Genomic DNA, 288,358 nt, shown 5'->3' on the forward strand with positions numbered 1-288,358 from the left:
GGTGGTAAAAGGGGGTAGCTTGCAAGCCGAAGAACACCATCCCAACCGTGAAGCACGAGGGTGGCAGCATCATGCTGTGGGGGTGCTTTGCTGCAGGAGGGACTGGTGCATTTCATAAAATAGATTGCATCATGAGGAAGGAAAATTATGTGGATATATTGAAGCAACATCTCAAGACATCAGTCAGGAAGTTAAAGCTTGGTCGCAAATGGGTCTTCCAAATGGACAATGACCCCAAGCATACTTCCAAAGTTGTGGCAAAATGGCTTAAGGACAACAAAGTCAAGGTATTAGAGTGGCCATCACAAAGCCCTGACCTCAATCGTATAGAAGATTTGTGGGCAGAACTGAAAAAGCGTGTACGAGCAAGGAGGCCTACAAACCTGACTCAGTTACACCAGCTCTGTCAGGAGGAATGGGCCAAAATTCACCCAACTTATTGTGGGAAGCTTGTGGAAGGCTACCCAAAACGTTTGACCCAAGTTAAACAATTTAAAGGCAATGCTACCAAATACTAATTGAGTGTATGTAAACTTCTGACCCACTGGGAATGTGATGAAAGAAATAAAAGCTGAAATAAATCATTCTCTCTACTATTATTCTGACATTTCACATTCTTAAAATAAAGTGGTGATCCTAACTGACCTAAGACAGGGAATTTTTACTAGGATTAAATGTCAGGAATTGTGAAAAACTGAGTTTAAATGTATTTGGCTAAGGTGTATGTAAACTTCCGACTTCAACTGTATATATTCTTAATTCCATTCCTTACTTAGATTTGTGTGTATTGGGTATATGTTGTGAAAATTTTAGATATTGCTTGTTAGATATTACTGCACTGTCGGAGCTAGAAGCACAAGCATTTCGCTACACCAGCAATAACATCTGCTAAACATGTGTATGTGACCAATAACATTTGATTTGATTTGATTTGGTGTTGCTATTAATACTTTGCCCGACTGTACAGAAAGACACGTGTCCAGTTGCTTGTAAGAGAAAGTGTGTGTGTGTGTGCATGCGTGTGTGTGTGTGTCTGTGTGTGTGGTCTATATTTATAAGAGTGGCCAAGCTGTTTGGAGTACTGTGAAGTGAAGTGTTTTGTTGCGCTCCTAATCTGTTGCCACAACAACATGGTGGTGATGTCACAGCAGAGGCATGGGGATAGCCGCACCCCTTTTTTGTGAGAAATCTCTCATGATGAGAGAATTCCAGGCAAATACATGGAGAAAAATATGGAAAACAAAACACTGTTCAGTTGCGTCCTCTCAAGGCAGCATGGAAAAGAACAGAACAGTGCATTTTCAGTTCCATCTGGATGGGCTGACTCCCCCAGAGAGTCAGAATATAGATAAAGTATTGTGAATTTTCAATCCTCTCTCCCCTGTTCTCTGTTGGCCTTTAAAAGATCTAGCTTATTGAACATGACCCTCTGGTTGAAATGACAGCACTCCTGGAAAGCAACATGTGAGACAAAAAAACCTTGACCTAAATCCAACTGCATTACCTAATCTTTTCCAGTTGTTTTAGCTTCATATTAGCTCTACAGTACCAAAGTTATATTCCCTTCCTGTTCGGAGAGCTTTTGAAGTAGTACATTTATTTACAAGATAAGAATCACTGTACTAAAATGGCTGAGTTCTAAGCTGAACTCCAAAATGTATTAAAGTTGTGCTTATACCTGTGTAGTAACGCTGTAATTACTACAGTAATTATATAGGACTTGCTGTGCAATTACATGGTGTTAGAGTTTAGTGTTTTGTTATTACTTAATAACATAACGAACAGTCTATATTCCAACATGTTAATACATTGTTGTTACTAGTGTAATTACAGTGTTACTACACAGGTTTTAGAGCAGCTTAATGTAAAGTTAGCCCAACCGGCCGCCAAATGGCACTATTATTTATTTTACGTTGTTTGTCATCTGCGTCCGACTTTAATGTGCCCAGCCGGCTACACACTTGTGTCCCTCTGCGACCGGGTCGTCCATAAAACATCCTTCATTCAGGCTACAAAGGCATCGATTTCCTCCATAACTCAATTTAATGGCCCGCTGGCTTAATTATTATTATTTTTTTATATGCAACCTATCTTAATAAAACACAATTTTCCACCACCATGAGTGGCTAATGCTACTTCCTGATGTTGCATGTTGTGTTCAGCCAGGGGTAAACAACAGACTGCTGCAACCTGATTGGCTGAATGTGGTATGCAACATCCGGAAAATTGTGTTTAAGACAGTAAGCATTTTTTCCCGGGTCAGTGAGATATGCAACCAACGTGGTCCAAGAGGATTTCGTATTATTCTTTACGTAAATCCAAGACACTCCATTTAGTATGATATGTTACATTTCGTATGGTATGTATTAACTTGTGGATGTCCATCATCGATTTCGTTTGCATGTTACGAATTACAACGAATTTGCAAATGCATGATATGTTACGAATTTTACTTTTTTTGTGGCTAATGCTAGCTAGTTGGCTAACGCTATCATTAGCTAGCTCTAGGGGTTAGGGTTAGGGGCTAAGGTTAGGGTTAGGGTTAAGGTCAGGCGTTAGGTTGAAGGGTTAAGGTTAGGGTTAGGGGAAGGGTTAAGGTTAGGTTATGGGAAGGGTTAGCTAACATGCTAAGTAGTTACAAAGTAGCTAAAAAGTAGTAAGCAGTTTGCAAAGTTGCTAATTAGCTAAAATGCTAAAGTTGTCCATGATGAGATTCGAACACGCAACCTTTGGGTTGCTAGACATTTGCGTTATACGCCCACCCATCCACCCCGACCAACCAACCAACCAATCAATCTCCTTTCGTTTTTGCTTTAAGTAACCTTCTATCTTATTTAACCATACCAAACGTGTAAACATATTATACTAATTTGAGCGTCCCGGATTTTCGTTTATTATGTTACATCTAGTCTATGAGACCAGTCTGATGCAACAGGTCAACAATTCAGAGTGCTAGGTGGAACAATCAGCCATAATAATAACTGACTAGTAGCACACAGCTGTCTTATCTATCCCTTATGTATTCCTTTACCTCTCTCGTCTGTCTGACCTCAAACTTTTGACCCTGCTTTGTCAGGGAGATATGACTGGGTCTGTGCATGCCTGTCTGTCTACCACAATAATCACAAAACAAGTCATCATGATGATGTGGCAAGTGACACTTTGTTTCTTGAAAGTCCAATATCTTGGAAACTTGACTGCTAACATGCAAAACATTTTGGGACTGTATCAACCATGGACTTACATATTTTTTATCCTTTAAGGCCTGTCCGTACAAGCATATTGAGGTCACAAATAGACCCGTCAGTGTTAACATGTCAGTAGACAATTTGCAATGGTTTGAAAATAAATATTTTATATTTGAGATTCTTCAAAGTAGCCACCCTTTGCCTTGATGACAGCTTTGCACACTCTTGGCATTCTCTCAACCAGCTTCATGAGCTAGTCACCTGGAATGCATTTCAATTAACAGGTGTGCCTTGTTAATTTGTGGAATTTCTTTCCTTCTTAATGTGTTTGAGCCAATCAGTTGTGTTGTGAGAAGGTAGATTATACAGAAAATAGCCCTGTTTGGTAAAAGACCAAGTCCATATTATGGCCTGAGTGGCGCAGTGGTCTAAGGCGCTGCATCGCAGTGCTAACTGTGCCACTAGAGATCCTGGTTCGAATCCAGGCTCTGTCGCAGCCGGCCGCGACCGGGAGACACATGGGCGGCGCACAATTGGCCCAGCGTTGCCCAGGGTAGGGGAGGGAATGGCCGGCAGGGATGTAGCTCAGTTGATAGAGCATGGCGTTTGCAACGCCAGGGTTGTGGGTTCGATTCCCATGGGGGGCCAGTAAAAAACAAACAAAACATATATGTATTCACTAACTGTAAGTCGCTCTGGATAAGAGCGTCTGCTAAATGACTAAAATGTAAAATGTAAATGTAAATGGCAAGAAAAACTCAAATAAGCAAAGAGAAACGACAGTTCATCATTTTAAGACATGAAGGTCAGTCAATCCGGAAAAATTTCAAGAACTTTGAAAGTTTCTTCAAGTGCAGTTGCAAAAACCATCAAGCGCTATGATGAAACTGGCTCTCATGAGGAACGCCACAGGAAAGGAAGACCCAGAGTTACCTCTGCTGCAGAGGATAAGTTCATTAGAGTTACCAGCCTCAGAAACTGCAGCCCAAATAAATGCTTCACAAAGTTCAAGTAACAGACACATCTCAACATCAACTGTTCAGAGGAGACTGCGTGAATCAGGCCTTCATGGTCGAATTGCTGCAAAGAAATCACTACTAAAGGACACCAATAATAAGAAGAGACTTGCTTGGGCCAAGAAACACGAGCAATGGACATTAGACCGGTGGAAATCTGTCCTTTGGTCTGATGAGTCCAAATTTGAGATTTTTGGTTCCAACCGCCGTGTATTTGTGAGACGCAGAGTAGGATGATCTCCGCATGTATGGTTCCCACCGTGAAGCATGGAGGAGGAGGTTTGATGGTGTGGGGGTGCTTTGCTGGTGACACTGTCTGTGATTTATTTAGAATTCAAGGCACACTTAACCAGCATGGCTATTTGACCAAGAAGGAGAGTGATGGAGTGTATGGAAAATCGCTGTGCCATTGGAAAGTATATAATCTTGGGATCGGAAATAGAATTGGTAATCATTGGATGGTGATATGATCTGGGTAGAAACTGTAAACCCTTGTCATAAACAGACTGTTTCACTTTCATCCATCTGTTAGCTCATCATGTGGGTCTAAAAAGGGAGCGGGAGAGAGTGATGAATGGGAGCACTAGCTCCAGCATTGGAGCTGTGAACCGGCACGTTGCCCCCAACAGCTGTGAATCCCCATTTTTATCCCAGCAACTCTATGACTGGACTGGACCCCCTTCCCACTCGGCATAAAGACTATACTATAGAACTAAAAGTAAGAGTGCTTTGTGGTTCTCTATTGAACCTTTTTGATGTTCAATATGAAGCCATCCATTGAACCCATTTTGATTCTAAAGAGTTAGAGTATTAAAACCATTGCATCTGACAGTGTAGTTCTAAATAGGAGTGAGCCTTGAGTTGACAGTCCTTAGTGCCACCCAGCTAAATGTGACCTCTCAGTCCCAATCCCCTTTAGCTGGGTGAATCAGCTAAACCAACAGATACTAATTCCAGCCGGGCGAGTGGCTTTATTAAACATCTCATTTCAGTGAGGTGGTTGCTTCTGACTTGCAGCTTAACCACTTTCCAACTGCGTGGGTCTCTATTGGTGTGACTCAGAAACAGAAATAGGAAATGTTCCCAGTTAGTTCCCACACCCTGGGATAAAAAACCTCATGCTGTGTGAGATGAAGGACAGAATGCATCACCTACATGAATCAGATCTTATGATGCACTATTCAACTAATAGAAAACACATATGCAGCCCAGACTTGTGTGACACTTGCCTACTCATGCATACTGTAGCATATGGCTGCATATGGGCAAGATGGAGATGGTTGTTAGAATTCACAACATAAATTGTATTTTCCAGAATGTCTGATTAATTATATAATTATTTAACCACTATATCACCCCAAACCTCTAAATATACTGATGATCATCACATTCCTGTGTAACCTTCCTCAAGAAAATAATATTGGTAAATAACCAACCTCCTCACTCTATTCCAACCAGGAGGAATACCTCGTTACAACCCTAGGTAGAAAAGGTCATTGAGAGTTGAGATAATAGGATGATAAAAACCGTTGTTGTTACTCTGTATCAATTGACCACCAAGTTAATAATATACTGGGTCTGGTTATCTTTGTTAGATCTCTGTTGGTCAGCATCACCCAGGTAGAAAAGGTTGCAGAGAGACAACCATGTCATGTTTATCAGGCAGATAGACCTAAGTCCTCTCCCCATTCTAAATGATTGAATGTAAATGGTGGCTGCACGCCATGGAGAGGATAAAATCATCAGAATACGCAGTTCGGGAAGATTTCTCCAGACAGTTCGAGAAGATTTCTCCAGACAGTTCGGGAAGATTTCAGTATCATACAGATGACTCAGTTCTGAGTGTAGCCCACTCTAGATAGACATTACAATTTGGTCTTCTGTCTGTGTTTTTGTGAATTAAGAGCCCCACCTCTTCAAAAGTTGGTCACGAGTCGAGGAACTCCCTCCTTTCAATATCCCCTCAATTAGGATAGAGGAGCGAGCGTAGCGAGGGAGAGCGATCTGAGGGAAGAAGTTGACTGAGCATTTAGGAGAGATACAGCGAGTTTGAGTTTCAAGGCATGCAGTTTAGAGAAATAGAACAACCACGAAATAGAACAACCACTCCACAAGCTCTACTGATCTAAAAACACAAGAGCAACTCAGGTGTTGATTACAACAAATAACATCTTAGTGGATTAATTGAGAAATAGAATGTGTTCCAATAGATACCGTTCGAAGATACCGGGAAAAGTTAACTACCCATTATTCTGCATTGGGGTTTGTCTAATAATTCTGCTACGGTTGTGTGCTGCATTCAACTTGGATGTGGAGAACCCCGCTGTCTACAGCGGACCTAATGGGAGCTACTTTGGATATTCCGTGGAATTTTACTTGACCAATTCTTCAAGGTGAGTTTTATTTTAATTGAATTTAAATCCTGGAAGTCATTTAGCAAGTTACTACGAACAAGGTGAGGCAAATTAGGCAGTTGTCGGTAATTTTTTATTATATGCTCCAAGTGGCAAATATTGGCCAAGGAGTTTAGAGGGTTTATTCACGAGTTACCGTGAGTATCAACCGAATCTTTTGGCATAGCATACATTTAATAAATCAGCTATTACATCAGGTAAATGCACATATGGAATTAGATTTTGGTTTTGGTTACAAATCCATCCATCGTTCTTGCACGCGCACAATGCACTGGAAAAAGGTTACCCTCATAAAATGACTTGATCAGTGACCACTCTATGGTAGAATGGACAGTGCCACCCACCATACCAAACGTAATCTTTCCTATTGGAAAAAGTGTTTCAGTCATTTGTGTGTTGGCCATATTATTTCCTTTATGTCGGTGGTAGTAAAGAACATCTTAATTGTAACAACAATATATTGCTAAGATTTACTCGTTATCATACCTCATTGAGACTTCGGCTTTTACGCACACAGCGCGCGCACGTGTAATTTTTTAATATATATATTTTTCATACTGACCCCCATGGGAATCAAACCCACAACCCTGGCGTTGCAAACGACTACCAACTGAGCTACATCCCTGCCAGCCATTCCCTCCCCTACCCGGGACGACGCTGGGACAATTGTGCGCCGCCCCATGGGTCTCCCGGTCGCGGCCGGCTACGACAGAGCCTAGATTCGAACCAGGATCTCTAGTGGCACAGCTAGCACTGAGATGCTGTGCCTTAGACCACTGCCACTCGGGAGACTTCCCTTTTAGTTCATCTCAGCGACTCAAAATCACTGTGTTGAATGGACACCCGTGTCAGCCCCTTTACCAATGGGCAGGTAAAACTGAACAATTTGTTTAACAGGCCAATTTTCCTCTCTGGTGTGGGGCAGACAGTGAAAATTCTTCCACTTTTCTCTTTATAAACATCATGTAATTGAATTCAGAATATCATGGATCAAACTATTATAGTTTATTAGTAGCCTTATGTAAGCAAATTACCTCCAAAATGTGTGTTTGCCAAAACAGGAGAGCCTGGGGCCTTTAGTTGGAATGCCTGTGTCTCTATAAATTAGAAACCATAATATGATCACATATGATTTATCATATGTTATGCTGTAGAATATAGGCATACAAGATCAAGCGGTGATCAAACTCTGATTACATTTGTGCCATATTTGGAAACCCTTTTGAAATAATGGTCTTTAAACTGTAATATCATTGTCCCAAAATTTGATTTCATTCTGACCCCTTATCTCTCATTGGCTCTAAATGCCAAATGAATAACCTATTAGAAGCAGCTTTATCCTAATTCTGTTCTTTTGATGTGATCACCATCCACCTCTTCCTCCATAACAGACTTATTGGTCTGGATGAAATCCTCCTGTGCAATTTAGTGTGATGCTGCTTGGCATTATGGGAATGTGACCTCTGTGTCACAAACAAGCTGTGACTTTTATCTCTGCGTCCTGTCATGCAGTCTCCATCACATCAGTCCTGTCATGTCATTTCCATGTAAAAGGACCCATGAGCACCAACATGAAGTTCATAGGAGCATGTCAAATTGGGTGTAAAATGAAAGCTAAGACTCTATATATATTTTTTTTTAAATTAAGGCATTTATACATTTTTCAACCATTTTCCATCCTAAAAATTATGAATAAGCAAAGGCTTTGATTTCTGGTCAAACAGATGGAAAAAGGGTCTTAGAAAACATCTACCAGAAAAAGTCTTAAAAGGTATTAGAAAATGGGATCCCGAGTGGCGCAGCTGAAAGTGCTTGAGGCGTCACTACAGACCCCCTGGTTCGATTCCAGGCTATATCACAACTGGCCGTGATTGGGAGTCCCATAGGGCGGCGCACAATTGGCCCAGCGTCGTCCGGGTTTGGCCGGTGTAGGCCGTCATTGTAAATAAGAATTTGTTCTTAACTGACCTGCCTAGTTAAATAAAATAAAACATCAAAACACAATGTTGAAGTAAAGACCTCTGCCAACTAATATCAACACTTATATATTTAGTTTCAGAGAAAATGTTCTGCCTTCTAAGTTTAAGAGAAACATTGCCTTGTGCCTTGAAATTCTGTAACCAAAAACCCACATATCTTTAAGATATTTTCTAAATTCTCTCCCTCACTAGGGAGGATAATGAAAGTTCACAGAAGTAACAAGTAAAGGTAGACCTATCAATTAAAGTGTTTTTACTGATCTTAATTTTTTAAAATCAATTATTAAGTGATTAAAACTTGAAATTCCGTTACCAAATCGGTAACGGAATGTCAGAAAAAAATTGGTAACAACATTTTTGCAATTGAATTGGCTACAATAGGAAAGCATAGTAGTCACAAACCACAGTTGGGTTCCCAAGTTTGGAAAGCACAGTACAGTACAACACAATACAGTAGAGTACAGTAAAGAAAAATATAGTATAGTTCAGTACAGTGGAGTTCATTACAGTAAAGAAAGTAGAGTTCAGTACAGTACACAGTAGAGCACACTACAGTCGAGTACACTATAATGTACTCTAGTGTACTGAACTATACTCTACTTTACTGTACTATACGGTACTGAACTGTTATGTACTGTACTGTACTCTACAGAGCTCTAATGTGCTGACTTTGATGTCCAAACTTGTGAAACATAGACGTCTATGGTTGGTTCAGACCAACCAGATTTGGTCTTGTTTTGGGGCAGAGCTCATTAAAATAATAGCCACTGTGTAGAATAATACCCAAATATGCAAAGGAGAATATTGCATATGTATACCTTTGTATACATATTTAGGATACATCACCATCAGGAGAATGACATTGATATCCATAATTATTATGCATTTCTGTGTAGTACATATTTTTTTTACATTTTTACATTTTAGTCATTTAGCAGACGCTCTTATCCAGAGCGACTTACAGTTAGTGAGTGCATACATTATTTTATTTTTCATACTGGCCACCCGTGGGAATTGAATCCACAACCCTGGCGTTGCAAACGCCATGCTCTACCAACTGAGCTACATCCCTGCCGGCCATCCCTCCCCTACCCTGGACGACGCAGGGCCAATTATGCGCCGCCCCATGGGTCTCCCGGTCGCGGCCAGCTACGACAGAGCCTGGATTCGAACCAGGATCTCTAGTGGCACAGCTAGCACTGCGATATCAGGGACCCATATTGCAATTCCTTTACCGCAATTCCGTTACCGGGTGTCAATGTGTCATATCATAGCTAACACCCCATTCTTTCTGCAGACATCGTTGAATCTTCATTCTGAGCAGATATTTTAGAGTTTTTAGAAAACGTTGCCACATTAAAAACAGGGAGATTTTACAAAATTGTTACCGAACTTTGCATCTGCACAGTTCTTCCAGTAAATGTGTTTTTGTAAAAGGTGCTGTGTAAGTTGTTAAAAGTAGTCCTTGTGCATAGAGTTGTATGCTTTTGTTAAACTTCTGTTAAACTTTTGTTAAACTTTAAAGTCTCAGCGTAATTCTGTTACTGTGAATTGGCGGTCTATAGTTCTGCTGAGATCACTAATTAAAGACATGCTCCGGAACTTTGGCGACTACTAAGTGTTTTTGAAACCTCCTGCGTTGGGCTGGATGTATCAATGTGTAGTTCATACATGCATAATCTATGAGCAGAATTACTGTCTTACCTCAATTAGCCACGAAATCCCTAGTTTGAAAGCAGCTGTTTTTCTGGAAGCTGTGCTGTGCCATTTTCCCTACATTTTCCCCCATGTGGGCCAACCCCTAGCAATTCGAGTTCTAACCAATGAGCTTCAGCCCCTCGCCTTTTGAGTGACAGCTAGTAAGATGCACACACAGCTGAGTGAGAGTGAGAGCAATGATGTGGTGCATATATCTGCACATATGTGATGTAGTAGGCAATTTTCTGGGACCACATTTGACTTGTGAGCGCTACTTTCAGAGATACTGGCTAAAAAGTATACAAAAGTACCGGAGAATCTCTTTAAGAAGAGTTTAAAACTTAGTCCATGTCACACTTATTGCAGGTACTTACAGACAACTGGAGCAGCACAGCCGAAATGTGGTAAGGGTAGATTGATAGATAGTCTGAAGACAGACATAGTTGATGATGGAAGGCACCCAGACGGTCACTGCTGTCCAGGGGCTGTTAGTGTCAGAACACCACCACTCATCAGTATGCAGTGTCAGCGAATCAGCCTGGACCTAGCTATCTGCCCTGTAATTGCAATAATCATTAACCAAAGTGATGGTAGCCTGGGCTGCCGGGGACAGACACAGTCAGATGTCCTGGCTGACTGTGTTTGTGTCTGTCTGCCCAGCACTGTCTCGCCTGCCAGAGCCACCTAGGGGTTTAGGAGAGGGGCTTTGTGCCGAGTGGGTCGCCAGTGACTCCAGTTTCCCAGTGTTTCTCCTCCCCACTTCCCTAGTTCTCTTGACTCCAGTTTCCCAGTGTTTCTCCTCCCCACTTCCCTAGTTCTCTTGACTCCAGTTTCCCAGTGTTTCTCCTCCCCACTTCCCTAGTTCTCTTGACTCCAGTTTCCCAGTGTTTCTCCTCCCCACTTCCCTAGTTCTCTTGACTCCAGTTTCCCAGTGTTTCTCCTCCCCACTTTCCCTAGTTCTCTTGACTCCAGTTTCCCAGTGTTTCTCCTCCCCACTTCCCTAGTTCTCTTGACTCCAGTTCAGACACAGACAGGCCCCCCCCCCTCTCTCACACCTTCAAGGGGCTGCTGGCTGCTGCCATTGGTCTATATTTTCCTGGCAAGCAGGGGCTCTAGGTTTAGCAAAGCTGTATGATTTAGGACGTGATGCTAGCAGACACTGAGTCAGAGGAGAGTGTGTTAAAGCCCATCTACCTCCTCTACCTCCTTCCACCTTCCTCCCCCTCTTCTGGTCTGATGTCATTCTGCAGGGTCTTTAACCCCTGTCTGCCCAGGCCCCTTCCGTCTCATGTATGTAGTGTGAAGTCACAGCAACAGTATGAACAGCAGTCATCTCTCCCGTCGATGACTTCATCTTAACTTTTAACAGCTGAGACATCATGGTAAGGGGAGGAGAGAAGAGACAATGGGTTTAAGATTCTAGAACATGTGTACTGTGTTCTAGAAGATGGATGCTGCATGAGGTGACACTGCATTTAGCATCTACCACACACTCAATGTTGTACTTGTGTGTGTATATAGCCAAGTTATCATTATTCATTGTGTATTTACTCCTTGCTATCTTTTAATTTTTCAATTATTTATATATTTTTCTCTCTGCATTATTGGGATGGGCCCGTAAGTAAGCATGTAACTGTTAGTCTACACCTGTTATTTACGAAGCACGTGACAAATAAAATGTTATTTGAATGTGGATGCTGATGCTACTACCAAATATGTAGCCAAACCAAACACAGAATGAAGGCAGAGTAAAATTTAGCAACCAGTGGTCCAAATCAATCTAATTCGTCCACATTTCACATTCGTTGTTTGCGACAACTTCACACGTCAAGATCATAAACCAACAGGAAACAGACACATCAGAAACATAAAAGTTTCCAGTTATCACTCGTGTTCTTCTCAGTTATCAGACTATCGGCCACATTATGGCGACACAGGGGAGTAGGAGAGTAGCTGTAATACAGGGGTGAGGTCAGTCTGGCCGGGACGGGGAGGGTGTTCTCTCTTTCTGTCTGTGTGTGTTTTATTTTTCCGAGCCTGAACAGCAGCATAGGCCTACAGAGACACACAAAAGTAAGAAAGAGCAAGACAGAACCTTCTCACACATTCATCTCTCTCATCCTATTACACATTGACAGACTTTCAACCTTACTGATAGCATGGCTCCATAAGTGTGTATGTGTGTCTGATTCCTGTCATGCCCCCTGGCCTGGTCTAATAGAATGAAGTTAGCTAGCAGACAGCGAGGACACAAGCCATGCGCTGACACCACTGTGGTAGACCGCCTGAGGGTCTATGAACTGTGTGTGAGGGCCCTTGTCAGTTAGACACAGTCGAGACATTATGTATGGTCCTGTGTGTGTGTGTGTGTGTGTGTGTGTGTGTGGACTAGGGAGAAGTAGCGCTGTGTGTGTGTGTGTGTGTGTGTGTGTTAGTAGTCTAGAGAGAGAGAGAGGCAGCACAGTGTGGGGCCTTGTAAGGATAGGTCTGCTCCTCAACCTAACGTGATATGAATCTCAGCGAGGCCTCAGTGCCGGGCCAGATCCACCATGCTGAGAAGAAGACTGCCTAATACCTCTCCTCTCCATCCATCCAACAGCAGAAGCACATTCCTCCTTCCCTGTCTCTGTGAAATGGCTGCCGTTTTATGGACTCTTAACAAACCATACTATTTTGTGTTTTTTTTCTCAAGAGAACTAGGGAAGAGCTCTGGACATCAGAACAGCGATTACTCACCTTGAACTCGACAAATCATTTTTATTTAATGAGTCGGACGAGAGGGATTTGCTCCAGACACCCGACAGGGCCCTCATCCACATAATTCGCAGTATAATGAAAAGGAGATATCGCGGAAGGAGATCGGAGTGCCTGGTATGGAGTCGGCGACAAGTGGCTAATCTGCCTTTGCCATCGATACTATTGGCCAATTTACAATCGCTTGATAATAAAGTGGACAAACTACAAGCACGTATATCCTACCAATGGGACATTAAAAACTGTAATATCTTATGTTTCACCGAGTCGTGGCTGAACGAAGACATGAATAACATACAGCTGGCGGGTTAAACACTGTATCGGCAGGATAGAACAGCAGCCTCTGGTAAGACAAGGGGTGGCAGTCTATGTATATTTGTAAACAACAGCTGGTGCACAATATCTAAGGAAGTCTCAAGGTTTTGCTCGCCTGAGGTAGAGTATCTGATGATAAGCTGTAGACCACACTATCTACCAAGAGAGTTTTCATCTATATTCTTCGTAGCTGTCTATTTACCACCACAAACCAATGTTGGCACTAAGACCGCACTCAATGAACTGTATACGGCCATAAGCAAACAGGAAAACGCTCATCCAGAGGCGGTGCTCCTAGTGGCCGGGGACTTTAATGCAGGGAAACTTAAATCCGTTTTACCTCATTTCTACCAGCATGTTAAATGTTCAACCAGAGGGAAAAAAACTCTAGACCACCTTTGCTCCACACACAGAGACGTGTACAAAGCTCTCCCTCGCCCTCCATTTGGCAAATCTGACCATAATTCTATCCTCCTGATTCCTACTTATAAGCAAAAACTAAATCAGGAAGCACCAGTGACTCGGTCAATAAAAAAGTGGTCAGATGAAGCAGATGCTAAGAACTGTTTTTCTAGCACAGACTGGAATATGTTCCGGGATTCTTCCGTTGGCATTGAGGAGTACACCACATCAGTCACTGGCTTCATCAATAAGTGCATCGATGATGTCATCCCCACAGTGACTGTACGTACATACCCCAACCAGAAGCCATGGATTACAGGCAACATCCGCACTGAGCTAAAGGGTAGAGCTGCCGCTTTCAAGGAGCGGGACTCTAACCCGGAAGCTTATAAGAAATCCCGCTATGCCCTCCGACGAACCATCAAACAGGCAAAGCGTCAATACAGGACTAAGATCGAATCGTACTACACCGGCTCCGACGCTCGTCTGATGTGGCAGGGCTTGCAAACTATTACAGACTACAAAAGGGAAGCACAGCCGCGAGCTGCCCAGTGACACGAGACTACCAGACGAGCTAAATTACTTCTACGCTCGCTTCGAAGGCAAGTAACACTGAAACATGCACGAGAGCATCATCTGTTCCGGACGACTGTGTGATCACGCTCTCCATAGGCGATGTGAGTAAGACCTTTAAACAGGTCAACATTCACAAGGCCGCAGGGCCAGACGGATTACCAGGATGTGTACTCCTAACATGCGCTTACCAACTGGCAAGTGTATTCACTGACATTTTCAACCTCTCCCTGTCTGAGTCTGTAATACCAACATGTTTCAAGCAGACCACCATAGACCCTGTGCCCAAGAACACTAAGGTAACCTGCCTAAATGACTACCGACCCGTAGCACTCACGTCTGTAGCCATGAAGTGCTTTGAAAGGCTGGTCATGGCTCACATCAACACCATTATCCCAGAAACCCTAGACCCACTCCAATTTGCATACCGACCCAACAGATCCACAGAAGATGCAATCTCTATAGCGCTCCAAACTGCCATTTCACACCTGTACAAAAGGAACACCTATATGAGAATGCTATTCATTGACTACAGCTCAGCGTTCAACACCATAGTGCCCTCAAAGCTCATCACTAAGCTAAGGTCCCTGGGACTAAACACCTCCCTCTGTAACTGGATCCTGGACTTTCTGACGGGTAAGGGTAGGTAACAACACATCCGCCACGCTGATCCTCAAAACGGGGGCCTCTCAGGGGTGCGTGCTCAGTCCCCTCCTGTACTCCCTGTTCACTCATGACTGCATGGCCAGGGACGACTCCAACACCATCATTAAGTTTGCCGATGACACAACAGTGGTAGGCCTGATCACCGACTACGACGAGACAGCCTATAGGGAGGAGGTCAGAGACCTGGCCGTGTGGTGCCAGGACAACAACCTATCCCTCAACGTGATCAAGACAAAGGAGATGATTGTGGACTACAGGAAAAAGAAGAGGATTGAGCACGTCCCAATTCTCATCGACGGGGCTGTAGTGGAGCAGGTTGAGAGCTTCAAGTTCCTTGGTGTCCACATCACCAACAAACTAACATGGTCCAAGCACACCAAGACAGTCGTGAAGAGGGCACGACAAAACCTATTCCCCCTAAGGAGACTGAAAAGATTTGGCATGGGTCCTCAGATCCTCAAAAGGTTCTACAGCTGCACCATCGAGAGCATCCTGACTGGTTGCATCACTGCCTGGTATGGCAACTGCTCGGCCTCCGACCGCAAGGCACTACAGAAGTTAGTGCGTACGGCTCAGTACATCACTGGGGCCAAGCTTCCTGCCATCCAGGACCTCTACACCAGGCAGTGTCAGAAGAAGGCCCTAAAAATTTTCAAAGACTCTAGTCATAGACTGTTCTCTCTGCTACCGCATGGCAAGAGGTACCGGAGCGCCAAATCTAGGTCCAAGAGGCTTCTAAACATCTTCTACCCCCAAGCCATATGACTCCTGAACATCTAATCAAATGGCTACCCAGACTATTTGCATTCCCCCCCTCTTTTACGCTGCTGCTACTGTTTATTAACTATGCATAGTAACTTTAATAACTCTACTTACATGTACATATTACCTCGACTAACCGGTGCCCCCGCACATTGACTCTGTACCGGTAACCCCTGTATATAGCCTCGCTATTGTTATTTTTACTGCTGCTCTTTAATTATTTTTTACTTTTATTTCGTATTATTTTATATTGTTTTTTTTTTTTTGTATTTTTTTTTTGTTCTTTCTTAAAACTGCATTGTTGGTTGAGGGCTTGTAAGTGAGCATTTCACTGTAAGGTCTACACCTGTTGTATTAGGCGCATGTGACAAATACAATTTGATTTGATTTGATTTGGTGCCAGACAGGGATCAGGGGATAGACTGCTAAGATGTCAGAGGTCAGAATATAGATGACAGGCTGTCCACGAGGGTCTTGTCTGCCTGGACTCACCGATGTCTGCTTCATAGATTTATCAAATATGTTTCCATGCTCCTGTCCCAATAACAGCAGGCTTTCCTATCTGTCTGTCAGAGGAAGAGAATAGAAGATATATCAAGAGACCTTTTGAACTACGATGAAGTTAAATACTCAAGGAATCTGTCAGATACTCAGTGCATCACGAATTCGGTGGGCTGATCTGAATTACTGAGGATAGTTTCTGTCTGTCTTTCTGTTTGGTGTAGTTCTGTACAGATTACATTACAAGACAGTCAAAAGGAGATGTTTGGTCATGGATGCCTTAGCTGCTGCTGATGATGATAATGTTCCCCGGCCTATCCCTGCCACATGTGGTCTAGATGGGGTAGTGTTCTGGATTAGATCATGGATGGTTTGGATGTGACGTACCCAGATTTTTTAATTTTTTTAATATTTTTTTTATTTAACCTTTATTTAACCAGGTAAGCCAGTTGAGAACAAGTTCTCATTTACAACTGCGACCTGGCCAAGATAAAGCAAAGCAGTGCGATAAAAACAACAACACAGAGTTACATATGGAATAAACAAAACGTACAGTCAATAACACAATAGAAAATCTATATACAGTGTGTGCAAATGTAGTAAGTTATGGAGGTAAGGCAATAAATAGGCCATAGTGCAAAATAATTACAATTTAGTATTAACACTGGAGTGATAGATGTGCAGAAGATGATGTGCAAATAGAGATACTGGGGTGCAAATTAGCAAAACAAATAACAATGTAAATAACAATATGGGGATGAGGTAGTTGGGTGGGCTAATTACAGATGGGCTGTGTACAGGTGCAGTGATCGGTAAGCTGCTCTGACAACTGATGCTTAAAGTTAGTGAGGGAGATAAGTGTCTCCAGCGTCAGAGATTTTTGCAGTTCGTTCCAGTCATTTGCAGCAGAGAACTGGAAGGAATGGCGGCAAAGGAGGTGTTGGCTTTGGGGATGACCAGTGAGATATACCTGCTGGAGTGCATACTACGGGTGGGTGTTGCTATGGTGACCAATGAGCTAAGATAAGGCGGGGATTTGCCTAGAAGTTATTTATAGATGACCTGGAGCCAGTGGGTTTGCGACGAATATGTAGTGAGGGCCAGCCAACGAGAGCGTACAGGTCACAATGGTGGGTAGTATATGGGGCTTTGGTGACAAAACGGATGGCACTGTGATAGACTACATCCAATTTGCTGAGTAGAGTGTTGGAAGCTATTTTGTAAATGACATCGCCGAAGTCAAGGATCGGTAGGATAGTCCATTTTACGAGGGCATGTTTAGCAGCATGAGTGAAGGAGGCTTTGTTGCGAAATAGGAAGCCGATTCTAGATTTAACTTTGGATGAATGCTTAATGTGAGTCTGGAAGGAGAGTTTACGGTCTAACCAGACACTTTGGTTGAGGTCATCGTGTTCATGTTGGTCACTTTCCTGGAGTTTACCCCCTTAAATAGGGTTTCTGCAAATACAATATTGACACTGGACCCACTGGGGGCTCTGTTAGCTACTAAAACATAAATATTACCTCTGTGTCTAAACGGTCTCCCTCTCCATATATGATCAAACAGGTTTCTGGTATTGTTTTCATTGTTGCTATTCTTTTACTTTTGTGAGATTCTTATAAATCATAGTTTGTGTGAGGGGTGGACGTTGTTTAAATTGCGCATGTGTATTTGGGCTGCCAAGCTATTCTTCACTCAGGTTCTCTGCTCTGCGATTAGCTGCTTTTTATGGCCTTGTGTGTTGGACAATGGGGCTCTTTGTGGGATGGCAGAAAAAGTTTGCTGTTTTCCGTCTGAGAAGCTTTCCATGTGACTCCATGTTCTTTATTCATTTATTCACTTTTTTAAAGGCTTTTGGGTCTTTCTCTGTTCTCGCTTCAGGCCTGTGATGGGCAGGCCTGTGAGGTTGGTGTGGTCAGTCTGTAACATTAGTGTGTTGTTTGAAAGGTTAATGGGGACATGCTTAGCCTGGTGACCGGGGCCATGAAACAACCCTGTCTCAACCATTGAAGGCCTGTCTAGATGTTACTGCCCTGTTCGGTAATGGGAGGCTTAAATAAAGAAGCCTGTCTGTGTGTGTGTGTGGTCAGTCAGTGGAAAAAGGTACGTGTGTTTGGTTATGATAGGCCTAATTGGCCCTGCGGACCTCTGTGTTAGGTCTGCTGTGCCTGTGTGGTGGGGAATGCCCTCAGGACGTCACATACTCAGCAGTTGACTCGTCGATTGAGTCGCCCTGACGACACACATTTAGGTAGATTAAATCTCTACTGCCAGAAGTCCTGGCTTGTTTAACCCTATTAGGGTCAAGAAGGGACTCTATTGTGCAGATTTGGTAACGGACTCTCCTTTTAGGGAAATGGCCCTAGCCAGACCAAACATTGGAATCAAAATAGACTTGTTACCTCTTTCCAGTTTAGATTCACATCTTAAATTAAATGGAATTGACCACAATTCTGCTACTCTGGCAGTCAGTTTGCACAAGAGGGTGCTTGGGAGACAACCGAGACAATTTGTGTCCAGACAGCTGTGGCGAATGGGAGGTTATCAGAGGGATGGCTGTGACTCTCCACCGGCGGCCCCACTGTTTTTCCCTTTAGAGGTGGGAAGGACCCCCCTCAGTGGTCACTGTGGAAAGGTGTGAACTGCCTGTAGTTAGAAAATATCTCATTATGTTTATGAGGTCCGTGGGGGTGTGTGAATTAGGGGTTTGGGGATTTTTCAGGGCTGGGGGTGGGTTGCAATTTGGCATCAGAAAAATATAGAGGCTCTAACCTCAGCTCCATGTTTATGAAGAAAGAGTAGGGTGTTTTAAATGACCAACTTGCAACTTATGAAACCCTTGTTGCAGTGAAATGACACGGTTGGTGGGTTTGCTGAATGAGCTACAGTACTTCTGTGCTTCTCATTCCACTACATCACCCTAGAAAGAGCTGAGGCACAAAGATCAAAACCATACAACTAGTAAGGAACACCTACATAATACAGAGGATGATTCATTTGATATACTGAGCCCATAATCACAAATCGGTGCCTATGTACTTCTCATTTCAGTACATCACCATAGAAAGAGCTATGGCAAGATAAATTAAATCATTCAACTAGTATTCCCCCACATATTTGAATTGGGGTGATTGATTTAATATTGAGCCCATAATCACAAATCAAGTAAAGTAAACCAAACCACAGATTTATTTATGTTTCACAAAGGAACTGAGGGTATCTGAAATTATGTTCATCATTCACTACTCTAGATTATAGCCATGAAATACATTAAAATAAATTGCAAACCCCATCACATTTATAATGTATCTCCCAAATCACAATGTGCAATGTTAGAGTAGTGGCACTGTATCCAATATAAATATAATTACTAGAAGGGACGTCCCCATTCGAGTCAATGAGGCCATGGAATGCAATTCTATTCCTATGCTGTAACCTGCACATGTATTCACCAGTGCTGCTTTCTCCCTGTCCCTTTTAGCATGTGTGGCACAAATACAATGCAAGTCAATGGTACCTATTTTAGCATTTTCACGCTTCATATCCAAATCATCTAAAGTTAGACAACACATTATTATATAGATTTGGACATGAAGCTTGAAAATGCTAATATAGGTACCATTGACTTGCATTGGATTTGTGACACATACTATAAATAGTTAGCATTTGAAACAGTGGCCAGGTAAACGAAACCAAAGCATGGGTTGCTGTCATACTTGGTCTATAGACTGCTTAAAAAATAATATCCTAATAGCAGGAACAGCACCATCTAGTGGTCAGAACCTTGTAATTTCAGGCTGTATTCAATTACTAATTTCTCTGAACGGGGGAAAAAAACATCACCAAATTCACTGAGAATACATTACATAGGATAAATGAACAAATCTGAGCCGCAGCTCCATAGTACTTGTCAAACATAGAGAACTGATACAATACAGTGGGGAAAAAAAGTATTTAGTCAGCCACCAATTGTGCAAGTTCTCCCACTTAAAAAGATGAGAGAGGCCTGTAATTTTCATCATAGGTACACGTGAACTATGACAGACAAATTGAGATTTTTTTTCCAGAAAATCACATTGTAGGATTTTTCATGAATTTATTTGCAAATTATGGTGGAAAATAAGTATTTGGTCAATAACAAAAGTTTCTCAATACTTTTTTATATACCCTTTGTTGGCAATGACACAGGTCAAACGTTTTCTGTAAGTCTTCACAAGGTTTTCACACACTGTTGCTGGTATTTTGGCCCATTCCTCCATGCAGATCTCCTCTAGAGCAGTGATGTTTTGGGGCTGTCGCTGGGCAACACGGACTTTCAACTCCCTCCAAAGATTTTCTATGGGGTTGAGATCTGGAGACTGGCTAGGCCACTCCAGGACCTTGAAATGCTTCTTACGAAGCCACTCCTTCGTTGCCCGGGCGGTGTGTTTGGGATCATTGTCATGCTGAAAGACCCAGCCACGTTTCATCTTCAATGCCCTTGCTGATGGAAGGAGGTTTTCACTCAAAATCTCACGATACATGGCCCCATTCATTCTTTCCTTTACACGGATCAGTCGTCCTGGTCCCTTTGCAGAAAAACAGCCCCAAAGCATGATGTTTCCACCCCGATGCTTCACAGTAGGTATGGTGTTCTTTGGATGCAACTCAGCATTCTTTGTCCTCCAAACACGACGAGTTGAGTTTTTACCAAAAAGTTCTATTTTGGTTTCATCTGACCATATGACATTCTCCCAATCCTCTTCTGGATCATCCAAATGCACTCTAGCAAACTTCAGACGGGCCTGGACATGTACTGGCTTAAGCAGGGGGACACGTCTGGCACTGCAGGATTTGAGTCCCTGGCGGCGTAGTGTGTTACTGATGGTAGGCTTTGTTACTTTGGTCCCAGCTCTCTGCAGGTCATTCACTAGGTCCCCCCGTGTGGTTCTGGGATTTTTGCTCACCGTTCTTGTGATCATTTTGACCCCACGGGGTGAGATCTTGCGTGGAGCCCCAGATCGAGGGAGATTATCAGTGGTCTTGTATGTCTTCCATTTCCTAATAATTGCTCCCACAGTTGATTTCTTCAAACCAAGCTGCTTACCTATTGCAGATTCAGTCTTCCCAGCCTGGTGCAGGTCTACAATTTTGTTTCTGGTGTCCTTTGACAGCTCTTTGGTCTTGGCCATAGTGGAGTTTGGAGTGTGACTGTTTGAGGTTGTGGACAGGTGTCTTTTATACTGATAACAAGTTCAAACAGGTGCCATTAATACAGGTAACGAGTGGAGGACAGAGGAGCCTCTTAAAGAAGAAGTTACAGGTCTGTGAGAGCCAGAAATCTTGCTTGTTTGTAGGTGACCAAATACTTATTTTCCACCATAATTTGCAAATAAATTCATTAAAAATGTGATTTTCTGGAGAAAAATAAAACTCTATTTGTCTGTCATAGTTGACGTGTACCTATGATGAAAATTACAGGCCTCTCTCATCTTTTTAAGTGGGAGAACTTGCACAATTGGTGGCTGACTAAATGCTTTCCCCCCCCACTGTATACTTGTTGTTGGGGTGGGATTTAAGTGGATGTGGGGATCCGTTAGCTTTTGACCACTTCTTTGGATTCCTCATAACTTACTCATTGTTAGAAAAAAACGTTTAGTCCAAATCGGATGTTAGGTACTATAATTATTGAATATTATATGAATCCTATAAATTAAAAGAGCCAATTTGGGTGCAATCTATTAGCTTAATTTCTCAGAGATCAAATTATATTTAAACAAAAGCAGAAATGCTAATCTTATTTCTTTCTAGCAACAGAAACTATTTCAGAACAATCTGAGATGGTGGGTGTCATTCCTCTTTCTTGTGCTTTTTGAGGTGCAACGACCCTAATACGAAACAGCAGTAGTTAGTGTGGCTCTCTGCACCTGGGCCAGCTCTGTTGATTTGCAGGCCTCCTGCTCCACTGCACAGGACTAATGTCCTTTGGGAGGACATTTTTTTGCGGTGACATTAAGATCCGGTTCTGGAGATGGGATAATGTTTATCAGATCAACATTGGTGGGTGTATAGTTTTTGTTCTAACTGCTGCTTTTGAAGTACAGTACTCAAGATGGGAGTGTGACAAACAATGTTTTAACCTGGATGCTGGGTAGTTTTGGTAAATTGTTAAGAAACCCTAATGAGGTTGGAACTCTTTCATAACTCTCAAAATAATACTTTCCAGTGCAGGTTCCTACCTCATTTACAGTCATTGGATACAGCCAACTGTAGCAGTTTACTGGTTGTATGAGTGAGCGTTCTGTACAGTGCTCTTTCTCATTCAGCACTAGCTGTCCCAGCAGGCCCTGGTACTCTCATCATCCCTCTGCCTGTCCCATAGGAGTAAGGAGGTCCTGGACAGCAGCACTACACACATGCTGTGTTTGTGTGCGCACACGTGCCTGTGTGTAGTGCTGAGTGGATGACCAGACAGAATAGTAGTTGGGAGTCAGACAGTCCGTTTCCCTGTTTGGCGATGGCTCTGATCAAACCGTAGGCCGTGTACTGACTGAAGGCCGTGTGTCTGACTGAAGGCCGTGTGTCTGACTGAAGGCCGTGTGTCTGACTGAAGGCCGTGTGTCTGACTGAAGGCCGTGTGTCTGACTGAAGGCCGTGTGTCTGACTGAAGGCCGTGTGTCTGACTGAAGGCCGTGTACTGACTGAAGGCCGTGTGTCTGACTGAAGGCCGTGTGTCTGACTGAAGGCCGTGTGTCTGACTGAAGGCCGTGTACTGACTGAAGGCCGTGTGTCTGACTGAAGGCCGTGTGTCTGACTGAAGGCCGTGTGTCTGACTGAAGGCCGTGTACTGACTGAAGGCCGTGTGTCTGACTGAAGGCCGTGTGTCTGACTGAAGGCCGTGTACTGACTGAAGGCCGTGTACTGACTGAAGGCCGTGTGTCTGACTGAAGGCTGTGTGTCATGGCTCCATGTGGTCCAAAATAAGCTGTTACATTACAGTACTATTCATTTACATTTTAGTAATTTAGCAGACGCTCTTATCCAGAGCGACTTACAGTTAGTGAGTGCATACATTTTATCTTTTCATACTGGGCCCCCGTGGGAATCAAACCCACAACCCTGGCGTTGCAAGCGCCATGCTCTACCAACTGAGCTACACAGGGCCATTCAACTGGCATTCCCCTCCACAGTGGAATAGTGAGTCTGAAATAGCTCCAGTAATTCAGTCCAGTAATAATGTGACAATGCCATACTGCCATACGAGCTCCCAAGTGGCGTAGCGGTCTAAGGCACTGCATCTCAGTGCTAGAGGCGCCACTACAGACCCTGGTTTGATTCCAGGCTGTATCACAATCCGGCCATGATTGGGAGTCCCATAGGACGGCGCACAATTGGCCCAGCGTCGTCCGGGGTAGGCCGTCATTGTAAATAAGAATTTGTTCTTAACTGACTTGCCTAGTTAAATAAAGGTTAAAAATAAAAAAATACTTGGTGTGCTTGTGATGGTCCCATTTGACAGTTTGTTGGCGTTGCTGACTGAAGACCCTCCTCTTGTACAGTCATGCATTTTCTTTAGTGTATTGGCGTCAGTTCGCCGAAGCAGTGTGTCAGTCGGTTCCTCGAAGCGGGAGAGAGAGACCGTTGCTGCTGTAACTGTTTACTCGTTGTGTTTGGGCCCAGGCCAGATCTCAATATCGGTAGGGAGGGAGGTCAAGAGCGCCACGGGCTCAGTTTGGGTCACTACACTTGCGCTAATTCAGTTTCCCCTTATGTGAGGAGATTATTTAGAAGAGTAAACTCTGAAGAGTTAGTTGAGTGACTTCATTTTGGTTGGGATTTTGTTCAGGCGGTCCCATCCCTAGCTGAGGTTTCGACTAACATTTTTGAAGGCTCCTTTACTTATTATTTTTAACTCTTTGTGGAGCAGTGGTCCTCAACTCTTCTTTTGGCAGTTTTCTGGACTTAATTCCAGGTGATTCCTGCCTTCTTAATTTAAAGGCTCCAGTCCTGCTGCCCTTTTTCCAGTCTTTCCCTCATATGTAGAAAGTTCCCTGGGCATCTGGGCATCTCCCCCTCAGGAGACTGAAAAGATTAGGCATGGGTCCTCAGATCCTCAAAAAGTTATACAGCTGCACCATCGAGAGCATCCTGACTGGTTGCATCACTGCCTGGTATGGCAACTGTTCGGCCTCCGACCGCAAGGCACTACAGAGGGTAGTGCGTGCGGCCCAGTACATCACTGGGGCCAAGCTTCCTGCCATACTGGACCTTTATACCAGGCGGTGTCAGAGGAAGGCCCTAAAAATTGTCAAAGACTCCGGCCACCCTAGTCATAGACACTTCTCTCTGCTACCGCATGGCAAGCGGTACCGGAGCGCCAAGTCTAGGTCCAAAAGGCTTCTTAACAGCTTCTACCCCCAAGCCATAAGACTCCTGAACAGCTAATCAAATGGCTACCGGACTATTTGCTCTTTAATTATTTGTTATTTTTTAGTTATCTATTTTTTACATAACACTTATTTTTCTTAAAACTGCATTGTTGGTTAAGGGCTTGTAAGTAAGCATTTCACTGTAAGGTCTACACCTGTTGTATTCAGCGCATGTGACAAATAAAATTTGATTTGATTTGTCTGTGCCATACCATTCCCATTGCACCCAGGGTTTACCTCTGCAGATGGTGACTGCAGCCGCCTGTCCCGCCGCTGGTAGGCCAACAAAATGTGATTGTGATTTCTTGCTATTTAGTCAAAGCTGCATCCGTTTTTTCCCTGGCTGGCTTAAAGCAATTATAATAGTGTTCAAGTGACATAAGCTTTGCAGCTGGGAGGAAGACCATTAGTGTGGAATGGGTAAAAAGCTGTGTTTGGGTGAGAAGGGGGCGAGAGGAATTTGGCTTCTGACTGCCTCTCTCTCTAACGTCATCATAAACTCTATTGGGTTAAGCCTGGGAAGATCAGTGGTAGATCAGCAGTTTCCACCATTATACATTCCCCCTTCATTTTTCAAAACCCATATAAATAGTGGTTGCAACCAGCAGACTTATTGCCTGGCTTATATATTGCTGATTGCAGAAGCCTCAAATTAGACAACCCTCACCAGCAACAGTCATTTATACTGAGGAGTCTGTGTTTATGCACTCGACACTAGCAGCCTAGTTTAATTAACGCTGAAACCATCAGACTGGGGTTGGTTGGGATTGTTAGTGGGCTGCCGTTTGGGGAGGTGGGTCTCGCTTTGGGAGACGCAGGAAAGCCGCTAACGTTTTTCTTCCACCCACACTCCCATTCCCAGCAGGAGATTGCTCAAAGTCTCTGTACTAAACTTTATGCTGTTCTTTTTATTGCAACATGAAAATATGATGCCAAAATGAACACTATGTTGAAATGATGTCGTAATGAAAAGTACCCTTCCTATGATTGCACCAGTGCAGGACTGTGGGTTTCTTGGCTTTGGTTTAGGTGACCCTAAACCAAACCTCTACCAGCATGTTTCTGAAGTATTGTGGCTGTCACCTCGACGCAGGCTATGACTACATCAGAGTGGTGTTGAATCTAATGGCCAGTCTAGAACCACAGTGACCTCATTGTTGACTGTGGTCGCGTTCCCCTGCTCAGATGCTGCATGCATCAGCCAATGGCTGTGTGCCACGTCATCGACTGTGTCATCGACTGACAAATTGCTGTAACATATGTGGTTAGCTGATACGTAAGATACCTATCCAGGCGTTGTAAGATTTGGCATGCATCCGCATCGCCTGGGCAGAGGAACGCGTCCTGTGACTTCACTGGTGAAAGTGGCCTATGTCGACCTACTAGTCAAACGTTTGGACACACCTACTCATTCCAGGGTTTTTCTTTATTTTTACTATTTTCTACATTGTAGAATAATTGTGAAAACATCAAAACTATGAAATATCACATATGGAATCATGTAGTAACCAAAAGTGTTAAACAAATCAAAATATATTTTATATTTTATATTCTTCAAAGTAGCCACCCTTTGCCTTGATGACAGCTTTGCACATTCTTGGCATTCTCTCAACCAGCTTCAAGAGGTAGTCACCTGGAATGCATTTCAATTAACAGGTGTGCCTTGTTAAAAGTTAATTTGTGGAATTTCTTTCCTTCTTAATGTGTTTGAGCCTATCAGTTGTGTTGTGACAAGGTAGGGTTGGCATACAGAAAATAGCCCTATTTGGTAAAAGACCAAGTCCATATTATGGCAAGAACAGCTCAAATAAGCAAAGAGAAACGATGGTCCATCATTATTTTAAGATATGGTCAGTCAATCCGGAAAATTTCAAGAACTTTGAGTGCAGTCGCAAAAAAGTGCAGTCGCAAAAACCATCAAGTGCTATGATGAAACTGGCTCTCATGAGGACCGACACAGGAAAGGAAGACCCAGAGTTACCTCTGCTGCAGAGGATAAGTGTATTAGAGTTACCAGCCTCAGAAACTGCAGACCAAATAAATGCTTCACAGAGTTCAAGTAACAGACACATCTCAACATCAACTGTTCAGAGGAGACAGCGTGAATCAGGCCTTCATGGTCGAATTGCTGCAAAGAAACCACTACTAAAGGACACCAATAATAAGAAGAGGCTTGCTTGGGCCAAGAAACACGAGCAATGGACATTAGACCGGTGGAAATCTGTCCTTTGATCTGATGAGTCCAAATTTGAGATTTTTGGTTCCAACCGCTGTGTCTTTGTGAGACGCAGAGTAGGTGAACGGATGATCTCCGCATGTGTGGTTCCCACTGTGAAGCATGGAGGAGGAGGTGTGATGGTGTGGGGGTGCTTTGCTGGTGACAACTACTTCTCTATGCTCCAATAGTCTCTTATACCAAACCTTATTTCTATCTAGAAAGCCAATGTCCCATCTATAAGTCCTAACTAAGATGGGAACGTGACGTGGCTGGCTCTACAAAAGCAGTGCAGTCTGACAAGGATGAAAGTATGGTTTCACCAAGTCTGGTTTCTGAATTTGGGGTGGATCCTCTTGAGTCTGGACTGGACACTGTTGAGTAGTTGTCCCCTGAGGGAAGATATTTAAATTTAGCGTTAAAGTAAACAACCACGCATCATTGGGTGACTGACCTGGAGCAGGAAAGGGTGTTCTCTTCCTGTGTTTTAGGAAGACCCCTCAGGCTCTACTCTACTCTACCCTCTTCTCTTCTCCTCTGTTTTCTGCCCACTTCACTGTCCAGCACCATGCCAGTGATGATGACGATTGGAGCCGCAATGAGGTAATGGCTACACTGTGCTGGTTCAGCCAGACTGTCTACTGGAAACAATGTCTGTCAGTTTAGCCATGGCCCTGTCCTGGTTCAGTGGTTCATCTAAAATCTCATTACCTGGCTGTTTTCGGTGTCCTCCCTCATTGAATATTATGTCCTAGTGACTTTTAACCTGGTCAGCTGGTCCTCAGACTCACCTGTAAGACCACTTGTTGCTGGTAGATCTGGTGAAGGGGTTCCCATGTTTACCACAGGGTTACAGCAGCTAGATGTCTGTACCAGTCCTGGATTTGCATTTAGTCTACTGCAGGGTTAAATGGGTTAGCTAGATGTCTGCCTACAGGGACAGGCAAACAACAGTGACCCCACTTAGACCGTCTGCTTTCTTGTTTTCCAATCGAATTTGCCCCACAGGGATCTCGTGTGTGTGTGTGTGTGTGTGTGTGTGTGTGACCGAGAGAGGGAGAGAATGTAACGTGCACACATTACAGCAACAATTGCACATGGTTACAATGTTATGTAACATAGGACTGTACTAGAACCTGTCAGAATGTTGGAAGTAGGGGTATAGCTTTGTGAGCAGTAAAACGTATATACCGGCTCTGCATCATGCTAAAACTGTTGAATAGAAGGTCTGGAATACATTTTTGATACCAGACCAAGAGCAGATCTTAACCAACTATCACGACAAAAAATAATACCAATCTAGCATTAGCAAACACATTCAGCGGCTCTAAGTTGCCATACCTCCACTGTTATGTTGCTGGGGGAGGTAGCATGTTAGGTAGAGGTGACATAATGACATTTGAATGACTACATGTTTCTTCTCTCGTCTTACAGCATCAGTGTGGTGATTGGCGCTCCCAAGGCCAATACCAGCCAGCTCAACATCACAGAGGGCGGGTCCGTGTACTACTGCCCATGGAGTCTCAGCCAATCTGAGTGCCACAACATTGAATTTGACAATCAAGGTAAGACCCAATGTGACCTCATTGCTTTAGGTCTTGATCACGCCTTCTTGCTCTAGCAGTCTGAACATGTTATGAATTACATTGACTTATCCACTCACAAATGGTTGAAGCACTAACGTTATAGTTTGAGTCAAACATCACAGCAGAATGCCAGCTGTCCTTTTCACCCGCTGTCCCTGCTCTCAGCTTCCTGTAACATAAACCTCTCATCCACTCCTCTCTTTTTATTGTCTTGAATGGTGACTGGAGCTTGAGAACTGGAGATTTTAGAGGATGTTTTAAGCACTTTTTAAAGCCACTGCTCCATGGCCTCCAAGCTACTGTGGCCGGCAGGTGATCATGTGGCACTGTTCTACTTCACTGATCCTTTGTTTGACATGTTGGTTCCTGGAAACTAGATGCACACACACAAACCCACACACTACATATGCACACACACACACAATACACACACGCATACCGACAACACAAACACACACACATACACATGCGCGCACACATACTTTTACGCTCATCATATGCTGCTGCTACTCTGCTGTTCTTTATTTTACTCTTATTATTATCTATCCTGATGCCTAGTCACTTTACCATGCCTTCATGTACATACAGTGCATTCTAAATTATTCAGACTCCTTGACTTTTTTCACATTTTGTTACATTACAGCCTTATTTTAACATTGATTCTGTTTTTTTCCCCCTCAACAATCTACATACAATACCCCATAATGACAAAGCAAAAACAGGTTTTTAGAACGTTTTGCATATTTATAAAAAATTAAAAACGGAAATATCACATTTACATAAGTATTCAGACCCTTTACTCAGTACTTTGTTGAAGCACCTTTGGCAGCGATTACAGCCTTGATTCTTCTTGGTATTACGCTACAATCTTGGCACACCTGTATTTGGGGAGTTTCTCTCATTCTTCTCTGCAGATCCTCTCAAGTTCTGTCAGGTTGGATGGGAAGCGTTGCTGCACAGCTATTTTCAGTTCTCTCCAGAGATGTTCGATCAGGTTCAAGTCCGTGCTCTGGCTGGGCCACTCAAGGACATTCAGAAACTTGTCCCGAAGCCACTCCTGCGTTGTCTTGGCTGTGTGCTTAGAGTCGTTGTCTTGTTGGAAGGTAAACCTTCACCCCAGTCTGAGGTCCTGAGCGCTCTGGAGCAGGTTTTCATCAAGGATCTCTCTGTACTTTGCTCCAATCATCTTTCCCTCGATCCTGACTAGTCTCCCAGTCCCTGCCGCTGAAAAACATCCCCACAGCATGATGCTGCCACCACCATGCTTCACCGTAGGGATGGTGCCAGGTTTCCTCCAGACGTGATGCTTGGCATTCAGGCCAAAGAGTTCATTCTTGGTTTCATCAGACCAGAGAATCTTGTTTCTCATGGTCTGAGAGTCTTTAGGAGCCTTTTGGCAAACTCCAAGTGGGCTGTCATGTGCCTTTTACTGAGGAGTGGCTTCCATCTGGCCACTCTACCATAAAAGCCTGATTGGTGGAGTGCTGCAGAGATGGTTGTCCTTCTGGAAGGTTCCCCCATCTCCACAGAGGAACTCTGGAGCTCAGTCAGAGTGACCATCGGGTTCTTGGTCACCTCCCTTACCAAGGCCCTTCTCCCCCGATTGCTCAGATTGGCCGGGCGGCCAGCTCTAGGAAGAATCTTGGTGGTTCCAAACTTCTTCCATTTAAGAATGATGGAGGCCACTGTGTTCTTGGGGACCTTCAATGCTGCAGACATTTTTTTGTACCCATCCCCAGATCTGTGCCTCGACACAATCCTGTCTCGGAGCTCTACGGACAATTCCTTCGACCTCATGTCTTGTTTTTTTCTCTGACATGCACTGTCAAATGTGAAACCTTATATAGACAGGTGTGTGCCTTTCCAACAATCATGTCCAATCAATTGAATTTACCACTGGTGGACACCAATCAAGTTGTAGAAACATCTCAAGGATGATCAATGGAAACAGGATGCACCTGAGCTCAATTTCGAGTCTCAGAGCAAAGGGTCTGAATGCTTATGTAAATGTGTTTCAGTTTTTTATTTCTAAAAACCAGTTTTCGCTTTGTCATTATGGGATATTGTGTGTAGATTGATGAGGAATAACATTAATTTAATCCATTTTAGAATAAGGCTGTAACGTAGCAAAATGTGGAAAAAAATCAAAGGGTCTGAATACTTTCTGAAGGCACTGTATCCACCTCAAATACCTCATACCTCTGCACATTGATCTGGTACTGGTACTCCCCATATATAGCTCCATTCTTGTGTATTTTATTCCTCTTGTGTTACTATGTTTATTTTTTATAATATATATATCATTGGGAAGGGCTCGTAAGCAACCATTTCACGGTTAAGTCTACGCCCGTTGTATTCGGCAAATGTGACAATTGTTTTTATTTCATTTGATCCCTTTGAGCATGTCATTAGTGTCTTTCTTTTCGGGACAAAAGGAATAATGGGAATGTTTTAGACAATGGTATCTTCCCTTTAGGCTAGATACAGTATGTGTTCTGTCTCAGCCCCTGGGCATATAGGCAGAGCAAATAAACAGTTGAAACAAAAGAAAAGGCCACTACATACAATGACAATAAATACAATGTTATATTTGTTCTCACCAAAGAGCTTCATTTGAATCTGAATGTAAAAGGTAGACCTACAGTAAACGGTCCGGGTTTATGGCTCAATTATTGTGAGCTCTTCAGAGAAGTGGAGCAGTGTTCCAGTGTCTGGACAGCTGAAGGACCCATCGACATTTACAGGAATGAGGAAAGAGTAAGTTAAGGAGTGACAGAATTGTAGGAGAGAAGAATCTGCTGTGTATTGCGTAAATTAGATTGTTCTCTTCCTCTGGCGCGCACACACACAAAGACAGTGGTATGTGTGTGTGTGCTCCCTATTGAGTGCAGCGGGGGACTGTTGGCTTGTTTCCTGGGAAATCAAAGAGAACAGTGCTGAGAGCCAGGGCTGATTTGCTGGCCATAAGGCACATTAGTGGAGAAATATTCCACTGGAGCAGATTTCTGCTTTCACAAGCCCCGTTTAACAGCAGATGGCCAGGAATCCAACTGCTGGTTGCTGATTTCTTCAGTTTTTGTGCCCTTTTCTCTTAGAACAGATTAGAACATGTGTTGCACATCCTTGGATGCTGGCTGAGGGCCATGATTGTCACAGCGATGTAATGTGCAGCAAGCAGCAGGGCGTTGGGGTGAAGGATAGTCCCTTGGGGTTTTGGACAGTGTGTCCTTCATTTTACTTAATGGGCTTTGAAGGCGCACATTTGATTTGTGAGGAAGAGCCAATTCCGCCATCTGGGCAGGCATACAAGAACATAGCACCTCTGTCTGTATGACAAAGGAAATATGTTTTCCTTATTTGGTTATGACATGGCTAGAGCTCAGCTAACTGTGGTAGATATTATACCGGTAATGTATTAGTATTGACCCTTTATATGAGAGGTGTGTCTGTTTTTGTGACATTATTCAGGGATCCCCTGAGTGTGGGTGAGGTCTTCCCTGAGCCTGACCAAGAGGCCTCCCCCTCCACTTCCCCTGCCAATGCGATAAGAAGAGACAGCCCAGGGATCTGAGGGAGGGAGAGAGGGACAGGGGGAAATCAGAGCCCTGTCTCCATCTCTGAACAATCTTCCCCTACCACCAGTAACTCCCCCAGGGCCAGCTAATGTGATGAGTGAATTTGGCCATTTGACTCTGACCGCACTCTAACCCAGGATACTCCTCTAATGGGTCTCCTCTCGCAAAGTTCAAAGGGGAGAGTCTGTGGACACACTCCAGACCCCACCCCACCCCTCTGCTGTCCTGTCCCAGGAGAGAGAGGGGTAGATGGGCTCTAGTCACATCAACACTCCTACCAAAGTCTACCCAAGTTCACTGAAAGGACGTTACATGACATGTTATTGCCACAAGCGTCTGCTGGGTTTTTCTCTCTCTTGTTTGTATCAAAGCCTTGTTTGTCTGGCTTGTACTGCCTCTTAACCTACTGATCTTTTCATCTTTCCATCCGTCACACTGTATGAACGCCAATGTAGCGTCTCTGACATGGACAATAAGAGCAGTGACAGACACGGAGCTCAGAGCACAGCAGCTCAGTGAGAAGTGAAGTTAGAGAACACCCCAAAGTCAGTTCTGTATGGAGTTAAGACTCTGATAGTCTTGGGCTCTGAACATAGCGATTATGTCATTGACATAACTGTAGAGATGTCATTTTCTGTTTTACCATGACCAGGTGGTCGAGAAGAATCTGTCTACTATAGTTCTGAAACGTGAATAATAGATGGCTTTCCCTGCTGATACTCATGGTTTCCGGGGTAGTGTGTCCCAAATACACAGTCCTGTTTGGCTTGCATGTCACCTCAGTGTCACCCCCTCACTTTATCAAAACAAATGCCCCTGAGTTATGAAAATAGGAGGAAAGCATACTTTAGGGAGAGGGACTGGGAAGTATGTAGTGCAGATTATTGCAGTGCAGTTAAAGAAACAAGCCTCTTAGATATTTTTAATGTGTTAGGCATGTTATTTGTGGTATTGCTAAAGCGTGTCTTTCCCCACACGATGGAGGTGCACACATGTATTACGGTAGGGAACAGGGGTGCTGTGAGCCCATGAGTAATGCTGGAGGGGAAGCCTGGTGATGGGGATACGGTAAATCTACTGTGATGTTATTAAAGGACCCTAATCCCCACTGCTTTCCTTCCAGGCCAGGGGGAGGCCAGGGGGAGACCAGGGGGAGACCAGGGGGAGGCCAGGGGGAGACCAGGGGGAGGCCAGGGGGAGAACAAACCCCCTGAGAGAAGGATGAAGAGAAGGGGAAGAAAAAGGGACAGAGAGAACGAGAGAGTGATGGACAAAGGGATGAAGAGAAAGGGGAGGTGGAGAGGGAATGCATGCGAGAGAGATGCATGCCTGAGAGGTTGCTAGGAAGAAACAGAGCCAGAGCGTTTGTTTTCCTTGGACACAGTCCCCCTCCTCTTCCTTCCTTCCTTCCTTCCTTCCTTCCTTCCTTCCTTCCTTCCTTCCTTCCTTCCTTCCTTCCTTCCTTCCTTCCTTCCTTCCTTCCTTCCTTCCTTCCTTCCACCAAGACACAGAGAAGAGCAGGCCCTCACCCAGAGCTCAGGGCTGGCGTGGAGGAGGCGGCTGACACACAGCCTGCTTTCTTCACATCCACAGGTCACAACCTCTGGCTCACACCAACAGGCCCCCTTCCCCGACAGATAGATACGGCTCTGTTGCAACACTTGTGGTTTAGCTATCAAGAATGCTGGGTACAAGTTCCACTGGATACGTCTTGTTGTCCGAATTCCAAGCGTTTAGAATACTTGTTAAAGGATGTTTCACGGTATGTGAACTGTATAAACCGATCTGTTTGGATTTCGTTTCTCACCACGCCAACACAGATGTTGCATCAGTCTTGCCAATAAAACGTCCTGTTTGAACCTGTTTGAACCTGACTCCTCAGGCCATCTGTCTTGTCACTTGCTCCTGTCCTGTCACAGAGGCTGCGTCTCTGGTCAAGAGTAGTGCGCTATATAGGGAATATGGTGCCATTTCGGTCTCAGACAGACAGCGATGGAGTAGAACTCTGGGTTACAGGCCAGGTGGCCAAACAGAGCCAGGGTCAGTGTGGTCACCCAGGGCCAGAGAACTCAGGTTGACATCTGAACAGTGAGGACCAGAGCCATAATGAGGGATATAAGGCTCTGTTGAGCACCAAATACCTTCTAGTTTTCCTAGATGTTTCTCTCTGGAAGGTTCTTCATGAGAAACTTGATGTGTGTTTGTGTTTAATGATGCAGTATGTAAGTCCTGTAGTAACAGATGTTTGGATGACGTTGTCTGGAGCCTCCAGGAGAAGAACTACAATGATTAATTAGGGGCTTTTTTCAGTCATCACTCAGTTTAGTTGTTGTTTTGTCTTCTTCCCAGGGGACCGCAAAGTCACTCTCAATGACATAGACTACCAGGCTGAAGTCAAGTCCCACCAGTGGTTCGGCGCCACCGTCCGTTCCCACGGAGACACCATTCTGGTAAGACGACACTCAGAGACTGAGACGGAGTGGAGAAAGTCAGTTTCCTTTCAACTTTGGTCTCTATAGCTCAGAGTCCCTCAACTGTTATGATGTCTGTCTTTCATGTCAAGGGGTTGTATATGTTCATTGTTCAAAGTTTGTCTTAAAGGTCTTTGTCTATCGGTTTGTTGTGACTCTATTCCAATTTTCACCTCCACTGTGTCTCTCAGAGGAGAAGTGTTTTGTGCTCCTGTGACACTGAAGTTTAGACGCCTGTAGTTTTTTTTTCTGATTGTGAGGGACATGACCTGGATTTGGTTACGTTGTTACTTTGCTTCAGATGTAACATTAACCTCTCTCTGGGTCTCCATCGAGTTAAACAGGGTGTTGTTGTAACTGAAAAAACAACTCCCACCTCTACCCCCTCCCACCCCTTCTATAGGCCTGCGCCCCCCTCTACTCCTGGAGAACCAAAAAAGACATGCCCCAGTCAGATGCCACAGGAACCTGCTACCTCTCTGTCAAGAACTTCACCAAGTTTGTGGAATATGCTCCCTGTCGCACAGGTAATCCTTTTTTGTTTTTCACAAAGACATCTTTCTAATGCTCTTCTCTGCCGACCGACTACCCCACTACCCCACACTACAGGTGACTCCTGTGGCCTACCTCTGACTCAGCAGCTGTCCACACAGCAGGCTATTATACAGGGGTTAAGTGCTGTGCCTGAAGGCCACAACAGAAGGCATGTATATAGTCTCAAGTACCCCTACTGAGTAACCACTTCCAGAGACATCACACACTAGCTGTGGAGAAAGAATGTACCTTCATCAGATGCAGTCAATCATGTTAGCCCGTATTGACCAAGTGTATCCCTATTGCTGGTAATGACTGGCTGGCTTGGTTCTGTTCACAATACCCAGTTGAGCCATCACGTCAAGGTTCAAAAATATTTCTAAAATATCTGCATTCTAAAGTATTGGTTTAATGTGAGGAAATTTATGGATCTTTAAAAATGCTTTTTGAAATCGGAAACATTCCTGTCTAAAACTGATTTATGAACCTCTACCTCTGTTTATTTCAGAATTCATTAACGAGGGTGGTCAGGGCTACTGTCAGGGGGGATTCAGTGCTGATTTCACCAAGGTAAGACTCCTAAACACTTCTTCTCAGTTCAGTACCAGAGCTTTATCAAATACTATGGATTGCAAACACACATGATCTCTCTCATGATTCTGACTTACTCTCGCTGTTGCTCTCAGGATGGGAAAGTGGTACTTGGAGGACCAGGCAGCTTCTTCTGGCAAGGTACAGGGTTTGACAACCCCCCCCTGGACCACAACCAAATAAGTTGTAGCAGTATTCTGAAGTTAATTGTGTGAAACCTGAGGGAAACTTTCCATTCACTTCCTGCTTCTCCTCAGGTCAGGTGATCTCAGCAGCCAAAGAGGAGATAATCAAGGCTTACTACCCAGGGTACTTCATGCAGTCTGTGGAGGGACAGACCCAGACCAGACAGGCTCAGATCAAATATGACGACAGCTACCACGGTACAACTTTCCTTTCTCGTAATTCTATCACTCTCCTGATCCCCTTGCTTTTTACAAATGCTGGTTTCCTGTGTAGGCTACTTGAGCCTGAGAGCTATGATTTGGAAACGTCACCACAATCCCTCTGACCTCTGATAAAAGGTGGATAGATGCAGAATTGTTCAAAGTACATGCCTTTATCCATAGATTACGCTTTAAGAGTAATGGAGGTCTATGGGTTCTGAATGCTTGATATCATATGACTAATGTTTGCTCTCTCTTGCGGCCTTGCAGGTTACTCTGTTGCGGTTGGGGAATTCAGTGGAGATGACGTGGAAGGTAAAGACATCTGTACCACAGACTTCCACAGGCCTGGCTGCACGTCAGACAGCCATTAAAGGGTTCAGAATGTTTACTATACCTGAAGTGAACTCAAACTGAACTCACCTACACGATTCTGTCCTGCTACTAAGCTTGAAAGACTGCGATCGCTGGAGTTCCAGACGGCTATGACCTTTGTGATATTTCCCCTCCTAAATCTTCCCTTTTTTTCTCTGTTTTCCCCCTGTCTGTGCACCTCTCAGATGTTGTGGCTGGGGTCCCAAAAGGGGTCATGCTCTATGGTTTGGTAAGAAAACCTCATCACCGTATAGTGTATATCGTAACACAGGCCTAATACACTATACATATGTTGGACCTCAGGGATTTTGACCATATGTTCTCTGTGTGTGTCTGCTCTCTGCAGGTGTCTATTTTAAATGCCACTGATCTGAAGTCCATGCTCAACTACACTGGCGAACAGGTGAGCCAAAAACCTAATCTCAAACTCGAAACGTTTTTTTCAGACAGACTCTGCGGTTCCATAACTAGCTGTTTCTGTTTCTCGTGGCAACTCTTAATTTCCTCAGTCAGGAACACTGATGATATAAGTATAATCATTTCCTTTACAAGTTTCTGTTAACTGGGTTTCAAGCCATCTGTGGTTTGCTGTAAAGCATAATTATTGAAGTTAAAGTGCAGAAGCAATTTTCTCCAAATGAGCAGCATGATTCTTTCTGCAAATGGAATGGAAATAGCGTGAGCCCCTTTTAATGGTGCTGATTGGTTCAGCTGAATAAATAAAATCATAAGTGTATTTGCTTACCCTGGGAGTCTGGGAATTAAGCTGTTTCTGTGTCTTTGCTACTTCAGATAAAAATTTGTTATACAGACATGACAAAAAAGACTAACATGGTGACCAGACCACGCATGCGCAAGCGTCTGTGTGCGCATATTGATTTTGTCCACCCACACCAGACGCGATCAGGACACGCAGGTTGAAAATATCAAAACAGACTCTGAACCAACTATATTAACTTCGGGACAGGTCGAAAACCATTACACATGTATGGCAATTTAGCTAGCTAGCTTGCTGTTGCTAGCTAATTTGTCCTGGGATATAAACATTGGGTCGTTATTTTACCTGAAATGCACAAGGTCCTCTACTCCAACAATTAATCCACAGCTAAAAGGGTAAACCGAGTGAGTTTCTAGGTCTCTCCTCCTTCAGGCTTCTTCTTCTTCTTTGGACTTGATATGTCGGTTGGCAACCAATTTTAAGCGCATTACCACCACCAACTGGTCTGGAGTGTGGACTTCCGTTCATCCTTCGATCACCCACGTGGGTATATGCTCCTAAAAACCAATGAGGAGATGGGAGAGGCGGGACTTGCAGTGCGTTAAGCGTCACAAATAGAACCAAGTTCTATTTTAACGCCTGGCTACGCAGACGCTCGTTGAAGCGCATGAGCAGTGTGGGTGCAATGATTGAATAACATGTATGTGTACATTTATTTTGCATCGCGGGTGGTCTGGTCAGCCTGTAACAAAAACAGCTTAAAGTTAGACCAAGCAAGCACCATCACTTTTCATTGACCATCTCGTCTCTTCTATAGGATCTCTCTTAATTCAAGTAGATTCACTGTCATTAATGTTAAAGTCCCTTTGCTTAAAAGCAGCTTTTCTATTTTGAGCCTTTTTGAACTCAGATAGATAGTGATGTTCTAGAAATGTGACATGATGCACTCTGCTGATGTTTTTCTCAGATGGGCTCCTATTTTGGGTATACTGTGGCCACTGCCGACATCAATAACGACGGGTGAGTTCTCTAAGAGTCGAAAACATTCTAATGAAACATTCTCATACAGTATGTTCTCACCCATGAGCTGGGTGGTGGCAAGATTGAATTTATCCAACAATGTTATGGGACATTTGTGACCACAAATGTTATGGGAAAACTCAGTCAACATCAATAATGAAGGGTGAGTAGGAGTCAGTTCTCACACAGCTAACATAGTGGCGTTCTCACCCTTTTTAATGACATGGGTGGTGGCGAAAGTGGTTTTCTGACCAATGACTACTTTTGTGGGAAATCTCTGTCTTTTGTGTCTGTACTAGGGTTGAGAAATTGTTTTGAAAGAATCCAGAAATTCCCAGATTTCTCGAAAACCTGGGAATTTTAGGAGAGCTTCTTGAATTTGCCACATTAGTCTGTACAATGTATATGTCTGTGACCGTGTGTTTCTCTCTCCTCCCCTCAGCATGTCTGACCTGTTGGTGGGAGCTCCCATGTACATGACCCGAGGGTCAGACAGCCGCCTGGAGGAGGTGGGCCGTGTGTACCTCTATCTGCAGCGTCGTCCCCTGGACCTGGAGCCAACTCTCAACCTGACCGGGACACAGGTGTTCGGGAGGTTTGGCAGCACCATCGCACCTCTGGGAGACCTCAACCAGGACGGATACAATGGTGAGAGGTGTGGTGGTAATACTGGGGCTTTAAGGGACAGAAAAGTGAAACTTTCTCTCTTATGGTCCTCTGTAGCTCAGCTGGTAGAGCACGGCGCTTGTAACGCTAAGGTAGTGGGTTCGATCCCCGGGACCACCCATACACAAAAAAAATGTATGCACACATGACTGTAAGTCGCTTTGGATAAAAGCGTCTGCTAAATGGCATATTATTATTTATTATTATTATGGACCGTTCGTGTGTCAGGTTATTGGTTTTGAGACTACTACATGTAGTTTTTGTTGGTCTCATGTAGTTCATGAAAAGTCCTAGTAGTCTGTAAAGTTCTGAGTGATCTCACGGTCTTCTCCTGCTCTCTCTTCTCTGATTGGTAGATGTGGCCATCAGCTGTCCGTTCGGTGGAGAGGACCAACAGGGATTGGTTCTAATCTACAACGGATTCGCCGGTGGGCTCAGGGACATGCCCTCTCAGGTCATAGCTGGCCAATGGGCTTCAGGCACAGTGCCCGCCAGCTTTGGATTCGCACTCCGAGGGGCTAAGGATCTGGACATGAATGGCTACCCAGGTGAGTGACAAGACCAGTGCTTTTAAAAACATCTCTCATAGTGCTGAGTGTGCTTATACTGTGTACTTGTTGTTTACTTGTAGTCCATGAACTAGAAATGTCTTTTCACAACAGATCTTATTGTTGGTGCTTTTGGAGTTGACAAGGCAATTTTGTACAGGTAATTTCATTTCACTCATAACCTTCTATATCTGTCAAACTATTGAGGGATTTTTTATAAGTGTTGAGTTAAGAGGTTTACCCAAAGGTGTGCCTGTATCATATGTAACTTCGGCCTCTACTCCGATCTATTGTACCACAGATCCCGGCCCATCGTCAGCACCAGTGCCTCCCTGACCGTCTACCCCACAATGATCAACCCTGAGGAGAAGAGTTGTTCAGTCAATAACGGCAACACCACCATACCTGTCTCCTGGTAAGCACTGCATCATACCTGTCTCCTGATAAGTAATGCATCATACCGGTCTCCTGGTAAGCACTGCATCATACCGGTCTCCTGGTAAGTACTGCATCATACCGGTCTCCTGGTAAGTACTGCATCATACCGGTCTCCTGGTAAGTACTGCATCATACCGGTCTCCTGGTAAGTACTGCATCATACCGGTCTCCTGGTAAGTACTGCATCATACCGGTCTCCTGGTAAGTACTGCATCATACCGGTCTCCTGGTAAGTACGGCATCATACCTGTGTCATGTTGAGTACTTGTCTAGTCTCCAGGGCCTGTATTATAAAGTGTCTCAGAGTAGGAGTGCTGATCTAGGATCAGGTCCCCCTGTCCATGTTATCTTATTCATTATGATTTAAAAGGGTAAACTGATCCTAGATCAGCACCCCCTACTCTAAGACTGCTTGTGAATACAGACCCAGACTCCATTATCTAAGGGGGTTGTGGTCTAACAGCTGCTTGATTTACATTTGGCGTTGCTCAACACTAGCACTCAGTTGTACTTAGACAGGAAGTCCCATTGAGGACATACTGTATCACTCCACAAGACTAATCATGTTATTTATTTGGAAGACAGTCAGTCTTATCTGGTGGTGATGACCTGTTGATATAGCAACTTCCTAACAGATTCTGTTTCTTCGAGAGGAGCAGTGAAAGTGAAACAATATCCAGAATAAGGCCATTTTTTCGTTTGTTGGAATGTGCTGCATGGTATTCATTAGCATCCAATGGGAGCGGAAACAGAACAGAACAGCGTTGCTCTGATCTCTGGCTGTGCTGCTCAACATGCTTGACACTGTGTTGGTGTGTCTGTTGCTCCCCCCCCCCTCTCTCCATGAAGGAAACTGTTGTATACACACGTCTTGATTACGCTGCGTTGCCAGGTGATGGTGGGATGTAGGTGGGGGTGGAGAGAAGGAGGGATAGAGGGGAGAGATTGAGGGAGGGAGGGGTCAGGAAGTTTGCCAGTGGCTTTTGAATGAGTTATTGTTTGGTGGTGGAACACAGCTGGGAAACATCAGGATGGGGAGATGCTCATGCGCATGCACACACTCCTACACAAACAGAGACACAGGAGCACAATAGAGTGATTTCTCTAGAGTGATAGATACAGAGAACATGTCTATTTCATTCTCTTTTATTTCTTCCTTCCCTTGTATTCTATCAACAATGTCTCTTGTTCCCTTTTTTCCCTCCCTCTCTCCTTCCCTCTCTCCTTCCCTCTCTCCTTCCCTCTCTCACTCCCTCTTTCCCTCCCTCCCTCTCCTTCCCTCTCTCCTTCCCTCTCTCCCTCCCCCTCTCCTTCCCTCTGTCCTTCCCTCTCTCCCTCCCTCTCTCCTTCCCTCTCTCCTTCCCTCCCTCCTTCCCTCTCTCCCTCCCTCTCTCCTTCCCTCTCTCCCTCCCTATTTCTTTCCAGTCAGTGTGGGTTTGGTTGTAAAGGGCTTGGGTTTGCGTTGCTGACTGTTGGAATCTGTGGCTGATGTCATGGGAGAGAGAGCGAGAGAGAGATCTGAGCCCTTACAGATACAGACACTGACTGACTGACTGTCCTGCCTGTGGGGATATATGAGATGATGCTCAATTTCACCCTCTTTAATTCAGCCATTCCAGGCTGGAGAGCTGGGGATGGGGGGACACGCCACGTTATTGACTTGGCTGGCTACAGCATAGAGATGCCTTTCCTAACATTACCCACATGACTAGCCATTCCTTCATATCATACAGTGTTACCTATTATACCACTTGTCTATTATACCACTTTTGTTAGACATCTGAAGACGGATATGAGAGGAAGAGGAAGTATGGGAGGAAGAGCGTGAATGAGTGAGCTGTCTGTGTGTTTGCATGTATGTTGACTTTGTGCCATGAATGCTTCCCTTATCATGTCTCTGTTATGTCTCTCCTCTGTTCTAAACAGTGTCAACCTGAGTTTCTGCCTCTCTGCCAATGGGAAGTACCTACCAGACAACCTAGGTGAGCCAACTGTTCACATCGATCCAGATTACATACAATACCATATTACAAACTCTCAATTGCACACAAATATCAATTTATGTTAACAAGTTATTGCACAACATTGTGTATGTTGAATTACTTTGTCGATGCTTTGTGTTGCATTGTATTGTGACAGTGATGAGGAGCAGTGTCAGGCTTCCAGAATCCCCATATCTGCTCTGATCCACTTTTAATGAGTTCCAATCAAAGCACTAGGCTCCTCTTTGCTCATACACAACCCCAGGAATTATTCCACTAATCAGCCCTCTATGCATATGGTTACTCTGCTATGTGCCATATGGTAAACTAACTACATAGTCTGGATTCTCTATTCGCTTGAAAGTATGCACATTTGTTTGAATGTGATGGTGTGTAAAACGATAGCACATTCATGGTTGTGTGCGTTTGTGTGTTACAGACTTCCAGGTAGAGGTGCAGTTGGACCGTCTGAAACACAAGCAGATGGGAGCGGTGAAGAGGGCTCTGTTTGTGGACTCCCAGCAGGCAGTGCTTCAGAGGAGTGTGAGAGTGAAGAACGGAGAGCATGTGTGTTACGACACCAAGATCTACCTGAGGGTTAGTCCCGGCTAGACGGACACTCACTCACTCACTCACTCACTCACTCACTCACTCACTCACTCACTCACTCACTCACTCACTCACTCACTCACTCACTCAGATGAACCCTCTCTATCATTCTCTCTCTCGCTCTCGCTCTCGCTCTCGCTCTCTCTCTCTGTCTCTCTCTCTCTCTCTCTCTCTCTCTCGCTCTCTCGCTCTCTCGCTCTCTCTCTCTCTCTCTCTCTCTGACTCCAGGATGACAATGAGTTCAGAGATAAGCTCTCCTCCATCTACATCTCCCTCAACTTCAGCCTGGATCCTCAGGCAGCGTTTGACTCCCACGGCCTCAGACCCATCCTTAACTACCAGACCACTGAGCTCATCGAGCAGAAGGTACTTCAATACACCCCCTCTCTGTCTAAATATGACCTGCACAGCACCCCCGCAGCACTCCTGACCCCCCAGCACAGCACCCCCTCCCTCCTTTCTGTCTGACCCCCAGCACAGCACTCCAACCCTGGAGGACTCCTCTGAGTTAACAGCCACTGTATCTCTGGTGGTGAAGCACTGCACATGTTTTAATGAACAAGACGTAGTGAAAGACGTGGCTGGAAATCCATTCAGTCACTCAGAGCTGATGGTAATGTTTTCACCTTGACCAGACCACCCCCTTCCTTCCCTCTCTCCCCCAAACACGCCCTCAGAAAGACTCAGGCTGCTCTCCTTTTTGATTTCCAAACTGCTCTGCTGGGAAGGGGTCCAGAGGGTCTGGAAAGCAGTTTTCAACAGAAGACATTTGAGGCATGTGCGCACTATGGTGGAGAGAGAGTTAGAGTTTGACTGCCCCTCCAGGAATAGCTGCTTTCAGCTTTCAGCCCAGCTAGGCTGTGTAACGGTTCATAAGAGTCGTGTTCCGACTGAGTGGTGCACAGTCAGACTCCGACACACAGGGTTAATAGATATTTCTGGGTTGGGCCAATGGGGTGCTTTGCTAGCAGCACACAGGCCATGTGCCATCTGGTGTAGATTTGTCTGAATTTTTCCAGTTTTCTCCTGGCAGGCACGGAGAGGGAGAGAGACGTGAGAAGGGCTCAACGTGTGGGCTGCCTGCCTTCAGCTGTGGCATGCTGCACCATATGTCAGAGTTGTGGACTCTGACTCGAGTCACAAATTTGATGACTTGAGACTCAACTTAATAGAAAATAAAATAACTTGAGACTTGAGACTGATGACTTGAAATTATCTGTCCGGGTTTTGTGGCACAGAGTATCCGTGGATTACTTTCCACGCAGCCAGACACAGTAGCCACAACCTCTCTCTCTCTCTCTCTCTCTCTCTGCCTTCCCCTCACCCTCTGTATTTCTCTCTCTCTGTATTTCTGTCTCTCTCTCTGAGCAGGGCAGGACTGAGCCCTGTCATTGGTGTCTCCTTGTTGTATCAAAGCTGCTGTGGCCTCATCAGATGTGCTGTGTTGTTCTTACACTACATCTAAATACTGAACTCTAAAAGTTCTGTTGTAGTAGTAGTACTGAAACTAACCTTCAGAGTAGGGCTTGAATAACCCATGTGTGTCTATGATGTATGTGTGTGTAAGGACAACTGAATAATCCATGTGTGTCTATGATGAAAGGGGGGGGTGCTTTAGTAGTGTAAAACTGCAGACATATTTCATTAATCATGGATACCCAGTGTGAATGTAACACCATGTAGGGGGTGATTACTGACTACACCCCGGATTTAATCACATGCATCATACTTTATTTTGGATTTCACCATATGGCATCGTATGTACTGGGCTGGCTGTTGTGGCTTACCACAGTTCTCACACCCTCTGGTTGCCGAGTGAGAGATCACTGATGCCTCTCTGTATAGTTTCATAGTTTCTCTGTAATGTGCTCCACATGTTGCCGTGAAGCCGGGGCACTGTCAGTTGTTATTGCTTAGCTTCAGCGAGGATAGGAACGTGTAACTTTTTCCCTGACTGACTGGGTCTGACTGTCGGCCATGCAGCACACACTGAGGGGGCAGAGTGAGTGAGCTGGTGGTTACTATGGTAACCCTGCTTTCCCTTAATTAGAAGCCCTGGCTGTGTAATGACAGAGGAGGCGCTGAGTTCTTTCTAATCTCCATCCACTTCTATGTATTATCCTCATCGTCATCTAAAGCATCATGATCATCACACTGTGATGGAATCACACAGGGAAACTATTACCTACGCCAAGCCTAGGCTAGTTCCCACTACACACACACGTTCAGTGGTTATTGCACCCTTTCCTGCTTAGTTCATGTCTTTCTAGGCCTCTAGATTACCCCGACATAAAGGCGTCAGCATGCTTCCCAGCTGAAACAGTTCGGAAGTGTTTGTGCATATATTATGACAACATTTTGTGACGTTTCTGTTCGTTTTGGACTTCAGTGAGGGTTTTTTCAGCTGTTCGGGCACACAACATTTTTTCTAGAGGCAAGCCGAAGTTTGGAGCTGAATCAGACACGCACTGCAAACAAGAAGGAGGATAGACTACTGGAAGTGTTGTGGTGAATAGTGTACAGTGGTTTTACAGTCAAAGATGCACGAACACTGTTTGGGAATGTCTAGAGGCAGGATTGTCCATGTAGAAGGTCCAGAAATGAGTTGAGGTGGTGCAGAGTTCTTCTGACCTGTTGTCTCTCTGCACCCCTGGGTCCAACTAAAGCACAGACTGTGTTGGGGGTTTAAGATCCCCACCAGGTACAGCCTGTGATTGGCTGACGGGGTCATATGACTCTAGCCAGGGGAGAGAGTTCTGGAAGGGCCCAAGTAGTAGCCAGGGCCAGAGGTGTGAAACCGGGGGATGGTAGTCTCTGCAGAGCTGGAGAGTTTCTCTCTAAAGTTTGTACCTCTGTGTCCCAGGCTAGAGAGAGGGTTTAAGAGAGGGTTTTCAACACACAGTCAGATGTGGTGTTGAGCTTCTCCTGCCTTATTATTGAGCCATTTCCCTCAAAAAGGAAGTGAAGTCAGACATGGGGCTGAATTAGCATTATTTGTTTCATCACACAGTCATACAGTCTTTAACATTCCCCGGAAGATAAGACTGTTAACAGGATTACTACAGGTGTCTGGTCTGTGATAATGACACTCTACTCAGGGGGCGGTGGGAGGTTGAGGGTTGGACTGGAATGTTTTAGTCATTATTGGCTACATGACATGTCCCGTCCCACTACAGTCGCTCTGTTGTATGCTTACCACGAAAGCAAAGTGTATCTAATTCTCTGTGTGAACTCTAATTGAAAGAAGTGTAGGCCTCATTTTTAACAGGGCATGTGTGATCCTGTATAAGCTCTCATCTTCTTCCCTCCTCTAGGCCCAGATTCTGCTGGACTGTGGAGAAGACAACATCTGTGTTCCTGACTTAAAGCTGGCAGTGCACGGGTGAGTTAGTCCCTTCATTTCCTTCTCTAGAAGTCCTAGACCATACACAGCTCAGGACATCCACTGGATCAGGAGAATATAGCTATGTACGGTCAACTGTGAGCCGGGTTGTAGTAAGTGAACTTTTCACCCCACTATGCAGAAGAAGTCGGCCTTGTTGTTGTTCTTAGTAAAGCTGTGTCATGCTCCACCCGTTTGTTAAGTTTAGCTAGTCTGTTAATAGCCCAACAATGCTCCACTAGCAGAGGATACTACTCTGCTTTGAAAACAGGAAGGAGCGCTGGTCTACAGGTACAGGGATTGGCTGTCAAGCTGGTGGGGGAAAAAGACAGGAGGGATGGAACAGATTTGTTTGGAACGTGGGAAGGGAGTTGTGTGTGTGCCAACCAGGTCCAGCCTCCCTCTCGAATCGTTGGAAGTAGTATTCAGAGCATCGACACACTTTGATCTGTGGGCATTTTTCTCAAAAATAACGTACCCTCTTGCTCTCTTTCTGCCCTATCATTTTAATTTCACATTTCTATATTTGTTTGTGTGCTAATTCCAATTCTTCATTAGTCTTCTATCACATAAACAAGTCCATTCAAGTAATGATCAGTTTTAATAAGTGAATTCAGTTGAGGAAAGTCATAATAATGCATTAACTTGCCTCTGGCTGTCTTTGGCAGTTAGATGATAGTGCTGCATTAATTTGAATACTTTGTATAATAGTAGCTCGGGGCAAAGACTAAATTATGAAATTCCCAGCAATGTATCCGAGACATATCCTTGTCCATTGTTTTATATTTAAAGGGAAAATCCACTCAAACTATTTTGGTATTTTTTTAATTAGTCCACTTGATACAGTCCCAAAATGTTTTGCATGTCAGCAGTCAAGTTTTCAAGATATTGGACTTTCAAGAAGCAAAGTGTCACTGGCTGGCGGAGGCTGACTAGGCTGGCTAGCGGAGGTTGACTAGGCTGGCTGGCTGGCGGAGGCTGACTAGGCTGGCTGGCTGGCGGAGGCTGACTAGGCTGGCTGGCTGTAGGAGGATGGCTGTTTGTAGGAGGCTGACTAGGCTGGCTGGCTGGCTGTAGGAGGCTGACTAGGCTGGCTGGCTGTAGGAGGCTGACTAGGCTGACTGGTTGTAGGCGGCTGACTAGGCTGGCTGGCAGTTGGAGAATGACCAGGCTGGCTGGCTGTTGGAGGCTGACTAGGCTGGCTGGCTATAGGAGGCTGACTAGCCTGGCTGGCTGTAGGAGGCTGACTAAGCTGGCTGGCAATTTGAGAATGACTAGGCTGGCTGGCTGTTGGAATCTGACTAGGCTGGCTGGCAATTTGAGAATGACTAGGCTGGCTGGCTGTTGGAATCTGACTAGGCTGGCTGGGTGGCTGTTGGAGGCTGACTAGGCTGGCTGGCTGTTGGAGGCTGACTAGGCTGGCTGGCTGTAGGAGGCTGACTAGGCTGGCTGGATGTAGGAGGCTGACTAGGCTGGCTGGCTGTAGTAGGCTGTCTAGGCTGGCTGGCTGTAGGAGGTTGACTAGGCTGGCTGGCTGTAGGAGGCTGACTAGGCTGGCTGGCTGTAGGAGGCTGTCTAGGCTGGCTGGCTGTAGGAGGATGTCTAGGCTGGCTGGCAATTTGAGAATGACTAGGCTGGCTGGCTGTAGGAGGCTGACTAGGCTGGCTGGCTGTAGGAGGCTATAGTCCCGTGTAGCTCAGTTGGTAGAGCATGGCGTTTGCAACGCCAGGGTTGTGGGTTCGTTTCCCACGGGGGACCAGTATAAAAAAATGTAAATAAAAAAATGTATGCACTCACTAACTGTAAGTCGCTCTGGATAAGAGCATCTGCTAAATGACTAAAATGTAAATGTAGGAGGATGACTAGGCTGGCTGACTGTTGGAGGCTGACTAGGCTGACTGTAGGAGGCTGACTAGGCTGGCTGACTGTTGGAGGCTGACTAGGCTGGCTGGCTGTTGGAGGCTGACTAGGCTGGCTGTTGGAGGCTGACTAGCCTGGCTGGCGGAGGCTGACTAGGCTGGCTGGCTGGCAGAGGTTGACTAGGCTGGCTGGCTGGCTGTATGAGGCTGGCTGTTTGTAGGAGGCTGACTAGGCTGGCTGGCTGTAGGAGGCTGACTAGGCTGGCTTGCTGTTGGAATCTGACTAGGCTGGCTGTAAGAGATGACTAGGCTGGCTGTAGGAGGCTGACTAGGCTGGCTGGCTGTAAGAGGCTGACTAGGCTGGCTGGCTGGCTGTTGGGGGCTGACTAGGCTGGCTGTTGGAGGCTGACTAGGCTGGCTGTAAGAGGCTGACTAGGCTGGCTGGCTGTTGGAGGCTGACTAGGCAGGCGGCTGTAAGAGGCTGACTAGGCTGGATGGCTGTTGGAGGCTGACTAGGCTGGCTGTAGGACACTGACTAGGCTGGCTGGCTGTAAGAGGCTGACTAGGCTGGCTGGCTGTTGGAGGCTGACTAGGCTGGCTGTTGGAGGCTGACTAGGCTGGCTGTAAGAGGCTGACTAGGCTGGCTGTAGGGAGCTGACTAGACTGGCTGGCTGTTGGAAGGTGACTTGGCTGGCTGTTGGAGGCTGACTAGGCTGGCTGTAAGAGGCTGACTAGGCTGGCTGTAAGAGGCTGACTAGGCTGGCTGTAGGAGGCTGACTAGGCTGGCTGGCTGTAAGAGTCTGACTAGGCTGGCTGGCTGGCTGTTGGAGGGTGACTTGGCTGGCTGTTGGAGGGTGACTTGGCTGGCTGTTGAAGGCTGACTAGGCTGACTAGGCTGGCTGGCTGTTGGAAGCTGACTAGGCTGGCTGTAAGAGGCTGACTAGGCTGGCTGGCTGTTGGAGGCTGACTAGGCTGGCTGTAAGAGGCTGACTAGGCTGGCTGTAGGAGGCTGACTAGGCTGGCTGGCTGGCTGTTGGAAGGTGACTTGGCTGGCTGTTGGAGGCTGACTAGGCTGGCTGTAAGAGGCTAACTAGGCTGGCTGGCTGTAGGAGGCTGACTAGGCTGGCTGGCGGAGGCTGACTAGGCTGGCGGGCTGTAGGAGGCTGACTAGGCTGGCTGGCTGTAGGAGTATGACTAGGCTGGCTGGCTGTAGGAGGCTGACTAGGCTGGCTGGCAGTTGGAATCTGACTAGGCTGGCGGAGGCTGACTAGGCTGGGTGGCTGTAGGAGGCTGGCTGGCTGTAGGAGGCTGACTAGGCTGGCTGGCTGGCTGTAGGAGGCTGACTAGGCTGGCTGGCTGTTGGAGGCTGACTAGGCTGGCTGGCTGTAGGAGGCTGACTAGGCTGGCTGGCTGTAGGATGCTGACTAGGCTGGCTTGCTATAGGAGGTTGGCTTGGCTGGCTATAGGAGGCTGACTAGGCTGGCTGGCTGTAGGAGGCTGACTAGGCTGGCTGGCTGTAGGAGACTGACTAGGCTGGCTGGCTGTAGGAGGTTGGCTGGCTGGCTGTAGGAGGCTGACTAGGCTGGCTTGCTGTTGGAGGCTCACTAGGCTGGCATGCTGGCTGACTGGCGAGCAGAAGATCAGTGTTTGAAATATGGTCCCATGTTGCTTCTTCTCTGCCTGGTTTTATGAGTTCAGCTGTAATTAGAAGTGTCTGTGTGGCCCTTGTATGGAATTCCTCTCTCATTGTGTTCATAGAGGGAGAGAGCTGGAGGGAGAGATGAAGGGAGGGGAAGGGGGAGGTGTTTTAAAGTCTTGGTCTGTGCTCTATCGCATGTATGACTTTATTGCTACATTGGAAAAGTTTTGTGTGAGGGGGATGCAGGGGGAGGGAAGGGGAAGGTTTAAGGGGGAGGGCGTTTCCTGAGGTGAATCTAAGTAATGCGTTTTGGGCTGTGTCCCGTTCTGACTCCCGGCTCTAAATCAGCCTGATATGTAGAGCACAAAGCCTGAACAGGGAAGAGGAAGAGACAAAGCACAATGTATCAGGCTATAGCAACAAAACATGTTAGTGGCCAGACACTGCTATTGCCAACTACTATGTGCACTGTGCACAAAGCTTTCACAGATTTCTCTCCCACCTCTCTGTGCTTATTTACCCACAGAGACCTGACACCTCTTGACCTGACCTCTGACCCTATTAGTAATCAATTTCTGGTTTTGTTGGTCCATCAGGGACAGGAAGGAAGTGTACCTAGGTGACGACAACTCACTGACCTTGACTTTCAACGCACGGAACGAGGGTGAAGGTGGGGCCTACGAGGCTGAACTGTATGTGGTGCTGCCTCCTGAAGCAGACTACAGCGGTATAGCCCGCAATAACGAGGTGAGAGGAAATACTAAACATTCAGCTCAACCCAGCATTACTATTAGATATGGAGTAATGCAAGGGTCCCAGTCTATTGGCTTATAAGACTTGCAATGATAGATTTATTGGGAGCAGGACTGTTATGGAAGTTATGAAAACTCTAAATGGAACCAAATGTTCTTGAGTTATGAAACTTTTTGACTGCTGCCATCTTGAACAGGTCATCTTGCAAAATAGATTTTAGCTAATTGAGAGTAGCCTGTTTAAATTAAGATTAAATGATCAAATGAGTCTATAGATTGTAAATATGTTTCTTCTCTATTGTGTTCTAATCTCAAACTCTCTTCTTTCTCACCCAGAGCCTGACCCAGCTGACCTGTAGCTACGAGACTGAGAACCAGACCCGCTACCTCAGCTGTGACCTGGGCAACCCCATGAAGTCTGGCACCAGCGTAAGTCAAGGATTTAGGTTCTGCTCGCCCTTTCTGAAAGTATTGGTTATGAGGAGGGGCCAGGAGTATTTGCTGGTTAGCTCACATGGGTTGAAAACAGGAGCAGTTCTGGCTCTTGAAGTGAAAACATTATTGACGTTTCAGCCATCTTGGTCTCAATCAGAATGAGGTCACACTCCCGCCCTGGTCCTACTCAAGACCTTTCTGAAGAGTGTTGATTATGAATAGGGCAAGCAGGTTTTCCTGGTTAGGTCACATGGTCCTGGCCCTACTCATAAGCAATATCCTTCATTGGTTCTGGTGAGTGGTGATGACCGGTGAAATAGTACGCTAGCCCTCTGAGATCTGTTTAGTGGTAGTAAACAGTCATCGGAGCTATGCAGAGAATCCCTTTTTTCTCGTGTGAAGTAAGGGATTGTGTTGTGTCGTCCAGGGGTTGGTGGGTAGAGAACTGGACAGGAACGACTTTCTTTTCATGTTACAGCAGTGTTCAGAGAGGAAGTTTCTGTCCGGTTAGCAGGAAGCTGGTCTACCTTCCCTGCTGAACAGAGATTGCCTCCTGATGACCTGCGGGTTTCTGTGGGTTTTTAATGTGTCTGACTGTAAAGTGGACGTTGGTGGAGAGGTTAAGAAGGTTTATTTTACATTTTAGTCATTTAGCAGACGCTCTTATCCAGAGCGACTTACAGGAGCAATTAGGGTTAAGTGCCTTGCTCAAGGGCACATCGACAGATTTTTCACCTAGTCGGCTCGGGGATTAGAACCAGCGACCTTTCGGTTACTGGCACAACGCTCTTAACCACTAAGCTACCTGCCGCCCATATTCTGATAGAATGGTTGCATTCCAAGTGTAAACTGAAGTTAAAAAACTTTAGTATGCATCAAATATATATATGTACTACAATGTGTACTACAATGGCAGGATCTATATATACATACATATATATGTATGTATATATAGATCCTGCCATTGTAGTACACATTGTAGTACCCATTGTAGTATCCATTGTAGTACACATTGTGTGCACTGATGATACTTAGCCTAGTTTGTCCCTGGAGTGGATTAGTTATAATTCATAATTGCATAGATACAGACAGATGTTATGGATTAATATATTCATTGAGCCAGGGAGAAACCAAAATGTTTATGAGCAGTATTTTCATTGTTTTAACAGTGCACACATGCACACTACACACACACACAGTTAAACAGTAAAAGCTTTAACCTCGCTGGCCTCCTGATTGCAATTACTGTGCTGTACGTGCGTGCGGTTTGGATGGAAAATAAAAGTGGCATGACATTCCAATAGAGAAAAGGGCAGCAGAACAGAATGCTGTAAGCAGGAACTCCCAGACCATCTGGACCTGCAGGCCCAGGTGTATTACAGCTGTGTGCCACCCAGACAGACAGACAGGCAGACAGACAGAGAGTACTGAGTGATTGACCTCTGAACAGAACAGAATTGGAAGGAGAGAAGAGGAGAGGCAAGTCCTGTTAGCCTGGTGGGAACTCTGGGCCCCCTGGTATGCTGTAGTCAGCTCACTGTCTCTGTGCTGTATGTGTAAAAGGTTGGCTTTGATCTGTTGGTTGCAGCATCCCTTAGCCATTAGTACCTCTGTCTCTTTTACGTCATGTTGGGGCTGAAGTCCTTGACCACGTTGCTTCTTCTCATCTGCAGCTGTGGGCAGGCCTGCGCTTCACTGTGCCACGACTGAAGGACACACACAAGACGGTTCAGTTTGAGCTACAGATCCGCAGGTATGACTCACAGTTACCTCTCCTCTCTAAGCATATGTTTGAACTGGGACTATAACTGGACATGTGTTTTTTTTGTCATTGACAAAATAATTGAAGGCTAAATTTGTAGGATATAGACCATCCAAAAATTCCAAGGCACTCTTACCAGATAGTTGCCAATCAGTGTGTGTTTTCTATACTTCACCACCCTCTCTCTCTCCCTCTTTCCACAGTAAAAATGAGAATAATTCCCACAGTGAGGTGGTGCCCTACAAGCTGGAGGTGGTTGTCCAGGCCGATGTTATTTTACAAGGGTGAGTTCAGAGGGAAGTCCGGCGGTGGGAGTAATCTCTGTCAGTGTTAGAAAACCTTTTGGAACACACACAGTCACTCACTCTCTTTCTGCTATCTCTTTCTCTCTGCTATCTCTTTCTCTCTGCTATCTCTCGTTATCTCTGCTCACTGTCTCTGCTCTCTCTCTCTGTTTGAAGTGTCTCCCGACCAGACAAGGTCTTCTTCCCTCCCCCCAACTGGAAGGTCTCCAAGACCCCCCAGGAGGAGCAGGACATTGGGCCTGAAGTCCAACACATCTATGAGGTAAGGAGCCAGAGGGTTGGGATTGGGGTCGGGCAGGTTGGGATTAGGGTGGGAAGATCCAACGGAACATTCAATGTGTAGAAAAAGGGGAGTGCATCAAAACGATCAGTGGACATTCCCTTTTTTCAATGTAAGCAGCCAGAACCAGAGGCCAGCAGCCGGCTAGACAGGCAGACTCATCGGGATGTAGTACAGTGTTCTATACAGCAGACACTGGCCTTTAGCAGGTCTTTAGTAGCAGGTAGTACTTCCCAGACACTGGCCTTTAGCAAGTCTGTAGTAGCAGGTAGTACTTCACAGACACTGGCCTTTAGCAGGTCTGTAGTAGCAGGTAGTACTTCCCAGACACTGGCCTTTAGCAAGTCTGTAGTAGCAGGTAGTACTTCTAGACACTGGCCTTTAGCAAGTCTGTAGTAGCAGGTTGTACTTCTAGACACTGGCCTTTAGCAGGTCTGTAGTAGCAGGTAGTACTTCCCAGACACTGGCCTTTAGCAAGTCTGTAGTAGCAGGTAGTACTTCTAGACACTGGCATTTAGCAGGTCTGTAGTAGCAGGTAGTACTTCCCAGACACTGGCCTTTAGCAGGTCTGTAGTAGCAGGTTGTACTTCCTAGACACTGGCCTTTAGCAGGTCTGTAGTAGCAGGTAGTACTTCCCAGACACTGGCCTTTGTGTAGAAGCACACCAGACAGACACTACTTCCTGGGGAAGCAGAGAAGTAAAATGAGAAAGAAGTGAAAGAAGAAAGAAATACATTCCAGGAAGCACAGGGGTTTGTTTTGAGCCTTACATCATTACAAGTCTAACTCAATTTGTAAGGACAACCTAGACTCATGTTGTCAGACATCCCACCGGACAACCTTTCTCAGAACAGGAAGAAAAACAGTGCTCAAGTTTAGATGACATCACAACAACATTCAATTTCCTGGAGGTCTGGATCAACCAGAACAGGTTAATTTTTTCAGAGCAAAGACTAGGTGGGGGTTATATTCTTGTAATATTCTACTTACTTTCCCTCTTCCTCCTCATTCTCTCACCTGTCCCTGTCAGCTGGTGAACAAAGGTCCCAGTGGTATCAGTCACACAGTGCTGCAGCTCAGCTGTCCTCTCAGTGTTCAGGGCAAGGGTCTCCTCTACCCCCTGGAGATCTCTACTGAGGGACCCCTCAACTGCACCACCAACCACTCCATCAACTACCTGCAGCTCAAGGTGAGCAATCAATTACTGGCATGTCTTTGGATGTATGACAGGGAATGTAAGCATTTTTGTAAAGGTGGAGCAAGTCTCAAACAAATGTTCTCTCACGGTCAACACACACACACACACACACACACAAACACTTCTCAGGGTCACATGAGGCTCATCTGTGTGAGTCTAGAACACTTCAGAAGGACAGGCACTGTGAAGATGTCCCACAGGTTCTAATTCAGTGTGTGATTAACAGTCTCAGCTCTCCACACCCATCTCCCTCCTAGCCAAACCAGCCCCACCCAGGTCACTAGCCCTACTATCACTTTGATCTCTCTGCTCTTCCCTCAGCTCAGCACAGCTTGATGAACCACTTCTGTAGCGATACTCACTCATCTTCTGCATTTAATGTTAGGTCCCTTTCTGCTGGGTTTTAGCCTATGGGTTTACATGGGCAGATGACTCTGGTGAAGTCGCTTGTTTGTGTTTAGAACTTCTAACTGTACAGATGCTGAGATGGGCCAGAAGTGGTTGTCCATTTAGCGGTGATCTGTACAGTGTGTTTCTATTGGAAGCCATGTGGATGAGACCTCACATGCACTAGATTAATGATGAGGATAAGGATGGGTCACTAACGTCATTCCCTATATTGACCTAATGGGTGAGGTCAGTGTCTGTATTGTATTGATCTAATGGGTGGTGTACTCTTCTCTAATGGGTGAGGTCAGTGTCTGTAATGTATTGACCTAATGGGTGGTGTACTCTTCTCTAATCGGTGAGGTCAGTGTCTGTAATGTATTGACCTAATGGGTGAGGTCAGTGTCTGTAATGTATTGACCTAATGGGTGGTATACTCTTCTCTAATGGGTGAGGTCAGTGTCTGTAATGTATTGACCTAATGGGTGAGGTCAGTGTCTGTAATGTATTGACCTAATGGGTGGTGTACTCTTCTCTCATGGGTGAGGTCAGTGTCTAATGTATTGACCTAATGGGTGGTGTGTTCTTTCCCTTTGTGTCTCCTCAGCTCCAGCAGTCTTCCACAGAGCAGCCACCCCTACTTGTGCCTGGTCAGGATCACCACATCGAGAGGAGAGAAGTCCCGAGAGACCAGCTGGCGGAGCACACTAACCTGGTGAGGCCATACACAATGACAGAGTGAGGGACGGAGGGAGAGAGTGCTGGAGAAAGCTAATGCTGCAATAAGTTATTAGGGCAATGCCCCTAATGCAACAGGCTTTTAGAGTGATAGGCAGGGCTTGTTTTTAACCTCTGCTTGTTAAGGACGGTTTCCTGTTGTCAAATAGTTCAAATAAACAGGACAAGTGTATGGTAGAGGCCAGGGGCTTTTCTTTGGATATAGAGCTGAGCTGGAGGGTTGAACCTCTGCCTCTCTGTTCCTCTGAATTGCCGGGAGCCATGGCATGTTGTTCATCTGGGACGGTGGCTCTGGCCTGGTCCTACTCTTAGATAAGCCTCCTGGGATTGGCTAATGAGGTATGATGTAATTAAGAGGGAGGGATCAGGGGGTGTGGGGTGGTGGTGGTCCCACTTTTATGATTAACATTAAAGGGCTGCAGGGAGACAGGGGTGAGTGGAGCTGGGGCAGTAAGGGCATGAGAGTAGGGGGATCTGGGGGACCAGGGGAACCACCCGGGCATGATGCGCTGGTTAGTTCACAGACTACGTGGTGTTGTTAGTGCAGGCACCCCTGCCCCTAGCACCCATTGGCCCTATAGATCCAAGCAGCTGCAGGACCAGATATCTCTCCTCTGTTTTCCTTCTCCCTCTGTCTGTCACTACCTGCAGCACTGAAAGAGCTCTTTGTCCCCCCGTCTGTCGCTCTTACCTGCCCCTCGTTTATCAAGCCTGCCCGATGACACGTTTCTAGAAAGGCTTCCATTCTTTGTTTCACTCTTAGCGCTTTAATTTTTATGCTGAGTTGGAACTAAGGACAGACATCTTTGTTGAAAATGTCTTTCAATAGAAATACAAAGTGTATTAGTGTTTGTTTAGCCCCTTGATTGAATCTGGTTTTAGTAGGGGTCTGGTAAATGAGGGAGACGCCTCTGTATGGCTGCCCTCATCCTAGAAGACCTGTAAATGAAGTATCAATATACACACACTGACATCTGAGCTTGGTCTCTAAACTGCTATTAGAACAATCCAGAAAAATGAAGGCATAATTATTATTTGCATTCATATCACACAGTGGCTGTTATTGTACACTTCAACACACACACACACACACACACACACACACACACACACACACACACACACACACACACACACACACACACACACACACACACACACACACACACACACACACACACACACACACACACACACACCTGTATTATATAGCCAGTCGCTGCTGTTCTACTCATTGTGGGAACAGCAGCTATCCTCCCAGCCCCCAGCTCCTGCCCTTGACCTCGGCCACCCCACTAGGGAGGATAGGGGGGGACTATTGGCTGAAGCATCTTTGGCACTGGACCATATCCATATGGACCATTTCCCCAGACCCACCAGGATCCCTCAGCCTCCCCCAGACCCCAGGCCCACCAGGATCCCTCAGCCTCCACCAGACCCCAGACCCACCAGGATCCCTCAGCCTCCACCAGACCCACCAGGATCCCTCAGCCTCCCCCAGACCCCAGACCCACCAGGATCCCTCAGCCTCCCCCAGACCCCAGGCCCACCAGGATCCCTCAGCCTCCCCAGACCCCAGGATCCCTCAGCCTCCACCAGACCCACCAGGATCCCTCAGCCTCCCCCAGACCCCAGACCCACCAGGATCCCTCAGCCTCCCCCAGACCCACCAGGATCCCTCAGCCTCCCCCAGACCCCAGGCCCACCAGGATCCCTCAGCCTCCCCCAGACCCCAGGATCCCTCAGCCTCCCCCAGACCCCCAGGTTCCCTCAGCCTCCCCCAGACCCCAGTCCCACCAGGCTCCCTCAGCCTCCCCCAGACTCCAGGCCCACCAGGATCCCTCAGTCTCCCCCAGACCCCAAGTATTCAGACCCTTTACTCAGTACTTTGTTGAAGCACCTTTGGCAGCGAGTACAGCCTCGAGTCTTCTTGGGTATGACGCTACAAGCTTGGCACACCTGTATTTGGGAAGTTTCTCCCATTCTTCTCTGCAGATCCTCTCAAGCTCTGTAAGGTTGGCTGGGTGTTGCTGCACAGCTATTTTCATGTCTCTCCAGAGATGTTCAATCGGGATCAAGTCCGGGCTCTGGCTGGGCCACTCAAGGACATTCAGAGACTTGTCCTGAAGCCACTCCTGCATTGTCTTGGCTGTGTGCTTAGGGTCGTTGTCCTGTTGGAAGGTGAACCTTCGCCCCAGTCTGAGGTCCTGAGTACTCTGCAGCAGGTTTTCATCAAGGATCTCTCTGTACTTTGCTCCGTTCATCTTTGCCTCGATCCTGACTAGTCTCCCGGTCCCTGCCGCTGAAAAACATCCCCACAGCATGATGCTGCCACCACCTCTCTACCACGCCGGCACTACATTTACATTTTAGTCATTTAGCAGCCGCTCTTATCCAGAGCGACTTACAGTTAGTGAGTGCATACATTTTAATTTTTGTAAATTTTCTTTCATACTGGCACCCCGTGGGAAACGAACCCACAACCCTGGCGTTGCAAGCTCCATGCTCTACCAACTGAGCTACACTAAAAGTCAGTTTATGGAGGTTTACAACGCAAAGCGCCCAGCTCCCATGATGAGGATTTAATTAAGATTGTGTATTCTAAAAAAGTGGGCTTTTTTTCAGTGGTTGAGCAATAATGTTGGATGGCGGTGAGCGTTGACTGCATGCTGCATTTTTTGTTTCATGACATTCCCTCAATCTCTTTCTAATTGGAAGCAGCCCTGGATGGGGATCATAACATTGAGCTCTTTGTTATATTTATGTGGCCTGCAGTATGGCCTGCAGAGTTAAAGTTGCCCTTACTTATTGTATTTTGTGGGGGGTATTGAAAATCATACCTTCGGTATTTCAAAATACCCCAGTATACCGCCCAAGCCTACTATCTACCTCCTCCCTGTCTACTGACCTCTGCTTCAGTTTTTAATTAATGCACTTAGCTAACTATTGTTAAGTTAAGCCTGATAGAATGACAAGTTACGTTTGTTTGGTAGCTGATTAGTTTTTCTTCCTGAGGACAGCAATAATAGTTTGAGCATGGCATATCTCAAATCATGGCATATCTTATGTCATTTGTTGAGCATTAACACTCTCCCTCTCTTGCTTCCTCCTTCCCCCTCCCTCCATCTAGTCCTGCTCTAACGTGGAGTGCTGGACGCTGCAGTGTGACGTGGGTCTTCTGGAGAAGGGGACCAGCGCCATCCTCAAAGTGCGCGCCCGCATCTGGGCTGAGACCTTCATCGAGGTATGTGTGGACTGGAGTAGTCAAACACTCTGCATAGTCAAACACACATCACTTTTCTGAGTTGCTGGGCCGAAGAAAACTATAGAGATGAATATGGTACACATAATTACTCCACAACACACCTTTAAAGTGGAACTGACGTTTTAGCAACATAAAATCTGTTCACAAACACCCCCAGGAAGAATATGACGCCTTTAAAAAATATATATTCTGAGAAGGGAGCACTTACGTCTGGTAATTTTCACGTTTTCATACTTTCATAGAATGTTTGGGAATGACATAGAGTAAGGCATTTGTGAAACAATTAATAGATATTGCAGTAAATAAAACCTAATAAAAACGTGTCAGTCTTGTCCAGGGCTGGGTTCAGTACGTTTTTATATTCTGGAACGTTCAATTGAATGGAAACGGTGCTGTACTGAACGACCAGTTGAAAAACGGGGAGGTTGTGGGTTGGGAAATGCTGTCAGCATGGCCACTGCTCTTTAAATACGTCACTCATTGCTTCAAGCCACACCCACCAAACGGAAGCAAGCATACCTTAGTCTGTTCAAGAACGTACAATAACGTTTTTGGGAAACGTGTCGTTCAGTATAAACCGTTCCGCAACGTAGCAAACGTTCAAGCGAACTGAACGCACCTCAGGACCGGACTACACAGATTACACCGAAAAAAATATGGGAGGAAAAAGTCGGCCACTCACTGACTCGTCCAATGACATGATATACTCCCAGCAGCTAGCTAGCTAACACTAGGCTGGCTCCATGTTTTCAGCTTGCTAAATAAACAGCTACATAAATAGATAAGCTAGCCTATTAGCCACGCTATGACTTACTTGTGGTCATTGCCCTATATAGTTTGATTGTATTGACATTCCCAGCCTTAGTTACATTTGTGCATTTTTGTCCAAAATATTGAGTCATTGAAACTGATACAGTGCCTTGCAAAAGTATTCATCCCCCTTGCCGTTTTTCTTATTTTGTTGCATTACAACCTGTAATTTAAATGGATTTTTATTTGAATTTCATGTAATGGACATACACAAAATAGTCAGAATTGGTGAAGTGGAATGAAAAAAATTCTAAACCATGAATAACGGAAAAGTGGTGCGTGTATATGTATTCACCCCCTTTGCTATGAAATCCCTAAATAAGATCTGGTGCAACCAATTACCTTCAGAAGTCACATAATTAGTTAAAAAAAGTCCACATGTGTGCAATCTAAGTGTCACATGATCTCCGTATATATACACCTATTCTGAAAGGCCCCAGAGTCCGCAACACCACTAAGCAAGGGGCACCACCAAGCAAGTGGCACCATGAAGACCAAGGAGCTCTCCAAACAGGTCAGGTACAAAGTTGTGGAGAAGTACAGATCAGGGTTGGGTTATAAAGACATATCAGAAACTTTGAACATCCCACGGATCACCATTAAATCCATTATTAAAAAATTGAAAGAATATGGCACCACAACAAACCTGCCAAGAGAGGGCCGCCCACCAAAACTCACGGACCAGGCAAGGAGGGCATTAATCAGAGAGGCAACAAAGAGACCAAAGATAACCCTGAAGGAGCTGCAAAGCTCCACAGCGGTGATTGGAGTATCTGTCCATAGGACCACTTTAAGCCATACACTCCACAGAGCTGGGCTTTACGGAAGAGTGGCCAGAAAAAAGCCATTGCTTAAAGAAAAAAATAAGCAAATACATTTGGTGTTCGCCAAAAGGCATGTGGGAGACTCCACAAACATATGGAAGAAGGTACTCTGGTCAGATGAGACTAAAATTTAGCTTTTTGGCCATCAAAGAAAATGTTATGTCTGGCGCAAACCCAACATCTCTCATCACCCCGAGAACACCATCCCCACAGTGAAGCATGGTGGTGGCAGCATTATGCTGTGGTGATGTTTTTCATCGGCAGGGACTGGGAAACTGGTCAGAAATGAAGGAATGATGGATGGTGCTAAATACAGGGAAATTCTTGAGAGAAACCTGTTTCAGTCTTCCAGAGATTTGAGACTGGGACGGAGGTTCACCTTCCAGCAGGACAATGACCTTAAGCATACTGCTAAAGCAACACTCAAGTGGTTTAAGGGGAAACATTTAAATGTCTTGGAATGGCCTACTCAAAGCCCAGACCTCAATCCAATTGAGAATCTGTGGTATGACTTACAGATTGCTGTACACCAGCGGAACCCATCCAACCTGAAGGAGCTGGAGCAGTTTTGCCTTGAAGAATGGGCAAAAATGCTATGTGGCTAAATGTGGCTAGATGTGCCAAGCTTATAGAGACATACCCCAAGATACTTGCAGCTGTAATTGCTGGAAAAGGTGGCTCTACAAAGTATTGACTTTGGGATGGTGAATAGTTATGCACGCTTAAGTTTTCAGTTTTTTTGTCTTATTTCTTGTTTGTTTCACAATAGAAAAATATTTTGCATCTTCAAAGTGGTAGACATGTTGTGTAAATCAAATGATACAAACCCCCCCAAAAACTATTTTAATTCCAGGTTGTAAGGCAACAAAATAGGAACACTGCCAAGGGGGGGAATACTTTCGCAAGCCCCAGTGTATCCTGAAGGGCTGAAGGGCTTTACCAGGCCAGCTGTGATGTACAACCTGATAGCAATATTTGTTCTACTACCAAGAAATGTATTGGTGAATTAGCTATATTAATCATGCACTGAACTGCATCCATCTATTCTGCCAATAATTACTTACTCTACATCATGACATTTTTTGTCAAATATAATCTATTTTTAAAACCTCTTATGAAGTTGGTTTTGTAGCTTCAACTGGGAGTTTGATATTTGTGACTAATATTATGATTGTCGGTTTGTTTCATATCTGCAAAGTAGTTAAAATGCTGTCAGTTCCACTTTAATTAGGTGATTGAAGAGTCAGGTTCAGATGCGGAGATGAAAGCAACCACCAGAACTACTGGTCTTCCCTCATCTCAAACTCACTACACATCTAGACACGTTTCTACCAGATGACAATGGCACTGACTGCATGAGACGGACTGTCTGTCTGTGTGTTCTGTCTGTAGGCCTATCAGTCTATTCACATTGCTGTCTGTGTATTTTCTCATGTCAAGGTTTGGCTGAGTATAAGCAGAAATATTCCTTTAAGCAGCTATACAAAGAAAACACCAAGACTTAAAACCTCAAATTAGAGTCTGTAAAATATGAATGACCAGTCAGACTCACACACGTGATTTGTATTGACTAGATGTCCGTATTACAGCTACCTCAGAGCTAAACTCTGCCAGTGCACAGACTCAGATATTTGGTGCAAATAAACAGAAAAAAATATAATTCAATTATAATTTAAATTGTTCTGTGAGTGTATTGTGTGTGTGTTGGTCTATAGTGTATTAGGTATAGCAGAGCTGGAGGGTATCTGTCCACAGAAGCCATTGTGAGAAAGACCTTACACCAAGGCTTATGTGTGAGTGCATTGGAAATTCATTAGCTGACGGTCACGCCTTCTCATAGGATTGGAACGTCAGAGGGGTTTTGTGAGAAAGAGAGCCAGCCGGTCTGATGAGGTTCATCAATTTCTGTAGCACATTATTGCCTCCTACTGGACACAAGACGAACAGCACCCATCACTAGTCCACACATGGCTATCACCCATACAAGTTGCAGTTTGCTTTTCCAGTACTCCTACACAAATTATTTGAAGAATCACAATGGATATCCAATCTGATCCTGTTGTTTTATTTCCGTTCTCAGAGGGCATACAAGGGGTACGTGCTGGAGTGCCTGGCAATGTTCAGCGTGGTCAAGATGCCATATGCCATCTTGCCCAAGGAGGTACCTAGTGGATTTAAAAAGGTAGCTGTATGTGCAGTGCGCCCATGTTAACAAACTGCTCTATTTTATATTGTATTGTTGGTCTTCCATTACCATACAGTCAGTGGTTGAATTGTGATTTTGGATGTGTACAATGACTGGGCATGCATGTTTCTCTGCCTGTGAGGCACTTCCAATTTGAAAGTGCCTTGTGAGGAATATTATTTTCTCGCATATAATGTAACGAGCTGAACAACTGAATAGGTAAACTATTTTACTATGGGGTTGTCTGATTTTGCTGTTGCTTGCTCGTGTTGGTAAAACAGTCATTAGATAATTCATTATATAATTTGAAATTCGCATAACCAAAGTTACAGGGTCTCAGCTCCGCTTGGCTCTCATTTGGATCATAGGTGTCGGGACTCGGTGGGACCCGGCCTAATTTAACCCCTGCATATAGTATGCCCATGTTTCGTTCATCACTCAGCTATTGTTGGGAAAATGCAGGAAGCCTGGAATCGAGGCTATTATAAGTGGAGGTCATGACTAAATGTGTTCCCCCTCTTCAGGTGGTGACCCCGGTGGTGTGGAACAAGCCAGACAGCCAATACTCTGCCCCCCTGTGGATCATCATTCTGGCCATACTGGCTGGGCTTCTGCTGCTGGCACTGCTCATCTACGTCCTGTACAAAGTGAGTGGTCAGGATAGCGTTGATGTTAACGTCCGGCAGAGTGGGCGATTCCCATCTCTTAAGAACTTCCCATATTTGCCTTTAGAACTTTATTAGTCTTGGGCCAAAACTCTTAGCTCTGCCTTCTGTAGGCCTACATGTAAGTCTGGCTGGAGAGACTAGATCCTCATTGACATATGAAGATTTGAGATGATGTTGTAAATATGATATTATATTCAGTTCTAACTTTTATAATGTCTGCTTTCCTCTTCCTAGCTTGGCTTCTTCAAAAGGTCGCTACCCTACCGCATGGCTATGGAGAAGGCCCAACTCAAGCCCCAGGCTGCATCTGAGGCCTAAACACCACATAGAAAGGATTTAAAACAAACTATTTTGTTGTCGAATAACCAAAGAAACCTAGAAACCCACATGATTGCAACGGAGAAATGTGCTTAATTTAAATGTCCAGAGAGGATTAGACTGCAGTTGAAGAGTCAGGAGGAGGTAGAAAGACCACTGTACTGCACTAGAGGAAGAAAAACCCAAAGAACTCCAAACCAAATGAATGTTTTTAATTTAATATATGTTTATGTTTGTCGTCGTCGGGTTGGGGTTGATCACCAAGCTGAATTTCAGTGTCACAGTCAGACAAACTGGCTTTAGACTTACTGATCCTATTTGAGTTGAAGTCCAAGACTAGTGACTACAGAAGAAGAAGAGGAGCAGCCTATGGAATCCCTTGATTCGATCAAGGAAGATGCTTGGTTTCTCCCTGCACATCTTTTAAAACAGCTTTTTATTCCCTTGTGGATCCTTGTGAAAGAGAATATTGTTTTAATCTTTTTCAACTGCCTTCATTTTGGTGCTAAAAAAGTGTGCTCATTGCTTCAAAAAGGTATATTGTGGTGTTGAGTGGGACTGAATGCATCTCCCTTCCTTTTTGTAGCTATTCAAGAAATCTGATCTGATACTTTCCCAACCGAAGTTGGAAACATGCTTTCTGTTCAGGGCACCAGAGGAGCATGTTCATCAGAGGAGCACAGACAGTCTGTCTCATGTCTCCGTAATCGCTCTACACCTGAGCTGTTTACCTATCCACATTTCTACCAAATATGTTTTTACAGCCGATCTTATCTTTTGTTTAATGCTCCAGTAATGTTCGGCAGGTATAGACTCCTGTACTGCCAAAATAGCTTCTTCTGCCTCAGATTGGTGGACATGCAGTGCTTGGTCCAGTTGTTTTTCACTCAAAGGAAATCTACTGATGTCTAACAAGATGCCAAAAACAGACAGGATACTGACGGACTGATCTTCCTTTGAGTTTGACTTGAACCCTTACTGATCACTTTGTGTTGATCCTATATGTTTGTGTTCGTTGTGACAAATGAAAGCATTGCCTCAAAGCTGACTGGGACTTGACTGGATCAATCCACCATGGGCCTGTGAGATAGATAGAACTCTGGCTGGTGACTTGTAAACAAGTTTGTCCAGACTACATACATACAATCTGATTGGGTTGCTTGCAGGTCAGGGCTCACTCCGGTGAGTGTCAGGGAAACGGCCAAATATCGGCTAAAACGGCTAAACGTTTGACCTGGATCTTGTAGTGTTCTAGGAGCATCTTCGCTCTGGTTTATTTTATGATAAAGAGAACTGACTGAGTACCAGAAGCTCTCCCACCACTATGCTGCAGCTTCACCCATGGACTGAATATGTGGGGCTCATTTATTTGTCATGTAAATAGGTTTTGTGTGTGTTGGACTCCATGTGTCTTCATGTGTCAATGTTCCTGTCTGTGTATGTTTTTTTGTGTGAATCAGAGAGATATCTTTCCCATTGCTAACTAAGTCCTCTCCTTTCTCTCTTGCATCACTAGGGAAGGGTAGACTTGTCCAGCAGTAATGCTGATCATCGCATCACTTCAATCTGTACTCAGGATGGGTTGAGACTGCCCAATAGTGTTTAGGACAGCTAGGACCAGAGTAGCTATTCATTTAGGGCCCGATTCAGACTTGAGATAAGTAGACTTAACATGGATTTAAGTCAACATTTTTTAAAACTTAAGTCCATGTTAAGTTAACTTATCTCAAGTCTGAATCAGGCCCTTAATGCAGTAGAGAGACTGCAATGAAAATGCACATGCATACATACATGTACAGTAAAATCAGTTTGTGCCTCTTGTAAAGGGATAGCATCTGGGCATTGGGAACTAAACAAATTGTTTGTAAGTGCAATATTATTATTCACTCTGGTTGATATTGGTTTTAGTTTTTGCCGTATTTTTTTTATTTTTTCGTTAATTTTGTTCCAGAGGTGTTGTGTTACACCTGGTGTATCTAACATCTGGTGATGAGTGTGTGATAAAAATCATACAAAGTTTGTTCCCTGTGGTCGGATGGGATATTGTCTAAAACAATTGGTTTGTTTTTTTCCTCCTAGATTTTTCCACTGCACATATTGACCAATTGTATATTTTGCTCCACTGCTATAACTAGGCAATGTTTAGTATCACTATTTCAGATATCAGTGGTAAAGAACCTCTGAGTTGAACTTGAGTGGGCATGTGTGATAATGTATGTTCAGTTCAATTGTATCACCTATCCAAACGCAGCCATAGTTTTACACATTTTCACTGTTTCTTTTGAATGCCCTTTAGCTCATATTGGTGATTTAATCCACAAGCTTTATCAACATTCAGTGGATTCATTTGACATGTATCATATTATTTTGAACAGTATTTGGATATTGTTTTGAACAGTATATGTATGATCGTGGTGTCCAGACTGAAAATGTCAACCTAGTATTATTTATATTGAAAGAGGATGTTTTAAACAGAATCCTCTGTGGTTACAGCAGGAGACTACACTGGGTTTATCCTTGTTTTCTCAATGCTTTCTAGGCCCCATTTAAAAAATCTCCTTTTTACAAAGTTGTAAATATATTTCTGCCGAGAATATTTTTTAGATCCAATTGAAGAAAAACATTTGTGAAATTTACTCTCCCCATATTGGGGAGACTTTTTGGGAAGATGATTTTGTCTCTTATTATACGGTTTGCATTTCAAATAAAATGTTTAATTTTTACAAATCCTGATGACATGCTTTGATTGAATACACAGTTCTGAAAATAATTTATTTAGAAAAAATAAACTTGCACATGACATGAAATGTTTTACACATTTGTGTATGCTGTCTGGAAACAACTGATTGCTCAACAACTTATTGTACATGATAGTTGTATTACAAAGTGGAGAAGGCCAAAACAAACTAAAACACCATAACTAGGAGCTATAACATAGACCTATTGTATGTGCTTATATGGCACTCACTTGTAAAAGTGAGAGGCCTCCTGTAGGGCCTACTGTAGCTCAGTTGGTAGAGCATGGCGCTTGCAACGCCAGGGTTGTGGGTTCGATTCCCACGGGGGGCCAGTATGAAAAATGTATGCACTCACTAACTGTAAGTCGCTCTGGATAAGAGCGTTTGCTAAATGACAAAAATGTAAAAATGTAAAACCATAAGCTTATCTTACAAATATTATACTATACAAATTATTGTATAAATAACAGCTAATGCCAAATGTATGTACTTCTTCCTCAGGTTGTAGCGCCACACAGTCCTATCAGTAACAGTGGTCGGTGAGGACAAACAACTTATCTGGTAAGACACTAGAGGTCACTAGATACTGCCAGTCAGATCCCTCCTCAGGTCCTTGTACTATTGATTAGTAGTCCAACAAGCTGCTTCTCCTCAATGCTCTCTGTGTGATACTGAACATCCCCACAGTCCTCCATTCTTGACACCAGACATGTACATGAGACTATAGAAGAGCTTGCATGTGGATTAGTATGACCATGGAGGTGTGTATTCCCCTGCCAACCTCTGATTCACAGGCTGTAATAAAACACAGTCCTTATACAGTTGAAGTCGGAAGTTTACATACACTTAGGTTGGAGTAATTAAAACTAGTTTTTCAACCAATCCCCACATTTCTTGTTAACAAACTATAGTTTTGGCAAGTCGGTTAGGCCATCTACTTTGTGCATGACACAAGTACTTTTTCCAACAATTGTTTACAGACAGATTATTTCACTTATAATTCACTGTATCACAATTCCAGTGGGTCAGAAGTTTACATACACTAAGTTGACTGTGCCTTTAAACAGCTTGGAAAATTCCAGAAAATGATGTCATGGCTTTAGAAGCTTCTGATAGGCTAATTGACATAATTTGAGTCAATTGGAGGTGTACCTGTGGATGTATTTCAAGGCCTACCTTCAGACTCAGTGCCTCTTTGCTTGACATCATGGGAAAATCTAAAGAAATCAGCCAAGACCTCAGAATAAAAATTGTAGACCTCCACAAGTCTGGTTCATCCTTGGGAGCAATTTCCAAATGCCTGAAGGTACCACGTTCATCTGTACAAACAATAGTATGCAAGTATAAACACCATGGGACCATGCAGCCGTCATACCGCTCAGGAAGGAGACGCGTTCTGTCTCCTAGAGATGAACGTACTTTGGTGCGAAAAGTGCAAATCAATCCCAGAACAACAGCAAAGGACCTTGTGAAGATGCTGGAGGAAACAGGTGCAAAAGTATCTATATCCACAGTAAAACGAGTCCTATATCGACATAACCTGAAAGGCCGCTCAGCAAGGAAGAAGCCACTGCTCCAAAACCGCCATAAAAAAGCCAGACTACGGTTTGCAACTGCACATTGGGACAAAGATCGTACTTTTTGGAGAAATGTCCTCTGGTCTGATGAAACAAAAATAGAACTGTTTGGCCATAATGACCATCGTTATGTTTGGAGGAAAAAGGGGATTGCTTGAAAGCTGAAGAACACCATCCCAACCGTGAAGCACGGGGGTGGCAGCATCATGCTGTGGGGGTGCTTTGCTGCAGGAGGGACTGGTGCACTTCACAAAATAGATGGCATCATGAGGAAGGAAAATTATGTGGATATATTGAAGCAAGATCTCAAGACATCAGTCAGGAAGTTAAAGCTTGTTTGCAAATGGGTCTTCCAAATGGACAATGACCCCAAGCATACTTCCAAAGTTGTGGAAAAATGGCTTAAGGACGACAAAGCCCTGACCTCAATCCTATAGAAAATTTGTGGGCAGAACTGAAAAAGCGTGTGCGAGCAAGGAGGCCTACAAACCTGACTCAGTTAAAGGCAATGCTACCAAATAATAATTTAGTTGATGTAAACTTCTGACCCACTGGGAATGTGATGAAAGAAAAAAAAGCTTAAATAAATAATTCTCTCTACTATTATTATGAAATTTCACATTCTTAAAATAAAGTGGTGATCCTAACTGACCTAAGACAGGGAATTTTGACTAGGATTAAATGTCATTAAATTGTGAAAACTGAGTTTAAATGTATTTGGCTAAGGTGTATGTAAACTTCCGACATCAACTGTATACTGGTCTGGTTCAGCCCTCAGCGCTCCATTCCTCTGGACAGTTGTGTCAGTTTGCGCTGGTTGTCAATCACTTCAAAGTTCTGAACATAGTGGCGGATGTTGCTAGGATTCCGGAGAGGGAGGGATTGCTCGGAATCTGGACAAGAGACAGAGGGAGATATGTGTTTAAAAAATTAAAATTGAAGCGCTGCAGTTACTTAATATCATTTGAAGTTCTCAGAATGGAAAATTAGTGTTGATTTTTGTAGATAAGGCATAGCTTACATGTGGACACCCGAATGGAAGGCGCCTCCAGAAACATTCTGTCTGCGAGTCCCTTCTGAGGTGATGAAGGCACTGTAGGACAAAGAACCATAGAGAGTGAACACCATGCCACAACATTGTCCTTCCTATCCCGTCCTATTCTACAATTTTGTTTTCTTTTGTTTTCTTACCGTAAGGCGTGCTTCTGCATCCTCTAACTATCTTCACTGTCTTAGCAATCAAGCGCTGCAACGGTGAAAAGAAAAGGTAGCTTATACAGGCAATAGTTTACAGACACAAAGAGAAGACATAACTTAGGTAAGGGCTGATTGATGGTAATCTACAGCACATCTACAGGATGTGAAAATGTGATAGTTAGGCTAGACAACTCACCATTTTCTCAAAATTGACCAGTTTGTCCGTGTAGTTCTTGTTTCCCTCATGGATGAATGTCATGTCTAGAGGTAGGTACAGTTGGTGAACAGAACAACATACTGGTTCAGTATAGGGTCATGTAGAATTAACTCAGATATTGAATGTTACGTTTGTCACAAGGCTAAGAAAGCATTATTACCTTTGAGTAGCAGGGGCATGAAGGGGATGTAGGGAGGACTGAGCTTTGCCACAGCCAGTCTGTACGCTCTGTGGTTACGTGACGGATCCTGACACATTAACAGAAATAAAAACAATTCTCCATTAGCTATAGATTAAGATCACTTTATTGGTCAACTGCACACAAGGTCCAACTGAAATTAGCTTTTAACCCAACCCCTCCGAAAGACACACATTTTTTGGGGGGAAGAGGTGCGGGGGGCTGCCACACCGGTTGCTGGCTCGCCTCTCTAACCGCTAGGCTACCTGCCGCCCCTACTTATATATAGGTTGACATTTATTGGGGTAAATCTTGTCCTGGAGCGATTTCCACTAGATGGGCCAGCTGCAAAGTCAAAATTGGCTATACACTGAGTATACCAAATATTAAGAACACCTGCTCTTTCCATGACAGACTGATCAGGTGAAAGCCATGATCCCTTATTGATGTCACTTGTTAAATCCACTTCAATCAGTGTAGATGAAGGGGAGGAGACCAGTTAAAGAAGGATTTTTAAGCCTTGAAACAATTGAGACATGGATTGTGTATGTGTACCATTCAGAGGGTGAATGGGCAAGACAAAAATATTGAAGTGCCTTTGAAAAGGTTATGGTAGTAGGTGCCAGGCGCACCGGTTTGTGTCAAGAACTTCAACGCTGCTGGGTTTTTCACGCTCAACAGTTTCCTGTGTGTATCAAGTCTGGTCCACCACCCAAAGGACACCCAGCCAACTTGACACAACTGTGGGAAGCATTTGTGTCAACATGGGCCAGCATCCATGTTCCCTCTAAGCTGCGCGCAGAATAAATATCAGCCCGTGCAGAGAAGCATGAGATTTAACTTCACTCAACTTTCTAGAGTTTTCCCCGTTAGTTAACACTATCAACGTTTCCCTTCACTGTGGGAATTGTGATCGAATCAACACAATATTAGCCACTTTCAATGTAACATACCAAAACAAAACAAACTATGCAAGAGATTTTGTTGTAGGCAGAATGCGTTTTTTTTTCTCCCCTTTTTCTCCCTAATTTCGTAATATCCAATTGGTAGTTACGGTCTTGTCCCATCGCTGCAACTCCACTATGGACTCGGGAGAGGCGAAGGTCGAGAGCCATGCATCCTCCAAAACACGTCCCTGCCAAGCCGCACTGCTTCTTGACAAACTGCTCACTTAACCCAGAAGCCAGCCGCACCAATGTGTCGGAGGAAACACCGCCCGGCCCGCCACAAGGAGTCGCTAGAGCTCGATGGGACAAGGAAATCCCGGCCGGCCAAACCCTCCCCTAACCCGGACCACGCTGGGCCAATTGTGTGCCGCCTCATGGGTGTGACACAGCCTGGGATCGAACCTGGGTCTGTAGTGCCGCCTCAAGCACTGCGATGCAGTGCCTTAGACCGCTGCGCCATTCGGGAGGCCCTGGAGTAGGATTCTATTGCATTGACAGGCATGACTCAGGCCCGTACTCTACACAGACCGGTGCGTCATAACCAATCAGAGCTGCAGTAGGCCTATATGCAAATAGACCATTGTCGTATATATGGATCTGTGCCATTCACTTTGAACTGGACTGTTTTTACAGCATGAGTGGTCGTAAATAGATGTGCTTGTTTTGAGATCAAAGCGAGAGCTACATGTTCATATCCTTTGCTTGTTAGTGAGTTATTAGCCCAGTTATAGATCATTTGTAGTCAGCAATGGGGGAGTGATTGCTTCCTAGATGAGCACAAAATGTGTGCATTTCTAGACATCTTTTTAGACAACTCTTCGCTTTTTTGTCTTAATTTAAGGTTAGGGTTAGGCGTAAGGTTAGCAGTGTGGTTAAGGTTAGGGTTAGGTTTAAAATCAGATTTTATGGCTTTGTGGCTGTGCCAGATAGTGACTACTCTGCAGAGCTGCCTCCAGTACATGAGTCATCCCAATAAATGCCAACCTGCTAATTATATAGGAAATATATATATTGAAAACATGTTTACATATTACAATGGGAGGAAAACATGATTCATACACACAATGGAAATGAAGTGGAGGGATTTACAAGTGGCCTGTGATGTCACCCGTCATTATCAATGACATTTAATGGAACACTGTTATATAGCTAGCTTGTAAGTGCGCACACATTAACTCACTCACCATTAACCTCTCGTATGCACAATACACCCTTTTCGTCTTACTCGGCACTCTCTGTCAACAAAAACAACAACTGTTACAAGATCTCCTCTGAAATCCATTTCACATCTGTTATAATCAAATCAATTGTTATAAGCGATAATCAAAATGTAGGTCATTGTCCCCAGCAGACCTCACCTCCCAGGTCTTGTTAAGTCTCTGTACAGCACTGTTACTCAGACCAAACATCACCGCAAAGAACGAGTTTAGGTTCTTCTGTTCCTTCAACCTGAAATAGGAAACACAGTCAGTAACAGCTGTGGGCAGACTAAGCATGTGCATTACCTAAGTGATTATTTTATCACTTACTGGCAAAATATCTGATCTGATTGGTCAAAACACCAATGAATAGCAAAAGATCAGAATTGGGCTGCCTGTGTAAACGCAGCCTTGGCGCATCAGTGGCTACAGACAAGAGAGCATCTTCCTTTACCAATCTTTTATAAATCAGTTTAACTGGATATGAAAACATGATTTCTGCTGGTATGTTCAATTTTTTGTATAAAGTGTGTTATTGTACAACATTACCAATATACACTGAGTATACCAAACATTAGGAACACTTCTTAATATTAAGTTGCGCACCCCCCACAGGTTTGCTGGCCCATGTTGACTCCAATGCTTCCCACAGTTGTATCAAGTTGGCTGGATGTCCTTTGGGTGGTGGACCACTCTTGATACACACGGAAAACTGTTGAGTGTGAGAAACCCAGCAGTGTTGCAGTTCTTGACACAAACTGGTGCACCTGGCACCTACTAACATACCCTTTTCAAAGGCACTTCAATATTTTGTCTTGCCCATTCACCCTCTGAATGGCACATATACACAATCCATTTCTCAATTGTCTCAAGGCTTACAAATCCTTCTTTAACCTGTCTCCCCTTCATCTACAGTAATTGATGTGGATTTAAAGTGACATCAATAAGGGACCATAGCTTTCACCTGGATTTAGCTGTTCAGTCTATGTCATAAAAAGAACAGATGTTCTTAATGTTTTGTATACTCAGTGTAGTATACTGCTATATAGGGATAGTTACCCCTAAGATAACATAGTAATTAATCTACACTTTACAAGGTAAGCTGTGTTTTAATTTGAGTGCCACTCACACGACGGCCATCTTGATGAACTTCTTGAGCAGCATGGCTCTCTTGACCAGGTCAGTACACAGACACACCTCCGTCACCACCCAGTACTGCACCTCGTTGAAGCGATGCACGAAACGCTCCAGGTTAGCTGTGGTGGCGCCCGGGAATTTATGTCGCCCAAATATATAGTAGACTAATTCCACCTGATGGGAGAGAGACATATTCACTTACCATCCACATGTACTGTAGCAGACTAAACACACATCAAAAGCTATTATGTATGGACCCAAAAACGGTATATGAAGCAAACATCCAATGGACTAAGGGCTCGATTCAATCCGTAGCGCTGAAGAGCTGCGCTACAGCGCAATAGAAATTTAAACGCAAGAGTGCATTCACGGTAAACACTGTATATGTTGGCTCAATTGGAAATTACCTTCACATTTAAATCGTGCTATAGTGCTGAACTTCAGCGATACGGATTGAATCGAGCTCTAAACCTTCAATTTTGTATAACATTTGAACCTGACTTGAATTTGGTTTCCTTGTCAAATAGCCCACTGTGCACAGACGTCAATTCAGCATCTATTTCATGTTGGTTCAACGTAATTTACATTTACATTTTACATTTTAGTCATTTAGCAGACGCTCTTATCCAGAGCGACTTACAGTTAGTGAGTGCATACATTTTTTCATACTCCGTACCACTTCAAACATTCAACCTCCATTGAAATGATGTGCAAACAACGTCGATTCAACCAGTGTGTGCCAAGTGGGAAGCGTATTGACCTCAATGGGACAACCTGGTTAAATCAACGTTACATAAAGAAGCATGTGTGTCAGATGAAACACGTGGCTGATACATCAGTTGAGGAGACGATCTGATGGTTGACATGATGCTGCAGTAGCAGTTATCAGATTGAAGATGTCAGAGAAAGGATTCCTTATGGTCAAGATCAGGACCAAGGATGCATGTTAGCACTGAGACAGCTCCCATCTGAGTCACCTTACCCTGTTGCATTAGCTACCTACCACAGTGCATACCCACATGTGAGATAGATGTCATGCCCTTATAGACCTAACATGTATTTATCCAGGGAAACAGAGCATACTGTTGATACTCAGTATTTAAAGCTGGGTATATAATGTACCCACACAAGCGCCCATTGCAAACATATGCAACAGTTTCTCCACTTTTAACTTTTGTCCTGCTGGTCCCAAATCCATAACTTCCACTCCACAATATTGGCACAGCTCTGGCCTCACCTTTCCTTCCTTACCTCGTGCATGGCGGTGAACAGTTCCCAGTCGTAGTTTGTGAGCTGGCTGGCGATGTCCTTTGAACACATCTGCTCCAAAGTGTCCATGGTGCTCTGATCAGGACCCTGCTGCTCCTTCAGGGGCGTCTGTGAAGGTGCCAGAAAACAACCATCCATGACATCATGATACTGGACCTTAGGGGGGGGCATTCACACAAACATCTACAGTATGCTATGATGACTGTCTCGGTATGTTCTTGTCTGATTCACCATGTAGTGTAGTTCTTAAAATATAGGTAACTTGTAGATACAGTATGTTAATCTACGCACACATGATAGACTATAGATGCATTATCTAGACTATAGTCGATAAACCATTTCACCATGGAGTGCACACCGTTGTATAGTATTGGCTATGTTATCTTATATTGATAAGCAGTGGTGAGCTACTGATCTCTGACTGTGTGAAACAGCAGACAGTAATGGTTAAGTAGGTGATGACTCACCAGTTGTTCCACCTGGCTGGCAGTGCAGAGGAACAGTCTCTCATTCAGCCCCAGGGAGGTGTAGACTGCTGTGGTATCCAGCTTCAGCTGAGTCCTGTCTATGATACAGCAAACACAAACCCTTTAACACACAACAGCTCACAGACACACCCCAACATAACATCAACACTCACTGAGAGCTACACTCTTTCAATACAATTTACCCTAATATTACATTTACATATTACAAAAACTTTAACATGTACATATAGAAAATCGTAACGTTATGAATATAACTGCTCTTGCTTGAAGGAGGGAGTGCTGTACCAAGTGTATTAACTGGTAGGGAACTAAAATCAAATTTATGCTTGATCTGAAAATGTGGTCGGAGCTTCGTATGACACAATTGCCAAGCCCCCGTAGGCATGCAGAGACCAAATCAAGCTCCGTACCACATCGCGGTGCACCTCTCGAATGTTGTAACAATGCGGAGGGCTCTGTATAGCTCCACATTGACATGATTGGTTGACAGTAGGTGAGGGCGGGAGGTCCTGTATAAACGCAAACTCAAATCCTTGACAACTTCCTTCACAACAGCTCTGCGCTGCCTTGCGAAGCGCCAGAAGTATGAATGCCCTGACTTCTGCAGAGGCCGTGTCACCGTAAATGCTGCACGGCCAATGCAGACGTCGGATTGAAATTGCAGCGCTTTTAATGCATATCCTGTACAGCTGTATCTTAGAAAAGGGATTCAAATTGCTTCCAGATGACATGGAAAAAAAAAAGAAAAGAAGAGCCACCCACCTCCCATGGAATTCATTTTGACCAGGACGTGGTCTCCTCCTGGGTTTACCAGCGATGACATCACTTCCTGAACAGAGGCGTTCACCGGCAGCATCAGAGTGACTGACGTATGGTCTGGCCGAAAGATCTCATACAATACTAGGAAACACAGGGACATGGGAGAATACATTTTGGCATTAAAACAAAGTACATCAACAACCATTAATACTGACCAATCTGTAAGTGCCTTTCATGGTTGCAGTGGGCTGTGAATGGTTAACCAATTGTAATAAACAGTAAAACATTATAGAAAAGGACATTACCATACTATTCAAGACATAGTTATTATCATGCTATGGTTTACATATTGTCAGCTGATCTTTTAAGTTTTGTAGTAGTCTCACTGACCTTTGTCCTGTGATCTGATTGGCAGACACTTCCCCACTGGCTCCTCACAACTGGAGAACCAGTCAAACTGAGGGTGACAAACAACAGACAGAGTACGTCAGCCACAAGTGTGGCTTTTCATTTTTCTATGTTTTTTATGCTTTAATATCTTTTAGCTCAGGGAGGCATTATGTACTGTCTACTTTTCCAGAATTTCTGAGGACTCGTATTGTTTTGTTATCTCACAATCTGCCTAAGTAAAGGGGGCATGTAATGTGGTAATAACCAGAGGAGCAGAAGTACACTACATGACCAAAAGTATGTGGACAGCTGCTCGTCGAACATCTCATTCCAAAATCATGGGCATTAATATGGAGTTGGTCCCCCCTTTGCTGTTATAACAGCATCCATCCTTCTGGTAAGGCTTTCCACTAGATGTTGGAACATTGCTGCGGGGACTTGCTTCCATTCAGCCACAAGAGCATTATTGAGATCGGGCACTGATATTGGACGATTAGGCCTGGCTCGCAGTCGGAGTTCCAATTCATCCTAAATGTGTTCGATGGGGTTGAGGTCAGGGCTCTGTGCAGGCCAGTCAAGTTCATCCACACTGATCTTGGCAAACCAATTCTGTATGGACCTCACTTTGTGCATGGGGGCATTGTCATGCTGAAACAGGAAAGGGCCTTCCCCAAACTGTTGCCACAAAGTTGGAAGCACAGAATCATCTAGAATGTCATTGTATGCTGTAGCGTTAATATTTCCCTTCACTGGAACTAAGGGGTCTAGCCCGAACCATGAAAAACAGCCCCAGACCATTATTCCTCCTCCACCAAACTTTACAGTTGGCACTATGCATTGGGGCAGGTAGCGTTCTCCTGGCATCTGCCAAACCCAGAATCGTCCGTCGGATTGCCAGATGCTGAAGCGTGATTCATCACTCCAGGGAACGCGTTTCCACTGCTCCAGAGTCCAATGGCGGTGAGCTTTACACCACTCCAGCTGACGCTTGGCATTGCGCATGGTGATCTTAGGTTTGTGTGCGGCTCGTCAGCCATGGAAACCCATTTCATGAAGCTCCCTGATGAACAGTTATTGTGTTGACGTTGCTTCCAGAGGCAGTTTGGAACTCGGTAGTGAGTGTTGCAACCGAGGACAGACGATTTTTACGCGTTACGCGCTTCAGCACTCGGCGGTCCCGTTCTTTGAGCTTATGTGGCCTACCACTTCGCGGCTGAGCCGTTGTTGCTCCTAGACCTTTCCACTTCACAGTAACAGCACTTACAGTTGACCGGGGCAGTAATTTGACGAACTGAGTTGTTGGAAAGGTGGCATCCTATGACGGTGCCACATTGAAAGTCACTGAGCTCTTCAGTAAGGCCATTCTACTGCCAATGTTTGTCTATGGAGATTGCATGGCTGTGTGCTCGATTTTTTTTATACCTGTCAGCAACGGGTGTGGCTGAAATAGCCAAATCCACTCATTTGAAGGGGTGTCCACATACTTTTGTATATATAGTGTATGTGTGCAAAAGTGATCTTTATTGAGCATGTAATCTCTCGTGGATAGACTACTTAAACATAACTTTAGAATCTGACCAAATTACGCAAGATTTTAGTTCTGGATTAACCGAGATTATTCATTATAAGCATATTATTATTATTATTATTATTATTATTATTATTATTATTATTATTATTATTATTATTATTATTAAGCAATTTACCCTTGTCAGTGACTCAACACCATTCTCCAGCCTGGAAAGATAAAAAAAATTCTAAATTATTTGTATTAGAATCTACATGCAAGAAATACTCCAATCATCCTGGTTACGATACCTCATAATGTTAACAATATGGCTGCTGTCTGCTGTCGACTGAACACTAGTCTGTCTCTTCAGCAGGAGGAGCTAGATGCCTTGTTAAATTTGTTAATTTGTTTTGGTAGACAGATAAAAATATACTGCCGTAATTGTTGGGTATGTGAGCCTATCAAAATGTGAGTACATAGAAATAGATATAACTTAAGTTTCACATTACTGAAGTCACACCACAAATATCCAATCCACCCCATGACGTACTACAGGTATCTTGACCTTTGACCTCATTCATTCACCTGGTAGGTTCTTCTATATGACAGACTGACTGGGTGATATGTTACTACTCACACTCTGGTTCTCCTCCTGTCTCTGAGCTGCTCTCTCAGCATACTGGACAGACGAGAGTCACCTGTCACCTCTTTCCTCAGCGTCTGGCATGCATAGAAACACTGTATGTATACTGTATGTTTATGGTCACAACACACACAGAGACATATACACAGGCTTACATTCAATATAATATACTGCACAATTTACTATATATTACATATACAATATGTTCTACATTATCTGCTTTTCAGAGCCTTATATTTGGATAAATAACATTAATATAAGACTGCTATTATTGATCCTGTGTAGATCATCTACAGATGTTTCCTGCACAGCAGGAAATGCAAACTTGTAGTGTAATCGAGGTTTAAAAAGTATTCTAAAGTTTGTAATTTCCACTTTAAAATGTCAGTCTTGATTTGCCCTAACGAAAAATGTATCAACCCCTACAATTTTTCCCCCATGAATTATAATACACATAATAATTCACATTTTATGTTGCTGTAGCAAACTGTCTCAAATTAAGATCCTATATCTGTATATATCTGTACATACACATAATATCTGTGTGTGTTTATAGAGAAGCCCACTATCACCCTCACTCACCTCCAGGAAGTCAACAGCGATAGGGTCGTCTTTGAGAATCTGGCCGAACAGTGCCACCCACTGGCCAATCAGCTTCACTATCTTCTGCTTGGTGTTGAGGGCGTAGGCTGCCTTCTCCAGCTCTGAGCCCTCAGACGGCTCGGCATGATAGGTGCACTCAGGGTTAAGGAAGGGAGACAACCCATCTGAACAACAACTTAACACAGCTATACTAGACCTAGACCTGTCTGAGCTGCTGTCGACTGAAGAGACACTAGTCTGTCTCTTAAGCTGGAGGAGCTGGATGCTTTGGTTTAATGATGTTAATTTGTTTAATTTATTTAATTGAATAACATTTCAAACATTTCATTTGTTTTTGGTAGACCAATTAAAAATACTCCCACAAAATGTTGGGTATGTGATCCTCTTAAATCAAAATGTATTGGTCGCGCAAACATATTTTGCAGATGTTATCGCAGGTGCAGCGAAATGCTTATGTTTGTAGCTCCAACAGTGCAGTATACCTAAGAATATAAAACAATACACACTGTCACGGATTCTGCCGAGACTGCTCCTCCTCCTGGTTCGGGCAGGCTTCGGCGTTCGCCGTCCCCGGAGTACTAGCTGCCACCGCTCTATGTTTCGGTGTTTGATTGCTTTTGTCTGTCTGTTACACCTGTGTCCATTTGTGTGTTGATTACTTGTCTTATAAGTTCCGTGTTTTGCACTAGTCTTATTGTGTGTTGTTTTTGCTGCCACTTTGTTCGGAGCTACGTGTCTGCACTCTCTTGTTGTTTTGTGCTTAGTGTTACGCGTGTTGCGTAATTTTCCCTCGCCTCTTGGTTTATTTTCGAGGTCGGGTTTTTCTCTTGTTCGTTCGACTATTAAAGTCTGTTGGACTTAACCTCTGTGTCCTGCGCCTGACTCCTCCACCACTTCCACATCGGTTCCTAGTGACAGAACAACACACCATACCATGGAGTCAGCAGGAACAGCCGCGGCACCCGAATCCCTGGAAGCCCGGATCAACTACCAGGACACTATGATCCGGCAACTCGGGACCGCCATGGACGAGGTGTCCAACACTCTGCGCCAGTTGGTGAATCGAGAGGTGCCCACGCACTCTTACAACATCCCATCACCAACGGCCAGTCCTCCTCTCTCAGCACCGGAACCCAGTGGGATTCGGCTCTCGCTCCCGAGGGCATATGACGGTTCTGCAGCCGGGTGTCAGGGATTCCTCCTGCAGGTGGAACTCTACCTGGCCACCATACACCCGGCGCCCTCGGGATACGAGAGCGTCTCTCCGCCCTCATCTCCTGTCTATCCGGCAAGGCGTTGGAGTGGGCCAACGCCGAATGGAGGGGAATAGACGCCACAACCATCACCTACGCGGAGTTCTCCCGCCGCTTCAGGGCCGTCTTCGATCATCCACCTGAGGGGAAAGCGGCGGGAGAGCGTCTATTCCACCTCCGACAGGGGAAGAGGAGCGCACAGGAGTTCGCACTGGAGTTCCGGACACTAGCGGCGGATGCGGGGTGGAATGAGAGGGCCCTCATTGACCACTACCGGTGTAGCCTACGAGAGGACGTTCGTCGTGAGCTGGCCTGCAGGGACACCAACCTGTCGTTCGACCAGTTGGTGGACATTTCCATCCGTCTAGACACCCTGCTGGCTACCCGCGGACGTCCCGAGTGGGGGTCGTCCATTCCACCCTCCAGCACCTCCGAGCCGATTCCCATGGAGCTCGGGGGTGCTGGCGCTAGAGAGAGGAGGAGAGGGAACCCGAGGGGGGCCATCCCCTGCACCACCTGTGGTCGTGGAGGACACACCGCGGCCAGGTGCTGGGGAGGGTCTCCTGGGAGAGGTGACAACAGGCCACGCACTGGGGAGTCATTTCAGGTGAGTAGGCGCCCCACTTACCCAGAGCTTTCTGTTGGTCACATGAGTATTCCTGTGAGATTTCCACAGGTGGCACCTCATTCCCAGCATAAGGCGCTAGTAGATTCAGGCGCAGCTGGGAACTTTATTGATCGGGCATTTTGTTGTAGGTTAGGGATTCCCCTTCGGCCGGTAGAAGCTCCATTTCCTGTCCACGCATTAGACAGCCGGCCGTTGGGTTCGGGCCTGATCAGGGAAGTCACGGCACCGCTGACGATGACGACGCAGGGGGGTCATGAGGAGATCATTCAGTTTTATCTGATTGACTCTCCTGCGTACCCCGTGGTGTTGGGCCTTCCCTGGTTAAGCACCCATGATCCTACCATAGCGTGGCAACAGAGGGCTCTTATGGAGTGGTCTGCCCAGTGTGTAGGGAGATGTCTAGGTGTTTCCGTAGGGGCGACCTCGGTAGAGAGTCCGAACCAAGTGCCCGCACTGCGCATCCCCCCTGAGTATGAGGATTTAGCACTTGTGTTCAGCAAATCGAGGGCAACGCGGCTACCTCCTCATAGACAGGGGGACTGTGCGATAAATCTCCAAACAGGAGCGGCTCTTCCACGGAGTCGTGTGTATCCCCTGTCTCAAGAGGAAACAGCGGCTATGGAGACTTACATAGCCGAGTCCTTGGCACAGGGATACATACGGTCCTCCACTTCCCCGGTCTCCTCGAGTTTCTTCTTTGTGAAGAAGAAGGACGGGGGATTGCGCCCGTGTATTGATTACCGTAGTCTCAATCAGATCACAGTTAAATACAGTTACCCACTGCCACTGATTGCGACAATGACGGAATCGTTACGCGGAGCGCGGTTCTTCACAAAGTTGGATCTCAGGAGCGCGTACAATCTGGTGCGCATTAGGGAGGAGGATGAATGGAAAACAGCATTTAGCACCACCTCGGGTCATTACGAGTATCTCGTGTATGCCATACGGTTTAATGAATGCTCCTTCAGTCTTCCAATCCTTTGTTGACGAGATTTTCCGGGACATGCATGGGCAGGGTGTAGTAGTTTACATCGACGACATCCTAGTGTACTCTTCTACACGAGCCGAGCATGTAGCCCAGGTGCGCCGAGTGTTGAGAAGACTGTTGGAGCATGACTTGTATGTCAAGGCAGAGAAATGCCTGTTCTTCCAGGAGTCCGTCTCCTTTTTGGGTTATCGGTTGTCCGCGTCTGGTGTGGAGATAGAGGTTGACCGGGTATCGGCCGTGCGTAATTGGCAAACTCCAACCACTGTAAAAGAGGTGCAGCAGTTCTTGGGTTTTGCTAATTACTACCGGAGGTTTATTCGGGGTTTTGGACAGGTTGCAGCTCCCATTACGTCCCTGCTAAAGGGGGGTCCGGTTCGTTTGCAGTGGTCGGCTGAGGCGGACAGGGCATTTGTTAAACTGAAGAACCTGTTCACCTCGGCTCCGGTACTGGCGCATCCGGATCCCTCTTTACCATTCCAAGTAGAGGTAGACGCGTCCGAGACCGGTATTGGGGCAGTCCTGTCACAACGGTCCGGCACGCCACCTAAACTCCGCCCCTGTGCGTTCTACTCCAAGAAGCTCAGCTCGGCGGAGCGCAACTATGACGTTGGGGACAGGGAGCTGTTAGCCGTAGTCCAGGCCCTAAAGGTGTGGAGGCATTGGCTTGAGGGGGCACAACACCCTTTCCTCATTCTGACTGATCACCGTAACCTGGAGTACATCCGGGCAGCTAGGAGATTGAACCCTCGTCAGGCTAGGTGGAACATGTTCCTAACCCGGTTTGTTTTTAAGATCACATACATCCCAGGGTCCCAGAATGGTAAGGCAGACGCCCTGTCCCGGCGGTATGACACGGAGGAGAGGTCCAACGAGCCTACTTCCATATTGCCGGAGTCTTGTTTGGTGGCTCCGGTGGTATGGGAGGTCGATGCGGAAATCGAGCGGGCACTGCGTACCGACCCTACTCCCCCCGAGTGTCCTGTGGGGCGGACGTACGTTCCGCTCGAGGTTCGGGATCGTCTTATTTATTGGGCTCATACATCACCCTCCTCTGGACATCCAGGTATTGGCCGGACCGTGCACTGTCTTAGCATGAAATACTGGTGGCCAACGTTAGCTAGGGATGTGAGGGTTTATGTCTCCTCCTGCTCGGTGTGTGCCCAGTGTAAGGCGCCTAGACATTTGCCCAGGGGTAAGCTACATCCCCTGCCCGTTCCACAACGACCATGGTCCCACCTATCAGTGGATTTCGTAACCGACCTACCCCCCTCCCAGGGGAATACCACCATTTTGGTCGTTGTGGATCGGTTTTCTAAGGCCTGTCGTCTCCTTCCCATGCCGGGTCTCCCTACTGCCCTACAAACCACGGAGGCCCTATTTACCCATGTGTTCCGGCACTATGGGGTCCCCGAGGATATTGTGTCTGACCGAGGTCCCCAGTTCACCTCCAGATTTTGGGGGGCGTTCATGGAATGGTTGGGGGTCTCGGTAAGCCTTACCTCGGGGTACCACCCAGAGAGCAATGGGCAGGTGGAACGTGTCAACCAGGATGTGGGTAGGTTTTTGAGGTCCTATTGCCGGGACCGGCCGGAGGAGTGGTCTAGGTTCATCCCCTGGGCAGAGATGGCCCAGAACTCTCTCCGCCACTCCTCCACCAATTTAACACCTTTCCAGTGTGTTTTAGGTTATCAGCCGGTCCTGGCACCTTGGCACGAGAGCCAGATCGAGGCCCCTGCGGTGGACGAGTGGATTCGGCGCTCGGAGGAGACGTGGGACGCTGCCCATGTCCATCTGCAGCGTGCCATCCGTCAACAAAAGGCGAGCGCCGATCGCCACCGCAGTGAGGGACCGGTGTACGCACCGGGAGATCGAGTCTGGCTCTCGACTCGAAACCTGCCCCTCCGCCTGCCCTGCCGGAAGCTGGGTCGGCGGTTTGTGGGGCCCTTCAAAGTCCTGAGAAGATTGAACGAGGTGTGTTACAGGTTACAACTGCCTATAGAGTATAAAAATATTAACCCCTCGTTCCATGTGTCTCTTCTCAGGCCGGTGGTAGCTGGCCCACTCCAAGAAGATGAGATAGAGGAGACCCCTCCGCCCCCTTTGGACATCGAGGGGGCCCCGGCGTACAGGGTCCGGACCATCTTGGACTCGAGGCGCCGGATGAGTGGTCTCCAGTATCTCGTGGAGTGGGAGGGGTACGGTCCGGAGGAACGGTGCTGGGTGCCCAGGAGGGACATACTCGATCCATCCCTCCTGACTGAGTTCCACCGTGTGCATCCCACGCGCCCGGGTCCGCGTCCTCCTGGCCGTCCCCGAGGCCGGGGTCGGCGCACGGCTGGAGCCGCGCGTCAAGGGGGTGGGTACTGTCACGGATTCTGCCGAGACTGCTCCTCCTCCTGGTTCGGGCAGGCTTCGGCGTTCGCCGTCCCCGGAGTACTAGCTGCCACCGCTCTATGTTTCGGTGTTTGATTGCTTTTGTCTGTCTGTTACACCTGTGTCCATTTGTGTGTTGATTACTTGTCTTATAAGTTCCGTGTTTTGCACTAGTCTTATTGTGTGTTGTTTTTGCTGCCACTTTGTTCGGAGCTACGTGTCTGCACTCTCTTGTTGTTTTGTGCTTAGTGTTACGCGTGTTGCGTAATTTTCCCTCGCCTCTTGGTTTATTTTCGAGGTCGGGTTTTTCTCTTGTTCGTTCGACTATTAAAGTCTGTTGGACTTAACCTCTGTGTCCTGCGCCTGACTCCTCCACCACTTCCACATCGGTTCCTAGTGACACACACAAATCCAAAAAATATCAGCACAAGCAATGTCAGATACCGGAATATACAGCACATTCGGAAAGTATTCAGACCCCTTGACTTTTTCCACATTTTGTTACGTTACAGCCTTATTCTGAAATTGATTAAAAAAATTAAAATCCTCATCAATGTACACACAATACCCCATAACGACAAAGTGAAAACTGTTTTTTTTTTATGTTTGCAAATGTATTATAAATAAAAAACAGAAAAAACGTATTTACATAAGTATTCAGACCCATTACTATGAGACTCGAAATTGAGCTCAGGTGCATCCTGTTTTCATTGATAATCCTTGAAATGTTTGATTGGAGTCCACCTGTGGTAAATTCAATTGATTGGACATGACTTGGAAAGCACACACCTGTCTATATAAGGTTATACAGTTGACAGTGCATGTCAGAGCAAAAACCAAGCCATGAGGTCGAAGGAATTGTCCGTAGAGCTCCGAGACAGGATTCTGTCGAGGCACAGATCTGGGGAAGTGTACCAAAACATTTTTGCAGCATTGAAGGTCAACAAGAACACAGTTGCCTCCATCATTCTTAAATGGAAGAAGTTTGGAACCACCAAGACTCTTCCTAGAGCTGGCCGCCCGGCCAAACTGAGCAATCGGGGGAGAAGGGCCTTGGTCAGGGAGGTGAGCAAGAACCCAATGGTCACTCTGACATAGCTCCAGAGTTCCTCTGTGGAGATGGGTTAACCTTCCAGAAGGACAACCATCTCTGCAGCACTCCACCAATCAGGCCTTTATGGTAAAGTGGCCAGACGGAAACCACTCCTCAGTAAAAGGAATACGACAGCCCGCTTGGAGTTTGCCAAAAGGCTCCTAAAGACTCTTAGACCATGAGAAACAAGATTCTCTGGTCTGATGAAACCAAGATTGAACTCTTTGGCCTGAATGCCAAGCGTCACGTCTGGAGGAAACCTGGCACCATCCCTACGGGAAGCATGGTGATTGCAGCATCATGCTGTGGGGATGTTTTTCAGCGGCAGGGACTGGGAGACAAGTCAGGATCGAGGGAAAGATGAATGGAGGAAAGTATAGAGAGATCCTTGATGAAAACCTGCTCCAGAGCGCTCAGGACCTCAGACTGGGGCTAAGGTTCACCTTCCAACAGGACAATGACCCTAAGCACACAGCCAAGACAACGCTGGAGTGGCTTCGGGACAAGTCTCTGAATGTCCTTGAGTGGCCCAGCCAGAGCCCGGACTTGAACCCGATCGAAAAATCTCTGGAGAGAACTGAAAATAGCTGTGCAGCAACGCTCCCCATCCAACCTGACAGAGCTTGAGAGGATCTGCAGAGAAGAATGGGAGAAACTCCCCAAATACATGTGTGCCAAGCTTGTAGCGTCATACCCAAGAAGACTCAAGGCTGTAATCGCTGCCAAAGGTGCTTCAACAAAGTACTGAGTAAAGGGTCTGAATACTTATGTAAATGTGATATTTGCATTTTTTATTATGGGGTATTGTGTGTAGAATTATGATTTTTTATCCATTTTAGAATAAGGCTGTAACGTAACAAAATGTGGAAAAAGTCAAGGGTTCTGAATATTTTCCGAATGCACTGTATGACCAGTGTTCAATGACTATGTACATTGGGCAGCAGTCTCTAATGTGCAGGGTAGAGTACCGGGTGGTAGCCGGCTAGTAACAGTGACTAAGTTCAGGGCAGGGCACTGGGCGGAGGCCTGCTAGTGGTGACTATTTAACAGTCTGATAGGAGCTGGAGATAGAAGCTTTTTGTCAGTCTCTCGGTCCCAGCTTTGATGCACCTGTACTGTCTCCGCCTTCTTGATGGTAGCGGGGTGAACAGGCCGTGGCTTGGGTGGCTGAGGTCCTTGATGATCTTCTTGGCTTTCCTGTGACACCGGGTGCTGTAGATGTCCTGGAGGGCAGGCAGTGTACCCCCGGTGATGCTTTGGGCTGACTGCACCACCCTCTGGAGAGCCCTGAGGTTGCGAACAGTGCAATTGCCGTACCAGGCGGTGATACAGCTCTACAGGATGTGATCAATGGTGCATCTGTAGAAGTTTGTGAGGGTCTTAGGGGCCAAGCCAAATTTCTTCAGCCTCCTGTTGAAGAGGCACTGTTGCGCCTTCTTCACCACACTGTCTGTGTGGATGGACCATTTCAGGTTGTCAGTGATTTGCACGCCAAGGAACGTGAAGCTTTTCATCCTCTCCACTGCAGCCCCGTCGATGTGGATGGGGGCATGCTCTCTCTGCTGTCTCCTTCATTTTGTTGACGTTGAGGGAGAGGTTATTTTCCTGGCACCACTCCGCCATGGCTGTCTCGTCATTGTTTTTAATCAGGCCTACTACTGTTGTGTCGTCAGCAAACTTGATGATTGAGTTGGAGACGTGCATGGCCATGCAGTCATGGGTAAACAGGGAGTACAGGAGTGGGCTGAGCACGCACCCTTGTGGGGCCCCCGTGTTGAGGATCAGCGTGGTGGAGGTGTTGCTGCCTGGGGTCAGCCTGTCAGGAAGTCCAGGACCCAGTTGCACAGGTCGGGGTTCAGACCCAGGGCTTGGAGGGCACTATGGTGTTGAAGGTTGAGCTGTAGTCAATGAACAGCATTCTTACATAGGTATTCCTCTTGTCCAGATGGGATAGGGCAGTGTGCATTGCGATGGCGATTGCGTCATCCGTGGATCTATTGGGGCGGTATGCAAATTGTAGTGGTTCTAATGTGTTGGGTAAGGTGGAGGTGATATAATCCTTAACTAGCCCCTCAAAGCACTTTATGATGACAGAAGTGACTGCTACGGGGCGATAGCCATTTAGTTCAGTTACCTTCACTTTCTTGGCTACAGGAACAATGGTGGACATCTTGAAGCAAGTTGAGACAACAGACTGGGATAGGGAGAGATTGAGTATGTCGGTAAACACTCCAGCCAGCTAGTCTGCACATGCTCTGAGGACACGGCTTGGGATGCCGTCTGGGCCGGCAGCCTTGCGAGGGTTAACATGCTTAAATGTCTTACTCAAGCCGGCCATGGAGAACGAGAGCTCACAGTCCTCATGAGCGGCGGTGGCCCATGTTGGCGGCTCTGTGTTTTCCTCGAAGTGTGCGAAGAAGGTGTTTAGCTCGTCCAGAAGCGAGGCGTCGGTGTCCGCGATGTGTCTGGCTTTCCCTTTATAGAGACAAAATGTAAGGGCTAGATTCTATCAGATTTCGGTGGAACTGCGTTAGAGCTGTCAAATCCTTGTCAAAGACTCCAGTCACCCAAGTCATAGACTGTTCTCTCTGCTACCATACGGCAAGCAGTACCGGAGCGCCAAGTCTAGGATCAAAAGGCTTAAAAAATAAAAAATAAAAAATGCTTCTACCCCCAAGCCATAAGACTGCTGAACAATTAATCAAATGACCACCGGGACTATTTAAATTGACCCCGCCCCCCCTTTGTTTTTACACTGCTGCTACTCGCTGTTTATTATCTATGCATAGTGACTTTATGGATTGCCTTGACTAACCTGTGCCCCCGCACATTGACTCGGTGCCGGTATCCCCTGTATATAGCCTCCTTATTGTTATGTAATTTTATTGTGTTACTTTTTGATTTGATAAAAAACTCTATTTCTTGAACTGCATTGTTTGGTTAAGGGCTCATAAGTAAGCATTTCACGGTAAGGTCTACACCTTTTGTATTCGGCACGTGACAAATAAAATTTGATTTGAAATCCATAAGCGGCTCCTTGCGTTATCTTATCGCGGACACTGCCATTGGATGCAACGAAACCACCGATTTTATAATCTGACAGATCCCATGCAGCCATGTTAGAAGTTCAGTCATCCACGTTACAAGTTCAAGCACTTGAGTGCTATTCTATTTTCTACACCTCGATTAGACTGAGAAGCTATAAATCCCCCCTATCCAAATGAACATGAAAACATGCATTAGCCTACACTTTCTGTTGCCGTTTTGAACTTCTGACGCGGTAGGGATAATAAGGAAGGGTGTGGTTTGTGACACACAAGAGCAGCCGCTCACCTATTGGTCAGCCCGTACCGCAGTTACACCTCCAACACCACCAAAACATCTGCTATGCGGATGTCTGCCAACACCGGTTAACACTCGATCTGATTGAATTGAGGCATAGTAAATAGAAATAAACACAACAACTTATAACATCATCATCATCACCCCTCCACCACCACCCCCACCTCCACCACCACTACCACCACCACGATCAGCATCACCACCATCATAATCATCATAAAGGGTATTGCTGTTGCAGGGCCGGGCAGAGCTGGCTGGAGGGCATGAAGACCCTGTGGGTCAGTAGGAAGTCGCTCACACAGGGATCTGTGGGCACACAGACAGAACAACACATAACACACTAACAAGGCCTAATGGCATTCTGTGTCCCTCCCGCCGTCCCCGTGCTTCCTCCCCGAAAAACACAGAAACAATTTGAGTCATCTGACTTTGGCTTTTAGCGGACATAAAATAAATAGCCAGGAATGTGACTGGCCTGATTCTGCCTGTTGTTTTCTGTCGTTGTTGGCTGTTTCATGTGAATGACCCAAACAAACAGTGCCCATGAAACCAGAAACTATCTTTAAAGTTTGGCTGAGGATTCAGAGGTCATCAGATTGTTCACTATAGTGTGTCTTAAAAGAGGAACTCCTTTTCTTTGAACATAAAACAGTGGGAGTATGTCAGTGGTCCATCGACATAGAGGGGTCCAGCCACTATAGTAGAGAGATGTTTGGACTAAGGCAAGCCATATAGCATCATACCTATAGCATCATTGCCATTAGTATCCAACTTCACTGTCTCAAGCAGGTGTTCTAGGATCTTCTCTGGTGTTCCAGACATCACTGTATACCTGTGTGTTTGTGGAAGAGGGAGATAGATAGAGAGAGAGAGATAGAAAGGGAAGACAGGAAGAGGAAGAGAGTATAGGTATGTGTGTAGGTGTGTAGAGAGCAACAGGCAGACACTTCACTAAAGAGGCAGTCAGTCAGCATCACCAGCATCACATTCATTAAACCCAATGTTTGTTAAAACACTTGAGGTGAGATAAAGTGCAGTCCATTCAACTGAACAGGGTTGAAGTCCATTTCTGTGTTGAATCAACAATAGGCGAGCAGATAACTGCCACAATTAATAACACTGTCCACAAAAATGGTACTGAAACGTGTTACATTCTACAGCAAAAAAAATGGTTTACATGACATTGGTCTAATAACGCCTTGAATGAGTGTGTTCATTTAGGTTGAATGATGAATGTGTAAGTGCTTGTTTGACTGATTGTTGTTATACAGTATGTTGTATGAGAGGTGGGCGTGTCTCACTTGCTGATGTTTCCTGTCCCTCCCTGATTGGTCGACTCAGCCTTCTCCAGCACCAACACAGCTTTCCCATGTTCCTCCAGACGCACGGTGTTAGCCTCCACATCCTGAAACACAGTCATACAGACTGTATCTACTTACACACATACTGTGTGAATACACACAGGACAGTACACATCAGTATGAATACGGTATGTACACAACATCAGGCTGTAACCAAATCCACCTTGAGGATGCGTATGAAGTCCTGTTTGTCGACTCGTAGGAAGTGGCAGTTGTCCTCTCTCAGGATGATGGTGGCTGCTCTGGGAGCATCGTTCACCAGGGCCAGCTGCCCAAAATCTTCTCCCTCATGTAGCGTCGTCACCAGACCCTGCATCACACACACACACACACACACACACACACACACACACACACACACACACACACACACACACACACACACACACACACACACACACACACACACACACACACACACACACACACACACACACACACACACACACACACACACACACACACACACACACACTGTAAGTACAATGTGAATACAATTCAAATGTAGTATCCAAATATTCATCAAAAGTGTGTATACTAAAGAATCGTACACAAATAAGAGACCTGGGGTAATGGCCTTACCTTTCCATGTGTGATGACATTGACAGAGCCCTTCCAGATGATGTACCAGGAAGTGCCTTTGTCTCCCTGACTGAACACTGAGAAACACAGATACACATAATCAGGATGAATCCCACCAGTCTCTCTCCCACACATCAGCATCTAAGTCAATCAACTTCACAGGTAATTATGTCCCAAAGGGCACTAAGTCCAATAAAAACGAAAGGCTGGGAGGCAAAATGCTGGTGATCTGTATCTTCTTGTCCATGTTCACAAAGGTACACACGGCATTTAGGTTGACGTTTCAGTCAGCTCTGCCGACACACAGCTTTCTCTGACAATCTAATGGACTGATTGTCCAAGATAAAGATATTGAAATATTCCAGTAGGTTTCAGTAGGTTTTACATCAGTGGCAGGAATAATGAGTTCTGCCTAAAGGACAGGTTGGTTGTATACTGCAGTGAGGGGGAGGATGGAAACAGAGACAGAGTATCTGTAGCACTGTGGTAGTGATGTGGGCCCACCACAGTTCAAATAAACATCAGGGAAGACTATTACAGACTATCACACTCACAGACTGTGCCTGCTTTGGCATGGGACTCAAACACCAGCACTGCTGCCAACTCCTTACGCACCTACAGGAAGAAGGAAAGGGGATGAGACAGGATTAAACAGGGAGAGGTCAGTGGGAGGGGCAGCATAAAGCCTTAGTTCTACAGGACATACAGTAGGGTTACATCCTCTTCTCGGACCCAGATTAAACCAATTCCTGGATTTAAAACCATTTTCAATCACTTTCGATACTCCATTGAACATTGCTTATGCAGCCCAGGAGTAGACTTAATGTGGATCATGTGCAGGTTTTCATCATGTGCAGGTTTTCTAGTCCACAGGAGGCTCAATCCACTTTCTAAGAACTGGGCCCATATTTAATTCACAAAGAGTCGATGAGTAGGAGTACTGATCTAGAATCAGATCCCCCCCGTCCACATAATCTTATTCATTATGATCTATGAGGCAAAACTGATGCTGTATCAGTACTCCTACCTTGAGACTTTGAATACGGCCCATGGTGTAGCACAGTTTCTTATTTCTACAGGACGTTCTGAACATCTTCTGACTAGATTAAATGGAGTTCACTACTTTTGGCCAGAGCCCTATGGCCCTTATTCAAAAGTAGTGCACTACATAGGGAAGAGGGTGCCATTTAGGACTCAGTCAGCCCAGGGACAGAACAGGATGCTGTCACTCACGGAGGTGGAGAGATGAGCAGCAGCCTTGACATGAAGCAGCTCCTCATAGATCACTTCCAGGTCCTCAGCACTTCGCTGACTGGGGCTACAGAGTGGAAGGGATATGGGCAGGTTAGAATACTGTCACAGGCTATGACTTAGAATAGGATGGGTTATGATAGGATAGGATAGAATACAAGTTCATTGTCCCCTTGACTTCAAGGGTAAAACAAACTTGATTCAGACACACAGTATAATAAAATGGAACTCACCATTTACGTAAAATCATGGTCAGAAGAGCATCTGGACCCATCTGGAGTAATAACAACAAACCCTCCTGCAGCTCTTCGTCTGATTGGTCCTTCTCATTGGTTGTGTGTTTCAGGTAGAGATTCTCATTGGCTGTGTGATTCAGTGCATCCTTCTCATTAGTCAAGTGGTTCAGTCCAAACTCCGAATCCAGGAAGCGGTAAAATTGAGTGTGTTTGTCATGGAAGTTTAACTCTTGCTTCACTACATTGTGATGATAGAAGACATTGAGTTTTGTTACACTCACAGAGAGTGGTTGATTCTCAATGATCATATTTCACAATACATGATGATAATACTCTCACTCTAATGAAAGTGAGGACTTGTTAAAAACAAGGACTATAACTATCATCAAACTATCAGAAAACGTACAAAACTGCTATGGCTTGATTAACAATTTTGAACTTTGATGAAATAATTGCAGTTACTGTATATACACATCTTAAAGCAATCTCATTTACCATGAACAATGATTCCTTCGTCCACCAGGACTTGCCACATTCCAACTGCCTGGCTCCTTGATTGGAGGCATTTGTTTAGCTTCATCAGCCAATCAACAAGATCTTTCCCCGAACAACATTGTCTGTAAGGAGGAGAGAGTGAGACCTCTACAAGGGAACTATACAAAGCAATAGTTATTGAAGTCATTGACATAGGAGGCCCAATACATACCTGTAGGTCTTTAGGTGATGCTTTCTGTCTCTGATCAGGTCAGGGTTACGCTCTATCAAGGCACTGTACACCACCCTTGTTGCCTTCAGAATACGATCCGACAGAAACTACAAGGGGTGAGAGAGAGAGAGAGAGAGAGAGAGAGAGAGAAAGCTTATAAAATACTTGATACAAGTCAAATGTAGGCTTTGTACAAATCAAAAGATAATTGGACGATGGGTCTCTTCCTATGCTTATCATAGACACACAACCAACATACCTTTATATGATGTGTTAAGATAAAAGATTCTAGGAATAAAGCGGAAATGTGAAATATCACAGAAGGTCTTGTTTCTTAATAGAATAAGTGACAACAGTGACCTACTGTGTAGACTTAGCATGCAGGCAGGAGTTAGAATGAAACGTGAAAAGCAAGTGCCAGAAAACATATCTTCTGACAGGAGCATTATAGAAAGTAGACCATGTGTGATGTCACATACGTCACTAGTGTGAGTGGAGTTTTTCTTTGTGGGGGCCCTAATTGTGTGTGTGGGAGGCAAGCACACAACTACATTTCCTCCATATAAGAGAGAAGGGGTGGATGTCACTTGGCTATGGTGACAACTTTTCCTTTCTGACAGCTTTCACTTTCCTTCCACTTTCTCACTATCATTTCGATTAAAGAGTAAAGACCCCTCTCATTTTCTCCCCCCCTCCTCTCTGTCCCTGTCTCTGTCTCTGTCTCTGTTCTGCTCTACCACCCAAACAGAACCCTCTGTCTCTGTTCTGCTCTACCACCCAAACAGAACCCTCTGTCTCTGTTCTGCTCTACCACCCAAACAGAACCCTCTGTCTCTGTTCTGCTCTACCACCCAAACAGAACCCTCTGTCTCTGTCCTGCTCTACCACCCAAACAGAACCCTCTGTCTCTGTTCTGCTCTACCACCCAAACAGAACCCTCTGTCTCTGTCTCTGTCTCTGTCCTGGTCTACCACCCAAACAGAACCCTCTGTCTCTGTTCTGCTCTACCACCCAAACAGAACCCTCTGTCTCTGTCCTGCTCTACCACCCAAACAGAACCCTCTGTCTCTGTCCTGGTCTACCACCCAAACAGAACCCTCTGTCTCTGTCTCTGTCTCTGTCTCTGTCTCTGTCTCTGTCCTGCTCTACCACCAAAACAGAATGTGGAAAAACATTGAGTGTAAAACTATCACTGATGCAGACCAAAGCTTAGGTAACTCACAACACACTGTGTCTGTTGCTATGCTGTCTCTGTCCTTGACAAAACCAATATTACAAACTACCACATAACAATATTTACTGGATGTATTAATGAACTAGAACTCCCTCTTTCACTTTCTTCTCCCTTTCTTCTTTTCACTCCCTCCCACTCTGTATTTTCTTGCTCCTAGACTAGTCTTGTGATTACATGAGTGACTCACACAGTTGCTTGTTTGTTCTTGGGCTGCTTTCAGGGCGCTGTTTGTCCAAGGTGGTGGTCTTGAGATTCAGATTGAACTCAACGAAGACCATTTCCTATGGCTTTTCTCTCCACTTGGCTTGGTGTTGTGGTGTTCCAGTCTCCCTGTGTGAGGCCCTCTCCCCTCTCTCTCCTCTCCCTAGCCTGCCCCGGCCAATGGCTATGGCTCCAAGCCACTCAGGATGAAATTATTGGCTCTTGACCCGTGACTGATCTGCCAACCCAGGCCTCTGCGATGACAACATAACCTGACAGAACCTGGGGTTCTCATACAGCCAGACTCAAGTATTAAAGACCTCAGCAACGTTTCAAATAAAGTGTTTTCAGAACCATGGACAAAGGAAAGGAAGTTCATAGAGACACACCTGCTGTGTGAGAAGTTAACTGAGGGGTCCCCAACCCTCCCTTCTCTTCCCCCTTCATCCACCGTTTTCTCACTGGCTGTTTTATTCAAACACCTAGTGTCCACAGACTGTACGCATCATTCTGAACCTCTCATCCTCTCCACTGACGTCTGCTGTGTCCCCGTTCCCAGGCATGCAGACTGGCTCTACTGGCCGTGCTAGCTGGAGGTCACCACTATTCCCATGTGCCCTGACTGTCCCCGTGGAACCACTAGCTACCACCATGTTCTTAGGCACGTTACCTCTGACCTCTGACACAATAATCTCCAAATGCATAAATCCCCTATCATCATTGCAGCCAGGCTGCCATTTCTACTGTGGCTGTGTTCAGTTTGCTATCTTAAATGCATTGTTATTAATTCATGACTTACCTAGTTAAATAAAAGTCATTTTTTTTATAACAATTAATAAAACAGACCAAAACATAACCTTTCCTACAGTACATCCTGGGTACAGCATGTCACCTCCTAACCTTGATCATAGACAATAAAAAGAAAGGCAGTGTGTCAGTGATACTGTATGTCTAGTTCTTCACTTGATTGTTTCCGACTGTATGTGTCAGGTTACAGAGTAAACACTTTTCCCACAGGTGTGCCAGTGAATGACGTACTGTACGTACTGTAGAAGTGGCCCTCTCTCTCACTGCTTTCTTTGACGTTTCAGCTCCGGAACAGGTTGACTATGTGCTTTAGATTAACATTAATAACACACTTTCTTATGGAGACCAAGTAAAGTCTACCTTTGATGGCTATGTCTGTGTTTGAATGGTGTAGCATCACAAAATGGCTTTACCCTGAACATCTGGGCCAGTTAAAACGGTTTATGGGTTGGATGTCTCTGGCTGGTTGTCTCTGACAATAGCTAATGTGGTCTGTGGTAACGCCCACAAAAAAAAACAATCACTGTTTGGTAACTTCCTTCTTCGGCTCAGTGAGAGTTGCTGTTTTAATCAGTGAGAGTTGCTGTTTAAAACTGTTGCCACAAAGTTGGAAGCACAGAAACGTCTAGAATGTGATTGTATACTGTAGCGTTAATATTTCCCTTCACTGTAGCAAAGAGCCCTATCCCGAATCATGAAAAACAGCCCCAGACCATTATTCCTCCTCCACCAAACTTTACAGTTGGCACTATGCATTCGGGCAGGAAGCGTTCTCCTGGCATCTGTCAAACACAGATTTGACCGTCGGACTGAAGCGTAATTCATCACTCCAGAGAACGCGTTTCCACTGCTCCGGAGTCCAATGGCAGCAAGCTTTACACCACTCCAGCCGACGCTTGGCATTGCGCATGGTGATCTTAGATCTTGTGCTGACATTGCTTCCAGAGGCAGTTTGGAACTCAGTAGTGAGTGTTGCAACCGAGGACAGATGTGTTTTATGCGCTACACGCTTAAGCACCCGGCAGTCCCTTTCTGTGAACTTCTGTCATTGCTTGTCCATATATGTATATAGTCTTAAATTCCATTCCTTACTAGATTTGTGTGTATAGGGTATATATTGTGAAATTGTTAGATATTACTTGTTAGATATTTCATTAAAAATATATATCTGTAGGCTGTGGCTACTGATACGAAGTTTTGTGTTGTGCTTATGTTTGCAATACTGACAACGTTTGTACAAACATGTCTATAATGTATTTTGTGGCATGTACTGTAGCCTACTCCCCTCCTGAAGAAAATAACATTAAATCGCGCTTATGCTTACTGAGGCATGGGATGCAATAGTTCGAACAGTGTTGTATACAACACAAAGTTTGTAGTCTACACCCGTGACCAGGCAAAGACAAGAAGGGGGAGTGGCAGCGGAGCACTCAGCACAGTACCTACGTAGGCAGCCGAGTGGGTGGGCACTCACTGATTTTGAAAACATTTGCAGTTTTATAATGCTATTCTACACATTCTGTCATGTGGCTCAGAGAAAATGTTGCAGTTTTAAAGATCATTTCCTGCAATTCTACACATTTTGCCATTGCTTATGATGTTTTGATATGCTATCTGGGGGGCCCCTAACCAAATAAATTATACTTTTGCTATGAATCACTGAGTGTGGTGTGTGGGTTTACTGAACTATTCCTCTTGTCTGTGTTAAACACTGTAAAGTTTCCACAACTGTATCAAAGTTTCCTCTGTGGGTGAGTCTACAGTCTCCCTCTGTGCTGTGACCTTCGTGGGCTGCGTTGTGTTATCTTGAGGTTCTCTCTGGAACATGACTGTATCTGGAGAGAGGGCTGTAGCACCACACAGGTGGGCAGAGAGAGGAGCTGAAGACAAGACCACGGCAGACTTTCTGAGGAGTTATAGTTTCCCACCAGCATACTTCCTGCCCCACTTAAGAAATACCTTTGCTACAGCACTGGATTTCTATACTGTATATATATATATTTTCAAACTGGAAGTGCCAATTTAGGTCAAAAGCTCTTATGACCAGTGCTTGCAAAAGATATGACGGCATTGATAAGAAGTTGTTTAACTGTGTGTCCTGTATGTGAATATACCTAGCACCAAACCCCAAACCACCACCAGACATCAATCCCCATCTCGATCATTAATAGATATTAGGTGCAGTGCTCTCCTGACTTGGAATGTGTTTCTGTAGACTCCACTGCTCAAGCAGTGATGGAAGATATTAGGAACACAAAAGTAACAGGCTCAGCAGTTACAGAGGATGACACAATGCCACATAACACTGCCCAGGAGAAAAAGGTAGTTGCGAATACAGCCTGAAGGCAGGGCCATGTCTGTTGTCATCACGTTGTGGTTGACATATAATTGAGATGACAAACATCGTTGTAGAATGTCATGTAGGGCCGTGCACAGACCTTTCAGGGGGCAGGTGCTCAAAATAAAAAAAGGCATATTTTTGACATCGGGAAAAGAGGATAGGCTATCAGCTGATCATTGATGTTGATTGATGTAAATCTGCTAGTTAACTAGCTTGATAATTTTTTTACTGATTGCGATTTATCTTCAATGATCTTAAACACACTAAATGTATTGGGTAAAGTGTTATGAAATGTAATGTCATGTAAGATTTTAAACTGTGCCTTCGGAAAGTATTCAGACCCCTTGACCTTTTCTACATTTTGTTACGTTACAGCCTTATTCTAAAATTGATCAAATTGATTTTTTCCCTCATCAATCTACACACAATACTCCATAATGACAAAGCAAAACCCGTTTAAAAAAAAAACATTTTATAGCTAATTTATAAAAAATACCAAACTGAAATATCACATTCACATAAGTATTCAGACCCTTTACTCAGTACTTTGTTGAAGCACCTTTAGCAGCAATTACAGTCTTCTTGGGTATGACGCTACAAGCTTGGCACACCTGTATTTGGGGAGTTTCTCCCATTCTTCTCTGCAGATCCTCTCAAGCTCTGTCAGGTTGGATGGGGGGCATTGCTGCACAGCTATTTTCAGGTCTCTCCAGAGATGTTCGATCAGGTTTAAGTCCGGGCTCTGGCTGGGTAACTCAAGGACATTCAGAGACTTGTCCCGAAGCCACTCCTGCATTGTCTTGGCTGTGTGCTTAGGGTGATTGTCTTGTTGGAAGGTGAACCTTCGCCCCAGTCTAAAGTCCTGAGCGCTCTGGAGCAGGTTTTCATCAAGGATCTCTCTGTACTTTGCTCCATTCATCTTTTCCTCGATCCTGACTACTCTCCCAGTCCCTGCCGCTGAAAAACATCCCAAGAGCATGATGCTGCCACCATCATGCTTCACCGTAGGGATGGTGCCAGGTTTCCTCCAGACGTGACGCTTGGCATTCAGGCCAAAGAGTTCAATCTTGGTTTCATCAGACCAAAGAATCTTGTTTCTCATTGTCTGAGAGTCTTTAGGTGCCTTTTGGCAAACTCCAAGCGGGCTGTCGTGTGCCTTTTATTGAAGAGTGGCTTCTGTCTGGCCACTCTACCATAAAGGCCTGATTGGTGGAGTGCTGCAGAGATGGTTGTCCTTCTGGAAGGTTCTCCCATCTCCACAGAGGAACTCTAGAGCTCTGTCAGAGTGACCATCGGGTTCTTGGTCACCTCCCTGACCAAGGCCCTTCTCCCCTGATTGCTCAGTTTGGCCGGGCGGCCAGCTCTAGGAAGAGTCTTGGTGGTTCCAAACTTCTTCCATTTAAGAATGATGGAGGCCACTGTGTTCTTGTTGACCTTTAATGCTGCAGAAATGTTTTTGTACCCTTCCCCAGGGGGGAAGTCTCATAGCAAAGGGTCTGAATACTTATGTAAATAAGGTATTTCTGTTTTTAATTTTTAATAAATTAGCAAACATTTCAAACAACCTGTTTTTGCTTTGCATTATGGGGTATTGTGTGTAGATTGATGAGGGAAAACATGTATTTAATCGATTTTAGAATAAGGCTGTAACCTAACAAAATGTGGAAAAAGTCAAGGGGTCTGAATACTTTCCGAAGTCACTGTAACTGCCCTAATGCTGCTGGACCCAAGGATGAGTAGCTGCTGCCTTGTCAGCAACTAATGGGGCTCCTTAATAAATACAAATACAAATAATAACTTCATAATATATCCTAGTATTCATAATCTTCTAACTCATGATATAAAAAAATCAGGATATATGTCTAGCTTGCTGGCTAGTGGCTTGTGCGGATACTTTAGTATACGGTGGTTAGCTAGAGTGGATATTACCTGTGTTCAGTGCTTAATTTGTAAATCGGGAGGTACCGGAACAAAAAGTGAGCGCGAGAGGAGGGTAACCAGGGGAGCTCTGAGGAACCAGAACGCATGAGATTTAAAAAAAACAACAACTTTATAATCGAGAGTTGCATGCATATCATCGCAGTTGCGTAGTGGCATAGAGCAGTAGAGTAGAAGTGCTTACAGAAGTTGCAAACATGGGGACCATTTGTAGTAGCCTAGGGTCCAGACTTTTCTTTGCCTTTTATAAATGCATTTCATGCAATTCTATGTCATTTTACATGCCTGGAGACTTTGGCAGAATCTATTTTAAAACCCCACAAACGATCGAAATGACAGGCTACTTTGACACTGACAAACTGAGAATCTGAGATCAATAAAACAACCTTGTTTTGAATCCATCAATAGCCTAGGCCTAGGTGTGTGGAGACACACACATTGTACAATATGAGGAGGAAATGATAGTCCTAAAAAAGCTTTCCAGTTTCACTGACTCACCCAATGATGCGCAGCTCACTCGCAGGCGATATCCGATGCACTCGTGCCAAAAGCCTACCTGTCCCCTGTTTTACTTTGTAAAACAATGTTCGCTCAATAGGCCTAACATAAAACTTCAATTAATAGCCAGGACGTTTATTTGCTTAAATCACTGGACACAACAGGTGCTTATTAGAGACAGGCTTCTATTTGAGCCAGGCATCTATTTCCTTAATGCACACAGCTTTTGCTCATTTGGATAATTAATTGTTTAATGTATGCCTATATGTAAAAAATATATATTCTTCTCCTCTTTGACTGTGTACTTTCGGCAGTTCTTACTTTCACCTGTGGAGGGCGATCAAACGATTTCTGGGGGTCTGTACTCCCGAAGTTGTTGACTGTTTTTGTGCTTGCCAGTTAACTAGCGGTTCTCAGCTGTTAGCAGCCAATGGCTAGCAGTTTCTTACTTGGATAAAAACGGATAATTGCCATAATTTCTTCAAGCCATTACTTAATTATTTAATGTAGCAAATCAAACATTAAACCTCCTAAACAATCCATGGTAATTCATGGTAACCTCGTAAACAATGCATATAGACCTGGCATTTATTTGAAGCAGGTGTTTATTTGCTGAAATGTGTGCCATTGCCCGGCTATTAAAAGTGACAGGCGGCTATTTGAGACTGTGTTTAATTGATGATTTACAGTATTTGGAAGTTTCTAAAATATTTTGGTAGCATACAGCAGACAGATAAGTCTTCTTTTTTCAGCAGGAGCCATTTGCTTTCCAACCTGTGTTTTCCTGCGATTGTATAAAAAAAATTGCAAAAGGCCTGTTTTGTCTGCATGCTGTTCACTCACAGATTTGATGTGCTTTCCTGACTGTAGGCTATACCTTGTTATTTGGCAACAGAAAATCCACAGCTAGGTTGTGGCTAAATTATAGGCCTACTCATGGTGTAGTAGGCTATTCTGAATGATTTAATTTCTTTCTGAACAGACAGCAGTAATTCTATAACTTTGGCAAATGTATAAAAAATGTATAGCAGCACCTCCAGCACCCTTCCCGCGACTATGATTCTACAAAGAAATAAATGATGAAGTGCTGCTGTGCGTAGGCTATCAGTCAACCAGACTGAATATTGTTGATGATGTAAATTATGAAGTGTTATCAACTGTTAATCAAATGTTTTGCTGCTGTGGCAGTACTGTTGACATTTAAAGTAGGTAGCTTGCTACACACACGCGACGGACCGGTGACCCCAATATCCGTACACTCTAAAAATGAGTGGTTCAACAAGGGTTCTCCTAAGATCCTTAAAGTTCTTTGAAGAACCTTAGGGTTCTTGGCACTGAAATGAGCCCCCAAACGGTTCTTCCAAGAACCCCATAGGAGGTGGGGTTCATCGAGGAACCTCCTTAGTTGGTGGGGGTTCTTGCAGGAACCTTACTGCCCAACTGAAACATTTTGATTTGAAAGGACAGCAGGTGCAGGCACTTAACTAAATGTTTTAAGATCTCCTCAATTGAAGGTAAGGTTTGTCCCTTGTATGATCTAAATTGATATTGTTTTATACCATCTATCTTTTCATATTTGTGCAAATCTTTCTAAAACAGAAAATGGACATATTTCAATGGATATCAATCAACAAATAGGTAAGAATATGTATGCTATAAGAATATGTTGAAGGCTAGCTGTATTGGGTGTAGATGAATGAACTGCTCACTTTTGTGTCTGTGTCTGCAGGTATACAGACGAGGAGGCATACAAAGGTATGTCAATTGGTATTGGTATGTTATGCAGATCACATGTACCATCCTCCTCCCTTACCTCTTCAATGAAATCCCATAGGCTTCTACATTATGGACAAGGTATGTGTATGAAAACCATTATCAAAACAGTTTTTTTCACATTCACATTTACCACAGAAACCAAGGTATGAATACTGTTGTGTGTATGTTTTGTTAAACATCTGTATAATTAAAAAATTTTGGATTCACAGACTTCACCCTCCCTACACCTCTGATGAATATAACAGGAAACCTGTTCGATCACTATACACTACAAAATCATTCTGGCTATGGATACGGAGAACATCAACACGTACAATTTGGGGGCAGTGGGTTTAGAACAACAATGACAGGAACTGTATACAAAAATATAAATATATATATTTACCACCACCCAAAAGGGCACTTGGCGAATGAGAGGGCAAAGGGACTGGAGCTCGGGCACAGGTAGACCCCTATCTAGTAGTGCCTGATGTCATGTGTGTTTTTGTATCATCATTTTGAGGCAAACTGTATGTTGGAGATCTTACTGTATGTTGGAGATCTTACTGTATCTTGGAGATCTTACTGTATGTTGGAAATCTTAATGTATATTGGAGATCTTACTGTACACTAAAAAGAAAAGGTTCCTGGAGTATCCTTTAGGGGTTCTTAAAATTGAAACTGTGGGGGAACCTCTATAAGTTCTTTGAGGAACTCTTTAAAATGGTTCTTCAAAGAACCCCTTTTAATGGATACTCGAAGAACCTTTTGAAGAACCTTTTTGGGCACATTTTTGAACTCCCCCTCCCCTTTTATTAATAATAATACGCATAACAATAACAACAATAACACAATATTTTAGTTGTCAGTGTTTATTATGATTTTAGTGGCAAAGCAGAGTCGAGTGGGTACAGTTGAAGTCGTAAATGTACATAGACTTAGGTTGGAGTCATTAAAACTTGTTTTTCAACCACTCCACAAATTTCTTGTTAACAAACTATAGTTTTGGCAAGTCGGTTAGGACATCTACTTTGTGCATGAGACAAGTAATCTTTCCAACAATTGTTTACAGACAGATTATTTCACTTATAATTCACTGTATCACAATTCCAGTGGGTCAGAAGTTTACATACACTAAGTTGACTGTACCTTTAAACAGCTTGGAATATTCCAGGAAATGTTGTCATCGCTTTAGAAGCTTCTGATAGGCTAATTGACATAATTTGAGTCAATTGGAGGTGTACCTGTGGATGTATTTCAAGGTCTACCTTCAAACTCAGTGCCTCTTTGATTGACATCATGGGAAAATCAAAAGAAATCAGCCAAGACCTCAGAAAACAAATTGTAGACCTCCACAAGTCTGGTTCATCATTGGGAGAAATTTCCAAATGCCAGAAGGTACCACGTTCATCTGTACAAACAATAGTACGCAAGTATATACCCCATGAGACCACGCAGCCGTCATACCGCTCAGGAAGGAGAAGCGTTCTGTCTCCTAGAGATGAACGTACTTTGGTGCGAAAAGTGCAAATCAATCCCAGAACAACAGCAAAGGACCTTGTGAAGATGCTGGAAGAAACAGGTACAAAAGTATCTATATCCACAGTAAAACGAGTCCTATATCGACATAACCTAAAAGGCCGCTCAGCAAGGAAGAAGCCACTGCTCCAAAACAGCCATAAAAAAGCCAGACTACGGTTTGCAACTGCACATGTGGACAAAGATCGTACTTTTTGGAGAAATGTCCTCTGGTCTGATGAAACAAAAATATAACTGTTTGGCCATAATAACCATCGTTATGTTTGGAGGAAAAGGGGGGTTACTTTCAAGCAGAAGAACACCATCCCAACCGTGAAGCACGGGGGTGGCAGCATCATGCTGTGGGGGTGCTTTGCTGCAGGAGAGACTGGTGCACTTCACAAAATAGATGGCATCATGAGGAAGGAAAATTATGTGGATATATTGAAGCAACATCTCAAGACATCAGTCAGGAAGTTAAAGCTTGGTCGCAAAAGGGTTTTCCAAATGGACAATGACCCCAAGCATACTTCCAAAGTTGTGGCAAAATGGCTTAAGGACAACAAAGTCAAGGTATTGGAGTGGCCATCACAAAGCCCTGACCTCAATCCTATAGAACATTTGTGGGCAGAACTGAAAAAGCATGTGCGAGCAAGGAGGCCTACAATCCTGACTCAGTTACACCAGCTCTGTCAGGAGGAATGGGCCAAAATTCACCCAACTTATTGTGGGAAGCTTGTGGAAGGCTACCCATAACGTTTGACCCAAGTTAAACAATTTAAAGGCAATGCTACCAAATACTAATTGAGTGTATGTAAACTTCTGACCCACAGGGAACGTGATGAATGAAATAAAAGCAGAAATTATTCTGACATTTCACATTCTTAAAATAAAGTGTTGATCCTAACTGACCTAAGACAGGGAATTTTTTATAGGATTAAATGTCAGGAATTGTGAAAAACTGAGTTTAAATGTATTTGGCTAAGGTGTATGTAAACTGTATATCCTCTGTCGTGTTGATGTTAATGTGTTGATGTTCTCCGTATCCATAGCCAGAATGATTTTGCAGTGCATGGTGATCGAACAGGTTTCCTGTTATATTAATCAGAGATGTAGGGAGGGTGAAGTGTGCAAATCCCAAAAATTGTAATCATACAGAGGATTTAAAAGAAACATGCACATGGCAGTATTCATACCTTGGTTTTTGTGGTAAATGTGAATGAAAAAAAAAACTGTTCACTTTTGATAATGGTTTTTATACAAATACCTTGTCCATAATGTAGAGGCCTCTGGGATTTTCATTGAAGAGGTAAGGGAGGCTGCTGTGACTGAGTCCTATAAGGTATAAGGTATTAGAGAAACCAAAATTAACTGTAGATAATACATGTGATCTGCACAACATACCAATACCAATTGTACATACCTTTGTGTGCCTCCTGGTCAGTATACCTGCAGACTCAGATACACACAAAAGTGATCAGTTCAGTCATCTGCACCCAATGTAGCTATAGCCTTTAACATATTCTTACCTCTTTGTTGATTGATATCCATTGAATTGTGTCCATTTTCTGTTTTAGAAATAATTTTAAAAGGGAGAAAGAAAACACTGCCTTTTGTACAAATATGAAAAGATAGATGGTATCATCATAAAACAATATCAATTTAGATCATACAAGGGAGAAACCTTACCTTAGATTGAGGTGATCTTTCCATTTTTCAGTTAAGTGCCTGCACCTGCTGTCATCTCAAATTCAAATCCAAATGTTTCAGTTGGGCAGTTAGGTTCCTGCGAGAACCCCCACCAACTAAGGAGGTTCATTGATGAACCCCACCTCCTTTGGGGTTCTTGGAAGAACCTTTTGGGTGCATTTTTCAGAGCCAAGAACCATAAGGTTCTTCAAGGAACATTTAGGATCTTAGAAGAACCCTTGTTGGAACCCTAACTTTTAGAGTGTATGTTGGAGATCTTACTGTATGTTGGAGATCTTACTGTATGTTGGAGATCTTACTGTATGTTGGAGATCTTACTGTATGTTGGAGATCTTACTGTATGTTGGAGATCTTACGACATGACACAGTAATGTGGGACATAATATGCAATATGACACAACATAGTAAATGTTTAACCCTAAAGACCTATAGCTTCAAGTGTTCAACTACAGTAAATTCAATATTTACTGTACTTCCATTCTCCATTTTCACTATGCTTCTAATCTATGGTGTTTCTATGGGGTAACAGATTATTTAAGGTGAGGTCAAAATGGCTGACATGAATAATATTCCTACTCAGTGACCTGGTTGTTTCTCTTCCCAGGAAGATTGTGATTCATCAGAAGATTCATCAGAAGCCAGAGCAGATTGAGTTAGGACTAAGGCTAGCTGTAGGGATGTGATGTACATACGCTCCAAAAAGGGTTCCAAAAGGGTTCTTCGGCTGTCCCCATAAGAGAACCCTTTTTGGTTCCAGGTAGAACCATTTTTGTTTCCAGGTAGAACTATTTTGGGTTCCATGTAGAACCCTCTGTGGAACCAAAAGGATTCTGCCTGGAACCAAAAAACGGTTATTCAAAGGGTTCTCCTATGGGACAGCCGAATAACCATTTTAGGTTCTAAATAGCACCTTTCTTTCTAAGAGTGTATTGTGGGTGGCAGGTAGCCTAGTGGTTAAGAGTGTTGGACCAGTAACTGAAAGGTTGCTGGTTTGAATCCCAGAGCCAATTAGGTGAAAAATCTGTCGATGTGTCCTTGAGCAAGGCACTTAACCCTAATTGCTCCTGTAAGCCAATCTGGATAAGAGCGTCTGCTAAAATGTAAATGCTCTCTCTCTCTCTCTCTCTGTGTTGCTCTCACTGTCCCTGGACTGGCATACTATGTACCTGTTTCATGGTGTCCTGTGTGTCAAGAGCCTCTGGCAGGGGGGTCTATGGGAAAGAAAGAAAGACACATGTACTATTCCATCATAGGTTCACATCCTGTTCAGAAGGCCTATAATATCAAGGCATTGCTGAAAAATAAGGCCTATGATATATTATGGCTTCCTCTCATAGGCATTCCAACAGAACTGGCTAAACTGGTTGTTCTCAGAAACCACTGGGTGGGACCAGAAAGGTAGATTGAATCTGGAATATTCTAATGTTTAATGAGATACATACTTTTGTGTACATTGTTTGTTTTCAGGGAGGTTTTTCTGTATGTCAACTGGTTAAGGCAATATATGGATCTGGTTTAAACCAAATTACATATGGGTAAATCCTCCTCTCAAATCAAATCAAAGTGTATTGGTCGCGAACACAGTTTAGTGGGTGTTATAGCAGGTGGAAAAGACAAGAAATCAAGAACGGTAGGATGAATCTGATTAACAACCCAAATAGCACTGTAGCAGTAATCAAATGCAATCTATGTGTATGTACACCGGGATAATTTACACAAGATCAGCTCAGATCACCTGATGTAATCAACACCATCCTGTAGCCTAATTCCCACTTCCTCTTTTGTTGTTTTATAACTCTTCTTTTATGATCCACTTACAGCCTCCCTACATGTGTTCCCAAGCCAGCTGCTAAATTACATGATATAGATGGACTCTGCTAGCTGAGGTGTCAGAGGAGTACACAGTCACTTAACAATGGCCTTTGTTCAGGCCACTCTCTCCTGTGTCTTTCCAGGTCTTGTTAACTGGTGAGTGCTTAGTGCCTTGCCTTGAGGGCCACTCAGAAGAAAAGACAGACGACAAAAGATACAGGTCCTATATTTTCACTGTGCCAGTTTAATAAATGAGAATAATAGAAATATGAAACATGACAAGGTATTGTCATCTCTTCTCTTTGTGTGGGAGCGTTATTGATGTCCTGGTGCTGTGCTTGGGTATCAAATGCAGCGAGAAGAAAATTGTTTGAACATATAGTTTTTTCCCTCAGCTCCATTATTGCGGTCAGAACACTATCTGGACTGGGAAAGATAGAGATGGACAAGAAGGTTATAGCGGGTAAACAGCTGTCTGCTTCAACAGACACATTTATGTGATCTATAAAGAATATGGATGATAAAGTATTCTTCTTCCATCCCCTTTACTTCAATCTTGTTCTATTTTCTTTTCTTATTATTTTACTGGATTGTTTTTCTTCTCTTAAGTCAGGTGTACAATGGCTCCTAGCGTGGAGACCTCTCCACCCTTCCTTTCTGTTGACAGAGTAAACTGTGCTGGTCTGTCTTACAGCCAACCCTGTCACATGCTCCCAACCAGAGGGACTAAACATTGCCCTCCTCCATTGTTAACCAACTCCTATAAAATAGACTTACTGTAAGTCTCTCTCATATGTTCTATCTTGTATGCACTGTCAGAGCAGCAAAACCATGCTTGTAGAGGCATCACTTCTTGGTTAATCTAGCATCACACAGACACACCTGTAAAATAATTTGATTATTTTCCTTCACTCGCATCTTAGACAAAACTCAAGTCCTGGGTAGGCAGCAGTATGGGGCATGCAGTGGAAAATACCAGATGCTATGTCCCTCTTATCGAGAAGTGCCCTTCTTGCTATGTACCTCTTATTATGGGGACCTGCTGTCCTGCTCTATCTCCAGGAGTCACCACCACCATGCCAGCTGTAGTATGCAATAAGCAGGGCCATTGGGGTACAGACAGGTCCTTATTAACATCTGCTAATTATAGAAAAACAACACTCTCTGTCTTCAAATGCTACTACTGGTGGTATCTTACCACACGTATTACACGTGTCTCAATTAACTAGTGTTAGCTGGCGCCCAGTGTGAAACCAGTTTAATTGGGTCTAATGTTAGTGAATTTGGCCCGCCGGTGATTTTATTTGCCCCCCCAAAGTTTTCTGAGCAAAATGTATTTATTTATTGTAAACACACCAGCAAATCAGCTCCAAGTGATTTTAATTTTGGAAATCTGTTCTAAAGCATTCCCACACATAATATGTGCTCATTTACAAATGTAAGCAAGGTTTGAAATGATTATGTTTTAGTCAAATATCTGTTTGTAAATATTTGAAATTATGTTCCGGCCCCCTGACCACCTCAAGAAAAATGTGTCCCGCGGCTGAATCTAGTTGATAATCCCTGATCTAAGGCAGGGTTTCCCAAACTCGGTCCTGGAGCCCCCCCTGGGTGCACGTTTCGTTTTTTGCCCTAGCACTACACAGCTGATTCAAATAATCAAAGCTTGATGATGAGTTGGTTATTTGAATCAGCTGTGTACTCTGGTCCTAATAAAGCCAACTGAACTCAATCTCCATTCTAAGCCTATCATTTTATATTTCCATATCTTACTGTATTATCTATGTAATAAGTGTATTTTACTAAGATATCAAATGAAAAACAGGGAATTGTATGTTTAGCTTTTAGTAGACCTCCTCAATAGCAACTTCCCACAGCAATTGCAATGAATAATCTCAGGCGTTTGAAAGCATTGCTCTATTTATCTATTAGAGGGTTGTAGTTGTAGTTGAACCTCCAGCCAGGCACTAGTGCACTGTGGCTTTAAGAACATTAAGCACATGGACTAGATTAAGACAAGATCATTGCCATAGGGTGTCCTATGTAATTAATCAACTATAGGCTACTTAAAGACAAACAACATCAAAATAATCGAACAAATAAACACAAAAACTCACTTTACAAGATGATATCTATAGCCGTTCATAAACTATTATTCACTCATTCTTACTTGTGAAGTAATAATAAGTAATATCTCCATAGAAGTCCCAATAGCACCTGGAAAAGTGTTGTGTCTAGTCTACTCCATCGATGTTGCCAAACATACAGTGTATGTATTTGTGACTTTTTAACAAAACGCACCTTGTTCATTTTAAATCGAATAACTTATTTTTCATGAATTATGACTTTTCGAAGTACATTAAGGTCATCACTGATTCAGCTAACCATACAGTCTTTAGATTAATAACTCTAGATTAGTATCATCTTCCTGACCTATTCAATAACAAAGTCAAAGTCAAATTTAGATCCTCCTTGAGGAGCCCTATTCTGAATCTTCCTGTGTCTGAGGGAAAATACACATTCTTGTATCCCCTGTAAACTGAGTTGGGGGACTGAGGTGAACAATAAACAATGCACTATTAATAACCAGAGTTTAATCAAACTTTGGCTGGGTCTTTGCTACCTTCCTCTCCATACTCAAGACAATAGAGAAGTCCTCTGCTCAGTCTAACCATTCTCCACATGCTTACATACAACGCAAGACACTGCTTTTGTTTTGGGGACACATACACAGTGGATGTGGTGAGCCTTCTTCCTCCTTCTTCTTCCACCAACATAGTGTCTGACTCTTACTCCAGAGCCCCTCACTCTACGCTCCTGCAGTGCACACCACCCACCCACACGTCTCACACAGACACCAATAGCACAATCACACACAATCAGCTACAATCATATAAGCTCTTATGCTGAAGAAGTGCTGCAGTGTTTTGAAGTGTGATCCCTCTTCCCTCCTCTTGTAATGTTTATAGTAACTGGGATGGTCAGTGAAGTGTGCATTGTGTGAGAAAGGCAGTGAGACAGTGCATGACTATGCTATGCGTGCAGCCACAGTCAGACTTTCTGTAGAGATTGCTCTACTTCCCACCACCTTCTTTTCATCAAGTAGGCTACTGTGGCGCAGCATTACTACCTATACCGTGAGTTTCACTCTCAAAACATATCCACATAATAGGCTATATTATTTATTGAAGGCCTATAGTTTACTGTGAAAACATTGTTGCCATGGGTTGGAATATTATGAACATATTTTCAGTCATAGTCATACTTTCATAAGACAGAAGTTGTTTTTATGGAGAATGATATTATGACTCATGAGCACTCACCATCATCATTATCATTCATCATCATCATTCATTATCATTATCATCTTTCATCATCATTATCATCACCATCATGCATTATCGTCATCATCATCAGACCGTCTCAAAGCTAAATAATACCACGTGGCAAAGACAAAAAAATATTGATGTTGTTAATGCAGATGATGATGATGATGATGATGAGTAGTGATGATGATTATCATTATTAGGCTACAATATTATCAGCCTACTAGCCTAACGTTACTGTCTTTTTACTACTGTAGGAATGTCATTCTACATATAGAATATAATTTCTAGGCAAGAATAATAACATACCCAACTGATGCCTCGAATGCTCGATGTTTCCACAGAATAACGGTCCGGGAAAACTCGATAATTGTAACTCCGGAACAGATGCATATTTGTTCCCCAATCAAACAGAACAACTTTCCCGGTTAGTGGATCTGCGGTAATAACGCATGTAGAAAACGGCACCTCCAAACATTTCTACCCGTTACAGACTCCGGACCATTACAACAACATTGCATACTGACAGTGCACATTGCATGACCAATTCAATCCACACATGTTGCCCTTGTGTCACGAAAGTCACAAGTCTACATTCTCTGTATCCGACCTGACTGCTGGTTAGGCTACTAACTCAGCCATGTCCCTGCCACCTCGCACGACGTTGCTGCCTCTGCTCTGTGGAGAGACGACAACCCACTTTCAATCAGCCTCTGCTCTTTCAGCACAGGCGCATGATTGTCACTCTCCCCGCTGCTCGATAAGTGATTATCATTAAAGTCTCTTCAGAATGATGTGATTCTCTATTCACTGCAGCAAATTGACTTTTTTTAGTTTTTGTTCACAACATTGCAGTTGCATTGGCATTTTGGGAGTCATTCCAAATCAAATCAAATCAAATTGTATTTGTCACATGCACCGAATACAACAGGTGTACAACCTTACAGTGAAATGCTTACTTACAAGCCCTTAACCAACAATGCAGTTTTAGGAAAGAATACCAAAAAAATCACACAAAAAAATTCAATATAAAATAATACAAAATAAAAGTAACAAATAATTAAAGAGCAGCAGTAAAAATAACAATAGCGAGTCTATATACAGGGGGTACCGGTACCGAGTCAATGTGCGGGGGCACCGGTTAGTCGAGGTAATTGAGGTAATATGTACATGTAGGTAGAGTAATTAAAGTGACTATGCATAGATAATAAACAGGCCTTCCTCTGACACCACTTGGTATAGAGGTCCTGGATGGCAGGAAACTTGGCCCCAGTGATGTACTGGGCCGTACACACGGTCGGAGGCCGAGCAGTTGCCATACCAGGCAGTGATGCAACCAGTCAGGATGATCTCGATGGTGCAGCTGTAGAACCTTTTGAGGATCAGAGGACCCATGCCAAATCTTTTCAGTCTCCTGTGTGGTTTTGTCATGCCCTCTTCACGACTGTCTTGGTGTGCTTGGACCATGTTAGTTTGTTGGTGATGTGGACACCAAGGAACTTGAAGCTCTCAACCTGCTCCACTACAGCCCTGTCGATGAGAATGGGGGCGTGCTCGGTCCTCTTCTTTTTCCTGTAGTCCACAATCATCTCCTTTGTCTTGATCACGTTGAGGGAGAGGTTGTTGTCCTGGTACCACACGACCAGGTCTCTGACCTCCTCCCTATAGGCTGTCTCGTCGTTGTCGGTGATCAGGCCTACCACTGTTGTGTCATCGGCAAACTTAATGATGGTGTTGGAGTTGTGCCTGGCCATGCAGTCATGTGTGAACAGGGAGTACAGGAGGGGACTGAGCACGCACCCCTGAGGGGCCCCCATGTTGAGGATCAGCGTGGCTACAGATGTGAGTGCTACGGGTCGGTAGTCATTTAGGCAGGTTACCTTAGTGTTCTTGGGCACAGGGACTATGGTGGTCTGCTTGAAACATGTTGGTATTACAGACTCAGACAGGGAGAGGTTGAAAATGTCAGTGAAGACACTTGCCAGTTGGTCAGCGCATGCTCGGAGTACACGTCCTGGTGAATGTTGACCTGTTTAAAGGTCTTACTCACATTCGCTACGGAGAGCGTGATCACACAGCCGTCCGGAACAGCTAATGCTCTCATGCATGTTTCAGTTTTACTTGCCTCGAAGCGAGCATAGAAGTAATTTAGCTCGTCTGGTAGGCTCGTGTCACTGGGCAGCTCGCGGCTGGGCTTCCCTTTGTAGTCTGTAATAGTTTGCAAGCCCTGCCACATCCGACGAGTGTCGGAGCTGGTGTAGTACGATTAGATCTTAGTCCTGTATTGACGCTTTGCCTGTTTGATGGTTCGTCGGAGGGCATAGCGGGATTTCTTATAAGCTTCCGGGTTAGAGTCCCGCTCCTTGAAAGTCGCAGTTCTACCCTTTAGCTCAGTGCGGATGTTGCCTGTAATCCATGGCTTCTGGTTGGGGTATGTACGTACAGTCACTGTGGGGACGACGTCATCGATGCACTTATTGATGAAGCCAGTGACTGATGTGTTGTACTCCTCAATGCCATCGGAAGAATCCCGGAACTAATTCCAGTCTGTGCTAGCAAAACAGTCCTGTAGTTTAGCATCTGCTTCATCTGACCACTTTTTTTTATTGACAGAGTCACTGGTGCTTCCTGCTTTAGTTTTTGCTTGTAAACAGGAATCAGGAGGATATAATTATGGTCAGATTTGTCAAATGGAGGGCGAGGGAGAGCTTTGTACGCGTCTCTGTGTGTGGAGTAAAGGTGGTCTAGAGTTTTTTTCCCTCTGGTTGCACATTTAACATGCCTGTAGAAATGAGGTAAAACTGATTTAAGTTTCCCTGCATTAAAGTCCCCGGCCACTAGGAGCGCCGCCTCTGGATGAGCGTTTTCCTGTTTGCTTATGGCCGTATACAGTAAATTGAGTGCGGTCTTAGTGCCAGCATCGGTTTGTGGTGGTAAATAGACAGCTACGAAGAATATAGATGAAAACTCTCTTGATAGATAGTGTGGTCTACAGCTTATCATGAGATACTCTACCTCAGGCGAGCAAAACCTTAGAGACTTCCTTAGATATCGTGCACCAGCTGTTGTTTACAAATATACATAGACCGCCACCCCTTATCTTACCAGAGGCTGCTGTTCTATCCTGCCGATACAGTGTATAACCCGCCAGCTGAATGTTATTCATGTCTTCGTTCAGCCATGACTCGGTGAAACATAAGATATTTGTTACGGTCCGGCACTGTTGGTCCTGTCCCCGCTTGTTTTCCTTTTCCTTTTTTCCCTGTGTGTGTTGTCTGTGTCTCCCCCTGCTGTGCAGCCCAGTCAGAGGATCTAGGTCAGGGGGCGTGGCCATTCTCTCTCATGCTCAGTTACATCCAGCTGCAGCTCATTGTCACCAATCAACCAGCAGTTATCTACCCGGGCTGGACACCTCTCCAGCGCCAGTTCGTTCCTACACCACCTGTGATCCCGTCTGTTCCTGCTGCCTGCCTGCCTGCCATTCCCACGCCGCAACCTGCTCATCTGTTGTCTGATATCCTCGTCATCCAGCTCTCAGTACTACTGGCTCTCCACCCCACTCAGCTCCTACCCCGGTCTGAAGCTACTCCACCCTGAACTGTTTCTCTCTGCCAAAACACGCTGAATAAACAACATCCTAATTCACCCTCTTTGTCCGTGTGTCCGTCTCTGCACCTGAGTCCCCCACCCAGCCTAACAGAACGAACTGGCCAAACATGGACTCAGCAGAGATGCCACATGAAACAACGGGTGATGGCGTACAACGCGCCCTCCATTCACAGGGAATGTTATTGGGACAACACGACCAACTCATCCGGTCTCTATTGGATAACAACCAGCGGTTGTTGGATCAAGTATCTCATCTCACCTCTCAGGTAGCTAACCTGGTAACACTCACTACTCTTCCTCCCTCTGCTTCTCCTCCGCCTGTTCCTCCTACAGTGGCTCCAGGCTCGGCTTCCGCTCCTGCCCTTCGGGAACCACCTACAACCTCACCCGAACCTTTCACCGGGGACCTGAACAAATGCCGTGGTTTCCTGCTTCAGTGCCGCTTGGTGTTCCAACAGAAGCCCCTGTCTTTCTCCACGGAATCCTCAAAGGTACATTACGCTCTGGGGTTACTGAGGGGCAAAGCTTTGATTTGGGCAGAAGCGGCTTGTTCTACTCAGCAGATTGCCAGCCTGTCGTTTGACGATTTTTCCTCTCAATTGAAAGTTGTGTTTGATCACCCGGACCATGCCGGGACCGCCACAAAGAGACTGTTGAAGCTACGACAGGGCACGGGTAGCGTGGCTGAATACGCCATTGATTTTTGGACCTTGGCAGCCGATTCCAAGTGGAATGACGAAGCTCTTCAGGGAGCGTTTGTTAACGGTTTAAGTGACACGATTAAGGATGAACTAGCTGTTCGTGATGAGCCTGCTAACCTTCATGTTCTCGTTTCCCTTGCTACACGAATAGACAACAGGCTACGGGAGAGGAGACAGGAGAGGGGCGGTCGGGTCCACACCGCAGGCGGGGCCCCCTCGCTTTCTGCAACCCGAGCAACACCACCACTCGGACACCGCCCACACACCTCAGCGGATCCCTCCACGGAACTAGACGAGCCCATGCAGCTGGGCCGTGCTCGTCTGTCCCCTGCCGAAAAGGAACGGCGCATGCGGGCTGGTGAGTGCATGTACTGTGGGGACCGCACTCATTTCCTGGTTAACTGTCCGGTTCGCCCAAAAGACAAAGCTCGCAGGTAAAAGTGGGCGTACTTGCGAGTGCTACACCTGACTCAATGCCCACAGCACCCCGTCTAATTATCCCAGCTACAGTCCAGTTCAGGAATCTGTCTCTCCCATTAGCTGCTCTCATTGACTCTGGTGCTGAGGATAGTTTCCTTGACGTTAACCTGGTCACTCAGGCTGAGATCCCTGTTAAGCCCCTGCCTAAGCCTATAACAGTAACCGCTATAGACGGCCATCAGTTTGCCAACATCACCCACCAAACTGTCCCCGTTTCTCTCATGCTGTCCGGCAATCACAAAGAAACCATCCAGTTTAAAGTAGTCTCCTCCTCGGCCTCCCCTCTTATCCTCGGTTTCCCTTGGCTTAGCCTTCACAACCCCCATATTGACTGGCAAAACCACAAAATACACAGTTGGAGCACTCACTGCCATTCTGCTTGCCTTGGGTCGGCTATTCCGCCCTCGGTAGGTTCCCCTGCTTCCCCTGTCAAACCCCCAGACCTCTCTTCAGTCCCTGAAGAGTACCTGGACCTGGCCGAGGTATTCAGTAAGTCCAAAGCACTTTCACTACCACCTCATAGGCCATACGATTGCGCTATTGAGTTACTGCCTGGAGCCCCTTTGCCGTCCAGTCGGCTTTTCAATCTGTCCCGTCCTGAGAGAGAAGCTATGGAAACCTACATAGGCGACTCCCTAGCCTCTGGCATCATTCGTCCCTCATCTTCCGCTGTTGGTGCTGGGTTCTTTTTTGTAGAGAAGAAGGACAAAACATTACACCCCTGCATTGACTACAGAGGACTAAATAACATCACAGTCAGAAATACGTACCCCCTGCCTCTCATCAACTCAGCATTTGAACCCCTTCATGGTGCCACCGTGTTTACCAAACTCGACCTGCGTAACGCTTACCACCTCGTTAGGATCAGGCAGGGAGACGAATGGAAAACTGGGTTCAATACCCCTCTCGGACACTTTGAATACCTAGTCATGCCATTCGGTCTCACTAACGCCCCAGCAGTGTTTCAGGCCATGGTTAACGATGTGTTGAGGGATTTTCTACACCGTTTTGTGTTTGTCTATTTGGATGACATTCTAATATTCTCTAAGTCACAGGATGAACACGTCTCCCACGTCCGTCTGGTTCTCCAACGCCTCATGGAAAATAAACTGTATGTGAAAGCAGAAAAATGTGAGTTCCACCGGCAGTCCGTCCCCTTTTTGGGCTTTATTATCGAGCGGGGACAAGTGTCACCAGACCCTGACAAGATCAGAGCGGTTGCGGAGTGGCCCACACCCACGTCTCGGAAGCAGCTACAACGCTTCCTGGGCTTCGCCAACTTCTGCCGCCGCTTCATCAGGGGTTTCAGCCGAGTGGTTGCCCCCCTGACCAAGCTCACCTCCCCAAAGGTGCCATTCCTGTGGACGCCTGAGGCCGAGTCAGCCGTGAGTACATTGAAGGAACTGTTCTCCACCTCACCTGTTCTTATTCATCCAGACACTAGTTTGCAGTTTATTGTGGAAGTGGACGCCTCTGATTCGGGGGTGGGGGCTGTCCTGTCACAACGTTCCCCCACGGACCAGAAGCTCCATCCTGTGGCCTTTTTCTCCAGGAGATTGACCCCTGCTGAGAAGAACTACGACGTGGGTAACCGGGAGTTGCTTGCTGTCAAGTTGGCGTTGGAGGAGTGGAGGCACTGGCTAGACGGAGCAGAGCAACCCTTCATAGTCTGGACAGACCACAAGAACCTGGCTTACATCCAGTCATCCAAGAGGCTAAACTCCCGTCAGGCCAGATGGGCTCTGTTCTTCAGCAGGTTCAAGTTTATTTTAACATATCGTCCTGGCACACGTAATGTCAAGCCTGATGCTCTCTCTCGCCAGTTTACAGACAATGAAGACTCCAGCAATCCTGAACCTGTTCTGCCCGCTTCCTGTTTGGTGGCGGCTGTTCACTGGGAAATCGAGTCCCTCGTCCGATCGGCACAAGAGTCGGAACCTGGACCGGCCGATGGCCCCCCCGACCTTCTCTATGTTCCCGCAGCCGTGCGGCCGCAAGTGCTCAACTGGATCCACACCTCGCGCTTCTCCTGCCACCCTGGTATGAACCGTACACTGTCGCTACTGAAGAGGCACTTTTGGTGGCCATCCGTCGAGACTGACGTCCGGGAGTACGTGGCGGCCTGTTCCATCTGTGCCCAAAATAAGGCTTCCCACCGGGCTCCTTCGGGCCTGCTGCGGCCTCTCCCAGTCCCGAGTCGTCCTTGGTCTCACGTGGCCTTGGACTTCGTCACTGGACTTCCTATGTCTGAGGGTAATGACACCATACTCACCATCGTGGACAGATTCTCTAAATCTGCCCATTTTGTTGCATTACCAAAATTACCGTCTGCCAGTGAGACAGCCGACCTCTTTGTCCTACATGTATTCCGTCCCCATGGAATACCTGTGGACATAGTGTCCGATAGAGGCCCACAGTTCATTTCTCGGGTATGGAAGGAGTTTTGTTCTGCTCTGGGTGCCTCTGTCAGTCTCTCATCAGGTTTCCATCCCCAGTCCAATGGCCAGACTGAGAGGACCAATCAGGACCTGGAGGCTGCTCTACGCTGTGTGACATCCCAGAACCCGTCCACCTGGGCCAAACACCTCCCGTGGGTCGAATATGCCCACAATTCCCTCACCTCATCTGCCACCGGCCTTTCACCATTTGAGGCGGCTTTGGGGTACCAACCGCCATTGTTCCCGTCTCAGGAAAAGGAGTTAGCCGTCCCGTCAGTTCAGGATAACCTTCGTCGCTGCCGCAAGGTGTGGGTGGACACCCGTGAGGCCCTTCTACGGACAGCAGAGCGTAACAAGAGAGTGGCGGACAGGCACAGGGTAGTCGCTCCCCAGTTCCAGCCTGGTCAGCGAGTCTGGCTCTCCTCCAGCAACATCCCCCTGCGCACTGACTCCCGTAAGCTGTCGCCCCGGTATTTGGGTCCTTTCGAGATCGACTCCATCATCAACCCTTCGGCTGTTCGGTTGAAGCTTCCCCAGGCCATGAGAGTCCATCCTACATTTCACGTGTCCCAGCTGAAGCTGGTCTCCTCCAGCCCTTTGTGTCCGCCTGTGGATCCCCCTCCGCCACCGCGTATTATTGACGACCATCCAGCCTACACGGTGCGGAGACTGCTGGACGTCCGGAGGCGTGGTAGAGGGCTTCAGTACCTGGTGGACTGGGAGGGATACGGTCCCGAGGAGAGGTCCTGGATTCCCCGACGGTTTATACTGGATCCGCAGCTGGTGGCTGACTTCCATAGGGACCACCCTGACAAGCCGGGTGGGTCGCCGGGTGGCGCCCGTTGAGGGGGGGGTACTGTTACGGTCCGGCACTGTTGGTCCTGTCCCCGCTTGTTTTCCTTTTCCTTTTTTCCCTGTGTGTGTTGTCTGTGTCTCCCCCTGCTGTGCAGCCCAGTCAGAGGATCTAGGTCAGGGGGCGTGGCCATTCTCTCTCATGCTCAGTTACATCCAGCTGCAGCTCATTGTCACCAATCAACCAGCAGTTATCTACCCGGGCTGGACACCTCTCCAGCGCCAGTTCGTTCCTACACCACCTGTGATCCCGTCTGTTCCTGCTGCCTGCCTGCCTGCCATTCCCACGCCGCAACCTGCTCATCTGTTGTCTGATATCCTCGTCATCCAGCTCTCAGTACTACTGGCTCTCCACCCCACTCAGCTCCTACCCCGGTCTGAAGCTACTCCACCCTGAACTGTTTCTCTCTGCCAAAACACGCTGAATAAACAACATCCTAATTCACCCTCTTTGTCCGTGTGTCCGTCTCTGCACCTGAGTCCCCCACCCAGCCTAACAATATTACAGTTTTTAATGTCCTGTTGGTAGGATATACAGTGGGGAAAAAAGTATTTAGTCAGCCACCAATTGTGCAAGTTCTCCCACTTAAAAAGATGAGAGAGGCCTGTAATTTTCATCATAGGTACACGTCAACAGACAAATTGAGAAAAAAAATTCCAGAAAATCACATTGTAGGATTTTTAATGAATTTATTTGCAAATTATGGTGGAAAATAAGTATTTGGTCACCTACAAACAAGCAAGATTTCTGGCTCTCACAGACCTGTAACTTCTTCTTTAAGAGGCTCCTCTGTCCTCCACTCATTACCTGTATTAATGGCACCTGTTTGAACTTGTTATCAGTATAAAAAACACCTGTCCACAACCTCAAACAGTCACACTCCAAACTCCACTATGGCCAAGACCAAAGAGCTGTCAAAGGACACCAGAAACAAAATTGTAGACCTGCACCAGGCTGGGAAGACTGAATCTGCAATAGGTAAGCAGCTTGGTTTGAAGAAATCAACTGTGGGAGCAATTATTAGGAAATGGAAGACATAAAAGACCACTGATAATCTCCCTCGATCTGGGGCTCCACGCAAGATCTCACCCCGTGGGGTCAACATGATCACAAGAACGGTGAGCAAAAATCCCAGAACCACACGGGGGGACCTAGTGAATGACCTGCAGAGAGCTGGGACCAAAGTAACAAAGCCTACCATCAGTAACACACTACGCCGCCAGGGACTCAAATCCTGCAGTGCCAGACGTGTCCCCCTGCTTAAGCCAGTACAAGTCCAGGCCCGTCTGAAGTTTGCTAGAGTGCATTTGGATGATCCAGAAGAGGATTGGAAGAATGTCATATGGTCAGATGAAACCAAAATATAACTTTTTGGTAAAAACTCAACTCGTCGTGTTTGGAGGACAAAGAATGCTGAGTTGCATCCAAAGAACACCATACCTACTGTGAAGCATGGGGGTGGAAACATCATGCTTTGGGGCTGTTTTTCTGCAAAGGGACCAGGACGACTGATCCGTGTGAAGGAAAGAATGAATGGGGCCATGTATCGTGAGATTTTGAGTGAAAACCTCCTTCCATCAGCAAGGGCATTGAAGATGAAACATGGCTGGGTCTTTCAGCATGACAATGATCCCAAACACACCGCCCGGGCAACGAAGGAGTGGCTTCGTAAGAAGCATTTCAAGGTCCTGGAGTGGCCTAGCCAGTCTCCAGATCTCAACCCCATAGAAAATCTTTGGAGGGAGTTGAAAGTCTGTGTTGCCCAGCGACAGCCCCAAAACATCACTGCTCTAGAGGAGATCTGCAGGGAGGAATGGGCCAAAATACCAGCAACAGTGTGTGAAAACCTTGTGAAGACTTACAGAAAACGTTTGACCTGTGTCATTGCCAACAAAGGGTATATAACAAAGTATTGAGAAACTTTTGTTATTGACCAAATACTTATTTTCCACCATAATTTGCAAATAAATTCATTACAAATCCTACAATGTGATTTTCTGGAATTTTTTTTCTCATTTTGTCTGTCATAGTTGACGTGTACCTATGATGAAAATTACAGGCCTCTCTCATCTTTTTAAGTTGGAGAACTTGCACAATTGGTGGCTGACTAAATACTTTTTTTCCCCACTGTACGTGCTTGTAGTTCGTCCATTTTATTATCAAGCGATTGTAAGTTAGCCAATAGTATCAATGGCAAAGGCAGATTAGCCACTCGTTGCCGGCTCTTTACCAGGCACCCTGATCTCCTGCCGCAATATCTCCTTTTCTTTATACTGCAAATGACGGGGATGAGGGCCCTGTCGGGTGTCTGGAGCAAATCCCTCTCGTCCGACTCATTAAATAAAAATGATTAGTCCAGTTCAAGGTGAGTAATCACTGTTCTGATGTCCAGAAGCTCTTTTGGTCATAAGAGACGGTAGCAGCAACATTATGTAGAAAATAAGTTACAAACAATGCGAAAAAACACACAAAATAGCACGGTTGGTTAAGAGTTCATAAAACGGCAGCCATCCCCTCCGGCGCCAATAGCTGATCTAAACTTTTTGTATAACCTACTTCTGTATGGGTCTCTAATACATTTTTTTGCTATTAGGGCAGGCCTATCTGATTCCAAAATACACCACAATGTCGAGCCTGAGCCCCTGCAGCTCCAGCACTCTGTTTTACCTGAGTTCGATAGATGAGATTGATTCAAGGATAAGTATTTTACATTTTTACATTTAGCAGACGCTCTTATCCAGTAGTGAGTTCATACATTATTATTTATTTTTTTCATACTGGTCGCCTGTGGGAGGGCCAATACCTAATATAGTACATTTATCCTAATTTGGTTGTAATCCAGAGAGGTTAGGAAATGTATCTAGATCCTCTGCCCAGCATTTTTATACATGACCCTTTGCATGATGGAATGTTAATTGCTTAATTAACTCAGGAACCACACCTGTATTATTTTGTCAGTTACTTCCCACTGGGCACACACTGGTTGAATCAACGTTGTTTCCATGTAATTTCAACGAAATTACCTTGAACCAACGTGGAATAGACATTGAATTGACATCTGTGCCCAGTGGGCTGTAGTTTCCCCCTGATTTATAGGTGATTTTTGAGATGGACAGAATTTATTCTCTCTCTCTCTCTCTCTCTCTCTCTCTCTCTCTCTCTCTCTCTCTCTCTCTCTCTCTCTCTCTCTCTCTCTCTCTCTCTCTCTCTCTCTCTCTCTCTCTCTCTCTCTCTCTCTCTCTCTCTCTCTCTCTCTCTCTCTCTCTCTCTCTCTCTCTCTCTCTCTCTCTCGCTCTCTCGCTCGCTCGCTCTCTCTTTCTCTCTATGTGCGTGCGTGTGGATTGGGGTGTGTGGACACTTATCAGGGTGGCCACAGCTGTTTAGCAAACTATGCAGTAGGCTACAGACTCATGGACACAGACAGATAAATGACCTCAGGGACAGACAGACAACAACAACAACAACAACAGGGTAGACATGAGAAGGCTAAGGGACCATATATAAAGATTGACATTCTCAATTTCTCCCCTTACACATCCTATATAGAACAACTCTGATATGAAGTCTTATGTTTTGAACTACCTCACAGTTTCTGATCATTACATCACATTTGTGTGCCACAGACCTTTCTTTGAACTCAGAGCATAACACACCTGTAGAACGACAATTACCAGTGCTTCTTAAGTGAGTAATGGTATTCAAATTATGAATTTTATCAAACAGTGTCTGTAAACCATTGATTGCATTGTAAGTCCTGTCTTTTTGTGCAGATTATACTTGATTTAGACTGGAAATAGTTAAATTATAAAAGTGTCAAATTATGCTGTAGTGAACTTAACACTCCAACCTTTTCCTCACAATTCAGATAACACCATTCTGCTTTTAAAGATGCTCATGGGGACTTTAAGATATTTGTTTTGTTGTGGGGAATTTGGTGTTTGCGTTATGAAGAGGGAGAACTTTTGGTTGTCTTGGTGACCTGATGCATAAACAGTATAAACTTACTTCCCCCTCCTCTGTTGTTATCCGTCTGGACGGCCACAGGATAGATTTGAAGAAGGTATCCATGGAGAAGATGGCTGAAGCTGTCGCTAGGTAAAAGAAGAGAGAGGGAGAGGAAAGACAATTTCATTTAGTTTCCTCTATAGTTTCCTCTAGTAATGTTCTGTGGAAATACAATCAGTTTGGTTCTGTTTTTCTGTCATGCCCTGGCCTGGTTGGAGGGGGGCAATCTGACTTGGCAACATCCTTCAGAGTTCAGCTGGAGGGCAGAGTTAGGAGATGTAAACCAGTAGAATGTCAGGCTGGACAGACCCTTGACTTGGTCTGAGTCCAAAATGGCACCCTATTCTGTATTTTATAGTGCACTACTTTAGACACTAGTAGTGCACTATATAGGGAATAGGATGCCATTTGGGATTCACCCTAGGTCTCTCCCAGCCATTGTTCCAGCAGGAAGCAGCCCTTCCTGTGGCTTACCCTACTGATGGTGTCACAGACCACTCTCTCTGTTTATTTATCTCGACCCAGACACAGATTGTTTTTCTTCAAAGTATTTTTCTGTTTTGGATATCACCCCTCCTCACTCTATCACTGTCCCTAGACATTAGGTGAGCAAGTTAAGGGTGTTCACAAAACAGGTTGCCTAGTGGTTAAGAGCGTTGGGCCATTAACCAAAAAGTTGATGGTTCAAATCCCCGAGCTGACTAGGTGAAAAATCTGTAGATGTGCCCTTGAGCAATGCACTTAACCCTAATTGCTCCTGTTAGTCGCTCTGGATAAGAGCGTCTGCTAAATGACTAAAATGTATGTTCAACAAACATCTAACCCCAAAATAGCACCCATTAAACACTTACAGACTACGTGAAATGTCTCATTCCTTCAAAGCAAGCCAAGAAACCTCTCCCTGTACTCCTGATGAAAACAATCCACCTGAAAAGCAGGCAACAACAATATCTTACCAAATATGACTTCCTGAGGACTGCAAAGGATGTTTTTTTGTTTATCTGCGATCCTGCTTAGAGAAGACCAAAAATTCCCAAACAAACAAATAAACAAAAAAGTACAGTCTGCGGTGAGGATGCACAGACAACACAGTAAGGAAGGCTGAGTGAGCTTCAAAGGCTCTAGTGTTTGTCTCTCTCTCTCTCTCTCTCTCTCTCTCTCTCTCTCTCTCCCTCTATCTCTCCTGAATGCCTTCCAGGGACTCCACGATGCTAGTTCAAGAATGCTCACAGTGAAGAAGGAATCCAGTTTTCATTCTTATGACCTCCTCAGGGAGTGTCAACACGTCAGTTTGTTCGATAACGAATAACACATGCTGTAGCTAGCTGCTAGGCTTCATCAGATAGCATCTCACAGAGCGACTGCCATTGTGTTACTCTGCATGGCAGAGTATCATGAGGGCTGCAAATGTTTATGTTTTATTTCAATTCTGTAGTTCAATGGTTTTGTTGAATGGGTTAGTCTCACTCAAAAGGCTTATATTAATACACAGCTGTTGAGGAAAACTATATCCAGTTTACTTAATGACCAACAAATATTTTCTAATCATACTTTTGTTAGGACTGAGGGAATGAAGATAATTAAAGCCCTTCACACCTATGATTGCTTTATCAGGAAACAAATTGAAACACAAGCCAGGAAACACTGTGTTTGAGCTCAGGAACAGCTGGGCCTAGGCCTAGGCCCTAAGGCAGAGGTAACTACAATAGATTCAGCCGTGGGACAATTTTTGTCAGAGCAGATGGTCGGGGGGCCAGAACATAATTATAATAATTAGTAAACTGCAAATTGACCACAACTAAGCCTAAAAATAGATTGTATTTGAAAATAACAATCATTTCATACCTTGAATTACATTGAGACACGATCACATATGTTTCTTGGGAACAGAAATTAATCACATTTTTAGCTGAATTCCTGGTGATTTTACAGTCTTTTGTGACCAAAAACATTTAAAAAAGTATTTAAAAATAACTTTGGGGGGCCGCTTGTTGCCGACCTCTGCCCTAAGGGTTGGCTAAACAGTAATCAGCAAGCATCATCAAGCACCACCTTAATGACTGTGGTTGTTCTCTGGGGCTAATGTGTGTCTCTCCCCTCCTCTTCACCACCCACCAGTCACGGTTAAAGTCAATGTGGATGTTGTCAAACTGTCCCCTGCCTCAGTTAGCCTCTCTTGCATTTTGGGAATTGAATGCCGCCACCTAGTGAATACACCCTCACACTACAGTCTTAGTCACTGTTCTCAAATCATCTACAAGTGAGTGACCTGTGGACTTACAGTGAGTCATTTTGACATATAAATTCCAATGAGTTTGAAGGGATATGATCCCCCCTCCCCCTCATTATTGATTTAATCTGTGCATTAATTACATATTCACTCTCTGTCAGTAATGTGGGAATACTGAACTTGTTTGTTTGTTTAAGCGACATAGATTTACAGTTTGGATAAACCAAAACTTCTCAATGTTTTTTTCCCAGAAGATGCTTGTCATCAACTCATCACTGTAAGTGTGTGTGTCTGTCTGTATGACTGTGTGTGTGTTTTACTCATACAGGAGGTCCTCTGGGAAAGGGAGTGGGATTTCCTGCATCATATCTACGCCCATTTGAAATGTGCTCCTAGCCAGCTGTCTTTGTTGTGATTCATTGTTACAACTCTAAAATGCACACACACACACACACACACACACACACACACACACACACACACACACACACACACACACACACACACACACACACACACACACACACACACACACACACACACACACACACACACACACACACACACACACACACACACACACACAGTACAGGACAGGGACAAGCACCTTGTGGAAACAAAACCCCAGACCATGGGACTCCCTTTTTCCATGTTCCTGGAAACATACCTACATTACTGTACAATATGCACTATTGTCTTGCTGTATTTGGGATTTTGTGATTCATACTTATTTTTGACATTTTTCTTTCACCGCTTCGATGCAATTTTCACAAGTATGTGGTACATTTTCACAACTCTTAGTACAAACTAAAAACAGATCATCAAAATCATCTAACCACATTTTCAATTGACTAAGTACACAACACAAAATCATACAGTCACTTTTTCACCAAACTGAATCAGTGTTTCATCTCGAAATACATGTTTCACATTGCAGTACATGTTAATATAAAGTAATTGCCTTTCACATTGCAATGCTCACATTACTTTTGATGTGATTCTCTTCTATATTGATAAAATACATTTACTATAATATATGACATTTACATAGCAGACATTTTTATCCAAAGTGACAACAGTCCACACATTTTGGTATGTGGCCCCAGTGGGAAGTGAACCCACAACTCTGGTGTTGCTAGTGCCATGCTCTTATAAACTGAGCCACGTACAGGACCACTACAATACATAACTACAATACAATACTGTAAAATACAATACACGATTACACTACAGATGTAATGATTTCAATCCAGACCTATGTCAGGCTTGGATTTGCCATGCCAAAAGGTTTTTCCCCAGGTGCATGAAATGGACACTGCAAGTAAGTGTATTGCCTAATGTGAAAACAGTGTAATATACTGTAATGTTCAGTACTGTAGCATACTACATTCAAAGGGCAATTTTGAAATATGTACTGTATAATAAATGTTTTTACTATTGGATTAACTTGTTGTTAAAATAACTAATTTGAAAAGATATCATTATGTTGTGTTTTGGTAATTAAACCAATGTACTGATTATATTTCACAGTAAACTTATATTTTTGATCAATGGTTGTGTGGTGAAAGATGTCTATAAACAAAATGAATGCACAATGAAAGGTTTTGAATGTAAGACTGGCTGCTTTACAAGTGTTACCAGTTTGGAGTTTTGTACTAAGATTGAAAAAAAAATGTTTTACTCCCGTCCTGAAAGTCTGTACAGTACATACACTCTTAGAAAAAAAGGGGTTCCAAAAGGGTTCTGCGGTTGTCCCAATAGAAAAGGGTTATACATGGAACCCAAAAGGGTTCTACCTGGAACCAAAATGGTTTCTTCAAAGGGTTATCTTATGGGGACAGCCAAAGAACCCTTTTGGTTCTAGGTAGCACCTTTTTTTTCTAAGAGTGTACCCTGGAACTTTTCCCATCCTCCCTCTCACCTTTTCCTTCCCGTTGTCTCCCTTGGGCCTGGCCCGTTAGCAAGTAGAGAGAGGATGTCAGAGTATTTATTAACCTGACCCTATGCTCATAGAGGAAGGGAGGACTGCTTATGCTGACAGACAAGGAGACAGTGATGGAGAGAAGGTGTTAGAAACAGATTCAAAAACACAACTGATAATGTTAGAAAGTCCTATGCCTGAAACGCAACATGTGGGGAGCTGAGGCAATCTGCTCCTGATAATCGAACCCCTACCTAAATGTACAAATTATCTCGACTAACCTGTACCCCCGCACATTGACTCGGTACCGGTACCCCCTGTATATAGACTCGTTATTGTTATTTTATTGTGTTACTTTTTTATTTATTTTTTACTTTATTTTATTTAGTAAATATTTTCTTAACTCAATTTATTGAACTGCAGTGTTGGTTAAGGGCTCATAAGTAAGCATTTCACGGTATTGTACTGTTGTATTCGGCGCATGTGACAAATAAAATTTGATTTGATTTACATTAATATCAAGTTCATTCTTATGTGTAACAAACTAACTTTATACTAAATTATTACCACAATGAGTAAAAAATATTACTTATTTTGCCCGAAGTTCATAAATTATATTTCTGTCATTTTGCACAGTCTGTCTGTCTATACATGTGCGATAACAAGCTAAAATCTTCATACCTGATATCTCCTCTGCCATGTTTCAGCCTCCGCGTTCTGTTCTGAGAGCCCAAACCTGTCTTCGTCTTTCACTCTCCTCTCCTTTTGATATGCCAATTGATGGTACCTCACAGTTACAGTTTGTGAGTTTTGTGATCTTTGTGTGTGTGTGTGTGTGTGAGCTTCCTGTGGCTGTCTGATTGGATATGACTAGTGTGCCCATACGAGCTTGGGATGGCAGCACAGTGGCGGTGGAGAGGAGAAGGTAGTCACTGTGGGAGTTGTCCTAAAATGGCCCCATACTCTGCTACACTGCCACAGTGTTACAGTAGTACTTACTGGGATATGATGTGGTGGAGACCATAATGGTGAGTGAGGGAGGGAAGTGAGGGCGAGAAACATCTGTGTATCATTGTCTTTGTGGAGTCTGTGCATGAATGCATCCAAAAATATGTTACACATACTGAATATTAACACATTGCTAAAGCAAAGCAAGGATGTGGTTTACCTCTGTGAAAGACTGTCGAGTCCACACTATTGTGATGCATGATTTGAAGAAGTCAGGCGCCGGAGGGTAAATCACAGTAAACAGAGTTTATTCCGTAATCCAGCGTAACTAGTCCAGTGCGCAAAACAGGCGCACTGGAACAAACATGCACACAGGGAAAATACCCTGGCAATACAAATTACTGAGCTCAACCGAGCTACTAATCCTCAAAATGAACAATCACCCACAAGGACAAGGAGGGCAGAGGGAACACTTTAACACGTACTAATGAGGGGAATATGAACCAGGTGTGTGTTATTGACAAGACAAGACAAATGGAATGATGAGAAATGGAGCGGCAGTGGCTAGAAGGCCGGTGACGAGGAACGCCGAAGCCTGCCCGAACAAGGAGGGGAGGCAGCTTCGGAGGAAGTCGTGACAGTACCCCCCCCCCTTGACGCGCAGCTCCAGCAGCGCACCGACCCCGGCCTCGGGGACGGCCAGGATGACGCGGAGCAGGGCGAGCCGGATGGCGACGGTGGAAATCCTGCAACAGGAAGGGATCGAGGATATCCCTCACCCGGACCCAGCACCGTTCCTCCGGACCGTACCTCTCCCACTCCACGAGGTACTGAAGGCCCCCCACCCGACGCCTCGAATCCAGGATGGAACGGACGGAGTACGCCGGGGCCCCCTCGATGTCCAGAGGAGGCGGAGGGACCTCCCCCACCTCAGACTCCTGGAGCGGACCAGCCACCACCGGCCTGAGGAGAGACACATGAAACGAGGGGTTAATACGGTAATCATGGGGGAGTAATAACCTATAGGTAACCTTGTTGATTCTCCTCAGGACTTTGAACGGCCCCACAAACCGTGGGCTCAGCTTCCGGCAGGGCAGGTGGAGGGGCAGATTCTGGGTCGAGAGCCAGACCCGGTCACCCGGTACGAAGACCGGGGCCTCACTGCGGTGGCGGTCAGCGTTACCGGTTGGTAACCTAAAACACATTGGAATGGCGTTAGGTTAGTGGAGGAGTGACGGAGAGAGTTCTGGCCATATTCGGCCCATGGCAAGAACACGACCACTCCCCCGGCCGGTCCTGGCAGTAGGACCGCAGAAACCTACCCACATCCTGATTTACCCGTTCCACCTGCCCATTAGACTCGGGTGGAAACCAGAGGTCAGGCTGACCGAGACCCCCAGACGTTCCATGAACACCTTCCAGACCTTGGATGTGAACTGGGGACCCCGGTCAGACACTATATCCTCTGGTACCCCGTAGTGCCGGAAGACTTGTGTAAACAGGGCCTCCGCAGTTTGCAGGGCCGTGGGGAGACTGGGCAGAGGAAGTGGGCGGCAGGCCTTGGAAAAGCGGTCCCCAACGACCAGGATGGTGGTGTTACCTTGGGAGAGGGGAAGATCGGTAAGGAAATCAACACTCAGGTGAGACCATGGTCGTTGTGGAACTGGTAAAGGTTGTAACTTACCAGCTGGGAGGTGCCTAGGTGCCTTACTCTGGGCGCACACCGAGCAGGAGGAGACATACACCATCACGTCCTTAGCCAAGGTAGGCCACCAGTACTTTCCAGTCAGGCAGCGCACTGTACGACCGATACCTGGGTGACCAGAGGAGGGTGACGTGTGTGCCCAGCAGATCAGACAGTCACGGATAAGAGCAGGCACTTACTGCAGCCCAGCTGGACACTGAGGTGGAGATGGCTCTGTGCGTAATGCCTGCTCTATATCCGCGTCCATCGCCCATACTTCCGGCGCCATAATGCAGGAGGCCGGGAGTATGGGGGTGTTGTCTCTGGGCCTCTCCTCTGTGTCATACAGCCGTGACAATGCGTCTGCCTTCACGTTCTTCGTACCCGGGATGCATGATAGTGTGAAATCAAACCGGGTGAAGAATAGGGCCCACCTGGCCTGGCGAGGATTCAGCCTCCTCGCTGCCCGGATGTACTCCAGGTTACGGTGGTCCGTCCAAACAAGGAAAGGGTGTTTCGCCCCTTCGAGCCAATGCCTCCACACGGTCAGGGCTCGAACAACAGCCAACAGCTCCCGATCACCAACATTGTAGTTCTGCTCTGCCAGGCTGAGCTTCTTAGAGAAGAAGGCATAGGGGTGGAGCTTGGGTGACGTGCCCGAGCGTTGAGAAAGGACAGCGCCTATCCCTACCTTGGACGCATCCAACTCCACTACGAACGGTAGTGATGGATCGGGGTGGGCCAGTACTGGGGCTGAGGTGAACAGACCCCTCAGGTTACTGAAGGCCCTGTCCGCCTCAGCAGACCAGCGGAGCCGGGACAGCCCACCCTTCAACAGAGATGTAATGGGAGCTGCGACCTTGCCAAAGCCCCGGATAAACCTCTGATAGTAGTTGGCGAAGCCAATAAAGCGCTGCACCTCCTTAACCGTGGTTGGAGTCGGCCAATTACGCACGGCTGAAATGCGATCTCCCTCCATCTCCACACCTGAGGTGGTAATGCGGTATCTGAGGAAGAAGACGGACTGCTGGAAAAACAGACACTTTTCTGCATTGGCATATAGGTCATTTTCCAACAGTCGGGCCGGCACTTTGCGAACCAGGGACACATGCTCGGCGCGCGTAGTGGAATACACCAGAATGTTATCGATGTAGACCACTACACCGTGACCAAGCATGTCCCGAAACACCTCGTTCACAAAGGACTGGAAGACGGATGGAGCATTCATCAAACCGTAGGGCATTACCAGGTATTCATAATACCCCGTGGTTGTGCTGAATGCTGTCTTCCACTCATCCCCCTCTCGGACACGCACCAGGTTGTACGCACTCCGGAGATCTAATTTGGTGAAGAAGCACGCCCCATGCATTGACTCGATCACTGAAGGAATGAGGGGGAGAGGATAACTAAATCGAATCGTCTCCTTGTTCAGTAATCGATAGTCAATGCAAGGGCGCAGACCACCGTCTTTCTTCTTCACAGAAAATAAACTTGAGAAGGCGGGTGAAGTGGAGGTACGTATAAACCCCTGGCACAGGGACTCTGTGATGTATGTTTCCATAGCCTCCGTTTCAGCCTGTGACAGGGGATACACATGACTCCTGGGAGGCACAGCGTCTACCCGGAGGTCTATCGCGCAATCCCCCGCCCGATGAGGTGGTAAGTTGGTCACCTGCGTTTTGGAAAACTTGTGCGCAAAATCAAGGTATTCGGGGGGAATGCGCACGGTGGAGGTACTGTCTGGACTTTCCACCTTGGTTGCACCAACGGAAACACCGAGACACCTACCCTGACACACTCGTGACCACCCCGTGAGAACCCTCTGCGGCCATGAGAATGTGGGGTTGTAGAGTGCTAACCAAGGGATACCTAGTACCACAGGGAAACCAGCAGACTCAATGATAAAAAACGTGACTTGCTGATAAAAAACGTGACTTGCTCGCAATGAGTCCTGTGGGTAACCATGGTGATTGGTGCGGTAACTTCCCTAACAAACCCGGACCCTAATGGTCGACTGTCAAGTGCTCTGATGGGGAGTGGAATGGATAGGGGAACCAATGAAATGCCTAGACTGTGTGAGAATGCCCTGTCCATAAAGTTTCCAGCTGTGCCTGAATCGACTAGCGCCTTACACTGGGGAACTACAATGTGATCAGGAAAGTGGATGGGTAGGGTACAGTGCGCAGCAGAGGGCTCTGAACAAGTGTGGGTGTTCGATACCTGGGGTGATGCGAGAGTGCCATGCCTGCCGCCTCCAGACCCAAAAGAACGCTGACGACATCGGATCACTGGCGCTGTCGTCCTCTGCTCTCTCGGATCGCCGCTCCACCCAGCTCCATCAGCTCGTGATCCGAGTCGGCCGGGGTTGGAACGGGCAGACCCCCTCCAGGACGTACTCTGGCCGCCAGCAGGTTGTCCAAACGGATGGCCATGTCCACCAGTTGCGTGAAGGACAACATGGTGTCCCGGCAGGCTAGATCCCTTAGGACGTCCTCCTGCAGATGGCACCGGAAGTGGTTGATAAGGGCCCATTCGTTCCACCCGGACCCAGCTGCTAGAGTCCGAAACTCCAAGGCGAAGTCCTGCGCAGTCCTCGTCCCCTGCCTCAGGTGGACCAGCCGCTCGCCCGCCTCTCGACCTTCGGGCGGGTGATCGAAGACAGCCCGAAAGAGGCAAGCGAACTCCCCGTAGTTGTCCAACGCGGCTCCTCCTTTGTTCCAGACCGCGTTGGCCCACTACAGGGCTTTCCCTGAGAGGCAGGAGACAAGGGCAGACACCTTCTCCCGCTCCGATGGGGCCGGCCTGATGCTGGAGAAGTAGAGCTCCAGTTGGAGGAGGAATCCCTGGCAGAGAGCAGCTGTCCCGTCGAACTCCCGTTGTCGGATGCAAATGGGTACTGGGGTGTGGGTGGCTAGATCCGGTTGCCCATCTGGTCTCGACAGATCAGATCCTCTCTTCTCCAGGCGTTGGACGACCTGGAGAACCCGATCCATCGCTTCTCCCAAGTTGGCTAGCATTGTTGAATGCTTCTGGACCAGTGCCACCACTCCAGGCATGCGCTCCTCTCCTGCTGACTCCATTTCCAGGCGCAGGAGGGTAAATCACAGTATACAGAGTTTATTCCGTAATCCAGCGTAACTAGTCCAGTGCGCAAAACAGGACACTGGAACAAACATGCACACTGGGAAAATACCCCGGCAATACAAAATACTGAGCTCAACCGAGCTACTAATCTTCACAATGAACAATCACCCACAAGGACAAGGGGGGCAGAGGGAACACTTAAACACGTACTAATGAGGGGAATATGAACCAGGTGTGTGTAATTGACAAGACAAGACAAATGGAATGATGAGATATGGAGCGGCAGTGGCTAGAAGGCCGGTGACGACGAACGCCGAAGCCTGCCCGAACAAGGAGGGGAGGCAGCTTCTGAGGAAGTCGTGACAACTATGATAACCACACCGGAGAGCTAAGCGGTCTCTGTCTTTATCCTATTATCTATTATTATATTATACATTTATAAAACCACATAATTTGTTGTGCTGTAGAATTAAGATACCTTTAGATACAGTACCTTTGGGCCAGCAGCATACCACCCTGCATCCAACTGTTGGCTTTCCTCCGAAGCTAAGCAAGGTTGGTCCTGGATGGGAGACCAGATGCTGCTGGAAGTGGTGTTGGAGGGCCAGTAGGAGACACTCTATCCTCTGGTCTAAAAAAATATCCCAATGCCCATGGCAGTGATTGGGGACATTGCCATGTGTAGGGTTCTTTCTTTAGGATGGGATATTAAACAGGTGTCCTGACTCTCCGTGGTCATTAAAGATCCCATGGCACTTATTATAAGAGTAGGGGTGTTAACCCTGGTGTCCTGGCTAAATTCCCACTCTGGCCCTCATACCATCATGGCCACCTACTCATCACCAGCTTCCATTTTGCTCATTCATCCCCCCTCCTCTCCCCTGTAACTATTTCCCAGGTTGTTGCTGTAAAATGTGTTCTCAGTCAACTTACCTGGAAAAATAAGGTTGATTAATTTGTATTTTTTGTTGATACATTCATCAGATCTCATTTAGACAATTTTAAACTAAATGACTATAGCCTGTAATGTGATTTCAGTCCAGAGACCAAGGTCGCATTCCCCTGCTCAGATGTTGCATTGTCACGATCGTTGAACGGAGTAGACCAAGGCGCAGCGTGATGAGCAAACATATTTTATTATCTTTAGTGATAATAATAACAAAACAACAAACGATAACGACACGTGAAGTCCTAGGTTTAACACAACCAACACGGAACAAACCAAACGGAACAAGATCCCACAACTACTGTGGGAAAACAGCCTGTTTAAATGTGGTTCCCAATCAGAGACAACCAGCAACAGCTGACACTCATTGCCTCTGATTGAGAACCACACTGGCCAACATAGAAATGAAACAACTAGAACTCAAACACAGAACACAAACACATAGAATCTACACACCCTGGTTCAACATATAGAGTCCCCAGAGCCAGGGTGTGACAGTACCCCCCCCCAAAGGCGCGGACTGCGACCGCGCCTTAACACAAACCAAACAGGGGAGGGCTGCCCTAAAATTATCCCCCCGTAGCGCCCCTGGTCCGGTCTGGCCCCGCTGGCTGGAGCTGGACTGGACATCGTAGGAGCGGATTGCTTAAGCTCCGGTGTGGAGCAGCTGACCGGTACCTGACCAGGCACCGGTGACCCAGGCACGGGTTGTGCCGAACTGACGACGCGCACCCCTGGCTTGGTGCGTGGAGCAGGAACGGGCCGGACCGGGCTGACGATGCGCACCCCTGGCTTGGTGCGTGGAGCAGCAATGGGCCGGACCGGGCTGACGATGCGCACCCCTGGCTTGGTGCGTGGAGCCGGAACGGGCCGGACCGGGCTGACGATGCGCACCCCTGGCTGGGTGCGTGGAGCAGCAACGGGCCGGACCGGGCTGACGATGCGCACCCCTGGCTTGGTGCGTGGAGCCGGAACGGGCCGGACCGGGCTGATGATGCGCACCCCTGGCTTGGTGCGTGGAGCAGGAACGGGCCGTACCGGGCTGACGACGCGCACCGTAGACTTGGTGCGAGGGGCAGGAACAGGCCGGGCCGGGCTGGCGACGCGCACCATTAGCTTGGTGCGGGGAGCAGGAACAGGCCGGGCCGGGCTGGCGACGCGCACCGTAGGCTTGGTGCGAGGGGCAGGAACAGGCCGGGCCGGGCTGGCGACGCACACCGTAGGCTTGGTGCGAGTGGCAGGAACAGGCCGGGCCGGGCTGGCGACGCACACCGTAGGCTTGGTGCGGGGAGCAGGAACAGGCCGGGCCGGGCTGGCGACGCGCACCGTAGGCTTGGTGCGAGGGGCAGGAACAGGCCGGGCCGGGCTGGCGACGCACACCGTAGGCTTGGTGCGAGTGGCAGGAACAGGCCGGGCCGGGCTGGCGACACACACCATTAGCTTGGTGCGGGGAGCAGGAACAGGCCGGGCCGGGCTGGCGACGCGCACCCTTAGCTTGGTGCGGGGAGCAGGAACAGGCCGGGCCGGGCTGGCGACGCGCACCATTAGCTTGGTGCGGGGAGCAGGAACAGGCCGGGCCGGGCTGGCGACGCGCACCGTATGCTTGGTGCGAGGGGCAGGAACAGGCCGGGCCGGGCTGGCGACGCGCACCATTAGCTTGGTGCGGGGAGCAGGAACAGGCCGGACCGGGCTGGCGACGCACACCATTAGCTTGGTGCGGGGAGCAGGAACAGGCCGTACCGGGCTGACGACTCGCACCCCTGGCTTGGTGCGAGTGGCAGGAACAGGCCGGGCCGGGCTGGCGACGCACACCATTAGCTTGGTGCGGGGAGCAGGAACAGGCCGTACCGGGCTGACGACTCGCACCCCTGGCTTGGTGCGAGTGGCAGGAACAGGCCGGGCCGGGCTGGCGACGCGCACCGTAGGCTTGGTGCGAGGGACAGGAACAGGCCGGACCGTACTGGGAACACACACCACTGGCCTTAAACGGGAATCAGGAACGGGCCGGACCGGACTGGCAATACACCTCAGTACCTCTCGCCGTGCCTCTACATCTTCCTTCCCTTTTCTTACCAATGGCTCCCGTAACCCGGTGGCCTTCTCACCTCGTCCACGAACTCGCCCCTTCTCTGCCTCCAGCAGCCCCGTCGTCCATGCCATGTGCCCCCCCCTAAAAATGTTTTGTATGGTGGGATCTTCTGTCACGATCGTTGAACGGAGTAGACCAAGGCGCAGCGTGATGAGCAAACATATTTTATTATCTTTAGTGATAATAATAACAAAACAACAAACGATAACGACACGTGAAGTCCTAGGTTTAACACAACCAACACGGAACAAACCAAACGGAACAAGATCCCACAACTACTGTGGGAAAACAGCCTGTTTAAATGTGGGTCCCAATCAGAGACAACCAGCAACAGCTGACACTTGTTGCCTCTGATTGAGAACCACACTGGCCAACATAGAAATGAAACAACTAGAACTCAAACACAGAACACAAACACATAGAATCTACACACCCTGGCTCAACATATAGAGTCCCCAGAGCCAGGGTGTGACATGCATGCATCAACATTTTCATTGTTTTATAAACAGTCAAACATTTGGACACACCTACTCATTCAAGAGTTTTTCTTTATTTTTTAAAACTATTTTCTACATTGTAGAATAATAGTGAAGACATAAAAACTATGAAATAACACATATGGAATCATGTAGCAACCAAAAAAGTGTTAAACAAATTAAAATATATTTTATATTTGAGATTCTTCAAAGTAGCCACCCTTTGCCTTCATGACACTCTTGGCATTCTCTCAACCAGCTTCACCTGCTGAGCACTTGTTGGCTGCTTTTCCTTCACTCTGTGGTCCGACTCATCCCAAACCATCTCAATTGGGATGAGGTCGGGTGATTGTGGAGGCCAGGTCATCTGATGCAGCACTCCATCACGCTCCTTCAAATAGCCCTTACATAGCCTGGAGGTGAGTTTTGGTTCATTGTCCTGTTGAAAAACAAATGATAGTCCCACTAAGCACAAACCAGATGGGATGGCGTATCACTGCAGAATGCTGTGGTAGCCATGCTGGTTAAGTGTGCCTTGCATTTTAAATAAATCACCAACAGTGTCACCAGCAAAGCTCCCCCACACCACCACACCTCCTCCTCCATGCTTCACGGTGGGAACCACACATGTAGAGATCATCCGTTCATCTACTCTGTGTCTCACAAAGACACGGCGGTTGGAACCAAAAATCTCAAATTTGGACTCATCAGACCAAAGGACAGATTTCCATCGGACTAATGTCCATTGCTCGTGTTTTTCTTGGCCCAAGCAAGTTTTTCTTCTTATTGGTGTCCTTTAGTAGTGGTTCACGCAGTCTCCTCTGAACAGTTGATGTTGAGATGTGTCTGTTATTGAACTCTGTGAAGCATTTATTTGGGCTGCAGTTTCTGAGGCTGGTAACTCCAATGAACTTATCCTCTGCAGCAGAGGTAACTCTGGGTCTTCCTTTCCTGTGGCGGTCCTCATGAGAGCCAGTTTCATAGCGCTTGATGGTTTTTGCGACTGCACTTGAAGAAACTTTCAAAGTTCTTGAAATGTTCCGGATTGACTGACCTTCATGTCTTAAAGTAATGATGGACTGTCGTTTCTCTTTGCTTATTTGAGATGTTCTTGCCATACTATGGACTTGGTCTTTTACCAAATAGGGCTATCTTCTGTATACCACCCCTACCTTGTCACAGCACAACTGATTGGCTCAAACGTATTAAGATGGAAAGAAATTCCACAAATTAATTTTTAAGAAGGCACACCTGTTAATTGAAATGCATTCCAGGTCACTACCTCATGAAGCTAGTTGAGAGAATGTCAAGAGTGTGCAAAGCTGTCATCAAGGTAAAGGGTGGCTACTTTGAAGAATCTCAAATATAAAATATTTTGATTTGTTGAACACTTTTTGGGTTACTACATGGTTCCATATGTGTTATGTTATAGTTTTGATGTCTTCAATATTATTCTACAATGTATAAAATAGTAAAAAATTAAGAAAAACTCTTGAATGAGTAGCTGTGTCCAACCTTTTGACTGGTACTCATATATATACAGTGGGGAGAACAAGTATTTCACACACTGCCGATTTTGCAGGTTTTCCTACTTACAAAGCATGTAGAGGTCTGTAATTTTTATCATAGGTACACTTCAAGTGTGATAGACGGAATCTAAAACAAAAATCCAGAAAATCACATTGTATGATTTTTAATTATTTAATTTGCATTTTATTGCATGACATAAGTATTTGATACATCAGAAAAGCAGAACTTAATATTTGGTACAGAAACCTTTGTTTGCAATTACAGAGATCATACGTTTCCTGTAGGTCTTGACCAGGTTTGCACACACTGCAGCAGGGATTTTGGCCCACTCCTCCATACAGACCTTCTCCAGATCCTTCAGGTTTCGGGGCTGTCGCTGGGCAATACGGACTTTCAGCTCCCTCCAAAGATGTTCTATTGGGTTCAGGTCTGGAGACTGGCTAGGCCACTCCAGGACCTTGAGATGCTTCTTACGGAGCCACTCCTTAGTTGCCCTGGCTGTGTGTTTCGGGTCGTTGTCATGCTGGAAGACCCAGCCACAACCCATCTTCAATGCTCTTACTGAGGGAAGGAGGTTGTTGGCCAAGATCTCGCGATACATGGCCCCATCCATCCTCCCCTCAATACGGTGCAGTCGTCCTGTCCCCTTTGCAGAAAAGCATCCCCAAAGAATGATGTTTCCACCTCCATGCTTCACGGTTGGGATGGTGTTCTTGGGGTTGTACTCATCCTTCTTCTTCCTCCAAACACGGCGAGTGGAGTTTAGACCAAAAAGCTCTATTTTTGTCTCATCAGACCACATGACCTTCTCCCATTCCTCCTCTGGATCATCCAGATGGTCATTGGCAAACTTAAGACAGGCCTGGACATGCGCTGGCTTGAGCAGGGGGACCTTGCGTGCGCTGCAGGATTTTAATCCATGATGGCGTAGTGTGTTACTAATGGTTTTCTTTGAGACTGTGGTCCCAGCTCTCTTCAGGTCAATGACCAGGTCCTGCTGTGTAGTTCTGGGCTGATCCCTCACCTTCCTCATGATCATTGATGCCCCACGAGGTGAGATCTTGCATGGAGCCCCAGACTGAGGGTGATTGACGTCATCTTGAACTTCTTCCATTTTCTAATAATTGCGCCAACAGTGGTTGCCTTCTCACCAAGCTGCTTGCCTATTGTCCTGTAGCCCATCCCAGCCTTGTGCAGGTCTACAATTTTATCCCTGATGTCCTTACACAGCTCTCTGGTCTTGGCCATTGTGGAGAGGTTGGAGTCTGTTTGATTGAGTGTGTGGACAGGTGCCTTTTATACAGGTAATGAGTTCAAACAGGTGCAGTTAATACAGGTAATGAGTGGAGAACAGGAGGGCTTCTTAAAGAAAAACTAACAAGTCTGTGAGAGCTGGAATTCTTACTGGTTGGTAGGTGATCAAATACTTATGTCATGCTATAAAATGCAAATTAATTACTTAAAAATCATACAATGTGATTTTCTGGATTTTTGTTTTAGATTCCGTCTCTCACAGTTGTGTACCTATGATAAAAATTACAGACCACTACATGCTTTGTAAGTAGGAAAACCTGCAAAATCGGCAGTGTATCAAATACTTCTTCTCCCCACTGCACATTAAGGTCCTGGAGTGGCCTAGCCAGTCTCCAGACATTAATCCCATAGAAAATCTGTGGAGGGAGCTGAAGATTCGAGTTGCCAAACGTCAGCCTCGAAACCTTAATGACTTGGAGAAGATCTGGAAAGAGGAGTGGAACAAAATCCCTCCTGAGATGTGTGCAAACCTGGTGTCCAACTACAAGAAACGTCTGACCTCTGTGATTGCCAACAAGGGTTTTGCCACCAAGTACTAAGTCATGTTTTGCAGAGGGGTCAAATACTTATTTCCCTCATTAAAATGCAAATCAATTTATAACATGTGTTTTTCTGGATTATGTTGTTGTTATTCTGTCTCTCACTGTTCAAATAAACCTACCATTAATATTATAGACTGATCATGTCTTTGTCAGTGGGCAAACGTACAAAATCAGCAGGGGATCAAATACTTTTATATACAGTGGGGGAAAAAAGTATTTAGTCAGCCACCAATTGTGCAAGTTCTCCCACTTAAAAAGATGAGAGAGGCCTGTAATTTTCATCATAGGTACACGTCAACTATGACAGACAAAATGAGAAAAAAAAATCCAGAAAATCACATTGTAGGATTTGTAATGAATTTATTTGCAAATTATGGTGGAAAATAAGTATTTGGTCAATAACAAAAGTTTCTCAATACTTTGTTATATACCCTTTGTTGGCAATGACACAGGTCAAACATTTTCTGTAAGTCTTCACAAGGTTTTCACACACTGTTGCTGGTATTTTGGCCCATTCCTCCATGCAGATCTCCTCTAGAGCAGTGATGTTTTGGGGCTGTCGCTGGGCAACACGGACTTTCAACTCCCTCCAAAGATTTTCTATGGGGTTGAGATCTGGAGACTGGCTAGGCCACTCCAGGACCTTGAAATGCTTCTTATGAAGCCACTCCTTCGTTGCCCGGGCGGTGTGTTTGGGATCATTGTCATGCTGAAAGACCCAGCCACGTTTCATCTTCAATGCCCTTGCTGATGGAAGGAGGTTTTCACTCAAAATCTCACGATACATGGCCCCATTCATTCTTTCCTTTACACGGATCAGTCGTCCTTGTCCCTTTGCAGAAAAACAGCCCCAAAGCATGATGTTTCCACCCCCATGCTTCACAGTAGGTATGGTGTTCTTTGGATGCAACTCAGCATTCTTTGTCCTCCAAACACGACGAGTTGAGTTTTTACCAAAAAGTTATATTTTGGTTTCATCTGACCATATGACATTCTCCCAATCCTCTTCTGGATCATCCAAATGCACTCTAGCAAACTTCAGACGGGCCTGGACATGTACTGGCTTAAGCAGGGGGACACGTCTGGCACTGCAGGATTTGAGTCCCTGGCGGCGTAGTGTGTTACTGATGGTAGGCTTTGTTACTTTGGTCCCAGCTCTCTGCAGGTCATTCACTAGGTCCCCCCGTGTGGTTCTGGGATTTTTGCTCACCGTTCTTGTGATCATTTTGACCCCACGGGGTGAGATCTTGCGTGGAGCCCCAGATCGAGGGAGATTATCAGTGGTCTTGTATGTCTTCCATTTCCTAATAATTGCTCCCACAGTTGATTTCTTCAAACCAAGCTGCTTACCTATTGCAGATTCAGTCTTCCCAGCCTGGTGCAGGTCTACAATATTGTTTCTGGTGTCCTTTGACAGCTCTTTGGTCTTGGCCATAGTGGAGTTTGGAGTGTGACTGTTTGAGGTTGTGGACATGTGTCTTTTATACTGATAACAAGTTCAAACAGGTGCCATTAATACAGGTAACGAGTGGAGGACAGAGGAGCCTCTTAAAGAAGAAGTTACAGGTCTGTGAGAGCCAGAAATCTTGCTTGTTTGTAGGTGACTAAATACTTATTTTCCACCATAATTTGCAAATAAATTCATTAAAAATCCTACAATGTGATTTTCTGGATAATTTTTTCTCATTTTGTCTGTCATAGTTGACGTGTACCTATGATGACAATTACAGGCCTCTCTCATCTTTTTAAGTGGGAGAACTTGCACAATTGGTGGCTGACTAAATACTTTTTTCCCCCACTGTATATATATATATATATATATATATATATATATATATATATATAGTGGCGTACAGCAGGTCAGCCACCAGGGGGAGACTCGTCGAGGCCTGGTAACAGATGGAGTATACCTCACTAGGTGGTGGCTCCATCTGCTGGACGTGCCAGGTCTCGACGGGCTCCCCGGACAGGACTAATTGGGGCTGATTGGGAGCTGGTGAGTAATTAAGGGCGGATTGCTCACCAGCTGTGCAAGGCCCATAAAGCTGCCAGAAGGGCAGCACATGAGAGAGGACTGGGGAAAGTAAGGTAACTTCCATGTAGTTGGAGACAGTATCCTGGAGAGGGTCTCATGGGGGAGACCTAACCTTTTCTTTTGATTATTTTATTAATAAAAACCCTTGAACCGAGCTAATCATACTCTGTCCGTGTCTGATCTGTGTAAACATCTTGACCCAACTCCCTGATCTGCCACAAGTGGTGGAGAATATGGGCATCTTGATAACGTGGTCAGATCAGGGTTGACGTTTACACAGCATCAGCATGGATGAATTGATAGCTCAGTTCGTCCGGGCCCAACAAGCACAACAGGCGGTTCAGGAACGAACGCTGGAGGAACAGCGAAGCTGCAAGGAGGAGCGTCTCCTGAATCCCATCCCAACCAGTTTTTAATCAATCTAACGGAAGACGATGACATTGAAACATACCTCTGTACGTTTGAATGGACAGCGCTACGGGAGGAATGGCCAAGGCCGAAGTGGGCAAGTCTGCTGGCCCCGTTCCTCTCTGGGAATGCCCAAAAGGCATATTGGGACCTGAACGACGAACAGGTGGCTAACTACAACGGACTCAAACGGGAGATACTCAGTCGCTACGGGTACAGCCTGGCCCATCGGGCTCAACGGTTCCACGACTGGAGGTTGACAACGCATCCCCCCGAGCCCAGATGAGCGACCTTCTGCGCGTCACCAGGGCATGGCTCCTAACCGACATAACCACCCTCTCCCTCCTCGACAAAGTGGTCCTGGATCGCTTCGTACGGGCGCTACCCCACGACATGAAGCCTAAGCGCGCCCAAGACCTTGGAGGGCCTCCTGGAAGCCGTGGAGACACATCAGAACACTCAGGCCCTACTGAGGGGGAACCGGGATGAGTCGGCGACCTGTGCGATGGGACGGAAGGACAACCCCACCGCGGTGTACCCCGAACCAACAGTCGGCAGGGCCAAGGGACCGCAAACCCGTGGAGAGATGGCTGGGGAAGGGCCGACCCACCACCGACGACCCCAGGTAGATGGAGACCAACGGAGGAGTTTTGAGTGTGGCGCCCGGGGGCACATTGCCTGGAATTGCCCTGCTCGAGAGGAGTTGATGCCATCAGCTAGCACCAGAGGCCAGGTGGGTCACGCCGTGAACTATGTCACCTCCTGTTGGGCGCACCATGAATCAACTGCACCCATGGTCCCGGTGAAGGTTGACGGAGACGACATGGAAGCGCTATTAGACTCCGGAAGCATAGTTACACAAGCCTGCTGAACCAGGAGACCAAACAGGGTAAGGAGATGTCAATTTCCTGTGTTCACGGTGACACAAAGTGGTACCCCGCCGTATGGACCAACATCGTGACACCACAAGGAAGCTGCCAGATGATGGTGGGTGCAGTACCAGAGCTGCCGGTACCTATCCAGTGGGACGGGATTGTCCGCTGTTCGCGGCCCTATGGGGGCACGAGTTGAAGAAAAGAGCGGGGACAACCCCTCGCCTGTGCGGCCAGGACGCCACCGGTTAACCAACCTGACTCTACGGGTCCGGAGTCGGAGTCGGAGGGGGAGCCGGAACCCGAACCCCCTGGGGAACCACTGGAGGAGGAGCCCATCCTCCCCCTTCTCGATTTCGAGGGGCCAGTCGAGATCCCCGTTGGGGGCCAACTGAGGGGACAATTCTTCACGGCCCAGTGGGAGGATCCGAATTTGAAAGCTGCTGCAGCCCAAGTGATAGCGGTGGATGGACAGCTACTTCCGGGGGTAAGTGACTGGCGATACCCTCATTTCCAAATTAAGAATAACCTTTTGTATCAGGTGTCACGCCAACAGGGGGAACTTCGAGAGGTATTGTTGCTGCCCCGACGGTACGTAGGAAACGTTCTTCAGCTGGCCCACACCCACCTGTTGGGGGCGCACCTGGGAATGGAGAAGACCCGGGAGGAGGGCCGTGGAAGACTACTGTCGCAGCTGCCCAGAGTGTCAACTCACTGCCCCGAAAGCACACTTCCAAAACCCTCTGGTCCCCCTGCCGATCATCGGGGTGCCCTTTGAACGCATCGCCATGGACATAGTGGGACCCCTGGTAAAGACTGCACGAGGACACAGGTACATCTTGGTAATAGTAGACTATGTCACCCGGTATCCCGAGGCCATTCCCCTACGGGCGGCGGTATCCAAGGGAATCGCCCGGGAACTGTTCAACCTCTTTAGCAGGGTGGGCATCCCGAACGAGATCCTGACAGACCAAGGTACAGAGTTTATGTCCCGCCTCATGCAGATCAAGCAGATCCGGACCTCCGTTTTTCACCCGCAGACGGATGGGCTCGTCGAGCGCTTTAACAAAACGCTCAAACCGATGCTGTGGAAGGTCATCGAGCAGGACGGGAAGAACTGGGACCAGCTGCTACCCCACCTAATGTTCTCAATCTGAGAAGTACCCCAATCCTCCACTGGGTTTTCCCCGTTTGAACTCCTCTACGGGAGGAGGCCACGTGGCCTACTGGACCTCGCCAAGGAGGTGTGGGAAGCCCAACCGACCCCCTTACGCAGCGTGGTAGAGCACGTGGAGACGATGTGGGAGCGGATGACAGCCAATTGGCCAGTCGTGAGGGAACATATGGAGAAGGCCCAACGCGCCCAAGCCCAGGTCTACAATCGGGGAGCCCAGCCTCGAGAATTCCAGGTGGGAGACAGGGTGTTGGTGTTGATCCCCACGGCTGAAAGTAAGTTCCTGGCAACATGGCACAGACCATACGAGGTGGTCGAGAAACTGGGACCTGTCAACTACTGCGTACGGCAACCGGGGAGACGGAAACCTCAACAGATTTACCACGTGAACCTGTTGAAGAAGTGGCACGAGAGGACAGCCTTGGCCTTGTGTTATGGTCGGGACCCAGGATGCCAACGGTACCAGTGGTGGTCCCGAGCAGTGAGGACCTCGACCCGGCCCAGAAGCAAGAGCTCCGGGAGCTTGTCGATCGGAACACGGCGGTGTTCTCCGAGAAGCCGGGCCGCACGACCCTCATTGAACAGTAAGAAAGAGGCCGTATCGAATTCTGGAGGCCCGACGGAAGGCCGTGAAACAAGAAGTGGAGGCTATGCTGAGGATGGGGGTCGTTGAAGAGTCCCACAGTGCATGGTGCAGCCCCATCGTGTTGGTGCCCAAACCGGACAGTAGCCACCGCTTCTGTAATGATTTCCGGGGTGTGAACGACATAAGCGTATTCGACGCCTACCCCATGCCGAGGGTGGAAGAGCTAATCGACTGATTGGGAAAGGCCCGGTACATCAGCACCCTTGACCTGACCAAAGGATATTGGCAGGTACCATTGGCAGCCTCCTCCTAGGAGAAGACGGCGTTCTCGACACCAGACGGTCTGTACCAGTACCGGGTGCTCCCGTTCGGTCTCCACGGAGCCCCGCCCACATTCCAGTGACTGATGAACAGAGTGCTTTGACCCCACCAGCAGTACGCAGCGGCCTATCTGGATGATATCATCATCCACAGCCAAGGTTGGGAGGAGCACCTGACGCGCCTCCAGGCGGTGCTGGACGCGCTCAGACAAGCCGGGTTGACCGCAAACCCCAAGAAATGCAAGCTAGGGTTCGAGGAGGTGGAGTACCTGGGGTATTTGATTGGATGGGGGAACGTCAAGCCCAAGGAGAGGAAGGTTCACACGGTACGTGACTGGCCCGTTCCACGCACCAAGACACAGGTCAAGTCCTTCCTGGGACTGGCAGGATACTATAGCCGGTTTATCCCCAACTTTGCGGCTATAGCTTCCCCCCTCACCGATCTAACCAGGGCCCGCCTCCCGAAAACAGTGAAATGGATGGACGAGACAGAAGCGGCGTTCAGCCGTCTGAAGGAAGCGCTGTGCTCCCATCCGATTCTCGTAACGCCCGATTTCCAGGTGCCGATGGTGGTCCAGACGGATGCATGTGATACGGGACTAGGGGCCGTTCTGTCCCAGATACACGATGGGGAGGAGCACCCCATCATGTACATCAGCTGAAAGCTGATACAGAGAGAAAAAAAATACTAAATTGTTGAGAAAGAGTGTCTGGCGGTGAAGTGGGCGCTAGACACTCTCAAGTATTACCTGTTAGGTACCCACTTCACCCTGGTCACGGACCATGCTCCCCTGGTCTGGATGGCCAGGGGAAAAGACACAAACGATCGGGTCAGCAGGTGGTTCTTGTCCCTTCAACGATTCTCTTTTTCTGTTGTGCACAGGTCAGGGTCGAAGCATGGAAACGCGGATGCCCTATCGAGAAGGGAGACAGATGTTGCACTGATGACCGTCCCCTACCCGACAGAGCTAAGTGGGGGGGGGGGGGGGGGGGGGGGGGAGACTCGTCAAGGCCTGGTAACAGATGGGGTATACATCACGAGGCGGTGGCTCCATCTGCTGGACGTGCCAGGTCTCGACGGGCTCCCCGGACAGGACTAATTGGGGCTGATTGGGAGGGAGCTGGTGAGTAATTAAGGGCGGATTGCTCACCAGCTGTGCAAGGCCCATAAAGCTGCCAGAAGGGCAGCACATGAGAGAGGACTGGGGAAAGTAAGGAAACTTCTGTGTAGTTGGAGACAGTATCCTGGAGAGGGTCTCATGGGGGAGACCTAACCTTTTCTTTTGATTATTGTATTAATAAACACCCTTGAAACTGAGCTAATCATACTCTGTCCGTGTCTGATCTGTGTAAACGTCTTGACCCAACCCCCTGATCTGCCACTATATATATATATACACACACTACATATACAAAAGTATGTGGACACCCCTTCAAATTAGTGGATTCGGCTATTTCAGCCACACCCGTTGCTGACAGGTGTTTAAAATCGAGCACACAGCCATGCGATCTCCATAGACAAATATTGGCAGCAGAATCGACTTACTGAAGAGCTCAGTGACTTTCAACATGGCACCGTCATAAGATGACACCTTTCTAACAAGTCAGTTCGTCAAATTTCTGCCCTGCTAGAGCTGCCCCGGTCAACTGTAAGTGCTGTTATTGTGGAAACGTCTAGGAGCATCAATGGCTCACAAGCTCACAGAACGGGACCGCAGAGTGCTGAAGCGCGTAACGAGTAAAGATTGTCTGTCTTCGGTTGCAACACTCACTACCGAGTTCCAAACTGCCTCTGGAAGCAACGTCAGCACAATAACTGTTCGTCGGGTTTCCATGGCCGAACAAGCCTAAAATCACCATGCGCAATGCCAAGCGTCGGCTGGAGTGGTGGAAACACGTTCTCTGGAGTGATGCTTCACCATCTGGCAGTCCGACGGACAAATCTGGGTTTGGCGGATGCCAGGAGAACGCTACCTGACCCAATGCATAGTGCCAACTGTAAAGTTTGGTGGAGGAGGAATAATGGACTGGGGCTGTTTTTCATGGTTCGGGCTAGTCCACTTAGTTCCAGTGAAGGGAAATCTTTACTCTACAGCATACAATGACATTCTAGACACGATTCTGTGCTTCCAACTTTGTGGCAACAGTTTGGGGAAGGCCCTTTCCTGTTGCAGAATGACAATGCCCCTGTGCACAAAGCGAGGTCCATACAGAAATGGTTTGTCAAGATCAGTGTGGATGAACTTGACTGACCTGAACAGAGCCCAGACCTCAACCCCATCGAACAACTAATGGGATGAATTGGAACGCCGTCTGCGAGCCAGGCCTAATCGCCCAAAATCAGTGCCCGACCTCACTAATGCTCTTGTGGCTGAATGGAAGCAAGTCCCCGCAGAAATGTTCCAATATCTAGTTAGTGGAAAGCATTCCCAGAAGATTGGAGGCTGTTGTAGCAGGAAAGGGAGGACCAACTCCATATTAATGCCCAAGATTTTGAATTAAGATGTTCAACGAGCAGGTGTCCACATACTTTTGGTATTGTAGTGTGTGTGTGTGTGTGTGTGTATGTATGTATGTATGTATGTATATATATATATATATATATATATATATATATATATATATATATATATATATATATGTGTGTGTATATGTGTGTCAATTTCGACCAGCCCAGCCAACTAAAAAATGGTCCAGCCAATCTGGCAGAATTGCCAGATGGCCAATCCGCCACTGACTGTAACTACATCAAGTCACAATATCCTTGTGTTTTTTATAATAGCCTAGTATTAACAGTTTAACTCTGGGCCGCAGGAGGCACTGTTTAGGTCTGTCTTGTGGGGGTTTCCTCAGAACAAAGATCTTTCAATTGCTTGCTAGATAGTTAACATCTCATATTTATCCATTTATTTCCTTTTCTTGTAGGTATTTCTGTGACAAAAACTTTGTCTGGTTACATTACATGATGGATGTTTCCCAATATCCAAACATACAAGACAGCTTGCTTGAGAAAGCTCAGTAGGCTAAAATTAATTTGACTCGCCTCTTGGCTGAAGACGGAAAAACTGTAGCGTTGGTTCTTGTAGATAACACACAATCTTGATCATTCCTGGGCGGGTGGGATAAACAATCGTTATTTTGTTGACACTTAGGCTGCTTTTTTTAAAATCGGTTTTCGTTTTTGTTACAATTGTAGGGAGCGTTGTCTTCGTTCGATAATCAATTCGTTTGTATCAATCAGCGATGGTTCATCCGGGGTTGTTGAAATCTGTTTTATAGTCAATTCGTGTGAATTAAGGATACAGCAACCAGCCAGGACTGATGTTGCATAGGCCTGCCTAGTTATTTTAGTATGTGGTAAACTGTGTCGATCTATAAGCTGTCAGGCTACATGTTATGCCTTTTTATTGACCGTCTACAGAAGCTTTTTTTCAACCTTTCAACCTAGAGCTATTGTCATATCTGTGTTAATGGGGAAGAGTAGAACATACGTCAGTATAGGATATGCTACCTTTGGAATGCTGGTTGGATTTTCAGCTTTTTTGGTCTGGAACATAGCATACAAACAACCATGGACAGCGGCAATGGGCGGATTGTCAGGTACAGTAGCGGCATGACACCAGCACAACAACATAGGACGACGGACTTGTAGTTAAATGTGAATTTCACCACAATGTTGAATAGCATTGTCAATGTCCTCCACTACTATGTCAGTGCATACAAATCACTCAGCTAGTACAGATGATTGGCATGAGCCTGTTTGATATTTCTCATGGTTTCTGTAAAATTTTGTTTTTGTGTAATACTTAACTGTAGCAAAAACATTGCTCAAAGATCTGCCCTGATTAACTAATACTTGCGTACAACTTTTGAACTAGTGTGTGAATTGAATAGGCTGAATAGGCTAACTGTTTGCATCATATTTTGCATCACAACCTTTATTAGAGCAAGGACCCCTCACATCTGGTTCACCAATGGCTTTTTCTGTGATGGTGCTCCCTAACTTAGCACACTGTGACTATGCCCTAGTTCAGTCATGATGAGGTCTCACAGTATGCCTGCCTTTCTGGAGAGTATGATGAGGTATTCCACGTTTCTTCCCCCCCACAGGAGTGCTGGCATTCTGGTCCCTTGTCACCCACGTCATGTACCTGCAGGACTACTGGCGCACATGGCTGAAGGGACTCAAGTTCTTCATCTTCGTTGGAGGTCTCTTCTCCATACTAGCTGTGGTGGCCTTCACTACCTTCCTCACCCTTGCCATCACACAGAAGCAATGTGAGTCTTTCTCTCTTTGGCTCATACTCTCTTATAACCCTAACAGGATCATGTCACACATTTTAAATGTGATAGCTATATTATATGTTTATTATTTACCTTAATGTAAAGTGTTACCCAGTGAATTAACCTTTTGGAATATTTCCTCACTGAAGAACGATAATTTGTCCTGATGCAGAACAGTTCATATATGTTGTTTATAATAATAATCCAATCTTTTACTACCAGCATCCTGATAATGTCTGACCCTGGCTGTGACCCCACTCTCTGAGGGTGTCTCAGGGGGAGTTGGGATATGCAAAAAAACACATTTCCAATTCACACATACGTATAATACACACTTGTACATGTGTGAAACAGGACAAATATAAGCACCCACCAAATTATGATTATTATAATTTAATACCTGCATTCTGTCTCTCTTCCTCATTTAGATTCATTATTTGCATGCCAGTGCTCTATACTGCATGTGTGTATGGTTAGGAGAATTTGTACTGTGTAGAGAAATGTTTTGACAGGTTTTCTCTCCCGTCCTGTAGCTCCGACTGACCCGGGGAGCCTGTACCTGTCGTGTGTTTGGAGCTTCCTGACTCTCAAATGGGCCTTCCTCCTGGCCCTGTACTCACACAGATACCGCCAAGAGTTTGCTGACATCAGCATCCTCAGTGACTTCTGATTATACCCTCCATGTTACCCTTCATACACTTGGTAGAATATCTTGGGAAAATCGGGAACCAACCGGCGGCAAAAGAGTTGGTGAAAAATAGTTTTGGACCAAACAGAGCACTGAGAAGCTGGAGTTGCTGGATAAGACTTCTTTTGACTTTCATTTATTATAGTTACACACTCCGGACAAGCTTTAAATTGTCCTCAAACCCCCGCTACTACACATACAGTAACAGCTCAGCCATTTTATTGGAGTGAGTAGCCATAGTCACTTGGGAAAACTCCTTCTGAGGGGAACTAGGCTACATCTTATCTGTAATGGCAGACAGCAGAGGCTTATGTTTTCTAAGGAAAGATTTACACAAGCCTATTTGTAGAGTGGCTTAATTAGGGATCAGGACTGGACCATCTAGGCTGTGGAAGGTCTGTCTCTGAGGGTTTGGGTTGAAGCTGTCCAAAAGGCCACCATTTTTAAGAATTGTATTTTAAGCTTCAGATTGAAATTTATTGATGCAATGTCACATCTAATGAGTAAGTGTCCAAATATGCCCATACAAAAAGGCTCTGTCACTGTTGTTTATGTGATTTCTCTACTGTTTCTCCTTTCGCCACTTGGGGGAGCAGGATTATTTGCCCAGTCATTGCTATCTCTGTCTGGATAATGGATTGTCATATGATTTTGAATATGTGTTATTCTCTTTTAGGAAACAACACACCAATACATGTTTGATGTGATACATATTAATGCACTTTAAATGATGCTATTGATTCAATTGCACTCCACTGCCATCTGTTTTTAAAGAGAAATTGCAATAGAGGCTGAGGATGGATATAATGCACACTAATACACTGGTGTATGGAACTCCTGATCTGACGGGGCTACCTTTTCTCTACGTTTCTATCTCCATATGTTGTCATATATTCACGTTGTTTTGTTTCATCATATTAAAGATCTAATATATTTACCTGTAGGATAACGAGTTACTTTGACTATATATGTATAACGCATTCATTACACATCTATAATCATTTTATGAATTGTTATAACAGGTCCCAACTGCATTATTAAAGGTTAATGAAATATATTCATAGCACATCTATAGTGCAATCATGTCATTCTATGCAAGAGCTCATATTTACCTTAAAAATACAGTGTAGTGTCATCATTATGGCTGTTCTCAAACGTGAGCTTCTCCCATACCAGTGTTGGGGAATATGCCAATAGACCAAACCACGTTTTGTGTTGATTCATAGCCCAACATAGACCTTTAATGTTGGTGTTAGATCAGTGGTAAACTGCACAGTTAATTACCATGAAGTGCTTACTATAAATGCTTTTTGAATCGGAAAATTGAAATTACTTCACATTGACTGCATTGAATTCATACATAGACCCTTCATGTATGCGTTATAGACCAGTAAGACCAATTTAATTGCGATGTGGAGGAGGGCTGTTAATGAGAGGAAAGATTTGATCCGTAAAATGTACCTTGAGGATTCAACCCTATGGGGATCTTCATGCACCACTGACCTCAGTGAGAAGAAGAAGAAGAAGGTCACTGGCCGATGGGGTAAATGGGGCTGGTAAAGGCTAAATATCAGCATCATTTTCAAAATGTGGTTTGGCCTTTTGGCATATTCACTAACACTGGTATGGCAGTAAGAATAGAAAGGTTCAGACATTTTGTGAAACATCACAGCACAGTTGAAAAATATATGGCAAATAGAAATCAAAACTTGATGGTGTTCAGAGATAGATAGGAGGGGTTGAGTGGAGCTGAAGGATGGGACTAAAAACAAACAAAATATAACTATTGTAAACTATACTGTGTCCGTAAAATGTATATAGTATGTATAAGCTGGAAGTAGAAGCCTAAGATTTGTTGTCCATTAGTTTACTCCAATTAGGGGAGGCGTGGCAGGGTTTGGGGAAAATAATAATACAATAAAATATATTCTATAGTTACAGTACCAGTCAAAAGTTTGGACACACCAACTCATTCAAGGGTTTTTCTTTATTTTTTAAAACTATTTTCTACATTATAGAATAATCATGAAGACATCAAAACTGTGAAATAACAAATATGGAATCATGTAGTAACCCAAAAAGTGTTAAACAAATCAAAATATATTTTATATTTTAAATTCTTCAAAGTAGCCACCCTTTGCCTTGATGACAGCTTTGCACACTCTTGGCATTCTCTCAACCAGCTTCATGAGGTAGTCACCTGGAATGCATTTCAATTAACAGGTGTGCCTTGTTAAAAGTTAATTTGTGGAATTTCTTTCCTTCTTAATGCGTTTGAGCCAATCAGTTGTGTTGTGACAAGGTAGGGGTGGTATACAGAAGATAGCCCTATTTGGTAAAAGACCAAGTCCATATTATGTGAAGAACAGCTCAAATAAGCAAAGAGAAATGACAGTCCATCATTACTTTAAGACATGAAGGTCAGTCAATACGGAACATTTCAAGAACTTTGAAACAATGTAGAAAATTGTAAAAATAAAGAAAAACCCTTGAATGAGTAGGTGTTCTAAAACTTTGTATATTTACAAAAAATGTATGGGGGATTGGACATTTTTACATTGATGGAATCCACAATCTATCTGCAATATTACATGCTATGGATATATTTAATTTACCTTTAATAATGCGGTTGGGACCTGTTATAACACGTTCATGAAATTATTATAGATGTGTAATGAATTCTCAATATATATATAGTCAAAGAAATCGTTACCGAAATGTCTTCAGTTGTGTGAATGGTGTGTTTTTGATGAGAGAAAGCGAGTGAGGCTGTTGGTGAGAGGGAGGGGAATATTTTAAAGAAGTAATTTGTTTGTTTTGTTTGGTATGAGTTTCTTTATTCACAAGATGTATTTCAGATATACATTTTATTTTAATAAATGTTGATGTGATTATGCTGTTTCTTATTATTCAGACAGATCATGAATTGCAGTTTGAATTGCCCTATTCATATCATACTTCCACAAATGAACTATTCCTAACCAAACGTGATGCCCTCTAAAGCTAAGCTAAGCCATAGTTTGCCATGTATGGCTCCTCCCATGGAGAAGGTGTCACCAAAGCTCCAGTATAAAACCAATAATTAACCCTACTGGGAAACTGGATTACCGTCACATCATAGTTCATTCCAGCTGTAAGGTACAGTACATTATATTATCTTTGTTTTTAAATTGTTGGTCACTTTACTCTGTTTAAATAAATTATTGTTGTTTCAGAGTTTGGTGAAATGGTTAGCATGATGTAAAGCATCTCATGTCCTAAGACAGTTGCTGTTGGTCTTTTGTCTTATAAACTCTCAGAAATTTTTTTTGTATTCTGACTCTGGCACACATGATTGTTTCTCTCTGTGGCCTCTGACACGTATGAAATGTGAGCATTCAGATCTCAAAATATTCTCTATTTACTTGCATTACTGAAAAATGTAATCTTTATGGTCTGTAAAAAATCATCTTTAATTTTGAAATGTCAATGATGCCACTCATTCTCCCAGTGTTTTGGTACAGTATTATTTCAGTATTAACATAGTCATTGTAAGGTGAGACGGGCTGATGTTTGACTGACCATGTGCCTGTATTTTGTGTGATTGGTTATCCAGCTTTGTTCAGGCACACTGGCACAGGAGGTTAGATTAGGAACCCAGCAGAACAGCAGAGGTTTATACTCAGGAAATAACTGTGCTGTTAGGCTGGGTGGGGGACTCAGGCGCAGAGACGGACACACGGACAAAGAGGGTGAATTAAGATGTTGTTTATTCAGCGTGTTTTGGCAGAGAGAAACAGTTCAGGGTGGAGCAGCTTCAGACCGGGGTAGGAGCTGAGTGGGGTGGAGAGCCAGTAGCACTGAGAGCTGGATGACGAGGATATCAGACAACAGATGAGCAGGTTGCGGCGTGGGAGTGGCAGGCAGGCAGGCAGCAGGAACAGACGGGATCTGGTCGAAAGAGAGACAGGTTACAAACGTGGCAGAGACAACTATAATGCTGAGAGGGTAACAACTAAACTGAGATTGCTGTACGGAGCCAAGTTACCACAGGTGGTGTAGGAACGAACTGGCGCTGGAGAGGTGTCCAGCCCGGGTAGATAACTGCTGGTTGATTGGTGACAATGAGCTGCAGCTGGATGTAACTGAGCATGAGAGAGAATGGCCACGCCCCCTGACCTAGATCCTCTGACTGGGCTGCACAGCAGGGGGAGACAGACACAGACAACACACACAGGGAAAAAAGGAAAAGGAAAACAAGCGGGGACAGGACCAACAGTGCCGGACCGTAACATGTGCAAATTACTACTATTTTTGGTGTTAGGAATTTGTTACATATTCATGTTACATGTTTCTACCCACTACCTCCAATGTATTCTAATTGCTTGGAATATTACAATATATATAGACCTCCTTAGTTTATGGATGCCAACAACTAAGCCACCTGAAACAAGTTTTTGCTGTGTGAATGCGCTTTGAGTAGCCAGGGTACCAGTTTGTTTCTCCTCTCTTACCAACTCCTTGTAGAATTGTCATTCTAAAGAAATGTTGTTTGGCTTGACAATAACAGTAATTGAGTTGGCAAGAGCACAAACAGATCTGGGACCAGGCTAGCCTTTGCGTAATGTTGTCATGCAATGTTATCAATGTAATACAATCTCTTATTCAAATGCCTCAATGCTGCTTTAATGACACCATCATACCTGTCTAACTGTCCTCTGATTGGCTGAAGCCATGCAAAAAGACTGCCCACCCTATGTGATCAACAGGCCGGCCTACTCGCTCCCAGACTTCGATAGGAAGTTTGACATGAAGAAACGGACCTTCCCCATTGGACAGAAAGTGAAGAAATGCTTCAGGTATAGTATTTACATTCTGCTAACAATCAAAGCCCACAAATGTTTATCTCTTTCATGAGTCAATGAAGTTTATCTAACAAAACCTTAGTACTTTTATTTACATTTACATTTTAAACCAATATGTTCCTGTCGAGATTTCTGTGATGTGGTTCTTGGGTTAGTGCTATACCAAAGGAAGAGGAGCCATGTTATGAGGCCATAGGGAGACTGTTCTAACCAGACATGCATGTTTATGCACATCATTAGGTGCTCTGGGTCTCGACTCAAGTCCCTGCTGTTCAGACACCTGCCTATCCTAAGCTGGCTGCCCAAGTACAAGGTGAAGGAGAACCTCCTCTGTGATGTCATCAGTGGGGTCAGCGCAGGTACCATTCAGGTTCCCCAAGGTCTGTCATTCTACTCCCTCTGGTGTTCTACCATTCAAGTTCTGTGCCTTTAACATTAAAGAGGGGCTGAACTTACCGATTCCGCCTGGGCTTTTTCGGTACTCATTGGGCTCATTCGAGTGGATCACTTTTGTCAAGTCGTGACCATCGTGTGATGTTTGATTTCGAAAACCCCAAGCCGTTTGTAAAAAACAACTCTCGTTCCTTCAACATAACATTTGCGACAATGTGTTGTATATAATTGTTGTCTAAATAAGTCTGAGGCGCTGCGTTTTAATGGTTAGTTTGTCAGTCTGTAAATGAATGGGCGGGTTGTAGGTTGATTCTGGTGAGCGATTGGATAGCGTGCACTGCAGCACTCCAGGCAGCTGTGCTACTGATAATTTGATTACTGCCTTGCAGTGCCAGGCGTGATTAGACTGTGCCAGGCAGTGGTCCCATGTGGGCAGGCTTAAAATCACAACCCAACCATCAGGTAAGCTGTGGCAACCTCAGTTGTATGATGGTTCAAGACAACTCAGAACTAGGAAATCTCTGACCTCCGACTTCAGTGCGTTCAAGACAATTGGGAACTCTGAAGAAAACGAGCTCCGACTGGGAGAAATCGTTTTGAACGGTCATCCAACTTGGAATTGCAAGTCGGAAACTCGTGCATCATCCCAGAGCTCCGACTTCTCCAATCTGAAGATCACTGACGTCATGATTTTCCCCAGTCTGAGCTCTTTTCTTTTTCTGAGTTCCCAGTTGTCTTGAACGCACCAACGAATCTCAGTTTTGGACGATAATGACTACATGATCAAAATTATCCTATTTATACTGTAGTCAATGTTGGCACTAGAATAAATGTTTTTGACTAATATTGATGCCACATAGGCTGTTTTCAACCAGAGAAGTTGGTTTTTGAGGTCAGCCTCTCTTTAAGATAAATCTCTAAACAGAAATATTTTCTAATACAGTTTCATAGTGAATCATTGCATTTTTAATAAGGTCTCAACATTAATATTACAGTTAATGATCAGAAATTATATTTTCCTAGATTATGGTTGTTCAATTGTTGATGAGTGATTTTCTATTCTTTACAGGCATGGCCTTTGCCCTGCTGGCTGACCTACCCCCTGTCAATGGCCTCTACTCCTCCTTCTTCCCTCTCATCCCCTACTTCTTCATGGGCACTGCTCACCAAATGGTCCCAGGTAAGTTTACCATAATCAAAGGCATACAGTGGCTTGCGAAAGTATTCAACCCCCCTTGCATTTTTCCTATTTAGTTGCCTTACAACCTGGAATTAAAATTGATTTTTGGGGGGTTTGTATCATTTGATTTACACAACATGCCTACCACTTTGAAGATGCAAAATAATTTTTTTTGTGAAACAAACAAGAAATAAGAAAAAAAAACAGAAAACTTGAGCGTGCATAACTATTCACCCCCCCAAAGTCAATACTTTGTAGAGCCACCTTTTGCAGCAATTACAGCTGCAAGTCTCTTGGGGGTATATCTCTATAAGCTTGGCACATCTAGCCACTGGGATTTTTGCCCATTCTTCAAGGCAAAACTGCTCCAGCTCCTTCAAGTTGGATGGGTTCCACTGGTGTACAGCAATCTTTAAGTCATACCACAGATTCTCAATTGGATTGAGGTCTGGGCTTTGACTAGGTCATTCCATGACGATGAAAAACATCCCCACCGCATGATGCTGCCACCACCATGCTTCACTGTGGGGATGGTGTTCTCGGGGAGATGAGAGGTGTTGGGTTTGCGCCAGACATAGCGTTTTCCTTGATGGCCAAAAAGGTCAATTTTAGACTAATCTGACCAGAGTACCTTCTTCCATATGTTTGGGGAATCTCCCACATGCCATTTGGCGAACACCAAACAAGCTCATTGGTCTTCATGGTGCCGCTTGATTGGTGGTGCCCCTTGCTTAGTGGTGTTGCAGACTCTGGGGCCTTTCAGAACAGGTGTATACATACTGAGATCATGTGACAGATCATGTGACACTTAGATTGCACACAGGTAGACTTTATTTAACTAATTATGTGACTTCTGAAGGTAATTGGTTGAACCAGATCTTATTTAGGGGCTTCATAGCAAAGGGGGTGAATACATATGCACGCACCAATTTTCCGTTATTTATTTTTTAGAGTTTTTTGAAACAAGTTATTTTTTTAATTTCACTTCACCAATTTGGACTATTTTGTGTATGTCCATTACATGAAATACAAATGCAACAGAATAGGAAAACGCCAAGGGAGATGAATACTTTAACAAGGTACTGTAGGTTATAGCAGGGGTTCCCAAACTTTGTGCTTCTTGACCCACCAATTGAGGGGTCTGTTGAGTCGCCACCACAATAAGGGTTGAGATGTGAAAAAACTAACCCAGACTAAATAATTGATTATTAAAACCTCTCTGCTTCAAACATTTAACTGAATGTAGATTATAGTATGGGCTCTGGTAATCAGTTTGGGAACTGCTGGGTTATAGGATGTAATTGTACCCAGACACGCTGAAGCTTGAATAGTCACCAAGTGAAGTGTCCTTGGGTAGGTGGTTTTTTTATGCATTGGACATAGGATTCCTCTTCTTAAAGTGTGATTGAGTGTTCTCTCCATCCAGGTACCTTTGCTGTGCTCAGCATCATGGTGGGCATGGAGTGCCTGAAGCTGGCCCCTGAGTCTGACTTCAGCCACTTCAATGCCACCCTTAATGCCACAGTGATGGATGAGGACAGGATGAACGAGGTTCGACTGGGCATCTCTGGGACGCTGGCCTGCCTCACTGCTATCATACAGGTACTGGAGGCCACAGAGAAGCCAAGTTTACCATTGTACAGTATATGTGACAGAACGCAGATTGTCAAGAATCTTGCTCTGGAGGCATAACTGACCGATTTCGGCTAGATGGGCCAGCTGCAAAGTCGGGTTAGGCATTAGGGTTAGCGGTGGGGTTAAGGTTAGGGTTAAGGTTAGGGTTAGGTTTAAAATCAGATTTTATGGCTTTGTGGCTGTGCCAGATAGTGACTACTCTGCAGAGCTGCCTCCAGTACATGAGTCATTCCAATAAATGTCAACCTGCGGTTTGAACCCCGGTGATTCTGAGTGCCACAACTGTGTCAGCATTCTAAGCTAAGGCATTGTCTCTGGAGGTAATGCAAGTGTTCAGCTCTCATACTGTACCTTAAATGTGAATGAATTAACTGTTGCACAAAATCTGTCTGAGCAGATGGGCCTGGGCTTGATGCAGTTTGGCTTTGTGGCCATCTACCTGTCCGAGTCCTTCGTCAGGGGGTTCATGACAGCAGCTGGACTGCAGATCCTGATCTCTGTACTAAAGTACATATTTGGCATCAATGTGCCTTCCTACAGTGGACCACTAGCCACTATCAATGTAAGCCTCATTTGTTGAAAAATGACCCTTGCTCTTCATATCTGCATGCAGAACTACAGTACTATTTGTCCCTTTTTGTCACAGATGCTTAAAGATATCGTTTATGGCCTGCCTAACACCAACATAGCCTCGCTGGTCTTTGCTCTGGTCAGCAGTGTGGTTCTTATAACAGTGAAGGAGCTGGGTGCACGCTACCGCCCCAAGCTGCCTTTCCCAATCCCCATAGAGATCATCATTGTGAGTAATGGAGGACTCTAACTTGTACCTCTTATGCTATGTTATGTTATGCAATGCCATGTAATGCTATATTATGCTATGCCATGTTATGTCAGCCTATGCTATACTATGATATGCTGTTATGCCATCCTATGCTATGTTATGCTATGCCATGTTATAACCTGATGAAGACAGCATGTCTGTCGAAACGTTGGTTATTAGGTTATTAAATTATTGCATCTGAGCTCCTAGAGTGTGCGGGTCTCCTTTTCTTTTTCAAGTGTTCTACTCCGTTAGCCAGCACCTCACCTAAATAGGTGGGCGTTTCTTTCGCCTCCATATTAATATGCCATGTTATACCGGCATATGTTATGCTATGATGCTATGTTATGCTATGCTATGCCATCCTATGCTATACTATGATATGCTGTTATGGCATCCTATGCTATATTATGCAATGCCATGTTATGCCAGCCTATGCTATACTATGCTATGCTATGCTATGCTATGCTATGCTATGCTATGTTATGCTATGTTAGGTTATGCTATGTTATGCTATGCCATGTTATAACATCATATGCTATGCTATGCCATGTTATACCATCATATGCTATGCTATGCCATGTTATACCATCATATGCTATGCTATGCAATGTTATGCTATGGAGTTATAAGACCAATATAAATGGTTAAACCAGAACCTCCCTTTGCACAGGTGGTGGTGGCCACAGCCATATCGGGTCCCCTGGACCTGCCTGATAAGTATCACATTGACATAGTGGGGAAGATTCCCCTAGGGTAAGGGGCACAGAATATTACCAGAAAAGGTTACTGTTATGGTGCGCTATTATGACTGTTTTACAGTCTTTCCTCACATTGACAAGTAGGTTCTGTAATCCCAACCTCTTCTCCTAGATTTCCTGCTCCGATCCTCCCAGCAGTGAGTCAGTGGGAAGGGATGCTGAGCTCAGCCTTCTCCCTGGCTATCATGGGCTATGTGATCAACCTGGCTATAGGCAGGACACTGGCAGCAAAGCATGGCTACGATGTGGATCCCAATCAGGTACGAATAGGGGACAAGCATGAGGGGAAAGGAAGAAAATGTGAAGCAAAGTTTATTTTTCACCACATTATTGTCAAATCTGTCTTCTTTTTTTAAAGACGCACTCCAGCTATTTTTTTTACTTTTCCTGTTGTGCCATGAGGATACCTGGACCACCTATTGAGATATGCCTTTTGTTAAGTAAATCAGGTGATAAATGAGGTGAAAGGAGCCTGGAGTGTGTCTTTAACATATTCAATGTTTTTATGTAATCCCATCAAATCCCTCTGTCTAACCTTTCTGACTATAGTGTCCATTACTCATCATAGTGTACTATAAACAATGATGTGTGTTTCTGTGCAGGAGATGTTGGCTCTGGGCTGCAGTAACTTCTTGGGGTCTTTCTTCAAGATTCATGTGATCTGCTGTGCTCTGTCTGTCACCCTGGCAGTAGACAATGCTGGGGGAACATCACAGGTCAGACACAGGGAGCATTGAGACACTGGGAGCATTGAAGCTGGACAATGTAGAAACTTTGCACGGCACAAGACAACACAGTATTCATTGAACATACCTCTTACCTTTATGTTTAACAATTCACTTAATAATAATGAACTTGTTAATTCCCTTTGTAGTTGATTGACTGACAATTTGTTTATTTGTTTATTAGGATCCCCCTTTTGCAGAAGCATCAGCTACTCTTCCCGGGGGCCACAAAAAACACAAAACAACAATAACATTCCAAGTTTCATCAGAGCTCTGTTCAGGACATAACAGTTAGTGTGTAGTATTGGCATCTTGTCTCAATAAAGACTCCATCCTGTTCTTTCTTCTTCACAGTTTGCCAGTCTGTGTGTGATGCTGGTGGTCATGGTCACCATGCTGGCCTTGGGGCATTTCCTCAAACCACTACCAAAGGTGAGGACCTTTATTTCAATGCATTCAAAAGAGATAGAAACATTGACGTACAGCAGAGGTTCTCAACCTTTTCTATTCCGGGGCCCACTGAAGCACTTTCAAATTGAGGAACTCCTGAAAGCTCTCTTAGACCTCTCAGGGGTCTTAGAACCCCTGGTTTAGAATCGCTGATGTACAGTAACACTGAGGGTTGAAAATCAAAATAAGTATTTGTTTCTTCTTACATCATATATGTTTATGATGTACAAATAACATAAAAGTAAAAAGGTACTGAGTGTTGATCACCTTTTATTCCTATAGTCTGTGTTGGGAGCCCTGATAGCTGTCAACCTGAAGAACACCCTGCTGCAACTCTCTGACCCATATTACCTCTGGAAGAAGAGTAAACCGGACTGTGTGAGTCAAATCCATTCCTCATTGTATGACCAGGACATGCTTATAACCCTCAGTTTAAGTGTCAGCTCTGATGTCGATACTCAAACACTATCAAATCTACTGCTCTAATTATCCTGTATCTTTTTCAGTGTGTGTGGGTTGTGTCATTTTTAGCCACGTTCTTCCTGAGTTTGCCTTATGGAGTTGCCATTGGCGTTAGCTTCTCCATCCTCATGGTTATTTTTCAGACCCAGTTGTAAGTAAAACAACATTGATTGTGTAACAAAAGTCACTGGTATATTTCATATGCTCATGTTTTTAATTGTTATGAAATAAATTAGATGTATTTTATTTTGTTCCCCACAGTCGAAATGGTTCAGAGATGGCTCAGATCATGGACACAGATATTTACAAAAATCCCAAGGTCTACAGCAAGGTAGTGTCATCACCATTTACTTTGGATTTATGTTTGTGTCTTCTTTCATAGCAAGGTTGAATGTATATAAATATATCCAATGGAATACATTTATGTTTCTATTTCTATAGGTGAAATGTGTAGAAGGGGTGAAAATAATGAACTACTGCTCCCCTCTCTATTTTGCCAATGCAGAGATATTCAGACGAAAGGTCATCAAAAAGGTACCTTGATGACTATAGGATGGCCATGTCTCTAACTCTGCCATCAATTATGTTTAGAACCATTTACCATCTGGTGTGTGTTTGTGCATAGACTGGATTGGACCCAGGTAAACTTCTCCTGGCCAGGAATACGTTTTTGAAGAAACAGCAGAAAGAATTAGACAGGCAAAACAAGGAGACCAAGAAGAGGAAGCCCAGCTCTCTGGTAACCATGAGATCTCAGGTGAGAGGTCACAGGTCAGGGCTTTAGTGTATTTTATTTTGGGTAAATATGACTATACTGAGCAAAGATATAAACACAACATGTAAAGTGTTGGTCCCATGTTTCATGAGCTGAAATAAAAGATCCCAGAAATTTTCCATACACACAAAAAGCTTATTTCTCTCAAATTTTGTGCAGAAATGTGTTTGCATTCCTGTTAGTGAGCATTTCTCCTTTGTCAAGATAATCCATCCACCTGACAGGTGTGGCATATCAAGAAGCTGATTAAATGGCATGATCATTACACAGTTGCACCTTGTGCTGGGGACAATACAAGGCCACTCTAAAATGTGCAGTTTTGTCACACAACACAATGCCACAGATGTCTCAAGTTTTGAGGGAGCATGCAATTGGCATGCTGACTGCAGGAATGTCCACCAGAGCTGTTGCCAGAGAATTGAATGTTAATTTCTCTACCATAAGCCGTTTTAGAGAATTTGGCAGTACGTTCAACAGGCCTCACAACCGCAGACCACGTGTAACCACGCCAACCCAAGACCTCCACATCCGGCTTCTTCACCTGCGGGAACGTCTGAGACCAGCCACCTGGACAGCTGATGAAACTGAGGAGTATTTCTGTCTGTAATAAATCCCTTTTGTGGGGGAAAACTAATTCTGATTGGCTGGACTTGGCTCCCAAGTGGGATATAGCCTTCATACAGACTTCTCACTGGGCGCACACTGGTTGAACCAACGTGGAATAGATGTTGAATGGACGTCTGTGCCCAGTGGGTTCTGTGTGTTTAACACATTGAATTAGTGAACAGCTGTATCCCCTCGAATGCTTTTGCAATTGCATGCCGGTGGTGTTGGGACCGCTGGAGTAGCTGCGGTGAGAGAGCGCTGTAGGAAAGTGCGCCATGGCAGAAATGTCTCGCTTTACGGCACCGCTTCGCAGGTCAGGGTAGGTCAAAGGTCATAGGCATCTGATCTGACCACCAATAGACCGTATAACCAAGCCTTTTGGGTTTTGAAGGTGTTATGTGAAACATACTGTACATTTGAGATGAAATTATGTTGAAGCTAGATACATATCCCAGTGTAATTTAGCCTTTGGTTCGATTAAGTTGACTGTTTTGTGGCTTTCCTTCCCCCATGTCTAGACCATATCACAGCTAGAGCTTCAGAACGACTTTGACATAGGCGACGACAATCCTTACCCGCCACCATCACCCACCAGCTATGTGAACTTCCACTGTAGTGACAATGAGCTGGGTGAGCAGTCTCCTGACCCAGACCAGCCCAGTTCCTCCCCTGTCACCCTGGACTCTCAGCCCACCCCCTTCCACACCCTCATCCTGGACCTGGCAGGGGTCTGCTTCATAGACCTCATGGGAATCAAAGTGCTCACCAAGGTCTTTATTTCCTTTATTTGGTTCCCCGTTATGCCTTGGCCATTTGTTATGCTAGCTACAGTATATGAATAGTGAGATGATGGGTGATACTACAACAGTGTCATCATATAGACCAGGCATGCCCCCTTTTGAAGGCCATCGTATCAATTCTTATATATTTTTTTGTTTCAAGTTAGAATAGTAGAATATTTAAACATTTGGTTGTGCATTAGCAGGTTTTCTCTTGTTATGTCAGTCACTGATAGTCAGTCAATTAGCCCATGTCCGCAATTCTTTTTTAGATTGCTAAGTTAGTTTAGCAGCCAGCTATCCAAACTTGTTATCATGGTCGAATAACCGGCCGGGGGACCACCAGTGATTTTGTTAAGCAGTCTCACTCAGATATCATATTAAAAACTGCAAACATTTCTCTCCATCCTATGGCAAAATGTGTAGAATTGCAGGAAATTAGTTATATAATAGCAAAATCTTCTCTCTGCCCCATGGCAAAATGTATAGAATTGCATGAAATTAACTAAAAAAACGTTAAACATTTATCTCCGCTGTCAAGGGGGGGTGCCACTAAAATGTTTAGCTCGCAATGTGTGTGTGTGTGGGGAGGGTTATGGATGAGGGTATGCAGACCCTCATGCAACTGCGGCCCCTCATGATGAGTTCAGTTTTTTTGTGGCCCCACCCCAATCAGAGTTGCCCATCCCTGATATAGACGATAAGCAATAAGTCCTCAATTTTATTTAGTTTTTTAACAAGTCTGAAAGTGCAGGATGCATTTGTACTTTTACAGTGATATGCACTGGCATTTGTCATAGAGTTGGTTGAGGTTTGATGTGTGCTGTTATGTACTTGTCATACAGATGTACTCGAGCTATGAGATGCTGGGGATCAAGCTATACTTGGCCAATGTTCAAGGTAAGATCTAGTTTTCATGACGCAGTTACCTATCGAACGGCCAGGTGTCTTTCAATAGTAGTCATGGGAACAGGATCTCATTTGCAGGAGCCAAAGCTGAGTCACTGTCTGCAAACTAAGGACACATAGAAGATGAAAGAGAATACAGTTAACGGTTAAAATCCCATCTCAGCATTAACATAATAGGTACATGTACATTTCCTTCTCACTTTTTCCTATTGAGATAAAGAGGTGATCCATCAAAGGGTATAGTGCAGGTGGGCATTCAATTACAAAGGGTTCCCTGTTCATAATATGCCATTTAGCAGATGCTTTTATCCAAAGTGACTTACAGTCATGTGTGCATACATTTTTACGTATGGGTGGTCCCGGGGATCGAACCCACTACCCTGGTGTTACAAGTGCCATGCTCTACCAATTGAGCTACAGAGGGCCACATCATCTGCTGAATCATATATGCAATGCCTTGGGCTTCCCGATGCAAAGGAATGTTTAAGGTCATTTGAGTTCCATCACGTTGGGCGAAAGATTCAGTCCATTAACACAAAAGCCCATGTCTGTCCCTACAAAACAAAATAGTATCATAGTGGGCATACAAGGTCCCTGAGCTCCCTAGTTACGCTCCTTGTATTACTTTGTTGGTTTCTGGTGTGTGTTTGCAGCACAGGTGTACGAGGAGCTGGAGGGGGGAGGGATGTTTGAGGAGGGCAGTGTCCCCCGAGGTCACCTCTTCCTGTCTGTCCATGACGCCATCCTCTGTGCCCAGCAGAGGTCGAGGAACACAGAAGGCCCTGAAAAGGCAGGTCCCACCTACTCCTACACCTTAATCACTATGACCATGAATCACTTCTCAGATCCTCATTGAGTAACAAGAAAGTAAATGATACAGGTTATTCTATGCAAATCCTCTACACCGACTACATCTGAACAACATCTTGTCTGCAATTTGGTCAAAGACAAAGACAGAACAATTCCTAGATATCTAATCTATGGGACCAGGTCCAGTTCAAATAGTTTACAGCCGTTTACATAAAGGAAGAGAAGATAACAAAGAGCAGGTATTATTACTGTTAGCCAATCCTCCATGAACGTATCTGGAGCAGTGAGGGTAAACAGAACAAACATTTAACAAAATGCCAATGATATTGTTTATTGTTATTTTCACTGCCTCTGAGATAATATAAAAACTTCATTCACATAGATAGACATTTCGGAGAGCGAGAGAGTGCTAGAGTCAGCAGTGGGCCCCTGCAGTGGGCCACACTAACACCCTTCAAAGTCACAGCGTCCCGGGGTGAACCCCCACAGGCTCCTCCAGCCTACGGAGCAGACAGGCCATAAGCCCCTGGTTCTGCCTGCATCAACACTTCACCCCCACCATCTCTCCTCTGAGCGCGAGAGAACCAAGAAAATCCTGTCCCAATCCTCCATGAATGTATCTGGGGCAGTGAGGGTAAACAGAACAAACATATAACAAAATGCCAGAGAGCTTGGCACAACTGCTATAACATTTACTTCAGAACTTCACGTTGAAACCTAATGTCAACACAGGTCATAAAAAAGTTTGTCTGTTTCTCCCCTCTTTTCTCTCTCGTTACACACCCAGAGACAGAATGCCCGGGGTTATATCACTGGTTCAGATCATGTTACAATAAATTGATAGAGGAAATGTGTTAACCACAATTGACGTGTGTGTGGTGTCATGGGTGACTGAAGTGTCTCTCTATGGGTTTGCAGACAGAGCAAGAAAGAAAGGAGCTGGTCCTCAATTATCAGGAGGATGAGGAGAGGCGCCTCGAGCAGGTACACTGACTGACTAAATGAACCATTTATCATGGTTGTGTATAATCTATCTTGATGAAGCAACTTCTTGTAAAATAGTTGGATCACATTGATCATATTTTCCTATCAACCCAACACAGTAATTCTGAATAATATTTTTTTCATCATTTTCTCTCCACAGGAACTGTTTTGAACATGGGATTTGTACTGCTGAATGTATGAAGAATGAAGATAAAGGAGGAATAAATATGAGTGGATTCAGAAGTTAACTTTAGGTTGATCATAACATTTAATCATTTTTGCTGTATCTTTGATTATATATGATTGTGTATTGTAAATATTGTTCTGGATGATCTCTAAATCATCTAAGCATGATATACTGTAGTGACTGAACAACTGGTCTCCTTGAGGACATGGCTATTATAATCACATCTTTCCTATTATTATTTATGTAAAAATACCAGAGGTGGGACTAAGCTAAAAAGAAATAGCCTCTGTATCAGGCTTAACCTGTCCTATCTCAACGGACATAGGAAGAGGGCAAGACTGCACAGCCTCCCCTTGAGAAACCAAATCGAATCGAAGCTCAAACAGGTACATATTAGAACTTGGCCCCTCCCAGGACCATACAAACCCAATTGGCAATTATAACCAATAAACTGGTTATACAATGTAAAAGGCAATTTCGTCTTAATCAGACTTAATTATTATTAATGATATTTCATGACCATTAATACATGGAACAATCATTTTCTCTTATTCAACGTACGGACTCCAAAGCGTGGCCCGCAAGCCATGTAGCCTATTTCTATGCGCACTGTGGCATGCATGCTCCTATTACTCACAACAAGAATGACAGAGACATAGGGCACAGACACATGGAACTACGACATAACCCGGAACGAAGGAAACCATACATTGAATTAAATAAACAGAACTTCTACCTCATGAGTCTTGCAAACGTTCATGTGCACAATAAACATTGCACCTACTCAGAGAGTAAAAAATAAATGAAAATGTATCGTATCAAACATGAAACAGAAATGTCTAAGTGTTGCAATAACGCTAAAATCAAATCAAATGTTATTTGTCACATGCTTCGTAAACAACAGGTGTGGACTAACAGTGAAATACTTTGCCTACTTACGGGCCCTTCCCAACAATGCAGGGAGAAAGAAAATAGAGAAATAATAGAACAATAATAACATGTAATAATAAAAGTAACAATAAATACAAAATGAGTAACGATAACGTGGCTATATACACGGGGTACCATACCCCATTGAAAGCCAGATACGTTTTGTGTTAAGAGCCCCGACACTAGTCTAAACACTAACACGCATTGCTTGCGGTACGTTTTTGAAAACATAAGGAACGTTCTTTCATATCAGAAAGAAATAATAAGAATTATAAGAATAAATAAGTTAAATTACTACACACCTTTATAAGGTTAGGGTTAATCTTCCCATACGGCCATATCGCCATGTTACATCGCTTGTTTACAGAAGACAGATTGAAGACAAAGGCAACCACTTGTGCTATCTAGCGTGCGCTGAACACCTGTGTGTAAGCATAACTGGGGAGGAAGTGTAATTCGTCAACTGGAGGCACACACAGCTTGTGGATCTGTGCAAAACTGCTACAGTAAGTGTATCTTTTTTATTTGAAAGATTATTTCTTGCTGATATAAAAGATACGGGGCTACCGGTTTGAAAGCGATGATTATTGATGTTTACAAACGTTAAAACACAGCGTCGGAATTGTAGTTCACAAGGAGCCAAATGTGGGCGAATGTAACATCTGAAAACCCTACATACGGAGAAGTGTTTTCAAGAACTAAGGGTACCAGTATTGAGTCGATGTGCAGGGGTACGAGGTTACAGGGATGGAATGATGAAACAGGGATGGAATGTGGTCCTCTGTAGCTCAGCTGGTAGAGCACGGTCCTTGTAACGCTAAGGTAGTGGGTTCGATCCCCGGGACCACCCATACACAAATAATGTATGCACGCATGACTGTAAGTCGCTTTGGATAAAGCGTCTGCTAAATGGCATATTATTATTATTATGAAACGCTAGCAATTATTGTAAGATTTGATGAAATATACAGTACCAGTCAAAAGTTTGGACACACCTACTCATTCAAGGGCTTTTCTTTATTTTTACTATTTTCTACATTGTAGAATAATAGTGAAGACATCAAAACTATGAAATAACACATATGGAATCATGTAATAACCAAAAAATGTTAAACAAATCAAATATATTTTATATTTGAGATTCTTCAAAGTAGCCACCCTTTGCCTTGATGACAGCTTTGCACACTCTTAGCATTCTCTCATCCAGCTTCATGGGGTAGTCACCTGTAATGCATTTAAATTTACAGGTGTGCCTATGTGGAATTTTCAAATCAAATCAAATTTTATTGGCCACATGCGCCGAATACAACAGGTGCAGACATTACAGTGAAATGCTTACTTACAGCCCTTAACCAACAGTGCATTAATTTTTTAACAAAAAAGTAAGTGTTGAGAAAAAAAGAGCAGAAGTAAAATAAAATAACAGTAGGGAGGGTATATATACAGGGGGGTACCGGTGCAGAGTCAATGTGCGGGGGCACCGGCTAGTTGAGGTAGTTGAAGTAATATGTACATGTGGGTAGAGTTAAAGTGACTATGCATAAATAATTAACAGAGTAGCAGCAGCGTAAAAGGATGGGGTGGGGGGGCAGTGCATATAGTCTGGGTAGCCATGATTAGCTGTTCAGGAGTCTTATGGCTTGGGGGTAGAAGTTGTTGAGAAGTCTTTTGGACCTAGACTTGGCACTCCGGTACCGCTTGCCGTGCGGTAGCAGAGAGAACAGTCTATGACTAGGGTGGCTGGAGTCTTTGACAATTTTGAGGGCCTTCCTCTGACACAGCCTGGTATAGAGGTCCTGGATGGCAGGAAGCTTGGCCCCAGTGATGTACTGGGCCGTACGCACTACCCTCTGTAGTGCCTTGCGGTCGGAGGCCAAGCAGTTGCCATACCAGGCGGTGATGCAACCAGTCAGGATGCTCTCGATGGTGCAGCTGTAGAATTTTTTGAGGATCTGAGGACCCATGCCAAATCTTTTCAGTCTCCTGAGGGGGAATAGGCTTTGTCGTGCCCTCTTCACGACTGTCTTGGTGTGTTTGGACCATGATAGTTTGTTGGTGATGTGGACACCAAGGAACTTGAAGCTCTCAACCTGTTCCACTACAGCCCCGTCGATGAGAATGGGGGCGTGCTCAGTCCTCTTTTTTTTCCTGTAGTCCACAATCATCTCCTTTGTCTTGGTCACATTGAGGGAGAGGTTGTTATCCTGGCACCACACGGCCAGGTCTCTGACCCCCTATAGGCTGTCTCATTGTTGTCGGTGATCAGGCCTACCACTGTTGTGTCGTCGGCAAACTTAATGATGGTGTTGGAGTCGTGCCTGGCCATGCAGTCATGGGTGAACAGGGAGTACAGGAGGGGACTGAGGACGCACCACTGAGGGGCCCCCATGTTGAGGATCAGTGTGGCAGATGTGTTGTTACCTACCCTTACCACCTGGGGGCGGCCCGTCAGGAAGTCCAGGATCCAGTTGCAGAGGGAGGTGTTTAGTCCCAGGATCCTTAGCTTAGTGATGAGCTTTGAGGGCACTATGGTGTTGAATGCTGAGCTGTAGTCAATGAATAGCATTCTCACGTAGGTGTTCCTCTCCAGGTGGGAAAGGGCAGTGTGGAGTGCAATAGAGATTGCATAATCTGTGGATCTGTTGGGGCGGTATGCAAATTGGAGTGGGTCTAGGGTTTCTGGGATAATGCTGTTGATGTGAGCCATGACCAGCCTTTCAAAGCACTTCATGGCTACAGACGTCAGTGCTACGGGTCGGTAGTCATTTAGGCAGGTTATCTTAGAGTCCTTGGGCACGGGGACTCTTTCCTTCTTAATGCGTTTGAGCCAATCAGTTGTGTTGTGACAGAAGATAGCCCTATTTGGTAAAATACCAAGTCCATATTATGGCAAGAACAGCTCAAATAAGCAAAGAGAAATGACAGTCCATCATTACTTTAAGACAGGAAGGTTAGTCAAGACGAGATATGTCAAGAACTTTGAAAGTTTCTTCAAGTGCAGTCGCAAAAACCATCAAGCGCTATGATGAAACTGGCTCTCATGAGGACCGCCAAAGGAAAGGAAGACCCAGAGTTACCTCTGCTGCAGAGGTTAAGTTCATTAGAGTTACCAGCCACAGAAATCGGCAATTAACTGCACCTCAGATCGCAGCCCAAATAAATGCTTCACAGAGTTCAAGTAACAGACACATCTCAACATCAACTGTTCAGAGGAGACTGCATGAATCAGGCCTTCATGGTCAAATTGCTGCAAAGAAACCACTACTAAAGGACACCAATAAGAAGAAAAGACTTGCTTGGGCCAAGAAACACGAGAAATGGACATTAGACCGGTGGAAATCTGTCTTTTGGTCTGATGAGTCCAAATTTGAGATTTTTGTTTCCAACCGCCATGTCTTTGTGAGACGCAGAGTAGGTGAACGGATGATCTCTGCATGTGTGGTTCCCAACGTGAAGCATGGAGGAGGAGGTGTGATTGTGTGGGGGTGCAAACTTCATAAGCAATTTGTACATAACAAAAGAGCAGTAGCCCTATGCCAGTAGCCTAATAGTTGCTCGATGCCCAATAGCTTGCAAAGTAAACAGTTATTGATGACAACAGTTTTTGAGAGCTGCATTTTTTTATGGCAATGCTCTCTCCCTACAATGTGACGTTTGCCGCTGCCCCCGATCCTATAGCTGTACAGAAAACAGGGCTCTAGCCTTTTGGGGGGCCCTAAGTGAAATTTGGTTATAACAAATTTCATGCATTCTACTAAATTTGCCATGGGGCAGAGAGAACAAATTTGAAGTTTTACAGCTAATTTACTGCAATTCTACCAAATTTGCCATGGGGTGTAGATACATTTTTGCAGTTTTAAAGCTAATTTCCTGCAATTCTACACAATTTAAGTACTATGTTAATGATATCTGAGTGAGAGTGACTAACAAAATCAATGGGGGCCCCCTGGAGGTCAGGGCCCCTGGGCACTTGCCCTGCGTGCCCGGTCGTTATTTGGCCATGATTACTACAAGTTTAGATAGCTGGCTATCTAGCTGCCTGGGGCCCTAAAAGACCGCTTATGTCACTTATGCCTGGAGCTGGCCCTGACAGAAAATCAGCAATCTAGCTCAGCAGACCTCTGTTGATGGACAGTTTGCTGGTTCAATCAGAGGACAGATTACACGTTTCACTAGCCAATCTCTTGCATGCTTTTTTTGCAAGGGCAATGTTGCGGCTACTGTCTCTGGCTGCATGGAGAGTAATCCATGGACTCTGTGTCACAAAATGAGTGACAAAAACTCACCAGACAATTTCAAGTAATCAGTCTCAAGTCAAAGGTGAGTCCCGAGTCTTTAGGCTCCAAGTCCAAGTCAAGTCTGAAGTTATTTTATTTTCAATCAAGTCTTCAAATTTGTGACACTAGTCCACAACTGTGAAAAATACACCTGTATATTAGAGAACTACACAAATGGAGGAGGGATTACATTTACATTTTAGTCATTTAGCAGACACTCTTATCCAGAGCATACATTGTTTTTCATACTGGCCCCCCGTGGGAATCAAACCCACAACCTTCGCATTGTAAGCGCCATGCTCTACCAACTGAGCTACACTGGATTACAGGCCAAAGGAATTTGATTGGATAAGATGCTAGCGTCATGACGGAATCTAAAACAAAAATCCAGAAAATCACATTGTATGATTTTTAAGTAATTAATTTGCATTTTAAGTAATTAATTACTTAAAAATCATACAATGTGATTTTCTGGATTTTTGTTTTAGATTCTGTCTCTCACAGTTGAAGTGTACCTATGATAAAAATTACAGACCTCTACATGCTTTGTAAGTAGGAAAACCTGAAAAATCGGCAGTGTATCAAATACTTGTTCTCCCCACTGATATACACTGCTCAAAAAAATAAAGGGAACACTAAAATAACACATCCTAGATCTGAATGAATGAAATAATCTTATTAAATACTTTTTTCTTTACATAGTTGAATGTGCTGACAACAAAATCACTCAAAAATTATCAATGGAAATCAAATGTATCAACCCATGGAGGTCTGAATTTGGAGTCACCCTCAAAATGTAAGTGGAAAACCACACTACAGGCTGATCCAACTTTGATGTAATGTCCTTAAAACAAAATGAGGCTCAGTAGTGTGTGTGGCCTCCAGGTGCCTGTATGACCTCCCTACAACGCCTGGGCATGATCCTGATGAGGTGGCGGATGGTGTCCTGAGGGATCTCCTCCCAGACCTGGACTAAAGCATCCGCCAACTCCTGGACAGTCTGTGGTGCAACGTGGCGTTGGTGGATGGAGCGAGACATGATGTCCAAGATGTGCTCAATTGGATTCAGGTCTGAGGAACGGGTGGGCCAGTCCATAGCATCAATGCCTTCCTCTTGCAGGAACTGCTGACACACTCCAGCCACATGAGGTCTAGCATTGTCTTGCATTAAGAGGAACCCAGGGCCAACCGCACCAGCATATGGTCTCACAAGGGGTCTGAGGATCTCATCTCGGTACCTAATGGCAGTCAGGCTACCTCTGGCGAGCACATGGAGGGCTGTGCGGCCCCCCAAAGAAATGCCACCCCACACCATGACTGACCCACCGCCAAAACGGTCATGCTGGAGGATGTTGCAGGCAGCAGAACGTTCTCCACGGCGTCTCCAGACTCTGTCACGTCTGTCACGTGCTCAGTGTGAACCTGCTGTCATCTGTGAAGAGCACAGGGCGCCAGTGGCGAATTTGCCAATCTTGGAAATGCCAAACGTCCTGCACGTGTTGGGCTGTAAGCACAACCCCCACCTGTGGACGTCGGGCCCTCATACCACCCTCATGGAGTCTGTTTCTGACCGTTTGAGCAGACACATGCACATTTGTGGCCTGCTGGAGGTCATTTTGCAGGGCTCTGGCAGTGCTCCTCCTGCTCCTCCTTGCACAAAGGCGGAGGTAGCAGTCCTGCTGCTGGGTTGTTGCCCTCCTACGGCCTCCTCCACGTCTCCTGATGTACTGGCCTGTCTCCTGGTAGCGCCTCCATGCTCTGGACACTACGCTGACAGACACAGCAAACCTTCTTGCCACAGCTCGCATTGATGTGCCATCCTGGATGAGCTGCACTACCTGAGCCACTTGTGTGGGTTGTAGACTCCGTCTCATGCTACCACTAGAGTGAAAGCACCGCCAGCATTCAAAAGTGACCAAAACATCAGCCAGGAAGCATAGGAACTGAGAAGTGGTCTGTGGTCACCACCTGCAAAACCAGTACTTTATTGGGGGTGTCTTGCTAATTGCCTATAATTTCCACTTTGGAGTAAAGGGGGGGGGGGGGGGGGGGGTAGAAGGATTACTTTATCCTATCCCAGGTATTCCTTAAAGAGGTGGGGTTTCAAATGTCTCTGGAAGGTGGTGAGTGACTCCGCTGTCCTGGCGTCGTGAGGGAGCTTGTTCCACCATTGGGGTGCCAGAGCAGCGAACAGTTTTGACTGGGCTGAGCGGGAACTATGCTTCCGCAGAGGTAGGGGAGCCAGCAGGCCAGAGGTGGATGAACGCAGTGCCCTCGTTTGGGTGTAGGGACTGATCAGAGCCTGAAGGTACGGAGGTGCCGTTCCCCTCACAGCTCCGTAGGCAAGCACCATGGTCTTGTAGCAGATGCGAGCTTCAACTGGAAGCCAGTGGAGTGTGCGGAGGAGCGGGGTGACATGAGAGAACTTGGGAATGTTGAACACCAGACGGCTGCGGCATTCTGGATGAGTTGTAGGGGTTTAATGGCACAGACAGGGAGCCCAGCCAACAGCGAGTTGCAGTAATCCAGACGGGAGATGACAAGTGCCTGGATTAGGACCTGTGCCGCTTCCTGTGTAAGGCAGGGTCGTACTCTCCGAATGTTGTAGAGCATGAACCTACAGGATCGGGTCACCACCTTGATGTTAGCGGAGAACGACAGGGTGTTGTCCAGGGTCACGCCAAGGCTCTTCGCACTCTGGGAGGAGGACACAACGGAGTTGTCAACCGTGATGGCGAGATCATGGAACGGGCAGTCCTTCCATAATTTGGTTGTAATCCAGAGAAGTTAGAAAATGTATCTAGATCCTCTATGAGGCTGTGGAGTGATTCTAGTTGTGGATTTAAAAGAAAACATGAATCATCAGCGTACAATGAAACCTTTGTTTTTAAGCCCTGGATTTCTGATACCCTGATATTATTGTTGGATCTGATTTTAATAGCTAACATCTCAATGGCCACAATAAATAGATATGCCGATAGTGGACAACCTTGTTTCACTCCTCCTGACAGTTTAAAACTTTCTGAGAAATAGCCATTATTTACTATTTTACACCTAGGGTTACTATACATAATTTTGACCCATTTTATATTAGAGATTCACCAAAATTGAAATGCTCCAGGCATTTATATATAAACCCCATTCGTACTTTATCAAATGCCTTTTCGAAGTCTGCTATGAATAGCAGGCCTGGTTTCTCCGATTTTCCATAATGTTCTATTGTTTCCAATACTTGCCTTATATTATCTCCAATGTATCTTCCTTGTAAAAAAAACTGTCTGATTAGAATGAATAATATCCGACAATACCTTTTTTATTCTATGCGCTATACATTTTGCTAGAATTTTTGCATCACAACACTGAAGTGTAAGGGGCCTCCCATTTTTTAATGGACTGGATCTTTATATTTTCCACTTGTATCCGTTTCAGTAATAATGAGATCAGACCTTCTTCTTGAGTGTCAGATAATCTACCATTTACATAGGTGTGGTTAAAACATGCTAATAGCGGTCCTCTTAGTATATCAAAAAAAGGTTTGGTATACTTCGACTGGTATGCCATCCAACCCTGGAGTTTTCCCAGACTTAAAGTCTTTAATTGCAGCTCCGTCTTGCCGAGGTTCAATATATATATATATATTTTTTTTTACTAATTGGTCTTCTGACCAATCAGATCAGCTCTGAAAAAGACCTGATGTAAAAAGATCTGATGTGATTGGTCAAATGACCAATTAGTAAAAAGATTATCAGGATTGGGCTGCCTGTTTAAATGCAGCCTCAGGCTACCTGAGGAATGTCAGTTTTTCTCTGAACAAATGATCACAATGTAGACTTCTCAACATGAGCATACTTACCACTGCCAGCATTAGTAAATATCCCTATTTTATCACACCATTTTGTTATATTTCAGATAGCCTGCTGAAACATGTTTGTATCATATTTTCAAAATTGTATGCACAAAAACAAGTGGTTAATCAACATGGGGCGTACATTAGCTCATGTAACCCATTATTGCAAGCGAAATATAGACCTGTAAACACAGAGATACAATAGGTGGAAATATCTGAACTATATATTTAGGATGAATGTAAACATAACTTTTTGGTAGCTGATTAATAGACAACTTTCCAAGTCAAATGTGCTCTCATTCAGTGCAGTATGGTTCTGCCTGACAAAAATACATAAGTGACACATGTTTTATGATGTTGTGGCTATTGTAATCGAATCGGATCTAAGGAAAACAAGTGGGCTGAGTGTGAAAACTGTCATTTCTATGTGGATTTGATATTTTCAGCCTTTTGCAATTACATTATGGGGCCCACCTAGATTTGACTCCAAATCCAGTATGGCATCCAAAATCCAATATGGCTGCCACAATACCAATAAATGGTGGTTTAATCCCCTGCATGTACACTGCCAGTCAAAAGTTTGGACACACCTACTCAATCAAGGGTTTTTCTTTATTTTTACTATTTTTTACATTGTAGAATAATAGCGAAGACATCAAAACTATGAAATAACACATACGGAATCATGTAGTAACCCAAAAAGTGTTAAACAAATAAAAATGTGATATTCTTAAAATAGCCACACTTTGCCTTGATGACAGCTTTGCACACTCTTGACATTCTCTTAACCAGCTTCATGAGGTAGTCACTTGGAATGCATTTCAATTAACAGGTGTGCCTTCTTAAAAGTTAATTTGTGGAATTTCTTTACTTCTTAATGTGTTTGAGCCAATCAGTTGTGTTTTGACAAGGTGGGGGGGTATACGGAAGATTGCATCACAGAGTTCAAGTCACAGACACATCTCAACATCAACTGTTCAGAGGGGACTGTGTGAATCAGGCCTTCATGGTCGAATTTGTGCAAAGAAACCACTACTAAAGGACACAAATAATAAGAAGAGACCTGCTTGGGCCAAGAAACACGAGCAGTGGACATTAGACCGGTGGAAATCTGTCCTTTGGTCTGGAGTCCAAATTTGAGATTTTTGGTTCCAACCGCCGTGTCTTTGTGAGATGTGGTGTGGGTGAACGGATGATCTCCGCATGTGTAGAGCATGGAGGAGGAGATGTTATAGTATGGGGGTGATTTGCTGGTGACACGGTCTGTGATTGATTTAACCAGCATGGCTACCACAGCGATACGCCATCCCATCAGGTTTGGCCTTAGTGGGACTATCATTTGGTTTTCAACAGGACAATGACCCAACACATCTCCAGGCTGTGTAAGGGCTATTTAACCAAGAAGGAGAGTGATCGAGTGCTGCATCAGATGACCTGGCCTCCACAATCCCCCGACCTCAACCCAATTGACATGGTTTGGGATGAATCGGACCGCAGAGTGAAGGAAAAGCAACAAGTGCTCAGCATATGTGGGAACTCCTTCAAGACTGTTGGAAAAGCATTCCAGGTGAAGCTGGTTGAGAGAATGCCAAGAGTGTGCAATGCTGTCATCAAAGCAAAGGGTGGCTATTTGAAGAATCTCTAATATGAAATGTATTTTGATTTGTTTAACCCCTTTGTTTACTACATGATTCCATGTGTGTTATTTCATAGTTTTGATGTCTTCACTATTATTCTACAATGTAAGAAATAGTAAAAATAAAGAAAAACCCTTGAATGAGTAGGTGTGTCCGAACTTTTATAGAAAAGGCAGCATACTGCTTGGCATGGTAACAACAAAGTATTCCAAGTCACTAGCCTCTTTGAGGATCAATGAGCCAACTCGGAGGCACCAACAAAAGGAAAAAGAACCCTGGACACCCTTTCCCTAGCTCTACAACTTGCGGATTACCAACTGTGGTGTAACTTGTGCCTCCAGGATTATTTAGATTGTCAGGGGGTTGACCAAGAACCCAATGGTCACTCTGACAGAGATCCAGAGTTCCTCTGTGGAGATGGGAGAACCTTACAGAAGGACAACCATCTCTGCAGCACTCCACCAATCAGGCCTTTATGGTAGAGTGGCCAGACGGTGTAATGAATAATCAGGGAGAAAAATGTGTAGATTCACACGCAGAGCGCGGCAGGTGTTTATTTTGCCTTTGCAGAAGGCAGGAATCGTGGTCACAGGCAGGCAATGGTCATACACAGGTAGGCAAACAGGTAGGACAATCAAAAACTAGGACTGAAGGCTATAACTGGTTCTCACAAACGAGCTAGGAAAAGGCTTAGTAGAGTCAAAACGAACAATACCTCACAAGGCACAAACAGAATGAACTGAACTAAATAAGGAGCTGATGAGATCAGGTGAGTAACTAACACAGGTGAACTCAATGAACAAAAATGAAAGACAAGGCTACGTTCAAGAACACAAAGAAACAGAGCTACGTTCAAGAACACAAGGTGACTAAGAAAATAAATACAGAACCTTACAGTACCCCCCAAGGGAGGCTCCTGACGATCCAACGGCTCCGGAGGGTGAGCGGGCGGGCGGGGGAGCAGAGGTGGCCGCCTACCTCGGGGCGAGGTCCGGCAGGCTGGTTCGACAAGGTCGTCGACTGACCCGATGTTCTGTGTCGAGGCTGATGTCCAGTGGGTCTGTTCGGGGGTCGACCCCGAGGTCGATCACGGTGGAATGCCTGAATCATCTCTGGGTCGAGGATGTCCTGGTCAAGAACCCAGGACCGGTCTTCAGGCCCATAACCTTCCCAGTCCACTAGATAGTGGATGCAACCTCTCAGGCGTTTGGAATCAAGGATGGCCTGAGTGGCGTAGGCAGGTTCCCTCCGACGTCGCACTGCAGGTTGAGACTGGAGGATGAAGAGGACTGTAGGTGACCAGTTTTAACAGAGACACATGGAAGGACGAGGAGATTTTATACTGACGGGGTAACTGGAGGCGGTACGTGACAGGGTTGATGCGATGGGTTATCTTGAAGAGACCAATGAAGCGAGGACAGAACTTTTTGCAGGGGAGGCGGAGCCATATGTCTCTGGTAGAGAGCCACACACACTGTCCGGGGTGAAAGAGTGGGGTAGGTTGGCGGCAAAGCGTTTCTGGGTAGTAGAGGCTTCCTGCAGATGCCGGTAAGCGGTCTCCCATACACGCTCACTATGCCGAAACCAGTCGTCGACAGCTGGGATAGTACCAGGCTCCACCTCCCAGGGAAACATGGAGGTTTGGTAACCAAGTACACACTGAAACGAAGTAAGGCGGAGGGATAAATGCATGAGTGAGTTCTCAGCGTATTCGGCCCAGGCCATATACCGACTCCAGTCGTGTGGAGAGGCAGAACATTGTTGGTGGAGGTACTTCCCTATTTCTTGGTTCAGACGTTCCATCTGCCCGTTGGCCTGGGGATGGTACTGAGGGCGACCCCCAGTCAGTCACAGAAGGCTCACCACACCCGGTTGACAAACTGGGGCCTGCGGTCAGAGACGATGTCCTCCGGAATCCCATACAGACGGAACACCTGCTGGAACATACACTCAGCCAATTCCATGGCATTAGGTAAATGAGGAAGAGGAACCAGACAACACATTTTTGAAAAACGGTCTACATTTTAGTCATTTTGCAGACGCTCTTATCCAGAGCAACTTACAGTTAGTGAGTGCATACATTTTTCATACTGCCCCCCCGTGGGAATCAAACCCACAACCCAGGTGTTACAAGCGCCATGCTCTACCAACTGAGCTACAGGAGGCTACAGATGACAAGGATGGTGGTGTTACCAGAGGATTCAGGAAGGTCTGTGATGAAGTCAACAGCTATGTGGGACCAGGGTCTGTGAGGGATTGGCAAAGGTTGAAGCTTACCGGAAGGGAGATGACGAGGGCTTTTGGTTTGGGCGCAGACTGGACAGGAGAGTACGTAATCCCTTACGTCGGATGCCAGTGAGGACCACCAGAACTTACGGGCTAGAAGTTCGGTGGTTCTTGTAATGCCGGGATGAACGTGACCCCAAGAACGTGTGACACCATTGCATCAGTTGGGGTCTTACAGCTGCTGGTACGTAACTCTTCCCAGCTGGTGTCTCAGGAGGAGCCGGGTCTGAGGTTAGGGCTTCTTGTATGGCAGAGTGAACCTCCCACTGTACCGGTACCATAATGCAAGAGAAAGGAAGAATGGGTGTAGGGTCTGAGTTACTGGTCGGAAGGTCAAACCGGCGGGAAAGGGCATCAGCTTTTATGTTTTTCTTTCCAGGGATGTAAGTAACATGAAAATGGAAGCATGTGAAGAAGAGAGCCCAGCGGGCTTGTCTGGAGTTTAACCTCTTGGCCCCTCTGATATATTCCAGATTACAATGATCTGTTAGGACAATAAAGGGATGTTGTGCGCCCTCCAACCAGTGGTGCCACTCCTTGAGGGCCAGCTTGATGGCGAGGAGTTCTCTGTTCCCCACATCAAAATTTCTCTCAGCCTCTGATAACTTCCTGGAGAAGAAGGCACAGGAATGTGATTTTGGAGGTGTTCCCACCCGCTGAGAGAGTATGGCTCCTACGCCTACATTGGAGGCATCCACCGCCAGGGTGAAAGGAAGGGTCGAATCAGGTTGGCGAAGGACAGGAGCTGAGGTGAAGAGGCGTTTCAAGTTGTTGAAAGCAGTCAGGGTGGTATCAGTCCATTGAAGGGTCCGGGTCTTTTGGCTGGTAAGGGCAGTGAGGGTTTGCGGCAGTAGAACTGAAGTTCCAAATGAACCGGCGATAGAAGTTGGAGAACCCAATGAAACGTTGGAGTTCCTTAACGGTGGTGGGTTTGGGCCAGTTACTGACGGCGGTGACTTTGTTCTCATCCATGCTGACCCCCCCAGGTGTCAGTACGAAACCGAGTAAGTTTAGCGAGGTTACATGGAAGGTGCCCTTTTCAGTCTTCACATAAAGGTATGGTCAAGGAGCCGTTGAAGAACCTTTTGTACATGCTGTATGTGTTCCTTCATGGAGTGGGAGTAAATCAGGATGTCATCAATGTAGATGATGAGAAAGCAGTTGATCATATCCTGGAAAATCTAGTTCATAAAGGATTGGAAGACGGCGGGGGCGTTAGTTATGCCATAGGGCATGACCAGGTATTCGTAGTGCCCTCGTGCGGTGATAAAGGCCATCTTCCATTCGTCGCCTTCACGTATACGGACACTTCGCAAGTCGAGTTTTGTATAGATGTTGGCGCGGCCCACTTGTTCAAGGGTCGCTGGGATCAGAGGAAGAGGGAAATGGTTCTTGACCGTGACGTCATTCAGGGAACGGTAATCAATACATGGACGGAGACCACTGTGCTTTTTTCCAACGAAGACGAAGCTGGATGCAGCCGGGGAAGAAGAAGGACGAATGAAACCGTTTTCGAGTGCTTCATCAATGAAGTTCTCCATTGCCTCATTTTCCGGGATAGATAGGGGGTAAACACGGCCATTAGGTGGGGACACTCCAGGGAGTAAGTCTCCAGGGAGTAGCACAGTCCCCTGGGCGATGTGGTGGCAAAGTGGATGCCTTGATTTTGCTGAAGACATTGCTGTACTGGGCGTATTCAGATGGTATGGTGGGTGGCACTGCAGAGGCAGAGTCCTCAATGGTGGTAGCTCTGCAGGGTAGGCTGAGACAACTGGTGAAGCAGGTAGAAGACCAGGACAGTAGTTCACCTTGTCGCCACAAGATGGCAGGGTCGTGACGACAAAGCCAGGGGTGTCCGAGGATGAGTGGTTGTTTGGGGGATGAGAGTTCTATGAGTTGAATGGTTTCGGTGTGGAAGACTCCAATCTGGAAGGTGACGCTCTGTGTCAGGTGCGTAATGAAGCCTGTGCCCAAAGGCTGCCCGTCCAGGGCGTTAATCCTTAAAGGAGGGGTGACAGGTGTTAGATCAATGTCAAGCTGTCATGTGGTCCTCTGTAGCTCAATTGGTAGAGCATGGCGCTTGTAACGCCAGGGTAGTGGGTTCGATCCCCGGGACCACCCATACGTAAAAATGTATGCACACATGACTGTAAGTCGCTTTGGATAAAAGCGTCTGCTAAATGGCATATTATATTATTATAAGCTCTTGTACTACAATTACATTTACATTTTAGTCATTTAGCAGACACTCTTATCCAGAGCGACTTACATGAGCAATTAGGGTTAAGTGCCTTGCTCAAGGGCACATCGACAGATTTTTCATCTATTCGGCTCAGGGATTAGAACCAGCGACCTTTCGGCTACTGGCACAACGCTCTTAACCACTAAGCTACCTGCCGCCCTACTAGCTGGTGATCGATAACATTACCTGCTGCCCCCGAATCTATCAAGCCCTCTACGTATTTAGTAACCCCCTTCGCGGTTATCAATACTGGGATGGAGAATTGCTTCTGGGAGATGTTTAGAAATAAGGACACGCCTACCTGCATGGCAGCGGAGGGACCCTTATCATCTCTCCTTGGGTGGTCGATGGAGATGGACATACGAATGTATTGATTTAAATCCTGAAGGTCACCTCTACATGCCAGCTCCACCTAAAGTTCCCTGTTGAGCCCATCCACTCCCTGCAGCCATGGTGTGGAACTTGAGGGCATACTCGGCATCTGAATTGCATCCTTGTTGAAGTTCTATGAGGAGGTCTCCTATAGGACAACCGGAAGGAGAGTGATCGAAAACCTCTTTGAAGAGGGTGTGGAAATGGGTCCCGGATCCGAGTTCTGTCCTGTTGGCAGTCCATATGGCGGTGGCCCAATCCAGGGCTCTGCCTGTGAGTAGAGACACAACAAAATCCACCCTGCTCTTGTCGGTGGCGAAGTTAGTGGGGTTGTGCTCAATGTATTTGCTGCATTGCATCAGAAATCCCTGAGATTTCCCAGGTGAACCGTCATATTTTCCAGGCATGGACATGAATGAAGGAGGGCTATGGGTTACGATACGGAGGAGTAGGGATAGGCTGGTGGCGAAGATGGCAGATTTCCTCCATACTCTCCTCTTGCTGGGTTAGGCGCCGCTGTAGCTCCGCTGAATCCATTCCGTTTTTTTGGGTGAGGTATTCTGTAATGAATATTCAGGGAGAAAAAGGTGTAGATTCAAGCGCAGAGCGCGGCAGGTGTTTATTTCGCCTTCGCAGAAGGCAGGAATCGTGGTCGCAGGCAGGCAATGGTCATACACAGGTAGGCAAACAGGCAGGAGAATCAAAAACTAGGACTGAAGGCTATAACTGGTTCTGACAAACAAGCTAGGAAAAGGCTTAATAGAGTCAAAACGAACAATACCTCACAAGGCACAAACAGAATGAACTGAACTAAATAAGGAGCTGATGAGTAACTAACACAGGTGAAATCAATGAACAAAAATGAAAAACAGGGCTACGTTCAAGAACACAAAGAAACAGGGCTACGTTCAAGAACACAAAGAAACAGGGCTACGTTCAAGACAACAAGGTGACTAAGAAAATAAATACGGAACCTTACAGACGGAAGCCACTCCTTAGTAAAAGGCACATGACAGCCTGCTTGGAGTTTGCCAAAAGGCACCTAAAGGACTCTCAGACCATGAGAAACAAGATTCTCTATTGAACTCTTTGGCCTGAATGCCAAGCGTCACGTCTGGAGGAAACCTGGCACCATCACTACAGTGAAGCATGGTGGTGGCAGCATCATGCTGTGGGGATGTTTTTCAGCGGCAGGGACTGGGAGACTAGTCAGGATCGAGGGAAAGATGAAAGGAGCAAAGTACAGGGAGATCCTTGATGAAAACCTGCTCCAGAGCGCTCAGGACCTAAGACTGGGGCAAAGGTTCACCTTCCAACAGGACAACGACCCTAAGCACACAGCCAAGACAACGCAAGAGTGGCTTCGGGACAAGTCTATGAATGTCCTTAAGCGGCCCAGCCAGCGCTCGGACTTGAACCCAATCGAACATCTCTGGAGAGACCTGAAAATAGCTGTGCAGCGACGCTCCCCATCCAACCTGACAGAGCTTGAGAGGATCTGCAGAGAAGAATAATAATATGCCATTTAGCAGACGCTTTTATCCAAAGCGACTTACAGTCATGTGTGCATACATTTTTACGTATGGGTGGTCCCGGGGCTCGAACCCACTACTCTGGCATTACAAGTGCCATGCTCTACCAATTGAGCTACAGAGGACCACAGAATGGGAGCAGCTCCCAAAATACAGGTGTGCCAAGCTTGTAGCGTCATACCCAAGAAGACTTGAGGCTGTAATTGCTGCCAAAGGTGCTTCAACAAAGTACTGAGTAAAGGGTCTTAATATTTATATAAATGTGATATTTCCGTTTTTTTATCTTTAATAAATGTTCAAACATTTCTAAAAATCTGTTTTGCTTTGTCATTACGGGGTATTGTCTGTAGATTGATGAGGGAAAAAAACTATTTAATCAATTTTAGAAAAAGGCTGTAACGTAACAAAGTGTGGAAAAGGTCACGGGGTCTGAATACTTTCCAAATGCACTGTATGTACCTATTTTGCTACCACTCATGGTTGGCCAGCCCATGTGATACCTGAACTGAACTTGCATGTAAAGAATGAGCTCTCATGCTGATGTGACTGGTCTGGGAAACTGTTCTGTAAGCCCAACATCCCTATAAAAACAAGGATAGTGGCTGTGAGATAGTGGTCTTTGTGCACCATGTTTGATCAGTTCCACCAGCTCTGCAACCCCTTTACTTTCCATCAAAGCCCATGGATCATCTTCAAATCAAATCAAATGAAATATGATTTGTCACATGCTGTCACGTTCGTCGTAATGATTGGACCAAGGTGCAGCGTGATATGCGTACATCTTTTTAATAGTGTACTGGCAACACGATACAAAATACAAAACAACCAAACGAAACGTGAAGTCCTCGGTTAACAACACAAACCAACACGGAACAAGATCCCACAAAACACAAGTGCACAACAGGCTGCCTAAGTATGGTTCCCAATCAGAGACAACAAGCAACAGCTGATTCTCGTTGCCTCTGATTGAGAACCACCCCGGCCAACATAGAAACACATAACCTAGAACAGAACATAGAAAACGAAACATAGACACTACACAAAGAAACTAACACCCTGGCTCAACATACAAGAGTCCCCAGAGCCAGGGCGTGACAGTACCCCCCCCCCCCCAAAGGCGTGGACTGCGACCGCGCCAACATAAACCCAACAGTGGGCATTCCTCCTTGGAGGCGGATCCGGCTCCGGGCGTGACCACCACCCTCTAACAACCCCCCCGTAGCGCCCCTGGTCTGGTCCCGCTGGCCGGAGCTGGACTGGACATCGGTGGAGCGGCTTGCTTAGGCTCCGGTGTGGAGCAGCTGACCGGTACCTGACCAGGCACCGGTGAAACAGGCACGGGCTGTGCCGGACTGACGACGCGCACCACAGGCTTGGTGCGGAGAGCAGGAACAGGCCGGACCGGGCTGACGACCGCACCATTGCCTTGGTGCGGGGAGCAGGGACGGGCCGGACCGGGCTGACGATGCGCACCATTGGCTTGGTGCGGGGAGCAGGGACGGGCCAGACCGGGCTGACGAAGCGCACCACTGGCTTGGTGCGGGGAGCAGGAACAGGCCGGACCGGGCTGATGACGCACACCATTGGCTTGGTGCGAGGGGCAGGAACAGGCCGGGCCGGGCTGGCGACGCGCACCACAGGCTTGGTGCGGGGAACAGGCCGGGCCGGGCTGGCGACGCGCACCATTGGCTTGGCGCGAGGGGCAGGAACAGGCCGGGCCGGGCTGGCGATGCGCACCATTGGCTTGGTGCGAGGGGCAGGAACAGGCCGGGCCGGGCTGGCGACGCGCACCATTGGCTTGGTGCGAGGGGCAGGAACAGGCCGGGCCGGGCTGGCAACGCGCACCACAGGCTTGGTGCGAGGGGCAGGAACAGGCCGGACCGGGCTAGCGACGCGCACCATAGGCTTGGTGCGAGGGGCAGGAACAGGCCAGGCCGGGCTGGCGACACGCATCACAGGCTTGGTGTGAGGGACAGGAACAGGCCGGACCGTACTGGGAACACACACCACTGGCCTTGTGTGGGGATCAGGAACGGGCCGGACCGGACTGGTAACACACCTCAGTACCTCTCGCCGTGCCTCTACACTCTCCCTCCCTCTACTGACCAATGGCCCCCGTAACCTGGTGGCCTTCTCTCCTCGTCCACAAACTCGCCCTTTATCTGCCTCCAGCAGCCCCGTCGTCCATGCCGTGTGCCCCCCCAAAACATTTATTGGGGGTGCCTCTCGCCTGTCCGACGACGGCCCGGTTGGCGCCGCTTCTCCTCTCCTGCCTGGGTCTCCCCCTTCATCGCCCTCCGGTAACGGACGGCCTCCTCCTCCGTGATCTGCCCCCAACCGAGGAGGACATCCACTAACGTTACCTCCAGCGTTTGCTCCTGGACACGCTGCTTGGTCCTGTTTTGGTGGGATCTTCTGTCACGACCGTCATAATGATTGGACCAAGGCGCAGCGTGATATGCGTACATCTTTTTAATAGTGTACTGGCAACACGATACAAAATACAAAACAACCAAACAAAACGCGAAGTCCTTGGTTAACAACACAAACCAACACGGAACAAGATCCCACAAAACACAAGTGCACAACAGGCTGCCTAAGTATGGTTCCCAATCAGAGACAACAAGCAACAGCTGATTCTCGTTGCCTCTGATTGAGAACCACCCCGGCCAACATAGAAACACATAACCTAGAACAGAACATAGAAAACGAAACATAGACACTACACAAAGAAACTAACACCCTGGCTCAACATACAAGAGTCCCCAGAGCCAGGGCGTGACACATGCGCCGAATACAACAGGTGTAGACCTTACCGTGAAATGCTTACTTACAAGCCCTTAACCAACAATGTAGTTCAAGAAAGACTTAAGAAAATATTTACTAAATAAACTAAAGTAAAAAGAAATCAAATCAAATCTAAAAGTTACACAATAAAATTACATAACAATAATGAGGCTATTTACAGGGGGTACCGGTACTGAGTCAATGTGCGGGGGTACAGGTTAATTTGTAATGTGACTATGCATAGATAATAAACAGCGAGTAGCAGCAGTGTAAAAATAAAGGGGTCAATGCAAATAGTCTGGGTGGCTATTTAATTAATTGTTCAGCAGTCTTATGGCTTGGGTGTAGAAGCTGTTTGGTCCTAGACTTGGCGCTCCGGTACCGCTTGTCGTGCTGTAGCAGAGAGAACAGTCTATGACTTGGGTGACTGGAGTCTTTGACAATTTTTGGGGCCTTCCTCTGACACCGCCTAGTATATAGGTCTTGGATGTCAGGAAGCTTGGCTCCAGTGATGTACTGGGCTGTACGCACTACCCTCTGTAGCACCTTACAGTGTGGTATCGAAATAACGATGCTAATTATGCTGTGATGACAAGAAATCCGCTGACACTGTCCTTGATTATAATAGTTTATTACATCAAAGATTTCAGCGTTATTTTACAGACTCCTGCAGACATCTGGAGAACAACTGACCCAATCTCTAATATGTTGTTCCTCTCCGTCCTTTGTTCCAACTATGGTATTTATAGTCTGTAACATGATATGGGTGGTTTTCCCATAAACCAATCCCAGGCCTTCACATAACAGACTTCCTCTGTTTTAGGGGGCCCCTATAGTAATGCTTTCCAGATGCTTCCGCAAGCTGAGTCAACTTCCTCTAACACACCATTTGCAAACGTCAGCAAAGTCATAAACTGTTTAGACACTACAACAGTCAGATGCCTTGCAGTTGCCATACCAGGCGGTGATGCAACCGGTCAGGATGCTCTCGATGGTGCAGTTGTATAACCTTTTTAGGATCTGGGGACCCATGCCAAATCTTTTCTGTCTCCTTACAAGTCACCCCCTGTACCTGGACTTTGAATTACTCCCCTCTGGGCGTAGGTATAGGGCACCCCTCAGCAGGAAAAATAGAACGAGACAATCATTTGTGCCAGGTGTGATATCCCTCTTAAATAGCTCGGGCAAATGTTCCCATTGACCCCGTAAGGCCAGCAGGCTAGTCTTTGTTTTAAATGTTTTAAATGTTTTATTTCTTATTTCTTACTTTTATTGGTGCGTGACTGTTATTGAAAGTTGTATTGTCAATCTTGTTTTGTATTTAACGGCACTTTAAATGTGTACATGACACTGCAACAAAATTTCCCCATGGGGACAATAAAGTAAGTAAGTAAGTAGGGGGAAAAGGTGTTGTCGTGTCCTCTTCACAAGGTTTTCTGTCTTGGTGTGTTTGGACCATGATAGTTCGTTGTTGATATGGGCCTTGAAGGAACTTGAAACACTCGACCCGCTCCACTTCAGTCCCGTCAATGTTAATGGGGACTGTTCTGTCCTCCTTTTCCTCCTTTTCCTACAGTCCACGATCAGCTCCTTTGTCTTGCTCACATTGAGGGAGAGGTTGTTGTCCTGGCACCACACTGCCAGGTCTCTGACTTCCTCCTTATAGGCTGTCTTATCGTTGTCGGTGATCAGGCCTACCACTGTTGTGTCATCATATATGTGTGTGTAGCTGTGCTATGTCCCTCAAAACCAACACTTCATTGTCGTAGTCTATGACCTACACGCTAAATAACCTCTAGGTAACCTCAGGTCACCCTCACAGGTTCTGTCACTCTCCTCATCTCCTGATGGCCCTGTCTCAGACCGTAATCACAGCCAACTACTCACAGTAAATATCACCCAAAGAATCATCCTACCTGACTTCCAAAGGAATATAAAGAAATATGTAGGATGTGACCAACAGGACTTTTCAACATAAAAAACTACAACCACAGGTCAATTAGGTTTTGGAAAGATCTAAGGACAGGTCTGTTTGTGACAGCCTTTCACAGGCTCTCCTTCACAACCAGACAACCAACCATTCCACTACTGGAGTATATTTTACTATTTTCTACATTGTAGAATAATAGTGAAGACATCAAAACTATGAAATAACACACATGGAATCATGTAGTAACCAGAAAAGTGTTAAACAAATCAAAATATTTATTTATATTCTTCAAAGTAGCCACCCTTTGCCTTGATGACAGCTTTGCACACTCTTGGCATTCTCTCAACCAGCTTCACGAGGAATGCTTTTCCAAAGGTCTTGAAGGAGTTCCCACATATGCTGAGCACTTGTTGGCTGCTTTTCCTTCCCTCTGTTGTCCAACTCATCCCAAACCATCTCAATTGGGTTGAGGTCGGGTGATTGTGGAGGCCAGGTCATTTGATGCAGCACTCCATCACTCTCCTTCTTGGTCAAATAGCCCTTACACAGCCTGGAGGTGTGTTTTGGGTCATTGTCCTGTTGAAAAACAAATGATAGTCCCACTAAGCGCAAACCAGATGGGATGGCATATCGCTGCAGAATGCTGTGGTAGCCATGCTGATTAAGTGTGCCTTGAATTCTAAATAAATCACTGACAGTGTCACAAGCAAACCACCCCCACACCATCACACCTCCTTCTCCATGCTTCACGGTGGGAACCACACATGCGGAGATCATCCGTTCACCTACTCTGTGTCTCACAAAGACACCGCGGTTGGAACCAAAAATCTCAAATTTGGACTCATCAGACCAAAGGACAGTTTTCAACGGTCTAATGTCCATTGCTCGTGTTTCTTGGTCCAAGCAAGTCTCTTCTTCTTATTGGTGTCTTTTAGTAGTGGTTTCTTTGCAACAATTCGACCATGAAGGCCTGATTCACACAGTCTCCTCTGAACAGTTGATGTTGAGATGTGTCTGTTACTTGAACTCTGTGAAGCATTTATTTGGGCTGCAATCTGAGGCTGGTAACTCTTATGAACTTATCCTCTGCAGCAGAGGTAACTCTGGGTTTTCCTTTCCTGTGGCGGTCCTCATGAGAGCCAGTTTCATCATAGCGCTTGATGGTTTTTGCGATTGCACTTGAAGAAACTTTCAAAGTTCTTGACATTTTCCGTATTGACTGGCCTTCATGTCTTAAAGTAATGATGGACTGTCGTTTCTCTTTGCTTATTTGAGCTGTTCTTGCCATAATATGGACTTGGTCTTTTACCAAATAGGGCTATCTTCTGTATACCACCCCTACCTTGTCACAACATAACTGATTGGCTCAAACGCATTAAGAAGGAAAGAAATTCCACAAATTATATTTGAATTGAAATACATTCCAGGTGACTACCTCATGAAGCTGGTTGAGAGAATGCCAAGAGTCTGCAAAGCTGTCATCAAGGCAAAGGGTGGCTACTTTGTTTAACACTTTTTTGGGTACTACATGATTCCATATGTGTTATTTCATGGTTTTGATGTCTTCACTATTATTCTACAATGTAGAAAATAGTAAAAATAAAGAAAAACCCTGAAATGAGTAGGTGTGTCCAAACCTTTGATTGGTACTGTATACACTACTAGAGTGGCTGGCTGTTGTATTACAGGTTGCTTTCCTGTAACTTGGTTACGGTACTATGTGCTTGTGTCATGAAAAACATGAATACACATTGAAAAGCTAGTTGGCTTCAGCTATTCAAACACAACAGAGGCATGTCAGTGCCACTCATAGTCCTAGTTATACCAAGAGCCACATGAAACCCTTTTAAAGACAAATAACACAATACAAAATAAACCAGGGCAATTTAAACGCAGGAGAATATGTTTTTTTACATCAATCCATTTCATAAACGGGAGAGATTAGAGATGTGAAAAAACATGGTTGTGTTTTGTTTTACCTCTGGTAGGGGAATCTCAACATTTTGGAGGCCTTGCCACTAGCCTAATATGATGTAACACAACACTGGAAGAGATTCAAATGTGTGAAATGAATTATTATTGATTTTATAATATGCAATTATTAAGGGCAGGTCTGTTTATGACAGCCTTTCACATACTCTCCTTCACAACCAGACGACCAACCATTCCACTACTGGAGTAAACCCAGCATCATTCAGGCTGAGATAACATTCCATTTAGTTAATGGGTCTCGTTGGCATGCAAGCTACATCTGCTGAGTGCCTGCACCCAAATGTTGTAGAAATGGAAACTGAGCACCACACAGTCCTGAATACCTTGCCAGTCATACAGGAAGGATACTGCCCTTGTCACTGCAGCTTGCCCAGAATGACCAGTTAGCTGTGCAACCTGGTCAGACCGCAGAACTACAACCACTACTGGTTACTTTGTCTCCTCACCCTGTTAGGACACACTCATGTCCTGGTCACCTCAAAGAATTTGAATCAACCTTGCACACTTAGTTTCAGTGGGGAAAATAGGGGAAATGTTAGAGCTGTACATATACGCTACTACAGTGGCTGGCTGTTGTATTACAGGTTGCTTTCCTGTAACTTGGTTACGCTACTATGTGCTTGTGTCGTGGAAAACATGAACACACATTGAAAAGCTAGTTGGCTTCAGCTATTCAAACACAACCGAGGCATGTCAGTGCCACTCATAGTCCTAGTTATAACAAGAGCCTTACGAAACCCTTTTAAAGACAGAATAACACAAAACAAAATAAACCAGGGCAATTTATATGCAAGAAAATATGTTTGAGTGTAATTATGTTGGCCATATTGGATTCTGAATCAAATGGATTCACACCAAAACAGTCTTTATAGGCATGAGTGTTATACACAATTCTGAAAAAATGGCTCTCATCTACAAAAAATATATTTAGTGTAATTTCGATGTCTGAGCCGAATTGTTTTACTTAGAGCCGATTACAATAGCCACAACATCAAAAGACGTGTAACTGTATGTGTTTTAGTCAGGCAGGACCATATAGCATTGAATAACAGCAAATTTGACTTGGAAAGTTGTCTATTAATCGGCTACCAAAAAGTAAAGCTTACATTCATCATAAATATTCATAGTTGATGTTTCCATCTATTGTATCTCTGTGGTTACAGGTCTATGTTTCAGAGGTGCATTAAGATATCCTAATGCTGTTTGTTTGTGTATGTAGGGAAGACAACTGACTACTTGTATTCCACATTTTAGAAATATCAGAGCTTGCAATACTGGGATACATGACTGCGTGTGGTCCGTCCCCCCTCCAGCCAGGCATTATTCTGCACGTTTTGAGTTTAGGTTGTGTGTCACTATTTATAACTTGAACCACTTTTGATGTCAAATACTTTTTCACAACCATCCATTTCATAAATGGGAGACATTAGAGATGTGAAAAAACATGGTTGTGTTTTGTTTTACCTCGGGTAGGGGTATCGCAACATTTTAGAGGCCTTGCCACTTGCCTAATGTAACACAACACTGGAAGAGATTCAAATGTGTGAAATTAATTATTATTGAATTGATAATATGACATTACTAAAAGAGTGATAATATTCAATTACTAAACAAGTGATAATATTCAATTACTAAATGAGTTATAATATTCAATTACTAAACAAGTGATAATATTCAATTAGTAAACAAGTTATTCTATTCAATTACTAAATGAGTGATAATATGCAATTACTAAATGAGTGATAATATGCAATTACTAAACGAGTGATAATATTCAATTACTAAACAGTAATAATATTAAATTACTAAATGAGTGATAATATGCAATTACTAAACGAGTGATAATATTCAATTACTAAACAGTGATATATTCAATTACTATACAAGTGATAATATGCAATTACTAAATGTATTGATAAAGCATACCATATAAAATCAAATTACACTTATTTGACAATTATCTGGTTTTCTTGCTCTATTTTACACAGCAAATTCTACAGGTTCAGGTTCAGGTCAACTTTATTATCACACCAGGGGGAAATTCATTTTGTCATGTGCTTAAAAAGATGGTACATAAAACATGAACACACAGAAACTACACAATAGAATTCATTGAAAGTGCTATAGCCTACACATTTACAGTAAAAGTGCAATATGCTGTATACTCGAGGGACCAACAGACTATCCTTTGTACAGCCTAATGGCTGTTGAAATAAGAGTCCACATATCTCTCTGTTTTGATCATCATTTGAAGAAGTCTCTTTCCCCTTGTCCGGCTGCTGCTGTGACTGAGTTTTGGGTAAAGGGGATGGGTACTGTCCTGTAAAATTCTTTCAAGTTTTAGGAGAATTCGTTTTGTGTACAGGTTGGTGTCTGAGTCTTGATCTATACAAATTGTCTTTCCCGCTGTCTTGATCAAGCGCTGAAGCTTGACACTCTGCAGGACAGATTTATAGAACATTTTGTAGGATATGGCGGTCGACATAAAAATGGTTCAGTTTGCGTAAAAAAAAAAAACATTCTCTGTTGCAATGTATTTATCTTTGCAATGGCACAGTCATTGCATTTCAGTTTATTGTCAATTTCAATCCCCAGGTATTTATATGTGGTCACTCTATTGACTGATTCCCCATTGGTCTTCGTAGGGGGTAGTGCAGTTTTGTAGTGCAGTTTTGTTCCAATTTCCATCTCTTTTGTTTTCTTAACGTTTATTTCAAGAAAGTTATCTGCGCACCACTGGACACATTTTGCAGTTTCTCTGTCAAAACCTTGAAGGGAGGCTTGGTCTGGGTGGAGGAAGCCCACAACAGCGGTGTCATGGTTTGAGTCAGAGGCTTGACAATCGTTTGTCCACAGTGTGTACAGTGTCTGTGAAAATACCCAACCTTGCAGGGCTCCCGTATTCACCGTTCTACTAGAGATGGCAGAGTTAAACTTCACTAGCTGAGTACAGTTCACAAGGAAACTATTAATCCACTTGATCAGTAGAGAGTTGACACCCACATTCACCAGCTTATCCACCAGTAGGTGGGGTTGGATGGTGTTAAACACACTACTGAAGTCAATGAATACAATTTTCACTAGGCTATTTGCCTGTTCTAAGTGTTCGTAGATATTGTACAGCATGACCAGCAACGCATTATCAACACCCCTGTAAGAACGGTAGGCGAATTGGTTAGGATCTAGTTGGGATGAGAGACCAGAGAATTTGTTTTGGAATTATTTTCTCAAATATTTAATAGGCACATCTGTCAGGGCTACAGGGCGTAAATTGTTCTTTTCTTTTGGCCTGTTGTTTTTAGGTACTGGGACAATTAGCGTATTTTTCTATAAGTCAGGAATTGTCCCACTGTCCAGTGACAGCTGGAACAGCTACTGGAATGGTAATGCGATCTGGTCTGCGCATGCCTGAAGTGCCTTGCTGCTGATGCCGTCTGGACCATATGATTTTCGTGGGTTGACGCGTTGAAAGTATTGCTTGACGTCATTCACAGAGATCTGTATATCAACAGTATGCTGTCTATACTGTCCAGGACCACTTTCTACTGCGATGTAAAATCACACATGTCAAACCTACAATAGAAACTGTTCAAATCATTTGCAAAAACAAGGTCATTTTCGATGGTCATACCATGTCTCTTTGGTTTGTAGCCAGTGATGGTCTGTAGCCCTTGCCAGGCTTTCCTACTGTCCTTGTCTTTAAAAAGGTTTTCTAATTAGTCTTTGTATGCTCCCTTGCACTCCTTGATTTGAATTTTGAGTCTCCTCTCAATATTTTTATTTTCCTCTTTACTGCCACCTGATTTAAACACTTATTTTCTTCTGGTTGAGGAGCTCTTTTAATTCCCGAGATACCCACGGTTTATTATTGGGGAAGATGTTGGTAACACTGACAGTGTTACATTTAACACTGTTCCAGTGTCTATACAGGTCCACGCTTTTAAGTGTTGAATTAACACACTGCTTAATGTAAAGCCTTATTTTTATTTTTCCCAGAGTGCTTTGCCTTTCAAGTGATTTTTAGAGTTACCACCCATGACAGTATTTGTTAGTGACAGAGAAATGGTTGTTGGATTCATCCATTTTCAGTCCTGTGGCCTTCACAAAGTGAGATCCCAAGCGAATATGTTATCATTAAAGTGTAATTCTTTATTTAATAAGGCCTTATTTTGAGGGCCTAGTTTACCCTAATACAGTGGCCTGAAACTCAAGGTTTTCTGGCTTGCAAGTCACATTGTGATGGCTTGCAAAGTGATGTGTAATTCCTATTGGAATCCAACTAGAGTGGGGATATCCAACATTTAAAATGTTATTCACCCACAACCTGCATTCAGAATGACCTGTATCTAAACTGGAACAACCATTACAGTAATGGGTGCAATAATTAGAAGTAATATTGGATTAGTTTAGAAAAATGTATGTTATTTATATTTGAGTAGCATAAGATTGATTAATTAATGAATGTATATGCAAAAACATAGATATTGAAACTAACAATTCAAAAAATCAACCTGCAATAGAGCATGCTTGAAAATATGACAATGAAGGGCTTGGTTTTGGGTTAACACTGGTTATTAACACCAACACTGGGGTTCTTTTTGCATACCGCCCCAACAGATCCACAGATGATGCAATCTCTATTGCACTCCACACTGCCCTTTCCCACCTGGACAAGAGGAACACCTACGTGAGAATGCTATTCATTGACTACAGCATTCAACACCATAGTGCCCTCAAAGCTCATCACTAAGCTAAGGATCCTGGGACTAAACACCTCCCTCTGCAACTGGATCCTGGACTTCCTGACGGGCCGCCCCCAGGTGGTAAGGGTAGGTAACAACACATCTGCCACACTGATCCTCAACACGGGGGCCCCTCAGGGGTGCGTGCTCAGTCCCCTCCTGTACTCCCTGTTCACCCATGACTGCATGGCCAGGCACGACTCCAACACCATCATTAAGTTTGCCGACAACACAACAGTGGTAGGTCTGATCACGACAGCCTATAGGGAGGAGGTCAGAGACCTGGCTGTGTGGTGCCAGGATAACAACCTCTCCCTCAACGTGACCAAGACAAAGGAGATGATTGTGGACTACAGGAAAAAAAAGAGGACTGAGCACGCCCCCATTCTCATCGATGGGGCTGTAGTGGAAAAGGTTGAGAGCTTCAAGTTCCTTGGTGTCCACATCACCAACGAACTATCATGGTCCAAACACACCAAGACAGTCGTGAAGAGGGCACGACAAAGCCTATTCCCCCTCAAGATTTGGCATGGGTCCTCAGATCCTCAAAAAATTATACAGCTGCACCATCGAGAGTATCCTGACTGGTTGCATCACCGCCTGGTATGGCAACTGCTTGGCCTCTGACCGCAAGGCACTACAGAGGGTAGTGCGTACGGCCCAGTACATCACTGGGGCCAAGCTTCCTGCCATCCAGGACCTCTATACCCTCAAAATTGTCAAAGACTCCAGCCACCCTAGTCATAGACTGTTCTCTCTGCTACCGCACGGCAAGCGGTACCGGAGTGCCAAGTCTAGGTCCAAAAGACTTCTCAACAGCTTCTACCCCCAAGCCATAAGACTCATGAACAGCTAATCATGGCTACCCGGACTATTTGCACTGCAAAATTCACCCCCCCCCCACCCCCACCCCCCACCCCATCTTTTTACGCTGCTGCTACTCTGTTAATTATTTATGCCTAGTCACTTTAACTCTACCTACATGTACATATTACTTCAACTACCTCAACTAGCCGGTGCCCCCGCACATTGACTCTGCACCGGTACACCCCTGTATATATAGCCTCCCTACTGTTATTTTATTTTACTTCTGCTCTTTTTTTCTCAACACTTTTTTGTTGTTGTTTTATTTTACTTTTTTATAAAAAATAAATGCACTGTTGGTTAAGGGCTGTAAGTAAGCATTTCACTGTAATGTCTGCACCTGTTGTATTCGGCGCATGTGGCCAATAACATTTGATTTGATTTGATTTTTCACCAATGAGTGTTCATTTAACACTTACAATTAATTTAACACCTGAATCAACACTAGAAATGTTTCACTGCACAATCAACACTAGGTAACACTAGCAAATTTGCTGTATAGAAGGTGTAAAATATATATCAGTGTGACAAAACAGGATGTGGTCTTTCTGGGCTCTGTCTTTATGCGCGTTCACGTTATGTCAGAGTGATCGGAGGAACGGCTTGTCTACTTCGGAGGAACGACTTGGAGCATTCACACGCAAGAACCATTCTCACCATTGACAGCCGAAATCGTGGCCATGTTTGTTGCCATTTTCAGTGGTGTGTGACATCAGAGTTCCGTAGTGGGAAAGATTGGGATCCAGAAATCATACCCGAGTTTCCTAGGGAGAATCTCAACTGCATACTCCTCGTTTCCTCTCTCCTATCTCCTTGCCTCCTTCTCAAAACCAATTGTAGAAGAAGGTCAGTGGGGCTGGACCTCTAGCTTTCTCATCCAATGGGTTTTGAGAAAGAGGGGAGGGGAGAGGACACGAGGAGTATGCAATTAAGATTCCTCCCTAGTCGTATTTATGAGATGGAGGAGCATTCACATGCATTTTTCCCAGTAGGAATGTCATATTTACGAGTTCCCGACATACTTTTATTAACAACCTGAACGATCATCTTCCTAGAGCCACCCTATTTTTTTACCCTGTTAGACTGGCATTTTTTCCACCCGGACATCGGCCCAGCACGAATGTGTTAACAGATAAGGAACATCCTAGGCCTACTATTCAAATGTAACCTCCTTGGTATATTGTACCCTTCCCTCTACAGCTTGTACTGCAGAGACCATAGTAGTTGCACATTGCTGAAATATTGTTCTCTTCCTTTAAGATTCTGCTTGGTTCAGCCTGTTGGTCGCTAAAGCCATTTGTATCATGGCTACCCGGACTATTTGCACTGCCCCCCCACCCCATCCTTTTTACGCTGCTGCTACTCTGTTAAGTATTTATGCATAGTCACTTTAACTCTACCCACATGTACATATTACCTCAACTACCTCAACTAGCCGGTGCCCCCGCACATTGACTCTGCAACGGTACCCCCCTGTATATATAGCCTCCCTACTGTCACTTTATTTTACTTCTGCTCTTTTTTTCTCAACACTTTTTTGTTGTTGTTTTATTCTTACTTTTTTTGTTTAAAATAAATGCACTGTTGGTTAAGGGCTGTAAGTAAGCATTTCACTGTAATGTCTGCACCTGTTGTATTCGGCGCATGTGACCAATAAAATTTGATTTGATTTGATTTGATTTAGCCTACTCAGGAAGAGTACCATCTGGTCTGCTATGTGAACAGCAGGACCCAGCACCACCCTGACATGCCTGCCTTCAGCCTGGACATGGCTGACCCGTTCCTCTGCATCCACATCATCATGGCCTACATGGACCTGGATCAGGACTATCACATCACACCCTTCACAGAGGAGGACAGGACCCTCTGAAGGAGAGGAGAGGTATGTAGCATTGTAATCAACTCAAGGAGAGGAGGTATGTAGCATTGTAATCAAATCAAATCAAATTGTATTGGTCACATACACGTGTTTAGCAGATGTTATTGCGGGTGTAGAGAAATGCTTGTGCTTCTAGCTCCGACAGTGCAGTAATATCTAACAAGTAATATCTAACAATTTCACAACATATACCCAATACACACAAATCTAAGTAAGGAATGGAATTAAGAATATATACAGTACCAGTCAAAGTGTCACACCCTGGTTCTGGGACTCATTATGTTGAGCCAGGGTGTGTTCATTCTATGTTTTCTGTTTCTATGTTGGGTGTTCTAGGTTGTTTATTTCTATGTTTGACTGAGTGACTCCCAATCAGAGGCAACGAGTGTCAGCTGTGTGCTGGTTGTCTCTGATTGGGAGCCATATTTAACTGTCTGTGTTTCACTTTGTGTTTGTGGGTTTTTGTTCCGTGTTCGGTCATTGTCACTGAGGACTTCACGAGTCGTTTATTGTTTTGTTATTTCGTGTGTATGCTTTAATTAATTAAAGCAAGTATGTTCGCTACTAACGCTGCGCTTTGGTCCACTCCTTCATACGACGTTCGTGACAGAAAAACCCACCATAAAAGGACCAAGCAGCGTGTCCAGGAGCAGGCAGACTGGACATGGGAGGAAGCGCCAGGAAAGGAGATGGAGAGGCTGGCGATGGCCCAGGTGGGCAAATCGTGGTCCTGGGAGGACATGCTCGGGGGCAAGGGACCTTGGGGTAGGATTAAGGCCCTGGCGAGAGAGGAGCAGCGGCGTCAGCAGTGCCATCGTCGGACGGACGAGAGGCACCCCCAAGAATTTTTTAGGGGGGGGCACACGGCATGGGCGACTGGGCAGCAGGAGGCTGCCACAGGGCGAAATGGGAGACGAGGAGAGAAGGCCACCGGGTTACGGGAGCCATTGGCGAGAGGAGGGAAGGAAGTTGTAGAGGCACGGCGAGAGGTACTGAGGTGTATTGCCAGTCCGGTCCGGCCCGTTCCTGATCCCCGTTTAAGGCCAGTGGTGTGTGTTCCCAGTACGGTTCGGCCTGTTCCTGCTCCACGCACCAAGCCTACGGTGTGCGTCGCCAGCCCGACCCGGCCTGTTCCTGCCACTCGCACCAAACCTACGGTGTGCGTCGCCAGCCCAGCCCGGCCTGTTCCTGCTCCACGCACCAAGCCTACGGTGTGCGTCGACAGCCCAGCCCGGCCTGTTCCTGCTCCACGCACCAAGCCTACGGTGTGCGTCGCCAGCCCAGCCCGGCCTGTCCCTGCTCCACGCACCAAGCCTACGGTGTGCGTCGCCAGCCCAGCCCGGCCTGTCCCTGCTCCACGCACCAAGCCTACGGGGTGCGTCGCCAGCCCAGCCCGGCCTGTCCCTGCTCCACGCACCAAGCCTACGGGGTGCGTCGCCAGCCCAGCCCGGCCTGTCCCTGCTCCACGCACCAAGCCTACGGTGTGCGTCGACAGCCCAGCCCGGCCTGTTCCTGCTCCACGCACCAAGCCTACGGGGTGCGTCGCCAGCCCAGCCCGGCCTGTTCCTGCTCCACGCACCAAGCCTACGGTGTGCGTCGTCAGCCTGGTCCAGCCCGTTCCTGCCACTCGCACCAAGCCAGGGGTGCGAGTCGTCAGCCTGGTTCAGCCCGTTCCTGCCACTCGCACCAAGCCAGGGGTGCGAGTCGTCAGCCTGGTCCAGCCCGTTCCTGCCACTCGCACCAAGTCAGGGGTGCGAGTCGTCAGCCTGGTTCAGCCCGTTCCTGCTACTCGCACCAAGCCCGGGGTGCGAGTCGTCAGCCAGGTCCGGCCCGTCGCTGCTCCACGCACCAAGCCAAGGGTGCGAGTCGTCAGTCCGGTGAGGCCCGTTCCGGCTCCACGCACCAAGCCAGGGGTGCGTATCGTCAGCCCGGTCCGGTCCGTTGCTGCTCCACGCACCAAGCCAGGGGGGCGCATCGTCAGCCAGGTCCGGTCCGTTCCTGCCTCACGCGCCAAGCCAGGGTTGCGCGTCGTCAGTCCGGTGCCTGATCAGGTACCGGTCAGCTGCTCCACAACGGAGCGTAGGCAATCCGCTCCGTCGATGTCCAGTCCAGATCCAGCCTGCGGGGTCAGACCGGACCAGGGGCGCTACGGGGGAATTATGGAAGGGTGGTGGTCAAGCCCGGAGCCGGAGCCGCCGCCGAGGAGGAATGCCCACCCAGCCCTCCCCTGTTTTGCTCGTATTTAGGCGCGGTCGCAGTCCGCGCCTTTAGGGGGGGGTACTGTCACACCCTGGTTCTGGGACTCATTATGTTGAGCCAGGGTGTGTTCATTCTATGTTTTCTGTTTCTATGTTGGGTGTTCTAGGTTGTTTATTTCTATGTTTGACTGAGTGACTCCCAATCAGAGGCAACGAGTGTCAGCTGTGTGCTGGTTGTCTCTGATTGTGAGCCATATTTAACTGTCTGTGTTTCACTTTGTGTTTGTGGGTTTTTGTTCCGTGTTCGGTCATTGTCACTGAGGACTTCACGAGTCGTTTATTGTTTTGTTATTTCGTGTGTATGCTTTAATTAATTAAAGCAAGTATGTTCGCTACTAACGCTGCGCTTTGGTCCACTCCTTCATACGACGTTCGTGACACAAAGGTTTAGACACACCTACTCATTCAACGGTTTTTCTTTATTTTAACTATTTTCTACATTGTAGAATAATAGTTAAGACATCAAAACTATGAAATAACACATATGGAATCATGTAGTAACCAATAAAGTGTTAAACAAATAAAAATATATTGTATATTTGAGATTCTTCAAAGTAGCCACCTTTTGCCTTGATGACAGCTTTGCACACTCTTGGCATTCTCTCAACCAGCTTCACCTCAAATGCTTTTCCAACAGTCTTGAAGGAGTTCACACATATGCTGAGCACTTGTTGGCTGCTTTTCCTTCACTCTGCGGTCCAACTCATCCCAAACCATCTCAATTGGGTTGAGGTCGGGGGATTGTGGAGGCCAGGTCATCTGATGCAGCACTCCATCACTCTCCTTCTTGGTCAAATAGCCCTTACACAGCCTGGAGGTGTGTTGGGTCATTGTCCTGTTGAAAAACAGATGATTGTCCCACTAAGCCCAAACCAGATGGGATGGCGTATCGCTGCAGAATGATGTGGTAGCCATGCTGGTTAAGTGTGCCTTGAATTCTAAATAAATCACAGACAGTGTCACCAGCAAACCACCCCCACACCATCACACCTCCTCCTCCATGCTTCACGGTGGGAACTACACTTGCGGAGATCATCCGTTCACCTACACTGCGTCTCACAAAGACAGAGGTTGGAACCAAAAATCTCTTATTTGGACTCCAGACCAAAGGACAGATTTCCACCGGTCTGATGTCCGTTGCTCATGTTTCTTGGCCCAAGCAAGTCTCTTCTTATTATTGGTGTCGTTTAGTAGTGCTTTCTTTGCAGCAATTCGACCATGAAGGCCTGATTCACGCAGTCTCCTCTGAACAGTTGATGTTGAGATGTGTCTGTTACTTGAGCTCTGTGAAGCACTTATTTGGGCTGCAATTTCTGAGGCTGGTAACTCTAATGAACTTATCCTCTGCAGCAGAGGTAACTCTGGGTCTTCCTTTTCTGTGGCGGTCCTCATGAGAGCCAGTTTCATCATAGCGCTTCATGGTTTTTGCGACTGCACTTGAAGAAACTTTCAAAGTTCTTGAAATGTTCCATATTGACTGACCTTCATGTCTTAAAGTAATGATGGACTGTCGTTTCTCTTTGATTATTTGAGCTGTTCTTGCCATAATATGGACTTGGTATTTTACCAAATAGGGCTATCTGTACTTTGTTATTTCATATTTTTGATGTCTTCACTATTGTTCTACAATGTAAAAAATAGTAAAAATAAAGAAAAACCCTGGAATGAGTAGGTGTCCAAACTTTTGACTCGTACTGTACATACAGTATCTCACAAAAGTGAGTACACCCCTCACATTTTTGTAAATATTTGAGTATATCTTTTCATTTGACAGCACTGAAGAAATGACACTTTGCTACAATGTAAAGTAGTGAGCGTACAGCTTGTATAACAGTGTACATTTGCTGTCCCTTCAAAATAACTCAACTTACAGCCATTAATGTCTAAACCGCTGGCAACAAAAGTGAGTACACCCCTAAGTGAAAATGTCCAAATTGGGCCCAATTAGCCATTTTCCCTCCCTGGTGTCATGTGACTCGTTAGTGTTACAAGGTCTCAGGTTTGAATGGGGAGCTGGTGTGTTAAATTTGGTGTCATCGCTCTCACACTCCCTCATACTGGTCACTGGAAGTTCAACATGGCACCTCATGGCAAAGAACTCTCTGAGGATCTGAAAAAAGTATTGTTGCCCTACATAAAGATGGCCTGGGCTATAAGAAGATTGCCAAGACCCTAAAACTGAGCTGCAGCACGGTGGCCAAGACCATACAGCGGTTTAACAGGACAGGTTCCACTCAGAACAGGCCTCGCCATGGTCGACCAAAGAAGTTGAGTGCACGTGCTCAGCGTCATAGCCAGCATTGCTGCAGAGGTTGAAGGGGTGGGGGGTCAGCCTGTCAGTGCTCAGCTACAGTTCATTGAGGGAACCATGAATGTCAACATGTACTGTGACATATTGAAGCAGAGCATGATCCCCTCCCTTCGTAGACTGGGCCGCAGGGCAGTATTCCAACATGATAACGACCCCAAACACACCTCCAAGACGACCACTGCCTTGCTAAAGAAGCTGAGGGTAAAGGTGATGGACTGGCCAAGCATGTCTCCAGACTTAAACCCTATTGAGCATCTGTGGGGCATCCTCAAACGGAAGGTGGAGGAGTGCAAGGTCTCTAACATCCACCAGCTCCGTGATGTCGTCATGGAGGAGTGGAAGAGGACTCCAGTGGCAACCTGTGAAGCTCAAGGAGAGGAGGTATATAGCATTATAATTAACTAAACGAGAGGTACACTCTTAGAAAAAAGGTACTATCTAGAGCCAAAAAGGGGTTTTCGGCTGTCCCCATAGGAGAACCCATTGAAGAACCCCTTTTGGTTCCAGTTAGAACCCTTTTGGTTCCATGTAGAACCCTTTTGGGTTCACGAAGGGTTCTACCTGGAACCTAAAAGGGTTCTACCTGGAACCTAAAAGGGTTCTCCTATGGGGACAGCCGCAGAACCCTTTTGGACCCCTTTTTTCTTAGAGTGTATGTAGTATTGTACTGTATGTGTGTTTGAGATCATAGTGTTCCTCCCACAGCCTTTTTAACTCGGTTCTACCCTCCACCAGAAACCCAGATCTGAAGACTGCTTGCTGTTGGGGGATGGAACTGTACTGACACCTCTTCATTAGCCTACTAGCACTACAGGTCATCTCTGAATAACCATATTGTATTAACTCTATGCCGTAGATAAATAGCCCAGGTACAGCTGTTATGATTATTTTCCTTAATGCTTACTGAACATGAAAGCAATGTTAGTAATTGTTGGGAAAAACTCCTGAATAGTTTTCACTCTAGCAGGAACTCCACTATAGGCTCCTAAAGATGTCCTCAGACGACACCAGGCGGAAGACATTTGCCCACTCTGCTCTGAAACACATGAGACAGGAGGGCATTGATGGACTGGATGTGGTGTGGCAACCTCCCTCTGCTTCTAATGGAGCACAGAGGAACAAGAGTCTCTTCACTCATTTACTCAAGGTAAGACCACAGATAACATCTTCATATTTGTTTTTTAATTTGATGTCATCAAAGTGAGAAGTGTGCTATGTAACATAAATGTGGTTTGTGTGTGTAGGAGTTGTGTGGACCATTAGAGGGAATGTCAGGTCATATCAGTCCTCTATTCAGCCAGAAGCATCCAGCTGTGAATACACCACAGGGAGAAATGCATATAATCCCTGTATTACAGTGGAGGCTGCTGAGGGGAGGACGGCTCAAAATAATAGCTTGAATGGAGTGGATGGAATGATATCAAACACATGGTTTTGATAACATTCCATTCACTCCATTCCAGCCCTTACACGCCATTCCAGCCATTATTATGAGCCGTCCTCCCCTCAGCAGCCTCCTCTGCTGTATTAATTTTTCGCTGTTCATTTGCATAGCAAAGTTAGTCCCTTACATTAAACAATGTAGCTTTTTTGTGACCAAACTTTTTACAATGTTGCAAATACTCCATACTGTTTTCCCAGGAGCACCTAGTGCAGTGCTGGCTCGCTCAGAGGGTGGATTCCCAGAAGCTTATTCTGGGGTTCACTGCCCACTGTACCCTGGATCCTGGGGAACGAGATCTACCTGTACCCCTGCTCCTGGGGAATGAGATCTACCTGTACCCCGGATCCTGGGAAACAAGATCTACTATGATGAGGGAGACACAGCCCACTGGGCACACATTGGTTGAATCAACATTGTTTCCATGTCATTTCAATAAAATTATGTTGAACCAACTTGGAATAGATGTTGAATTGACGTATGTGCCCAGTGGGAGAGCTACAAGAGGAATCAGCAGAATATACTGATACCACTATAGATGTAATGGCCTACTATGAAGTTAATACAATGTACAAAATGCATGTAATGGATCACATGTTATGGTTCAACCACAGTGTGGAGTCAGTTCTTATTTTGGTGACATTCCTGACAAAATATCTCTGTCTCTATGCTCGACTCCATAGTCAGTTCCTCAAAAGTGGGACCGTGGTGAAGTTTGATAGGAGAAGCTGATCCAGGCACATGAATACGATACTGGCTGAACTTTTAATATATACATATCCTGAGGGAGAAGGTACAGTTGAAGTCGGAGTTTACATACACCTTAGCCAAATACATTTAAACTCAATTTAATCCTAGTAAAAATTCCCTGTCTTAGGTCAGTTAGGATCACCACTTTATTTTAAGAATGTGAAATGTCAGAATAATAGTAGAGAGAATGATTTTCAGCTTTTATTTATTTCATCACATTCCCAGTGGGTCAGAAGTTTACATACACTCAATTAGTATTTGGTAGCATTGCCTTTAAATTGTTTAACTTGGGTCAAACGTTTCGGGTAGCCTTCCACAAGCTTCCCACAATAAGTTGGGTGAATTTTGGCCCATTCCTCCTGACAGAGCTGGTGTAACTGAGTCAGGATTGTAGGCCTCCTTGCTCGTACACGCTTTTTCAGTTCTGCCCACACATTTTCTATACGATTGAGGTCAGGGCTTTGATGGCCACTCCAATACCTTGACTTTGTTGTCCTTAAGCCATTTTGCCACAACTTTGGAAGTATGCTTGGGGTCATTGTCCATTTGGAAGACCCATTTGCGACCAAGCTTTAACTTCCTGACTGATGTTACTTCAATATATCCACATAATTTTCCTTCCTCATGATGCAATCTATTTTATGAAATGCACCAGTCCCTCCTGCAGCAAAGCACACCCACAGCATGATGCTGCCACCCTCGTGCTTCACGGTTGGGATGGTGTTCTTCGGCTTGCAAGCTACCCCCTTTTACCTCCAAACATAACAATGGTCATTATGGCCAAACATTTCTATTTTTGTTTCATCAGACCAGAGGACATTTCTCCAAAAAGTACGATCTTTGTCCCCATGTGTAGTTGCAAACCGTAGTCTGGCTTTTTTATGGCGGTTTTGGAGCAGTGGCTTATTGCTTGCTGAGCGGCCTTTCAGGTTATGTCGATATAGGACTCGTTTTACTGTGGATATAGATAGTTTTGTATCTTTTTCCTCCAGCATATTCACAAGGTCCTTTGCTGTTGTTCTGGGATTGATTTGCACTTTTCTCACCAAACTACGTTCATCTCTAGGAGACAGAACGCGTCTCCTTCCTGAGCGGTATGACAGCTGTGTGGTCCCATGGTGTTTATACTTGCGTACTATTGTTTGTACAGATGAACGTGGTACCTTCAGGCGTTTGGAAATTGCTCCCAAGGATAAACCAGATTTGTGGAGGTCTACCATTTTTTTTCTGAGGTCTTGGCTGATTTCTTTTGATTTTCCCATGATGTCAAGCAAAGAGGCACTGAGTTTGAAGGTTGGCCTTGAAATAAATCCACAGGTACACCTCCAATTGACTCAAATTATGTCAATTAGCCTATCAGAAGCTTCTAAAGCCATGACATTTTCTGGAATTTTCCAAGCTGTTTAAAGGCACAGTCAACACAGTGTATGTAAACTTCTGACCCACTTGAATTGTGATACAGTTCATTATAAGTGAAATAATCTGTCCGTAAACAATTGTTTGAAAAATTACTTGTCATGCACAAAGTAGATGTCCTAAACGACTTGCCATAACTATAGTTTGTTAACAAGACATTTGTAGAGTGGTTGAAAAACGAGTTTTAATGACTCCAACCTAAGTGTATGTAAACTTCCGAATTCAACTGTATGTAAACCTTTGCATCAATACAGTATGTGTGCAACGTATAACATATCATCTTTATATATCAAGCAATACAGTGGTATTACATCTTACATGTAATTCATCTTACTTTATTTGACAGGGACAATGCACATGAATCACACATTTTGTAATTATACCAGGTTTAGCCAGCTGGCTAATTTTTATCTATCATAGTTATGTGTAAAACTCCTTCCCCTGTTCCTCTGCAGCTGAGAGAGATACAGCGTCAGGAGCTGGGTGGAGCCATGGTGGGTGGAGCCATGGTGTGGTCTCTGCATCTGGATGACTACACAGGGACTCTGTGTGGCCATGGTAGCTTCCCTTTCACCAGACTGCTCAAGGATCACTTCTAAAGGACAAGGGGTCACGGCATCATAGACGCCACCAGCACTCACGTCACCATATCACCATTGCCATCCACATCGTCATGGTGGTTACTTTCCAATGACAGCCATCACCCTGGTTACCCTATCCATTGTCACCGTCACCTTGACTGCCACAACACTGAATCACACTGTGAAGTATGACTGTACCCTAACTCACTACACACTGGCAAGACTCTCAACATCTCATCGCTGCATGAAGATATTACTAGATTATTCGATTATTAGCAATCTTTCTATATGGTAGATTGAGTTAGACTGTTTGTTGGGTATGAGAGTGATTTCAAGCATGGTAGATAGCAGATATATGGCTTTGGATTTAGCTTCATATTGCACTCAGGTGGAATACTAGGCATTAATGGTTTGGTTTCATGACCACTTTTATTGCTTTATAAATAAGAGATTGAAGAAACAAATGGCAACATTTCGAATAGAACGTTTTGATGTCATTAAATGTTTTGTAAGGTGTCGTTGCATTGAAATAAATGTACAGATGGTCTTCAGATGACTCTTCACTCTAGCCTTCCTGTAGTTTAGAAAAATGACAAAATCTTCCTTAGCAATACTGCACTCCGATGCCATTTTGGTAGCTATTTCAGATGTCGTTTTAGTCTTAGTTTTAGTTTTAAAATACCTTTTAGTGTTAGTCACATTTTTGTCATTTCCTCCTTCGTTAATTTTAGTTATTATCAGTCAACTAAAACTCGGAACAATTTTTGTCTAGTTTTAGTCAGCCAAGTTAGTCACATAATAGTCAGTGCATTTTTTTCTATTAAATAATTAATATTTAGGCTACCTCTAACTTCCATCTTGTGCACATTCAGCTTTGTCCAACTAGGCCTACTATCCCCTCATTTATACAATGGGTGGGTCTAATCTTGAATGCTGATTGGTTAAAACTGCATTCCAGCTGGTGTCTATTCCACAAGTTACCACCGGCTAAATTCATGATGTTAAAATGCCTATTTACTCTGTTCCATCTGACTGCGCAATCCACTGTCTCATCAGCCCAGCCAGGCAATTTATACATTTGATTTCCACTATAAAAAGCATCTAGACATTGTCTCACATTTCTTTTAGACTAACATTTCAATTTTTAACAGCAGAGGTTTGTATAAACCTTGCTGTCTGTCTATCCGACATTTGCAAAGTTGTTTCCATATTCAAATTCAATCTCAAGCTGTCACATAGTAATGAATGAGTCGGGAGTCGGGATGAGACAGACAAGCAGGCAGCTTTTTCTCACCCAGTCAAAATCATGAATCAGCATAATTTTTATGGATATACTTTATACAATTAATATCAATAGAAAACAGGTAAATCGAAACGAAGTGCAGGTAGTTTGCAGTCTTTCCAGCTTCAGTTTGAAGTGATTGTGTTAGCTGTGTTGTTGGCTAGCTCCTCTGAACAACAGTGTCCTGACGAGGGAGTACATTTTCTATGCCAGGTGAAATCGCTCATCATTAGCTCATTGTTATGGATGTATCCAAATAAATGTCACTAGAAAACTGCTTAAACAAATGCAAATGCAGCTACTTTGTTGTTATTCTGCCTGCACTGTTTGACGTGACTGTAAGTTGGCCGTAGTTGGCAAGCTAGCAAGCAAGAGATAAGAACGTTGCCAGCCAGTATGGCAATAAAACATTTAGAACGAACGACTGGGCCACATCCATAGATACAGAATAAAAAGACTTAACGACTGGGTTGCGTCTCTGGCAACCGAACCGTTAGAACAAACGACCAGCCGGCTTGGGTTGCAACCCAAGATTTGTGTTGGGACTATATCTCGTGGAAGGATGAAATAATATGAATAAATTCATAAAAATAAAGTTTTTAATGAAAATATGTCAATCATTATTTGAATATGTTGGTAACTTGTTGTATAAAAGTGATAATGCCCTCGAAGCTGGTGTTTGGAGGATGTATTGGCACTGTTTGCCAGTCATCTCGGGACTAACAACACCCGTGCCAGTATATTCTCCAAACACCGGCTTCTCTGGCATTATCGCTTAAATAACCGATGCCAGCCATAATTAACCATATAGGCTATAAAGCCTGGCTACAGGTTAAACAATTTACAGCTCTGATTTTCTCCTCATCATAACTGTCAAGGGGGTAAATAACTGTGGTTTCCTCCCCATCATAACTGTCAAGGGGGTAAATAACTGTGGTTTCCTCCCCATCATAACTGTCAAGGGGGTAAATAACTGTGGTTTCCTCCCCATCATAACTGTCAAGGGGGTAAATAACTGTGATTTCCTCCCCATCATAACTGTCAAGGGGGTAAATAACTGTGGTTTCCTCCCCATCATAACTGTCAAGGGGGTAAATAACTGTGGTTTCCTCCCCATCATAACTGTCAAGGGGGTAAATAACTGTGGTTTCCTCACCATCATAACTGTCAAGGGGGTAAATAACTGTGGTTTCCTCCTCATCATAACTGTCAAGGGGGTAAATAACTGTGGTTTCCTCCCCATCATAACTGTCAAGGGGGTAAATAACTGTGGTTTCCTTGATAAAGGGAGAATGAAGCTTTACTAAAATGCCAGAAGTATTACTGTACTATACTGTAGTATTACTGTACTATACTGTAGTATTACTGTACTCCTATTATTCAACAAATAGCATTCCTTTTTCCCATTGGAAAGAAGCAACCGCAACTCGCATTTGTGGACCGCTGCTTGAGAGCAGCAAGAGAGATGAATGAATAACAGCACATATGGGAAAATAGAGCTTCTGAAGTGATCAAAGCAAAAATAGCCTCCATGAATGTAAGAGAGAGTAAACATTGTTTCTAGTTGAGGTTAGATACAAGTCAAGTGTCCTGCCTTCGCATTAGTTCAAAAGATTGACGAGTGACTGAATGCTGGCAGATCAGCACAATCAGAATGGGCAACTAAAAGATGAAAATCCTGCCAATGATAAGGTTACATGAAATATTCTGCATGCATGCATTATTAGGATTGGACAAACATATTAAAAGGAACTTCGTGTCAAATGAAATGTCAATTAGTATCGTGGAATTCTCCTCTCATCACATTTTCGTCAACTAAAATGAAAAGTAATTTGTAGTAGTTATTGTTTTTTCCAGGACAACTTGTCTCATTATCGTCATTGTTTTAGTCAGGAAAAATAAGTTGTTGATGAGTATTTTTCGTCATAGTTATTGTTGATGAAATGAACACTGCAGGGGGCAGTATACTACAGTATAAGACAAACACAAATCAGACGGTATGGGCTCAGTGACTCACGAAGGACATTTAGCCTACAAATGTTGTTTAGAGAAGTTGCTGACGAAGCCCATCTGCTGCATGGTGAGACAGTGGTCTTCCTGTAATTAACTGTGAGACAGTCTGAGCGTGCATCTATGAAAGCAGCTGTGGAGAGGAGAGATCCGGCTGGTCTCTCTGGAGTGTATAGAAGCAAGGCAGGCTGGAGAGTGAGGGGAGGAACTTCGCATCAGCACTTTCATATGGCTTTATTTTCCTCAATGGTCTGTTTAATAGCACACCATTATATCCCTATTGGGTTGATGTATAGTCTAGTCTCTATGTAGCGTGGAGGCTTGTTCTGGAGTATCAATTAACTGTAACTTGACAATGTCATGGCATAATTGAATCTAACGAAAGGAGAACATAAATACATATAAAGGTTTTGTGCATACTCCTGTAGACTGGGAGAAAATACTATTCTACATGTATTGTGGTATTTAACAAGACCCATTTTATCAGTTGGACTGCAGAGTTAAACCATCTTTGCTTGCTCAGTTCTAAAGCCAAGAACCCAGTCTTATGTGAAATGCATAAGAGATATATGATTACATTACATTATGTATTCATATATTAATATAGATGTACCCCCACTCATATTAAGTATACAGCGCCTTCGGAAAGTATTCAGACTCCTTGACTTTTTCCACATTTTGTTACGTTATAGCCTTTTTTTCTTTTCTTTTTTTTTTCTTTTTTTTTTACATCTCATCAATCCACACACAATACCCCATAATAACAAAGCAAAAACAGGTTTTTAGAATGTTTTGCTAATATACAAAAAATAAATAAACGGAAATATCACATTTACATAAGTATTGAGACCCTTTACTCAGTACTTTGTTGAAGCACCTTTGGCAACGATTACAGCATCGATTCTTCTTGGGTATGACGCTACAAGCTTGGCACACCTGTATTTGGGGAGTTTCTCTCATTCTTCTCTGCAGATCCTCTCAAGCTCTGTCAGGTTGGATGGGGAGCGTTGCTGCACAGCTATTTTCAGGTCTCGCCAGAGATGTTCGATCGGGTTCAAGTCTGGGTTCTGGCTGGGCCACTCAAGGACATTCAGAGACTTGTCCCGAAGCCACTCCTGCGTTGTCTTGGCTGTGTGCTTAGGGTTGTTGTCCTGTTGGAAGGTAAACCTTCGCCCTAGTCTGAGGTCCTGAGCTCTCTGGAGCAGGTTTTCATCAAGGATCTCTCTGTACTTTGCTCCGTTCATCTTTGCCTCGATCCTGACTAGTCTCCCAGTCCCTGCCGCTGAAAAACATCCCCACAGCATGATGCTGCCACCACAATGCTTCACTGTAGGGAAGGTGCTAGGTTTCCTCCTGACGTAACACTTGTCATTAAGGCCATAGAGTTCAATCATGGTTTCATCAGACCAGAGAATCTCGTTTCTCATGGTCTGAGAGTATTTAGGTGCCTAATGGCAACCTCCAAGTGGGCTGTCATGTGCCTTTTAATGAGGAGTGGCTTCCGTCTGGCCACTCTACCATAAAGGCCTGATTGGTGGAGTGCTGCAGAGATGGTTGTCCTTCTGGAAGGTTCTCCCATTTCCATAGAGGAACTCTAGAGCTAGGTAAGAGTGACCATCAGGTTCTTGGTCACCTCCCAGACCAAGGTCCTTCTCCCCCGATTGCTCAGTTTGGCCGTGTGGCCAGCTCTAGGAAGAGTCTTGGTGGTTCCTAACATCTTCCATTTAAGAATGATGGAGGCCACTGTGTTCTTGGGGACCTTCAATGATGCAGAAAGTTTTTGGTACCCTTCCCCAGATCTGTGCCTTGACACAATCCTGTCTCGGAGCTCTACGGACAATTCCTTCGACCTCATGGCTTGGTTTTTGCTCTGACATGCACTGTCAACTGTGGGACCTTATATAGACAGGTGTGTGCCTTTCCAAATCATGTCCAATCAATTTAATTTTACCACAGGTGGACTCCAATGAAGTTGTAGAAACATCTCAAGGATTATCAATGGAAACAGGATGCACCTGAGCTCAATTTCGAGTCTCATAGTAAAGGGTGTGAATACTTATGTAAATAAGGTATTTCAGAATTTTATTATTTTATTTTTTTGCAAACATTTCTACAAACCTGTTTTCACTTTGTCATTATGGGGAATTGTGTGTAGATTGCTATTTTTTTATTTTTTTGAATCCATTTTAGAATAAAGCTGTAACGTAACAAAATGTGGAAAAAGTCAAGGGGTCTAAATACTTTCCAAAGGCACTGTATGTCCAAGGGGACAACAGTGCCACCATCCCACTTAAGGTTTAGCACATGGGGCCTAGCACTTGGGCCTGATGTGGAGCTACATGATTGAGTTTAAATTACGGTCTAAATTATGCAGAAATGGATGGATGTTTATGTGTGTGTGTGATAAACATCATTCCCAAGTCACATTATCCCAGCTAGTCTACTCTGACCTCCCTCTGATTCCCAGTAGATGGTCACAGCCAATGACATTAGAATCTCAAACTAATACAATTCCATTTGGCTTCATCATGGCAGAATCTTTTAAATGTTTTTAAATGTAGAATTAAGTTGCAATTTAAGATTTAAGATGTATGAGCAGATGTGATGGGCCTAACGACCTCAAAGCTAACACCTCAATTATGTTAAATAATAGTTATGCTGATTGTAATATTGTTGTGACACAGGAATACTTTTACTGTAAGATACAACATAGCGGGTGCCAACTCACATAGTGAGGGTGGCAGTGAGCCTATAGCAGTTAGAGTGTTGGGCCAGTAACCGAAAGGTCGCTAGTTCGACCTTTCGGTTGCTTGAGCAAGGCAGTTAACCTTAATTGCTCCAGGATCGCCGTTGATAATGGCAGATCCTGGCCGTGACCCCACTTTCCGAGGGTGTCTCAGGGAGAGTGGGATATAATATATATATATACAGGGGCGGTGTGTTCATTAGGGCGATATGGGCGACGCACTGCCAAATGGGAAAAGGAAAGGATTTTTTTTCTAATCAATTATATCACGGCAACAGTAGTTATCAGTGTTCTAATCTAGACGTCTGATCTGCCACTAAATGTCCAATCAGGCTAAAGTCGTGCTTCAAATGGCCCCGCCCCTTTTGGGGCGATTTCAGTCAGGTTGAAAATCGCCCAGGAGTCTCTCATAGACTATCATGTAAAATCTTTTTTTTTTCAAATATCAGAGCTTTCAATACAATCTCTATGGGTTCCGGGAGGGCTTGCACTTACGCGCTTTCGTCATACGTAACATAAGTAACCATGAACATAACTAAGAAAAGAGCGGGTAGCAGCGTCAATCAATTCACGTACAACTGTCAAGATGGCTAGCTTTGCGAGGCAAAGATGAAACTGAGGGCTCCACCAACCCTGGTATTTTTCTTGGACTTGTCAACTTTGTGGCACAATTAGATGAGGTGTTTGATGACCATCTTAAAAATGCTAAAGTTTTCAAGGGCACATCAAAGACCATTCAAAACGAGCTACTGGAGTGTATGCTAGCGGTCATGAGGGAACATATTGTGGAGGAGGTGAAGTCGGCGAACTTCGTAGCTATCCAAGCTGACGAGACCACGGACGTTTCTACACAGACACAGCTGGTGCTTGTGCTGAGGTACATAGATAGCAACCACAAAGTGCAGGAGCGCTTTTTTGAGTTCCTTCCCATCTAGGAATCAACCTCAGTCTCAATCGCCAGTGTGCTTTTGGAGAGACTGAACGGTCTTTTTGCCGACGACGAGAAAGTCAAACTCATTGCGCAAGCTTACGATGGAGCCAGTGTGATGAGGGGAGAGAAGGCTGGTGTGCAGCAAAAGGTGCGTGAGCATTTCAAGAATGCCCATTACGTGCATTGCTATGCGCATCAGCTGAATTTGATCATGCAGCAAGCTAGAACAGTTTCAGAACAAGTAATGTAGCCCCTCTCTCTCTTTGTCCCTCCCTGTCTGTCTCTTTAACACACACACGCCCAAATCAGTTCACAGTTGATGTTGTTTAAAATAGTTATTTTTCATTTTTTTTAAAGTAAAAAAAAAAAATAATTCTGTTCATGTTCATTTTTACAAATCTATACAATTGGCCAGAATATGGTTGTTCATATTTACAAATCTATACAATTGGCCAGAATATGGTTGTTCATTTTTACAAAGCCATACAGATAGCTGTGTTTACCTTTTCTATAAATTATTTTCAAATTCTGTTTTCAGGCAAAATGTCTATCACTGTTCATTTTCACAAATCTATACAAGAGGGCAGAATATGGAAGTCTATAAAAATGTCTTATTACCAATAACTTGCATCAATGTTTTCAGTAGCCTCTATCAAAAGCTCCTGCTTGCTTGTTGTGAATTATGCTCAGGTGCACATATTTCCAATTCAACCATGAGGCCTTTTTGAAGCAAGTAATGTGTATATCAGTATTGACTTATATGCTGCCCCTGTCTTCATGTTGTTGCTGGACATATCTTTTTTTAAATGTGTGTAGGTCACCTAAATCATCAGAAAAATTGCCCCCCCTGAGAATTTTTTCAGGAGCCGCCACTGTATATATATATATATATATATATATATATATATATATATATATATATATGTATATATATACAGCTGCGGAAAAAATTAAGAGACCACTGCAAAATTATCAGTTTCTCTGGTTTGACTATTTATAGGTATGTGTTTGGGTAAAAATAACTTTTTTGTTTTATTCTATAAACTACTGACAACATTTCTCCCAAATTCCAAATAAAAATATTGTCATTTAGAGCATTTATTTGCAGAAAATGACAACTGGTCAAAATAACAAAAAATATGCAGTGTTGTCAGACCTCGAATAATGCAAAGAAAATAAGTTCATTTTTAAACAACACAATAGTAATGTTTTAACTTAGGAAGGGTTCAGAAATCAATATTTGGTGGAATTCATGCGTCTTGGCATGCTCTCCACCAGTCTTTCACATTGATGTTGGGTGACTTTATGCCACTCCGGGCGCAAAAATTCAAGCAGCTCGGCTTTGTTTGATGGCTTGTGACCATCCATCTTCCTCTTGATCACATTCCAGAAGTTTTCAATGGGGTTCAGGTCTGGAGATTGGGCTGGCCATGACAGGGTCTTGGTCTGGTAGTCCTCCATCCACACCTTGATTGACCTGTGTGGCATGGCGCATTGTCCTGCTGGAAAAAACAATCCTCAGAGTTGGGGAACAATGTCAGAGCAAAAGGAAGCAAGTTGTCTTCCAGGACAACTTTGTACATGGCTTGATTCATGCATCCTTCACAAAGACAAATCTGCCTGATTCCAGCCTTGCTGAAGCACCCCCAGATCATCACCGATCCTCCACCAAATTTCACAGTGGGTGCGAGACACTGTGGCTTGTAGGCCTCTCCAGGTCTCCGTCTAAACATTAGATGACCAGGTGTTGGGCAAAGCTGAAAATTGGACTCATCAGAGAAGATGACCTTACTCCAGTCCTCTACGGTCCAATCCTTATGGTCTTTTGCAATCCTCAGCCTGGCTCTTCTTTGCTTCTCATTGATGAAGGGCTTTTTTCTAGCTTTGCACGACTTCAGCCCTGCCCCTAGGAGCCTGTTTCGAACTGTCCTCGCCGTGCACTTCACCCCAGCTGCCGTTTGTCATTCTTTTTGTAGGTCACTTGATGTCATCCTACGGTTGTTGAGTGACATTCGAATGAGTTGGCGGTCATCCCGGTCAGTAGAGAGTCGTTTTCGCCCTCTGCCGGTCTGTAGCTTTGTTGTCCCCAATGTCTGCTGCTTGACCTTGTTCTTATGAACCGCCGTCTTTGAAATTTTAAGGATGGAAGCAACCTGACGCTCACTGTATCCCTCTGCCAGTAAAGCCAGAATTGAACCCTTCTTTTCCTCAATCAAAACTTTCCTTTTCAACTCTTTTGGCATGGTCAATAGTTATTTTTTGATTAATATTACGTTTGAGGTACTATTAGCACTGTTTTTTCCATCCAGCTGGTCCTATTGCAAGAGGATAGTGATGACCACAGCAGTGGTTTTTATACTTTTCCTCGTTAAATAAGATTTGGTTCATGTGATCACCTAATCAGTACCTAATTCAGTAGAATGAGGTGTGCCTGTGTTGGAATTCAACAGACACTGGAATGGAATGGCTGTCATACATGTAGAGCTGCTGATTTAAGAAAAAGTTGCAGTGGTCTCTTAATTTTTTCCAGAGCTGTATATATAAGTCACACATGCGTATTAATACACATTTGTACATGTGTGAAATAGGACAAATATAAGCACCCACCAAATTATTATTTCTAATTATTATAATTGAATCCCTGCATCATATCAGTAGCAGGTGCATCTAATCCTTCTATCCTAGTGGCAGTCAGTGGATGGCAGTCAGTGGATGTTGGTATGCTGTTGGTATGCTTGGGATGCATGAATAGATTTATGAAGCTATTAAGAAATCATCCTAAGATATACTGGCTCACCAGGTCCTGCGGCCCCCCTCCCTCCTCTCCGGAGCAAATTGGCACCATAGGTAATTACAGAGCTCATAGGGCCATCAGCTTTAATCAGGAGTCGTGGGAGAGCCACTCCGAGACACTCCACTTTTTAATGGCTTTCTCTCTATCATGCTGCCTTTTTTTTCTGGTAATAGCTGCCAGGCCTGGACCCAGCAGGTGTCACTGGTAGGCTACAGTACAACCTTCTTAAGAAGAAATGTATTCTTAACTTAACAATAGATTTATGAAGAAAGTTAAGCAAAGTTGCTATTCCTCAAAAAGGTTATTGGAAATGTTCTTATGTTATTTCTTATGTTTTTCCTTAAGTAAAAAGTTAAGAAGAAATTCGATTCTTGAAAAGAAAGTTCTTGGATTTCTTCTTGCAATTGTTCTTAATTCCAAGATAGCTAAATCCTTGTCTTAAATGGCAGTGAGAGAATAAACTAATGAAAGCAATCTGATTGTGAATCATGGTGGGAGTGTGTTATACAGGGTTCTAGAGTTTAATGGAATGCCATTCTATTCTCTTATTCAATCACCTGTTCCATTAAAAGTGATGTACCGTGGTAGCTCCTCTCTGCACTTTACAATGAATTTCCATTTTATCATGTAATTACTTACTTATTACCTACTCGTATAGGTAACCAGAATATAATCAGCACGTAAAATAATGATTGCATTGCAATGGAAGGAAACTGGACATTTCATCTTTTTAAATCAGATGACCATTGTAATATAGTTACTGACTAGGTAGTGTAATTTTACCCAATAATTAATGTCTCTTTTATCATGTAATCACTGCTTAACTACTTGTTGGCAACCAGAAGTAATCTGCACACTGCTGTAATATAGTTAGTGTTTAGTGTAATACCCCTCAAACAGCTGTCCTGCCATGACTGACTCCTCCAGATGTTGTGCTCCCTGTGTGTAGCCTATATACATGACTCCATGAGGAATGTATACCCCTGGGCCACAGTCAGCCACTGGAATAGATCAACCACTGGATTATATCAGTCACTGGATTATATCAGTCACTGGATTAGATCAGTCACTGGATTAGATCAACCACTGGATTAGATAAACCACTGGATTATATCAGTCACTGGATTAGATCAGTCACTGGATTAGATCAACCACTGGATTAGATCAGCCACTGGATTAGATAAACCACTGGATTATATCAGTCACTGGATTAGATCAACCACTGGATTATATCAGTCACTGGATTAGATCAGTCACTGGATTAGATCAGTCACTGGATTAGATCAGCCACTGGATTAGATTAACCACTGGATTATATCAGTCACTGGATTAGAGCAACCACTGGATTATATCAGTCACTGGATTAGATCAGTCACTGGATTAGATCAGCCACCGGATTAGATCAACCACTGAATTATATCAGTCACTGGATTAGATCAGTCACTGGATTAGATCAACCACTGGATTAGATCAGCCACAGGATTAGATCAGCCACTGGGTTAGATCAAGCCACTGGATTAGATCAGCCACAGGATTAGATCAGCCACTGGGTTAGATCAAGCCACTGGATTAGACCAGACACTGGATTATATCAACCACTGGAATAGTTCTGACACTGGATTAGATCAACCACTGCATTAGATCTTTCACTCGATTAGTTCAGTCACTGGATTAGATCAACCACTGGATTAGATCAGCCACTGGATTAGATCAGACACTCGATTAGATCAACCACTGCATTAGATCTTTCACTCGATTAGTTCAGTCACTGGATTAGATCAACCACTGGATTAGATCAACCACTGGATTAGCTCAGCCACTGGATTAGATCAACCACTGCATTAGATCTTTCACTCGATTAGTTCAGTCACTGGATTAGATCAACCACTGGATTAGATCAACCACTCGATTAGATCAGACACTGGATTAGATCAGCCACTCGATTAGATCAGCCACTCGATTAGATCAGACACTCGATTAGTGTGATAAATAAGGACTGCACATTCATTGTCCGGGGACAGGGTAGAGAGTGAACCAAATTCAGTTTACACAAACAGTTCAAAACACTTTAGGACTATTAGACAGATTGTATATGTGGAATGCCCTATATTTAAATTGTTTTGTATATGGCTTTGGAATTGTTGTCTAAAACATTTTTGTTGGTACTTGAGAGTAGACTGTTTCTGTAGACTGTTACTCAGACTTCTTTTGGAGCTGCCTTCTTTAGCAAAATGATGGGTTTGACCTTTGCATTAGAAATAAGATTGAAACGTGCAGCACTTGAATATAGCAAACCAGAAGGAGGGGGGGGGTATGACATTAGATGCCACTGCTGCCAAAATGGGATATGGGCAATCTGGGTATCAGCCTGCCATTAAATACAACCAGAGAGTTATCCCAATTTCTCTACACCGTCTAAGGATGACAGAACATCTTAAACGACTAGAGATTGAAGTAACAGTCGGTTGACATTGATCAACAGACTACGGTTCATCGAGAGAGGGAGATCTATGGAGCTTTGTTTACAGGCAAGTTTACAGCCAAGGGGATCATGAATCTTGATTGTGCCATTTCAGGAAAACGCTGTCGCAGGCCTCGCCTTTTGGACAGGGTTTATTTACAGTCTTGGCTGGGGGCACATCTGACCACTGATATCTAATATTCATTCATGTTGCCTATTGTCTCCCTCCAGTACTCTGTTGGCAATTAAATGGTTCTAAGAATGGAGTGTTTCCCGGGTGATTAATTAAGGTATAAAATTACAGACGCTGCTTCTGTTAAGAGGACAGTTAATTATTTAACGTCCAATTATACGATCACGACATTAGCCCACAGCTTGATGTACAATACTGTACAATCTGTTTTCCATTTGGCCAGTGAAACAAGTGAAGAAGATGGGCCTAGTAACTAGTCTGTTGTTCTCTGAGAGTATTTCAATGTTAGAGCCTGTCAAATCAAACTTGTTTACTGTAACTCTGATTCACAACTTATATTGTTGCTGATTCATTATGTTGTTTGAATGTAATGTATTGGTCACGTCTGATCTTTTGACTTATTAACTTATTTGGGTAAATGTATTCAGTAGTCTGATAATCAACTGGGGTAGAATAGTTGGCCCATTTCCACAAATACAGTATAGTATCACATTTTAGCTTGGAACAGTGTTTTATTTGAGTTGGAATCTCTTTAATGAGATTTTTATTATGGACACTTGCTGGTTATCTTGGGATTGGACACATTGTGCTATGAATACTTTTTCTGGACAAGGATTTAATGAATCCCTATCAAGAACACCAAGAACAACTAAATCAATAAGACTAAATGAGATTCTGGATAAAGAATAGGATGATCAATTAGTTAAGGTGTACTTTACCCTTCTGAGTAATCACAGGTTTTCGAAGCCTCACACTGTCAGCTTTATATCATTGCCCTGTCAAGGCACTGTCAGCTGTTGCAGAGACTAAGCATCACCACAGGAGGGCACTGTGGCTTCATCTGTAAACTCAACCAGCTGGTCTGATCAGGGATAAAAACTTTGATGAAGTGTCTCATTCCCCCAAAGGAAAGCAGAGAGAGAGAGAGAATGGAGCAAAAAAAAGTGGAGGTTGAGGTGATTAAAACAGCATGTCTTTAAAGAAGCTGCATGTAAATGTGATCTTTCTTTCCTGTGATATGTATTGAGCCAGGGGTGAGTTGGTGGGCGGGAGTCGGGACTCACCGAGAGGTTGTTGATGGCAGAGCGGGGGGATTGGGCCAGCAGGGGCTGCAGCACCTCAGTGGCCTGAGGATGACTGGAAATACAAATGGAGGGAGGGGAAGGAAGTTAAAGCTTTTAATGACACTAAGCACACCCTAGAGGCCTGGCTACGCCTGGTACTCTCCACCCTCAGCACATCAAGGACACCCCAGCCTCTTGTGTCTGAGCCCCAGCCTGAGCCTTAGCCTGAGCATCTCCTCGGCACGCCTCACATCCTGTTGATCTTTAGTTTTATCCCAGACAAGCATTTCTGACTCCTTCTGCTGAGCAGAGCCGATGACAGGAGACAGATGTGCTCTATTCAGAGAATAGAGAATCCTGTTTGATAAGACCTCTCCTCTGCAGGCTGGTAATAACCACAAGAAACCATCATAAAATAAAGTCGATCTACATAAGAATGGATGGATGTGCCTGAAAAGTGTCTTCTTTCTCATTTGCTGTGCTTCAGAGATAAATGTCAATTTGATGTCAGATTTTCCTCTCTCTTTCCAACTGTGACTTATGTTATTGCTTCTTTGAATGAGAGAACTTAGAAATGAAGGTTTGGCATACTTCATCATGGAACAAGGCCTGAACTTGGATAGAGGGAATGCAGCCAAATGTCCAACCAATCATACAATTGACCATACTCCAATCTAAACATTTGAGGTTGCTGAAATGTCATGGTAAAAGGCATTGAAAAATCTTCATATCTCCATCTCTCAGGCAATGTTCCCTATAAGCTGCGCACATGTGCGGGTGCACAGCTCCCTTGGGAATGCCATGCAGAAGAAATATCAGCCCATGCAGAGAAGCATGAGATTGAACTTCACTCAACTTTCTAGTTTCCCTTTACTGTGGCAATTGTGATCAAATCAATGCAATATTAGCCAATTTCAATGCAACGTAACAAAACAAAACAAACTATGCAAGAGATTTTGTTGTAGTCAGAACGCATCGGAGTAGGATTCTATTGCGTTGACGCACAGGACTCAGCCCTACTCTACACAGACCCAGACCGGTGCGGCATAACCAATCAGAGCTGCAGTAGGCCTATATGCAAATAGACCATTGCCATATATGGATCTGTGCCATTCACTTTAACTGGACTGTGTTTACAGCATGAGCGGTCGTGAGTAGATGCGCTTATTTTGAGATCAAAGCGAGAGCTGCATGTAGCCACTTGTGCACATTTGTTCATATACTTAGCTAGTTAGTGAGTTATTAGCCCAGTTATAGATCATTTGTAGACAGCAATGGGGGAGTGATTGCTTCCTACAAGAGCACAAAACGTGTACATTTCTAGACATCTTTGAAAAGCGAGTCGGTAAAGAGCTTTTTATTGTCTTAAAGGGGCAATGTTGTATTTTGAGACAGGCTCGAAAAAGCTAAGTAGCCAATAGGCAGAGGTTAGCACAATAGGTCTGATTCTCTGTAATAATGGTATGGGAATAATAATGCATTTTATTTTGTAAAGTGGTTTCTTGCATCAATAAGCACAACAACATTTGCTTGAAGGACAAGTGGATAAACATGTTAATGTCAAGCCCTGCATGTTGTGTTTTTCTAAAAGTCTCATGGAATGTAGGCCTACTGTACATTGAACACCACACATTGGCTGTTACTGTAGGCTGATTGATAGAACAGCTATTTCCATGTTAAATTGTAATGTAATGTGCATTTTCTCCATTGTTTTTTATTGTAGGCCACTCTGGTAGGCCTACATTATGATCAAATAGCGATAATAGCCTACTTCTCCACTGTTAAAACTGTAACTTAAAGCAGGTAGAGCCTCAGTGAACACGCGCCGGAAGTTGCACAGAATTTTCACAATGTTCAAGTTTGTGCTCAGCAGACCTGAAATTTGCTCATTGACTAATTTTTTGGGAGGGAACAGTGCTCTCAGGCATGTGTCAGCGGGCCCAGCTATGGTTTTCATATCCTTCACCACATGAGAGTTATTGTACCCTGGTGTGACATCACACTGTGTCTGTACTGTCTGTGTTTCTACTGTGAGAGACAGGCCCCAGGTGGGATGTTGTCTTGTCTGTGGTTCACTCAGACATAGAGAACACCAGCTCTCCTCTCCCCTGGTTACTGCAACACAGGTGAGCCCACAGCGGGTGCTGAGCCTGTCATAGTCAGTAGTACCACCAGGGTCTTACCATTATTCAGGGTGAAAGAATAGAGAGAACACAAAAATAATAATGTTTTGTCAGAGGGTTTGCCTTCTTGGGGTCTAGGGTTCCATCTTTTTTTAAAGTAAAGTTATTGTGGACAGACATTTTGAAATATGTGGAAAATATCATTCCCTTTTAATCAAATCAGCTTGATTTGTTCCCAATATAGGAAAAAGTGTTAAAATAACTATGTGGTAAAACCATCTGGAGTCTCCTCATGTAGACACCACAGTTAAACTAGTTGTGATAACTTGTTGTCAAACTTCAACATTCTCCCTTTGACTTCTGCAATATGTTCTACATCCATGCCCTCTTGGCCTCTTAGTGCTCTGCACACACACACACACACACACACAGCTCCGACTCTAACAAACTATAATTTGTTTAGATGTTGATTCATGAACTAATTGCCTTTAATTGCTGCTTAGTAGCACTATTAATCTGAGCTGCCTGCTTCCTGAAGCACATTAGGATGCACTTGCATAATTAAGTAATTAGTTAATTTACTGTATATAAGAACTATAGAAAGTATGGATGCACTAAGCACTAAGCACTTCAGTGCTGCGAGGGTAGCCTACTGTTGGGCTATTCTGAAAGTGTTTGTCTCAGCAGTGTTCTGTATGTGAAAGGTTTTGTTGCAAGCAAAATGTTACATTGCATGTAATGAATTAGAATGGTTGCTTTAAGACAATGGCGTGCTGCCATGCAGTTTGAGTTTGCACCATAACTACTAGACATTTCTATGAAATGGAATCCATGTCATGTTCAGCTTTGCAACATCTAGGTCCCAGCTACTCTAGGCCTACAGTTTACACACCTACACAATACAGTTGTTCTTTCTGTGGGCCTAATAGCTAGTTTCTTATTTTCCATTTGAACTCTGTCTCTTTGTCTCTCAGAGAGGCTGCCATGTCGTTGTCACTGCCAAGCTGTGTTTCATTGTCTGCTAGCATTGTCATTATTATTAGTGTTTGGGATAGGACTGCCTGTGGAGGTATGGACGGGCAGACAGACTCCAGGGAAAAGGCGGCAGGCTTTGTAATTAGTTGCTCCTCAATGCCAGACGGGCACACCGCCGTCACCGCCACTGGGAGGTAAAGGCGGGCACGGTACCGCCCGTCACCGGGAGGGAGATAGGAAGTGGCATGTCTGTCAGAGGAACACTGGAACACCTTTGGTGTGAGGGATGGGTTCCAACGGTTCCAACGCATCTGTCACAGTCACACCACTCATCTCATCTAACCACTGGCAAGGTGCTAATGTTTATTACCTCACCAAACACAGCATGGATTATTAGTCGTTTATCGGAAAGTGTTTTATCATTATCGTCTTGTATCATAATTAGGAACGGTCTAGTACAAAGCCATTGTCCAGCTGCATTGGTTGGAGGACAAGGGGCTGGCTGGCTACTGGGCATAGCAGTGCTTGGATTAATATTAGTATTATAGGACATTATTTATTGGCTACCGGGGATAGCAGTGCTTGGATTAATATTAGTATTATAGGACATTATTTATTGTTAATGGTGTATTAAAATAATGCTGGTTATTGCAGCTAATTATTAGAATCAGGTGCGCTAGATTAGGGCTAGAGTGAAAACCAACAGGACAGTAGCTCTCCAGCCCTGATCTAGAATGAGTATATTTTTCACATATGTGACCCACCACCTGCATTCGATCCTATGTAGCACATTTTTAAATAGTGTTTTTTTTACATTGGATAAAAGTAGAGACTAAGAGCTAGAAAATGGTATATCATACACTGCATTTGAGAAACCATGGGAAAGTAATTCTGCTTTGAAAGTTGATAAACTTGTAACCCCACTTTTGAGAAAATGGCTGTGAATGTTTTGGTACACCTACTTGAGAGCTCTTCTTTGTCTAGACCCATTCAGCATCGTTCACACCCTCTTAAGCCTTAGCCCCACCCATCTCTTTACGGATTAACATATGAGGCCATGTGCTAAACAGAGTGAATAAGGTAGTATAGTAAACAACCAAAGAGTTCTTCACATTACCGTCTCTGGTAAACACACACTATATCAAATATAATCTAAGTTTATTTGTCACATGCACAGGACACAGAAGGTGTAAATGTTACAGTGAAATTGTCACGACTTCCTCCAAAGCTGCCTCCTCTCCTTGTTCGGACAGGCTTTGGCATTCGTCGTCACCGGCCTTCTAGCCTCTGCCGTGCCTCATCTCATCATTCCATTTGTTTTATCTTGATTATTACACACACCTGGTCCATATCCCCTCATGAGGCTCTGTCGCCGCCGGCCGCGACCGGGAGACTCATGGGCGGCGCACAATTGGCCCAGCGTCGTCCAGGGTAGGGGAGGGAATGGCCGGCAGGGATGTAGCTCAGTTGATAGAGCATGGCGTTTGCAACGCCAGGGTTGTGGGTTCGATTCCCACGGGGGGCCAGTATAAAAAAAATATGTATTCACTAACTGTAAGTCGCTCTGGATAAGAGCGTCTGCTAAATGACTAAAATGTAAATGTAAATGTAAAGTACAGTATATGTATTTCCTCTGCCCCCCATGTCTTTGTGTGTGATTGTTTATTGTGGAGGTTATTATAGCTCGGTGGAGCTATATTGTATTTTGTATCGCTGGGATATTCACCTGTGTGCCTTGTTTTCTCCAGTGCGCCGTTTTACCGCACTATAGTGTTTTACGCATTGCTGCGTACCGTTGGATTGCCGAATAAACCATTTATTCTGTGATTTACCCTCCTGCGCCTGACTCAGTCCAAAATCACCCGCTACAGAATCACACACCCGACAGCATGGAGTCAGCAGGAGCGGAGAATATGGCTGGAGTCGTGGAGCGGGTCCGGGAGCATTCCAACATGTTAGCCAGCTTGGGCGAAGCGATGGATCAGGTTCTCCAGGTCGTCCAACGCCTGGAGAGGAGAGGACCCGACCCTTCTGGACCAGCTGAGCGACCGGATCCAGCCACCCACACCCCAGTGCCCAGAGGTATTCACCTATCTCGACCAAGGGAGTACGACGGGACAGCGGCCAGCTGCCAGGGATTCCGCCTGCAGCTGGACCTCTATTTTTCCACTATCAGCCCGACTCCATCGGAGCGGGAGAAGGTGTCCGCATTCGTCTCCTGCCTCTCGGGGAAAGCCCTGGAGTGGGCCAACGCGGTCTGGAGTGAAGGAGGAGATGAGTTGGACAACTATGGGGCGTTCGCTCACCTCTTCCGGGCAGTCTTTGATCATCCCCCCGAAGGTAGAGAGGCGGGCGAGCTTCTGGTCCATCTGAGGCAGGCAGAGTTTAGAACTCTAGCGGCTGGGTCCGGGTGGAACGAGCGGGCCCTCATCAACCACTTCTGATGCAGCCTGCGTGAGGACGTCCGAAGGGAGCTAGCCTGCCGGAATACCACGTTGACTTTCAACCAGCTGCTGGACATGGCCATCCGGTTGGACAACCTGCTGGCTTCAAGAGGACGTCCTGGAAGGGGCCTGCCCATTTCACCCCCCTTCAACCCGGATTACGTTCCGATGGAGCTGGGTGGTGCAGCGATCTGGGAGAACGCAGGCGACCAAATTAACACCCCATCGGTCGGGGGATTGTGCGATAAACCTCAGGTTAGACGCTGTGCCTCTCAGGAGTCATGTATATCCCCTGTCGCAGGCTGAAACAGAGGCTCTGGAGACATACGTCGCCGAGTCCCTGCGGCAGGGGTTCATACGTCCCTCCACTTCGCCTACCCTTTATTTTTCGTGAAGAAGAAAGACGGAGGTCTGCGCCCTTGCATTGATTACCGGGCATTTAATCAAACTACCATTCGCTATAGTTACCCTCTACTCCTCATCTCTTCTGTTATCAAATCAATGCATGGGGCGCGCTTCTTCACAAAATTAGATCTCCGGAGTGCGTACAACCTGGTGTGTGTCCGGGAAGGGGATGAGTGGAAGACAGCATTCAGCACAACCACGGGGTATTATGAATACCTGGTGATGCCGTACAGGTTGATGAATGCTCCATCAGTCTTCCAGTCCTTTGTGAACGAGGTGTTTCGGGACATGCTTGGTCGCGGTGTGGTGGTCTATCGATGACGTTCTGGTGTATTCCACTACGCGTGCCGAGCATGTGTCCCTGGTTCGCAGAGTGCTGGGCCGACTGTTGGAGAATTACCTATATGCCAAGGCAGAAAAGTGTCTGTTCTTCCAACAGACCGTCTCCATCCTCAGATACCACATCACAACCTCAGGTGTGGAGGTGGAGGGAGACCGCATTTCAGCCGTGCGTAATTGGCCGACTCCAACCACGATAAAGGAGGTGCAGTGCTCCCATCACCTCTCTGTTGAAGGGTGTACCGTCCCGGCTTCACTGGTCTGCTGAGGCTGACAGGGCTTTCAGTAACCTGAGGGCTCTGTTCACCTCAGCCCCGGTACTGGCCCCTCCCGATCCATCATTACCATTCGTAGTGGAGGTGGATGCGTCCGAGGTAGGGATAGGCGCTGTCCTATCACAACGCTCAGGCACGCCACCCAAGCTCCGCCCCTGTGCCTTCTTCTCTAAGAATCTCAGCCCGGCGGAGCAGAACTACGACATTGGTGATCGGGAGCTGTTGGCTGTTGTCAGAGCCCTGACCGCGTGGAGGCACTGGCTCGAGTGGGCGTAACATCCTTTCCTCGTCTGGAATGACCACTGTAACCTGGAGTACATCCAGGCAATGAGGAGGCTGAACCCTCGCCAGGCCAGGTGGTCCTTGTTCTTCACCCGGTTTGATTTCACGCTGTCATACATACCAGGCACTAAGAACGTGAAGGCAGACGCACTGTCACGGCTGTACGACACAGAGGAGAGGCCCATAAACAACACCCCCATACTCCCGGCCTCCTGCATTGTGGCGGCGGTAGTATGGGCGGTGGACGCGGACATAGAGCGGGCGTTACGCACAGAGCCATCTCCACCTCAGCGCCCAGCTGGGTTGCGGTACGTGCCGTCTCTTGTCCTTGATCGTCTTATCAATTGGGCACACACGTCCCCCTCCTCTGGTCACCCAGGTATCGGCCGTACAGTCCGCTGCCTGACCTGTAAGTACTGGTGGCCTACCTTGGCTAAGGACGTGAGGGTGTATGTGTCCTCCTGCTCAGTGTGCGCCCAGAGTAAGGCACCCAGGCACCGTCCAGCGGGTAAGTTACATCCCTTACCAGTTCCACAACGGCCATGGTCCCACTTAACAATTGACTTCCTCACTGATCTTCCCCTCTCTCAGGGTAACACCACCATTCTGGTCGTTGTGGACCGCTTTTCTAAAGCCTGCCGCCTCCTTCCTCTGCCCGGTCTCCACACGGCCCTGCAAACTGCGGAAGCCCTGTTTACTCACGTCTTCCGGCACTACGGGGTGCCAGAGGACATAGTGTCTGACTGGGGTCCCCAGTTTACGTCCAGGGTCTGGAAGGCGTTCATGGAACGTCTGGGGGTCTCGGTCAGCCTGACCTCTGAGTTTCACCCCGAGTCTAATGGGCAGGTGGAACCGGTGAATCAGGATGTAGGTAGGTTCCTGCGGTCCTACTGCCAGGACCAGCCGGGGGAGTGGTCGGTGTTCTTGCCATGGGCCGAATATGCCCAGAACTCTCTCCGCCACTCCTCCACTAACCTATCTCCATTTCAGTGTGTTTTAGGTTATCAGCCGGTCCTGGCACCGTGGCATCAGAGCCAGACCGAAGCTCCTGCAGTGGATAACTGGTTTTGGTGCGCGGAGGAGACGTGGAACGCTGCCCACGTCCACCTCCAGTGTGCCGTGTGTCGCCAGAAGGCCAATGCTGACCTCCACCGCAGTGAGGCCCCGGTCTTTGTACCGGGGGATCGGGTCTAGCGTGATACCCAAGAAGACTTGAGGCTGTAATCGCTGCCAAATGTGCTTCAACAATGTACTGAGTAAAGGGTCTGAATACTTACAGTAGAAGTCAAAACTTTGGACACACCTACTCATTAAAGGGTTTTCTTTATTTTTACTATTTTCCATATTGTAGAGTAATAGTGAAGACATCAAAACTATGAAATAACACATATGGAATTATGTAGTAACCAAAAAAGTGTTAAACAAATCAAAATATATTTTATATTTGAGATTTTCAAATAGCCACTCTTTGCCTTGATGACAGCTTTGCACACTATTGGCATTCTCTCAACCAGCTTCATGAGGTAGTCACCTGGAATGCATTTCAATTAACAGGTGTGCCTCGTTAAAAGTTAATTTGTGGAATTTCTTTCCCTCTAATGCGTTTGAGACAATCAGTTGTGTTGTGACAAGGTAGTAGGGGTATACAGAAGATAGCCCTATTTGGTAAAAGACCAAGTCCATATTATGGCAAGAACAGCTCAAATAAGCAAAGAGAAACGACAGTCCATCATTACTTTAAGACATGAAGGTCAGTCAATACATTTCAAGAACTTTGAACGTTTCTTCAAGTGCAGTCGCAGAAAACATCAAGCGCTATGATGAAACTGGCTCTCATGAGGATCGCCACAGGAATGGAAGACCCAGAGTTACCTCTGCTGCAGAGGATAAGTTAATTAGAGTTACCAGCCTCAGAAATTGCAGCCCAAATAAATGCTTCACAGAGTTCAAGTAATAGACACATCTCAACATCAACTGTTCAGAGGAGACTGTGTGAATCTGGCCTTCATGGTCAAATCGCTGCAAAGAAACCACTACTAAACGACACCAGTAAGAAGAAGAGACTTGCTTGGGCCAAGAAACACAAGCAATGGACATTAGACTGGTGGAAATGTGTCCTTTTGGTCTGGAGTCCAAATATGAGATTTTTGGTTCCAACCGCCGTGTCTTTGTGAGATGCGGTGTGGGTGAACGGATGATCTCCGCATGTATATTTCCCACCATAAAACATGGAGGAGGAGGTGTGATGATGTGCAGGTGCTTTGCTGGTGACACTGTCTGTGATTTATTTAGAATTCAAGGCACACTTAACCAGCATGGCTACCACAGCATTCTGCAGCGGTACACCATCCCATCTGGTTTGGGCTTAGTGGGACAATGACCCAACACACCTCCAGGCTTTGTAAGGACTATTTTACCAAGAGGGAGAGTGATGGAGTGCTGCATCAGATGACCTGGCCTCCACAATCCCCCAACCTCAACCCAATTGAGATGGTTTGGGATGAGTCGGACTGCAGTGTGAAGGAAAACCAGCCAACAAGTGCTCAGCATATGTGGGAACTCCTTCAAGACTGTTGGAAAAGCATTCCAGGTGAAGTTGGTTGAGGGAATGCCAAGACTGTGCAATTCTGTCATCAAGGCAAAGGGTGGCTATTTGAAGAATCTCAAGTATTCAATATATTTAGAATTGTTTAAAAACAATTTGGTTACTACATGATTCCATATGTGTTATTTCAGATTTTTTATAAAAAAAAAAAAAAATTACACACACACACACACACACATACACACACATATATATACATACATACATATATACATACATCCATACACACACACATATCCTTTTTTAAATTATATTTCCCTTCATTACTTTCCAACCCCACCACCCCTTCCCCAATTGGAGTAAACTAGTGAACAACAACGCTATTTCATAGTTTTGATGTCTTCACTATTATTCTACAATGTAAAAAATAGTAAAAATAAAGAAAAACCCTTGAATGAGTAGGTGTGTCCAAACTTGTAGTGTATGTAAATTTAATATTTATGTTTTTTTATTTTTAATGAATTTGCTAACATTTCTATAAACCTGTTTTTGCTTTGTGATTATGGGGTATTGTGTGTAGATTGATGAGGAAAAAACAATTTAATCAATTTTAGAATAAGGCTGTAATGCAACAAAATGTGGAAAAAGTCAAGGGGTCTGAATACTTTCCGAATGCACTGTATCTAGCTAGCTAAACAATTAACCATAATCACAACTCTAATGGCGCGTTCAAAACAACTGGGAACTTGGAAATCTCCCACTTCCGACATCAGTGCGTTCAAAACAACTGGGAACTTAGAGAAAAAATGAGCTCTGACTCTGAAAAATCTATTTGAATGGTCATCCAACTCAGAATTCCAACTCGGGAACTTGGGACTCTTTCTAGAGCTCTGAGTTTCCGACTTGAAGATCACTGACGTCTTGATTTGACCTCGTATTTTTCAGAGTTCCCAGTTGTTTTGAACACGGCAATACTAGCATGCACCATGCATGAATCTGCAGGTAGCTTAAGCTAACCAAATAGGTTAGCTAGCTAGCTAACATTAGGCTATAACTAGCAATGCAAATGGATTTCTGAGATATGAATAATATTACTACACAGATTATACACATAACGTTAGCTAGCGAGCCAGCCAGCTAACGTTAGCCAGCTAGCTAACAGTACGCATTAACTTGCAATGAAAATGACTTTAGATTAGAAACGTATAATATCTGAAAATGTAGCTAGACTCTTATCCGTATACATGGATGAACGCTTCTCCCTCTCTGTCATGGATGCCATCTTTGCCCTTAGTTTGAAGATTAATACAACAGCGTTCTGTGTTCTCTTTGAACTCTCTCCACATTTGGCAATCATCTCTCTGCTTCCACTCGGTCAACTTATTCCGTGACAACAACACCGTTGATCGCCGCTTCTTCCCCATCACTGTCATCCGAAGACTCTACAATGTCTGGTTCAATGAATTTAAAAAAATCTAAATCAGGGATTTCCTCATCGTCTGATTCATTTTCAGATTCAGAGAGAGTCAGTATGGCACGATCGTCCTCCAGAAAGTAGTCCATCACAACCTTTTCCCACTGATCTTTGTTGATAGCGCCTGTTAACTTCAGGGCAGCAATATAGAAAGCAGTAGCAACACTTTTTCAGTTCTTCATGATATCTTTTTTTATTTAAATTCTCTCTTCAGTTCTTTATGTGTACCCCAGTGGATCATTGTCTTGACTTGGCAAGAGCACCCTGGCTTGAATCCCTTGACCTTTCCAAGTTACTTTATGGGTGGCCATTTTTATGGGGGGCCATTTCTGCTGATGTCACATCTCCAGCCATAGCCGTGTGTTTCTGGCTTGATGTGATGATGATGACTGTCCCCTGGTCTTGTTAGAGAGGTGGAATAGAGATGTGCAGGAGGAAGAGGAGGATGGGTACCCCCATGAGGAAGGCCCCGGCGAAGCCTAGCAGGACCCCTTACACCAGGGGCCATACAACGTCAGTCAAGCTCCGCTGGTACGGCTGGACAGGAGCCCTCTCCACCACTAGCTCCAGATCACTCCACGTCAGGTCCCTCATTGACATATTTCTTACTGTCATATTTCTTACTGTCAACCAATTAACAACAGCAGAACAACCAATCCCTTTACTGCCAGCCAATCAACAACGTCACAACAACAGATATCTTACTGTCAGCCAATCAAGAAAAGCACAACAACAGATGCCTTTACTGACAGTGACAAACAACCACTCAACAAAAGCACTGGAGAGTAAAGTCAAATCAGAGGAGAATCAGACACCTATTTTTTCAAGTTTTAACTTGGCCTCCATGCCTGTGAGAACTTGGCCTTGGTGCCTGTGAGAATCTCCAGAATCTTTTTTGATAGGTGATGATTGCATTTTTGAATTTGCAGGTGTCCTGGGAAAAGTAGTTCTTCAAAGTGAGGTGTCATGGGAAACATCATCCTCAAAGTGACGGGATGATGCTTATTATTAGTAATAAATTGGATGGCTGTCCACTTCCCAGCTAGTGCAACCAAATATTTTGTTCAATGAATTTCCTTCACAGTACAGTGTAGAGATTATCTGCAAGGGCTCATACATGACCATCACATTATCTAGACATTACATGTCATCTATACATATACATTATGTGTCCATTATATAACCTGCGGCTCTAGACCTTACCATGCCTTGCTTGGGGCTGTGTGTAAACATGATGTTTCTCTGTCTCTGACTGAACCTTATGGAGCTGACTCTCTGATGGTACTCCTCCACATACTTCTTCATACTCAGGGTTTGTCCTGGTTGATGTTCTTCCCCACCTCTGAAAGAACATCAGAGCATTGGTGCTTTGAATGGTTAGACATTCCCGTCTATAATCTATTAGCCTATGTGGAGTCACCAGAAAACACAAACTTCCGTTGTTTAGGGATACAGTATTTTCAACCTAACTTCCATTTCCCCTGAAAAACCGAAGTGGGAACTCCGCTTAGGCGTCTCTTTATGCCTGCTACAGTAGATTTGTAGGGAGACAGAGAGACAGTGTATATTGGTGTACATGTAACAATGGATAAATGTTGTATTGCACTCAATGTCAAGAGCTCCAACGGACAAATCCATGCCAGTATAGCCCGAATATACTTTTGCTATCTTAGATTGTTCAGACAATTCTCACATAAAAACTTAATTGGGATGAAGGATGTTTGATATGCTTTTGAAATTTGTAACACAAACCTTTTTTTGTGAAAATTATGATAAAAGCGGACATTTTAGGCCCTTTTTAGACCTATGCACTCTTAGATAAAAGGGTTCCAAAAGGGTTATTCGGCTGTCCCCATAGGAGAACCGTTTTTTGTTCCAGGTAGATCCCTTTTTGGTTTCAGGTAGAACCCTTTTGGGTTCCATGTAGAACCCTCTGTGGAATGGGTTCTACATGGAACCCAAAAGGGTTCTTCAAAGGGTTCTCCTATGGGGACAGCCAAAAAAACCTTTTAGGTTCTAGATAGCACTTTTTTTCTAAGAGTGTACATGCCTTTTGTCAGACCCAATTATCTGTGAACCGTATATGATACGGACAACATCTTGGTGTCATTATACTCGTTATAGTGTGCTCTAAAATATGGAGTATCGCTACATTCTGAAATACAATCAACACATGAATTTATTCAACATTAAAGCTATTAATATTCATATCCTTTTTTATTTAGTTCATTTTTAGACATATTGTTTTAAACAATATACTCTACAAGAACATCACATTTCCAGAGTGCGCTCTTTGCTACTTTTAAAGTTATGATTAATTTTATGAGTACCACCAACACAGTAAATAGGAAAATGTGTTCAAAGGGAACTCCCTCTGCTGGTGATTTGCTGAATGTGCAATCCTACAGGAGGACTGTGATTGGTTAATTACCTATAATGTCAATTTCGATGCATACATTTTATAATTTCAATATGTCTAAAAATAAACAAAATCAAAAAGGGTACTTTTGAGACATTAATAATATTTGTAATGTTCAATAAATTAATCTGAAACATTGTATTTATTTCAGAATACACCAAGGTGTTGTCTTTACCAAGTATGGTTCACAGATCACAGGGTCTTACAGGAGGCATGTATAGGCCTAAAATGGCCACTTGCATTATGATTTTCAAAAAAATTGTTTGTGATAAAAATGTACAAAGCATGTTAAACATTCTTCATCCCAATTAAGTTTTGATCTGTGATACCAAAAATATTTTCGGGATATGCTGGCTTAAAATTGCACCAACATGTGTTGGGTTCCCTCCATAAGTTAATGGACATGAACTAAGCATGCCTATGTACTGTAAATACAATTAGTTCAGCAATACAGCAGCTGATCTCTTTTTGACTTGCATAAAGAATTTAAACAAACAGACCAAGTTTCTGTGTAAAAGTGGATTTATTCCTAATTGCAATCAGGTCCAGGGTAATTGGTGTTTTTTGTATCCACAGATTCCACACATTCATTCTGATTCTAAAATAAATTGCTTTCATACACAGTATTGACTAAAGGGATGTTCTTGGGCTGTCACGCTTTTATCATTTTCTCTCTGTTTATCTCTCTCTGTTTATCTCTCTCTCATACTCTCTATGTCTCTGTCTCGCTCTCCATCCCCCTCGCTTTACCCCCTCTCCCTCTCACTCTCTGTCTCACTCTCTATCTCTATCTCTATCTACCCTCTCTCTCTCTATCGCTCGCTCTCTCTCTATCGACCCTCTCTCTCTCTTTCTCTTTCTTTCTTTCTTTCTTTCTTTCTTTCTTTCTTTCTTTCTTTCTTTCTTTCTTTCTTTCTTTCTTTCTTTCTTTCTTTCTTTCTTTCTTTCTTTCTTTCTTTCTTTCTTTCTTTCTTTCTTTCTTTCTTCTCTCTCTCTCTCTCTCTCTCTCTCTCTCTCTCTCTCTCTCTCTCTCTCTCTCTCTCTCTCTCTCTCTCTCTCTCTCTCTCTCTCTCTCTCTCTCTCTCTCTCTGATGATGATGAAAGGAGCAGATGGTTTGTAGTGAATGTGGTGTCAGCTCCACTGAGTCCTCTGTCAGATCATGTACACCACCTCGGATCCATCGGTACTCGACTGTGGAGTCTCTTCCACACTGGACCCCACCACATGCCAGAGACAGGCATTGTGCAAAATATGCAATTTTTGAAATTCTAATTAAAACGGATCTTGTTGTAATGAGGTAATTATGTAGACATTGTCATTGAAGCCTTGTTAGGTGAAATCATGTCCAAATCAAATGTTCAAGTTAACTTATCGTGTTGTTCTACTCTGGCAGCTGAATCCCATATCTTTGATTGCTTTCAATGAGACATCATTAGTTCTGTGTTTGTATCCCCTGACTGGCATGACTGTCTGTCAATCCGTCCGTCCGTCTGTGTCTGACCTATGGCGATGTCCGTCCGTCCGAAGTGTTGCAGGGCACGAGACAGCCTGTCGTAGTATGTCTGTTCTCCGTCCTTCAGCAGCAAGTCTGTCAGAGTTGTCCGGCACTGAGCCTCACTGTCCCTCTCTGGTAAACACACAGAATATGGCTGTCAGACAGCAGGCCCAGCCACGCTGCTGCAGCTAACTAGGAACAGGCAAACAGAGCAGGACACAGGAGGAACAGACAGCTCACTCTCCTCTGAGTCCTCACAGACTGGGATAAACAACAATCTCATTGAGTGCCTCACTTTATGATAAACCCATATTAGTGTTGGGTTAGAGCAGAGCATGTTGTGTATTCAGCTACATTTTACATTTACATTTTAGTAATTTAGCAGATGCTCTTATCCAGAGTGACTTACAGTTAGTGCATTCATCTTAAGATAACTAGGTGAGACAACCACCTATCACAGTCGTAGTAAGTACATTCCTCAATACAGATATGGACAGATAGCTACGCCCTTTGATTGCTGCATTGCTCTAAGACTCTAAGTACAGTAAATGTATGGTGCAGACACAGCTGAGCTATTCGTTGTGATGTACTGTCAGCGTTGCTGTACTAGTGTCTGTCTTGACTCTCTTCTGGAGGTCCAGTTGGTTGTTCTCCAGTGAGAGATGGTCCAGCTGCTGGAAGATGTTTTGGGTGGGACAGGGCAGAGAGGTGGTTCTCACACTCCCTGGAGGTCAGCAGCTCCACCAGACGACCCAGTTGGTGAACACCCATGTCCTTGGCCACTGTGGAGGTGCGTTGGAGTGCATAGGGGGGTGCATGGTGCATTAATGCTATGCTATGATATAACCATTGCGACAAAGCCTACAGGTATGTCATTACAGGAACAGATTTGAGTAAATCTAGTGCTAATTATCATCATGTCAGGTAGGGGTATAACTTGCTACCAATTAGAAAGTACTCTATGTGTGATGAGAACTAATTTCCCTCTCTTTGACAATGACAATTAAATAGAGTCATTATAACTGAAGACGAGTTTTCCAACAGATTTTCTCATTAGCATGGTAACAGCTGTTTGGAACATCTTAGGTTATAACCTGTGTCTTCCCCTAGGCTCGGGCTGGGGCTCAGGAGGAGCAGGAAGGGAAGTGAGAGAGCTCCCCTGACTGGCATGACTACTGTAGCAGTACTAGTGTCCAATCCCCTTACAGTGCAGGAGGTGCTCCCTGGCTACAGTAGAAGCTATTTTCAAACCATTGCAGTGATCCGGAAATCATAGTCATAAGACAATGGAACAGTGAGTAACATTCTCTGTTCTATGTAGGAACTGTTCAACACTGTATGAGAGAAAGATGTCTTTGAGTCTGTCAATGGTGATTGGCATTTTGTTCACAACACAGAAAATTAAGCTATTCATGTTTTGTTGATGTTTGGTGTCCACCTCCACATAGACAGGAAGACAGGCAGTAGATTACTTTACCAATCATATCCTTGCTTCAGCAAAGCCAGCAATCTCCTCCTGTTCTGTGGGTTTTTGTGCGTTTGACAGCCTAGCGTTGCTGTCTCTGTGTACAACAACATTGTACATGAAAGCCTGTCGTCGTTTAGTTGCTCAGACTTTGTTTGAGGCCTGCAGAAAATGCTTCCATGCTAATGAGAGCAGGAGGGTGCATTTATGGTTTTAATGAGAGGAGCCACAGGGGTAACCCTGGGCTGAAAATCTGTTGCTTTGCTTTTTGGATTCATTTTTTTATTTGTATTTTATTTAAAAGCTCCCCAAAGGGGAATTGATTAAAACACAACCAAAACAAACAAATGCCACTACCGTAGCAAAGGGCACAGGATAAAAAAACCCCAGATGTAGTGCTTTGCTTTATTCCAAATACTATTGAACATAAAAGCTTTAGCCTGACCAGGCCTGGTGGAAAACCTGCAGCTAGTGACTTTCAGCTTTAATCTTAGAGAACACATTACTCTTTGAAAGACCAAAGGTTACATATGAGACTTGTTCCACTCCAGTTCAGTATATAAGGACACATTTTCATTGGGTTTGAAATAGAATAATCAAAACACAAACAACTACCCACAGTACACCAGGGGGTCAGCGGACATTAAACGGTTACAAATGGCACCCTGTTCCCTAGGGGAGAGGGGGATAAGTTGAGCCAAAGGGGTACGTTTAGCCACCCTTGCTTCTAGGAAACCATACACAAAATTAATAATTTTGTGTTTGGGAAATAAATACTTGTATGGTTTTTAAAAGGTAGTGGTAATATTACATTCAGTACAGACATTTTTAGGCGGCTTAACTCTGACCCTGAATCTGTACCGGGGAAAGTTGTGCCAAGAGACCACTTTTTTGGACAAGCTATGTTTTCAAAACTGTAATGTTTACTTTAATTCTAATTATTTCCAGGGATAAACAACGTCCTGAAATAAATGTAGATATCTTTGTTAGAAAGAATACTATATTTCCCTTGACAGAGTGATGCTAAATGTTGAACATTTCTCAACTTACCATACTCTCCCTTATAGTGCACTACCTTTGACCAGGGCCCATAGGGCTACTGTCAAAAGTAGTGCACTGTGTAGAAATAAGGGTGCCATTTGGCATTCGCCAGAGATGCATCTCAAGTAGCGCTACATTTATAATCATTGTTTTGCGGAGAGGTTAGTCTGTGTAGCACATTCTGAATAGATAATAGAACTTGGCAGTTACTCTGAGGCCTCTCAGCTCAACTTCATTGGCTGAACTTTAGCATTGTGTGTTTGTGTGTGGGCTGGTCTCGGATGGTCCCTGTCAGCTAATGAAAAAACATGTTGTGGCATTGAGATCTGGTGTGTTACACCAAAGTGCGTGGGTGCTGTAAATCGCTGAATGTAAATTTGTGGAAATGTTGTTTAGTATTTGAGCAGCTCTTGCAAAAAGGACAGGATCAGAGACAGAATATATTTAGGCCCTTCAGCAAACAAAGAGACGGAATAAGAATTTTTATCAGGTTACAAAACATTTACATTTATGATGAACATTAAATTAGCAATCAATCAAATGTATTTATAAAGCCCCTTTTACATCAGCAGCTATTGTAAGGTGCAATAACATTCCTTCCAGAGCACAATCAACATACACAATACACACTTTCCATTGATATTGTTGGGTGTAAATTATTAGACGTATTACTGCTTGCAGCAGAACTTTGGAAATGGACTCCATTGCTCAGTTAGGTTGCGAGGCTCGAGTTCCATGTCTCTTACACTTCACTTCACTGAAATCTGGTTAGATAAAGACAGACTCCGGTGGAATGAAGGATAGAATGCACAGAATGTTCTTGCAGATACAGTAGGGCTCCAGCAGCAGTCTGAAACTAAATAAACAAAAGTTATGTCAAATTAACAATAGAGGTAACTTTGTTTAGGATAGTTAACACATTTCATTATCCCTCCCTCTCTCCTATTAAGGAGAACAAAACTGCAGCAACACACCCTTTCTCACGGCTTCCGGATTATGCAGAACCACTGAGAATAGAGGGTTGGAGAGCTTGGCCTGGCACCTGGGTGCTGCAGCAGTTAGAGCCCTGAGTGATTTATAACTCCAGTCAATAGGTGTAGGGGGGTTAGGGTGAAGAGGGTGAGGGTGAGGGGGTGGCAGGGACAGGGAGTAGAGCAGAGCAGAGCAGGGAGTGTAACTTGGCCTCTCCCTGTCAGCCTGAGTCTGATCTAGAGCGAGGCCAGACCTGCCCTGTAACTGCTTTAGGGCTCCAGGGCTCCAGGCATGCAGGGAGGAGAACCTGGCCTCTCTCTGGCACACAATCATAGGCATGCCTGAGTGCTTGCTCTGGCTGGCTCTGTCATCTCTCACAAAGCCCTACCACCTCCAAGGCACTCCCCACCACCGCTGCCTCAGAGCCCCCTCCTGAAGGAACCAAACACCCCTCAACACCATCACCATCCCTCTACTGCTCTGCACACCTGCTTAGGAGCTTTGATACTGATCCCCCTCCCCCACACACGCACACACACACGCACACACACACACACACACACACACACACACACACACACACACACACACACACACACACACACACGCACACATGCATGCACACACACATGCACACACACACACACATACACACACACACACAAACACACACACACACATACACACACAAACACACACACACACACACACTTACATGACAAACAACTCCTCCCCAGGTCCTACTGTACCATTGTTGTTAATTACATGGAGATTGTTAGATGTGTATCAATTTTTATTAGGTTCTTAATATGTTTTCAGTCGCTTCCTTTCTGATTTCTAATTAGCTGTTATTCCATTAAAATGTGTTATTTCTCCACAGCATTGAATTGCATGAAATCCATGATCCTGCTATGATTATGAAGATATCTGCAAACTAATTACTTTCCATTTCAACTCTACTTCCAGATAAAAAACAAGATTGAAATAGCATGGAGGAGCTTGTAAGACGTTTCGTACTTTCAGCATTGCTAATTAATATAGATATTTCACTCATCTCACTCACCTTGCTGGTGTTTTAGTCCACACCTTCTGTAGAGGAATGCAGAAGCGAAAACCAAATTATGAAATTAGTTAGAGAACAGCCAAATATCTTCTCACACAAACAGATGCAAACAGAAAGAGTGACGTTACCGATAGAACAAAATAGTAACGTTCTTCAGACTGACTTTACTTCTCTACCTGACTCAGGTAACACTATTCTAGAGGCCCAGCATCGACCAATGGGATATCAGCCCCACAAATAAGGCCTACCCCCTCTCTACTCCCCTCTCCACGTTACAGAGGAGCCACACCCTTCTATGTGGTATTGTTTTACAGTCTATTCTCAGTATGCTACACCTCTGGATTCCTGGAATCTTTAATAAAAAATGGAAAAGTGAGACATTGCATTGAACATTGAATGAATAGTACCCAGGGCTTAGGGCCATATGTTTGATCGGTTCGGTTTGTGCATCGTGGTAATGTAGAGCTCTGTTCATCGTAGTAATGTAGAGCTCTGTTCATCGTAGTAATGTAGAGCTCTGTTCATCGTAGTAATGTAGAGCTCTGTTCATCGTAGTAATGTAGAGCTCTGTTCATCGTAATAATGTAGAGCTCTGTTCATCGTAGTAATGTAGAGCTCTGTTCATTGTAGTAATGTAGAGCTCTGTTCATCATAGTAATGTAGAGCTCTGTTCATCGTAATAATGTAGAGCTCTGTTCATCATAGTAATGTAGAGCTCTGTTCATTGTAGTAATGTAGAGCTCTGTTCATCGTAGTAACGTAGAGCTCTGTTCATCGTAGTAACGTAGAGCTCTGTTCATCGTAGTAACGTTGAGCTCTGTTCATCGTAGTAACGTTGAGCTCTGTTCATCATAGTAACGTAGAGCTCTGTTCATCGTAGTAATGTAGAGCTCTGTTCATTGTAGTAATGTAGAGCTCTGTTCATCATAGTAATGTAGAGCTCTGTTCATCGTAATAATGTAGAGCTCTGTTCATCATAGTAATGTAGAGCTCTGTTCATTGTAGTAATGTAGAGCTCTGTTCATTGTAGTAACGTAGAGCTCTGTTCATCGTAGTAATGTAGAGCTCTGTTCATCGTAGTAACGTTGAGCTCTGTTCATCGTAGTAACGTTGAGCTCTGTTCATCGTAGTAACGTTGAGCTCTGTTCATCATAGTAACGTAGAGCTCTGTTCATCGTAGTAACGTAGAGCTCTGTTCATCGTAGTAACGTAGAGCTCTGTTCATCGTAGTAATGTGCTGCTGAAGGCACTGCTCATCCTGCTCCTTCCCATCAGAGGATATCACTCTCTTCATTACAGATTTTTACGATTGCTTACACACTAAAATTAAACTTTTCCCACAATTAGCAAAACCTTACACTCAAGGAGCAAAACACAAGGCTAGATTTGCACAACTGTAAGCACATTGTCAGCTTCACACTATTTGCAAAACATTACACACAGTGATTTGCAAAACACTAAACACACTTGTATACATCAGACACAGAAGTATATCATGATGTCACTTCCTTGCAATTCCAAAGCACTGACTGTCAAATTACCACACCTATGAGCCAATCTGTTAAACACAGCTATCAGGTGCACAAACAAATGATTGCTAAATTGTAGACACACCAATCAGGTTTAAGCACTATAAAAATGCAGCACGTAGGTTCACCTGACTTCAACCTAAATGGAAGGAGTCAGAAGAAGAGTGAGGGTGAGAGGAGGAGTACACAGAGGAGGAGAAGGAGGTAGAGGAAGAGGCAGAGGCAGAGCCAGAGGTCGAGGAAGACCTGAAGCAGGAGGAGAACGTGCACAAAGAAGAAGAGGACCAAACTTATCAAATGACATTCGTGCAACACTAGTGGACCATGTTGTGAACCACGGATTGACGCTGAGGGAGGCTGGACTGAGAGTTCAGCCAAATCTTAGCAGATATACAGTGGCATCTGTCATAAGGACTTTTCGACAGGAAAACAGGTAAAAGAAGATCTGTCTACAGTTACAGTAATCAGCCGCTTATTGTATGCACCATATCAGCACTTGTGATACCCCTTCCTGTGACATTGTACAGTAAGTTACATGTATTATTCTCTACATAGGATTGAGGGTCGGGAACGACAAGGAGGAAGGGGGCCCATATTCACGCAAGAACAAGAGAGAGAGATAATAAACATGGTTTTGGCCAATAATGCTATCAGGCTCAGAGAACTACAAGCCAACATTATCGGTGACCATGCCATTTTCAATAATGTCCATCAGGTCTCTCAGTCAACACTGGCACGCATCCTGAAAAGACATCAGCTTCAAATGAAACAACTTTATCGAGTGCCTTTTGAGCGGAATTCAGAGAGGGTCAAACGGCTGCGGCATGAGTATGTGGAGGTTTGTATTGTTCACTTTATCACTGTGATGTTGCATACTGCACACATGACTTTTTTACATTGACTGTATACTAGACCTATCCTGAACTACACAATCATGTCTTTCACTGTATTTCAGAGAGTTTTGCAGATGGATGCTAAGGAAATCCTGCATGAATTCATATATATTGATGAGGCAGGGTTCAACCTCACAAAAGCAAGAAGGAGAGGCAGAAATATCATTGGCCACAGGGCTATAATCAATGTCCCAGGGCAACGTGGGGGTAACATCACCCTTTGCGCTGCCATTTCACAGCATGGGGTTCTCCTCCGTCATGCCAAAATGCCTTACAACACACCTCACATTCTCGCATTTTTGGACCGATTGCACCACATCGTCACAGCATGTAATGAAATGCACCAGATGCAATACACTGTCATCTGGGACAATGTGTCATTCCACCGCTCTGCTTTGGTCCAGAACTGGTTTCAACACCATCCACAGTTGACAGTACTATACCTTCCACCATACTCTCAGTTTCTAAACTCCATCGAATAGTTTTTCTCTGCATGGCGGTGGAAGGTTTACGATCTCCAGCCCCAGGCTCAGGTACCCCTCTTGGTCACAGGCGCCATGGAGGACGCCTGTGACCAAGTCGACGCCGCAGCTGTGCAAGGATGGTGTCGACATTCAAGACGGTTCTTCCCACGTTGTCTTGCTAATGAGGATATTGCTTGTGATGTTGATGAAATTATCTGGCCAGATCCAGCTAGGCGAAGAGATAATGTATAGTATGTTTACTGTAGTATTTTCTGTACAATATTGTCCGTTTTTTTCAGATTTTTTTTTATGTTTGTTGTTGTTGATATTTACTGTAATTGTAACCTGTACTGGATACAGTATTTTACGTTTGTCTGTTGTTTGCTGAGCTAACAGTGTTATGCACACTACTGTAGTAGCATGAAAACTGGGGCATGTTTTGTTGTGATTCTCCATGCTGACATGTTGACTGATTTGGGTATATGGAGAGAAATAAATGATATTTTCCTCAGTCTGCAGCATTGGTCTTGTGTAGTGTTTGTATAGTTGCACTTTCTCTGTGTACTTCATTTACAGTACTCTAATCACTGAGAATTAGACTTGCTAAAAGTGTTTTAGGTTAGCAACAGCAGTGTGTAACTGGTTCAAAAAGATTGAAGTCATATGAAATGCGTGTGTTTCATATGGTAACAAAATATTGTTTTTATGAAGTCGTGTATAGTTTTGACAAAAGTGTTCCATTTTGCAAATGATCTGAAGTGTTGTGCTACTTTGGTGTAGGGTTGTGCTAATTGTGTGTAGTGTTTTGACAAACCGGGCCCTGTTTTCAAAATTGTGCTTAAACAATTGAAAAAAACTGTAAACTGGTTAATTTGTGTTGTAATCCACAGCTTCTCTGCACCCGTATGATTTCTCATAGCAAAATTGGAGAGATAATTGCATAGGGTTTGTGAAAAGGAATAATTTGTATCGTCGTAATTAGCGACAACCATGACTGTTCAAACGCTTAGCGGCATTTATCCCCTAGAATTACTATAATCCACATATAAATGGGATATTAACATACTAATTCAACAACAGAGTTATTTTTCGTGCAGCCTTTGGTTTATTATAATGTCCAGTTTAATGACTTTTCAATTTTGGCAGCAAGTAACTTGATAGGAATATAGAACATTCTGGCAACTTCTTGGTAACATTGCCAGCAAACTTTGCAGTTCTGTAGCTGCAGGTATAGCTCTAGCTCCTCCTCTCAACCTTAGTGAAAAGGGGCGACACCCGACAACATCCCTCACTCTTAAAGGGCTGTGGCTCCCTGAAAGGAATTCCACCCCTAGACAATGGTGGGAACAGGGGGAAAACAGGGGGATGGAAGAGAGAGGAGGGAGCGATGGAGGAGGAGGGGGACAGTTCTAAGACATTCCTGAATTCTATATGCACCGAGCCTCAGTTGACAATATATTTATCTTGAGAGAGCACATTCATTTGAGACCAATTTTCTTTTTATGTGATTTTATTGACAAGAACACCAATATCTTTGAGTTATGGGCTGTTGTTGTGCTCCTCAGACAGACACACTGTGTTTTACTCTGGGGTGGTGTGTGGGCCTGATAGGCCTGGACAGGGACAGAGACTGGGATTGCATCCCAAATGGCACCCTATTCCCTAAATAATGCACTATATTTGACCAGAGCCCTATGGATCCTGGTCAAAAGTAGTGCACTATATAGGAAATAGGGTGCCATTTGGGATGCATACTGGGGCTTTTTCAGGGTAATCTCGAGGAGCGAGAAGTGACAGGTGAAAAACAAGCATGTAAAAGCTCTCCGATTAGAGATAACTCTCGCTTTTTACATTTACATTTACATTTTACATTTTAGTCATTTAAAATTAGAGTTATCTCTAATCGGAGAGCTTTTATATGCTCGTTTTTCACCTGTCACTTCTTGCTCCTCGAGATTACCCTGAAAAACCTCAGGAACAAATAGTTCACAGCACAACAGAACAGAACTACATGCTGTAGAGAAGCAAGGCATTGGTCAGTGGACAGACACTGAGGTTGGGCCTTTGTTTTCCACATCTCTAGATGACCTCAGTGATGATTCTGTAACTTTGGGGAGTCGTCCCAGATCAAATTAGATAAAATAGCTCAGGTGTTACCATATAAGGGGATAGGGGGTGGAGGTATGCTAAGGGTAGATAGCTGTGGAGTCTAAGGAATTTACATACTCATAAATGTCAGCAGAACAGTGTTGCCTATAGCAGGAACAGCTTTGTAGAGCATTTTGAAAAGAAGGGTTGCATAACATATAGTAGATGAAACGTGCAATTCGGGCCAAAGGACTTGACATTTTCATGATGTGCATATCATGGATAAGCTAGAAAAATATGAGTAAAAGTTCAAATCCTGCTTTCAGATCAACCCAATGGCTGATAATGCAGCTTGTGACATCACACATTAAGTTGTGCTGCATAGTCACCTAAAGTAGAAGGTTAGTGTTTAGATTGAGATGGCTTGGCAATTCCACAGTCCTCCTATGGCTGTTTAAACGATCCCATTGGTTTGTGAGTTGTGAGGCTAATAACAATAGATGGACATTACTCCATGCTTAGGTCAACATCCTACCACAGACTGACGCTATATAAGGGTCAGAAGTTAAACCCAAGGTGTCATCAGCTCTTTGTCCTTTAAGCAACCTTTGTTTTGGAGTACCACAGAATAGACCAAATAGAATGTTGATCACATAGCACCACCCTCTCTATAAACTCCTACATCCATCAATGTTTCCAGAGAAAATCTGTTTTATATGGGGAGTTGTTTACTTGTCCAGAGGAAGCTTGACAGAGTTTAGGGATGAAGATCAATTTTCATAGAACAGCAAGGTCAGTGACAAGGGAACACAGCCATTGATAGCAGCGCCTGGTGAGGGGTGATGAGGAGGACACGTTGTTGCTGTATAGTAATGATTCAGAACTAGTTGATGTGTTGGTCAATAGAACACGGTGTGTCTTAGCAACAGTGTTCAGTGTTTGGGTGGCTAATTTCTCTTCAAATAACAAGCAAGATTCCTTGAAGGCCTGGAAGGAAGGTGTTTGTTATTCAGTTGTTTTAGGGAGAGCACTGACCCACAGACCCACAGAGAGTGAGAGAGAGAGAGATGAAGAGAGAGACAGAGAGAGAGATGTGTGTGTGTTTGTGAGAATAAGAGAGAAAGAAAGAGAAAGAGATGGTGGACTTCAGCGCTGCCATGCCAAAGTAAAGGCTGTGTCTGAACATGCTACAGTCAGGAAGGAATGTGAGCAGAGCCCTTCAGGCAGTGAGTACAGAGAATGGCTTATGTAAATTCTCTCTATCACTCTGAAGCCACACACTGATATGTAAAAGTGCACTGTGTAAAAAGTAGTGTCTAGATCTTTTAGATACTTTGTATTAAGAATGCATACCAATTGAATAGAGTGATGTACTGCAGTTTTATTAGATGAGGATATTCTGCTAACCCTTTAACAGGCAGCTCAACCGGGCGATTGAGATACGTTTGACAACCAATTTTAAATTAAATGAAACATATGCATATTGTTTGGCATATTTTATAATCTCAGCCAATGCCTTTTATTAAAATGATCATTATCGGACTCTATATTTTTTAAACACACATTCAAAGATGGTTGAAAACCAGGAAGTGAACGTGAGCAAAACCAAGCCTCATTTTACCACACATTTCTGTACTAATTGTGTATAAAATGGAAAATTACAAGTTTGTTTGAAAGTCTATGCAAATTACAATACAAAATTAGTTTACTCTATTTGGGCAACTCAACTGGCTGGTTGAGGTGTTTGCGATGCGTTCTCTATCAAAGTTTAAGTCATGCAAACAACAATTATTCATTATGGCCCATACTGAGACAACTCTCCCAACAATCTAAACACCATTATAAACCCCAAGCCTAAAGCTAATTGCCTCCAAACCAAATACATTTACATTTTAGTCATTTAGCAGACGCTCTTATCCAGAGCATACATTTCCATACTGGCTCCCGTGGAAAACGAACCCACAACCCTGACGTTGCAAGCGCCATGCTCTACCAACTGAGCTACAGGGGACCCTGCTTACTGTTCTACATATTTTGCAGAACAAATCTTTTTCTAATATTCTTGGTGTGCCAGTTCAAGGGTTAAAGGAGCCATGCCCAAAATGTTTATTTTTATTTTTATGAAAGGACAATACATGGTATCTCTATCTGAATCTTCTAAGTCTTTCATTACAACAGGCTTGAATAGTGAAGACCTAATCCAAAACCACACCTTCATCATCATTAGACAAGTCCACTCAGGAATAATTTGTCAGATCACAGAGTGTCTAAGCATGGAATTTGGTTTGGGGGCATTTGATATTTAGCTTTAGGGTTGGGGTTCATAATGGTGTTTAGATTGTTTTAGGGCTGGGGTTATAGTTTAGAAAACTCGACCCTATGCAACAGTGACTAGGGTCTGGTTTCAACGATGGACTCTTTTGGCACTGAATACATCACTACCCTATCCGGATGAATACAGTTTTTTACAATCACTTTGGCACTAATTTCAGAACCTTAACGTAATTTTTCAAAACTCTAGACACAAAACTCACAACCAATGATCAAAATGCACATTTTTCAAAACTCTTTTGCTTGGATACAATACTTTTGCTTGGATACAATACACATAAAACTAAGATAATTTGTTCATTTAACAAAAATCACCTGTTCAATATGACACAACTTAACATCAAAGTACTACTATTTCAAAAGGCAATTCACACATTACATTTCAGATGAGTGTCTATTCATTTCATTACAATTATCCAACTATCAATTGATACAACTGCTCAAAATGATAAGTAACTGTTGCATTACTCTTAATGCATAGTTGTATGGAAACAGACAAACAATATGCCATGTTTAGATCATGAAAGTTTCAAGATAACGAGATTCATTGTCACCAATTAGCGTGGAGCATGAACCAATTAGACTACATTATTTATGGATGTAATATTTCATCATCATTCTTTATCAGACACCGTTTCTATGGTCCCATGTACCACCTTTTCAGACTATTTACAGTATTGACAGTACTGCACTGTATGGATGCAGGCCCTTGTAATTGCTTGTCCAATTCTGCCAACCCGTTACTGATGAGTTCACATTGTGGAACGAGTATATAAAGAATTGATTGGGATCCACTTGCAACAACATAGCGATACGTATTGTAACATGGAGCCGGCAGGTGATCCAGGTCACAATAGAGGTCAAGCAGTGGTGGGAGGAGGGCGAGGAAGACGTGTTGGTCAAAGGAATGGCAGGGGACAAGCACCCCTTCTGAGAGGGGGTCGTGGGGCAACGTGGTAGAGGACAAGGCCACGGACCAAGACAGCGGCAGCAACAGCAAAGAGTGTCCAATGAAATCTGAGCAATAGTTGTAGACCATGTCATAAATCATGGCATGACAATGACTGAGGCGGCTACAATGATACAACCAAACCTCAGAAGGTCAACCGTGGCCTCAATAATCAGAACTTTCTGCAATGAGAACCGGTAAGTCGTCAGCATGCACTAAACATTATGCTACTCTCAATTGTCAAATGACTGCATACCAATGTGTATCACAGAGTAGGTGATGTGACCAAGTTTCTTCTTACTATAATGTTCCCTGTAGAATTGAGACTAGGCCAAATAGGGGAGGCAGAGGCAAAATTCTGACTGACCAACAAGAGCAGGCTGTGGTCGATTTGGTTCGGGCCAGAAATTATATTCGCCTTACAGAAATTCGCCAGCATATCTTGGACAATGAAGACATGTTTAACAATGTGGAATCCATAAGTTTGCCGACTATTGCACGCATGCTGAAAAGGCACCAGGTGTCTTTAAAACAACTATACTGTGTGCCTTTTGAAAGAAATGCAGACAGAGTGAAGCAAATGAGGACTGAGTATGTTCAGGTATGTTTAGTTTCAAGATGGCTGTTGTAATAAAATTCCCTAATACTGTAATTCTACATTGTACAGTAATCAGTAAATCTCTTTCCAAAATGTATTTTTAGAGGGTGATGGAGCTGGATGCTGATGACAACCATCACAAATTCATATATTTGGATGAGGCAGGCTTTAACCTGGCCAAGACAAGGAGGAGAGGTCGGAATTTCATTGGCCAGCGGGCAACCATCCAAGTACCTGGACAACGTGGGGCCAACATTACCATGTGTGCGGCTATAACAGAAGATGGTGTGGTGGGACGCATACCTCGTATTGGATCATATAATGCAGCTCTCCTTGTAACCTTCCTTGATGAGCTCGATGAGGTCTGTAGAGCTGATGGCGTGACCTATGTCATTGTGTGGGATAATGTCAGGTTCCACCATGCTCATATGGTGCAAGCATGGTTTCAGGCCCATGCACAATTTACCACCCTATATTTACCACCATACTCTCCTTTCCTTAACCCGATTGAGGAATTGTTCTACACATGCAGATGGAAGGTTTATGATAGGCGCCCTCATGAACAAGTCACTCTTCTCCAGGCCATGGATGACGCATGCAATGACATCACGGCAGACCAGTGTCAGGCCTGGATTCGCCATGCCCGAAGGTTTTTTTCAAGATGTTTGGCTAATGAAAACATCCATTGTGATGTAGATGAGAACCTGTGGCCAAAAATCCACAAGACAGAGTTGATGCAAATGTAGAAGTACAGACATCACTCCTATGCTTTTCTTTTTACAGTACAAGCAAGTTGAAGAACACTGCATTTGATGTTTTACAGTACTGTATTGTTTTTCATCAATATATTTCAGATTTTGTTCAATGATTCCACTGTGTCTGTAGTATTCTCTCTACTACTGCAGTACTTTTACAGGGATGTATTTACATGTAGTACCATAATGAAACATGTATCACCTATTTTGTACTACAATATTTAATGATTGTACGAACAATGACACAGTGAAACTATCGGTTGCTTGTGTGTGGGTGATCTAAATTAACGTTTCATTGCTATTTCACAATAATTTTGTTTTTTGAACCAATGATTGTGCAAGTGCAAGATTTTTTTAAAGATATGAATGCACAATGCAATGTTTTGAACATTGGACAGCCTGTGTTACAAGTGATGACCGTTTTGAGTTTTGTGTCTAGAGTTTTGAAAAATGACGTCAAGGTTCTAAAATTAGTGCCAAAGTGATTGTAAAAAACTGTAAAATACAAAATAGTGGCTAGCAAGATGGAGATCGCAGAGGTTATTGAAACTAGACCCTAATCACTGTTGCCTAGAGTCGGGTTTTCAAGACTACTGGGCTCATGGGTGCTCTGCCCTGTCCATAGACTGTCTTTAGCCTGGACCCCTGCTGCTGCATTTGCCCCCTCTCTCCCCCCTCTCTCTCCGTTCTCTTTCAGCTCTATCCCCTCTTTCCTCTGTCTCCCTCTCTCTCTCTCCCTGTCCTCCCCTCTCTCCTCTGTCCTCCTCTCTCTCTCTCCCTGTCCTCCTCTCTCTCCCCTCTCTCCTCTGTCCCCCCCTCTCTCTCTCCTCTGTCCCCCTCTCTCTCTCTCCCTGTCCTCCTCTCTCTCCCTGTCCTCCTCTCTCTCCCCTCTTTGTCTCTTTCTCTCTCCCCTCATTCTCCCCTCGCTCTCCTTCCTCCCCCTCTCTCTATCTACTGATGGGAATCTGATGCCTCATTGAGTGAGTCTGTTCTGACTCGCCTGAGCAGGAATGCACCAGCCATCAAATGCACTTTTATGTCCAAGTAAATTGACAATGAAGAGTGCCATCATTTTGCAGCATAAATATTTCACTCCCCATTTGGATGCAGATTTCAAGATGTGGCGGCTGGAATACAAATAGGCTATCTCTCACAAGGAAAATTAGGTGCACCCTCAGTGAATAGGTGTGTCTGTGTCTGTGTGTCTGTGTCTGTGTCTCTCTGTGTGTGTGTGTGTGTGTGTGTGTGTGTGTGTGTGTGTGTGTGTGTGTGTGTGTGTGTGTGTGTGTGTGTTTGTTTGTGTGTGTGTGTGTGTGTGTGTGTGTGTGTGTGTGTGTGTGTGTGTGTGTGTGTGTGTGTGTGTGTGTGTGTGTGTGTGTGTGTGTGTGTGTGTGCGTGTGCGTGTGTGTGTGTGTGTGTGTGAGGTAATCTTGTTATCAGTCCTCTTTAGATGCTGTTGCCAAGTTGGGACATTAATCCAAAAAGGTCAATTTGATATTTTGTGGAGTATATACCATCATCACGAACCAATTGCAAATTTGCTCTAGCAAATACCCAATCTATGTATTGCACATTATGTAGTCTTACATTTAGAGCTTTGCTTTCCTATCTCTTTCCTTTTCTCATACTGATGGGAAATTGACTATGACTGCAAAGAACATTATTCAGAGTTGAGTCATAGACTGTTCTCTCTGCTACCGCACAGCAAGCAGTACCGATGTACTAAGTCTGGAACCAACAGGACCATGAACAGCTTCTACCCCTAAGCTATTAGTCTGCTAAATAGTTAGTTAAATAGTTAACCAATAGTTACGTGGAATATCTGCGTTTACTCTTTTTGTACTAACTCTTTTACATTTATATTTGACATTTTAGTCATTTAGCAGATGCTGTTATCCAGAGCAACTTACAGTAGTGAGTACATACATTTTCATATTTTTTTTCTGTCCTTTTGCTGCTGCTGTTACTGTTTATTATCTATCCATGACACTTGGCATTCAGGCCAAAGAGTTCAATCTTGGTTTCATCAGACCAGAGAATCTTGTTTCACATGGTCTGAGAGTCCTTTAGGTGCCTTTTGGCAAACTCCAAGCGGGCTGTGGTTGTCCTTCTGGAAGGTTTTCCCATCTCCACAGAGGAACTCTGGAGCTCTGTCAGAGTGACCATCGGGTTCTTGGTTACCTCCCTGACCAAGGCCCTTCTCCCCCGATTACTCAGTTTGGCCGGGCGGCCAGCTCTTGGTGGTTCCAAACTTCTTGGTGGTTCCAAACTTGGTGGTTCCAAACTTCTTCCATTTAAAAATGATGGAGGCCACCGTGTTCTTGGGGACCTTCAATGCTGCAGAAATTTTTTGGTACCCTTCCCCAGATCTGTGCCTCAACACAATCCTGTCTCGGAGCTCTACGGACAATTCCTTCGACCTCATGGCTTGGTTGTTGCTCTGACATGCATTGTCAACTGTGGGACATTATATAGACAGGTGTGTGCCTTTCCAAATCAAGTCCAATCAATTGAATTGACCACAGGTGGACTACAATCAAGTTGTAGAAACATCTCAAAGATGATCAATGGAAACAGGATGCACCTTAGCTTTATTTCGAGTCTCATAGCGAAGGGCCTGAATACTTATTTAAATAAGGTATTTCTGTTTTTTATTTTGTATAAAATTGCAAAAACTTCAAAAAACCTGTCTTCGCTTTGTCATTATGGGGTATTGTGTGTAGCTTGATGAGGGAACAAAGAATGTAATTTATTTTAGAGTAAGGCTGTAACGTAACAAAATGTGGAAAAAGTCAACGGGTCTGAATACTTTCCGAATGCACTGTATCTACCTCATTTACCTCGTACCCCTGCACATCGACTCGGTACTGTTACCCCATGTACATAACCAAGTTATCGTTACTCAATGTGTATTTATTCCTTGTGTTATTATATTTCTATTCATTCCCCATGTTAATATTTTTCAGTTTTTTACTATTTCATTTTTTTCTCTCTCTGCATTATTGGTAAGTAAGCATTTCATTGTTAGTCTACAAATGTTTTTTACGAAGCATGTGACAAATAAATTGTGATTTGATTTGAGTAGTTACCAAGATAGACATTGATGCCCTGTTCTTTTGAGAAACTTTCAAAATAGCACATGAATGGAATCCTAAAAGATATACAACTTTTATCCCAACATGATTCTCATAGAGTGTCTGTCTGGTGAGTCTCATATTGGGTTTTCTGGCAGCGGGGCTGTTAGAAACCTGTGTTTATCTGTCTACTCAGTAATAACAGAGGACGAATAGCATCACAGCAGATCCCTCAGGTACTCTGGGCCTAATCACAATATTAGTGAAGCTACCATAGAAATCCTATTAAATTACTAATTATATGGAAGCTACCAGGATATCAGCATTTTTGTGAAGCTACCAAAGAGATCCTATTACATTACTAATTCTATGGAAGCTACCAGGATATCAGAGTTAGTGAAACTACCAAATAGATCCTATTAAATTACAAATGATATGGAAGCTACCAGGATATCAGAATATTAGTGAAGCTACCATAAAGATCCTATTAAATTACTAATTATATGGAAGCTACAGGATATTAGAATATTAGTGAAGCTTCAAAGAGATCCTATTAAATTACTAATGATATGGAAGCTAACAGGATATCAGAATATTAGTGAAGCTACCAATGAGATCCTATTAAATTACTAATTATATGGAAGCTAACAGGATATCAGAATATAAGTGAAGCTACCAAAGAGATCCTATTAAATTACTAATTATATGGAAGCTAACAGGATATCAGAATATTAGTGAAGCTACCATAAAGATCATGTTAAATTACTGATTATATGGAAGCTACCAGTCAGTGCAATCATAGTTGAAGACACATTTAGCTTACGAATATGTAGAGAAGAGAAAACACATGACAACATATGAGCTAATTGATCTCTGTTGAATACTTGAACTCTACTCATTCTTTGTTTCATAAAGTTAGCTTCCAGTCCACTGTAATTTGTTGTGTACACAGTAGGTGGGTCTATATGACAGAAATAAGGCTACTGTGTGAATATGTGTGCATAGATTAGTAGTTATCCTATATTTGTGAAAGAGCTTATAGCTCTACGTGTTTCTGCACAGCACCTGAGCACATTGCTAAGCACTCCAGTCCTCCCCCTCTCATCCCAGTGAGCCCTGGCCTCTGTGACTGTATGAGTCTGGGCTTGTACTGTGTTCAGAATACCTGCTGTTTTACCCAGCCATCGTCACTGTTCTGTTTCTATAGAGACTGACAGAGGAGGACATTCCAATTGGCTATGAGGTGCTGATTAGTTCAGGCGTGCTTTGAGATGTTCTTTGTGCTCCTGAAAAAGGACAGTGACACTGTGAACTCAACACAGGTCAAAACCTCCCTCCTCTATTGACACAGGTCAAAACCTCTCTCCTCTTATGACACAGGTCAAAGCCTATCCACCTCAGCATCTTTCATCCTCTCCACCTCTCCACATCTCCCCAAGGTCCAGAAAGCAATCCTTTGATTAGATCCAGAACAATGAGAAACCTGTTAAAGCACAGAGCAGCTTTGAGATGGAATGCCACACTTCTGAAAAGTCTGTTTACTGAAATATATTGGTGTGTTTTTAATTAACTATTTACAACATGCATTACCGATTCAAATAACTCTTTCTATTGTTAATAGTCGTAGAAAGCACTCCATAAGACCTCCTAATAGAGCAGGGGACTGAACGCCAGGCCCCAGCAGCACAAAGCATGTCTAGATTTAAAGGAAATCACTGTGCCTTGACTGAAAGGTTAACTGAGAGCCAATTTAGATTCCTGTGCCTCTGCAGTCAGGAGGTAATCCGGAGACAAAACAAGCTATAGAAAGGTGAGAAAGGGGTGTCTGTGAGCGCTGCCTGTCTCGCTTTTCACTGCTTATCACAACTATGTGGGCAAATGAACTCTCATGGTGAGTAAGGAACTATAGAAGGAGTTCTGCCACCCATGCTGTCATTACAAGACAGAGAAGGTACCCTGCATCATACATAGAACAACACTGTTCATACTCTAAACAAAAATTACGTATGTAAATGGAAGGCTACTTTAGTATGTTAGTTGAAAAGTTGACAGTTGGTCTGGTCTGTACCTATCAGATTTGATGATTAAAAAAACACGAGACAAGTCCTGTAACCTTACAGGAGGCAGGGTAAGGTGTCATTGCCAGAACAAAAAGCCTGTTCTGGCATTTGACCATACTTGGGAGAGAAAATGGTGTCTGCTTGAAGGATAGGAGCTAGTGCCAGGTTGTGGATAGGAGCTAGTGCCAGGTTGTGGATAGGAGCTAGTGCCAGGTTGTGGATAGGAGCTAGTGCCAGGTTGTGGATAGGAGCTAGTGCCAGGTTGTGGATAGGAGCTAGTGCCTGGTTGTGGATAGGAGCTAGTGCCAGGTTGTGGATAGGAGCTAGTGCCAGGTTGTGGATAGGAGCTAGTGCCAGGTTGTGGATAGGAGCTAGTGCCAGGTTGTGGATAGGAGCTAGTGCCAGGTTGTGGATAGGAGCTAGTGCCAGGTTGTGGATAGGAGCTAGTGCCTGGTTGTGGATAGGAGCTAGTGCCAGGTTGTGGATAGGAGCTAGTGCCAGGTTGTGGATAGGAGCTAGTGCCAGGTTGTGGATAGGAGCTAGTGCCAGGTTGTGGATAGGAGCTAGTGCCAGGTTGTGGATAGGAGCTAGTGCCAGGTTGTGGATAGGAGCTAGTGCCAAGTTGTGTGTCTCAAGACCAAAATGCAGTTTAGTATCTTCATCTCCAATCTCCTGTTTTTGCAAAGCATTCTATTCTAATATTTGTCACATTTTCAGATACCACACTTATTATTTGATGTATTATTAGGGTTATATGTTTGTTTCTGATGTTTCTGTACGTGTTACTTTTCAATACGGCTCTCGGTGTAAGAACATAAGTGACAACGTAATTCTGGTGGGAAACTCAAACCCACTAATTTCATTTTTGGACACAATAATACATGTCATTCTATTACTGTTCCAAATGCAACATGGATCATGGCACGTAGGCTATATTTATGTAAGCTTCACAGATTCTGTCAAAGAAGAATAAATTAATCACACACCCACTTGGCACGAACATCGATGGCTGCATCAGTAAAACATAGAACTCAATTGCCTCTTTTGGAGGTGTAAACGTTGTGTAGATGGATGGCGGCATCAACTGAAAATGAAATTGGCCTTGTTATTAAAAGAGCTCATAGAGGAAAAACGTTCGATAATGTGTGTGTGAGGGGCGCTAGCAATATGAGAAAGCTATCATTTCTCCTCCTGTGCATTGATTAATATCAGATTGAATTGCTGGAGGAGAGAGAAAGTGCAAGAGAGAGAAAGAAAGAGATAGAGAGAGAGAACTCACTTGGAGTACTGACTGCGCCTCTCCACCCTGCCCGGCCCTCTCCTCCCCTCCTGTCACTCATTCAGCTGTGTGGACACTGATGGATCTGGCCAGCGTCAAAGCCACAGTCTGCCATTTCAACAGACTGACCCTGCCACTCTGTTTGTCATGACCATTGAATAGCAGTGAAATATCGCAGACTGTGCTGTTAAAATGTGGTCTGGGAACAATGGGGCCATCCATTTGGGGCCTTTATTCCCTCCACAGGACACAGATGGTGAAGAATAATGGCACACCTATATTTCCCATAGAGATTTTCCTGAGAGGGAGTAATACACCACTGACAATACAGCTGAAGTCGGAAGTTTACATACACCTTAGCCAAATACATTTAAACTCAGTTTTTCACATTTCCTGACATTTAATCCTAGTAAAAATTCCCTGTCTTAGGTCAGTTAGGATCACCACTTTATTTTAAGAATGTGAAATGTCAGAATAATAGTAGAAATAATTATTTATCTCAGCTTTTCTTTCTTTCATCACATTCCCAGTGGGTCAGAAGTTTACATACACTCAATTAGTATTTAGTAGCATTGCCTTTAAATTGTTTAACTTGGGTCAAACGTTTCTGGTAGCCTTCCACAAGCTTCCCACAATAAGTTGGGTGAATTTTGGGCCATTCCTCCCGACAGAGCTGGTGTAACTGAGTCAGGTTTGTAGGCCTCCTTGCTCGCACACGCTTTTTCAGTTCTGCCCACACATTTTCTATAGGATTGAGGCCAGGTCTTTGAGATGGTCACACCAATACCTTGACTTTGTTGTCCTTAAGCCTTTTTGCCACAACTTTGGAAGTATGCTTGGGGTCATTGTCCATTTGGAAGACCCATTTCCGTCCAAGCTTTAACTTCTTGACTGATGTCTTGAGATGTTGCTTCAATATATCCACATAATTTTCCTTCCTCATGATGCCACCTATTTTGTGAAGTGCACCAGTCCCTCCTGCAGCAAAGCACCCCCACATCATGATGCTGCCACCCCCGTGCTTCACGGTTGGGATGGTGTTCTTCAGCTTGCAAGCGACCCCCTTTTGCCTCCAAACATAACGATGGTCATTATGGCCAAACAGTTTTATTTTTGTTTCATCAGACCAAAGGACATTTCTCCAAAAACTAAGATCTTTGTCCCCATGTGCAGTTGCAAACCGTAGTCTGGCTTTTTTATGGCGGTTTTGGATCAGTGGCTTCTTCCTTGCTGAGCGGCCTTTTACGTTGTGTCGATATAGGACTCGTTTTACTGTGGATATAGATGCTTTTGTACCTGTTTCCTCCATTATCTTCACACGGTCCTTTGCTGTTGTTCTGGGATTGATTTGCACTTTTCGCACCAAAGTACGTTCATCTTTAGGAGACAGAACGTGTCTCCTTCCTGAGCGGTATGACGGCTGCGTGGTCCCATGGTGTTTATACTTGTGTATTATTGTTTGTACAGATGAACGTGGTACCTTCAGGCGTTTGGAAATTGCTCCCAAGGATGAACCAGACTTGTGGAGGTCAACAATATTTTTCTGAGGTCTTGGGTGATTTCTTTTGATTTTCCCATGATGTCAAGCAAAGAGGCACTGAGTATGCAGGTAGGGCTTGAAATACATCCACAGGTACACCTCCAATTGACTCAAATGATGTCAATTAGCCTATCAGAAGCTTCTAAAGCCATGACATCATTTTCTGGAATTTTCCAAGCTGTTTAAAGGCACAGTCAACTTAGTGTATGTAAACTTCTGACCCACTGGAATTGTGATACAGTTAATTATAAGTGAAATAATCTGTCTGTAAACAATTGTTGGAAAAATTACTTGTATAATGCACAAAGTAGATGTCCTAACCGACTTGCCAAAACTATAGTTTGTTAACAACACATTTGTGGAGTGGTTGAAAAACGAGTTTTAATGACTCCAACCTAAGTGTATGTAAACTTCCGACTTCAACTGTATATCATCACAATTCACACATGCTGATAGATTCCTTTTCTACTTTCATGCGGAAAATAGTATGTTGTTGAGGGCAGCCGAGTGCCCTTAAACGAGAGACTTTAGCAGTATAGACTTCAGCTATAGACAGAGTTATGGGATTATCTGAGCTAGCAGAAGCACATTGGTGACGGGACTACTTTTTCACTGGCAGGAGTGTCTAAGAGGAGATGATCCCAGATCAAACAACAAAGGACACTGCTACGATACTTTATGGACTGTTATGGTATGTCTGATATAATATATCCCCCTTGTTAGACAGGGTTTAGACAGGAGAGCGATGTTCAAATAGGGAGGCATGCACTGTGTTTCTAGTCAAAGGTGTTCTTTAGTAATTGGAAGAACACAAATAGTCAGAAACTCTGTCAAAATTGCTCATGGCTGTGTATGTATCCCCCTTTAATAAAAAGTGGGAAGTATTTCAAATAAAGTAATGTCTCCCGAGATATACCAGGAACTCATCTGCATTAGAATTACAGTATGTAATCTGGTATTGGCTATTTTCTGGATTCAGCGTATTTGAATGAATAATGAGCTGCCCACTTTTTGAGAAACAAAAGGAAGAGGAGACACTGGGCTTTACAAAAATAGTGAGTGCATTATTTTGAATGCACTCCTGTCTAATCTACAATATATTTTCATTCTCTTTCCCTGTTTTTGCTGGAGTGATGGTGGGGAGCCCTGGAGTAAATGACTATTTCATGATCAAGCCAAAGATATACAGATTTATGACGTTTTAAATTTTTTGTATGGATTTGGCCCGTAGCAATTGCATTATTTTATGGCCCATTGCATGATTCATATTGTGGAATAATATACAGTAGCCTATTCAGTGTTATTGAAGTATTGATAAATTAATATTTTTCCAGGCGCAAAGCTGTGGTGACGTATTAATGGCTTAATGGCATTGAGTCATGGACTCATCAACATTGTATGGGTACTGTGTGTCATACAGGGTGATATCTAGTTGACAGGCCTATTGATAATTTTGACTCTAATTCATTGATGTATAGATGGCATAGTGCATAATGTCTCTTCCACTGTGTATTATTGAATACCATACTATGCTATACTATACTATACAGACGGCTGGTGGTACCTTAATTGGGGAGGACAGGCTCTTAGTAATGGCTGGAACGGAATTAATGGAATGGTTTCCGTGTTTGATATCATTCCATTCACTCCATTCCAGCCATTATTATGAGCTGTCCTCCCCTCAGCAGCCTCCTGTGCTATACATGTACTATACGAAGTCTCACCTTTCAAACATAGTCAAAGACTTGAGCAATTCATCCCACTGGGCACACACTGGTTGAATCAACAATGTTTCAACGTTATTTCAATGAAATGACATGGAACCAATGTGGAATAGACGTTGAATTGACGTCTGTGCCCTAGTGGGATGTTTCTCTTTTCTATACCTCCCCCATCTTCCCATCTTGACTCACGTTGGAATTTTCCAGCGCCAGTGCTGCAGAGAGAGGGTTGTTGCATGGAATGCAAACAGGACAGGGCATGTTGCTGCAGCTGTACTATGTACACAGTCTTACCTGTGGAAACCAGCTCACCCATTCACAAGACATTACAAATGTAGGATCTTAATTTGATCACCCTGTTGCAGGAGAACTTTCCTGCAAACCTGTAGTGTATTTTAGGTTTTAAAAGGCTTCTGAAGTTTGTAATTTCCACTCTGAAATTTCAGACTTGATTTTCCCTTACGAAAAATGTATCAACCCCTAGAAACATGTCCATTAATTATAATCCACATAATAATTCAAAATGTTCTGCTGCTGCAGGATTGTTTTCCTGCTGTAGCAAACTGGCTCAAATTAAGATCCTACATCTGTACCTGTAGGGCACAGCCCAGCCCTCCCACTCTCTCTGCAGTCATATTTACAAGACATTCCCATGCCATCACGAGAGCACGGGGGAGCAGAATGTTTAAAATTATATAGCTACTAATGTTCCCTCAAATGTTTTTAAGTTACAGTTTTAACAGTGGTCAAGTAGGCTACTGTGGCTATTTGATCATAATGTATGCCTTCTAGAGTAGCCTACCATCAAAAACATCCTCCCATAAAATTTTATAATTCAGACTACAGTAGCTGCCAATGTGTGGTGTTCAATGTAGGCCTACATTGATTCCATGCGACCTTTGAAAAAAACATGCAGACCTTGACATTAACCTGTTTATTCACTTGTCTTTCAGACAAGGAGGTGACTGAAAATGTTGTTGTGTTGTTTGATGCAAGAAACCACTTTACAAAATAAAATGCATTATTATTCCCATACCATTATTACAGAGAATCAGACAAATTATGCTACCCTCTGCCCATTTAAGACAAAAAAAAGCTATTTAACCGACTTTTCAAAGATATCTAGAAATGTACACGTTTTGAGCTCTTGTAGGAAGCAATCACTCCCCCATTGCTGACTACAAATTATCTATAACTGGGCTAATAACTCACTAAATAGCAAAGGATATGAACAAATGTGCACGTGGCTACATGCAGCAAGTTGCTTTGATCTCAAACCAAGCGCATCTGCTCATGACCGCTCATGCTGTAAACACAGTCCAGTTCAAAGTGAATTGCACATATCCATATATGGCAATGGTCTATTTGCATATAGGCCTACTGCAGCTCTGATTGGTTATGCCGCACCGGTCTGTGTAGAGTACGGGCTGAGTCATGCATGTCTATGCAATAGAATCCTACTCCGATGCGTTCTGCCTACAACAAAATGTCTTGCATAGTTAGTTTTGCATACTAAGTCTTGCATAGTTAGTTTTGTTTTGGTATGTTGCATTGAAAGTGGCTAATATTGCATTGATTCGATCATAATTCCCACAGTAAAGGGAAACGTTGATAGTGTTAACTAAGGGGGAAAACTCTAGAAAGTTGAGTTATGTTCAATCTTGTGCTTTAGCACGGCAGTCCCAGGGAGCTGTACGCCCGCGCGCACAGCTTAGAGGGAATATTGATAGCTACTGTAATAGTTTTAATAATTGTTAATAAACAGTAGATCAGACAGAATGACAGGTTGCAGGTAATCTTAGAACATATGGAAAGTGCTAGAAGCAAATTATCTCTAAGGGCCATATTTTGAAAAGCCATACCATTTTTTCTAACAGAAACCAGGTTTCCATCCAACCTTTTTATGCAAATGTGTTGGTAAACTTTCCAAATGTCGACAAAACAACAAAACGACAAAACAAAATACGCTAGACAAGGTGGGATCCTTTTGTTTCTGTAAAATGTATTATGCGAGAAATGTTGGTGGAAACGCTTTTATGCGCAAATATTGATATAATAACCATCATATTGAAGTACGGAGTCACGCAATGACATGTTGCGTGGTCCTCCCACTACGACTCGTTGGGAAAGCATGCAGTTTGTTAGGATAAAGATTAAATATGTTATAATGGACTGCACAGAGTGGTGAAAGTGCAAGATGATGAGCTTGATGCTCCTTTCCAATAAATGTTACATTTTCATCATTTAGCAGACATCTTATCCAGAGCGACTTACAGTTAGTGAGTGCATACATTATTTTAATTTTTTCATACTGGATGAATTGTGCGCCGCCCCATGGGTCTCCCGGTCGCGGCCGGCTACGACAGAGCCTGGATTCAAACCAGGATCTCTAGTGGCACAGCTAGCACTGCGATGCAGTGCCTTAGACCACTGTGCCACTCGGGGACTATAAATATCAAGGGTCTTATTGATCATCGATGCTTGGCTGCCATTTGACAAATAAAAATAATCTCGCTCTTTTGTCCATAATAATCTCATAATGTAGGCTATACTCGCACTGTATCTGCGAGCTGTTGGCTGGAGCGCACGTGCCAATACCAGAGTGGGCACATTCGCTATATAACACAATTATTTTTGTGATAAAACCATCAGTAGAGATGGAAACCCGTTTAACTACTATTTTTTAGTAGGTACATGGGAATTTAACCGCAAAATGTATTTTTATGTGCACTAAGTCATCACGCACAACCTTTTATCCCAAACAAGTCAATTTGATGGAAACACATCTCTGGTGGGAAAATGCGCATATTGTTTTTATGCAGATTGTAGAATATTTGCATGAAAATCTGTCGCCAATTGGATGGAAACCTGGCTCCAGACATTTACCACCTTAACCATCGCTGGCAAAAACTTTCGAGCCTGCAATTTATATGAATGAGTAAACCATCCGTCGTTGTGGGTCTTCTGGTTTCTTTAGCTACACATCATGAGTCTGATCGCAATCATGATTAAGAGGGTTCATCATCTATAAATGCTATAATAATCAGGACACAATAGCTACATCAGCCATTAGATTGGATGTATCATTGATAAATGCCATCATTACCCCTAACGCCAATCATGCAGAACCACATCGTCTACTGGTGGAGGGACAACAATGGCAGGATAATTAGTTTTTGCATTGATGACAAAACTCTTTTCCCCCCTTTACAATCGCTATTTTGTTGTCTTTCTGATTTCATCTCCTGTGTGTGTGTGTGTGTTTGTGTGTGTGTGTGTGTGTGTGTGTGTATGTGTATATGTGTGTGTGTGTGTGTGTATGTGTGTGTGTGTGTGTGTGTGTGTGTGTGTGTGTGTGTGTGTGTGTGTGTGTGTGTGTGTGTGTGTGTGTGTGTGTGTGTGTGTGTGTGTGTGTGTGTGTGTGTGTGTGTGTGTGTATGTGCATGCCTGCATGCATGCGTGTGTGCATGAGAGAGAGAAGGAGAGGGAAAGTAGGTAACCACAGGTGAGACAGATATTTCACCAGATGTATAAATGTGAAGCATCCGGTTGGTGACTCACTACCAAATATGGTGGTGAGAAGAAGCCCAGTGGCCGGGAGATGAAACATTTGATCTCAATACAGTTTTCTGTTTCCGAAAGTAAAATCTGTTATGAACAGAGTGGACTAGGTTTTGTAGACTTTACTCTTTGCCGAAGTTTCTAAAAATGTTGTTGTTTAGAAGGAGTGCAAGGGCGAATTGAGTTATTGCACACAAGCACTTCAGAGAGAATGCATTCCCTAACGAAAATATACAAATTCATGGTAGAATGCGCCAATAGGCTCTCACTAGCGCGTGCTTGGCTCTGCCTACCTCCTTGCTTGTTCTGTCCACTATGATTAATTTGCTCCCATTGGAAACGACAGGCTGTGGTCTATCTTGGGTTAGTTTAATATTTGAGGGAACCACTCAGCGCAGCAATGATTAGTTCTTGTTGCTGATTAGGGTTAGTTGTTACTACAGATCTTCTCCAGTCATACTACAGTTGTGTTATAGTACAGACTGTCCTCTTATTTTCCTGAGTGTGATGCTGACATGACAGGGCAATATGAGATGCAGGGTCTTTGTTATAACTTGGTTTGAGTCTCTGATCAGACCTGGTTAGGTCATTACTGGGCCAGACCTGCCTCTGACACCTGATACCTCAATAGGGTTTTGTTTGATCCAGGAAGGTAATACAGTTTAGGTGCCCCAAGCATTAATAAAGGCTTCAAGCTTCTCAAGTCTTTCACTCCCAACCTCTCAAAGTGGGAGTACTATCGGAATGTGGGAGTACTATCGGAATGTGGGAGTACTATTGGAATGTATCAGAGCGAAAAGAAGAGCGGAGCTACTTGGACAGAATTTGAGTCTGTCATAATGGGGTACAATCTGAAAACTCATTTTGTTAGCTAGTTTAACTGGCATGGTGGCTAAAGATAAAGATTAGAGCAGATTCACTGAAAGAGCCAAACGTGACCTAAAAGTACTTTAACATCAAGAAAGAGAACATTTTGTGATGTGGTCAAATTAAACTTGGATCTTTTATCCTTTTAGGAAATTAAACATAGTGAGGCACAATAGATACACAATTTTACGTACACTGACAAAGTAGATAAACTCAAAGAAGAATAAGATCTCATTGTAAGATGGTATGTTGACAAATGGAGTCGAGGCAGTTGCTTCATCGGTTGAGGAGGATGTGAAGCTTTCTGTAGTGCAGCCAGCTCCACTCCTTCTCTTGGTGCTAGAGAAACTGACAAGGCAATCACTAGCCCACAAAAGATCACTGTGTCATCAGACAATTGACCCAGGGAAATGGCAGTCCCTGATAAATTTGTTCAAATTATAACCACTTCATGGTGATGCCAGTGAGTAGCTTGAACAACAACATGAATATTTTTTAGCTACAAAGAGAAGAAACAACTTTATTTGGCATAGCTCAGCTGCAGTTGCAATGGATGATTATGACCAATTTAATGCTTTAACATACAGTGCCTTGCAAAAGTATTCAATCCCCTTGGCATTTTTCCTATTTTGTTGCATTACAACCTGTAATTTAAATGGATTTCTATTTGGATTTCATGTAATGGACATACACAAAATAATCCAAATTGGTGAAGTGAAATGAATAACATAACTTGTTAAAATGTTTCTAAAAAATAAATTACAGAAAAGTGGTGCATGCATATGTATTCACCCCCTTTGCTATGCATGAAGCCCCTAAATAAGATCTGGTGCAACCAATTACCTTCAGAAGTCACATAATTAGTTAAATAAAGTCCACCTATGTGCAATCTAAGTGTCACATGATCTTTCACATGATCTCAGTATATATACACCTGTTCTGAAAGGCCCCAGAGTCTACAACACCACTAAGCAAGGGGCACCACCAAGCAAACGGCACCATGAAGACCAAGGAGCTCTCCAAACAGGTCAGGGACAAAGTTGTGGAGAAGTACAGATCAGGGTTGGGTGGGGATGTTTTTCATCGGCAGGGACTGGGAAACTGGTCAGAATTGAAGGAATGATGGATGGCGCTAAATACAGGGAAATTCTTGAGGGAAACCTGTTTCAGTCTTCCAGAGATTTGAGACTGGGACGGAGGTTCACCTTTCAGCAGGACAATGACCCCAAGCATATTGCTAAAGCAACACTCAGGTGGTTTAAGGGGAAACATTGAAATGTCTTGGAATGGCCTAGTCAAAGCCCAGACCTCAATCCAATTGAGAATCTGTGGTATGTCTTAAAGATTGCTGTACACCAGCGGAACCCATCCAACTTGAAGGAGCTGGAGCAGTTTTGCCTTGAAGAATGGGCAAATATCCCAGTGGCTAGATGTTCCAAGCTTGTAGAGACATTCCCCAAGAGACTTGCTGCAAAAGGTGGCTCTACAAAGTATTGACTTTGGGGGGGGGTTTGATAGTTATGCACGCTCAAGTTTTCTGTTTTATTGTCTTATTTCTTGTTTGTTTCACAATAAAACATATCTTGCATCTTCAAAGTGGTAGGCATGATTTGTAAATCAAATGATACAACCCCCCCGAAATCCATTTTAATTCCAGGTTGTAAGGCAACAAAATAGGAAAAATGCCAAGTGCGGTGAATACTTTCGCAAGCCACTGTAGGCAAGACTTTATCAAGAAGATTGTGTAATTGGGTAGGGCAATAATCTAAGCAAGGCTAATTGTGGTCATTGGTAATTAGCAGTAGAGATACTGTTCTACTTTGTGAACCACCAGCAGCATCTCTGAGATTTATAGAACGTGAGTCTTATTAAAACTCTCCAAATCAGGGAATCTAATTAAGAAGTTCACAATCACTAATTTGAGGCTTGTCCGTGGGGTTTGACAAAATTTGCCCATTTTGAGTGTGGAGCATCGGAGCATCGTACTGTGCTCTAATAATTAATGAAGAAATGTGGCTACAGGAGGAGAAAGGAAAGTGGAGTGGTGTGGCGTTTACATGGCTGTCTGTGCCACTGTCTGTGCCCCTGTCTGTGCCCCTGTCTGTGCCCCCCGCTGAATAAAATACACAAAGTTATTATCAACAGATAACAACTTCTGAATGCTGACATCTTATGTGAAATGTATCATTGTTTTTTGTGGGTTTTTTTTTCAGAGAAGTCCATTGTCAAGTAACAGAATAATCTGTTCTAGAATGGTCTCTTCTCTCCCTCCTGTTCCAACAGTCTTCAGTGAGTCTATCATCTGATTACCAGAGGAGACACAGTTAATGGACCTCTGAATAGGCCTGAAGAAATAACTAACTCTGTACCCCTCTTTAATAAGCTCCACTTTGCCTCTGTCTGTGACATGTAATTTTCATTTTGTTCTTTCCTCACCCCATACAAAGTTTGCTTGGTAATTACCCAGTATGAGCGTGGGACATGATGTGTGAACTCAATTTGGAGCACCACTGTGATTTCACACCATGTCCAGGGCCACTGAGGGCCCTCTTATTATATCATCAAACACCAGAGATAAAACACCTAAATCTCTCTCTCTCCGTTTCTGTTGCAAGGGGTAATCTTGAGTTCATAGTAGTCTTTAGCTCAGATGATAATGATAATAAGACTATATAAGCATCAATAGGATTGCTTACTTTGAATTTAAAATAAATCAACCACAATAAATCAGCCAGAATAAATCAACCAGCCACACAGTACTACAGAGACAGCATGTACAAAGGAAGCTGTAACCATACTGAAATGCTGATGTTTCATCTTTGTCTTGGATGGATTCATTGTGATGTAAATGTACCATCAAACATCACGCCTCTGAAATGCCCTCTATGATTGAGGCATCAGATGATGTTAAGGACATGGGATATTCTTCCTGCTCACTCTACAAGACACAGAGTCTGATTACCAGGATGTCTCTTTCGGCAATAGAGGGACGCATGATACAACCCATTTTCACTTCAGATTTTTTTTACTTAGATGGGGATTTCTAGCTCTGCAGAAATGTGATTTCTTTTTTTTGTGCAACTTTTGAAAGGTACAAATGCTTTGTGCTCCCTCCTTCCCCCTTATGAGAGTGAACCAAGTCCTGCTGAGCTATTTTCATCTGGCCAGGGAGACTCAATGATGGCAATATTACTTCTGAAACTGAGTTGACATTATTGTGGTTTTATGCGTCAAGGGAAATCATTGTGTCCTGGGCTGCAGCAAATGATTATTGAGCGCTAATAGGGGTCGATGTTTCATATAAAAGAAAGCCCAGACAAAATCACTCATAGCACCTGGCGGATAAATTAAAGGGACAATCAGCAGTTGCTACATCAATGTTTGGACTTATAAAGTAATGATATGTACCCAGTGATTCTTGAAGAATATAACTTATAAATGTCTCATGAGCTTAGTTCAACTGTCGTACCGCATCAGAACCAAAAATATAAGCTTGTTTTACTCCAATGTTTGTAAACAAAGAAAATGTAAACAAACACTTTATAGTCTCAAAACATGGTTAAATGAAAAAATTTTGATATCATGGATGGTCAATCCTTGCATCCACAGCTCTGTCTATGAATTTGAGAGGGATTACATTTCTCCAGCCTCATCCCTCAGCTTTTTACCGAACCAGGGGTGGGGAGGCGGCTTGGTTATTGTTTCTACTGCTGATTGCCACTTTAAGGGAGGAGAAGTGGAAGGTGGGAGGCATTTCTGTTGTAGATAGATTATCTTTATTACCACCTGGCTGGCTTTGGGTCATATCATTACAGATTGACACAACACATTCTCTTTCTGTCTCTCTATCTCCCCCTCTCTCTCTCTGCAGCTAGTTCTGTCTTCTCTCTCTCTCTCTCATACTCTGTTGTTTAAAGCACTCTACAGTCTGTAAAGCACCCTCACACTGAGTTGTTGTTGTTCATATCTCTCTCTTTTATCACACAGAGCTACGTTGACCTCTGAGAAGTAGAATGCCTCTCTCTTTTATCACACAGTGCTACGTTGACCTCTGAGAAGTAGAATGCCTCTTTCTTTTATCACACAGTGCTACGTTGACCTCTGAGAAGTATAATGCATGGTGATTGCAGCCTCTTGAGGCCATTGATGGCATTGCTGCCCTCCTCATGTTATTTGCCTGGTTATTCTCCCCTCAGGAGTCTTTTGTTCATTCAATACACCTATCTGTAGTTGCATATACTGATACAATTAAATGTGTAACTTACTGTAAACTTGATCATGTCATTATTAGTAGCAGTGGTGTAAAAAGTACCCAATTGTGATACTTGAGTAAAAGAATAGATACCTTAATAGAAAGTTACTCAAGTAAAAGTTAAAGTCACCCAGTAAAATATTACTTGAGTAAAAGTCTAAAAGTATTTGGTTCCAAATATACTTAAGTATCAAAAGTAAATGTAATTGCTAAAATATACTTAAGTATCAAAAGTAAAAGTAAAAATATAAATAATTTCAAATTCCTTATATTAAGCAAAGCAGACGGCACCATTTTCTTGTATTTTTTTTTTTACAGATATCCAGGGGCTCACTCCAACACTCAGACATCATTTACAAATGATGCATTTGTGTTTAGTGAGTCCACCAGATCAGAAGCAGTAGGGATGACCACGTGTTCTCTTGATAAGTGCGTGAATTGGACCATTTTCTTGTCCTGCTAAGCATTCAAAATGTAACGAGTACTTTTGGGTGTCAGGGAAAATGTATGGAGTAAAAATTACATTATTTTCTTTAGGAATGTAGTCAAGTAAAAGTAAAAGTTGTCAAAAAAATGATTAGTAAAGTAAAGTACAGATACCCCCAAAAACGACTTAAGTAGTACTTAGAAGTATTTTTACTTAATTACTTTACACCACTGATTAGTAGTGACATAAACATAATGCCAGATTAAGTGACATATAACTACAATGGTTAAATGTCACTATTTTGATGTATGTATGTTGTAATGGTAGATGTTTCAGAAAACATTTAGAAAGTAGAATACTTTCAGAGCCATCTACTGTGGCATTCTCTAACAGGTGTTTTGTCTGTTGGTCTCAGGTAGTTCAGCCTCCTCCACAGCCTCAGTGCCCAGACAGTCACACATCTTTCCCTCATTGACCTTCTGCAAGGGCACACTCCTCCTGGTTCCTGTGTTGTGGAGAGGAGAGGCGTATTCTCAGGATGCCTGCCGCTAGTTTACTTATCAGCAGGCTGTTCAGAGACTAAATTTACCCTGCCTGTATACCCAGGCTGTAGTGTATACCCTTCAGTGAAGGGTAGGTGCTGCCTGCCTGCCTGCTAGAGAGGCTCCAGCTCCACAACAGGTATATTTGGAGGCTGGTTGGAGGCTGCAGTATGAGGAAGTTGCAGAGGGGATTATGTGAGTGTAAGTGAAGGATCTCACCTGGTTTCTTTGATATGATTGATAAATGTCATGCACATACTGTAGATACTGTACATGAATCATACATACTAGCACGGTGGATGGACGAGGAAAATCCACTCTTAGATTTGTTAAAGAGTTATTAGAATGTGGAAATGCCCACTAGACAACAAACAGACTTGTATAGGGAAATTATTCTGCTGATGATCGATTCATAATGCATCAAAACATGTTTGTGTCTTTGGAGATGGATCTTTTAGAACTAGCCCAAGAACATGAATAACGTGCATCAGTACCATCTGTAGAACTTTTTCTTCTTCTCTTCTGAGGGCCATTCACCAGGTCTGAGCCGTTACAGTGCAAACAGAGGCTTTGGGATCAGAGGTGTGAAATAGACACAGAGCTGTGAAACATGGCCACATTACAGTCCAGTGTCAGGCCTGTCCAGTTGCAGTGTTCAACACCACAGGACACACATATAGCACATCATCTCACACTGTCTTGACCTTTAAGCATTATCCACTCAACCTGCCTGCCTCAGCCCTGTGTAGATCCTCTCACCGTCCACGCCTCTGTGTATCTAGGCAGTCAGGCCTGTGGCCACAAAGAGCTCCGCCTCTCCTATCACCCACCCCAACACTGGTTATCCTGTTTCCAGAGTCCAGCTCTAACTCCAGCTCTCTTTAGCTATCCAAGACTAGTTACCCCTGTCCTGTCTCTAGCTCTGTCACCACATTCACCCTCACCCTCACCCTCACCCACCCCCCATTGCTCCCTGGCCCTCACCCTTCCACATCCACATCAGCTCACCCCTCCACATCGTCTCAGTGTGCTAGAGGTCTCAGTCTCTCTCAGCAGCAGAGTGGCAGTGGAGAGGGGTGATTAAATTGGAAGGTCGGGCAGAATTGATTCCTTTCCCCACCGGCGGCTGATGCTTCCATCACCTCCTCTTTATCAGACAGGAAGAGGAGTGTTTTGGGGGTGTATCCTTATTTAGGAGAGGTTTGGCCCTATGTCCAGGGGGAAACTCCCTCCCATGCCCTGACAGGCTCCAGCGCCAGCCGCCCGCTGCTCTTCACAGTGGAATAAGAGGTGTGCAGACTCATCCATCCATCCTTCCATGTCTCCATCCCTCTCAGCTGGAGTAGGCGATAGAGCAGAAAGGCTGTAGTCAAACACAGAAAGGATGAGGATGAGGCTATACCCCTACAGAGATCACCTTAATTGAGCTCAATTGCACTGATGAGCCGGCATCCTGAAGAATGAGCTCTGCTAATGTACAAACTCATTACTGTATTAAATCTACCATTCAGCTCATCAGGGTTCATCCTCTCTGGCTTCACTACACTGGACAATACATCTGTGCCCTTGTAATAGGCCTACAAAGTAAACTTTTCATGGAAGACATGGAATAGCATACAATACAGTGCAGTGGCGGTCGGTGCCGTTTAAGAAGAGGGAGGAGGATTTTAATTTTGTTATACACAAGGCCTTATTTCTATTACAGCATATTGGATGACTGTCATTCATATTCCATTCACCCAGCTCAATGTAACATCAATAGGTTTAGGCTACTACATGGTACTCAAATGTTCCCTGTACGTATCATGAGGTTGCTACAACCTAGCCTAAGAATGAAAGTTTACAACGTAGGTGCACAGGTCGAGAGAATTTTGAGTAATCAAGGTGACAGGCACTAACACATTCAATACCGTGTTGCATACTCTTGCCTGCATCTAGCTGATCTAGGGCATAATCATTAGTCCAACAGTTGCAAACGAGAGTTTCTATTGGTCATGTTTATCCCCGTTTCATTCCGTTTGCTTCCATTTAAGTAACTTTTTTTTTTTACAGAATCGGTGCAATGACTACACCCCTGATCACAAGCAAACACATTTCACTTTCATAGCAGCCACATACAAACAACTCGTTGTATATATAATTCCTTCTCGCATCTATCTACACGATCTCCTCCTCTCACCTATTCCCTTCGCTTGTGGACTTCAGTGCATAACACATCAGCTGTCTTTGACCAGGTGAAAAAACATTTCCAAGCCAAACCTTCATATCATAACAGCTAACTGCTACACACAGCCTACATTGTTGTCACGTCATAGTCAACATAGCTACTAGAACTAACGTGTTAGTAAACCCGCTACAATCATGCAGTACAGTGTACAGTCAGCAGCAAGCAGTTTAGCTGTTACACCGGTGGGCCCCTAGCTAACGTTAGCTGGCTGGCTCGCTAGCTAACGTTAAATGTATGATCTGTGTAGTTATATTATTTGTATATCAGAAAGCGATTTGCATTCCTAGTTATAGCCTAATGTTAGCTAGCTAGCTAACATTGAACCTAGTTGGTTAAATGTAGTTACTTGCAGATTCATGCCTTTATGAGTTGGGATTATGGTTAATTGTTTAGCTACCTAGCTAGCTACATGTCTAAACAAAAGACTCCACTATGCAAGTAACCATTTCACTGTACCGTTTACACCTTCTGTATCCTGTGCATGTGACAAATACATTTTGATTTTATTTGATATAGTGTGTGTTTACCAGACGGTAATGCGAAGAACAACATGTCCTGCACCAAAGTCAAATTAGGATATAATGTTAGGCCAACAAGACAGTGTCCAAGTTCTACAATTCTCCGGTAGAGTGCCCTGCTTTTATTTTGTCACACTCACAACAGTAAGCTATTTTCTGTAATTAGCTCGCCATTAACTTGTAAATAATGATCTTGTTGTGAGTTTATTTTCAGCCAGCTGATTTAACGTTAGCTAGCTAGCCAGCTAACAAACTAGAAACAAACCAAAACATTGTTTAGAAAGTTGCTTTTAGTTGACTAGTTTGCTAGATCGACTTATCCTAAATTCATTTTGAAACGGATGGGTTTGTTGGTGTTAAAATACACCAGTCATGCTATTTTGGACCACCAGCCTGCTGATGTCATGCAGCCTGTCGTTTTGTGTTTATACTTTTTCATAACGACAACGACAAGTTTGATGTCTGACGACAATAGAATGTTCATGATGTCACTGCGTGATGTCACTGATGTCAGACATGTCGATAGACGTAGTATAAACCAGTCTTTAGTCTTGAAATCTTTGGTTTTTTAGTGCATGGCCTCACATGTGAATCCTTAAAGAGATGGGTGGGGCTAAGGCTTAAGAGGTTGTGAACGATGCTGAATGGGTGTAGACAAAGCAGAGCTCTCCAGTAGGTGTACCAAAATGTTCAAGGGCCATTTTCTCAAAAGTGGGGTGACAAGTTTGTTAACTTTCAAAGCAGAATTACTTTCCCATTGTTCCTCAACTGTAGTGTATGATATACCATTTTCTAGCGCTGAGTCTCTACTTTTATCCAATGTAAAAAACACAATTTCGAATGTTGCTACATAGGACCGAATCCATGTGGTCGGTCACATATTTAGTATAGTTTTATCTAAAAAGGATAACTTTTTAATGTTTCACAATTTTTATTTTTCAAGAAATTCACTGAAGAGGATGGTCCTGCCCTTCCTCCTCTGAGGAGCCTCCACTGACACAGTAACACTATTATTTATTTACAGTGAAATGGACCACATTTACATTTTTATATTTTCGTCATTTAGCAGACGCTCTTATCCAGAGCAACTTACAGATTGGTGCATTCACCTTATGATAGCCAGTGGGACAACCACTTTACAATATATATATATATATATATATATATATATATTTGTTTTTTTGGGGGTGGGGTAAGGGGGGGTAGAAGGATTACTTTATCCTATCCCAGGTATTCCTTAAAGAGGTGACCACAATGAGGGCCTTTGCCAGATGCCTAATTACCATATGCTGAAAGGGTGTTATTTTCTTTGAAAGTACTTCCTCTGTACATTGGTTTTAAACATCTGTTTACTTTCTTCACAGATGTGGTTCAGATGTATTGTGATGTACTGTAAAGACTGTCGAGGCGTCACATCTTTTATGTCATATACATGTAATGACATACAGTACATCACAGCTTGGTGAGCCTCACTCTGACAACAACTCTGCCAACCCCCTCTGTTTTCTTAACGCTTCATCAAGACCTGACAGCTGGTGATAATTAAAACAACAAGCTCCTCTCTTCTGATGGAGCTGATCGAAATGGCAACATGAAGATGATAACAAATGAATTGTAAACAAGCATGAAGGAACAAATGATGGAGAAGGTTTTTCTCTTATCATTCATGCATATCATTAGGCCTTTTGTTCATGTGTTGATTAGAATAATACCTGTAATCCTTTACATTATATTACATTGTTCTTATCCCTGTGTAGTTATTCCTGGTAGTAAAGTGTAATAACTATTGTACAAAACTTACATTCATCTTTGATTTGTTACAGCGTAACCCTAACCCTAACCTTAACTCTAACCCTAACCCTAACCCTAACCCTAACCCTAACCCTAACCTTAACTCTAACCCTAACCCTAACCCTAACCCTAACCCTAACCCTAACCTTAACTCTAACCCTAACCCTAACCCTAACCCTAACCTTAACTCTAACCCTAACCCTAACCCTAACCCTAACCCTAACCCTAACCTTAACACTAACCCTAACCGTAACCCTAACCGTAACCCAAAAAGCTAACCTTAACCCTAAACCTAACCCTAGCTCCTAACCCTAACCCTAAAACTAACCCTAGCTCCTAACCCTAACCCTTAATGTAATTCTAACCCTAACACTAATTCTAACCTTAACCCTAAACCCCCTAGAAATAACGTTTGACCTTGTGGGGACTAACAAAATGTCCCCAGTTGGTAAAATGTTTGTTAGTTTACTATTATTGTGGGGACTTCTGGTCCCCACAAGAATAGTTCAACACATCCACACACACACACACACACACACACACACACACATACACACACACACACACACACACACACACACACACACACACACACACACACACACACACACACACACACACACACACACACACACACAAAGTCTTGTACAGCTAAACTTGTGGGGCCACACAATTCAGTCCCATTCAAAATCCTATTTTCCCTAACCCTTAACCCTAACCCATACTCTAACCCTAAACCTAACCCTAACCTTAACCATAACCCTAACCCAAAAACCTAACCTTAACACTAACCCTAAACCTAACCCTAGCTCCTAACCCTAACCCTAAAACTAACCTTAGCTCCTAACCGTAACCCTAAACCTACTTCTAACCCTAACACTAATTCTAACCTTAACCCTAAACCCCCTAGAAATAACATTTGACCTTGTGGGGACCAACAAAATGTCCCCAGTTGGTCAAATTTTTGTTTGTTTACTATTCTTGTGGGGACTTCTGGTCGCAACAAGAATAGTTAAACACATCCACACACACACACACACACACACACACACACACACATACACACACACACACACAAACACACACACACACACACACACACACACACACACACACACACACACACACACACACACACACACACACACACACAAAGGCCCATACACACTTTGCCCAAGGGTCTGAGCAATTTTCAATCGATAGCCACAGAGAGATTGCTCATTCCTAAGGCTGGAGGAGTATGACTCCCATACTTTGTGTGTGTTGTCCTATTGGGACTCGATTTTCTTTGTTTATCCTTTTTTTTCCTTTCATGTTTTTTCCACCAGATTGCGGTGCAGTAGCTGGAAGTCAGCCGGCTGTTGTCTCCCTTCTGGGTGGTGGAAAGCATCTCAGAGACAGAGAGAGTGTGGATAAGGGGTGTAAAACGTGCTGCTGAACCAGGGGTGGGGAGGCGGCTTGGTTATTGTTTCTACTGCTGATTGCCGCTTTAAGGGAGGAGAAGTGGAAGGTGGGAGGCATTTCTGTTGTAGATCTTTATTACCACTTGGCTGGCTTTGGGTCGTATCATTGCAGAAACACACAACACATTCTCTCTCTCTCTCTCTCTCTCTCTCTCTCTCTCTCTCTCTCTCTCTCTCTCTCTCTCTCTCTCTCTCTCTCTCTCTCTCTCTCTCTCTCTCCATATCTCCAGGGAGAAGCAGAGCCTGCACTCTCTCTCACATTGTGCCAATATGTCTGGGATACGAGTCGAGAAGAGGGATAGGGAAAAAAACACAAAATGAATGCAGTCATGACGCAGGTAGAGGCTGCTCAGAATGGTAATGCTATTGTAATGTCATTGGGGGAATGTCTTCATAAATGTCTGGTCTCAGGGGGATGGAGGAGAGGATGCAGGGTGCGTGCGGCACGGTGCGTGGATGGGCGTCTTTCTCTGTGTGGTCCGCATGAATAAATGCATGTGTTCCCGGTGCGGGGTCTGTTTGCTCATTATGCATGCGGCTGGCTCTTCGGCCCATCCCGGGAGATGAAAGTTTGTAAACATGAATAATAATTAGGAACAGGTCTTTGGGCAGGTAATCTGCATGTGGGTTCTGCAGGCATGTTTACTGTACCCTACTCAATATGTATCCATTTGGAGGGGGGCATTGCATTATCATTTTGTTTGAGTGCACACACACACACACACACACACACACACACACACACACACACACACACACACACACACACACACACACGCACGCACACACACACACACACACACACACACACACACACACACACACACACACACACACACAGGTAACATTTGATCTCCTATCAGGGCAAACAGAATATATTTAATTTCTAATTGGCTTTAATGGAGATTAGGTCCAATGTAAGGAAAAATACAGAGCAAAGCAAAGACAAATAGATCTCATCTCTAGTGAGGCCAGCCCATGCTATTGACTGGACTTTATTGACTGGACTTTTTAAATATTCTTTGTAGAGTTTGTAGAGACACACACCAGCAAGCTGCCTGCCGCCAGACCCTGATTGGGTCTGTGGAAAGGGTGCGCACAAAAACAATTTCCTGTTATTATAAAGATATACAGGACAGTAGGTTTGGGGTATTTCAGCACACTAAACGATGTACACAACAACAGAGGTATTTGAGGATGCTTGAGCCGTGTGCTTTTGTCTCTGAGGAGGTAAAAAGTCAGTTTCTGAGCTTTGTGTAAAGATCCACCCTGGCACGTCCAGGAGACTGCTGGGCATCAAGGGAACGGATAAATGAGAACTCGGGGGTTTACAGATCTGATGCAGGGCCTCCTGTGCCCCTGGGGGCCTGACTTATTGACACATGGAAAGGCTGCTGATGATTAATTAACAACACAGTGCGTTATCGCTCAGGCTGGACCGCTGGAGAGATGGGAGATCTGGAGGTGACATTGGTGTTAGGAAGGAAGGAATCCAATCTTAGCTATGCTGCAGGAGTCTGAGGCTGCGTACCGAATGGCACCCTATTCCCTTTATTGTTCACTACTTTTGACCAGGGCCCATAGGGCCCATAGGGTTCTGGTCAAAAGTAGTGCACTATATAGGGGATAGGATGCCATGTGGGATGCACCCTGAGCCATACCGTCCCGTCTTTCCCTTCCTCTAGTGCTAACAAGCCTCAGTCAGCCAGTAAACACATCTTTGACAAGCCCCCCTCCCCAACCCGCCCCCCTTTTATGGATAGTCTTAAGACTTTAATCTGGATCCGGTGACAAGCTCATCCCCAGTCAATAGGGTAAAGAGAAGCTCATGCTAGGGATGTGATTGTTCAAAGGCTGGTATGGGCGGACATGCCATGCATCTTAACACATAGCTCATCTTAAAGGAAGGGTACTGAAGGTTTTTAGGATGAATCTGTAAATAATACAATTAATTAATATCAACGGTCATGTACAACTGCTCATTATCTATTCAAGGCAACATTAAGATACGCACTACATCACAGTCAGACCTACAATTAAAGATTGACCTCTTGTCTCTTTTAAACCTGCTGTCCCATTATCAAAACCTGACCGCATGTTAAGGTTGCCAATGTTCTTGGACGTTCACAAGTAATAGTCTCAGTCAGTAGAGACATCTGTCACCTGCATGTTCTGTCTGTGTTATGGATCATTCCTCAGTCCTATCTGCAGTGATCCATCTGTGTGCAGTCACATTCCCGGGCTGTGGAGCATCTCTTCTCTGGAACATCTCTTCTCTGGAGCATCTCTTCTCTCTGTGGATCCCCTGGTTATCAGTGTGCCCTACAGCTCCTAATCTGTCTTTGTTAGACCCACTGCGACTGATCTCGCTCCTGGCTCGCACAAGACCGATCACCCCTGTCTCCAGCATCCAGCCTAGCTGCTAATATTACAACTCACATGGACTTTGTAATTGTCACAGGTGCCACTTTTATTCAGCCCCTCGCCCAGTCTCTCAACTCGTATAGAGGTCTCAACGTGGCTCTCGCAGAAATGGCAAGGGGGAAAAAGCAAGTCACAGTTTAGAGCGATACCGTAGTAGGTAACAGAATGAGGATATACAGTATTTCCTAATGTTAAGAAATAATGACTTAATTTAGTCATTCAAACGGCAGGCACTATTCTAAAAGCTGCGTTGGGTATACAGTATAACCCCTCTCTGGAGCCTGTAATACTGTTGAAAGGTTGTAGTCTGATTGGCATAATTGCATAATGGTATGCGGATGAGTCACGTCATGTAACTGGCTTACCTGGTTAAATAAAGGTTAAATAAAAATAAATAAAAATATTGTACCATTGCCCTCTGAAACCCTCTAATCATAGTACTGTAGTTGTTAACCTGATTAGGACGTCAAAAGTCATCATCGTTTATCGTACCTTGATTAGCTTGTGTGCACTCAAATAAATTATGCAGATTACAATCCCAGTGGTCCCAGTGGACCAAACTGGTTGAAATGACATCATTACTGTTTGAAATTCTGTCATAGCAACATCACTTCAACCAGTTTAGCCCAGTTTCTTATATCTAATACTGGAAGTTACATATTATCTTATGTCATTCAACCGATCAAAGTGATTGACCAAACTCTGTCTATCATCTCCCAAAGGGAGGCTGTAGGCTAATCACTTAGCCAATATGGTGAGGACAGCTCTAAACAGACGTTAAACAGATGTCAATGACCAGTAAAGATTCATTCAAGCCAAGGCAGAGATCACGTGTCCTGCCCTGTGGAGCTGTTTAGTGCCCTGTCTTCCTACAGAAACAGGATACAGGTACAGGTTGACCTTGTCTGCTTTAATCCCTCAATGGGAGGTGACCCCTCTGGATAACATGGATCACTGTGGCTCTCCTCCATTCCTCCATCCCTCCACCCTTGCATCCTTTATCCCATCCCAGAACACTGCAGACTGTCTACTCTGTCCCAATGATTCAGCATCTCCCTGGGCAGCAAGTGGTTCAGGGCTCAGCCAACCCCACTGGAAGGAAACCCTCCAGGTAATTAGACTATAAGCTCTGGGAACCACTCTATCCCTCAGTCTGATTACATGATCAAACGCTAGATTGGCTAACCCCACTATATACATGCCAGTGGTGGCTGATGGCACTTTAAATGGGGAGGACAGGCTCATAGTAATGGCTGGAATGGAATGAAAGGAATGGTTTCAAACATCAAACACCTAGTTTTCCATGTGTTTGATACCATTCCATTCACTCCATTCCATCCATTATTATGACCCCCCCCCCGACCAGACTCCTCTGATACATGCACAACGTAGAAGTGGCAGTAATCCTGTAGGTTCCCCTTCTCCAAATCCAATTATAACAGCGTATATTGTAGTGGTGAATTGTCGATTGCCACCCATCCTCAGTTGAATGGGATGGAGAACCACAAAATGTGGCGGCATGGCTGAGCTAATGCAATGTCACATTGTCATGAGTGGCTTTTCATACCTCTTTCATGATATAATTTGATCCTGTTCAAGAATAAAAAATATATGTTTGTGTGACTTTTATTGTCATTTGAAAAGAAAGGAAAAGATATATAACAATTTCAGCTTCTATAAAATGTATAGAGAAAAAAATACGAACATCATTCACATGTTAAGATTTACGAGAGACTATGCAAAACGATACAATGTAAACAAGGAAACTAGCGAGCCCATTTCATTTATCAGCATCACCTTATGGGGGAGAAAAGCTGTAGGTTAGTGAGGAAGAGTCCCTTTTGCAGTCCTGAGCTGGCCCTCCATGTGAATGGATGAGGGTACACTAATTTGATTTCACGGCATGCCGTTGAAGATGCATACATTTTTCCCAGACCATTGCACGCCCCTGAGCAGCTAGAGAAAGAGGGAGAGTGAGACAGAGGGAGAGAGGGAAGCGGGGTCGGAGCGAGGGAGCTACGTGCTTCCAATGCTAACGATGTTCTCCTGCCAACCGAAGAGCAGAGCTGAGCAGAGCAGAGCATCCCTCCAGGCAGGCAATGTAAACAGTGCACACCATCTCTAAATCACATTCACACCCTCAGAGACTGACTCTCACGCTCTCTCTCTCTCTCTCTCTCTCTCTCTCTCTCTCTCTCTCTCTCTCTCTCTCTCTCTCTCTCTCTCTCTCTCTCTCTCTCTCTCTCTCTCTCTCTCTCTCTCGCTCTCTATCCGGCCCCTCCACAGCACTCCAGTAATGAAAACAAAGAAAGAGATGGTCAGTTTGATTCTCCTGGCAATGTCAGTGATATTAGTGTTTTTCTTTATATGAAGTTGACTGTTGTAGGTCTCACCATTTGTTGCAGGGTTTACTAATAGCTATGGTGCTGTAGAATCTAGATGTTCCGTTGTGTTTTTGCTGGTATAGTTACCTTGATTTTTCTACTCAAACATGGAAAGATGTCTTGAGATTACTAAAGTTTTACATTAAATATGTGTAAATATGTTGTATATTTCTAAAACTGGTATCACTCGATATATGATAATGTGGTTTTCAAAGTATTGTGTTGCTGTCACGATCGTTATTAGATGAAGCGGACCAAGGCGCAGCGTGATAAGCGTACATTCTTTATTTGTGTACACAACACGAACCAAAACAATAAACAAACGATATGTGAAGTCCTAGGTTACAACACAAACCTTTCGGAACAAGATCCCACAAAATACTAGTGACAAACAGGCTGCCTAAATATGGTCCCCAATCAGAGACAACGAGCTACAGCTGTCTCTGATTGGGAACCACCCTGGCCAACATAGATATAAACGATCTAGAACAAAAGCATAGAAAATGTAACAGAAACTCCACACCCTGGCTCAACATTTAAGAGTCCCCCGAGCCAGGGCGTGACAGTTGCATTTCAAAGAGCACTGCAATGACAGTAACAGAGAGCTATTAGTATGCTGTGCAAGGCCATCTATGCTCCATATATTGCCTGTACCCTATAGGCTGGCCCGACAACTGTGTGCAATAATAACTGCTGTCACATAATCAAAGCAAATCCATGGCCCGGAGGCTATATTTCTCATATCTCACTTTGGAGCAAAGTGAGGGAGTAAAAATATCCTTAGATGAGAAATGTCCCCGAGTCGATTTTTGGTCAGTTGAAATCAAAGAACGAGGAGAAGAGAGAAATGAGAGAAATGTGTCCAACCACAGTCAACTGTCTAAATGGAAACCCCTCACCACAGCCAACGCCGAACCCCACCCCCTGTCCCATTGGCCCACCCAACTGCCATTTGGCTTAGGGCATCAGAGCTGTCTGCCAATGGCTTCTTTCTTGTCTTGTTCTGGATCCATTTGAACAACTCGGCCGGCGGTGGACGCATCAAACGCAACGTGCCACGCAGGATCCAGACGCCCTCCCCTCCCGGGTTTCAAATAAAATGATAAAGACAATATGAAAATGCTCTCCACAGGGGTCTGTGAGGAGGCCATTTCCATCATGCCCTTGTCTATTTCGCTATGGGAAAAAAAAGACACATTTCTCTGATGTTTCTGAACACAGAGTGGTGGCGAGTCTACTGCTACTGAAGCTTGTAGAGAGGGATGAAAAGATTGGCCTGGTATTAAATTATTTTTTCTTATTTTCTTATTTGGTAAACACCCCTGGGATATGTAATCATAGCCATGGCAATGTCCTAGACTGGTCTGTTAGCATATTCATGGTTTCAGAGATATTTGTTCAAATAAGCTTTGGTGGTTGTCCTTGTTGATTGATTTCTGCTAGTCTTTCGATTATGGTTCTATGGTGAATCTACTGTATAGTGTAAGATTTATTGTGATTTTAGCTGGCATAGTCGGCTAGCTAGAGTGTACAACAATGTTCCATGGTCCTGATGTCAAGTGAGAACAACAAAACCATGATCAGGTAGGTCACGAAGAGTTGGTGGCTTGAATACTTCACCAAGGGCTTACATGATCATCGAAAAAACGATCCATCTCTATGGTTGGGTTACGGTTATAAGGGGCTAAATTCAGGAGCTGCATGCATGAAGGACAACTCTGCACGTCCGAATTTGATTAGCTGCTCTTGCTGGGTAAATAAATGAATTAATCCTGCCTATTGTCCTTGAGATGTATTTACCTAGAACCCTCGTGGGAGAGAGGATGGTAATTAAGATCATGGTAAGGGTGCATTTCTGTGTCGCTGCTTGTAAACGTTGTGGTGTCTCAACCCTAAAGCCTGCATGGGCCATCTTATCTAGTGAAAGTGGCATTTTGTGAGGAAATGTTATGCCGCCCATTTGATTGCAACTGAGATTGTTAATATTTTGCTCTCAATATCAAATCATAATGTATTGTAAGCTTAGTGTAGGCAGGGAATTACAATTATTTCCGCTGACAATAGATGTGAATCATAGTGAATGATTTTGCAGTCTGAACTTGAGTCCAAAGCCTATGCAGAAATATAGTGTTAAAGGATGATGTAAAGGGATTTGTAGACAATAAGGGTTCAGCCTCAGACTGCTCCTGGGATTGGAGAATATCCGGCTGTATTTGCAATTATTAATACTCAGATCAGTGTTAATATTTGTTCTGGCTGTGGGGGAGACTGGTGTAATTCTGGTCTGTAGTAAGTAAGCATTGTCTGAAAATAATTTCCATTCCACATCTCCCTTAGGCTTGGTTAGGGAATCCTAAATCCTAAATAAGTATTTGTGAAGAATGAATGGCATTATGAAATATTGACAATAACCCCAACTCAAAGCTAAAGGTTAGGTAGAGGTGTTTCTAACTGTGTGGAGATATTCAGATATACGTACAGACCGGAGCTGCTTAGATATAAATAAAGATTTGCAGATATATTACTTTTTAGTTATATATGTTATATGTTATATATCATATATGATTTTTTAGTTTTCTATGTTGTTCAATCAAGTCATGAAATTGCAGTCTTTCAATGTGCTTACAATGGAAAAATGGGGGAAACTTAGACTTGAGTGCTGACAAATTGCATAGAGAGAATGGACTTTTCCTTGAACATGCCAGGTAATCTGATTTAAAACCAGGACACGGGTCAATAAAGTACTCTCTTTAGGGAATTAGTGTGTGCTGTGCAGCTAATAGAGACAGGTCCCACCACAGTAGAGCTGCTACAGTATATAGACTAGAGGTAATTGAAGTGAACCTCTTAGCTAGTGACAGCCCCTGCCTAGATGTTAATGTAAGCCAGCGTAATTGCACATGCCATTAAGGAAGTGCATGCTCTATCAGAGAGTGCACACATTTCTCAGCGTAACACCTCATTAATATATATATTTTTTACACTCCCCCCCGTTCCCGTCCCCGTCCCCCACGTCTCTGTGAGGAGGAGGGCTGCACTGCTAAACTGGATTGGAAATGACAGGGAAATGAATCTTCCTGACTCCAGGCATGTGTTTCCTGTTTTACATTCTAATTAGACGACACACCCCCACAGCCCGTTGGCCCCGGCAACACACCCTGTGGAAAAAGTGGCACACTGGAGGTGGAAGATCACACACTACAAGAGGTGTTGGGCGCGTCGTCAAGTGACATGTGTAGCGTGTGTGGCGTGTGTGTAATTTGTGTCTTTGTGAAAAAGGTAATATGGCCGAAAGCGAGGTTTGATCTATTCATCAAAGTCACAGCCGGAATTGCCACCACCTCGTTCCTCATTCCTGTTCCCCGACCTTTCGCCAGGTGAGTTGGGGTCAGGTGTGTTGTGACCTGCAGTTAGCAGCAGTGAAAGGCATATAGTCTGGTACTCCTCCAACACATAGACTGAGAACTGTAGAGATCCTATCACCTAAAAGCGTCAGGTAAAATAAGCCGGTTGAGTTGGATTGTATCACCTGTGTGTGAAAATATCCTCTCTTCGCACCTAACAGTGCCGTTTGGCTTAGCAAGCAAAATGTTGATGGACGAATTCATCACTCAATATGTTGCAGACTATCAGCAGTTAACAGTGAGTGGTAGATGATCTTGATTCCCTTCAGCTCCTCCTGAGGGAAGAATCAATTCTCCAATCTGTGAAGTGCAACTGTGTGCGAAACACCATCGTTGATACAATGCTGTTAGGGTAGAGTCCAGATCTATGAAATGTAGCTTTAGGCAGCATATGGGAAAAATACAAATATATAATGTTAGATACGAAAATGAAGAGGCTGAGTTCTATGTATAGCTCTCAGGTGCAGTAAACTGAAATGTCGATAAATACTTTTCCTGTGCAGTGTAATGCCTGAGCATCAAGATGTTGCTCATTGTCTGTATTTCTCCACATTTCCCTGGTTGTGAAATCCATTTGGTAAAACAATCCCTGGATTTTCATGAGTCGTTATTTGTGTTTCTTTTTTTCAATTTTTTTTCTCTTCTTTTTTTTGGAATAAACCCTGGTCTTCCCTGACACTGTCACACCAAAATAACCCTAGATTCTCTAATCCCAGATTCCATTATGTTTCTTCATTGTTATTCTCCTCCGACGTCATTCCTTCCCTCTGTTCCTTCTGCTGGTAGAAATATAAACTGCCTTTATTAAGCAGCGAATCTAATCATCAGCCTGAAAGAAAGAGCAGTTATTCTTTCTCCTGCTGCTGAATAAAAATGAATCTCACATTCTCCTCTTCTAATTATGCAGAATGGAATCAAGTTTCCAATATTAGCCTGCTGCTACACACACACACAGGGTAGACATCTTATTGGGATAATAATGTACTTCCCTGATGGTGCAATATGCCATAGATGTAGAAATATGTTTAAAGTTTCATTTCTCTGCATGCGTGGTTATTTCAGTTCAGTGTTTCCCATGTACCACATGGGGTTGATGGTTGCTGGAATCAGCCCTTCAGTGTAGAGAAATAATAGTCTGTAGAGAAACTATAGTCGGAAATTGTGGAGACGGGAATGTTCCTGACACTTCCTGACACTTCTCCCACAGGCCATCTGAAAGCGCTGCATGGTCAATCCGACATTTGCATTGGCTGTGCAGCATTTACGGTGTTAAGGCCTTTGCAGAAGTCAGGGAATTCATACTTATTGCGCTTCGCGGAGCATCGCAGAGCTGTTGAGCTGTTGTGAAGGAAGTTGTCAAGGAAGTGAGTTTGTGTTTATACAGGACCTCCCGCCCCCACCTACCGTCAACCAATCAGCCCTCCGTATTGTTAAAACATTTGAGATGCGGTACGGAGCTTGATTTGGCCTCTGCGTGCCTCCGGAGGCTCCGCAATTGAGTCAAACCCTCCATACGAAGCCTCCGACCACATTTCGGATCAAGCATAAATTGGCTTTAAGGTGAAAGAAAGCAAAGTCTGGGTTCAGCAAATTGTCTGGTTCTCTGTGGCAAGATTAAACATTTGAGATTACAGCTAATTTAACTGTTCATTAGGCGTAAACTTTATTGCTACATTAACCACCTTTCACCACCTCCTCTCTTTGCATACACTTTGAAGACCATTGCTTAGTGAAATAAAAATGGAATTGCCATGGCCAGTTTGCTGGTCTACCACTCTATACCCTCTTTATTAACATTTAATTGGCCCCCCTACTCTGTTGTGGCCAGTCTCACACTATAACATTAATGTATGGCTTTGTTTACTACTTATGTCCAGACTGCTGCAACAGTTATTCATCTTCGGCACCTTATTACAGTTATTTGCAATGAGATAACAATTTCAGTGCTATTTTCTCGGCTCTATCTATACCCACTGGGAATATGTTTGTTGAGAACGATATGAGTGGGAGACATTGTCATCACTCCTGCCCTGTATTACTGTCATGTTATAGAGCTGAGATATAATTACTGTATATGAATAATGCTATGCAATATCTCCTTCTAAATGCTACCGCATATGAATAATGCTATGCAATATCTCCATCTAAATGATCTGGGGAGGCTAAATTGGCCCCTCAAGGTAATTTAAGCCCTCTGAAATTGAAACTATTTGATATATTAGATTCAGTTTTAGGCCTAGATTGTTTTCGCACACATATTTAATTTCTCAGTATATCATGTTCTTTGACAACAATTCAATGGAGGCTACAGTTCATAAATGGAATTGACCACTCTTTCTAGCTACCCAGCATGCGGCTTGCCCAGCAGAGAGAAATCTGGGCAGAAATCTGTCTATTTATTATGAGCGATTAGTTCAAGTTATGGTCCAGTTACCTCAGGATCACAAATGTTAAGTGAGAAAAGTCTAAGCGTTAAACCGAAATATATGTATTTCACCATAACCTAATTTGGTTTTGAAGATGAAGTATGAAGGAGAGGAGAGAAAGCCACTTCAGACTATTTTGATGCATCCTAAGAACCTTGAACAAGATTGATGATAATTGTAACTTTATTTGTAAGGTCTTGAACCTCAGATGTAACCTGAATGATTGTAATGACTGTAATCAGGTAGGATGCTATCAGTTACCAGCACTCTGACCTCCTCTGGTCAAGGGCCATTCTAGCATCAGATAAATGTTTTTGTTTTTTTTGCTATAAAGAGGGCCACACTGTATATAGAGGGACAACTCACTGTTACATGAGTTTGACCTTCTTGTAAAATTGAGTGGCTACAAAATGGAAATCAGTGTTCTCAATCTTTCTCCATTTTATTTCTACTGTATTGTCTGACTGTCCCAAAGCAATCGTTAAACAAACCACATTGTACAGTAATTCCAGGATTCTTCTTCACATTACCATTTCCATAATACTAGCAAAATATTGATTTAGTACTTAGATTCCCCTTAAGTGTTGACACCCCCTGTATCTGCTTCTCGTTGGCCGGGTCTCTCCTCGAGACTGAAGCCGTCTCCAAATATAGACCACTGATATGCAAACATTCCAATGAGCGGACTTATCTGTTCCTAGCCCTCATTTTAGCATCTTAGCTCTACTTCTGCCTCGTATTAACATATTTTCCTCTTACATTGAGATCATAATCCAACTGTATGTTCTTGAAAGTGGATAAGCCAAAAAAAAATACTTTTTCTGCGACGGCATGGAAATTCGTAGCATAGTGCACCAGTAATCCAATTAATAATAGCACTCAGCAGCCAAATTTAAATGAGGGGACCTTGCTCCTCTCTCATGCTGCCATTCATGCTTCCTGTGGGAGGTTGTCAGCCAGTATTATCAACTGTGGGTGGTCTGGAGCACAGAGCCAGGCTTCATGCCTATCAGATGAGAAGATCTGAGCCATCATAAGGACACACTCTGCTCTCTATTTATGAACCTCTCTTACTGTATGGATCAGCAATATCCTCAACTACCCACTGGGCAAAAAACTGGTGAATCAACGTTGTTTCCATATCATTTCAGCCAAAAATGTGATGAAGTTGAATCAAAATGGAAAACTGATTGGATTTGCAAAAAGTCATCAACGTAAGGGAATTTCATATTATTTTTCACCCAACTTTTAAACTAAATCCAATGACATTATCATTTATTTATTTTTTCACATTGAATTTACATTAGTTGACAACTCAACCAAATGTAAATAAAAAATAGACGTTGAGCTGACGTCTGTGCCCAGTGGGTAAACACCATCCTGAAATCTATATTTTGTGGGGACACATTATACATAGCACATGAGACTGTCTTCCCATCTCTGTTAAGGAAGTGAACGTTATTTATAATAAGGGTTACATGGAGAAAATCGGACCTCTCTGAAATGAAAATGGATGGCACCCCTAAACCCTCCCTGAACGCTTGAAAGAAAACAAGTGACCCTCCCCAAAATAATCATTAAAACAAAGTGGATAGCAGAGAACATGTCTAACCTCACTTCTTGGACAGACCAGAGCCTTAGATCTGCAGTTTTAGAAACTGTTCTTCGTCCTGTAAGCATTACATGGCAACCCAGGAATTTTGATAGCACACAGGGCTGCGGGCCAGAAGGTTGTGGGTTCACTGACCACCGTGGACAAGAGTAGGGGTGGAAAGATCTCCTTTATAGTAAAAACATTGCATGAATCTATCATCGTACTTGCAGGTCTGAGAAAAAATTGCCTTTTATAAAAATGTCATGCAATTCTAGGTCATTTTACACATTAGCAGAATCTTTTTTAATACCACATAAATTACCAAAATTAGATTACATCAAAAAACATCTATTGTACAGAAAGTCAATAGTTTAATCAATTAAACTAAACAATGATATCCCCATATGCATCGGAGTCATTCCCGGGTATTTTACAACTAACATAAAGCATTGCAGACCAAAGTGGTGATCACTTTTCAGATCTGTTTTATTTTCTTCTAAATCTTGATCTAACGAGGCCTGTGCTTTTTGCCATTTTCTTTAATAAAAGGTAGGCCTATGGCATACTCTCTCAATTCTGACTACCTTGCACTGGCTCTATGCACACTCACTAGAATCTACATCCAGAGTGACTTACAGTTAGTGAGTGCATACATTCTTTTTTCATACTGGCCCCCCGTGGGAATCGAACCCACAACCCTGGCGTTGCAAACGCCATGCTCTACCAACTGAGCTACATCCCTGCCGGCCATTCCCTCCCCTACCCTGGACGAATTGTGCGCCGCCCCATAGGTCTTTTATTGAGTCAATATTTGCAGTGTTGACCCTTCTTTTTCAAGACCTCTGCAATCCGCCCTGGCATGCTGTCAATTAATTTCTGGGCCACATCCTGACTGATGACAGCCCATTCTTGCATAATCAATGCTTGGAGTTTGTCAGAATTTGTGGGTTTTTGTTTGTCCACCCGCCTCTTGAGGATCTACCACAAGTTCTCAATGGGATTAAGGTCTGGGGAGTTTCCTAGCCATGGACCCAAAATGTCAAATGTTTTGTTCCCCGGGCCACTTAGTTATCACTTTTGCCTTATGGCAAGGTGCTCCATCATGCTGGAAAAGGCATTGGTCGTCACCAAACTGTTCTTGGATGGTTGGGAGAAGTTGCTCTCGGAGGATGTGTTGGTACCATTCTTTATTCATGGCTGTGTTCTTAGGCAAAATTGTGAGTGAGCCCACTCCCTTGGCTGAGAAGCAACCCCACACATGAATGGTCTCAGGATGCTTTACTGTTGGCATGACACAGGACTGATGGTAGCGTTCACCTTGTCTTCTCCGGAGAAGGTGTTTTCCGGATGCCCCAAACAATCGGAAAGGGGATTCATCAGAGAAAATGACTTTACCCCAGTCCTCAGCAGTCCAATCCCTGTACCTTTTGCAGAATATCAGTCTGTCCCTGATGTTTTTCCTGGAGAGAAGTGGCTTCTTTGCTGCCCTTCTTGACACCAGGCCATCCTCCAAAAGTCTTCGCCTCACTGTGCGTGCAGATGCACTCACACCTGCCTGCTGCCATTCCTGAGCAAGCTCTGCACTGGTGGTGCCCTGATCCCGCAGCTGAATCAACTTTAGGAGACGGTCCTGGCGCTTGCTGGACTTTCTTGGGCGCCCTGACGCCTTCTTCACAACAATTGAACCTCTCTCCTTGAAGTTCATGATGATCCGAGAAATGGTTGATTTAGGTGCAATCTTACTAGCAGCAATATCCTTGCCTATGAAGCCCTTTTTGTGCAAAGCAATGATGACGGCACGTGTTTCCTTGCAGGTAACCATGGTTAACAGAGGTAGAACAATGATTTCAAGCACCACCCTCCTTTTAAAGCTTCCAGTCTGTTATTCTAACTCAATCAGCATGACAGAGTAATTTCCAGCCTTGTCCTCGTCAACACTCTCACCTGTGTTAACGAGAGAATCACTGACATGATGGCAGCTGGTCCTTTTGTGGCAGGGCTGAAATGCAGTGGAAATGTTTTTTTGGGATTAAGTTCATTTTCATGGCAAAGAGGGACTTTGCAATTTATTGCAATTCATTTGATCACTCTTCATGACATTCTGGAGTATATGCAAATTGCCATCATCAAAACTGAGGCAGCAGACTTTGTGAAAATTAGTATTTGTGTCATTCTCAAACTTTTGACCACAACTGTACATATGCTCACACACACAAAACACACACTCACACATAAACACACTTTCACACTCTTCACATACACTGCTGCTACTGTGTTTATTATATATCCTGATTGTCTAGTCACTTTTACCCCTACCCACATGTCCATACTGTATTACCTCAATTACCTCAACTACCTTGTACCCCTGCACATTGACTCGGTACTGGTACTCCTTGTATATAGCCTCGTTATTGTTTTTATTGTGTTAGTATTTCCTTTTTATTCAGCAAATATTTGTCTTACTTTTTAATTCTGCATTGTTGGGAATGGGCTCATACGTAAGCATTTCTCTGTAAAGCCTACACCTGTTGTATTCGGCGCATGTGACCAATACATTGAGTAGCCTATTTAAGGTAGGTAGGCTATTTAAAGAGCGCATGGTGGGTGGAGGAATTGGCCAACAAATCTATGTATACAGTTGAAGTCGGAAGTTTACATACACCTTAGCCAAATATGTTTAAACTCAGTTTTTCACAATTCCTGACATTTAATCCTAGTAAAAATTCCCTGTCTTAGGTCAGTTAGGATCACCACTTTATTGTAAGAATGTGAAATGTCAGAATAATAGTAGAGAGAATGATTTATTTATCACCCAGTGGGTCAGAAGTTTACATACACTCAATTAGTATTTGGTAGCATTGCCTTTAAATTGTTTAACTTGGGTCAAACGTTTCGGGTAGCCTCCCACAAGCTTCACACAATAAGTTGGGTGAATTTTGGCCCATTCCTCCTGACAGAGCTTGTGTAACTGAGTCAGGTTTGTAGGCCTCCTTGCTCGCACACGCTTTTTCAGTTCTGCCCACACATTTTCTATAGGATTGAGGTCAGGTCTTTGTGATGACCACTCCAATACATTTACTTTGTTGTCCTTCAGCCATTTTGCCACAACTTTGGAAGTATGCTTGGGGTCATTGTCCATTTGGAAGACCCATTTGCAACCAAGCTTTAACTTCGTGACTGATGTCTCGAGATGTTGCTTCAATATATCCACATAATTTTCCTTCCTCATGATGCCATCTATTTTGTGAAGTGCACCAGTCCCTCCTGCAGCAAAGCACCCCCACAGCATGATGCTGCCACCCCCGTGCTTCAAGGTTGGGATGGTGTTCTTCGGCTTGCAAGCCATCCCCTTTTTCCTCCAAACATAACAATGGTCAATATGGCCAAACAGTTCCATTTTTGTTTCATCAGACCAGACCTTTTCTCCCAAAAGTACGATCTTTGTCCCCATGTGCAGTCCCATGGTATTTATTCTTGCGTACTATTGTTTGTACAAATGAACGTGGTACCTTCAGGCGTATGGAAATTGCTCCCAAGGATGAACCAGATTTGTGGAGATCTCCAATGTTTTTTCTGAGGTTTTCTTTTGATTTTCCCATGATGTAAAGAAAAGAGGCACTGAGTTTGAAGGTAGGCCTTGAAATACATCCACAGGTACACCTCCGATTGACTCAAATTATGTCAATTAGCCTATCAGAAGCTTCTAAAGCCATGACATCATTTTCTGGAATTTTCCAAGCTGTTTAAAGGCACAGTCAACTTAGTGTATGTAAACTTCTGACCC

At 44.3% G+C, this 288,358-nt stretch overlaps 4 protein-coding genes, 2 long non-coding RNA genes and 3 pseudogenes across 9 annotated transcripts; 6 read left to right on the plus strand and 3 right to left on the minus strand.

Annotated features, from left to right (window-relative positions):
- Nucleotides 1-6,400: 6,400 nt before the first annotated feature.
- Nucleotides 6,401-65,921, plus strand: LOC311148369 (integrin alpha-5-like; the record flags this gene model as incomplete). Its single annotated transcript, XM_084185319.1, has 30 exons — nucleotides 6,401-6,597; nucleotides 28,327-28,457; nucleotides 34,403-34,503; nucleotides 34,928-35,051; nucleotides 35,567-35,628; nucleotides 35,745-35,790; nucleotides 35,907-36,032; nucleotides 36,306-36,350; nucleotides 36,596-36,639; nucleotides 36,757-36,813; nucleotides 38,096-38,148; nucleotides 38,591-38,796; nucleotides 39,171-39,362; nucleotides 39,477-39,522; nucleotides 39,664-39,777; nucleotides 41,727-41,782; nucleotides 42,222-42,379; nucleotides 42,620-42,757; nucleotides 45,706-45,773; nucleotides 49,868-50,018; nucleotides 50,360-50,452; nucleotides 52,132-52,211; nucleotides 52,424-52,504; nucleotides 52,682-52,787; nucleotides 53,836-53,994; nucleotides 54,998-55,105; nucleotides 58,259-58,372; nucleotides 62,108-62,209; nucleotides 62,737-62,859; nucleotides 63,115-65,921. 30 exons carry the CDS (start codon nucleotides 6,401-6,403, stop codon nucleotides 63,196-63,198), a joined length of 3,165 nt encoding a protein of 1,054 aa, XP_084041445.1. The 3' UTR covers nucleotides 63,199-65,921.
- A 2,232-nt stretch (nucleotides 65,922-68,153) lies between these two features.
- LOC311147854 (rap guanine nucleotide exchange factor 3-like) lies at nucleotides 68,154-125,940 on the minus strand (the record flags this gene model as incomplete). Its single annotated transcript, XM_084184668.1, has 28 exons — nucleotides 68,154-68,406; nucleotides 68,535-68,606; nucleotides 68,705-68,759; nucleotides 68,907-68,971; nucleotides 69,088-69,175; nucleotides 71,237-71,287; nucleotides 71,411-71,501; nucleotides 72,381-72,562; nucleotides 73,640-73,765; nucleotides 74,125-74,222; nucleotides 74,908-75,045; nucleotides 75,295-75,361; nucleotides 77,001-77,031; nucleotides 77,442-77,524; nucleotides 78,030-78,180; nucleotides 87,955-88,033; nucleotides 88,471-88,559; nucleotides 89,029-89,132; nucleotides 89,252-89,398; nucleotides 89,671-89,747; nucleotides 90,225-90,285; nucleotides 90,904-90,988; nucleotides 91,155-91,395; nucleotides 91,653-91,774; nucleotides 91,864-91,970; nucleotides 105,032-105,076; nucleotides 121,090-121,175; nucleotides 125,922-125,940. The coding sequence occupies 28 exons, from the start codon at nucleotides 125,938-125,940 to the stop codon at nucleotides 68,288-68,290; spliced, it is 2,679 nt and encodes an 892-aa protein (XP_084040794.1). The 3' UTR covers nucleotides 68,154-68,287.
- Nucleotides 125,941-146,352: 20,412 nt separating this feature from the next.
- On the plus strand, nucleotides 146,353-149,157 carry LOC311147425 (heme transporter hrg1-B-like). The gene is made up of 3 exons (XM_084184128.1): nucleotides 146,353-146,848; nucleotides 147,359-147,526; nucleotides 148,066-149,157. The coding sequence occupies exons 1-3, from the start codon at nucleotides 146,719-146,721 to the stop codon at nucleotides 148,200-148,202; spliced, it is 435 nt and encodes a 144-aa protein (XP_084040254.1). The 5' UTR covers nucleotides 146,353-146,718; the 3' UTR covers nucleotides 148,203-149,157.
- Nucleotides 149,158-151,952: 2,795 nt separating this feature from the next.
- LOC311147442 lies at nucleotides 151,953-152,414 on the minus strand. The gene is made up of 2 exons (XR_014614791.1): nucleotides 152,248-152,414; nucleotides 151,953-152,150 (listed from the first exon to the last, which is right to left on the minus strand). It is a non-coding gene; the product is annotated as an uncharacterized lncRNA (long non-coding RNA).
- A 519-nt stretch (nucleotides 152,415-152,933) lies between these two features.
- Nucleotides 152,934-164,525, plus strand: LOC311148128 (solute carrier family 26 member 9-like; the record flags this gene model as incomplete). The annotated part of the gene is made up of 20 exons (XM_084185026.1): nucleotides 152,934-153,058; nucleotides 153,305-153,444; nucleotides 154,527-154,637; nucleotides 156,064-156,239; nucleotides 156,670-156,834; nucleotides 156,919-157,071; nucleotides 157,766-157,848; nucleotides 157,966-158,113; nucleotides 158,456-158,569; nucleotides 158,933-159,010; nucleotides 159,311-159,406; nucleotides 159,535-159,641; nucleotides 159,752-159,821; nucleotides 159,932-160,024; nucleotides 160,116-160,247; nucleotides 161,390-161,641; nucleotides 162,496-162,550; nucleotides 163,213-163,349; nucleotides 164,288-164,353; nucleotides 164,514-164,525. 20 exons carry the CDS (start codon nucleotides 152,934-152,936, stop codon nucleotides 164,523-164,525), a joined length of 2,313 nt encoding a protein of 770 aa, XP_084041152.1.
- A 15,849-nt stretch (nucleotides 164,526-180,374) lies between these two features.
- On the plus strand, nucleotides 180,375-201,826 carry LOC311148129 (acidic mammalian chitinase-like; annotated as a pseudogene). The gene is made up of 4 exons: nucleotides 180,375-180,404; nucleotides 195,663-195,872; nucleotides 201,162-201,203; nucleotides 201,394-201,826. The product of its transcript is annotated as an acidic mammalian chitinase-like (transcript).
- Nucleotides 201,827-202,347: 521 nt separating this feature from the next.
- Nucleotides 202,348-204,806, plus strand: LOC311148130 (acidic mammalian chitinase-like; annotated as a pseudogene). The gene is made up of 3 exons: nucleotides 202,348-202,436; nucleotides 202,551-202,660; nucleotides 204,489-204,806. The product of its transcript is annotated as an acidic mammalian chitinase-like (transcript).
- An 11,977-nt stretch (nucleotides 204,807-216,783) lies between these two features.
- On the minus strand, nucleotides 216,784-234,042 carry LOC311148132 (transmembrane and death domain protein 1-like; annotated as a pseudogene). The gene is made up of 6 exons: nucleotides 233,967-234,042; nucleotides 233,480-233,654; nucleotides 232,879-233,004; nucleotides 230,216-230,299; nucleotides 218,096-218,168; nucleotides 216,784-216,792 (listed from the first exon to the last, which is right to left on the minus strand). The product of its transcript is annotated as a transmembrane and death domain protein 1-like (transcript).
- Nucleotides 234,043-238,717: 4,675 nt separating this feature from the next.
- On the plus strand, nucleotides 238,718-241,148 carry LOC311147339. Its single transcript, XR_014614782.1, has 3 exons — nucleotides 238,718-239,375; nucleotides 239,498-239,780; nucleotides 239,898-241,148. It is a non-coding gene; the product is annotated as an uncharacterized lncRNA (long non-coding RNA).
- The last annotated feature ends 47,210 nt before the right edge of the window (nucleotides 241,149-288,358 follow it).

The sequence above is a fragment of the Coregonus lavaretus genome, assembly GCF_964263955.1.
Source record: "Coregonus lavaretus genome assembly, chromosome: 20".
NCBI lineage: Eukaryota > Metazoa > Chordata > Actinopteri > Salmoniformes > Salmonidae > Coregonus > Coregonus lavaretus.

Coding starts and splice junctions, on each gene's coding strand:
- LOC311147425 (XM_084184128.1), top strand. CDS start 146,719: ATGGGGAAGAGTAGAACATACGTCAGTATAGGATATGCTACCTTTGGA. Junction 146,849..147,358: donor GGCAATGGGCGGATTGTCAG/GTACAGTAGCGG, acceptor TCCCCCCCACAG/GAGTGCTGGCATTCTGGTCC. Junction 147,527..148,065: donor TGCCATCACACAGAAGCAAT/GTGAGTCTTTCT, acceptor CCCGTCCTGTAG/CTCCGACTGACCCGGGGAGC.